Source organism: Loxodonta africana, chromosome X (genome assembly GCF_030014295.1).
Source record: "Loxodonta africana isolate mLoxAfr1 chromosome X, mLoxAfr1.hap2, whole genome shotgun sequence".
In the NCBI taxonomy this organism is placed as follows: domain Eukaryota; kingdom Metazoa; phylum Chordata; class Mammalia; order Proboscidea; family Elephantidae; genus Loxodonta; species Loxodonta africana.
In genome coordinates, this window is record NC_087369.1 from 1,628,757 (window position 1) to 1,917,114 (window position 288,358).

At 48.0% G+C, this 288,358-nt stretch overlaps 3 protein-coding genes and 2 non-coding genes across 7 annotated transcripts; all 5 read right to left on the reverse strand.

Moving 5' to 3' along the window:
* Positions 1 to 42,325: 42,325 nt before the first annotated feature.
* On the reverse strand, positions 42,326 to 195,170 carry DHRSX (dehydrogenase/reductase X-linked). 2 transcript variants are annotated; one of them, XM_064277889.1, is made up of 7 exons: positions 169,691 to 171,296; positions 149,631 to 149,738; positions 140,565 to 140,633; positions 68,667 to 68,768; positions 61,917 to 62,124; positions 52,482 to 52,689; positions 42,326 to 45,219 (listed from the first exon to the last, which is right to left on the reverse strand). In XM_064277889.1, the coding sequence occupies exons 2-7, from the start codon at positions 149,644 to 149,646 to the stop codon at positions 45,016 to 45,018; spliced, it is 807 nt and encodes a 268-aa protein (XP_064133959.1). In that variant the 5' UTR covers positions 149,647 to 149,738; positions 169,691 to 171,296; the 3' UTR covers positions 42,326 to 45,015. The 2 variants fall into 2 exon arrangements, with proteins under 2 accessions (XP_064133959.1, XP_064133958.1); XM_064277888.1 differs by lacking the exon at positions 169,691 to 171,296 and adding an exon at positions 195,058 to 195,170 and having other exon boundaries at positions 42,327 to 45,219.
* TRNAG-CCC (transfer RNA glycine (anticodon CCC)) lies at positions 157,444 to 157,514 on the reverse strand. The gene has a single exon. It is a non-coding gene; the product is annotated as a tRNA-Gly (tRNA).
* ZBED1 (zinc finger BED-type containing 1) lies at positions 177,507 to 195,105 on the reverse strand. 2 transcript variants are annotated; one of them, XM_064277887.1, is made up of 2 exons: positions 195,058 to 195,105; positions 177,507 to 182,658 (listed from the first exon to the last, which is right to left on the reverse strand). In XM_064277887.1, the coding sequence occupies exon 2, from the start codon at positions 182,596 to 182,598 to the stop codon at positions 180,508 to 180,510; it is 2,091 nt and encodes a 696-aa protein (XP_064133957.1). In that variant the 5' UTR covers positions 182,599 to 182,658; positions 195,058 to 195,105; the 3' UTR covers positions 177,507 to 180,507. The 2 variants fall into 2 exon arrangements, with proteins under 2 accessions (XP_064133957.1, XP_064133956.1); XM_064277886.1 differs by lacking the exon at positions 195,058 to 195,105 and adding an exon at positions 184,692 to 192,293.
* Positions 195,171 to 227,459: 32,289 nt separating the features above from the next.
* LOC135228858 (splicing factor 3A subunit 2-like) lies at positions 227,460 to 228,765 on the reverse strand. The gene is made up of 3 exons (XM_064277980.1): positions 228,753 to 228,765; positions 228,077 to 228,433; positions 227,460 to 227,995 (listed from the first exon to the last, which is right to left on the reverse strand). Exons 1-3 carry the CDS (start codon positions 228,763 to 228,765, stop codon positions 227,460 to 227,462), a joined length of 906 nt encoding a protein of 301 aa, XP_064134050.1.
* Positions 228,766 to 244,554: 15,789 nt separating this feature from the next.
* On the reverse strand, positions 244,555 to 244,657 carry LOC111748927 (U6 spliceosomal RNA). Its single transcript, XR_002784383.2, has one exon. It is a non-coding gene; the product is annotated as a U6 spliceosomal RNA (small nuclear RNA).
* Positions 244,658 to 288,358: the final 43,701 nt, after the last annotated feature.

The window sequence follows — 288,358 nt, forward strand, 5'->3', positions numbered from 1 at the left end:
TGGGAAAAGGAGACACATCCATGAAGATGTGTTTGAGGGAAATTCAGACTTTTAAAGGAAAGTGAGCTCCACAAATCGGCTCCACGGACCATGACAAAACCTGCATTTGGGCTACCAAAAGCAGTCCGCCATTTTGTTTTCCTGTCATTTTTTTTTTTTTTTCAGATATAAGCACATATTACTATTTGCCCAAAATGTAATCTTATCTTATATCCTTTTTTTAACAACCTAACAGGGGGCGCAACGGTTAAGCACTTGGCTGCTAATGGAAAGGTTGGTGGTTGAAACTCACCAGGGGCTCTGCAGGAGAAAAGACCTGAAGATCTGATCCTGTGAAGACTTCACCCTTGGAAACTCTATGGGGTGGTTCTACTCTGTCCTATAGGGTCGCTGTGAGTTGAATTGACTCGATGGTACACAATAAACCACCCCTCCTTTTTTTTCTTATTGGATTTTGGACTTTTTTTTTCCATATTAATACCTTATTTGTTGTCATTAGGTGCTGTTGAGTGGACTCCAACTCATGGTGACCTTATGCAGAACAGAAGGAAACACTGCCTAGTCCTGCACCATCCTCACAATCATTGCTATGCTTGAGCCCATTGTTGCAGCCACTGTGTCAGTCCATTTAGTTGAGGGTCTTCCTCTTTTTTGCTGACCCTCTACTTTACCAAGCATGATGTCCTTCTCCAGGGACTGATCCCTCCTGATGACCAAAGTGTGCAAAATAAGCAAGACAGTCTCACCATTCTCACTTCTAAGGAGCATACCTTATTTAGGTCTGCCTTATTTTTTTTAATAATAAAAAAATATGCCGTTTTAAGTGTACGATTCAGTGCGATTAGTTACATTCACCTCTGTGCAACCATCACCACTATTTCTCAGAGTTTTAATCACTCCAAATAGAATCTGAGAACCACGTAAGCAACAGCGCTCCGTTCCCTCCTCCCTACAGCCCCTGATAACCACCGATCTACTTTTCTGTCTCTCTATATTTGCCAATATTGAATATTTCATATAAGTGGAGTCATACAATATTTGTCCTCTTGTGTCTGACTTATTTCGCTCAGTATCATGTGTTCAAGGTTCGCCCACGCTGTGGCACACATCAGGACTTCATTTCTCTTTATGGCTGAATAATGTCCCATTGGACGGAAGGACCACACTTTGTTTGTCCACCATCTATTGATGGGCACTTGGGCTGTTCCTACCTTTTGTCTACTGTGAGCACTGCTGCTGTGAACATCGGTGTGCACGTGTCTACCTGAGTCCCTGCTCTCAGTTCACTTGGGTATGCACCCAGCAGCGGAATTGCCAAGTCATTCCATCATGTTTGAAGCCTAGTTTCAATATACTTCTGGGGCAAAAAAGGGAAGTGACTCTCCAGTACAACGTCTTCAAGTGTGAGGCAGACTCAACCAGCAGAGGAAGCTGTGGGCTACTGTGCAGACTGTGGGGAACATTTATAGAGTTAGCGTGTGATGACTTGTTTCCAAACAGAGTTTCTGACTTGTCTTGAGGGACCAGCCACCTGACATTAGGAAGCTGAGCTGGTAGAAGGCAATCTCCAAAATTTAACACGCCCTGGATTAGCAGAGTAAAAAACGACTCTCAAACTTGAGTTACCCATGGTGGTACCTTAGCTTCCAGGTTAAGACAGACAGGAAGAAAGGCCTGGAGAGCTGTTGTGTTGTTATTAGGTGCCATTGAGTCGGTTCCGACTCATAGCGACCCTATGCACAACAGAACAAAACATTGCCCAGTCCTGAGCCATCCTCACAATCATTGTTATGCTTGACCTCACTGTTGCAGCCACTGTGTCAATCCACCTCGTTGAGGGTCTTCCTCTTTTCCACTGACCCTGTACTCTGCCAAGCATGATGTCCTTCTCCAGGGATTGATCCCTCCTGACAACATGTCCAAAGTGTGTAAGACCCAGTCTCGCCATCCTTGCCTTTAACTAAGGAGCATTTTGGTTGTACTTCTTCTAAGACAGATTTGTTCGTTCTTTTGGCAGTCCATGGTATATTCAATATTCTTGGCCAACACCACAATTCGAAGGTGTCAATTCTTTGGTCTTCCTTATTCACTGTCCAGCTTTCACATGTATATGATGTGATTGAAAATACCATGGCTTGGGTCAGGCGCACCTTAGTCTTCAAGGTGACATCTTTGCTCTTCAACACCCTGAAGAGGTCCTTTGCAGCAGATTTGCCCAATGCAATGTGTCTTTTGATTTCTTGACTGCTGCTTCCATGGCTGTTGATTGTGGATCCCAGTAAAATGAAAGCCTTGACAACTTCAATCTTTTCTCCATTTATCATGGTGTTGATCATTGGTCCAGTTGTGAGGATTTTTGTTTTCTTTATGTTGAGGTGCAATCCATACTGAAGGCTGTGGTCTATGATCTTCATTAGTAAGTGCTTTGTCCTCTTCACTTTCAGCAAGCAAGGTTGTGTCATCTGCATAACGCAGGTTGTTAATGAGTCTTCCTCCAATCCTGATGCCTTGTTCTTCTTCATATAGTCCAGTTGCTCGTATTATTTGTTCGGCATACAGATTGAATAGGTATGGTGAAAGAATACAAGCCTGAAGCACACCTTTCGTGACTTTAAACCAATCAGTATCCCCTCTTTCTGTCCGAACAACTGCCTCTTGATCTATGTAAAGGTTCCTCATGAGCACAATTAAGTGTTCTGGAATTCCCATTCTTCGCAGTGTTGTCCATAATTTGTTATGATCCACACAGTCAAATGCCTTTGCATAGTCAATAAAACTCAGGTAAACATCCTTCTGGTATTCTCTGCTTTCAGCCAGGATCCATCTGACATCAGCTAATACTTCTCAGAAGTAGACTACCGGGTCCTTCTTCCTAGTCTGTCTTAGTCTGGAAGCTCAGCTGAAACCTGTCCTCTATGGGAGACCCTGCTGGTATCTGAGTAACGGTGGCATAGCTTCCAGCATCACAGCAACACGCAAGCCCCCACAGTATGACAAATTGACAGACACATGGGGGCCTGGAGAGCTACTTCCAAAAATTAGTCCTTGCAAACCCTGTGGATTGCACAGAACATTGTCCAATATAGTAACGGAATATGAGCCCCTAGGTTGGAAGGCACTCAGAATACACAGCGGCCTCAACAGTGGACTCAAGCACAACAATGATTGAGAAGATTCATAATTCCAACTGTTGGAGATGGAAGCTAGAGCCATGGTGCTTGGCTTTCTTTGCCCGTAAATGGTTAAGTAAACAAGGAAGGTGAGCTGGTTCTTCCAGAATAGTGGGAATGTGGGAAGATGTTTTTGAGTCTCAGAAGAGATGATAGAAAAATAGCTTCTACCATCTGCTCAAGATTACGGTTCGGATGGAGACATCTGTGCAGCGTTTTCCTGTGAGAACTTGATGGTACAAGAAATAAGCCCGCCCTGGGTGTTAAACGAGGCAATCCCACACTTACATCTTATTGAATGGAAGCAACGAGCCATCTGTTGAACACAAACCAAGAGACTGTCCATAACTGTTTAAGGAAGGATTGGGGAACACCTAACACTCCAGTTAAGGTGACCTGACTCTGATCTCCTGTGGGCAGGTGGGAGTGTGCTCGTGATCTAAAAAGTGGGAATTCAGGTAATTGCATCATTCCGAGTGTGGGGATAGGCTGAGAATCGGTCATCCTAAATCATCTTCCATAATGTTCAATGGAACAAAGAAACATTCACACAGCAGGATATTAATAAGTTGTACTTTATGTTAATTATATTAATTAATTGTATTAATAAGTTGTGTAATAGCTGAACATGCTACAGTGATTATATATGTGTGTGTGTATACATAGTATATATATACCTGATGTCGTCTAGTCAATTCCAACTCATAGACCGAGTAGAACTGCCCCACAGCATTTCCCAGGAGCGGCTGGTGAATTTGAACTGCTGGCCTTTTGATTAGCAGCCGAGCTCTTAACCACTGCGCCTCCAGGGCTTATCATATACTATTGTTGTTGTTACTTGTCATCAAGTTGGCTCCAACTCATGGAGACCCCATGCACGAAAGAACGAAATGCTACCTGGTTTTGGGTCACCTTCATGATTGTTGGTTATGTTTGAGTCCATAGTTGTGGCCACTGTACATCTTCAGTGTCTTCCAACCTAGGGGGCTCACCTTCCAGCACTATATCAGACAATGTTCTGTTGTGATCCATAGGGTTCTCACTGGTTGATTTTCAGAATTAGGTCACCAGTCCTTTCTTCCTAGTCTGTCTTAGTCTGGAAGCTCCACTGAAACCTGTCCACCATGGGTGACCCTGCTGGTGTTTGAAATACTGGTGACATAGCTTTCAGGATCACAGCAACACACAAGTCACCACAGTGCAACAGACTGTGGATAACGGGTATTAGAGAGAGAGAGAGAGAGAGCGCCCTGGCTGTGCAATGGCTAAGCACCCAACTGCTAACCCAACAGTTGACCGTTCGAACCCACTCCTCACCTCCATGGGAGAAAAGACCTGGTGATCTGCTCCCATAAAGATTATAATTATGTATATCATTGTTGAGGAGCCCTGGTGGAACAGTGGTTAAAGCGCTTTGCTGCTAACTGAAAGGTCAGCGGTTCAAACCCACCAGAGGGTCCTCGGGGGAAAGACATGACCGTCTGCTGTAGTAAAGATTACAGCCTTGGAAACCCTGTGGGGCAGTTCATATCATCCTTTTCTTCCAGAGATTAATTCTTCTTAAGTTATGTGCTCTTAATTCTGACTTCTAGACACATATGTGAGTACTGTTATGGAATGAAATGAGTCCTCCAAAAATGTATGTTCAAGTCCTGACCCCTGGTACCTGGGAACATGACCTTGTTCGGAAATTGGGTCTTTGTAGTTGTAATTAATCAAGGTAACATGAAGGTCATACTGGAGTGTCCTTGTTAGGTGCTGTTGAGTCAGTTCCAACTCACAGCAACCCCGTGTACAACAGAACGAAACACTGCCTGGTCTGATGCCATCCTTACAATCGTTATGCTTGAGCCCACGGTTGCAGCCACTGTGTCAATCCATCTCTTTGAGGGTCTTCCTCTTTTTCGTTGACCCTCTACTTTACCAAGCATGATGTCCTTCTCCAGGGACTGGTCCCTCCTGATGACAAGTCCAAAGTGTGTGAGACAAAGTCTCACCATCCTTGCTTCCAAGGAGCACTCTGGATGTACTTCCTCCAAACAGATTTGTTCGTTCTTCTGGCAGTCCATGGTATATTCAGTATTCTTCGCCAACACCACAATTCAAAGGCGTCAGCTCTTCTTCACCCTTCTTTATTCATCGGCCAGCTTTCACATGCGTGTGAGTATTCATCCTGGTGTAGAGTGGTCTTAATCCAACATGAGTGGCGTCCTCATAAGAAGAGACGCAGACACACAGAGGGGAGACGGCCATGTGAAGACGGACCAGAGATTGGAGTGATGCGGCCCCAAGCCCAGGAACACCTGGAGCCACCAGAAGCTAATTCGCGAGGAACCTAAAAAACAACATTGTGAACAAATTTCATCATTCTCAAGCCCCCACCAGAAACAATTAAGGCTACATAAAGCAATTTGTCCCTGGGAACAATTCTCTTTGGTTTCCCTTAAGAAAAAGTAATGATGTTGCATGCTTATATTAAAGAACGGGTTTTTCCAGTCTTCTCTGTCTCACTCCTGTAGTGTGTGTGTATATAAACACACACACACAGAAACAGAGACAGAGGGACAGACAGACAGCGAGAAAGAGAGAGAGGGGAACAGAGAAAGGTACAGAGAGAGACAGGTACAGAGAGAGGGAGACAGAGAGAGGGAGACAGATTGAGAGAGAGACAGATACAGAGATACATAGAGAGACAGAGATATATATAGACAGAGAGAGACACCAGAGAGGGACAGAGACAGGGAGAGAAAGAGAGAGAGAGAAATGGGGGAAAGAGAAAGATGGGGAGAGACACAGCGAGAGACAGGTAATTGGGAAGCTGTGTAGATACCTTCACAAACATCTGCTCGGGAGTCTGGTGGAGCAGTGGTCAAATCCAGGCTCACAAAACATAAATATTTTAAATGTTTACTTGTGGTACTTGCTCTACATGGTGAACGTATTAATGCCACTGAATGGTACACGTACAAAATGGTTCAAATAGGACCCTGCCAAGTGCTACCCCTGGACCACCTTCCAGGCCACCCCTGCCCTGGCCTGTCTCTGGCCACCATCTGTCTCTCTCACTGTCTCCCTCTCCTCTATATCTCTGACTCTCTGTCTTTCTGTCTTTTTCTCCTCTATGTCTCTGACTCTGTCATTCTTTCTCTCTCTCCTCTATATCTCTGACTCTCTGTCTCTCTGGCTCTCTCTCATCTATATATCTGACTCTCTGTCTCTTTGTCTCTCCTCTATATCTCTGACCCTCTGTCTTTCTGTATCTCTCCTCTATATTTCTGACTGTCTCTCTCTCTCCTCTATATCTGTCTCTCCTCTATATCTCTGACTCTGTCTCTTTGTCTTTCCTCTATATCTGACTCTCTGTATCTCTCTCCTCTATATATCTGACTCTGTCTCACTCTCCTCTATGTCTCTGACTCTCTGTCTCTCTCTCCTCTATATCTCTGTCTGTCTGTCTCTCTCATCAAGTCAGTCTGCAATAAGCCTCCCTCACCTGGTGACAACCTGTTTTAATAAAAGACTCTCGTTATGCATGAATGCTACGGATCTGGGCTTAAAATCCTGTTCTACGCTTTGTGGAGAGGATAAGATAAACCTATTTATTTTCAACCAAATAGCCAGAAAGGAATGAGCCTCTCGGGAATTTCAATAAGCAGAAGCTGACTAGGTAGCTGTTTTCCTTTCAGTGAGGGCCATAATGGTTATGGTTATGTTTCCAAAGATAGAAGCAAGTGCTTATCTTAAGAAAACAGTGTTTCCAAGGAGCGGCTGGTGAATTTGAACCGCCAGCCTTCTGATTAGCAGCCAAGCTCTTAACCACTGCGCCTCCAGGGCTTATCATATACTATTGTTGTTGTTAGCTGCCATCAAGTTGGCTCCAACTCATGGAGACCCCATGCACGAAAGAACGAAATGCTACCTGGTTTTGGGTCACCTTCATGATCGTTGGTATGTTTGAGTCCATAGTTGTGGCCACTGTACGTCTTCAGTGTCTTCCAACCTAGGGGGCTCACCTTCCAGCACTATATCAGACAATGTTCTGTGGCTGGTCTTTGGAATTAGATCACCAGTCCTTTCTTCCTAGTCTGTCTTAGTCTGGAAGCTCTGCTGAAACCTGTCGGCCATGCATGACTCTCCTGGTGTTTGAAATACCGGTGGCATAGCTTTCAGGATCACAGCAACACACAAGACACCACAGTGCAACAGACTGTGGATAACGGGTATCGTATATATAGAGAGAGAGAGAGCCCTGGTTGTGCAATGGCTAAGCACTCAACTGCTAACCAAGGGTGACCATTCGAACTCACTCATCACCTCCATGGGAGAAAAGACCTGGTGATCTGCTCCCATAAAGATTACAATTATGTATATCACTGTTGAGGAGCCCTGGTGGAGCAGTGGTTAAAGCGCTTGGCTGCTAACTGAACGGTTGGCAGTTGAAACCCACCAGAGGGTCCTCGGGAGAAAGACATGACCGTCAGCTGTAGTAAAGATTACAGCCTTGGAAACCCTGTGGGGCAATTCTACTCTCTGATCTATACGGTTGCTATGGGTCGATATCAACTTCACAGCAATGGGTTTGGTTTGTTAAGTAATTGTTATATGCATATGTTGAGGTGTCATGCCTATCTCATGATGTGTTTTATACATGTATGTTTGTGTGTATATATGTGGTTCTGCAGCTGAGTCAGTTTAGTCAACACTCAAGGTTCAAGGGTATATGTCATAGTTCTAGCGCCCTCATGGGCACCATGAACCCCCAGGTAAGAACAGATCTAGTAGGAAATGTTTCTCCAACATTTGAACGTGAGTCCTTTTGTATTTGCTGGACATCTGTCTGAGCTAATGTTTTGTGGAGCACGTCCTGGGAATATCTGATCTAGAACACAGTCAGCAGACATTGAAGGAACCATCCTTGGTGGTGCCACCCATTCCTGACCTGGGACAAAGGATGACCAGCCCTTGGCAAAGACAGTCCCATCCTCCCCTCCCCTTATAGATAGTGGGAGCCTAGGTAGACACAGCGCTGTCTAAAATACAGCTCACTGACTATCCACTCTTGAAACGGTGCGACTGGAAGTCAGTTCTGATCCATGCTATTAGGTTGTAGGTGCCGTTGAGTCAGTTTCAACTCATAGTGAGACCCTATGTAAAACAGAACAAAACACTGCCCAGTCCTGCGCCATCCTCACAATCGTTGTTACGCTCGAGCCCATTGCTGCAGCCACTGTGTCAATCCACCTCGTTGAGGGTCTTCCTCTTTTCCGCTGACCCTCTACATTACCAAGCATGATGTCCTTCTCCAGAGACTGATCCCTCCTGATAACATGTCCAAAGTATATGAGACAAAGTCTTCTCATCCTCGTTTCCAAGAAGCATTCTGGCCATACTTCTTCCAAGACAGATTTGTTCATTCTTCTGGCAGTTCACGGTATATTCATTATTCTTCGTCAATACCATGCGTTGGTGCTTTTCTATAAATGCCAACTGGGTTTGATAGTGTCGCCTCAAATTCAACAGGTGCTAGTCTATGTTTACTTATTTGTTTTCTTTTTTGGCTTGTCTTCCAGGTTTCCAGATATGGTCAGGAATACCACTGTTCTTATTCATAAGTTCATCTGACTCAAACCTCATGGACATGAAATAGAAAATCTGTAAGCTCAAAAGCACTCACACAGAACTCATCAAATACGTTCTATAAAATCTCCCGTGCTCTCCAGCCAAGAAGCCTGTACAAAGTAACATTTACCTGGGTAAACTCATCAGAGATCAGGGTCTGGTCCTCAGTTTGGGGCCAGTTTACCACAATAAAAAATTAAAAAAAAATAAGTCTACATTAATGTTCTGACTGAGACTGGAAGAATCCCGGCGGTCATAGTCCCCAAACCTTCTGTTGGCCTAGGACAGGAACCATTCCCGAAGACAACTCATCAGACATGGAAGGGACTGGACAATGGGTTGGAGAGAGATGCTGACAAAGAGTGAGCTACTTGTATCAGGTGGACACTTGAGACTGTGTTGGCATCTCCTGTCTGGAGGGGGGATGGGAGGGTAGAGAGGGTTAGAAACTGGCAAAACAGTCACGAAAGGAGAGACTGGAAGGAGGGAGCCGGCTGACTCATTAGGGGGAGAGTAAATGGGAGTATGTAGTAAGGTGTATATAAGTTTATATGTGACAGACTGACTTGATTTGTAAACTTTCACTTAAAGCACAATAAAAATTATTGAAAAAAAAAAATAAGTCTACATTATTCTCCTGGCCAGGAGGGAGAGAATGACCAAGGTCTGGAGGAATCTTGACCTTCAAATGAAGGAAAGAAAAAGAGTAGGAAAGTAGACATCAATGGATCAGAAGCCCAAGAAGAAGAATCCATGAGCCCGAAAAGAAGAGATCATGAGCCTAAGAAGAAGAGACCATGAGCCTGAGTGGAAGAGACCGTGAGTCCAAGAAGAAGAATCCATGAGCCCGAGAAGAAAAGACCATGAGTTCAAGAAGAAACCATGAGCCTGAGAAGAAGAGATGGTGAATCAAAGAAGAGACTGTGATCCCAACAAGAAGAGACTGTGATCCCAACAAGAAGAGACTGTGATCCCAACAAGAAGAGACTGTGATCCAAACAAGGAGAGACTGTGATCCCAAGAAGAAGAGACTGTGTTCCCAAAAAGAAGAGACTGTGAGCCCAAGAAGAAGTAACCATGAGCCCAAGAAGAGACTGTGACCTCGAGAAGAAGAAACCATGAGCCTGAGAAGAAGAAGAGAACATGAGTCCAAGAAGAAGAAACCTGAGTCCAAGAAGAAACCATAAGCTCGAGAAGAAGAGACTGTAATCCCAACAAGAAGAGACTGTGATCCCAAGAAAAAGAGAGCAGGAGCTAGAGAAGGAGGAGGCGCATTGGGCAAAGTCATGGAAGCCCAGGTGAGGAGCCTGGAGAGGAGGGAAAGCCAATGGATAGGATGCCAAAAGCAGCTGGAGTGATGCCCTGGCGTTGGCAGCAAGCATGTCACACACCACTGGGACATTTGTGTTCACAAGTAGAGTTTGCCAAAGGCAAGTGGCAATGGACTGAGCAAGGGTTGGAAATGGAAATGTAGCCAATGGGCTTTGCACAGTAAAGAGTGCTCTTTGCTTTGGGTGCAAAGCTGCAATTGTAGATTCAATTTCAGTTTAGAGATTAAGAAGGAATTCTGGCTCATTAGAATTATTATCCGGGCATAGTATGTACTCCCGTGATTTGAAGCACTTACTGATGAAGGTCAAAGACGCCAGCTTTCAGTATGGATTACGTCTGAACGTGAAGAAAATGAAAACCTTCACGACTGGTCTGAAAAGCAACATCATGACTAACAAGAAAAGACCGAAGTTGTCATGGATATCATTCTGCTTGGATCGACAATCAGCACCCATGGAAGCAGCAGTCAAGAAGTCAAACAGCACATTGCATTGGTCGTGTTTGCTGCAAAAGGTTTCTTGGATGTGTTCAAAAGCAGAGATGTCACTTTGAGGACTAAGGTGCACGTGGCCCAAGCCATGGTGTTTTCATCACCTCATATGCATGCGAAAGCCGGACAATGAATAAGGAAGACTGAAGAAGAATCGATGGCTTTGAATTACGGTGTTGGTGAAGAATATTGAATATACCATGGACTGCCCAAAGAATAAACAAATCGGTCTTAGAAGAAATACAGCCAGAATGCTCCTTAAAAGTGAGGATGGCGAGACTTTGTCTCACATACTTTGGACATGTCCTCAGGAAAGACCAAGCTATAGAAAAGGACATTATGTTTTATGGTTGGTAAGATAGAGGGTCAGTGAAAACGAAGGAAACCCACAATGAGGTGGACTGACACGGTGGCTGGAACAACGGGCTCAAGCATAACAATGCTTATGAGGATGACGCAGGGCCTGGCAGTGTTTCATCTTGTTGTACAAAGGGTGGCTATGAGTCGGAACCAACTGGACAGCACCTAACAACAACAAGGTATTTTTAACGATAATCGGAACCCACTCGAGGGCAACTAACAACAGCGTGAACTTCCAACAGAGGCCTCGGGTTTCTTCCTCTGGAAGCCTTGTTGTTTTTAAACAGTTAAATATTTTCTTCCAGCTGTATCCGATGCCACACTGAGATGCAGCCGCGGGGGGCCCACGCACAGCAGCTATATTTTAGCTTCTTACAGAAATGAGTGGCAGAAGGTGAAGTTCCTCTGAGCTGCCAAGGATCTGACAAACGGCTCACTGTCAATCGTTCCTTGCGAGTTTCTGGTTGCTTTGCGAAGACTTATTTTAGCTCTCAGGAGAAAATCTACTTATCCTAAAATAAACCAGGGCAGCAGGCTGCCGTAAGGGGAATCGTAGGCTCAGGGACCAACGGAGGGGTGTGTGTGAGTCTGGGGCTCAGCAGGCTGCGTGTGAGCAGGTTTCCCAAATCACTTTACAAAATACCGAAGGGATCACAATAGAGGGTCCCAGACAGAGCGGGAGAAAAATGTAGAACAAAATTCTAACTCACAAAAAATGACCAGACTTACTGCTCTGACAGAGGCTGGAGGAACCTCTGAGACTATGGCCTCCGGACACCCTGCTAACTCAGAACTGAAGCCAATCCCAAAGCCCACTTTTCAGACAAACGTTAGGCTGGTAAAACAAACAGTTACAAATGTGAGGAACGCGGTCCTTAGTTCAATCAAGTATGTGAGACGAAATGGGCAACATTGCCCAAAAGCAAAGATGAGAAGGCAGGAAGGGACAGAAAAACTGGACAGATGGACATAGGGAACCCAGGGTGGAAACGGGGGGGAGTGCTGACATTTTATGGGTATTGCAAACAATGTCACAAAACAATTTGTGCATAAGTTTTCAAACGAGAAACTAATTTGCACTGTAAACTTTCACCTAAAGCACAACAAAATAAAAAAAAAAAGAAACAAAGGTGCTAAACTAGGATGGCCTTTAACATACACACACCACACACACACATATCACACACACACACACGTATGCATGCTGCTGAAGAGAAAAATTAATCACAGACATCTTACTTTGAATTTAAGGTTCTTCTTATCCACAAAACCACATTAACCTACAAAGCCTGACCCAAACTATAAAGGCACTAATTCGACTTCCACTGGAAGCCACTCTACAGCAATGTAAATTTGTCTTTTCTTGCTACAAAAACGAGCCCTGGTGGCACAGTGGTTAAGCGCTCGGCTGCTAGCCTAAATAACATATTGGTGCACAAAATATCGGTTATATCCTTTACATATCCTTGTGTGTCAGTCTGTTATCTCACTAAAAGGTGACTCAGGGGCTACTTTTGGTTCAAGGTTTAAAGAGTATCTCAGGGCGACAGTCTCGGGGAGTCCCCTAGTGTCAACCGGTCTGGTGTCTGGAGTTTTTAAGAATTTGAGTTCTGGTCCACATTTTTCTCCCATTCTATCAAGGTACATCTACTGTGGCCTGATTAGAATGGTCGGCAGTTGTAGCTGGGCACCATCTAGTTTCTTCTGGTCTCAGGGTAGATGGGGTTGTGGCTCACATAGACCATTAGTCCTGTAGACTAGTTTCTTCTCTGAGACTTTGGTTTCCTTCTTTTTCTTTTGCTCCAGATGAGTACAAGCCAGTATTTTTTTTTTCTTCTGCTGTCAGGGTTTAAAATAATCTTGAAAACATAGTTTAAACCCTATTATCTGGTTTCCAAACTAGAGACACTTCGAGATCCACCCACACGTCAGCTTCTCCCTTTGTTTAGCTTCTTCGTTCTTGCCTGTCTACCACCTCACTTCCATCAAGTCTTCTGGTAAGTTGAACCAATGGCGATAGAGCCAAGATTGACGATACCTATATTCTGCAAGGCCTGAAGACTGGCGTGATGTTATCTGAGGGAAGTGAATGGCTCCAGGGGTTCTGAAGTACCTGGGCAAAAATATTTTATGGGAAGACCAGGATTAGAGGTAGAAAGTGGCAGAGGAGAAGTGGAGACACCTGCAAAGGAACCCATTTCAACACCTAAGAAGGACAAATGTCCAGATGGAAGTCCACCTGCATGTGCCCTGCCTTTAAGGGATTCGGCCTGAACATAGACGAGGTCTGGAGGGAGGAGAAGAGAGGAGATGGGAGGAGAAAAATAGTCAGCTGAGCAGAGAAATAAATGCTAACACGCAGAGAACCAGCAAGTGACGACAACCCCGTTCCCTCTCCAAACACGGAGGAAGCCAAAGACAGAAGGGAGACCTGCCCCCGATGCGAAGGACTCAGAGATTTTTATGAAGAAAGGAAGCTAAACAGACATACACGCATGCACACACACACAGGCACACAACACCAAAGAAAAAAAAACAAGTCTTCCCAGTTAAGGAACGAAGGAGTCTTGGTGGCACAGTGGTTAAAGCGCTCGACTGCTAATCGAAAGGCCGGCGGTTCGAAACCACCAGCGACTCTGAGGGAGGAAGACATGGCAGGCTGCTTCCGTAGAGATGTACAGCCTTGGAAACCCTATGGGGCTGCTATGGGTCGGAATCGACTCGATGGCGGTGGCTTAGTTAAAGGATGAGGGAAGATAACTCAAGAAACCACAGCATCAAAGGGCTTGTGATAAGCATTTTATTAAAAAAAAAAAAAAAAACTATGTCCATCAAGTGGATTTCAACTCCCGTCGACTCCGTGTGACAGAGTAGAACCGTATTCCATAGGGTTTTCTTGGCTGTAATCTTTACGGGAGCAGATCGGCAGAGCTCCCTTCTGCAGAGCGGCTGGGTGGACTGGGACTCCCGGCTTCTCCTTTAGCAGCTGGACACGGTAACCATCCGTATCATTCAGGGACTCCATGGACTCCCGGCTTCTCCTTTAGCAGCTGGACACGGTAACCATCCGTATCATTCAGGGACTCCATGGACTCCCGGCTTCTCCTTTAGCAGCTGGACACGGTAACCATCCGTATCATTCAGGGACTCCATGGACTCCCGGCTTCTCATTTAGCAGCTGGACACGGTAACCATCCGTATCATTCAGGGACTCCATGGACTCCCGGCTTCTCCTTTAGCAGCTGGACACGGTAACCATCCGTATCATTCAGGGACTCCATGGACTCCCGGCTTCTCCTTTAGCAGCTGGACACGGTAACCATCCGTATCATTCAGGGACTCCATGGACTCCCGGCTTCTCCTTTAGCAGCTGGACACGGTAACCATCCGTATCATTCAGGGACTCCATGGACTCCCGGCTTCTCCTTTAGCAGCTGGACACGGTAACCATCCGTATCATTCAGGGACTCCATGGACTCCCGGCTTCTCCTTTAGCAGCTGGACACGGTAACCATCCGTATCATTCAGGGACTCCATGGACTCCCGGCTTCTCCTTTAGCAGCTGGACACGGTAACCATCCGTATCATTCAGGGACTCCATGGACTCCCGGCTTCTCCTTTAGCAGCTGGACACGGTAACCATCCGTATCATTCAGGGACTCCGTAGATGCATAGATATATAAGCTGTAGATATTCAGAGAAACAAAAACCACCTGCCATCAGTCAACTTTGACTCACGGCAACGCCACGTGTGTCAGAGTAGAGCTGCGCTCCGTTGAGTCTCTTTGTTTTTCTTTTTTTCTTCCAATAATATTTTATTGTGTTTTCACAGTCAATGGTAACCCAGCAGTTTAGGTTCCCATTCGACAATTTCTACAGAAGTTATTCAGTGACACCGATGACATTCTTCACAGCACATGAACATTCTAGATATTTCCATTCTGGTTGTTTCGTTTCCCAGTGGCTGATTTTTCAGAAGTCGGTCGCCACGCTTTTCTTCCGAGGCACCGCTGGGTGGACTCGAACCTCCAGTCTTTCGGTGAGCAGCCATGCATGCTCACTGTTTGCACCAGCCAGGGGACTTCTGTGATAAACATTACCAAAAACTAAACCATACTCATAGCGACCCCATAGGGTTTCCAAGGCTGTAAATCTCTGTGGCAGCGGACTGCCAGATCTTTCTCCCACAGGGCCGCTGGTGGTTTTAAACCACTGACCTTTGGGTTAGCAGTCAAGCACTTGAACCCCTGCACCACCAGGGCTTCTGGTGATAAACATTTGTTGTTAGTAGGTACCACTGAGTCAGTTCTGACTCATACCCACTCCATGTACAAACACCAGCAGGGTCATCCACGGTGGATAGCTTTTAGCGGAGATTCCAGACTAAGACAGACTAGGAAAAGAAGCCTGGTGATCTAGTTCCTAAAATCAGCAAGTGAAAACCCTGTGTGTGGACCACCACAGAACACGGTCCAACTCACTTGCTTTGGACACGTCATCAGGAGGGACCCATTGCTGCAGGAAGACATCGTGTTAGGTGAAGCAGAGGGCCAGCGAGGGAGGCCCTCAGTGAGACAGATTGGCACGGTGGCCGCAACAATGGACTCAAACATACCAGCAATCATGAAGATGGTGCAGGACTAGGCAACATTTTGTTCTGTTATCCTTAAGGTCGCCATGAGTTGGAGCGGGTTTGACGACACCTAACAATGACAACAACACTAGAGAAGAAATTCCATGTGTACCTCAGACTTCTGGTCAACCCATCTGGTAACCGTCAGAGAGCTGAGGTTTCCTGTTCTTGGGGGAATTTACACAGAGAAAACCATGGTGTGCAAAAACCGCCCCTCAGAGACTCCCTTCCAGAAGCCAGACCGAGCCAACAGCCTGTGTGCACCTTCTTTCTTCTGTTCTTCATGAAAATATTTGCTCCTCTCCCACGTTATGGGACCATCTGCGGGCTCTGGTTTCTGAAGGAACACAGATGGCATCGCTGGGATCCTATTTTCCATCCCCACACGTTCCCTGGGGAGATGAGCTAGCTGCACAAACAGGGGACTTGGAATTTCTCACAGCTCGTCTTGCCAGCTCCCGCCATTAACAGACCAAGGCCCTAGAGCTGCAGTGGTGGTTCAGTGGTAGGATGCTCGCCTTCCACACGGGAGACCCAGGTTCGATTCCCGGCCAGTGCACCTCAAGCGCAGGCACCACCCGTCTGTCAGTGGAGGCTCGTGTGTTACTGTGACGCTGAACAGGTTTCGGCAGAGCTTCCAGAGTAAGAATAGGAAGAAAGGCCTGGCAATCTGCTTCTGAAAATCAGCCAATGATAACCTTATGGGTTACAGGGTCTGATACATAACCGATCACGGGGACGGTGCAGGACCGGGCAGTGTTTTGTTCCGTTGTGCACAGGGTCACCACGAGTCAGGGGCCGACTCAAGGGCAGCTAACAAGGCATGAAAGCTCCCCTCCAACAGTTAGCCCCAGCTCAGCCTGTGAGACTGCAAGGAGAGTGGACAACCAGCAGGAGGAGATGCTCGTTCTTTCTGCCCCGAGCGTGGCAGTCCTTCACCCAGGTCTGAAATGACTTCGGGGCTCTGAGACCAAACAAAACACCAAACCTGTTGCTGTCGAGTCGATTCCAAATGACCCTATAGGACAGAGCAGAACTGCACCATCGGGTTTCCTAGGTTGTAATGCTTATGAGAAGGAACCCCGGTGGGGCAGTGATTGAGAGCTAGGGCTGCTAACCAATAGGCCGGCAGTTGGAATCCACCAACTGCTCCTTGGAAACCCTATGGGGCAGTACTACTGTCATATAGGGTTGCTATGGGTCAGAATCAACTCAATGGCAACAGGTTTGGGTGTTTTTTTTTGGCTTATATATATATAAACCAAACCAAACCACATAGGGTTTCCAAGGAGAGGCTGATAGGCCCTAACTGGTTAGCAGCCAAGCTCTCAACCACTGGGCCACCAGGGCTCCATGTATACGTGTGTGAGTCTTAGCTATCCATGATGTAACTTCTTTTCAAAATCAGTAACTTCTTTTTAAACTCAACTATAACCTTAAAAAAAAATTTTTTTTTTTTTATAATCTTAGCAATTAAACGCAAAAGTGGAATGTGGCATTTTAGTGGAATGAGATGAACTGGATTATAAAATTTTTAGCATATGCCACATTTTCTAAAAAAAGGGTATTTCACTGTGGTGCTCACTTTTCCTCGTGTCCTGTCCACTTGGCATCTATGGGTCTTTGTTCGGACAGCTGGTGCCCTTTGATGATGCCCTAAGCACGTGCTTACCCTGCTTCTTGGGTCATCCGGCCCTGCCTAAATCAACACCACCTGGGATGAAGCCCGAAACTGGTACAGTTTTCAGACGGGGGTTTCTCTCCTTCCATCATCCTTCAAACCGTCATCCCCTACGGATCTGCCGATGAAGACCTAGGGGTATTCCAATGGCAAGCCCTCCAAAGACCTGTCCAAACTCTCTTTCTGCTCCTTATAAGTAAGGAGGCCTGGTGGCACAACAGTTAAGCACTGGAAGGGTTGGTCATTTGAACCCACCCAGTGACTCCACAGGAGAAAGACCTGGCCACCTGCTCCTGTAAAGATGGACAGAGTGGGAGAAAAATGTAGAACAAAATTTAAATTCACACACACACACAAAGATTTACTGGTCTGACAGAGACTAGAGGAACTCCTGAGACTATGGCCTCTGGACACCCTGCTAACTCAGAACCAAATTCACTCCCGAGGTCCAACTCTCAGCCCAAGGTTCCTGGCCTATGAAACAAACAATGACACACGTGAGGAACGTGCTTCTTAGTTCAGTCATGTATAAGAGACCAAATGGGCAACTCCTGCCCAAAAGCAAAGACGAGAAGGCAGGAAAGGACAGGAAAAGTGGGCAAAGGGACACAGGGAACCCGGGGTGGAAAGGGGGAGAGTGTTGACACATTGCAGGGATTGCAACCAATATCACAAAACGATTTGTGTATAAATTGTTGAATGAGCAACCAATTTGCTCTATAAATGTTCACCTAAAGCACACACACAAACACACACACACACAAAATGATTGCAGCTTAGGAAACCCTATGGGGGCAGTTCTACTCTGTCACATGGGGTCGCTGTGAGCCGGGATCAAATCCATAATAATAAGTAATTCTCCGTATTGGAGCAGATACACACGTGGACCTGCCGGACGTCTCTCACATCTGTCTGACTTCTGCTTTCGGGTCTCTCTCCTCTCCATTTGTGTGTCAAGAAGCAAAGTCTCGGAGCTGCTGACCTGAGGCTTCCATGGCAACCACAAACGGCTGGATTCACTCGGCAACCTGGAGGGCAGCGTTTTTACCTCTTCATCATCCTCAGGACTTCGCCTCAGCCCCAAGCCACAAGCCCATTCTTCGCTTGATTTCCCTGTTGCTGGAGGCGATGGTTAAAACCTGGTTGGTGCTGTCACTGCGTCTGGGATCACGATTTCCCCAATCTCTCTTCTTCTTACGGGACCCTGGCTGTCGCTTGTCTGTCTGCCTTCTCCTGGGATTCGTCCTGTACTTTTTTTTTTTTTTAACTTATTTTATTTGTTGCTGAGAATGTACACAGCAGAACGGGCACCAATTCATGTTTCTACGTGTACAACTCAGAGATATCGAGTCCATTCTTCGGGTTGTACAAACATCCTCACCCTCTTTTTCCGAACCGTTCCTCCCCCATTCACGTAAGCTCTCATCACGGGCTTTTATACTTAGCTCATTACAGAGCAGCCTGAGCCCTGATGGGTATTTTAAAAAATATTTATCTCCACCTTTGTCCGCATTTGAGAGTCAGAATGACATAGCTGTCCCTTTTCAGAGTACTCTGCCCTGCAAACATAACAAAACAAAAGCAAGCTGCCGTGGCGAGGACTCCGATTCATGGCACCCCCATGTGTGTCAGAGTAGAGCTGGGCTCCACAGGATTTTCAATGGCTGGTTTTTCAGCAGTAGATCTCCAGGCCTTTCTCCCAAGGCACCTCTGGGTAGATCTGGATCACCAACCTCTCAGTTAGCAGCCGAGTGCTTAACCCTTTGCACAGCCCAGGGACTCCACACAGGGACTCCTCTTGGGAATATACCTAGTTTTTTCTTGAGAATTTAATAACATAATTGCTTTTCCCATCTCAGTATGTCTAGCCTTCTGTGTCAGGTTATCATACACTTTGAATCTCACGGACACATTTTCTCCAGGTATACACTAAAAAAAAAACCCGACTCATAGCGACTCTACAGGACAGAGTAGAATTGCCCTGAAGGGTTTCCAAGGAGTGGCTGGTGGATTTGAACTGCCGACCGTTTGGTTAGCAGCCGTAGCTCTTAACCACTGCACCACCAGGGCTCCAGCTGCATACCACCACTCTTAACTCCATGAGATGGACCGACACAGTGACGGAAACAATGGACTTCAACGTACCAACAGTCACGAAGATGGTGTAGGACCAGGCAAAGTTTCATTCCGTTATATCTGGGGTCACCATGAGTCGGAGCTGACTCCCTCCATAGCAGCTAACAATCACAACACGTTACTGAGGTCCTAAGCCACTGGGGCCAGGATAACCCCATGACATAAGGAAACGGGCATTGAGTGCCAGCCTGGTCTCTCTCTTCATCGATCATGGCGGCCAGACCGGGACGATTCCTGGGAAGTCTGTGAGGCGGGTGAGTATGGCTAAGCCTGCCATGAGGCAAACTCACTCTGGCGGCTTTCACATTCTATCAGCCAGCATCCTGACACCAAGGGAACCACAGAAAGTTTCCGAGGACATAGAGCTCCCTCCTTTTTTCCAAGACCACGGTATTTTTCAAGAAAGGCAGAGAATGTAGAGTGTTATTCCAGCTTTCAAATGAGCATCTCAAACTCAACCATGTGGGGCAGTATTTATAGTTAGTGTTGCTGTTGTTAGGTGTCATTGAGTCGGTTCCAACTCATAGTGACACTGTGTGACAGAGTAGAAATGCCCCATAGGTTTTGTTGTTGAGAATATACACAGCAAAACATATACCAATTCGACTGGTTTCTATATGTACAATTCAGTGACATCCTTCAAGCTATACAGCCATTCTCACCCTCCTTTCCTAAGTTGTTCCTCCCTCATTAACATAAACTCACTGCCCCTAAGGTTCTCATCTAACCTTTCGAGTTGCTATTGTCAATCTGATCCCATATAGATAGTTCTTAAAACAGCACAGGGCTCAAGGCAGACATTCTTTACTAGTTAAGCTAACCTACTGTTTGGCTTTAAGATTTCAGGGGATAAATTTGGTTAAAGATTTAAAGATAATCTCAGGGCAATAGTTTCAAGGGTTCATCTAATCTTCATGGCTCCAGAGAGTCTGGAAAATTTGAAATTCTGTTCTGCATTTCCCCCCTCTTGATCAGGATTCTTCTATACAATCTTTGACCAAAACGTTCAGTCATGGTACTGGGTGGACACCATCTAGTTCTGGTCTCACCGCAAAGGAGGCAGTTGTTCATGGAGGCAATTAGCCACGTTCCATATCCTCCTCCCATTCCTGACTCTCCTTCTTCCTCTGTTGCTCCAGGTGAAGAAAGACCAATTGTTGTGTCTCCCCAGAGGGTTTTCTCGACTGTGATCTTTATGGCAGCAGATTGCCAGGTCTTTCTACTGCAGAACTGCTGGGTGGGTTCGAACTGCTGACCTTTCAGTTAGCAGCAAAGTGCTTAAGAGTTGTGCCACCAATGCTAGCTGTCTGAATATAAGTGGGGAACTTCTGTTACCTTCTCCCTTATTCTTTTTGACTTGCGCATTTATGCATCTCTCTTCCCCCATCCACGTATTGTAGAGGCAAAGTGTCTGAGCTGGTAAAGTGCAGGTCGCCCGTGGCAATCACAAAGTGTTGGGTCACTTAGCATGATCCTATAATCCCAGGCGAGGGTGATCAATATCCATCGGTCGCACAGCTCAGCTGCTGAGGGTGGTTAATGGACTGGAGGTGCCAGGGCCCACGTAGCCACGTCCCAGCAGGAGCCAGAGAGCAGAATCCACAGGCAAATGTCAAAGCCGGCAGCACACAGCCGAGGACGCTAACATTAACCTTGGGCCATTCAGAGAGAGAACTAATTGTTTGTGACTGCTAGGTTCCTGCCAATATAAGAGATTCATTCTGCTCAGAACAAACCATGCTCTGAACATCTGCCAAGTCATTCCCCCAAAAGGGCATTTATTTAGTGGTTTCTACGTATGTGAGGCACCAGGGGCCCTGGTGGTGCAGTGGGTAAGCACTCAGCTGCTAACCAAAAGGTCAGGAGTTTGAACCCACCAGCTGCTCCGCAGGAGAAGGGTGTGGCAGTCTGCTTCTATAAGGTTTGTTGTTGTTGTTGTTAGGTGCCGTTGACTTGGTTGCAACTCACAGTGACCCCTGTGTGCAATAGGACAAAACACTGCCCTGTCCTGAGCCATCCTCACAATCATTGCTATGTTTGAGCCCATTGTTGCAGCCACTGTGTCAACCCATCTCATTGAGGGTCTTCCTCTTTTTCGCTGACCCTGTACTTTACCAAGCATGATGTCCTTCTCCAGGGACTGGTCCCTCCTGATAACATGGCCAAAGTATGTGAGATGAAGTCTCACCATCCTTGCTTCCAAGGAGCATTCTGGCTGTACTTCTTCCAAGACAGATTTGTTTGTTCTTCTGGCAGTCTGTGCTATATTCAATATTCTTCACCAGCACCATAATTCAAAACTGTCAGTTCTTCTTCTTTCTTACTTATTCACTGTCAAGTTTTTGCATGCATATGAGGGGACTGAAAATACCACGGCTTGGGTCAGGCGCACCTTAGTCTTCAATTCTGTAAGTGAGTTGATTGCTACCTTGTAGAAAAGTCCCCATATGTTAACCATGTGTACCATAACCATGGTACACATGGGTAACACGTTCAGCTGCTAACTGGAACGCTGGACGTTGGAGTCCACCCAGAGGCACCTCAGAAAAAAGGCCTAGTGATCTACCTCTGAAAAGTCAGCCACTGAAAACCCTGTGGAGCGCAGTTCTACTCTGACACACATGGGGGCGCCAGGAGTGGAAGTCAGCTCGACGGCAACTGGTTTACTCCAGCCCAGATGGACTCTGCTCCCGACAGGGTTCCTGCCTGTGTTGTTTTCGTTTCCGCGTCTCTGTAACGGGCAGCAGGCACGCAGGTGACTGACTGGAGCCTTTGATGGGACCAAATTGAGACTCATCAGAAGGTCTCAACCCTACACGAGAATTTCCCCAGGAACCCTACTCAGAAAGGAAGCTGAACAAGGGGAACGAATGAGCATCTCACGATGCCGTTGTCGGCCTGCTGATTTCATTTCTGAAATGTAAGCCGAGGAGTGATGATTTGCGTTCCGTTACATATCAAATTCCAGTTTTCATACCAGAATATCAAATGTTATTGATCCAAGAAAACCAAAGGTGAAGATAAAGTATTTCAGTTACTTTACCCAAAAAAACCCAAACCCGTTGCTGTCGAGTCGATTCCAACTCCTAGCGACCCTATAGGACAGAGCAGAACTGCCCCATAGGGTTTCCAAGGAGTAGCTAGTGGATTTGAACCACCGACTTTTGGTTAGCAGCCAAATTTTTGACCACTGGGTGACAAGGGCTCCTCAGTAACTTCAGGACACTATGAATTGACTGAGTGGGGGGCAGAGGTGGCTCGCTGGTAGAATTCTCACCTTCCATGCTGGAGACCTGGGTTCCATTCCCGGCAGGTGGACTTCATGCACAGCCCCCGCCCGTCTGCCAGCGGAGGCTTGTGTGTTGCTGTGATGCTGGACAGGCTTCAGGAGATCTTCCAGATGAAGGCAGAGTAGGAACAAAGGCCTGGTGATCTATTTCCAAAGATCAGTCCATGAAAACCTCACGATCACAGTGGTCTCATCCAAAACCCATCATGGGGAAGGTGCAGGACCGTGCCATTGTGCATGGGGGTGTTGTGAGTCGGGGCTGGCTCGGTGGCACCTAACAACAACAGAACAGTTACAAAGGAATAAAATTACAGTTTTCCCACGAGAATATAAAACGTTATTTGTCTAAGAAAACCAAGGTTGAAGATAAGTTCAGTCATTTTAAGGCCCTAGGAACTGAGTAAAGAGCCCTGGTGGTGCAACTGTTGAGCGCTGGGCTGCGAGCCAGAAGGTCAGCAGTTCAAAGGTCAGTGAAAGGTCGCTGGTTCGAACTCATCAGCCGCTCCGAGGGAGGAAGATGTGGCAGTCCGCTTCCATAAAGCTTATCTTGGAAACCCTGTGGGGCCGTTCGACTCTGTCCCATGGGGTCGCCACGAGTCAGAGTTAACTCAATGTCAACGGGTATGAACTGAGTGAAGAAAAAACACGTCTGTTCAGAGAATTCTGTTTACTTCGTTTCGTCATAGAAACGAAGGCCTCTCCTTGGAAACAGTGACCGGCAGCAGACTCCACTGTAGGGTCCACAGCTGCCAGCGTATTGATTGGATTTCTGTGGCTGCCGAAATAGCAGCACCTCACCCGATGTATTTTCAAAAGCTTCTAAGGCTCTCTTGGCACAACTGGATGCATCTATTTTCTTTCAATAGGATTTTATATGATTTTCTGGGAAATGTGTAATGTAAGGCAACAGTGAAAATGTTTAAAAGTTTTTTTGTTGTTGTTTTGTTTTGCTTTTAATTTGAAAATAAAAACAAGGAAAGGGCAAGCCTTCACTCAGAGTCACAACCGGCTTCAGAGAGTCACTTTTTAAATCTCTTCTCAAGTAACTACAGCGAACAGAGAGGAATTTATTTTTAAAAATCAAACAAAACACCCAAGGTACCAACCCTAACCTCCTGGGATACGAGCTGAGTTTGGTGGCCGCCTGGAGCCTATCCCTCAGTCCTGGGAGCGAAGAGGACAAAATGTTAAAATGTTAAAGAAGCAATGCTCTGTGCTCTGTGTGAAAGTCAACTGCCATTTAGAAAAATAATGGGAGCTGTCTTAGCCTCCTAGCACTGCTGTAACAGAAATACCACACGTGGGTGGCTTTTAAGAACAGAAATTTATTTTGCTCACAGTTCAGGAGGCTAGAAGTCCGAATTCAGGATGCTGGCTCTAGAGGAGGGCTGTCTGTCTTTGTCTCTGTCTGGTCTGGAGGAAGGTCCTTGTCTCACCTCAGCTTCTGTTTCTTGGTTCCTTGGAGATCTTCCTGTCGCATCTATCGTCCCCTATCTGGGTTTGCATGCCTCTGTGCCTAATCTGCTCTTTATATCTCAAAGGTGATTAGGTTTAAGACACACCTTCCACTGATATGGCCTCAGTAACACAACAAGGAAAATCCTATTCCCAAATGGGATCCATTCATAGGTATGCTGTTGTGTGCCCTTGAGTTGATCCCATGGCACAGAGTAGACTGCCCCCTAAGGTTTCCTAGGCTGTAATCTTTATGGAAGCTGACTGCTAGGTCCTTCTCCTTCACAGCCACTGGACAGCACAAGATGGAGGATGGAAGGTGGAGACAAGATGGAGGGTGGAGAGAGTTGGAGGGTGAGTATAGAGTGGAGGGTGTACGCCCATTCCTCACTTATCCACATGGTCAGGTTCCAAAGACCAGCCCACTGTGTGAAAATTGGCATTATGTGAAAACGGAGGATGCCCACATCGGATCATAAGATGGAGGATGACTATATCATTACATAACTGCCAAATTACATTGTCACATAACTGTCAAACCACTGAGCATCGTAGCCCAGCCAAGTTGACACACAACCTTAACCAACACAGCCAGTGTTACTCTTGCCTCCCACCTCTGTGTTCATTACTGCCAGACATACACTGTTAATGTACAAAATAGTCAGATGGTAGATTTTTTACTACTGGTACAAATGTGAAATATCAGATAATGAGATAGTCGGTAAGTGAGGAGTAAGCATATACAAAATGGAGGATGGGGAGGATACAAGATGGAGGATGGAGGGTGGAGACAAGGCAGAGGATAAGGGGTAGAGACAAGATGGAGGGTGGATACAAGATGGAGGATGGATATAAAATGGAGGACGAGGAGACAGAAGATGGAGGACAGGAAGTGGATACAAGATGGAGGACAGAGATGGCAACAAGATGGAGGGTGGATACAAGACGGAGGACTGGGGTGGATACAAGGTGGGGGATGGGGATGGCTACAAAATGGAGGACTGGGGTGGAGACAAGATGGAGGATGGGGTGGAGACAAGATGGAGGATGGGGTGAAGACAAGATGGAGGACAGGGAGTTATCATGAGGAAGAGTCTTACAGACTACTTTACACTATCTCTGTCTTTCCACAATGTCTTTATTAAATAGTTTACTTTAAGATCTTACATTAATTTCATCAATTCCTTAAGGACAAACACACATTACCAGGTTCTTGGCTTTTCCGGATGCCAGAGATCTCAGATCACCAAAGCAGGGAGAAATGAAGGAGACAGGGCAAGCTTATGGCAAGCGAGGACAGCAATTCAATGGTGCAGTTCAATGATGCCATTCGATGGTTGGTGATGATCTTCAGTCTCAGCGGTTAGCGATGGTCTCTAAATCATGCATCATTCCTGGTGGGCTCGTGAGCCTGGTAGCAGGAAGGTCTACGAGTAAACCCAGGACGAGCTGCTGCTGCCCGCTGCTTCGTGACCGTTCCCTTCAACATCTCTTAAACTTAAGAGAAAGCCCAGGCTAGCTGCTGCTGCCCACTGCTTCTTAAGTTCTCAATGTATGACCAAGTGGCTCTGGGAAGGCTCTGAGCCCCATTGTTTCCTTCTCCTGCTTCTTTTATACTCCTTGGAGCTCTTTCAGCTCATCTGGTTGATGTTGATAAAGTCAGATGATGTTATGTTGGTTTCTTCTAGATAAAGTCTGTCAGTCTCTCTGGTTGTCCTGATATAACTATCTTCCTCAGTCCAGCCCACTATGTCTTTTTATCTCTTGGGCCTGCTCCCCACACATTATAAACTGAAGATGATAGCCACATTTGTCTCTACATGTCCCAACATGTCTCTTGACCTGCTCTCCACAGGAGTGGAGACAAGATGGAGTGTGGAGACAAGATAGAAGGTGGAGAGTGGATACAAGATGGAGGATGGGGGGTGGGGACAAGATGGAGGGTGGAGACAAGATGGAGGATGGAGAGTGAAGACAAGATGGAGGATGGGGGTGGAGACAAGATGGAGGCCAGAGAGTGGAGAAAAGATGGAGGATGGGGGTGGATACAAGGAGGATGGGGTAGATACAAGATGAAGGATGGGGCAGAGACAAGATGTAGGATGGGAGGTAGATACAAGATGGAGGATAAAGATTGGAGACAAGATGGAAGATGGAGGGTGGATACGAGATGCAGAATGGAGGGTAGAGACGAGACGGAGGATAAGAAGTGGGTACAGGATAGAGGATGGGGGTGAATACAAGATGGAGGATGGGGGCAGAAACAAGATGGAGGATGGAGGGGGGTACAAGATGGGGGTGGAGACAAGGTAGAGGGTGGAGAGTGTATCAAGATGGAGAATGGTGGCTCTGGGGTGGACTGGAACCTCCAACCTTTCAGTTAGCAGCTAAGTGTGTTGACCGTTTGGACCACCCAATGCCCCCTGTCTGAGAAGAGTCAAAAGCCCTTGTCATTCGTTACAGTGTAGGGCTTCCTGGGGCCGGTGGTCTTAGCTGCAGGGCTCCGTGCACTTAGACCAGGGCAGATGCAAGCTGGACATGGTAGACTTGGCAGGTGGGGCTTTGGGAGGGCCACATCTGAGTTAACAGGTGGGCTTGGGGACTGCGGGAATTGCCCATCTGAGCCATGGGGATGTGACTGACCATCCCAGGGTGGGTAGGGCCACCGTGACGCGCCACCCAGATCCCCCAGTCAGTGGGGGGGGGGGGTGAGGGGTGGGGCCTGCTCTCTGGACAACTGTCAGACCCCTGGGTGGGCAACTTGTCTCCCTGGAAGAACCCCCCTCATCAAAATAAGGCCTCTTCCAACATGCATGGGGTGGGGACAGAGTGACTGGTCCCCTGGCTCCAACTCGGGGCCACTCTGCAGGGTCCTGCCACTCACAACTTGGCCCCTGCTCAGCTTCACTTCCCTCCGTCCACTGCCTTGGGGAGTATAAACCCGGTTAACCTGGAGCCCTCTTCTGTCATCTCGGGATCTGTTTCCACGATCTGCAACAGGGCTACCAGCTCTGAGGGCCGGTGAAGATGAGGGGCAGTGAAGGAGACTCAAAAATAATAATGTGGGAGGTGGTGGATAAATGGGCCCCCTTGGTATTCATGTTTGCTGCGGTTACTTCTTATTTTCAGTAGTGCCATGTCAGCAAATGAAGGTCCCGAAAGCTTGACTCCATCCACGTCATGAAGGTCAACTCTACTTTGAGGAGGCAGCTCTTCCCCAGTCATATTTTGACTGCCTTCCAACCTGGGGGGCTCATCTTCCAGCAGTATCTAGAACAATGTTCTGCTGTGGTCCATAGGGTTTTCATTGGCTGACTTTCAGAAATAGATTGCCAGGCCTTTCTTCCTAGTCTGTCTTAGTCTGGAAGCTCTGATGAAACCTGTCCATCATGGACATGTAAATTTAAATGATTACATCTTAGCAGACCCCTTTTCCAAACAAGGTCATGTCCACATGTGTCAGGATTACAGCTCCAAACATATCTGTTTGGGGGGACACAGTCAATCCATAAAACTCCCTATTTCCTTAGACCATTCTGTGTTGCTCTTTTCCGGAACCTTCCACTCACCACAAGAAGCCGTGGCTAAACAGCCCTTTATTGCCTACTTTCTCTGGTAAGCACACTCCACATGCTCTCACCCTGGGCATGGATGGAACTGTGTTCTACTCTGAGACCACGGGGCACCGAGAGCTCTGGGGTGAGCCGACTCCAGACCCAGGAGGAGAAAAAAAAAAAAAAAAAGCAGCACTCAAATTTATCCATGATTCCAATATCGCCCCGCCTCTGATCGACCCTGTGGGGTGAGACAACCACAAAACTTTGCCTGTGGTTGCAGCCCTGACTGGCATCGCTGTGCACAGCTAATCCATCTGGGGGCGCAGCCTCCGCTCTCAGTGGAGGGGACTTGGACACCCCCAAATCTCAGAGATCGTTTCCTGTAAGCACGGGTACCTGGGTGCCTGATTCCCATGAGGCTGCCCGATGCTGGTGGTTTGTTCCCTCCATAGTGAACTGCAGGCTCAGAATCAAGCCCCTTTGGGCAGTCAGTCCTCTGTGGCAGGGCAGGAAGGGCGCACAGTGCCTGCTGGGACATGACAGGGATGGGCAAGGAACACTGATCTGAACAAGGCACAGAGATGGGGTCAGCTCCGTAAACAGGGGTGTGTGTGTGTGTGTGTGTGTGTGTGTAAAGGTGGAGGGTATGTGTATGGTATGTGTTTGGTGTGGTGTGTGTCTGTCTTATCTATCAATCTTACCTATCTCTCTATCATCTGTCTCTGTTATCTATCTACCTATCTATTTATCGTCTGTCTCCATCTATCCACCCACCCACCCATCCACCCATCCACCCATCCATCATCTCTCTCTCAATCATCTATCTATCTACGGCAGTGGTTCTCAACCAGGGGTGATTTTGCCCCCAGGGGACACTTGGCCATGTCTGGGGACATTTTTCGTTTTCACAACTGGGGAGGGGGGAGCTAGTGGCATCCAGTTGGTGGAGACTAGGGGTGCTGCTCAACACCCTACAGCGCACAGGACGGCCCCCACCACAGAGGGTGGTCCAGATCTAAGTGTCAACAGCACTGAGGCTGAGAAACCTGGTCTAAAAGATTGGATTTTTAACATTAAAAACGGCAGACTTGGCAACATTCCCCTGACGGTTCAGGCTGGAGCCCCACATAGTCCCTGAGTCAGCCTCTGAGTCTCCGAAGCTGAAGGTGGACTCACATGCCCTTGGGCCCCCACCCCCCAGTCTGTTTCAGGGCAATGTGGCCCCACCAGGATTTCCCATGCTGTAGCCCTGGTGACACAGTGGTTAACTGCTCAGCTCAGCAGTGGGAACCCACCAGCGGCTCCACGGGAAGAAAGACCTGGCAATCTGCTTCCGTGAAGGTTACTGCCTAGGAAACCTTATGGGCCGGTTCTACTCTGTCCTATAGGGTCCCTATGGGTCAAAATTGACTTGACGGCACCCAGCCCCCAGTAGTTCTTACAGAGCCTCAACTTTTTACAAAACAGAGCTCCAGAAGGCATCAGAACACACAAGGCCTCCGCTCTGCCAGCTTTAGGAAAGGAAGGGCAGCCGGGGATACCTGAGACCCCACCCCACCCAGGTCCCCTTGTAAATGAGACCCCGTGCGTAGAATCCAGCTCATGAGGGCACGGGGGCTGGTTCAGGGGCTGTTACCCTCACAGGCGCGCCCTGCTCCACTTGGATTTTATTTTTCAGGCTTGTTGGTGTCAGCCAGTTTGGATGATTTTATTTCGGGTCAGCCCGCTCACCTGCCTCCACCCCCCTTCTTCCCCGTCCCCCCATCTCCTTCCACCTCACTGGCACGCACAAACATCTCTGCTTTCACGCATATTTTAATCTGCCTGACTTACTGTTACGGACTGACCTGTGTCCTGCAAAAAGGTGTTGGAATCCTAACCACTATACCTGAGGATGTGACCCCATTTGGGATTGGGGCTTTGTTACGTTAATGAGGTCATATCGGTGTAGAACCAAAAACCCGTTGCCTTAAAGTGGATTCCAACTCAGCAACCCTATAGGACAGAGTAGAACTGCTCCATAGGGTTTCCAAGGAGCAGCTGATAGATTCGAACTCCTGACCTTTGGGTTGGCAGCCAAGCTGTTAACCACTGCTCCAAAAACAATCATTTTTAAGATACAAAAAGAGCAGATTCGGCACAGAAGAAGCAAGCAAGCAGAGAGATGGGGGAAGACAGATGCCACGTGGAGATCTCCAAGGAGCAGAAGCTGAAAAGAGACAAGGACCTTCCCCCAGAGCCGACAGAGAGAGAGCCTTCCCCCAGAGCCAGCGCCCGGAGTTTAGACTTCTAGCCTCCTGGACTGTGAGGAAATAAATTTCTGTTCGTTAAAGCCACCCCCTTGTGGTATTTGTTACAGCGGCGCTAGGAGACGCAGACACTTATTTAGATTTTCAACTTAAATAAGTTTAAATTTTTACATCTCCTGTTCATTTTGCTCCCCACATAATCAAAATAGATTTTTTAAAATGCCTTGTTTTACCTTTCTGTCTGCCTTTGATTTTCTCTGTAAACTCTGGGTTTGGGGAAGCATTTCCTAGTTTTACTAAAACCGTGATGCCTGGTTCTCCAATCTTTCCAAAAGCCAAATAAACCCTGTGGATTTAATTTTCACTCATTCAGCACTGTCTTTTAACAACTCCTTCACGGAGACCCGTCTCGAACGAAATCACACCGTTTTATTGGGCCTTCAAGGAAGGTGGTTTATTCGGTTCTTTTTTTCTGCTCTACTTTATCATTCGTCCTGACAGACACCAGGCCGACAGTGACTTGCAGAATTTCCAAAGGACGGAGGCGAAGGAGGCGTCTGAGGCATCAATTACTAACGTGTCTTCAACCTCTGGGGCCCTGGCTGTGGCTGGCTCAGCTGCAGTGTCCTTGGCTGGAGGCGAAAGCCCAGCACCGGCTCTTTGAAGTCAGGAATACTATCTCCGTGTGGAAGCAGCTAAATTAATTTCCAAGGGATGGCCAGGAATCTCGGGGCAGCCGATATTAAACTGGTGGGACTTTGGCAGAGAAGGAAGAGGAGAAGCGAAGGCCGAGAGGAGAAGCGGTGAGCCAATCACCCAGAACAGAAGGAGGGGAAGGGGTGGCCAGGGGCTGGTACCAACATCCCCTGTAGGGCGCTTTGCTGGTTCTGATCACAGGAGAACGCGCTTACGTTTTGTGTCCTGATCGACTCCAGTACTGTAATATGTTAAGAAGAAGCACTGATGATACTGTGATTAAGAGCTTGGCTGCTAACAAAAGTTTGGCAGTTTGAACCCACCCAGTGGCTCCGCAGACGAAAGACTTGGCCATCAGCTCCTGTAAAGATTACAGCCAAGAACACCCTATGGGCAGTTCTATACTGTCATATGGGGTTGCTATGAGTCCGAATTGACTCAACACCTAATAACAACATGTATCTATGGAGCCCTGGTGGCACAGTAGTTAAGAGATTGGCTGCTAACCAAAAGGTGGGCAATTTGAATCCACCCGCAGCTCCTTGGAAACCCTATGGGGCAGTTCTACTCTGTCCTATAGTGTTGCTATGAGTCAGAATTGACTCCATGGCAACGGGTTTGGCTTCTTTTCCTTTGTATCACTTTGGTTAAAGTGATTGACTGTTAACCAAAAGGTTGGCAGTTCAAAACCACCAGCGGCCCTGAGTGAGAAAGATGGGGCAGTCAGCTTCTGTAGAGATTTACAGCCTTGGAAACCCTGTGGGGTAGCTGTGAGTCAGAACTGACTCAACAGCAGTGGGTTTTCTTTAAATAGTCTACATACCTATGGAGCCCCTGGGTGGTGCAAGCAGGTAATGCGCTCAGCTGCTAATCAAAAGGTTGGAGGTTTGAGTCCACCCAGAGGCACCTGGGAAGAAAGGCCGGGCAATCGACTTTGCAATATCAGCCAATGAAAACCCCATGGAGCACAGTTCTATTCTGACACCTATGAGTCAGAATCAACTTGATGGCAAAATTTTTTTTCCTTTTTTAAATCTTCTATACTCTATATGGGAAACCCTGGTGGCGTAGTGATTAAGTGCTCCAGCTGTTAACCAAAGGGTTGGCGGTTTGAATCCGCAGGCGCTCCTTGGAAACTCTATGGGGCAGTTCTACTCCGTCCTATAGGGTCGCTATGAGTCGGAATCGACGCGATGGCACTGGGTTTGGTTTTTTGGTTTATACTCTATATATCTACATTATCTGTGGGGTCCCTGGCTGAAAGGTTGGAGATTGGAGTCCACCCAGAAGTACCTTGGAAGAAAGGCCTGGCAAGCTACTTCTGACCAGTCAGCCACTGAAAACCCCGTGGGGCACAGGGCTTCTCTAACACGCTTGAGGTCATTGTGAGTCGTTGTCCACTCGACAGAAGCTAGGTAGCTGGGCTCGCAGGGGTGTGTACAAAACTGACAGCCAGCAGGTGCAGAAAAACAGGCCAGTGTCTCTCCCTCCCTCCCTCCTCCCACTGAGCCGAGACTGGGACCGAGAAATCAGGACCGGAGCAAGGCTGAGCGTGTAATTGTCCCCAGGTTGTGACAAAGGCCTCACACGGACCCCTTAAATCCCTCAATCAGCTTCCTAAGGTAGGGGTGGTATCAGCTCCACACAGACAAGAGACCGCGCTTTCTGGTGGGGAAGTGCAGGGTCCCAGTTAGCCTGAGCTCAGGTGCAGGGGCACGCCAGCAGCCCAGGCTCAGCGGGGATGAGCTGGATCCGGGGCCTCAGACCCTGAGGAGGGTTTGCAAACAGAGGACGCAGGCAGGGAAGCTCTCTGCAGGAAATGACACTGCAGTGGACGTCAGGGGCTTTGTTTTTGATTCGGAGCTGATGATAACCCACACGGAATTTTAACGTTCTCTCCAGCACTGCAATTACAAAAGCTAGCGCGTATAGTTATAGCGATTTCGAACAATGCAGTACTGGGAGCAGCCCAGTGGTTGATGGATGATGGATGATGCTTGTCCCCTCCCCAGGGGACACTTGGCACTGTCTGTGGTCATTTTTGATTGTCACAACTAGAGAGGATGTTACTGGGATCTGGCGGCTGGAGACCAGGGATGCTGCTCAGCACCATACAGTGCACAGGACGGCCCCACCACAGAGAATGACTAGGAGGTGGAGACCAGGGATGCTGCTCAACACCCTACAGTGCATAGGACGGCCCCACCACAGAGAATGACTAGGGGGTGGAGACCATGGATGCTGCCCAACACACTACAGTGCACAGGACAGCCCCCACCACAGAGGATGACTAGGGGGTGGAGACCAGGGATGCTGCTCAACACCCTACAGTGCACAGGACGGCCCCACCACAGAGGATGACTAGGGGGTGGAGACCAGGGATGCTGCTAACACCCTACAGTGCACAGAACGGCCCCACCACAGGGAATGACTAGGGGATGGAGACCAGGGGTGCTGCTCAACACCCTACAGTGTACAGGATGGCCTCCACCACAGAGGATGACTAGGGGGTGGAGAACAGGGATGCTGCTCAACACCCTACAGGTCATAGGATGGCCCCACCACAGAGGATGACTAGGGGGTGGAGAACAGGGATGCTGCTCAACACCCTACAGGTCATAGGATGGCCCCACCACAGAGGATGACTAGGGGGTGGAGACCAGGGATGCTGCTCAACACCCTACAGGGCACAGGACGGCCCCAAGCACAGAGAATGACTAGGGGGTGGAGACCAGGGATGCTGCTCAACACCCTACAGTGCACAGGACGGCCCCACCACAGAGAATGACTAGTGGGTGGAGACCAGGGATGCTGCTCAACACCCTACAGTGCACAGGACGGCCCCACCACAGACAATGACTAGGGGGTGGAGACCAGGGATCCTGCTCAACACCCTACAGGGCACAGGACGGCCCCACCACAGAGGATGACTAGGGGGTGGAGACCAGGGATGCTGCTCAACAGCCTACAGGGCACAGGATGGCCCCACCAGAGAGAATGACTAGGGGGTGGAGACCAGGGATGCTGCTCAACACCCTACAGTGCACAGGACGGCCCCACCACAGACAATGATGGAGCCCCAAATGTCCACAATGCTGAGGCTGAGAAACTCAAGAGTATTCAGTAACATTATCCCAGAAAAGTCCCACACTTTTACACACTCATGAGAAGTGGGATCCAGGTATGGGCCTCTGGTGCCTTGCTCCTATGTTGTCTTCTGTTGTGACCATGTGTTGGTTATTATGGACAGCTGGGCTCGGCCACTCCATCCTTTGGCTCATCGGTGCTTCACAGGCTGTTTTTTAAGCGTATTACAACCGCCCGGCAGTACGTTCGGTCCTTTTTCCAGGGAAGTGATTGCACATATATAATTGAACCACGAGCCACATTTCCTAACACCCAGGCACATCCTGAAAGCATCTGGGTGCCCCTGGCAGCCACACGAGCCCCTAAGTCACAGGGACAGGTTTATAACTGACTCCAGTCACAGACCTGGTACACCACAGTCTATGCCGCCACCCTGAAGCTCTTATCACGGACAGAATTGTGTCCCCCAAAAACCCTGGTGGCGTGGTGGTTTAGCACTCGGCTGCTAACTGAAAGGTCGGTGGTTAGAACCCACTAGCCGCTCTGAGGGAGAGAGATGTGGCAGTCTGCTTCCGTAAAGATCACGGCCTTGGAAACCCTACGGGGCAGTTCTACTCTCTCCTGTAGGGTTGCTATGAATCGGAATCGACTTGATGGCAACGGGTTTGATTTTTGGTTAATTATCATGGAAGCAGAAACCCTGGTGGTGTAGTGGTTAAGTGCTACGGCTGATAACCAAAGGGTTGGCACTTTGAATCCGCCAGGTGCTCCTTGGAAACTCTGTGGGGCAGTTCTGCTGTGTCCTATAGGGTCGCTATCAGTCAGAATCGACTCAACGTCCCTGGGTTTGGTTTGGGTTTGGTATTACGGAAGCAGGCTGCCATATTTTTTTCCTGCAGGATGGCTGGTAGATTCGAACCACAGACCTTTGGGTTAGCAGCCAAGCATGTAACAATTACACCACCAGGGCTCCTTTGAATATGTTAGTGTAAGAAGAAATACGATTTAAAAACAAGAGGTTTTAATTCTCTTTGTTGAAAATAAGGGCATGATAACAACGAAACTGTCTATGGTCTTAAAAGCCTGTGAGTGGCCATCTAGGATACACCACTGGTCTCACCTCTTTGGGAGCAAGGAAGAAAGAAGAAAACTAAAGACACAAGGGAATGATTAGTCCAGTGGACCACAACTACCATGGCCTCCACCAGACCGAGTCCAGCACAACTAGATGGTGCCCGGCTACCACCACTGACGGCTCTGACAGGGATCACAATAGAGGGTCCCGGACAGAGCTGGAGAAAATGTAAAACAAAATTCTAACTCACAAAAAAAGACCAGACTTGCTGGCCTGACAGAGACTGGAGAAACCCTGAGAGTATGGCCCCTGGACACTCAGCTCAGTAATGAGGTCACTGCTGGGGTTCACCCTTCAGCCAAAGGTTGAACAGGCGGGGCTCACCCGCCCTGGGGCAGGCACTGGAAGGCAGGAGGGGACAGGAAAGCTGGTAATAGGGAACCCAGGGTTGAGAAGGGAGAGTGTTGACATGTCGTGGGGTTGGCAACCAATGGCATACAACAATGTGTGTACGATGTTTGACGAGAAACTAGTTTTTTCTGTAAACCTTCATCTAAAGTACAATAAAAGAGAAAAAAAGAAAAAGGGCATGACAACAATGAGGAAATTGATAAAATTATTTAAATAATCAGACGTCACTTTAGATAACTTGTCATTCCAAGTTCCTTCCCTGTTCCTTTGAAAAGTATACACATCTAGGTGGCCTCCCCCCAAAGATGTGGCGGCTCCACCTTTGAAATGTGACTTCAGGTGAGCCTCCCCACCTTCCTGTGTCCTGGAAGATTGACAGTGACCTCAAATACCCTGCCATAAAGATACCGGGAAATTAGCAATTTTCTCTTCAACATGACTGTAATGAGGCGTGCCCACTCAGTTATATAAAGGATAAGACTCCTTTCTGTCCCGGCCAATCTCTTTAGTGGATCGCCCGCGTTGAACAGGAAAACGAATAGCAGTCATCTTTCTTTGATTTGAAGGTTTTCCTTTTTTTTAATCCACAAAACCAAATATTAACCATAAAAAGCCCGACCCAAATTGCAAAAGCCAGCTAGAAGCTGCTCTATAGCAATGTCAGTTTGTCTTGTCTGGCTACAAAAGGGAAGTTGTCAAACCATTACCTTCTAATTTAAATTTCAAAAAGCCTCCTGGCTGCAGAGGGGTGAAGGGCCAAATTATTGGCAGCCAGAAGTAACCTGATAGCGATGGATCTCAGTGAAGGGGGAGGCTGAGCTCAATCAGCCATGTTAACATTACCCAGCGGTTGTTTGTCTATATTTCTCATGCTTGGAAGACAGGCAGAGAAAAAGAGGAAGACCCTCGATGAGATGGATTGACACAGTGGCTGCAACCATGGGGTCAAGCGTAACAGTGATCATGAGGATGGTGTAGGACCGGGCAGTGTTTTGTTCTGTTGTACATGGGGTCGCTATGTACAACTGGACAGCACCTAACAACTTCGCTTTATACGCCAAGCACTTAACCACGGCATCACCAGGGCTCCTTGAGAGTCCCTATAGGGTGGCTATGAGTCAGAATCGAGTTGATGGCAATGGGTTTTGGGATCACCTATAGACAAATTTGATAATATCCACATAACATCTATCAATGTAATTTATCATCGTAAAATAATATGCATTTCCACACACCAGTGCTAGAACCCCTGACCCCAGGAGATGATGACACAGTCAGACGGCTGCCTATGTACCCTGAGTCCTGAGAAGGTGTCGGCTACAAATGGAGGCTGTTACAAGTGTGTGGTCACAGGTCTGTGTGCCGACTGCAGTGGGATTTCCCCAAAGAGTGAACAACCAAGTCCAACCTGCTCTCTACTGAGGCGGTGTTGTTGTCTGGAAAACCCAAACCTTTGAGCTTATATGTAAACAGAGTTAAGGTCTAGGCTCTGTGGAATTGTAAACAGGTTCCTCACCTGCTTGGAGACCTGGCCAGACATGCAAACACAGCCATGTGGGAGGTGAGAACATTGGAGACTGGGTAGACTTGTCTTGTGTTTTGCAACATGTCTAACACCCAGGGTTCCCCCTACTAAATTAAATGCCAGCGGGGGCCTTCATCGATGTGACAACCAACACCCCATCCTGGGCTCCCCATGCAGTCCACAGAGAGCACCCCAGTATCACCACTGAAACCTATGGGGCTGTTGGGAAGTGTTACGGTTTGAATCATGTCCCCCCAAAATATATGCTGTAAATCCTAACCCCTATAAAAAAAAACAAAAAACAAAAACAAAACCCTATACCTGTGGTTATAATCTCATTTGGGAATGGGTGGTCTTTGTTAGGTGAATGAGGCAGAATTGGTGTAGGGTGTTATCTTGAGTCAATCTCTTCTGAGATACAAAAGAGATGAAACAAGCAAGCCAGAGAAGCAGAGATGGGGGAAGAGAGATACCAAGCCACAGGAAGGTCGCCCAGGAGCAGAAGCTCAGAAGAGACAAGGACCTTCCCCCAGAGCCTACATAGACAGAAAGCCTTCTCCTAGAGCTGGCACCCTGAATTCGGACTTCTAGCCTCCTCAGCTGTGAGAATAAATTTCTGTTGGTTAAAGCCACCCACTTGTGGTATTTCTGTTATAGCAACGCCAGGTATCTAAGACAGGGAGAAAGCCACAAGATCAGGCTTCCTCATTTGAACCAAACACCAACCACAGCAGACTCACAAAGAAAGGTTCTTGGAAGCTTTTAAAAACCTTCAGCCCCACCCACTCATTTGAGCACAGTCACCATGGAAAGCCCCATAGGACAGGTAAGCAGGCCTGGGCTCCTGGAGGTTAACCCCTTACCCACCCCTTGTCCTCCTCTTTGTACTTTTTAAATTTGTTTTAATTGTCATTAAACTGAGTATCTCCCCTTCCTTGTGGAGCTCAGAAACACCTTGTCAAATTGATCGTATTAGGATTTTGGTAGGCAGTGCATCACATCAAGTTTTCAGATTAATTGGCAACAGATTAAATTTTTTTTTTTTTTTTTTTAGACCAGATTTACTAGTCTGACAGAGACTGGAGAAACCCCAAAAGTATGGCCCCCAGACACCCTTTTAGCTGAGTAATGAAGTCACTCCTGAGGTTCACCCTTCAGCTAGAGATTAGACAGGCCCATAAAACGAGACTAAAGGGGCACACCAGGCCTGGGGTAAGGACTAGAAGACAGGAGGGGACAGAAAGCTGGTAATGAGGAACCCAAGGTCGAGAAGGGAGAGTGTTGACATGTCGTGGGGTTGGCAACCAGTGTCATAAAACAATATGTGTACTAACTGTTTAGTGAGAAGCTAGTTTGCTCTGTAAACCTTCGTCTAAAGTACAATAAAAATTTTTTAATCTTTTTATTTTATTTTTAAATCTTTATAATCTCCAGTTGTCTTAGTTATCTAGCACTGCTGTATCAGAAATACCACAAGTGTGTAGCTTTAACAAACAGAAAACTATTTTCTTATATTTTAGGAGGCTGGAAATTTGAATTCAGGGCGCCAGCTCTAGCAGAAGGCTTTCTCTCTCTGCCTGCTCTGGGGGAAGGTCCTTCTCTCTTCTGACCTTCTGCTCCTGGGTGATCTTCAAGTGGCTTGGTATCTCTCTTCCCCCATCTCTGCTTCTGTGGCTTCCTTGTTTAATCTCTTTTATATCTCAAAAGAGATTGATTCGAAACACACCCTATACTAATCCTGCCTCATTCACATAACAAAGACAACCCGTTCCCAAATGGGACTATAACCACAGGTATAAACCCAGCCCCGTTGCCATCAAGTCATTCCAACTCTGCAACGCTATGGGACAGAGTAGAACTGCCCCGTAGAGTTTCCAAGGAGCACCTGGTGAATTCAAACTGCTGACCTTTTGGTTAGCAGCTATAGCACTTAACCACTACGCCACCAGAGTTTACCACAGGTATAGAGGTAAGGATTTACAACACATTTTTGGGGCACATAATTCAAAACACTTTCCAACAGCCCAGTGGGTTTCTGTGGTGTTGCTGGGACGCTCTGTGTGGACTGCATGAGGAGCCCAGGATAGGGTGCTGGTTGTCAAATCGAACGAGGCCCCCACTGGTATTTAATTTAGTAGGGGGGAACCCCGGGTGTTAGACATGTTGCAAAACACAAGACAAGTCTACCCAGTCTCCAACGTTCTCACCTCCCACATGGCTGTTTTTGCATGTCTGGCCAGGCCTCCAAGCAGGTGAGGAACCTGTTTACAATTCCACAGAGCCTAGACCTTAACTCTGTTTACATATAAGCTCAAAGATTTGGGTTTTCCAGGCAACAATGCCGCCTCAATAGAGAGCAGGTTGGACTTGGCTTGGTTGTTCATCTTTGGGGAAATCCCACTGCAGTCGGCACACAGACCTGTGACCACACACTTGTAACAGCCTCCATTTGTAGCTGCCACCTTCTCGGGACTCAGCGTATAGAGACAGCCATCTGATCGCGTCATCATCTCCTGGGGTCAGGGGTTCGAGCACTGGAGTATTAGAAATGCATATTATTTTACGATGATAAATTACATTGTGTGGATGTTTTTAACTTTGTAGGTGATAGTATCTGATTTCATTTTAGGACGGTAAAACCCATTGCTCTTTGGTTCTTATCCATGAATAAACTATGTCTCCATTTATGTGCTATGTTTTATATCTTAATGAAACAGGTTTCCCATGGTTTTTATTGAGCCTGTTCATAGCCATTTTTTTTTAGCTCTTGTGGATTTTGCACAAAGTTTCTTCTTTTCCTACTATATTCGTGATTGATTAGACCTCCTTGTGTACATGCACGCAAAAGCTGGACAACAAATAAGAAAGATAAAAGAAGAACTGATGCCTCTGAATGGTGGTGTTGGCGAAGAATACTGAATAGACCATAGACTGACAGAAGAACGAACAAATCTGTCTTGGAAGAAGTACAGCCAGAATGCTCCTTAGGAGCAAGGATGGCAAGACTTTGTCTCAAGTACTTTGGACATGTTATCAGGAGGGATCAGTCCCTGGAGAAGGACATCATGCTTGGTAAAGTAGAAGGTCAGCGAGAAAGAGGAAGACCCTCAATGAGATGGATTGACACAGCAGCTCCAACAATGGACTCATGCATAACAACGATTGTGAGGATGGCGCAGGACCAGGCAACGTTTTGTTCTGTCGTACATGGGGTCGCCACGAGTCTGAACCAACTCAATGGCAACTAAGACAATTCACTAAAAGAAGGATACTAAATATACCACAGACTGCCAAAAGAACAAACAAATCAGTCTTAGAAGAAACACAACCAGAAAACTCCTTAGAAGTGACGATGGAGAGACTTCAGCTTGCTTGCTTTGGGTACACCGCAAGAGAGCGGGTGATGTTTCATTCTGTGGTACATGTGGCCACCATGAGTCAGAGTCAACAGCAACTGACAACAACATAATTCGAGTCAGCTTTGGTGTGCATGGCCCTGGTTGTTCATAATTATTTAGTTTGGGATGTGTCTCAACCTTGGTCCCATGTAGGAAGAGAACTTCAGATTCACGTTCATCTGGGCTCCAGGGCTCAGCAGGAACGTCTGAGCCGTGGTAACGTTTGGAGCAACTGTGGATAGATAGAGGTGTTGGGATGAGGGCTGGAGGCTTCAGCTGGTCCATCTCCCTTCTCACTGCCCCAGTGGGTGACTTGGGGAGCTTAAAGTCAACACCGATGAACAGATGGAGGAACCTGGGAACCCTGGAGGGAAGCCCAGCCTCGGTCATCTTCAGAGGCTCCCCCACCAAGCAGACAAGAACCATGAGCCCTACTGGACCCTTGGGGAAATCCTGATGCCAGTGACAGCCCAGCCACAGTGATGGTTTCCCAGGTTGGTGAGTGGGGTGCCCCCAAGGTGGCTGACTTGCTCCCTGTTATGGACTGAATTGTGTCTCTCCAAAATACGTGTCGGAATCCTAACCACTCTACCTGTGGATGTGATCCCATTTGGAAATAGGGTTCTCTTTATTATGCTAACAAGGTTGTATCAGTGTAGGGTATGTCTTAAGCCAATCACTTAAAAAAAATTTTTTTAATTGTATTTTACAATGGAGAAAGCCTTTTCCTGGAGCCGATACCCCGAATTTGGACTTTTAGCCTCCTAGACTGAGAGAGAATAAATTTGTTTGTTAAAGCCCCAAAAAAAAAAAATTTTTTTTTTTTTTTTACTGTGCTTTACGTGAACGATCACAGCAAAAATTAGTTTCTCATTCAAAAATTTATACAGAAATTGTTTTGTGACGTTGGTTGCAATCCTGCAATGTGTCAGCACTCTCCCCCTTTCCCTTTCCACTCTGGGTTCCCCGTGTCTACTTATCCAGTTTTCCTGTCCCTTCCTGCCTTCTTGTCTAGCTTTTGGTCAGGGGTTGCCCATTTGGTCTCAGATACTAGACTGAACTAAGAAGCACGTTCCTCACACGTGTGTTATTGTTTTATAGGCCTGTCTGATGTTTGAAAGGTGGACTTCGGTTCTGAGTTAGCAGGGTGTCTGGGGCCATAGTCTCAGGTGTTCCTTCAGTCTCTGTCAGACCAGTATGTCTATCAAGCCCATCAATACTGACATATAAAAGGGGCAGATGAGAAAAAGAAGCAAGGGAAGACAGATGTCATGTAGAGATGGCCAAGGAACTGAGGAACAGAAGCCGAAAAGAGACAAGGACCTCCCCCCAGAGCTGACAGAGAGAGAAAGCTTCCCCTAGAGCCAGTGCCCTGAATTCGGGCTTCTAGCCTCCTGAACTGTGAGAAAATAAATGTCTGTTCATGTAAGCCCCCCCTTTATGGTATTTATGTTACAGCAGCACTAGATAACTGAGACAGCCAGTGCGCAGACAAGAACCACGAGACCAACTGACCTCTTGCGGAAATTCTGACCGCCAACAACAGGCACAACCCCAGCGATGGTTTCACAGGAGGTGTGCTGGTGACTACGGCTCCTCCAAGGCACTGACTTCCTCCCCTTTTTGTGGAGGGAGGGGCGTGACCAAGACTGGCTACAGATTTTGTGGGGTCCACTGCAAAATGAAAAAGTGGGCGCTGATGAAGCTTCGTGAAGAATTCTAAGATGGCGGCTGCACAGTCAAGTGGAGAACCTTCTGTGGCTCGTCAGGTCACCAAAAGTGGCTTGGATGTTTCCTTTGGCCCCGTGAAATCGGGCTCATTTGGCATGGATAGCATTCCTCCCACCCCCAAGAGATCTGTCCACATCCTAATCCCCAGTACCTGTGAAATAGGGTCTTTGCAGATGGAATTAAGTGAAGAATCTTGAGATGGGGTTATCCTGAGTATAAAAACAAAAACCCGTTGCCGTCGAGTCAATTCTGACTCATAGTGACCCTACAGGAGAGAGCAGAACTGCCCCATAGAGTTTCCAAGGAGCGGCTGATGGACCCCAACTGCTGACCTTTTGGTTAGCAGCCATATCGCTTAACCACTATGCCACCGGGGCTCCATTTTGGATATGAGGGGGGGGCAAATTCAATTGACAGGGGCCCTTGTAAGAGAGAGGCAGAGGGAATTTTGAAGGATGCAGAGAGAAGACGGAGCAGAGCTTGGAATGATGTGGCCACAAGCCAAGGAACGCCTGGGGCCGCCATAAGCTGGAAGAGACGAGGAAGGGTCTTCCCCTACGGCCTCCAGAGGGAGCACCGCCCTGCCCAGACCTTGATCTCAGACTTGTGGTCTCTAGAACTGAGAGAGAGTCACTTCTTGTTTGAAGCTGCCCAGTGTGTGGTACTTTGTTATGGTGGCCCTAGGGAACTGATACAGCCTTACTAAATCACTAAAGGCGGCTCCATTCCAGGCAATGGCTGATTACACAATTGTTCAACAGAGCCACTTCACCCCTTGTTCTGGATTGAATCGTGTCCCCCCAAAATGTGTGTCTACTTGGCTAGGCTATGATGCTCAGTATTGTGTGGTTGTCCACCATTTGGTCATCTGATATGATTTTCTTACGTGTTGTAAATCCTAACCTCTGTGATGTTAATGAGGCAGGACTCAATTTACAAGATTGAGTTGTATCTTGACTCAATCTCTTTTGAGATATAAAAGAGAGACGTGAGGAGAGAGGAGGGGGACCTCATGCCACCAAGCAAGAAGCGCCAGGAGTGGAGCCCATCCTTTGGACCTGGGGTTCCTGCATTGAGAAGCTCCTAGACCAGGAGAAGATTGATGACAAGGACCTTCCTCCAGAGCTGACAGAGAGAGAATGCCTTCCCCTGCAGCTGATGCCCTGAATTTGGCCTTTTCGCCTACTTTACTGTGAGGAAATAAACTTTTCTTAATTAAGGCCATCCACTTGTGGTATTTCTGTTATAGCAGCAGCACTAGATGACTAAGACACCATCTTAGAACCACCAAGCAGTAGATAAAATTGCTCACACCTCATGTTCTGATTTGAACCCCACCTGGACGCATTGCTGACTGTGATTACAAGGCAGGTATGTGCCAGCAGGGATCCACACCCTCGGAGTGTTCTGTCCACCAAGAAGATGGACCGTGAGCTGACCCAGGGTCACCAGTCTCCCAGCTCAGTGTGCGCGCAGCAGATCCCGTAAGGCCCTTCTGAGAGCATCTCAGGTGGTTCGTCTCTCTCTCTGTGGGACTTTGGAAACCCAGGGAAGCTTCTGAGACAGGATGGAGCCATCCTTGCCTGAATGGTGGGTGAGGGAGGTTGGGTCCCAATGCCAAGCAACTAGGCCAGCTGCCCTTGAGTCTGAGCAGACTCACGGCGCCCCCATGTGCATCAGAGTAGAACTGTGCTCCACTGGGTTTTCACTGGCTGATTTTCTCAAGGTAGATCACCAGGCCTTTCTTCCGAGGCACACCTGGGTGGACTCGAACGTCCGACCTTTCTGTTAGCAGCCGAGCGTGTTGACTCTTTGCACCACCCAGGAACTCCTTTACATGCCGTCGCCGTTATTGTTAGTTGCTCTGAAGTCAGCCCTGGCTATGGTGCCCCTACGTGTGTCAGAGTAAAACTGTACTCCATAGGGTTTTCAATGGTTCCTTTTTCAGAAGTACATATAGCCAGGCCTGTCTTCTGAGGTGCCTCTGGAGGACTCAAACCTCCAGCCTTTCCGTCAGTGGGTAGGTATGGTAACCATTTATACCTTTGTGCCACCGAGGACTCCTTTTGGCCCCCGTTGTTAGGTGCTGTTGAGGCGACTTTAACTCATGGCGACCCCATTTGACAGAGGAAAACTGCCCCATAGGGTTTCCTAGGCTGTAACCTTTACAGAAGGAGCCCCGGTGGTGCAGTGGTTAAGTGCTCAGCTGCTAACCGACAGGTTGATGGTTTGCATTCACCCAACGGCACAGCAGAAAAAACACCTGGCCATCTGAGTGGGCCAGAACCTCCAATCTTTTGGTTTGTGGTTGAGCGTTTAACTCTTTGCACCACCAGGGATCCCTTTTTTTTTTAATAAAAGTTTGTTAATCAAATTAAAATATATGTATAGTCTCATTATCACTGCCAATTCTGTGGTTCCCGTTTTATTCACAAGCAACTAACTCCAGGGGACCTGGCTTAGCGCTTCCACCTGTGACCTCATTGATATCTAAGATCAACCATGCTCGTTGGGCCTCGCCCCCTTTGTCGCAAAGCACAAAGGTCCTTTGTACCCCAACCCTCCACTCACTCACTGTGGCGTAAAGATTACAGCCTTGGAAACCCTGTGGGGCAGTTCTCCTCTGTCCTTTAGGGCCACTATGGGTCGGAATGGATTCGGTGACAAGGGTAATCTTTAAGGAAGCAGACTGCCAAATCTTTTTCTGGAGGCTTTAACTACAGCGCCACCAGGACTCCTTGAGCAGAATGAGGTCCCCCAAGAAGCACGCTCATCTTAGCTTGCACGTTTTGACCCACATCTCCTGGTCCCCCTGTGCCGTGCAAAGAAGACTCCACGCTCGGGTGCAACGGTTTAATGGTGTGTGGCACCTGAGACCACACAGGAGGAATTTGGCACGCTGCGGTCCCAAGGTTTATCCCTCGGTCCACATTCTCCTGGTTCTGCCCAACATTCCTTTTGCTGGTTTTTTAAAAAATTGTCTAAGATGTCCTGAGCAGCACGGGGCCACCAACGCTGGATATTCAGACACAGCTCCGGAGGCCACCGGGCATGAGACATGGAAGTCCCAGGGGCTTTGAGAGCAGCCTGCTGGATACAAAGGCTTCCCCTGCTGCAGCAGCTAACCCGCGAGGCCGTCCTGGGTGACATCCAGGACCCCGGTCATCTCACAGCTCCGGGCCCACAGCTGCCGCTGCAGCTTTTTGTCGTACGTGATCTGGAGGGACTGGGTTGCTTCCTCGTTGTAAAGGTAGCGCCCGCCAACTCCTTCCAGCTCCGGGGCCACGGCCGCATAGATGGAGGTCCGAGCCCCTTCGTCGGGAGTCTGAGGGGATGAGAAGAGAAGGCCAGGGTGGGTCAGCGTTCAGTGGGGGCACTGTCAGGGAATGAACTGTGTGCCCCTAAATATGTGTTGGAATCCTAACCCCATAAAATCAAAACCAACCAGCTGACGTAGAGCTGACTCCGACTCACGGCAACCCTGTGTGTGTCAGAGTGGAACTGCGCACCATGGGGTTTTCAGTGGCTGTTTCTTCAGAAGGAGATTGCCAGGCCTTTCTTCTTAGGCACCTCTGGGTGGACTCAAACCCCTCGACCTTTTGGTTAGCAGCTGAGTGCCTAACTGTTTGCACCACCCAGGGATTCTGCCTAGCCCTATACCTGTGGATGTCATCTGGTTTGGAAAAAAGGTTTCTTTGTCATGTTACTGCGATCATATCAGTGTAGGGTGGGTCCCAAAACTAATCACTTCTGAGTTATAAAAAAGAGCAAAATAGATACACACAGACGGACACACATACATACACAGACACAGGCACACACCAGAGCAGACAGATGCCAAATAAGGATGGCTTAAAAGCAAAGGAACCAAGTCACGCCCAGGATTGCTGACCAGGAAGAAATCAACAGAACCGACACCCTGCCTCCCAAATTGTGGGAAAACAAATCTCTGTTCTTAGAGTCACCCACTTGTGGTATTTGTGTTACGGTGGCGACAGGGAACTTGGACAAGCACGTGTAATTCTCGGCGCTCCCACAGATGCCGTTGGGTAAGAGGTAACACGTGCATCTCCAGGGTTTACAAACACATGCAGAAGGCAGCCGCAGACGAAGCCTTCCAGCCAGAACCCCACTGCTGTGCGTTTTCTTCAACAGGCACCGAGAGGAACACACGTCCAAGTGGTTTGGTTCTTAACGGTCGGCTAATGCATTTCAAGAAATGAATGGGTTTTCAAATCCAAGATGTAACATATATATTTGCCACAATTAAAAAAAAAAAAAAAAGCATGGTGCTGTTATAGATTGAATTGTGTCACCCAAAAAAGGGTGTCAACTTGGCAAGGCCATGATTCCCAGTACTGTGTGGTTGTCCTCTAGTTTGTGATCTGATGTGATTATCTTTGGTGCTGTAAATCCTAAACTCTGTGAAGCAGGATTAGAGGCACTTATGTTCATGAGGCAGGACTCAATCTACAGGATTAGGTTGTACCTTGAGTCAATCTCTTCTGAGATATAAAAGAGAGAAGTGAGCAGAGAGGAGAGGGACCTCATACCACCAAGAAACAAGAGCCAGGAGAATAGCATGCCCTTTGGACCCAGGGCCTCTGTGCTGAGAAGCTCCTAGATTAGGGGAATATTGCTGACAAGGACCTTCCCCAAGAGCTGACAGAGAAAGAAAGCCTTCCCCTGGAGCTGGTACCCTAAATTCGGACTTCTAACCTCCTAGACTGTGAGAGAATAAACTTCTATTTATTGAAGACGTCCACTTGTGGTATTTCTGTTATAGCAGCACTAGATGACTAAGACACTTGCCAAACCCAAGAATTGAGTGTGTCAGTTTTCCATCTACGAAGGCCCCGCTGCCTGCTGGGGGACCAGAGCAGAGAGCGTGGTGTTTTCACAGCTAACATTTTCCCCTGCATGAAGCCTCTCTGCCTGTAGAGATTTTCAGAGCTGAAAGCGAAGGAGGCCGGCCATTCCAGTTTAATTCAGCACAACGATTTAGTAAACAAAGCAATTTACTAAACTGCTCACTTGTGTGTGTGTCATTGGCTCTTGGGGTAAAGGGGGACCATTTTTAAGTACCCTATTCCCTCCTGGGGCTGATAGAAGACAGCGGCGGTGGGTGGGTGGTTCATCACAAGTGCACAAAGGAAAAAAAAATGAAATGAAAAAACGAAGTGAATAGAAAAGAGGCTAGCATCACAGCGAGCTGATGGGGCCGCATACAGCATACAGCTGGAAGCAGGCATGAATGCTGCATAATTACAAAATTATAGGGGGTTTTACAGTTTGGGAAATGCTTCGACAGATATTATGTCAGTAATTTGGACAACAAGCCCATGAGACTGTTATTATTATGCAGAATTAACGAAATAGAAAAGTGAAGGGGATTGAGGGGAGGAGACAGAGGCAGAGCGCCTGGGATGGGTGGACTTCGGCTTGTAGGGGCCCCAACCCCACCATCTTCCTCCTCCCTCCGTCCCGTACTATGGGGCCACAGCACACGTGCCCACGGCTCATGTGGCCACCTTCCGTGCCTTCACCTTTGAAACGAGAATCTTCTGCCCTGGTCTCCTCTAAGCTACAGACACGCGTGGCAAGTGGGCCCCTTGTACCTCCAGGGAAGGTCTCTACACAGGTACACACGCCAAGTTTGTTGTTAGTTACCATTCAGGTAGCTCCGACTCGTGGCGGCGATCCCATGCGCAAAAGAACGAAACAGTGCCCAGTCCTGTGCCACCTTCAGCCTCACCGGTATGTTCATCGTTGTGGCTGTGGGGCCAATCCGTCTCACCAAGGGTCTCCTTCACGCTCTGCTGGCCCTCTGCTTCACCAAACACAACGTCTTCCTCCAGTGGCGGGTCCCTCCTGATGACATGTCCAAAGCAAGCGAGTCAGACAGTGTTCTGTTGGGGTCCATAGGGTTTTCACTGGACGATTTTCAGAAGTAGGTTGCCAGGTCTTTCTTCCTAGTCTGTCTTAGTCTGGAAGCTCTGCTGAAACCTGTCCACCATGGGTGACCCTGCTGGTATCTGAAATGCTGGTGGCATAGCTTCCAGCATCCCAGCAACACACAAGCCACCACAGTACGACAGACAGACAGGAGGTGGATACACAAGTATGTAGCAGAGAACACTGCCTGGCCCTGTACCATCTTCACAACCGTTGGTCTGCTCGAGTCTGTTGTTGCAGCCCCTGTGTACGCTGAGTGCCTTCCAACCTAGGGGGCTTATCTGCCAGGACTACATTGGACAATATTCTGTTGTGATCCATAGGGTTTTCACTGGCTGATTTCTGGAAGTGGATTGCCAGGCCTTTCTTCCTAGTCTGTCTTAGTCTGGAAGCTCCCCTGAAACCTGTCTACCATGGGTCACCCTGCTGGTATTTGAAACACCAGTGGTGTAGCTTCCAGTATCATGTAAGCCATCGCAGTAAGACAGATGGACAGACAGGGGTGGACGTCAAGGTTCAGTTCCCCAGTTCCCCAGCTGGGCGTTTTCTCATGTCCTTTTCATCACCTGCACAGGTGCCACCATGCCCCCAGGTGCCTGAATCTGAAACTCCGGCACTATTCTTGAGTTCTTCTTCTTTCACTTGCCCTAGCTAACCCGCCAACCAGTAAATGCTGGCACAGAGAGTTCGCCAAGGAGAAACCGCTGTTGGTAGGTGGTATTTGGGCGCAGACCTGAATGAAGGAAGAGGGGAAAATGGAGGTTTCTGAGGGAAGTGAAGCCAGCCAGTGCACGGGGGAACACACAGAGAACCTCTGCCACTGGATGTGAGGACGTGGATGGCATCGGTGGGCCTGCCAAGGGCATTTTCAGGGGAGAGCTGGGGACAGACGGGGCAGCAGTGGTTCAGCAGTAGAATCCTCGCCTTTCAAGCGGGAGACCCAGGTTCGGTTCCCGGTCAACGCACTTTGTGAGCAGCCCCCACCCGTCTGTCAGTGGAGGCTTGCGTGTTGCTGTGATGCTGAACGGGTTTCCGTGGAGCTCCCAAGCCAAGACGGACTAGGAAGAAAGGCCTGGAGATCCACTTCTGAAAATCAGCCAGTGAAAGCCGTATGGAGCACGACGGTCTGATCTCATTGTGCACGGGGCTGCCACGAATCGAGGGCTGGCTTGACGGCAGCAGCTAAGAGCAACATATGATTTAGGGTTCCCATAATTTTCTCCCTTACATATAAAACTGTCACAGCTCAGACAATGTCCTGGGTTATTTTTAATCCAAACGTGGAGACGTTGGTCAAAGGATTAAAAAATAATTTCTGCTGTTGAACTTCTACCTTAACCCTTGAATACCGTTGTTGTCAGGTGCTGCCGAGTGAGTTCCGACTCGTAGCGACCCTATATGCACAACAGGACGAAACGGTGCCTGGTCCCGTGCCATCCTCACAGTCGCTGTTATATTTGAGCCCATTGTTGCAGCCACGGTGTCAATCCACCTTATTGAAGGTCTTCCTCTTTTTCGCTGACACTCTGCCTTACCAAGCATGATGTCCTTCTCCAGGGACTGGTCTCTCCCGATCATATGTCCAAAGTATGTGAGACGAGGTCCCGCCATCCTTGCTTCTAAGGAGCACTCTGGTTGTACTTCTTCCAAGACAGGTTTGTTCATTCTTCTGGCCGTCCATGGTCTATTCAATGTTCTCCGCCAACACCACAATTCAAAGGCGTCAATTCTTCTTTGGTCTTCCTTATTCATCTGAATACTGAAGGGAAAAAATCCCTGTAAATGCTGTTTTGGTATGATGAAGCCGTGGATAGGCACTCGTGAGAGATACTGATGGAACAGATACACGTGTTGGTATTTCTCTGGTCAAAGAACTTAAAATTTGAAAGGAAAAAAAAGATTTTGAAATTCCTCCGCTTAAGGAATTGGAGAATACAAGATGACCAGACTTAAAAGTAAGGGTCTAATTACATTCTGAAAAGGGTCCCGGGGGGAAGAGCGGATTTCTGTGCAGACTTTCAGATGTGAGTGTAAAGCGAGCGGTAACCATCCTAATTAATTCCAAAAACCTGATGAAGCAGACAATTACCTAAGGGGGAAACTGTCAAAACTGACTCAAGAAGAGGGAGAAAGCTCAAAAACGCAACAAACCTGAAAGGGAATCTGAAGGCTCACTCAGAATTCTTCTTCCGAAAATTACCAAACCCAGAGGGTTTTCAAAGGCAAGTCGTTCCAATTTAAAAAACAAACAAACAAACAAAAAACAGATAGTTTTCACGATACTGGCACTATTGTGGAACATGAAGCAGGAAAACAGAGAAAGAAAAGCTTCCCAATTCTTTTTTTTTTTTAAGCAAATGATGAAAATGTTAGCACTTAAACTTGACAAAGATGGCACAGAAAGGAAAGCCACAGCTCCCTGGTAAATATTAACACAAAGTCCTCGATAAAATGGCTGGTAAATACCCTCCTGTGAATTAAAGAGTAAAGCACCACGACGGCCTTCTGAGCCTCCGTTGACGTAATAAATCGATCCGTCTTTATGGTCCAGAAAAGGTCCCTGGGTGGCGAAAATGACGACTGACCTAAAGGCTGGGGATCTGAACCAGTGGTGCCTCGAGAGAAAAGCCTGGCAATCTGGTTCCTTAAAGACCGTTGTTGTTATTGTTGTTAGGTGCCGTAGAGTCGGTTCCAACTCATAGCAACCCTGTGCACAACAGAAGGAAACACTGCCCAGCCCTGCATCAGCCTCATCTCATTGTTATATTTGAGCCCACTGTTGCAGCCACTGTGTCAATCCACCTCGTTGAGGGTCTTCCTCTATTTTGCTGACCCTCTACTTTACCAAGCATGATGTCCTTCTCCAGGGACTGATCCCTCCTGATAACATGTCCAAAGTACATGAAATGGAGTCTCGCCATCCTTGCTGCTAAGGAGCATTCTGGCTGCACTTCTTCCAAGACAGATGTGTTGGTTCTTCTGACAGTCCATGGTATATTCAATATTCTTCGCCAGCACCACAATTCAAGGGCGTCAACTCTTCTTCGGTCTTCCTTATTCATTGTCCAGCTTTCAAATGCATATGATGTGATTGAAAATACCATGGCTTGGGTCAGGCGCACCTTAGTCTTCAGGGTAACATCTTTGCTCTTCAACACTTTAAAGAGGTCCTTTGCAGCAGATTTACCCAATGCAATGTGTCGTCTGATTTCTTGACTGCTGCTTCCATGGGTGTTGATTTTGGATCCAAGTAAAATGAAATCCTTGACAACTTCCATCTTTTCTCTGTTTACCATGATGCAATCACGATTACAGCCAAGATAAAAACCCTATGGAGCAGTTGTACTCTGTCACATGGGGTTGTCATGAGTTGGAACTAACTCAGTGGCAACAGGTTTGTTCAGGTTTGCTTTATGGTCCTGAAATGGTACCCCGTTTGGTTTCTAAATGGCTAGTAGAAGTCCATCAGAGGGGTCAGCTGTCCTCCCACAGGGCAGGAGCCAAGGCAGCTGCAGACCACAGCGTCACCCAGGCTTCTGTAGCTCTCAGGAGGTTTCATCTTTGGCTCGCTCATAAATCCACGCAGACTCACCCATCAGGTCAGGACATTTGTTGCGTAAGGGCGAGGACGCTGAGTCACACATCTAAGTTGTTACAACAAGCACTGTGGAGGTGGCCCGGATGTAGCTGCAGGTGTGGGCAGTGGATCCGAGAAGCGGAAATCCTAAACGATCAAGCCATCTGGCACCCACCTGGAACAACAGGCGTCCCTGGGTGGTACAAACAATTAAAGTGCTCGGCTGCTAACCAAAAGGCTGGAGTTTCAAATCCAACCAGAGGCACCTTGGAAGAAAGGGCTAGTGATCTACTTCTGAAAAATTAGCTAAGAAAACCCTACAGAGCACAGTTTTACTCTGACACACATGGGGTCGCCATGAGTTGGGGTCAACTCAATGGCAACTGGTTTGCTTTTGGAGTCCCTGGGTGGTGCAAACAGTGAACACGCCCAGCTGCCAACCAAGAGGTTGGAGTTTTGAGTCTCTCCAAAGACTCCTCAGAAGGAAGGCCTGGCAATCTGCTTATGAAAAATCAGCTAAGAAAACCCCCTGGAGCCCAGTTCTACCGTGACACACGTGGGTGCCCCAGAGTTAGAGTCTTTCCCACAGCAACTGGCCTTTTTGTTTTGGTTTGTTTTGCTTTTTAGCAGCCTCAGTGTGCAGTTAACGTGCCCAGTTGCTAGCCGAAAGGTTGGGGGCTTGAGTCCACCCAGAGGTGCCTCAGAAGACAGGCTTGGTCATCTAATTTCGAAAAATCACCCATTAAAAACCCAACAGAGCACAGCTCTACTCTGACACATGCTGGGTCACCGTGATTGGGGTTAAGTCAACGACAACTGGTTGGATTTTGGAATCCCTCGGTGGAACAAATGGTTAAGCACTGGGCTGTTCACTGAAAGGCTGGAGGTTGGAGTCCACCCAGAGGTAGCTCGGAAGAAAGGCTTGGTGATCTGCTTCTGAAAAAGGAGCCACGGAAAGCCTTTTAGAGCACAGTTCTGCTGTGACACACACGGGGTCGCCACGAGTCGGGGTCAAATGGACGGCAAGTTGGTTTTTAATGTTTTTTCTTTTTTACCTTGAACAGCAGCCAGCCGAGGAGCCTCTTGACAAGCCGCGTGCCCCAGAAGACGTGCCGATAGAGGTCCGTGTTGACCACCCCAGGGTCCACCGCGTTGGCAGTCACGTGGCTCCCCGAAGAGGCCAGGAGGCTCTGGAGGTGGTAGGTGAACAGGACCAGGGCAAGCTTGCTCTGGGCGTAGGCTCCAGGCGGCGAGTAGCCACAGCTGCCGAGGGAAAGATGGGGACGGTGAGAGAGGGCAGAATCCAGACCCCGATTCCTCCTCGCCCCGCCCCCGTCGGTGACCCTCGCCACACTCCTTTGTAGGATCCGCCCGTCCAAACGCTGCCCCAGCCGAGTGGTGGATGCTGGCTAACGTGAAACTCGACCGGTGCTAGGGTGAAGGGGTTTGTTTTGAGTCTTGAGCCTGGGTCAGTCTGGGCCAGCCTCAGTCAGTTAGCTACCCCCAGTGTTCTGGGTTGAACTGTGTCCCTCAAAAGGTTATGCTGATGGTGTTGGGGACAGCCGGGTCAACTGGCATGGCATAGTTTGTAAAGAAAATGTTCTACACCCTACTTTGGGTAGTAGCGTCTGGGGTCTGAAAAGCTTTCCAGTGGCCATCTAAGATACATCTACTGGTCCCATCCCATCTGGAGCAAAGGAGAATGAAGAAAGCAAAAGACACGAGGCAAATATGAGTGCAGAGGACTAAAGGACCACATGTACCACAGCCTCTGCCAGCCTGGGCCCAGGACAACCTCCAACCTTTCGGCTAGCAACTGGGCACGTTAACTGCACACTGAGGGTGCTAAAAAGCAAAACAAACCAAAACAAAAAAGCCAGCTGCTGTGGAAAAGACTCTCACTCTGGGGAACCCACGTGTGTCACGGTAGAACTGGGCTCCGGGGGGTTTTCTTAGCTGATTTTTCATAAGTAGATTGCCAGGCCTTCCTTCTGAGGAGTCTTTGGAGAGACTCAAAACTCCAACCTTTTGGTTAGCAGCTGGGCGTGTTCACTGTTTGCACCACCCAGGGACTCCAAAAGCAAACCAGTTGCCATTGAGTTGACCCCAACTCATGGCGACCCCATGTGTGTCAGAGTAAAACTGTGCTCTGTAGGGTTTTCTTGGCTAATTTTTCAGAAGTAGATCACTAGGCCTTTCTTCCAAGGTGCCTCTTTCTCCCTCTTTTGGCTCTGGGGGAAGGTCCTTGTCATCAATCTTCTCCTGGTCTAGGAGCTTTTCCACGCAGGAACCCCGGGTCCAAAGAACATGCTCTGCCCCGGTGTTTCTTTTTTGGTGGTATGAGGTCCCCACTCTCTGCTTGCTTCCAGTTTCCTTTCAACTCTTGTAAGATAAAAGGTGGTGCAGGCGACACCCCAGGGAAACTCCCTTTACATTGGATCAGGAATGTGACTTAGTAAGGGTGTGACAATCCCACCCTGATCCTCCTTAACATAAAATTACAACCACAAAATGGAGGACAACCACACAATACTGGGAATCATGGCCTAACGAAGCTGACACATATTTTTTGGGGGCATAGTTCAGTGATAGGGCCACAGAAGGAATCAACGTGGCCGATACCCTGATTTGGACTTTTAGCCCCCAGAACTTTGAGAGAATAAATTCCTGTTCTTTAAAGCCATCCACTTGTGGTATTTTTTTTTGTCCCAGTGGCCACAGGGAACTAAGACATTTGCCAAGACCTAAGGGTCACCCGGCTCAGCTCAGCACGGCCCCAGATGTGTGGGCTGAAGTACACACTTATGCTAGACGCCACTGTTGTTGTTGTTGTCTGCCCTTAAGAAGACCCCTGACTCACGGCGACCCCGCATACAACAGACCAAAACACTGCCCAGTCCTGTGCCGCCCCCATGACGGGTTGCAGATCGGACCCTTGTGATCCATACGGTTTTCATGGCTGGTTTTTGGATGGAGACAGCCAGGCCTTTCTTCCTAGTCTGTCTTAGTCTGGAACCTGTTCGGCATCACAGTAACTCCCAAGTCTTTACCGAGAGACGGGTGGTGGCTGCACATGACGTGCACTGGCCGGGAATCGAACCCAGGTCTCCCGCGTAGAAGACAAAGATTCTACCAGAGCTACTCCTGCCTCCAGGCATAATATAGAAAATGGAGGAATTAAAGAAAATAGATACCACAGTTAGGAGCTCCAATTCCCTCCCCTGATCCAAGACATGACTGAACTCCTCAATCACCGCCGAGATACCTTCTTATGGCAAATTGATCCTGTCTTCACCCTCAGGAGGTTCCTGGGTTGTATGAGTGGTTTGTGATAGGCTGCTAACCTAAAGGTTGGTGGTTCGAATCCACCCAGAGGCTCCACAGAAGGAATTCCTGGCAATCTGCTTCCGTGAAGATTCCACCCAAGAAAACCCTATGGGGCAGATCTTCTCTGTCACACGTGGGGTCGCCTTGAGTTGGAATCGGCTCGAGGCGACGTGTGTTCTTCTCCCTCAGGGTGAGCAAGAAGCTCCTGGAAAAAGGGAGCTACTAAGCGGAGGCAGGTAGCAGGGGAGAAAGGACTGAACTTTCATCTTGGCATTGGGGTCGTTTAAAAATGACGTACGGCCCTTGGTTCTGAGTTATCAGGGCTGACTGGGGAAGCTGTGATCTATTACTTTAAAAAGAAGATTGTGTCTGTTAGCTGCCTTCGAGTCGGGCCCAGACTCATGGCGTTCCAATGTGTGTCAGAACAGAACTGTGCTCTGTTGGGTTTTCTTGGCTGGGTTTTCAGAAATAGGTTGCCAAGCCTTACTTCTGAGGTACCTCTGGGTGGACTCCAACCTCCGACCTTTCAGTTAGCAGCTGATGGCAAACTGCTTACACCACCCAGGGTCCTTTAAAAAGAACAGGGCAAATGGACCACATCTACCACGGCCTCCACTGGACTGAGTCTAGCACCCGGCTACCACTGACTGCTCTGACAGGGATCACAATAAAGGGTCCCGGACAGAGCTGGCGAAAAATGTACAACAAAATTCTAACTCAAAAAGACAGACCAGACTGGCTGGCCTGACAGAGACTGGGGAAACCCTGAGAGCATGGCCCCCGGACGTACTTTCAGCTCAGTAATGAGGCCACTCCTGAGGTTCACCCTGCAGCCAAAGAGTAGACAGGCCCATAAAACAAAACGAGACTAAAGGGGCACACCAGCCCAGGGGCAAGGACTGGAAGGCAGGAGGGGACAGGAAAGCTGGTGATAGGGAACCCAACATTGAGAAGGGAGAGTGTTGACGTGTTGTGGGGTTGTTAACCAATGTCATAAAATAATACGTGTACTAACTGTTTAATGAGAAACTAGTTTGTTCTGTAAACTTTCATCTAAAGTTCAATAAAAAAACAAACAAAATGAATAGAACAAACCATAAACATGCAGATTTCTCAAGAGTAAATGGATCAATGTTATATTATGATTTTATATGGTACCATGAAGGAGCCCTTGTGGCATGGTGGTTCAAGCACTTGGCTACTAATCGAAAGGTCCGTGGTTCGAACCCACCAGCTGCTCCACGGGAGAGAGACGTGGTGGTCTGCTCCTGTAGAGATTACAGGCTTGGAAACGCTATGGGGCAGTTCTACCCTGTCCTATAGGGTTGCTAGGAGTCAGAATTGGCTCAGTGGTAACAGGTTTGGGTTTTTCTGTGGGTTCTGGTACCATGGAGAAAAGAGAACAAAAATTCTTTAAAACTGCTAGGTAGGGAAAAAGTCAATCTATTTCTCTATGGGAGGAAAAAATAAGTCCAAGAGTACAAGTAATTTCAGGCAGGGATCTCCCATGGATTTACAGACAAAGAAATATCCTCTGTGGAAACGGGAAAGAATGAAGGCAAATAAATAGGACAGGGTCCCTGTCAAGCTTTGAAAATAAAGCTGAGGACAGTCAAAGGCACTTGGCATTGAAAACAACCCAGGGATTGCTCCAAGGTTAACAGAGAGGCGGAGACCCAAAGAAAGGCTCAGTCTACAAACCGAGACAGACGCCAAAGAAACTCCTGAAGGGTGTACACAGCCCGTTTCTCAAAACAAGAGTTTTCAATACATTGTTTTTGTAATAAATGGTGGCAAGCGGTGAGACTAAAACCATAAAAATGTATTTTTGTTTTCACTGAGTAATAACTTATGGACATAACTACTTGAACACGAATTTGAAGCTACTCTAAAACAAGGGGTCCCGGGTGGTGCAAATGGGTAATGCGCTCAGCTGCTAAAAGGTTGGAGGTTCGAGTCCACCCAGAGGCACCTCGAAAGAAAGGCCTGGCAATCTGCTCCCAAAAAATAAGCCACTGAAAACCCAATGGAGCAAAGTTCTACTCTGGCACCAATGAGTTATCATGACTCGGAGTTGACTTGACAACAAGTAATTTTCGGAGTCCCCGGGTACTACAAACAGTTAATAAACTCAGCTGCTAAAACGTTGGAGGTTCGAGTACACCCAGAGGCACCTCAGAAGAAAGGCCTGGTGACTGACTTGTGAAAATTCAGCCACTGAAAGCCCCGTGGAGCACAGTCCTACCCTGACACACATGGGGTCACCATAAGTCGAGGTCAACTGGACGGCAACTGGTTCGGTTTAAAGGGAAACAAAAGTAGAGAGGCCTATTGTCATTGATGTTAGGTCCTGTCCAGTTGGTTCTGACTCATAGCGACCATGTGTACCACAGAACGAAACACTGCCCAGTCCAGTGCCATCCTCACAGTCGTTGTTATGCTTGAGCTCATTGTTGCAGCCACTGCGTCAATCCACCTCATTGAGGGTCTTCCTCTTTTCCGCTGACCCTGTACTCTACCAAGCATGATGTCCTTCTCCAGGGACTGATCCCTCCTGACAACATGTCCAAAGTATGTAAGACGCAGTCTCGCCATCCTTCCCTCTAAGGAGCGTTCTGGTTGTACTTCTTCCAAGACAGATTTCTTCGTTCTTTTCGGAGTCCGTGGTATATTCAATACTCTTCGCCAACACCGCAATTCAAAGGCGTCAACTCTTGTTTGGTCTTCCTTACTCATTGTCCAGCTTTCACATGCATATGATGCGATTGGAAATACCATGGCCTGGGTCAGGTCCACCTTAGTCTTCAGGGTGACATCTTTGCTCTTTAACACTTTGAAGAGGTCCTTTGCAGCAGATGTGCCCAATGCAATGCGTCTTTTGATTTCTTAACTGCTGCTTCCATGGCTGTTGATTGTGGGTCCAAGTAAAATGAAATCCTTGACAACTTCAGTTTTTTCTCCATTTATCATCATGTTGCTTATTGGTCCAGTTGTGAGGATTTTTGTTTTCTTTATGTTGAGGTGTAATCCATGCTGAAAGCTGTGGTCTTTGATCTTCATCAGTAGGTACTTCAAGTTCTTTTCACGTTCAGCAAACAACGTTGTGTCCTCTGCATAATGTAGATTGTTAATGAGTCTTCCTCCAATTCGGATACCCCATTTTTCTTCACATAGTCCAGCTTCTCAGATTATTTGCTCAGCATACAGATTGAATAAGTATGGTGAAAGGATACAACCCTGACGCACACCTTTCCTGACTTTCTCTATTCACCTGGAGGACAAGTCAGGAAAGGTATGTTCCAGGTGAACAGAGAACAATTGCTGTGTGTGGGATGACTGCTTGTAAGCTTTTAAGACCTCAGACCCTACACGTTGAAATAGGACGCAGAACAGAAGCACTAAACATGTTAGTCAGCCAGCTGACTGGGATGTCCCATGAAACCATGACCCTAAACCGCCAAACCAAGGAACCAAATCTCATGCGGTGTTTGGTTGTACATAAGCAGCCTTAGTAGCTCCTCTTTCTGTTGTTATTATAAGCAGCCTGAAGATTTGATCTGGGGCTGCTTTTGAGGACAGTCACTATTTAGTCTCCTGGAAGGAGAACAAAGATAGTTATAAAAAAGATGATAAATTTTTGTTTTTGTCAGTTACTGTCAAGTCGGCTCCAGCTCATGGTGGCTCCACGTACGACAGAATGAAAACGGTGCCCGGTCCTGCGCCATCTTCACGATCGTTGGTATGTTTGTGTCCATTGTTGAGACCATTGCATCAATCCATCTCATGTAGGGTTTCCCTCATTTTTGCTGACTCTCTACTTTACCAAGCATGATGTCCTTTTCTAGAGATTGGTCTTTCCTGACGGCATGTCCAAAGTAAGTGAGCTGAAGTCTCACCATCTTTACTTCTAAGAAGCATTCTGGTTGCATCTCTTCTAAGGCTGATTTGCTTGTTCTCCTGGCAGCCCATGGTGTATTCAATATTCTTCGGCAACACCACAGTTCCAAGGCATCAGTTTTCATTGACTTCCCATCCACCTCTGGGAGAAAGATATGGCAGACTGCTTCCACAAAGATTACAGCCTTGGAAGCCCTATGGGGCAGTTCTACTCTGTCCTATAGGGTCGCTATGAATCAGAATCGACTTGACACCAAGGGGTTTCCCACCCGTCGCAGCACACCAGGCTCAGGACCTTTGCTGTCGACAGGGCACGTGGGACACTGGGTTTTCCTCTGATACTATACAACCTTCCAAACATCAAGGCCAACCATTCAGACGTGGACTCTTCTTTCATTAAAGGACATCACACAGGTTGTAGCTTTTCTCATCTTACCTGCAATGACCAACAGGAAAATGCATTATATTAAAAAAAAAAAAAAAACTGTTGTCGCGGAGTTGATTCCAATTCATAGTGACTCTATAGGACAGAGCAGAACTGCCCCATAGGGTTTCCAAGGAACGGCTGGTGGATTCGAACTGCCCACTTTTTGGTTAGCAGCTAAGCCCTTAAGCACTGTGTCACCAGGGCTGTGTTGTATAGTGTAAAAAGAAAAAAAACAAAACCCGCTGCCATTGAATCTATTCCAAGTTATAGCGACTCTGTAGGACAGAGTAGAACTGCCCCGTAGGGTTTCCAAGGAGTGGCTGGTTGATTCCACGTGCCGACCTTTTGGTTAGCAGCCGTAGCTCTTCAGCACTACGCCACCAGGGTTTCTGTTGTAAAGCTCAGCAAAATATAAATAATTAAACTTACATAAATAATGAATAGCTTCCCTCCCCTGCCAAATAAAGATAACATTTTATAACTAAGCCGGCTGTTTCTTGCCAAGGCAGTTCCATTCATTACATAGGATTGTCAACAGATTCTGGCCACCCTTCCTTGGAAGCATTTTACCAGGCGAACGCTGGGGTGTAGCCTCGCCAGAGGAGACAAGCCCTGTTGTCGCCAGCGACCCGCTTGTATTTTGTGACACTTGACGATGTTGTGATTTATGCCTTTATGAGAACGGCGATTTTCAAAGCAAGTAAATCCATCCCGGTATTTAACATTCGTTGCTGGTGGGGCTTACATCAGGGAAAGCTCAGAAACATCTCTCTTATGGACAAAAGCAGTCTCTTCCCAGCCCAAGTGTTCTCAAACGTTACCCTGCGTCAGAGTCGCTTGGGTGACTTGTTCAAACACAGATGCTGGCCTGCACCTCCAGCGTTTTGATTCTCCGGGTCTGGGGTTGTTGTTGTGGTCAGCTGCTGTCCGGCTGCCCCGGTCAAGGCAGCCCCAGGCACAAGGCAACAAAACACTCCCTGGTCCTGTGCCATCTGTATGATCGGCTGCAGATTGGACCGCTGTGATCCATCGGGTTTTCACTGGCTCATTTGCAGCGGTAGACGGCCAGGCCTTTCTTCCTGGTCTGTCTTAGTCTAGAAGCTTTGCTGAAACCTGTCCACTAGCCTAGCAACCCACAAGCCCCCAATGACAGACGGGTGGTAGCTGTGCATGAGGCCCTCTGGCGGGGAATTGAACCCAGGTCCCTGTAGGGAAGGTGAGAATTCTACCACTGAACTGCCACTGGCCGTAGGGCTAAGTCAACAAGGAGACCAGTAACCCATATCTGCTCATATATATGGGCGACTCTTTAAACCTGGTGTTTAAATGAAATACATGGACTTCTCTTTAAACCTAATATTTTGAACCAAATATGTGGACTTCTCTTTACACCTAATGATAAAGCCACTTTATAAAAAAAAAAAAGAAAATTTACTTTGGCCAGGTGGTTTTGTAGAAATTTAAGGTTACCAAGATAATGACATAGTAACTTGCAATTTCTGCCTTTTTCGCAGTTGGACTCACGTGGCCAATCGCACGCACAATCCATTTGGGTAATTCCGCTCCCTTGGAGTTTTCAAGATCACACCACGTAGGCTTGTTTCTCTCACGTGCACAAGTGTCCGGGTAAATGCAAAAAGGCCTTGCTTCCTCCTACTGTGATCTCAGTCAACACGGATTTGCAGAGCGTCTGCCGTATGTAAGACACCAGGCGCCACGAGGAAGAGAACACCGAGAAAGACGTAGATGCTGGGCTCCTGGAAGCTGCTGTCATCGGTTGGCCAGTGTCTGCAGCGTGGGGAAGCAGGAGAATGTGTCACGTAATTTCACGTGTGCGGGACTGTCCGGTCTTCCATGACTGGCTGGTGAATTCTATGTGTTCGCCTGGCTGGGCTGCAGTGCCCACGTGTATGGACAGACACATGGAGCAGTCATGTGGAATTAAATCATTGACCTCAAATAAAGTACGTCATTGCATTGGGAAAATCAGCTACAGAAGACCTCTTTAAAGCGTTGAAGAGCAAAGATGTCACTCTGAGGACTAAAGTGAGCCTGACCCAAGCCACGGTGTTTTCAATCGCCTCATATGCATGCAAAAGCTAGACAATGAGTAACGAACTGAACTGTGAATTGTGGTGTTGGCAGAGAATACTATTCACACCATGGACTGCCAAGAGAATGAACAAATCTGTCTTGGAAGAAGTACAGCCAGAATGCTCCCTAGAAGCAAGGATGGCAGGACTTTGTCTCACATACTTTAGACATGTTGTCAGGAGGGATCAGTCCCTGGAGAAGGACATGATGCTTGGTAAAGTGGGGGGTCAGCGGAAAAGAGGAAGACCCTCAATGAGATGGACTGACACAGTGGCTGCAACAATGAGCTCAAGCATACAACTGTGAGGATGGCGCAGGACCAGGCAGTGTTTCGTTCTGTCGTGCACAGGGTCGCTATCCGTCTGAACACACTCGACAGCACCTAACAACAACGACAACATACAAACTCACAAACACCACCACAGACACACACTCACACACACACAAACTCAAACACCATCACAGACACTCACGCACACATACAAACTCAAACACTGTCACACACACATACAACTCAAACGGCATTGCACACACTCCAACATGCGAATAAACACCGTCACATGCACACTCACACACCCACACGACTCAGTCCACAACCCTGAGGTCCTCAGCCTTCATCCGACACCCAGCACCGTGCCCAGCCGCTCGGGGTGCCCAGCGAACATGGCAGGCAAGGTGAGTGAGCTCCCGTGGGCCATCTATCTTGCTGGCCGCTGCAACCACTGGGTCACGAGGGCCCCCTTACCTGCTCTGCAGGTCCTCCATGTTGAGCTCGCCGACGTAGTGTGTGGCCGAGGACACCGTGACCACCCTCGCGCAGCAGCCGGGGGACCCCGACTCTTTCAGCGTGTCCAGGAGCAGGTTGGTCAGCAGGAAGTGCCCCAGGTAATTCACGCCAAAGTGCTCCTCGAAGCCATCCCTGGTGGTCCGCTGCGGGACCATCATGACCCCAGCTGGGGGGGAGTTTCAGGAGAGTGAGGTTAGATGGGACAGTGGGCTCCAGGGCGCGGATCCGTCCCAGGGGCCAGGAGGGTGGGGTCTAGTCCTGGCCGGCATCTTGCCTCTCTGGGGCTCAGTTTCCCCCTGTGGACCTGGGGGTGCAGCTAAGAGATGGCCACGTCCCCTTCTTGCTCTGAGGCTCTGCCATCCTGTGCTTTGATTGCGTAAAATAACAGCAGCCGTGCCAAAGTGGCAGAACTCGCAGGCAGAGAGAAAATTCTAGATCACCAAAACGCGTCCCTCACAAAGTTCTTTCCACTGAGCCCCGACCTCACAGGTGACTTGTCCCAGAAACCTGCCTGCACATCTTGTCCTGTCTTTAGAGCAGGCCAGCTGGCTTCTCGCTGCTGCTGTTGACCCTGACTCATGGTGGCCCCGTGTGTGCAGAGCACAACTCCCCCCGAGGGTTTTCAACACTCTAACCGTTCGGAAACTGATCATCACGGCTTTATCCCGAGGCACCTATGGGTGGGTTCAAACTGGCAACCTTGTGGCTAACGATCAAGTGCTTAACCATTTGCCCTACTGCCAGCTTGACTGGATATATGCACACACATACATACACATGTATACATTAAAAAACACAAATGCACTGCCGTCGAAGTCAATTCCGACTCACAGGGACCCCACTGGGTTCCAGGGCTATAAATTTCTATGGAAGCAGGCTGCCACACCTTTCTCCCAAGGAGCCACTAGTGGTTTCGAATTGCCAACCTTTGGGTTAGCAGTCAGTCGCTTTAACCACTGGGCTACCAGGGCTCCAATGTGTATACGTATATATACGACCAAAAGGTCAGCAGTTTGAATCCACCAGGTGCTCCTTGGAAACCCTATGGGACAGTTCTACTCTGTCCTATAGGGTTGCTATGAGTTGAAATCGACTCTCGGGCAATGGGTGGTTTTATTGTTGTTGGTTAGCAGCCGAGCCCTTAACCACTAGGCCACCAGGGCTCCATATATATACAGATGTTTGTATCTGTGCAGTTGTCTACATTTGTGCGTGCGTGTGCGTGTGTACGTAAATGGATTTGTATACATATGTGTGCGAAAGTATGCATTTGTGTGGCGTGTGTACATATTTCTACACGTGTGTACGTACGTATGCATTTGTGTGGTGTGTATATATAAACGTATGTGTATATATACACATTCGTGTGCACACATGTACACGCGGGGGTCCCTAGGTGACGTGAATGATCTGCGCTCAACTGCTAGCCTAAAGGTTGGCGGTTCAAACCCACCCAGAGTCACTGCAGAAGGAAAGTCCTGACAGTCTGCTTCCATGAAGACCACAGCCAAGAATACCCTATGGGTCAGTTCTACTCTGTAACAGACGAGGTCGACATGAGTTGGAATCAATTCAATGGCCACCACCACGACCAACAATGTATATGTGTATATTTGTTTATGCGTGTGTAATGTGCGTGTCTGCATGTGTTTATGTGGACATGTATACATGTGTGTATCTGCACATGGTTCATCTCTGGGTTTGCATGTATGCAGGTATATGCATAATTTATGTTTTGTATGTATATGGGTATGGTATTTGTATTTGTGTATGGCATATGTATTTGGGTACATATACGGGTATGTGTACGGTGCATGTATTTGGATATGTATACAGGTATGTGTGAGAGCCCTGGTGGTGCAGTGGTTAAGAACTATAGCGACTTATAGCTGCTAACCAAAAGGTCAGCAGTTTGAATCCAGCAGCCACTCCTTGGAAAACCTATAGGCAGTTCTACTCTGTCCTACAGGGTTTCTATGAGTCAGAACCGACTCGACAGCACACCTAACAACAACAGTGGGTATGTGTACGGTACACGTATCTGGGAACTTATATGTAGATGTGTACGGTACACATATTTGAGTATCTATGCAGGTATTTGTACGGTATATGTATTTGTGTATTACTTGCATGCATACTTATAAAAACCAAACCCACTGCCGTCAAGTCAATTCCGACTTACAGCAACCCTATAGGACAGAGTAGAACTGCCCCATAGAGTTTCCAAGGAGCACCTGGTGGATTTGAACTGCCGACCTCTTGGTTAACAGCTGTAGTACTTAACCACTACGCCACCAGGGTTTCCATACTTACATACACATTTGCATTTTTATATCTGTGTCTAAACATCTACCTGCAAGAGATGAAGGCAAGGTCCCTGACTACAGAGTTCCCGGGATGGGCGTGTTGGTCTGTATTGTTAGTGTCCAAGAGGACAGTTAGGTGCCTGCAGAGTTTCCAAAATTATTTGCCCAGGGCTCCCAACCCCCACCCCCAAATCCAACTAACAAATTACAGAAAACCACCTGGGCACCAATCAATATCTGCATAGTTATTTGTACAAGAGCAGGTATTTACATATGCACGTGAACGTGTCTATGCATTCACGTGTGTTGATATTCATTAATTCACTTGCATACGTATTTACGTATGCTGGCACCTGTATATGTGTTTCCATATGCTTGCATTTGTGTATGGGAAACCCTGGTGGTATAGTGGTTAAGAGCTATGCTGGTTCGAATCCACCAGGCGCTCCTTGGAAACTCTATGGGGCAGTTCTGCTCTGTCCTGTAGGGTCACTATGAGTCAGAATCGACTTGACCGCAACAGGTTTTGCATCTGTGTATAACCTGTGTTTGTACATGTATTTGACGTGTGTGTGGTTGCGTTTGTACATTGTATGATTAACCTATGCTTGGGACTATGCGTGTGTCTAGATTTGCATATCTGTGCATGTATGTACGTGCATGTGTACACGTGTTTACATGTGTATTCATTTTATATGCATATATTCTGTGTCTGTATTGCATTTCTATGTGCAATTGTATTTATCATGTGAACCTATACGTGCTTCTGTATACAACTGTGTTTATATACATGTATGTATACATGTTTGTATATGTTTCTACATGCAGTTATATTTATATGTGTGTATGTATATGTATTTGTATATGTTGTCGTTTGTGTGGTTAGCTGGCATCGAGTCGGCTCCGGCTCATAGCGCCCTTATGTATAACAGAAGGGAACGATACTCTTTTTCACACGTAGGGGTCTCCCGAGTCCTCCATGCCAACTGGTGAATGAATAAATGGATGAAGAAGTAGACTAGAAACTAGGTCAGGATGTTCCTGGCCAGGCAGCTCAGGGTTAGCTGTGATTTTTTTTTTTTGTAGGTTGCTGTCATTGGTGGGTGCCATCAAGCTGACTGCGACCCATGGCGACCCCACGTGGCAGAGTAGAACTGCCCCAGAGGGTGTCCTAGGCTGTAATCTTTACAGGAGCAGATTGCCAGGACTTGTCTCCCATGGAGCCACTGGGTGAGTTCAAACCGCCAACTTTTAGGTTAGCAGCTGAGTACTTAACCGTTGTGCCACAAGGGCTCCTTATCCCCAAGCATATTGTGTTGTTGTTGTGTGCTGTCGAGTCCATTTTAACTCATATGACAGAGGAGAACTGCCCCATAGGGTGCCCCAGGCTGTAGTCTTTATGGGAGCAAATCGCCAGGTCTCTCTCCTGCGGAGCTGCTGGGTGGGTTCGAACTGCCAACCTTTTAGTTAGCAGCTGAGTGCTTAACCACTGTTCCACCAGGGTTCTTTAAAATGTGGGTAACATGAGACAATACCAGGAGACTTTCTGTTATTTGATTCAAAGCGGCATTCTCATACATGGTTTCATTTTCTTTAGCAAAATGCACGGGAACAATGAAGAGAAGACGTTCAGGAATTGGGGTAACGCAGCTTGAAAAGCGTGAAAGCGAGGTGAATAGTTTAGTAATGGATTTCATAGCAGGATTATTACGGGTTTCATAGCCATGTTGTTGTTGGGTACTGTCATTCTGACTCACAGCGACCTCATGGGGCAGAGCAGAACTGCCCCATGGGGGTTTCTAGGCTGTCATCTTTTTGGGAACAGACTGCCACATCTTTCTCCCCCAGAGCCGCTGGTGGATTTGAACCGCCGAGCTTTCAGTGAGCAGTCGAGCACTTAACCGCTGCGCTGCAAGGGTTCCAATTTTAGTAACTCTTTATCTTCTGAGGAAATCCGCCCACTAGAATTAGGAGACGTCCCGCCAGGATAAGCCATAAATCCTGTGTGGTTATTAACGACCCATCAATTCTCAGGAGCGGAGAAGGGAAACAAGGGAAATGGAATTTTGACAGGAATCCGCTATAAATACTGAGCCAGCTCTCCAGGAGGTCGACTGTCGATTTCCCTTGTGTTCCATGAATCACTGGCTTTGCTCCTGATCTTTTCACAATGGCCAGGAAAAGGCAGACTGTTTCTATTTTTTTAAATCACGCTAGCAAATGCAAAAACATTTCAGGTCTGAAATAACGCTTCCAAAGCCTTGAGAGCTCTGTAATTATACAAAGAAAAGCAGAAAGTCTAAGAGCTTCTGATGGTCCTTGGAGGTTGCCCATGAGGACTGAAGCCTGGGCTGTTTTCGTAGGATCTGGGGGTGGAAGAAGGGAGTCCTGGGCAGATACCTTTGGAAACTCTACAGGCATGTACTGTCCTCTTGGACACTGATACACGCTGACACATCCATCCTGAGGAATCCTGGAGTCAGGAAGCTTGTTTGCACCTCTAGACTTTGTTGTTGTTGCTGTTGGCTGGCACCGAGTCAGCTTCGCCTCATGGCTACCCCGTGCACAACAAACACAACGAAACAACCGCCCTGTCCTGTGCTGTCTTCATGATCGGTTGTGGATGGGACCATGGTGGTCCATAGACTTTTCACTGGTTTCAACAGAGCTTCCAGACTAAGAAGGACCAGAAGAAAGGCCTGATAACCTACTTCCAAACATCAGCCAGCAAAAACCCCATGGATCACAATGGTCCGATCCCGTTGTGCATGGGGTCGCCATGGGTCGGGGGTCGACTCCTTGGCAGCTAATGACGACATCAATACAACGAATGACCAACCACTCAACAGCAGTCAAAGCGAAACACTCAAGCCAACTATGTGAAGGAGGAAAGAGAAATTCATCAATGGATCGAAGCAGGGTATTCCTGAAGGTCCGTGGGAATCTTGCTTTCCTGAAACACTTCTGTCATAAATTGTGTCCCCCAAAAATATGTGTATCCATTTGGCTAGATCATGATTCCCAGTATTGTGTGATTGTCCACCATTCTGTCACCTGATGGGATTTTCTATCTGTTGTAAAATCCTATCCATACGATGTTAATGAGATGGGATTAGCGGCAGTTATATTAATGAAGCAGGACTCAATCTACAAGATTGGATTGTGTCTTGAGCCAATCTCTTCTGAGATATGAAAGGGAGAAGCAAGCAGAGAGACATGGGGACCTCATATCACCAAGAAACAAGAGCCAGGAGAAGAGCCAGTCCTTTGGACCTGGGGTCCCTGCGCTAAGAAGCTCCTCAACCAGGGAAGACTGATGACAAGGACCTTCCCCCAGAGCCAACAGAGAGAGAAAGCCTTCCCCTGGAGCTGGTGCCCTGAATTTGGACTTGTAGCCTTCTAGACTCTGAGAGAACAAACTTCTCTTTGTTAAAGCCATCCACTTGTGGTATTTCTGTTGTAGCAGCACTAGGTGACTGAGACACCATCCACTGTGGTATTTCTGTTACAGCAGCACTAGGTGACTGAGACACCATCCCCTGTGGTATTTCTGTCATAGCAGCACTAGGTGACTGAGACGCCATCCACTGTGGTATTTCTGTTACAGCAGCACTAGGTGACTGAGACACCATCCACTGTGGTATTTCTGTTACAGCAGCACTAGGTGACTGAGACATCATCCACTGTGGTATTTCTGTCATAGCAGCACTAGGTGACTGAGACACCATCCACTTGTGGTATTTCTGTTGTAGCAGCACTAGGTGACTGAGACACCATCCACTGTGGTATTTCTGTTATAGCAGCACTAGGTGACTAAGACACCATCCACTGTGGTATTTCTGTCATAGCAGCACTAGGTGACTGAGACACCATCCACTGTGGCATTTCTGTTACAGCAGCACTAGGTGACTGAGACACCATCCACTGTGGTATTTCTGTTACAGCAGCACTAGGTGACTGAGACACCATCCACTGTGGTATTTCTGTTATAGCAGCACTAGGTGACTAAGACACCATCCACTGTGGTATTTCTGTCATAGCAGCACTAGGTGACTAAGACACCATCCAGTGTGGTATTTCTGTTATAGCAGCACGAGACGACCAAGGCAACTTCTTTCACTTGAACTTGAGAGTTTAAGTTTGTGTCAGAGTAGGGCCGGGTTACCCAATGAGCCACGAGCCCAACAGTACACACAGGCCCAGTTGTGCCTTCCCACCAATCTGCAGCGCACAATTTCACCTGTCCCTCACCACGTCAAAGGTGTGGTGAAACCTGTGTGAAACTGCTCACCACAGATGAGCAAGTACCTGACTCAACACAAGCCGGTGTGTACCGTGCCTACTGGTTAGTCTGCCCCTGGTCAGAGTTGACCCCAGCTTGAGGGATTTTTCCAGAACTCACCGTTGTTGACCAGGACGTGGAGAGGAATGTTCTTTGCCTTGAACTGCCGTACAAAGTGCCGGATGGAGCTCATGGAAGCCAGGTCACAGTACAAGAATTCCACTGGAAAGGGACAAACAGGCCTGGTTATCGTCCAAGCAAAGCCTGTACTTCAGATGCTAAGACCACTTCTTAACAGGTCACCTTCTAGTCTAGCTAGAAAGCAGCACTGGATTAGAAAAGTGAGAAAGCAGCAATGTGGGAGACACACCCCACGCTGACCCCCAGTGAGTCACATCTTGCAGGGTCCCCTCCACTTGACTTGCTTGAAGTGACTTCCTTCTCACTGTATTGTGGTTGTTGTTGTTGGGTGCCGTTGAGTCAATTCCAACTCATGGCGGCCCCATGTGACAGAGGAGAACTGCCCCATAAGGTTTCCTAAGCTGTGATCTTTACGGGAACAGATCGCCAGGTCTTCCTCCCCAAGAGCTGTATTACCCACTGCCACCAAGTCTGTTGTGACTCATAGAGGCCCTATAGGACAGAGTAGAACTGCCCCGTATGGTTTCCAAGGAGCAGCTAGGGGATCTGAACTGCCAACCTTTTGGTTAGCAGCCTATCTCTTAATCTCTGTGGCGCCAGAGCTCCTCACCTAGGGGCTGTAAAATGAGCAGCAAAATGTCCCCAGCCCCCAGCATGGTGCCTACGCCATACCTGCTGAGGTGAGAGCCCCTGAAGCCCCTTCTACCTCCACGATTCGTCACCAAAAACCCCCTTTAGTGACAGTCACCAAAAACCCAAGGCTCTGAGTCCTTTCTTATCAAGAACTTGATATTTTTATAATGGTGGGACCGTCACTGACTCGTAATGGACTCACACAACAGCCTAATCTATGGGCTCAAACACACCAACGATCGTGACGATGGCGCAGGACCGGGCAACATTTCGTTCTGTTACATACATATAAGGTCGCCATGAGCAGGAGCCAACTCAACAGCAACTAACAATGATCACAACTCGCTTCCCCAAGGCAAGTCGGACATAGAAATTTCCGGAACAAACACTGACTAGGAGGTGGAGATAATGCTGTGTCTAAGATCCTTGAGTTTTGGCTGTAAGGCAGAATATGTCGGCTTTGATGCTCTGGGCAATTTCCTGGCTTGGAGGTGTTTAATCACCGGCTGCTCCCTTCTTTACGACATACACACAACCTATGAGATGGTAAACCAGAGTGGTGGAGAGACTTTTGATGGAGAACTCTAGGTCACTGTTGTTTCCACAGGCGTTCAGAGGGCAAAGGTCTCTGGGAGGCAGCACGGTGGCCAGAAGAATCCCGTCTGACAAGCTTGTGATCTTAGGCTACCTAGGCTCCCCAACTTTCAGTGCCCGCTTCATGGGTTTGATGACCCAGTTGTCATCGAGTCAACCCCGACTCATGGGCACTCCATGTTCAACTCAACCAAATACTGCCCGGTCCTGCACCATCCCCATGATCCCTTATGGACTGGACCATCGTGATTCATAGGGTTTTCATCAGCTCATTTTCAGAAGTCGATCACCAGGTCTCTGTTCCTAGTCTGTCTTAGTCTGGAAATTCCTCAGAAACCTGTTCAGCATCACAGCAACACGCAAGCCTCCATGGACAGAAGGGTGGTGGCTGCATACGAGCTGCATTGGCCGGGAATCGAACCCAGGTCCCCCACATAGAAGGCGAGAATTCTACCACTGAACCACCACGGTCCCCACTTGGGAGGAGGAGGTGTGGAATTTGGAACGTTTTAACACTTACTTGGATAATTTACTCTGCTCAGCTTCTTCAGGGAGGAGAATGGAGCCCGTGTGTTCCAGGCCACATGGCCACAGAGAAGAAGAAATTGTGCGTTTTGGATATTTGTCATGAAAATTATGATGGGGAGGGCTCTTATATCAATGCCCTCTAAGCGTGGGCTACAGACGGGAGCCATTCCATTAATTTTTTGTAACTCGTCTGCAATGAGATATATTCAGCAATTCAGACGAAGTACTTACGCTTAAAAAAATTTTTTTTGACGGAGTTCTTATGTCTGTTGAATCCAATGGTTTAAAAAAAAAGAGAGAGGCTTTCCATCTGAGATACAACTATTGGTCTCCACTCATCCAGAGCAAAACAGAAAGAAGGAAACCAAAGACTCAAAGAAGAAACTAGTCTACATGACTAACAGTCTACACGAGCCATGGCTCATCTACTCTGAGACCGGAAGAACTAGATGGTGCCCAGCCAGCACTACTGACCCTGCTGATTAGGAACACAGTAGATGAGCCTTGATAGGGAGAAAAAATGTGAAACAGAATTTAAATTTCCAAAAAAAAAAAAAAATCTGCCCTGCTGGAGTGATAGAGACTGGAGGACTCCCCGAGACTACTGCCCTGAGATACTTTTGAAACCTTGAGCCAAAAGTAATCCCTGAGGTCACCTTGTGGCTAAACAACAAATTGGCTCAAAAAGTAATGACTATCACGCATAAGTACTGTGCTCCTTTAAAAAAATTGTCTATATGAGACCAAACGACCAACAATGACTTTAAAACAAAGATGAGAAGGTAAGGGGGCAGGGAAACGAGAAGAATGGAAACAGAACCACCAGAACGGAAACAATGAGAACGTTCACACGTTGTGAAGAACATAACCAAGGTCACTGAACAACTTGTACAGAAATTGTTGAACGGGAACCTAAACTGCTGTGTAACTTTGCACTGAAAACACAATAAAATATTATTTTAAAAAAATAGGGGATTTTATTTTGCATGCTTTTTAAATTAATTTTTCTGGGAATTCATTTTTTATTTCATTTACAAAAGCGTCTGTCTGCGAGAGGTTGAGGGAAAAGGAATTGTGATCAGGGGGAATGTGGAGCAGTGTTCTAGAACATGGAAACCCTGGTGGCGTAATGGTTAAGAGCTACGGCTGCTAACCAAAAGGTCGGCAGCTCGAATCCACTAGGCACTTGCTGGAAACTCTATGGGACAGTTCTACTCTGTCCTATGGGGTCGCTATGAGTCGGAATCGACTCGATGGTAATGGATTTTTCGGCTCTAGGACTCCTGACACGCCGTCTTAATTTTCCCTCAAAGACCCACGAGGATGTGGAAAATAAGAGGAAATCCCACGTGACTGCTGGTAACTAGAACCAACAGCAGTGCTGGAACCGGTGGGTGTGAATGTTCAGCCTTCAGAAACGGGACAACGTTACTGGTTTAGGAAACAATGACGGAAGATGCCTCCTTCCCGCTCCTTGTGGGAAACGAGGGTTCAGAGGAACCAGAACGGTGGCCGCCGTGGCTCCAAGGGAGGCCTCTGCTTTGAGAGGCAAACCACGGGTTTTTCTGGTCTTCTTTCTGCCCACTCCCCACCACCAGCCTCTGCTTCCACATCCATACAGGGGATGCCCTCTCTTCATTCCAGAGCTGCTGGAACTTGTCCAGGGGCACAGAGTTAGCGCTCTCTCTCTCTCTCTGTCACGTTTTCATACATTTCTTGATTTAGACAAAATAAAGGCAAAACATTGCCATCTCTTAGCTACTAGGAACGTACTGGGTGGCTCCATCGAGACTTGCCATCCTCTTCACTTCCTCTGACACAGACATGAGCCCGGCCCTAAAACCAGCTAAGGAAGGGGACGGAATAAACAAAACAAACAAAACAAAAGAAAACAAAACAAAAAACAACCCATTGCTGTCAAGTGGATTCTGACTCATAGTGACCCTACAGGACAGAGCAGAGCTTCCCCATGGGGTTTCCAAGGAGTGGCTGGTGAATTCAAAGTGCTGACCTATACAGACATCACACGTACTACACACAGCACACACACATACTCACACACACCCATTACATACACACCCCATACACACACCACACACATAACACACTCACACACCATATACACACTCAAAAACACGCTCAACACACACACCACACACACACCTCCCACATATACTATACACACACACACCAGGAACACACACACACAACACCACACACGGCAACAACAACATCAAGAGGTAAGCAAGGAGTTATTAGGCTTTGGGAATCACTTCTCTCTCCATTCGTGAAACTTTCAAATTACGGATTACCCGAAGTATTACCATCCCCAAGGATACTAAGCAAACACAATCAAAACAGAGCGCACTTGATCTACCACGAGACAACTCACAGCACTTGAACAGTTAACAACAACGCCTTCCACCTCCCTTAGGAGCCAGCCACTTGGAAAGTCACCACTGTGCAGCTGTGGAAACAGGTACTTCTCCGAGGCTACAAGACAATTCCTTCTCCGAGGAGGTAAGTGGTCCCGCGGGATCTCATTCACATTATCCATCCACACAGCTGTGCAGAAAGTCCACGCCAGCCCAGTCCCAAGGATCACTCGCTCCTAATTAGAGTACTTTCAGTGTCAATGCTCAGTGTTGTTTGTGTATTAACCCAGTACCATCGAGTCGATTCCGACTCATAGCTACCCTATACGACAGAGTAGAACTACCCCATAGAGTTTCCAAGGAGCAGCTGGTGGATTTGAACAGCTGACCCTTTGGTTAGCAGCCGCAGCACTTAACCACTACGCCACCAGGGTTTCCGTTTGTGTATCAGGAGATCAAAAAGAGGTTCTCGAGGGTCGACCTGCCTGGGAGTCTATGCTGCTTGCCATAACTGTAGCGTTGAGTCTACTTCAACTCCTAGAGACCCGTTTGACAGAGAACTGCCCCACAGGGTTTCTAGGCTGTAATCTTTACGGATGCATGTGAAAGCCAGGCTGTGAATAAGGAAAACCGAAGCACTGAACCCTCTGAATTATGGTGGGGGTGAAGAATATTGGATATACCATGGAGCGCCAGAAAAATGAACAAGTCTGTCTTGGAAGAAGGACAGCCAGAATGCTCCTTAGAAGCAAGAATGGTGAGGCTTCGTCTCACGCAGTTTGGACATGTCATCAGGAGAAACCAGTCCCTGGAGAAGGACATCACGCTTGGTAAAGTAGAGAGACAGAAAAAAGAGGAAGATCCTCAACGAGACGGATTGACACGATGGCTTCAACAATGGACTCAGACATTGTGAGGATGGTGTAGGACCTGGCAGTGTTTCTTCCTGTGGTACGTGGGGTCACTATGAGTCAGAACCGACTCCATGGCACCTAACAACAACAACAACCTGCCGTCCAGTCCTTGTCCCTAGGCTGTTGTGCCCCGTAGTCTCGTTTGGTTTTATGGACCTTCGACAGGTGTGTTTATTGATGACCTCACAGTTTCACCTGTCAGGAGTCTGATGCCGCATGCTGCATGACTAGGTCCCCTGCTCAGGCCTCACAGGCTGCAATCAACGTGTCATCTGGGCCTGGGGTCTCATCTGGACCTCGTGGTCATCTCCCAGGCTCATTCAGGTTGTTGGCAGAATCTGCTTCCCGGCAGCTGCAGGACTACAGTTTCTGTTTTCTTTCTGCCTGTCACCAGGGGGCACTCTCAGCTCCTGGAGGCGCCCGCAGCTCCTGGAGGCGCCCGCAGCTCCTGGAGGCGCCCGCTGCTCCTGGAGGCGCCCGCAGCTCCTTGCCACGTGGCCCCCTTACAACACAGAAGTTTGCTTCTTCAAAGCCTGCTTTCATTAACCCAGATGACCTGCAGCCTCCCCCAATGGGGACAGTTTCTATTTTTTCTACAACCTAATTATTATGCATTGAATTGTGTCCCTTAAAAATATGTGTGGCAAATCCTAACACCTATACCTACAGATGAAGCCCTGGTGGTGCACTGCTTAAAGCATGTGACGAAAGGTCAGTGGCTGGAAACCACCAGTGGCTCCTTGGGGGAAAGATGTGGCATCTGCTTCCGTAGAGATTTACAGCCTGGAAGCCCTATGGGGTCACTATGAGTCAGAATCGACTTGACAGCAGTGGGTTTGGTATCTTCTTCATACCTGTGGATGGAGCCCTCAGCTGCTAACCAAAAGGTCAGCAGTTTGAATCCACCAGCCGCTCTTTGGGAACCCTATGGAGCAGTTCTACTCCATCCTATAAGGTCGTTATGAGTCAGAATGGGTTCTGGCAATGGGTTTGGTTTTTTTTTTTTTTTGGTTATACCTATGAATGCCACCCCATTTGGGCATAGGGTTTTCTTTGTTATGTTAATTGAGGTGATATTGGTGTAGGGTATATCTTAAGCCAATCGTTTTTGAGATGTAAAAACAGCAGATGAGGCACAGAGTGAAGAAACCACAGAAGGCGGAAGATTGATGCCACGTGGAGATCACCAAGGAACCAGCGAACAGAAGCTGAAAAGAGACAAGGACCTTCCCCCAGAGCCGAAAGAGAGAGAAAGCCTTCCCCTAGAGCCGACAGCCTGAATTTGGACGTCTAGCCTCCTAAACAAACAGAATAAATTTCTGTTTGTTTAAGCCATCCACTTGCGCTATTTCTGTTCCAGCAGTGCTGGAAAACTAAGACGGTATTCTTACCTACCCGGTGGAAACCCCAGGTTCTTGCTCAGCATGACTCATATTGGCCAATACAGGAGAGACCGAGGTGAGAAGGCAGGAAAGGCACCTTTATTTCGTTGCGCAAGGGAAGGAGTCAGTTGGAGCTGCTGCTGCCGAGACTGGTCCCCGAGGGCGAGCGCGAGGGGAAAAGTTCCTTTTCAGGGGTTTGCAAGTAGGGAAATCATACAAGTTACGTCAGCAACATTCTTAATCGCACTACGCAGGTGCAGTGGGGTTTACATATAACTTCCAAACAGAGAAAGCTGATACTGATACAAAGCTGTGGGGGAGGAAGCCAAGGAAACAGGATTTTTTGTTTTTTACTGCAAAAGCTGCCGGGCGAGCGAAGCAATGAAAGAAGGATTCTGATGCAAAACTTCTTGAGATGATGGAATTTTCCACAGCCTGGGGAATCTGTCTTAGCATTCTACAGTTTTCTCCTCGATAACATTTTCCTTCCATTTGCCCGCTATCTCCAGGCACCCTACCAGCCCTGCTTTCTTTCCCTCAGAAAGGCAGGGCAGCTGTCCCACCCTTTCTGAAAGTTCGCCTTATGCTACTTCGCTTTTTCAAAAGACCTTCACTAGTACCTGTTCTTGCTAGCCTAAAGATGCCTGAAGAAGAGTTTGGCTTTTATGAAAAAAGGAGAAAAGCGGAAACAGCGTTCAGCGTTTGATTTGCAGGGAGCCGTTAAAGAGGCTGCGTGCACCCTGAGCCTCGAGAGTGTTTTATTATGTCATTTCTACTTTTACTATATGTTAAGTGTTATTTTAGGTCTTATCTGTCATTTTGCATGACTTGGTAGGTTATTTTGGGGGTCTAGGAACGCTGAAAATTTTTTCACATACAAATTAATGATAATTGCTTCTTCACTTCACTGTATTTCAGCTTACGAAAGGTTTCACAGGGACGGTCTACTTTCAGATAGCAGGGAAAACCCGTATCCACATTCTAAATGAAGTTCACCCTTTCAACCAAATATTTGACGGGTCTATAAAACAATAACACACATGAGAAACATGCTTCTTAGTTCAGCCATGTATACGAGACCAAATGGGCAGCTCCCACCCAAAAGCAATGACAAGAAGGCAGGAAGGGACAGGAAAAATGGATGGAGACAGGGAACCCGGGGTGCAGAAGGGGAGAGTACTAACACATTGCGGGGATTGCAACCAATGTCACAAAACAATTTGTGTATGAATCATTGACTCAGAGACTAATTTGTTCTGAAAACTTTCGCCTAAAGCACACACACACAAAAAGCTTCAAATGGCTCAGCTCTCCAAGAAGAATGAGAGCAGAATACAGATAAAAACATTAGAGAAATGTTGCAACAATATACTGAACACAGTTGCTTGAGTTCGCACTGTATAAATCAAACAGTCCTTCCCTTAGGCTTCCTTTTAACTGGGTAAACAGACAAGGAGCTCTTTAAGTCCAATCTTGTAAAATCTATTCCTTATGTCCCTGGAGAAACTACAGTTAAGACTTTCAGCAAATGGAAAACTACCCAATAGAACAGCTTCCAAAGAGGGGCCTGAGTGCTGACTTCCTTGGATAAATACTGCTTTCCAAGGATGGAGTCCTTAGCACTCCCCCTCTCACCCCCACCTCCCCTGCAGCCTGTGTAAATGGTTAATTTTATGTGTCAGCTTGGCCAGTTTGTAGTTCCCAGAGGTTTTGTCTCATGATGTAATCGAATGCAATGTGATGTAATTACATTCCATAATGTTATCTGTCAGTTGAAAGGGGAGTTCCTAGGGGTGTGGTCTGCCTCCAGACTGTAAACAGACATTCTGGCAGAGTTCACTCTTTCTTTTCCCATGGCCCGACTTACAGAGCCCGCCAAAGTTTCCTGCCTACTGCTTGACCTATGGGTTTTAGACTTGGAGCCCCTACAACTGTGTGGGCAAACGCCTCGAAGTAAATCTCTCCCTCTCCAGATGGTAAAATGGTTGAATGGATAGGCGGATGGGCAGATGGACAGATAGATGATAGAGAGACGAGACAGATTAGCTAAATTAGGTGATAGATTAGCTGATTAGATAGACAGATAGACAGACATCTCACTGGTTTTGTTTCTCCAGAGAGCCCTGAATAAGACCCCTGTACATTGCAGGCTGGACCTGCAGACCCCTCCCTCTCTGTCCACAGCTGAGACCCCTCCCTCTCTGTGCACAGATAACACCCCCTGCCTCTCTGTCCACAGTTGAGACCCTTCCCTCTCTGTCCACAGCTGAGACCCCTCCCTCTCTGTCCACAGCTGAGACCCTTCCCTCTCTGTCCACAGCTGAGACCCTTCCCTCTCTGTCCACAGCTGAGACCCTTCCCTCTCTGTCCACAGCTGAGACCCTTCCCTCTCTGTCCACAGCTGAGACCCTTCACTCTCTGTCCACAGCTGAGACCCTTCCCTCTCTGTCCACAGCTGAGACGACTGTCTCCCTGTCTACACCTGAGACCCCTGTCTCTGTCCACAGCTGACACCCCCTGCCTCTCTGTCCACAGCTGAGACCTGTCTCTCTGTCCACCGCTGACACCCCTGTCTCTCTGTCCACCACTGATACCTCTGTCTCTCTGTCCACCGCTGACACCCCGTCTCTCTGTCCACCGCTGACACCCGTCTCTCTGTCCACCACTGAGACCCCTGTCTCTCTGTCCACGGCTGAGACCCCTGCCTCTCTGTCCACGGCTGAGACCCCTGTCTCTCTGTCCACGGCTGAGACCCCTGCCTCTCTGTCCACGGCTGAGACCCCTGCCTCTCTGTCCACGGCTGAGACCCCTGTCTCTCTGTCCACGGCTGAGACCCTCCCTCTCTGTCCACGGCTGAGACCCCTCCCTCTCTGTCCACGGCTGAGACCCCTCCCTCTCTGTCCATGGCTGGACACGCAGCTGTTATTGGAACATGGCTCTTGGCTGCATCATCAAAGTTCAGGATATTAGCGGATTTCCAGATATTTCCATGTCCATTTGCCCCAGACAGGTAGGACTGAGAACGCACACGAAGTTTTCTGTGGTACAGATTCTTCCTCCTGCTGCTTTCCCTAAAAGTCCCCAGTGGGTTGACCAGTTCTTTCCTTGCCCTGCTGCTCACACTGTTCTGTCTAAATAGGATGAGGGTATCCTAACCATTCCACCTTCACTTCCCCTGCTAATGACTCTGTGACAGGACCCATCCTAGCTGGGACTGCCCGGTGCCTATGGGAGCACTATCCCAATCCATTCAATGACCCGTACTGCCCAGTGCATATGGGAGCACTGTCCCAATCCATTCAATGCCCTGTACTGCCCAGTGCATATGGAGGCACTATCCCAATCCATTCAATGCCCTGTACTGCCCAGTGCATATGGAGGCACTATCCCAATCCATTCAATGACCTGTACTGCCCAGTGCATATGGGGACACTATCCCAATCCATTCAATGACCCGTACTGCCCAGTGCATATGGGGACACTATCCCAATCCATGCAATGACCTGTACTGCCCAGTGCGTATGGGGGCACTACCCCAAATCCATGCAACGACGACACACACACACACTCACACACACACACAGTAGGCCACACACACAGAGACATATACACCACATAGACACTCACCACACACAGAGACATACACACACAACACACCATACACACACCCACTCACCACACATACACACACACACAGTATACCACACACACAGAGACATAGACACCACATACACACTCACCGCACACAGAGACATACACACACATAACACACCATACACACACGGCACACACCCACTCACCACACATACCACATATAAACACCACACATGTATTCACACATCCTGCACACCATATACACAGACGTACACACACCACACACATACCACGTACACCACACGTACACACGCATTCACATACCACACACACCATGTACAAACAGATGGACATACCACATATACCAGACAGGAACACCACACCACATACACACCAGATACACAGACATAAGACACACCACATAGAACACACCAGACACACACATCAGACACACTACACATTCACGTATCACACACATACCACACACGCCACACAATGGCACTGGGGTTGTGGGTTTAATATTTCTGGAGTCCCAAGCTAGGGGTTTTTCTATGCAGATCATGGGGACATGACAATTTCCTGAAATATTTTGATGTTTTAAGTATTCATAAAAGTAGAGAAATAATATAGTGTTTTTCAAATGCATTGTTCTGCTGTGCACAGGGTCGCCATGAATCTAAGCCAAAAATAAGAACACACACACACACACACGCTGTTAGCACCCCAAGTCAAAAGCATACCCTCACTGCCCCTACCTAGGCATTCTCATACAAGTAGGAGAGTTGAAGGTCCTGGGTGGTGCAAGGCTTAAGTACTCGGCTGCTAACTGCCTAACAGTTGGTGGTCTGAACCCACCGAGTAGCACCTCAGAAGAAAGGCCTGGAGATCTGCTCCCGTAAAGATCACCACCTAAAAAACCCTATGGGGCTGTACTATTCCGTAACACATGGGGTCACCTAAGTCACAAAGTGACAATAAAAACAAAATCATCAACAACAACAAAAAGAGAACTGTTGTTAGGTGTCGCCGAGTGAGTTCCGACTCATAGCGACCCTGTGCACAACAGAACAAAACACTGCCCGGTCCTGCGCCTTTCTCACAATCGTTGCTATGCTTGAGCCCACTGTTGCAGCCACTGTGTCAACCCACCTCGTTGAGGGTCTTCCTCTTTTTCGCTCACCCTCTACTTTACCAAGCATGATGTCCTTCTCCAAGGACTGACCCTCCTGACAACGTGTGCAAAGTACATGAGACGAAGTCTCGCCATCCTTGCTTCTAAGGAGCGTTCTGGCTGTACTTCTTCCAGGACAGATTTGTTCATTCTTCTGGCTGTCCATGGTATAGTCAATATTCTTCGACAACACCAGAATTCAAAGGCATCAATTCTTCTTCATTTTCTAGAAGGACTTGCCTGTGGTCTTGACTCCCCAAAAGAAGGAAAAGCGATAGGGCCGCCTGTTAGGAGACTGCCCTGTGACTATCAAACAACAGGTTCAACTAGGAATGAAAAAGAATTCAAACTTCGAGCACTGGATATAACACAGCAGTCCGCGACCTGGGTTAGCCTAAGTGTCACTTGGGTTCCGGAAGCCAAACCAAACCCGTTGCCGTCAAGTCGATTCTGACTCCTAGCGACCCTCTAGGACAGAGCAGAACTGCCCCATAGGGCTCCCAGGGCTGTCATCTTTATAGAAGCAGACTGTCCCATCTTTCTCCCGAGGAGCGGCTGGTGGGTTCCAGCTGCCGACTTTGGGTTGGCAGCCAAGCGTGTAAACAACGCGGCACCTTGGAAGGACAATTTTTCCACCAGCTTTGGTCTGAGCTGACATACAGCCTGGTTATGTACAGACTGACTTTCCGGGAAGGGCAGGGGAGAAATGAAATGCAGAGAGAAGGTGAGGGCTGGGTCCTCCCTGCCTCTTCGCTGCTAACAGAGGTTTGCATCCCTACCCCCGGCTCTCTCTGCTGTTTATTTACAAGTAAGCAAAGGTGGAACCCGGCTGTCTCTTCCTTGATGCCAGCTCTAAACAGCCAACAACCATGCAATATATTTGAGGAAACACGATCACTTTTAAGGAGAAAAAAATATATATATATATATTTTTTTGGGGGGGAACAGATTTCAAACAAGTCCTTATTTTCTAAGGATCTGCCAATTTTTGGTGTGCAATTATCATGTTTTCATTTGTCATAATATTTGGGTCAGCCCACTCAGCTTTCTCATGAGTCTGTTCTTCCTGCCTCCTGCGCACCTGAATTGCCTTACTCTTCCCAACTTTAAGGCATTCAAGGAGCGGTAACAACCATCACGGCTGTCAGAGTGACAATGTTCCCTCGGGAAAAGAAAGACGCTGCTGTGCATCGCCTGTGGGCTGTGAGACGCAGGTTACCTGTGCTGAAAGCCAATCACCTGTGGGCTGTGAGATGCAGGTTACCTGTGCTGAAGGTGAATCACCTGTGGACTGTGAGATGCAGGCTACCTGTGCTGAAAGCCGATCACCTGTGGACTGTGAGATGCAGGTTACCTGTGCTGAAAGCCAATCACCTGTGGGCTGTGAGATGCAGGCTACCTGTGCTGAAAGCCGATCACCTGTGGGCTATGAGATGCGGGTTACCTGTGCTGAAAGCTAATCACCTGTGGACTGTGAGATGTGGGTTACCTGTGCTGAAAGCCAATCACCTGTGCACTGTGAAATGCCAGTTGCCTGTGCTGAAGGTTAATCACCTGTGGACTGTGAGATGAGGGTTACCTGCGCTGAAGGTGAATCACCTGTGGATTCACCTGTACAGCATCTGTGGACTGTGAGATGCAAGCTACCTGTGCTGAAGGCCAATCACCTGTGGACTGTACTTAAGGTTACCTGTGCTTAAGATGGATCACCTGTGGGTTCACCTGTGCATCACCTGTGGCCTGTGAGATGCGGGTGACCTATGCTGAAGGTGAATCACCTGTGGGTTCACCTGTGCATCACCTGTGGCCTGTGAGATGCAGGTGACCTGTGCTGAAGGTCAATCACCTGTGGACTGTGAGATGCAGGCTACCTGTGCTGAAAGCCAATCACCTGTGGACTGTGAGATGCAGGTTACCTGTGCTGAAAGCCAATCACCTGTGGGCTGTGAGATGCAGGCTACCTGTGCTGAAAGCCAATCACCTGTGGGCTGTGAGATGCAGGTTACCTGTGCTGAAGGTCAATCACCTGTGGACTGTGAGATGCAGGCTACCTGTGCTGAAAGCCGATCACCTGTGGACTGTGAGATGCAGGTTACCTGTGCTGAAAGCCAATCACCTGTGGGCTGTGAGATGCAGGCTACCTGTGCTGAAAGCCGATCACCTGTGGGCTATGAGATGCGGGTTACCTGTGCTGAAAGCTAATCACCTGTGGACTGTGAGATGTGGGTTACCTGTGCTGAAAGCCAATCACCTGTGCACTGTGAAATGCCAGTTGCCTGTGCTGAAGGTTAATCACCTGTGGACTGTGAGATGAGGGTTACCTGCGCTGAAGGTGAATCACCTGTGGATTCACCTGTACAGCATCTGTGGACTGTGAGATGCAAGCTACCTGTGCTGAAGGCCAATCACCTGTGGACTGTACTTAAGGTTACCTGTGCTTAAGATGGATCACCTGTGGGTTCACCTGTGCATCACCTGTGGCCTGTGAGATGCGGGTGACCTATGCTGAAGGTGAATCACCTGTGGGTTCACCTGTGCATCACCTGTGGCCTGTGAGATGCAGGTGACCTGTGCTGAAGGTCAATCACCTGTGGACTGTGAGATGCAGGCTACCTGTGCTGAAAGCCAATCACCTGTGGACTGTGAGATGCAGGTTACCTGTGCTGAAAGCCAATCACCTGTGGGCTGTGAGATGCAGGCTACCTGTGCTGAAAGCCAATCACCTGTGGGCTGTGAGATGCAGGTTACCTGTGCTGAAGGTCAATCACCTGTGGACTGTGAGATGCAGGCTACCTGTGCTGAAAGCCAATCACCTGTGGGCTGTGAGATGTGGGTTACCTGTGCTGAAGGTGAATCACCTGTGGGCTGTGAGATGCAGGCTACCTGTGCTGAAAGCCGATCACCTGTGGGCTATGAGATGCGGGTTACCTGTGCTGAAAGCTAATCACCTGTGGACTGTGAGATGTGGGTTACCTGTGCTGAAAGCCAATCACCTGTGCACTGTGAAATGCCAGTTGCCTGTGCTGAAGGTTAATCACCTGTGGACTGTGAGATGAGGGTTACCTGTGCTGAAGGTGAATCACCTGTGGATTCACCTGTACAGCATCTGTGGACTGTGAGATGCAAGCTACCTGTGCTGAAGGCCAATCACCTGTGGACTGTACTTAAGGTTACCTGTGCTTAAGGTGGATCACCTGTGGGTTCACCTGTGCATCACCTGTGGCCTGTGAGATGCGGGTGACCTATGCTGAAGGTGAATCACCTGTGGGTTCACCTGTGCATCACCTGTGGCCTGTGAGATGCAGGTGACCTGTGCTGAAGGCCAATCACCTGTGGACTATGAGATGTGGGTTACCTGTGCTTAAGGTGGATCAGTTGTGGGTTCACCTGTGGCCTGTGAGATGCAGGTTACCTATGCTGAAGGTGAATTGCCTATGGATTCACCTGTACAGCACCTGTGAACTGTGAGATGTGGGTCACCTACGCTGAAGGTAGTCTGCCTGGCCTGTTCTAAGCAGATGTTTTGGCTTGATCCACCCTGTGGCCAGTGGCAGGCACTAAGAGGACTTCTGGGCAGAGTGCGTGGCCTTAGAACAGGGTAACACTACCTGGACCTCACGGGCCACCATTGTGGCTTTGCCAGCACCTGGCTGGAACCATGCTAGACACCCACCACCGGCCTCCCTCAACCACACAGGTTTTTATTTTACCGTGGTCCATATACAGGTCTAACAGGAGCCTAGGTGTGGCAACGGTTAGGTGCTCAGCTGCTGACAGAAAGGTTGGCAGTTCGAACCCACCCAGCAGCTCTGTGGCAGAAAGATGTGGCAGTCTGCTTCGGGAAAGATTACAGCCTAGAAAACCCTACGGGGCCGTTGTGCTCTGTCACATTGGGTCACTAGGAGTCACAGCTGGCTTGATGACACCTAACAACAACAACAAACAACACTGAGACAAGGCAGCATTTGCTGTGTCTACAGTCTTCACGGGGGGAGTTCAGCGACATTAATTACACTCACCGTGTAGTTCACCCATCACCATTAACGACTCCCAGGCTTCTACACCACCCTTAACAGGAGCACACAAGCTGTTTTCTAAATTCCTAAACGACCGTTACCAAGAAGTGAGCGCTCTATCCTTCCCCTTAAAAAACAAAACAACCGTTGCCGTTGAGTTGACTCCGACTCTCGGCACCCGCATGTGTGTCAGAGCAGAACCGTCCTCCACAGGGTTTTAAATGGCTGACTTTTCAGAAGTAGATTGCCAGGACCTTCTTCCGAGGCACCTCCGAGCAGACTTGACCCCCAACCTTTTGCTTAGCAGCCGAGCGTGTTAATCATTTGCACCACCAGGAACTCCATTCTTTCTCTTCTTGTTGTTAGGTGCTGTTGAGTCGGCTCCAACTCATAGCGACCCCATGTACAACAGAAAGAAAAGCTGTCTGGTCCTGCGCCATCCTGACAATCCTTGTTAGGCGTGATCCCATTGTTGCAGCCACTGTGTCAATCCACCTCGTTGAGTGTCTTCCTCTTTTTCTCTGACCCTCTACCTTACCAAGCATGACGTCCTTCTCCAGGGGCTGGTCCCTCCTGATAACATGTCCAAAGTATGTGAGATGTACTCACACCATCCTTGCTTCTAAGGAGCATTCTGGCTGTACTTCCTCCAAGACAGATTTGTTCGGCTACCACCACAGACTGCTCTGACAGGGATCACAACAGAGAATCCCCGGACAGAGCTGGAGAAAAATATAGAACAAAATTCTAACTCACAAAAAAAGACCAGACTTGCTGGCCTGACAGAGACTAGAGAAACCCCAAGAGTATCACCCCCAGACACCCTTTAAGCTCAGTAATGAGGTCACTCCTGAGGTTCACCCTTCAGCCAAAGATGGAACACGCCCATGGAACAAAACAAGACTAAAGGGGCACACCAGGCCAGGGGCAAGGACTACAAGGCAGGAGGGGACAGGAAAGCTGGTAATGGGGAACCCAAGGTTGAGAAGGGAGAGTGTTGACATGTTGTTGGGTTGTTAACCAATGTCATAAAACGATACGTGTACTGTTTAATGAGAAGTTAGTTTGTTCTGTAAACCTTCATCTAAAGTGCAATAAAAAACAAACTATCCGCTGAAGTCTTCTTTGAACCAAACCAATCCTGCTGATTTCAACTCACAGTGACCCTAGAGGACAGAGTAGAACTGCCCCATAGGGTTTCCAAGGCTATAATCTTTACGGAACCAGACTGCCACCTCTTTCTCCTGCTGAGTAGCTGGTGGGTGAACCACAGACCTTTCAGTTAGCAGCCAAGTGCTTAACCATTGCACCACCAGGGTGCCTTTGAACTAAAAAATGGCTTATCTTAATCAGTAAAGTATGTCTGCCTTGAGCAGTGTGCTCTTTTAAAGAATTATCTGGAAACCCTGGTGGTGTAGTGGTTAAGAGCTCGGCTGCTAACCAAAAAGTGGGCACTTCGAATCCACCAGGCACTCCTTGGAAACCCTGTGGGGCAGTTCTACTCTGTCCTAATCTGGGTGAGATCAAATGGGCCGCGGCAACTCGAAAGGCTGGATGGGAAGCTTGCGGGCAGTGAGTTTAAGGTAACAGTGGGATAATTTGGAGAAGGTTAGCAAGAACAGTTGCACAACTCGAAGAATGTAATCAATGTCCTGAATTGTACACGTAAGAACGGTTGAAATGGCTGATCTTTGTCTGTGTATACTTTTACCAAAATTTAAAAAAAAATTTTTTTTTTTTGGAGTATAGCTCTACCCTGACACACATGGGGTCACAACCAGTTTATGTTCCAAATACTATAAAGTGCTGACGGTCGGTTGCTTGGCTTCTTGGATCAGGGATCTCCCAGACAGGGAGGCTGGGTGCTGACACGCCGTGGTGTGCCCCTTGGATTCACCCCGTTTACCGTCAGGACCTACGTCTGCGTCTGCACCTGCTCCTGGTTTGATGTCAATGATGAAGCACCAAGGGCTCTGTGGTGACAGGCTCTGATTACGAAGATCAGTGCCACCACCTACAAGCATGTCCTTGACGTCCACACGTACACTGGAAAACTCACAAGTCAGAAAAACACTGCCTCTTTTCTCCCAGTGATGGAGTCCCTGGGTGGTGTGAACGGCGAATGCACCTGGCTGCTAACCCAGAGGTTGGAGGTTCGAGTCCACCCAGAGATGCCTTGGAAGAAAGGCCTGGCAACCTAATTCTGACACACTGGCCACTGAAAACTCTGTGGAGCTCAGTTCTACCCTGACGTACACGGGGTTGCTACAAGTCAGAGTCAACTCAATACAGCAACAGGTTGGCTTTTTCGGTTTGGCCTACAAATAGTCAACTCCACCCAACGTACCAATTTGGAGCATGGTTGGGGTTGGCAAAAGGGAAGTGAGTGTGTGTGTTTGTGTATGTGTGTGTATGTGTGTGTGTGTGTGTCTCCCAACATAACAACTCCAGGAAATATAGAGGGGATGAGAAGTTCTGGAGAACAGTGGGCTGGAGTCCAGGCTCCTACACATGGAAGCTGTGTCCCTTCACCTGGAAAAACCTCGCTTTTCTCATCTGTGAAATGGGCCTAGGGATAGTCTCTACCACTGGGATGTCGTGTGGATAAGCCAAGAAAAGTTTTTAGCATAATACCTGACGTGCACTGTGTTCAACAATGATTTCATTAATATTGTGATTACTTTTTGGGGAGAAATAATATATTATTGTGTTTTCAGTGAAGGTTTACATAGTAGTTTAGGTTCCCATTCAACAACTTCTATACAAGTTGTTCAGCGACATTGGTTACATTCTTCACAATGCGTGAACAGTCTCGTTATTTCTGTCCTGGTTGTTCTGTTTCCATTCATCTAGTTTCCCTGTCCCCTTACATTCTCATCTTTGTTTTAAAGTCACTGTCAACCATTTGGTCTCTTACAGATTTTAAGTGTACTCACGAGTGATATTTATTTTGTGAGCCCATTTGTTATTTAGCTACGAGGTGACCTCAGGGGCTACTTTCAATTCAAGGTTTAAAGACTATCTCAGGGCGACAGTCTCAAGGAGTCCTCCCGGTCTCAACTGGTCCTGTAAGTTAGGTGTTTTTTTGTTTTGTTTGTTTTCCCTCAGGAATTTCAGGTTCTGTTCCACATTTTTCTCCCATTCTATCAGGCTCCAGCTCTTGTGGCCCTGGTCAGAACAGTCGGTAGTGGTAGCCGGGCACCATCTAGTTCTTCTTGGTCTCAGGGTAGACGAGGCTGTAGTTTGTGTAGACTATTAGTCCTGTGAACTAGTTTCTTCTTTGAGTCTTTGGTTTCCTTCTTTCTCTTTTGCTCCGGACGAGTAGAGACCAGTAGTTGTATCTCACATAGCCGCTCCCAAACTTCTAAGATCCTAGATGCTACTTACCAAACTAGGAAGTAGAACACAACTTTATGAACGATGTATGTTATGCCAACTGACCTAGTTGTCCCACTAAACTATGTTCCTGTGTTTTTATGACTTTGGAGGACGGTGGCCTGTCAGAAGAGCAGGAAAGAAGCTTCCTAGGAAGGATAGAAAGAAAAATGTTGCTGAGAGGCAGAGAAGAGAACAAAGATGGCGGGAGGGGACTGAACAGCCAGGATGGGTTGAGAAGTTCAAGAAGACATATGAATTGGGCAAAATTACCCCCGAGAAATAAATCATGAAGGGGAGGAACAAAGAAAAGCAGATCATTCATGCAGGTCCAAACTGGTGAGCCCATTTTGCGATAGGAACACAGTGCACGTCATCGATGTTCTCACGATGCTTTTAAAATTAGGCCGTTGATTGGCCAGGTTAGCCAGTGGGCTGGGAGGCACCCTGTGGTCATTAGCTGGCTTGTGTCGGCCGACCTTCTGCGTAAACAAATCACGCCACACACCTGGAGCGTCACGTGTGGGCAGAGAAGAAACACCTGCACCATTCATTTGAGGCATGGCTGATATCTTCTCTGACGCAGTGATGGTTCAGTGGTAGAATCCTGGCCTTCCATATGGGAGACCCAGGTTCGATTCCCAGCCAACGCACCTCATAACTAGCCACCACCTGCCTGTCAGTGGAGGCGTGAGTGCTGATGTGTCGCTGAACAGGTTTCAGTAGAGCTTCCAGAGTAAGACGGGTGAGGAGGAAAACCAGCCGAAGAAAACCCTACGGATCACAACAGCCCAATCCACAACCCCTTATGGGGATGGCGGAGGGCCGGGCAGCGGTTTGTTCTGTTGTGCATGGTGGTGCCAAGAGTTGGGGGTTCACTCACCAGCAGCTAACAACAACACAATGTCTCTACCCAGCCACCTCTTTCTCGGATGTGACCTCTTCCTCCACACTGGGCAATGGTCCATCTTTTTTTTTTTAATTTGTGCTTTAGATGAAAGTTTACACAGCATATTAGTTTGTCATTCGATAGTTTGTACATAAAGTGTTCCATGATATTGGTTCATTCCTCGTAACATATCAGCGCTCTCCCCGTTTCCGCCCAGGATTCCTGTAAAAATGACGTGGAGGAGGTGGTATCCGACCTCCTCTAACTTGACGAGGGGGAAGGAGAATCAAGATCAACAGCCCAAGGCTGATTCCTACAAGGCCAAGGTCAAACATGCCTTGTGACCCTCCAAAGTTTTTACCAATTCTGACACCAGCCGTCCCTCCCACGGCACTCTCTACTTCTCTGCTGGGTTTGATAACTCATTGCAATGGCCACACAGAACTCACAGACCATACTCATGATTATGGGGTTTGTTAGGGAAGAAACGGGTTACAATTCGGGTTCAGGAACGCTCAGGAGACAGTTCTTCCATCAAGACAGCCTCTTTTCAGGTGTGCTTGCAGGGACGCCTCTCCCTGGCCCTTGGCCTCCACCCAAAGGCACTCAGCTTTCTCTCTCCGTGGGCTGGGGAGCCCAACGCGCTGTCTCCTGCTGCTGAGTCTCTGCTGCCGGGTCTCCTCGGCCTCGAGGTTACAGCTTGCTCTCTGTCTCCTGGGTCCAGGAACTTCTCAGCACAGGCATACCGGGTCAAAGGACTCACTGGTTCCTGGCTGTTCTTCCTTGGTGGTGGTGGGAACTTCTTTTTTCCGCCCCTGGGGTGGCTCATTTCACACACCCCAGGATGGCAAAACTGACCAGTCCCCTTGGTGGGCCACAATTACCCTATCACACAGTCCTGCCCAAGCCCTTGGGTGGGAGTTACGAGACCATGGCTAGAAAGGTCACACAAAAGTGATCCATCTCACTAAAGTTCCCCATTTTCTTTTGCCCTGATTCTCTACCCCTTCCTGTCTTCTCATTTTATAATTGACTGTTCTAAGGAGCCCATTCTTCTGGGCTGTTACTGTTTATCATATGTGCCTGTCTGCTGTTTGGCTAGGAGGTGGTTTCTGGGAATGGCTTCAGTTCCAAGTCAGAAGGGTGTCTTAGGGCCATAGTCCTGGGTGTTCCTCCAGTCTCTGTCAGACCAGCAAGCCCGGTCTTTTTTTGTGAGTTTGATTTTTTGTTCTACCATTTTCTCCCACTCCGTCCAGTACCCTCTGTTGTGATGCCATTCAGAGCGGTTGGTAGTGGTAGCTGGGCACCATCTAGTTGTTCTGGTCTTGGGGTTGTGTGGGCCGTGGTTCATGTGGTCCATTAATCCTTTGGACTAATTGCTCCCTTGAGTCTTTGGACTCCTTCACTCTTCCACCAGATGTCAGAGACCAAGAGCTGTATCTTCGATGGCCGCTTGCAAGCTTTTAAGGCCACACACGCTACTCACCAAAGTAGGATGCAGAACGCTGACTTTACGTACAATGTCGTACCAATTGACGTAGATGTCCACAGTCCAACGTGACCCAGCCCCCGGTCACCTCAGCTGGGTCTTCAGAGCGTCTCAATTCTCCATATCCACGGACACAGGAAAATCATTTCTTGCGTCAGCAAAGACGCTCTGGTTTTCTTTCTTTGTGTTCTAGTAACAACATACAGTGCTGACATTTCTACCAGAAAACCAAACAGCTGTTTCAAGGATAGACATAGCTCGCAAAACGCATTCTCATCTGATCTGGCCAGGGTGATCACAGAAAGACATTTTCCTTTGACAATATCCTTTCGAGAGGGTGTTTAAGTTTATTGAGTGCGTACGCCGTAGCGTGCCACAAAATACAGCTCCCTTAGTGGCAAAAACTGGCATGAGGGAACTAGACCCAGGGTCTTTGTTCCGTTTTACATTGTAGGAAAATAGATAAACAGTGATTACCACACAGGACCAGGCACCAGAGCGTCTTCTATCAATTCATTCCGTCTTTTTGATGTTTATTTTCTACCTAAGGTATTGGTAGATAAAACAAACAAACAAAATCTTTAGGTTTCCTCTCAGCTTCAGCGTTTAAATTCACATTGGTCAAAAGGAGTAACAGTATTTGAAAAATACTATGCTGAAGTTTAAGATAATACCTATCTATGAGTAAAAATATAAAACAGTTGTCATTTGATTCTGACTCATGGCGACCCCACGAGTGTCAGAGTAGAACTGTGCTCCACAGGGTTTTCAATGGCTCATTTTTCAGAAGCAGATGGCCAGGTCTTTCTTCCGAGGTGCCCCTAGGTGGACTCGAACCTCCAACCTTTCGGTTAACAGCTGAGCATGTTAACCATTTGCACTACACAGAGAGAAATAAATTCTATGTTGTTAAACCACTCTTATTTTAGGCCTTGGTTATAACAGTCCTGCCTGTATTATAATTAGTAATAAAAAACCAAGGAAACCCTGGTGACATAGTGGTTCAGTGCTATGGCTGCTAACCAAGAGGTCAGCAGTTCAAATCCACCAGGCGCTCCTTGGAAACTCTATGGGGCAGTTCTACTCTCTTCTATAGGGTTGCTATGAGTCGGAATCGACTCGACGGCAGCGGGTTTTAATATAAAACCAAAACCCAAACCCACTGAAATGGAGTCGATTTCAACTCATAGTGACCCTGCAGGACAGAGCAGAACTGCCCCCGTAGGGTTTCCAAGGCTGTGATCTTTACAGAAGCAGGCTGCTACATCTCTCTCCCATGGAGTGGCTGGTGGATTTGAATTGCCAACCTCTTGGTGAGCAGCCGAGCACTTAACCACTGCACCACCAGAGCTCCTATTTATCAATATAACAGATAATAAAGGACAAACAGAACTGACAGACCAAGGGAGTGAGAACCAGTTCTGTCGCACTGCGTCCCTTGATCCAATCGTGCCTGAAGGTGGCTTACAAATGGACTTTTCAATTTGATTAACCACGAAACGCGAAAAATTTTTTCTTGCCAGTTTGCAAGCACCCCCAAACCTCCATCGATGTATCTTCATTATTATTATAGTTTCATTTTCATGTACTGAAGTGATGTTGGTAGAAGTCTCATTTACAGGTCTCTGCTACTAGCTCCTTGCACTTCTGAGCTATAGAGCACGAGGTTTTTAGAAATATTCTGCATTTTTTTTTTCACACAAAATTTTCCCTCACCATTCTGCTGCCACTGCTCTTGGCTTAGGCTTTTCTGTTGCTCAAACCAGTTCCCGTGCAGTTGACCCTGACTTCTGACGCCCCACGTATGTCAGAGTAGAACTGTGCTCCATAGGGTTTTCAGGGGTGGATTTTTCAGAAGCAGATCACCAGGCCTTTCTCCCAAGGCACCTCTGGGTGGACTCGAACCTCTAACCTTTCAGTTAGCAGCCAAGCACTTAACGGTTTGCACCACCCAGGGCCTTCCTATGCTAGTTAACAACCCACCATAAAAGTCATTAAAAAAATTCTTTAAAAACCAGTTATAGTAGAGCCAACCCCAACTCACAGTAACCCCACATGTGTCAGAGTAGAAGTGCGATCCGTAGGGTTTTCGGTGGCTAATTTTTCAGAAACAGATTGCCAGGCCTTTCTTCCAAGGCACTCTTGGTGGACTTGAACCTCCAACGTTTTGGTTAGCAGCCGAGAGCATTACCCGTTTACGCCACCTCCAATATACTATAAACATAATATCAACTAAAATAATAGATAATATAATGTAAGGCAGTGTAGTGTAATATAATATCATATCATGTATCATATACAAAAGCTAGCTGCCATCGACTCCAAGTCACGGCAACTCCATGTGTGTCAGAGTAGAACTGCCCTCCACAGGGTTTTCAGTGGCTGATTTTTCAGAAGCAGGTTGCCAGGCCTTTCTTCTGAGGTGCGTCTGGGTAGACTCGAACCTCCGACCTTTTGGTTAGCAGCTGAGCATGTCCACCACTTGCAATGCCCATGAAAGAAATTCTGTGGTGCAGTCTGAGGGTTTTTTCTGCAGGAAGACCAGGGACTTAACCTCCTCTCCTGTCCCTGAAGTCCCCTGTGGATTTTCTTTCTAGAAAGTGTTTCGTTATGGGTACCCCATCCTTGCAGACGTCCGTGAGGCCGTTCATCTACCAACGAGGCTAATTGCCTAGGAGAAAACAGACACGGGCTGCTCTGCCGGGGAAGGAGAATGCAGCTCCTGGGTGGTGCAAACAGTTAATGTGCTCAGCTGCCAGCGGGAAGGTTGGAGGTTTGAGTCCACCCCAAGGTGCCTCAAAAGAAAGGCCTGGCAACCTGCCTCTGAAGAATCAGCTATTGTTTTTTGGGCGGTTCACATGGCGAACTCACTTGGCTGCCAACGAAAGGTTGGCAGTTCAGACCAACCCAGCAGAAGCACAAAACAAAGGCCGGGAGACCTGTTTCTGTAAAGATTGCCTCCAAGAAAACCCTACAGAGCACAGTTCTCTGTCACGCAGTGGGTCGCCGTGAGTCAGAGCTGAGTCAGTGGCAACCAACAACAGCAACTTAGGGGTCACATTCTGCTCTTCTCATTGCTCTGACTTCTCCCTTCTTTATCACAAACCCTGCCACCACCCTCAAGTCACCTTTACCAGGGGCCGTCCCCGCCCTGGGCTGCCCTGGGTGTCCTGGGGTTAGTTCTATTTCTAACTCTTGGGTGGCAGGGTGATCGCGTGTCCAGCAAACCCATCTGGCAGGCCCTCTTTGCCTTTAGGCACAGCCTGGCCTTTCTCCCAAGTCCCCAAGCACAAAAATAGCCACGCAATTGAGACATCAGCTGACATGCCCATGAGCCGTCTCTCTGCTCCTCCTAGGAGCTGGAGAAGGCCGGCCCGATGGGGATACGGAGCTGTGGGCCCTGGTGGAGATCCCCTCTTGTTCACGCATAGCTTGCATAACTCCCTTACACGAGCAGACAGAGACCGACAAGCCCCCCACACCCACCCTATTCCTCACAGCTGCGAAAAGCCGTCCTTCTGACTTGAAGCTTGGAAAACAGCTCTGGCTTCTCCCCCAGCCACCTCCCCGTCTCTCTCTCTCTCCTCCTCCTCCTCCCTTCCCTTTCTTTCTTTTTCGAGATGTAGAAATATATATAACCCAACATTCACCAACTCAACACTTTTCACACGCACAACTCAGTGACACCAACTACACTCGTCATGTTGTATAACCGCTGCCAGCATCCACGGCCAAATTTCCACCACCATTAACAGATAGGAACCTTGCTGGCTCAGTGGTTAGGCACCCAGCTGCTAGCCCGAAGGCTGGGGATTTGAGCCCACCCAGTGGCTCCAAGGGAGGATGACCTGGCATCTGCTCCAGTAAAGATTACCCATTGCAGGCCAATAGATTCCAACTCATAGCAGCCCTACAGGACAAAGTAGAATTGCCCCATAGGGTTTCCAAGGCTGTGAACTTAAAGCTTTTTAATTATGGCATTGGGGAAGAATATTGAATACACCATGGACTACCAAAAAACGAACAAATTTGTCTTGGAAGAAAGACAGCCAGAATGCTCCTGAAGCAAGGATGGCGAGACTACGTCTTACATACTTTGGACATGTTATCAGGAGGGACCAGTCCCTGGAGAAGGACGTCATGCTTAGTAAAGTAGAGGATAAGCAAAAAAGAGGAAGACTCTCAGAGAGATAGACTGAACCAGCGGCTGCAACAATGAGCTCAAGCGTAACAACGATTGAGAGGATGGAGCAGGACCCAGCAATGTTTCATTCTGTGGTACGTAGGGTTCTATGAGTCAGAACCGAATCGATGGCACCTAACAAAAACAACAACACTGTAAGGGAGCAGACTGCCAAGTCTTTCTCCCTCAGAGCTGCTGGGTGGGTTCCAACCACCTACCTTTCAGTTAACAGCCAGGTGCTTAATCATTACACCACCAGGGTGCCTTATTTTGTATATAAATAAGAGCTGGTGCCCTGTATTGGGACTTCGAGCCTCCTGAACTGTGAAAGAATAAATTTCTGTTCTTTAAAGCCACCCACGTGTGGTATTTCTGTTACACAGCGCCAGGAGCTGGAGACACCCTCCAACCCCAAGCTGTGATTTGCAAATACTCCAGTAAGCGCAGAGCCAGTAGGTGGCTGATGGAGTACAGTCAGAGAGGAGAGGCACCCGGGCTGGGAACCAAGTGGTCTCGCTGGAGTCCCTGATCACCTGGGGACATTACAAAGACAGTGACCCATCTCTGTGCTGCATATCCAAGCTCTCCAACCAAGCCCTTTAGATCCACAGGCTCACTCAAGATTTTTGTGTGATTTTTGGGAGTATTTTATTATTTTTAAAGAATTAGATAGTGTCTTAGTTATCCAGGGCTGCTGTAACAGAAATACCACAAGGGAGTGGCTTTAACGAGCAGAAATTTAGTCTCTCACAGTTCAGAAGGCTAGAAGTCCGAAGTCACGGTGCTGGTTGGAGGTGAAGGCTCACTCTCTGTTGGCTCTGAGGGAAGGTCCTTGTCTCTTTTCAGCTTCTGCTCCTCGGTAACTTGGTGGTCTCCACGCGGCATCTCTCTTCCCCTGTCTGTGTTTGCTTCTCTCTCTGTCTACTCTGCTCCTTTTATATCTCAAAAGTAATTAGCTTAAAACACAACCTACAACGATGTGACTTTAACATAACAAAGAAAACCCTACTCCCAAACGGGATTACATCCACAAGTATACGGGATTAGGATTATTGGGGGACACGATTCAACCCTAACAGATAAAAAACAGATAGTCAACCCAAAATTCAAAGAGCTGAAATGATTTTAAATAATCAAAATTGCTGAAAGGGAACCTATACTGCTGTGTAAACCTTCACTGAAAACACAATAAAATATTATTTAAAAAAAAGTCACAGAGCACAAGGGAAGAAAGACGGTCAGAAGCTAGCGTGATTGTTGCCCAAGTGCATGTCCTTCCAGGAAGCGTCTGTTCGCAGCACATGTTGAAGGGTTCATGGCTCTACAGCTGGTCCAGTATCTGCGATGGAGACCTGGGCTACACTGTCCATCAGCATTCTCAAACAAGGGTCACGCATCCCGGGGGGTCCACGAGGTCAAAACTGTTTTCGTAACTGTGGTTAATGTTGTGTGTCAACTTGGCTAGGCTGTGGTTTTCAGTAGTTTGGCAGACACTATACTGGGTGCTCTTCCATAATGCAATGTAATATAATGCAATTACCTCCCATAATGTAATGTAATCACCTTCCATAATGTAATAGAATATAATCACCTATCATAAATAATGTAAGGTAACATAATGTAATCATCTTCCATAATGTAATGTAATATAATAATCTCCCATAAAGTAATGTAAGGTAAGGTAATGTAATCAACTTCCATGATGTGATCTGATTTGAGCTGCCAATCAGTTGAAAGGGGAGTTTCCCTGGGGGTGTGGTTTTGCCTCCAGTAAATAAACAGCTGTTCTGGCAAAGCCAACACTCTCTCTCAACCCTGCACTCTTCTAGTTGCCCAAGAGCATGTCCTTCTAGGAAGTGTCTGTTCGCAGCACATGTTGAGGGGTTCATGGGTCTACACCTGGTCCAACATCTGTGATGTGCACCCAAACCTCACTGTTTATCAGATCAGCATTCCCAAAAAGGGGTCATGCATCTCAGGGGGGTCCATGAGGTCAAAACTATTTTCATAATTGTGATGGTTAGTATTATGTATCAGCTTGACTCATGTGTCTGTCACTTTGTCATACTGTGGGGGCTTGTGTGTTGCTGTGATGCTGGAAGCTATGCCACCGGGATTCAGATACCAGCAGGGTCACCCATGCAGGACAGACTGAGCTTCCAGACTAAGACAGACTAGGAAGAAGGACCTGGCAGTCTACTTCTGAAAAGCATTAGCCAGTGAAAACCTTATGAATAGCAGCAGAACATTGTCTGATACAGTGCTGAAGATGAGCCCCCCAGGTGGGAAGGCACTCAAAAGATGACAGGGGAAGAGCTGCCTCCTGAAAGTAGAGTCGACCTTAATGACACGGATGGAGTAAAGCTTTCGGGACCTTCATTTGCTGATGTTGCACGACTCAAAATGAGAAGAGACAGCTGCAAACATCCATTAATAATCAGAACGTGGAATGTACAAGGTATTAACCTAGGAAAATTGGAAATTGTCTAAAATGAAATAGAACGTGTAAACATCGATATCCTAGGCATTAGCGAGCTGAAATGGACTGGTATTGGCCATTTTGAATCGGACAGTCATAGAGTCTACTATGCCGGGAACGACAACTAGCAGAGGAATGGTGTTGCATTCATTGTCAAAAAGAACATTTCAAGATCTATCCTGAAGTACAATGCTGTCAGTGATAGGATAACATCCATACGCCTACAAGGAAGACCAGTTAATATGACTATCATTCAAATTTATGCACCAACCACTAGGGCCAAAGATGAAGAAATAGAAGATTTTTATCAGCTGCTGCAGTCTGAAATTGATCAAACATGCAATCAAGATGCATTGATTAATTACTGGCAATTTTAACGCAACAGCTGGAAACAAAGAAGAAGGATCAGTAGTTGGAAAATATGGCCTTGGTGATAGAAACAATGCTGGAGATCGAATGACAGAATTTTGCAAGACCAACGACTTCTTCATTGCAAATACCTTCTTTCACCAACATAAACGGCGACTATTTTTATATACATAGACCTCACCAGATGGAATACACAGAAATCAAACTGACTACATCTGTGGAAAGAGACAATGGAAAAGCTCAATATTATCGGTCAGAACAAGGCCGGGGCCGACTGTGGAACAGACCATCAGTTGCTCATATGCAAGTTCAAGCTGAAACTGAAGAAAATCAGAGCAAGTCCACGAGAGCCAAAATATGACCTTGAGTATATCCCACCTGAATTTAGAGACCATCTCAAGAATAGATTTGATGCACCGAACACTAGTGACCGAAGACCAGACGGGTTGTGGAATGACATCAAGTACATCATCCATGAATAAAAGCAAGAGGTCACCGAAAAGACAGGAAAGAGAAAAGACCAAGTTGGATGTCAGAGGAGACTCTGAAACTTGCTCTCGAATGTTGAGCAGCTGAAGCAAAAGGAAGAATTGATGAAGTAAAAGAACGGAACAGAAGATTTCAAAGGGTGTCTCGAGCAGACAAAGTAAAGTATTATAATGACATGTGCAAAGAGCTGGAGATGGAAAACCAAAAGGGAAGAACACACTCGGCGTTTCTCAAGCTGGAGGAACTGAAGAAAAAATTCAAGCCTCAAGTTGCAATAGTGAAGGATTCCATGGGGAAAATATTAAATGACACAGAAAGCATCAAAAGAAGATGGAAGGAATACACAGAGTCATTATACCAAAAAGAATTAGTCGATATTCAACCATTTCAAGAGGTGGCATATGATCAGGAACCGATGGCACTGAAGGAAGAAGTTCAAGCTGCTCTGAAGGCTTTGGCGAAAAATAAGGCTCCAGGAATTGATGGAATATCCACTGAGATGTTTCAACAAACAGATGCAATGCTGGAGGTGCTCCCTCGTCTATGCCAAGAAACATGGAAGACAGCTTCCTGGCCAACTGACTGGAAGAGATCCATATTTATGCCTATTCCCCAGAAAGGTGATCCAACCAAATGTGGAAATTATAGAACAATATCGTTAATATCACACGCAAGCAAAATTCTGCTGAAGATCATTCAAAAACAGCCACAGCAGTATATCGACAGGGAACTGCCAGAAATTCAGGCTGGTTTCAGAAGAGGACGTGGAACTAGGGATATCATTGCTGATGTCAGATGGATCCTGGCTGAAAGCAGAGAATACCAGAAGGATGTTTACCTGTGTTTTATTGACTATACAAAGGCATTCGACTGTGTGGATCATAACAAACTATGGATAACATTGCAAAGAATGGGAATTCCCGAACACTTAATTGTGCTCATGAGGAACCTTTACATAGATCAAGAGGCAGTTGTTCGGACAGAACAAGGGGATACTGATTGGTTTAAGGTCAGGAAAGGTGTGCGTCAGGGTTGTATTCTTTCACCATACCTATTTAATCTATATGCTGAACAAATAATACCAGAAGCTGGACTATATGAAGAAGAACAGGGCATTAGGATTGGAGGAAGACTCATTAACAACCTGCGTTATGCAGATGACACAACCTTGCTTCCTGAAAGTGAAGAGGACTTGAAGCACTTACTAATGAAGATCAGAGACCACAGCCTCTAGTATGGATTACACCTCAACATAAAGAAAACAAAAATCTTCACAACTGGACCAATGAGCAACATCATGATAAACGGAGAAAAGACTGAAGTTGTCAAGGATTTCATTTTACTTGGATCCACGATCAACATCCATGGAAGCAGCAGTCCAGAAATCAAAAGACGCATTGCACTGGGCAAATCTGCTGCAAAGGACCTCTTCGAAATGTTGAAGAGCAAAGATGTCACCCTGAAGACTAAGATGCGCCCGACCCAAGCCATGGTATTTTCAATCATATCATATGCATGTGAAAGCTGGACAATGAATAAGGAAGACCGAAGAAGAGTTGACGCCTTTGAATTGTGGTGTTGGCGAAGAAAGTGAATATACCATGGACTGACAGAAGAACGAACAAATGTGTCTTAGAAAAAGTACAACCAGAATGCTCCTTGGAAGCAAGGACGGTGAGACTGCGTCTTACATACTTTGGACATGTTGTCAGGAGGGATCAGTCTCTGGAGAAGGACATCATGCTTGGCAAAGTACAGAGTCAGCGGAAAAGAGGAAGACCCTCAATGAGATGGATTGACACAGTGGCTGCAACAATGGGCTCAAGTATAACAACAATTTTAAGGATGGTGCAGGACCGGGCAGTGTTTCGTTCTGTTGTGCACAGGGTTGCTATGAGTCGGAACCGACTCGACAGCACCTGCCATCAACAACATCAGCTTGACTAGGCTGTGGTTCTCAGTGGTTTGTAAGACACTGGACTGGGTGCTCTTCCATAATGCAATGTAATAAAGTATAATCACCTTCCATAATGTAATGTAAAGATCTTCCATAATGCAATGTAATATAATATAATGTAATCATCTTCTATAATGTAATGCAGTGTAATCTTCTTCCATAACGTAATGTAATCACCTTTCATAAAGTAATGTAATGTAACGTAAGGTAATATAATCACCTTCCATGATGTGATCAGATTGATGTGAGCAGCCAATCAGTTGAAAGGGCAGTGTCCTTGGGGGTGTGGTCTGCCTCCAGCATATAAATGGCTCTTCTGGCAAAGCTCACTCTCTCGATCCTGCCCTCTTCTCATTGCCTGACTTCCTGTTCTTGAGACACGAGCCTGCAGAAGTCTCCAGCCTGCCACCTGACCTGCAGATTTTGGATTCAGCAGCTCCTACCATTGTGTGAGCCATTTCCTTGAGGTAAATCTCTCTATGTATATTCATATATATGTTTTACAGGTTTTGCTCCTCCAGAGTACCCAGACTAAGACAATAAAAATACTAGCATATTTTTTTGCCTTTTACTGCATTGACGCTTGCACCGATGGTACAAAGGCAACACTGGGTAAAACCGCTGATGGCTTAGTTGTGAATCCAGCAGCGGCCCAACGGTGTTAGTCCTCACTACATTCAACACCGCCGAGCACTCATGGCAAAAACAATCCCGGTTTCACTTAAGAATGCCTTTGATGAAGCAATAAAAATGATTAATTCTGTTATTCTTTGACCCTTGGATGTATCTTGTTGTTGTTTTTTAATATCCTGAGTGATAAAATGAGAAGTATATATAAAGTACTTTTGGCACATACTGAAGTACAAGGGTCATCTGTCCATTGAAGTCGCAAGCTAAACTAGCCCCTTTTTTCAGGGAACGCCACTTTTACTTGAAAGAACAGCTGATAGACAAAGTACAGTTCTTCAGGCTTGGGTGTCTGCTGGACGTTTTCTCAAAAACGAAGAAAGTGAGCTTGTCATTTTGAGGACCAGAACTGAATGCATCTGTGGCCAATGGTAAACTCGAAGCTTTCAAGAGAAAATTAGAATTTTGGAAAACTTGTATCTACCACCATGAGGTTGATCGATTCCCAATACTTAACGACTTTATTGAGAAGATCAGTGGTTGTATCAACGTATCTGACTTTTCTTTTCATTTTGATGTATCACGAAATGTGTCCACATTTAGAAAACCAGACTCACTGCCGCTGAGTTGATTCTGACTCACAGCGACACTATAGGACAGAGTAGAACTGCCCCATAGGGTTTCCAAGGCTGTCATTGTCACAGACCGCCAGACCTACCTCCTGTGCAGCGGCTGGTGGGTTTGAACTGCTGACCTTTTGTTTAGCAGCTCTCCAGCTGAGCTCTTTAACCACTGAGCCACCAGGGCTAGTTGAGCATCCAGAAGACGTCTATTATTCAGCGAACCAACATTTTCCAGATGACCACTGGGTCAAATATACATTCCCAATGCTAAATAGGAAACCCTGGTGGCGTAGTAGTTAAGTGTTATGGCTGCTAACCAAAACGTCAGCAGTTGGAATCCACCAACCGCTCCTTGGAAACTCTATGGGGCAGTTGTCTCTGTCCTACAGCATTGCTATGAGTTGGAATCAACTCGACAGCAATGGGTTTGGTTTTTTTTTTTTTTTTAATGCTAAATAGACCAATGGATTTTAATAGGACAACACAAGAAAATTTAATTGACTGTGACTCCAGATCCCACGCTGCGACTGGCCTTTAGGGAAGTACCACTTGTTCGGTCTCGGGGCTGCTGTTGTTGTGTGCCGTTGAATCATTTCTGACTCTTAAGGACCCTATATGACTGAGCAGAACTGCCCCCATGAGGTTTCCTAGGTTGATTTGGACTATGAATGAGGAAGACTGAAGAAAAATTGATGCCTTTGAATGATGCTGTTGGCGAAGAATATTGAATCCACCATGGACAGCCAGAAGAATGAACAAATCTGTCTTGGAAGAAGTACAACCAGAATGCTCCTTAGAAGCAAGGACGGTGAGACTGCATCTTATATATCTTGGACATGTTGTCAGGAGGGACCAGTCCCTGGAGAAGGACATCATGGTTGGCAGAGTACAGGGTCAGCGGAAAAGAGGAAGACCTGCAACGAGATGGACTGACACAGTGGTTCCAACAATGGGCTCAAGCACAACAACGATTGTGAGGATGGTGCGGGACCAGGCAGTGGTTTGTTTGGTTGTGAATGGGGTCACTATGAGTCGTTACTGGCTCGACAGCATCTAACTACAACAATAACAACAACAAGATCTTCACAGGGGCAGCTCACCAGGTCTTTTCTCCTGCAGAGCCACTGGGTGGGTTTGGACCGCTGACCTTTCGGTTAGCAGCCAAGCGCTTAGCCATTGCATGACCAGGGCTATATTCATCTACAGCTATCTGGAAAATGTATTAAAACAGTATTCCTTTTTCTGACTGCACATCGTATGAGGCTGAAGCTTTTGCTGAACAGAAACAACACCCGGCAACAGAGGGAACGCAGATGCGGATAAGGGAACCCAGCTGTCTTCTCTGAAAACACACATCAGAGACATTTGTAAAAATGAAATACAATGCAACGTCTCTCGCTCTGTCTTCTTTTTTGCTTTGATTTTTGTTTTCCTAAGAAATGCGGCATTTAGGCTCCTGTGATTTTTCGTGTACACGTTTGCTCTGTGGTGTGACACCAGACCAAATGTCACAGCCTCCATCACCTACGCAGAGGTTACGGTGCTGGAGGGCATCACCTGGAATCACCTTAAGTCGTAATTCCCTTCAAGATAAGCAGACGGAGATGTGGAGTCTGCTGGAGGACAAAACCTATAGCTGATTTATCTCCAGGCCAAATGGCACACAAAGTCATTGAATGCAGAAGCCGTGGCTGGTATAGCCCCAGGGAGCCTAGTTATCACAGGCGAGTGAGCTAGTGAAGGAAAGAGGAGAAGATGTCTGCTTCCTGCTGGATTTATCTCCGCCAGCGGCCGGCTCCCCGCCGGCTCCCTGTGAAAGTTACGAACGGCATCGCCACCTTCGCGGCTGCACATCAGGGAGCCGCCGACAAAACAGGCGCCAGACACCCGTCAACTGGGGTGTGTACCTGGAGCCCTTGGGTGGGACAAATGGTTAATGCAGTCACTGCTAACCAGAGGTTGGAGGGGCTTTTAGGAGGCCCTGGGTAGTGCAAGGAGCCCTGGTGGTACCGTGGTTAAGAGCTCGGCTGCTAACCAAAAGATCAGCAGTTTGAATCCACCAGTCGCTCCCTGGAAACCCTATGGGGCAGGTCTACTACGTCTTAGAAGAAGTACAGCCAGAATGCTCCTTAGAAGCAAGGATGGCGAGACTGCGTGTCACATTCTTTGGACGTGTGGTCAGAAGGGACCAGTCCCTGGAGAAGGTCATCATGCTTGGTAAAGTAGAGGGTCAGCGGAAAAGAGCAAGACCCTCAATGAGATGGACTGACTGACCCAGTGGCCGCAACAATGGGCTCAAACATGCCAACGATTGTGAAGTCGGTGAAGGGCCCGGCAGAGTTTTCGTTTTGTTGCACATAAGGTCGCCATGAGTCAGAGCTGACTTGGTGACAATTAACATCAGCTACAAAGCAGAGAAGGTGAAAAATGACACCTGAGACAACACACATCTAACTCCTTAGTCACTCAGTGTGCCAGACTGCCCAGCTAACCAGGATGAAGCCACAGGAGACTCTGCAACCAAGGTGTGAATAAAACTGTCTGCACAAGGGGGCTCACGGAGCCGGCATCATTGCGTAACTTCCGCACCTTCCCAGGATGCTGATCACAAGAATTCCTGGGACACCTACGTGCTCCAGACTGGGGGCTCTTCCATGCCAAGTGTCTTGAATGTGGCTGTTGCTACGTGCTGTCTGGTCGGCCCCTGACTCACGGCGACCCCAGGCACGATGGAACGAAATACTGCGCAATCCTGCGCCATTCCCATGATCGGTTGCGGATGTGACCCTGTGAACCACACGGTCTTCATGGGCTGATTTGTGGAAGCAGATCCAGGCCTTTCTTCCTAGCCCATCTTGGTCTAGGAGCTCCACTCAAAACCTGTTCAGCATCACAGCAACACCCAAGCCTCCACTCACAGATGGGTGGTGGCTGCACATGAGTGCACTGGGCGGGAATCGAACCCAGGTCTCTCCCACCAAAGATGAGGATTCTACCCTTGAAGCCCCCCTGCCCCCTACCGTGCTAGCGGCATTTATGAAATTACCATCTATTGGATTTTGGAGCCGCGTCTGAGATTATCCACAACTATTTGAAAACAGCTATTAAAATACTCCCCACTTTTCCAACTGCATGGAGCCCTGGTGATGCTGTGGTTAAGAGCTACGGTTACTAACCAAAAGTTCTGCAGTTCGAATCCACCAACCGCTCCTTGGAAACCCTATGGGGCAGCTCTACTCTGTCCTACAGGGTCACCGTGAGTCAGAACCGACTCGACAGCAATGGGTTTGGTTTTATTTGGAATTCCAACTGCATGTTGGAGCGAAGCTGGAGTTTCTTCAACAGAAATAACACATTGCAGCAGACTGAACGTAGATTTAGATATGAGAACCCAGCTGTCTTCTGTTAACGTTGAAGACATGGCTGACGTACGTAGTGAGTGCAGGTGGGAGTTTCAAGGATATGGAGAAACGAAACAGAAACAGGACCCCAGGGGAAAGACCACAGACGTGTCACGAGGCGATGCGGTGTAAAAAACGAAAACTAAACCTGTTGCCGTCGAGTCGATTCTGACTCACAGTTACCCTATAGGACAGAGTAGAACTGCCCTATAGGGTTTCCAAGGAGTGGCTGCTGGATTCCAACTGCCGACCTTTTGGTTAGCAGCCGAGCACTTAACCACTGCACCACCAGGGCTCTGATATAAACTTGAAGAAAATAGTCTCTGGGTGGTACGAACGTCCTTTGAACCCGGGATCCCTGCACCGAGAAGCTCCTGGACCCAGGAAACAGAAAGAGAGCTATAACCTTGAAGACACGAGGAGGAGCAGAGACCCGGCAGCAGGAGATGGAGTGGCGGGTGGGCTTCCCATCCCACGGAGAGAGAAAGCTGAGTGCCTTTGGGGAGAGACTGAAGGTCAGGGAGAGGCGTGCACAGCTGGAAAGAGGCTGTCCTGATGGAAGACCTGTATCCTGAGTGTTCTTGAGCCCAAATCCCCACAATCCTGAGCACGGTCTGTGAGTCCTGTGTGGCCACTGCAATGAATTATCGAACCCTGCAGAGAAGCAGAGAGTGCCGTGGGAGGGACGGCTGGTGTCAGAATTGGTAAAGATGCCCGAGAGAGGAGGCATGTCTGACCTCCGCCTCACAGGAATCAGCCTTGCCCTGCTGGTCTTGGTTCTCCTTCCCCCTTGTGGAGTTGCAGGAGGTCAGAGAACGCCCCCACACTGTTTTTACACACCCAGAGGTGCCGTGGAAGAAAAGCCTGGTGATTTCCAAAAACTCAGCCATTGAAAACCCTGTGGAGCACAGTTCTACTCTGACACACACGGGGGTGCCGTGAGTCGGGGTCAACTCACCTGCAACTGGTTTGGGTTTGGTTTTCCTTTCATCCTTCCCTGCTTCCTCTGTACGTCCAAACGTTCATGCTAAGAGCCTGTTCAACATCACGGAGCCCCCGATATGCAACCTTCCAGCCACCCTGCTTCAGAGAATCCCTGAATCCTCCAGGCTCTGGACTTGCTGGGTGGAACAAACGGTTAAATGCTCGACTACTCGCCGAAAGGGTGGCTTTTCGAACCCATCCAGAGGCACCTCAGGAGAAAGGCTTGGCAATCCGCTTCCAAAAAGTCACAGCCTTTTCAAGGTTTTCAACCTATTGAGCACAGTTCTACTTTGCACACACGGGGTCGCCATGAGTCGGAGCTGGCAGCAACTGGTTTGGGTTTTTTTGTTTTTTGCTTTTCCACGCTTTGGCGATGGAGCTGGGATTTTCCCAAAATTAGTTGAGAAGGGCCAATCTCAAAGCACACTGGCTCTGCAACCCGAAGCGGCTGCAGGAAGCCTGGGGTCCCAGGACTACGGACCAGTGCAGGTGGTCACCAGCTGGGGTGCAAAGAGGCAGCCAGGCTCTTGGTGACATCATTCTCCGGGGCCTGGTGGTCCCCCACCCCTGTGCCTGCAGCGAATGCTGTCGTCACACAGACCCCCACCCGCGTCTGCCTTGCCTGCATGGGGAGTCCTTCATCCCCACCTCATTATCATAAATCCTCTTGTCGACCCTTGGGACATGGAGGAGGCAACCAGCACCCCACTACTGCCGACTTCTTGTGAGCTGCCGTGTAGCCGACTGTGACTCCTGGCGTCCCTGTGTTACTGCCGACTTCTTGTCAGCTGCCGTGTAGCCGACTGTGACTCCTGGCGCCCCTGTGTGTGTCAGAGCACAGCTGTGCTCCATAGGGTTGTCAACGGCTGGTCTTCTGGAGGGAGGCTGACAGGCCTTTCTTCCAAGGTGCCTCCGGGTGGACTCGAACCTCCAAACTTTCAGTTAGTAGGCGAGCACTTAACCGTTCATGCCACCCAGCGCTCCTTCTCTAGGCTTGTTGTTGTTGTTCATTGTCCTCAAGTTGATTCCGACTCATGGCGACCCTACATGTGCAAAGCGGAGCAGCTCCATAGGGTGACCTTTTGGAAGCAGATTGCCAGGTCGTTCTGCGATGCACCTCTGGGTGGGTTCAGGAACCTCTGTATCCAACTACAGAGCAGAAAACATTAATTCTTAAACATGGTCAAGATAATCCTACCAAATTTTATCTGTATCACCCAAGAGGAGATTCAAGTTACTGGCAATCTATGGCTGAGTTAGGGAATTAAATAAAAGGATTGTGGGGTCCTTTTCCCAAGTCCTGGGTCATTTTTTTTTGCCATATTCTAAACCCTCTGCAGCAGAGTCTAACCCCATTCTCAGAGTCGGCTGTGAGGTCCAGTTAAAAAGCACATCACCGATTTCAGGTCCCAGTGTGGTCATTCCATGAGCCCCAGCCACTGTCCAGGCTTCCAGGAAAGGCACCCGGTCAAGAAATTGATAGAGCTCGCCTCAAAGGCGGGTCCGAAACTGCCAAAACCGCCATCCACGTTTTCCCAGCAGAAATGTATTCAGCAGATGAGAGAGAGGGAGATACTGTTTCCTTAGATAACTGGCTTTAAACTGAAGCACGATTTGGGAACGGAAAAGAACAAGAAAAATGCATCTTTCTATTCTGGCCAATGAATAAACAGAGGACAAACAACACTTACCCACGCAAAGCCGGGTTTCAAATCTCTCTTATTGACCTAGTTATATAGTCACTTTTAATGTAATAACGAAGCAATTAGAAAGGGTTACACAGGAGAGCAGTGCCGTCTGGCATGAATTATTTCATAATTACACTCACACACATCGCCAACCACTCATGCTCACGCCACAGACACACACACAACACACACATCACCCACAACACATACACAAATACACACAACACACTCACGCACAAAACCAAAACCCACTGTCGTCGAGTCGATTCCAACTCATAGAGGCCCTATAAGACAGAGCAGAACTGCCCTGTACAGTTTCCGAGGAGCGCGTGGCGGGTTTGAACTGCACGTCCACAAATACACACACAACACACACCCCTCACGACACACACAACACACACCACACCCACATACACACACGGACCACCTACACAAAACACACATACCTGCTCACACACCTACATACAGACCACAAACACACATACAACACACCCACAGACATACAGACCACACACACCAAACACACACACAACACACACACACACACACAACACACACACAACACACACACTAAATACATTCACACCTAGAGCTCATTTAGCAAAATGTTGAGATTTGATAAAACTGGGTGTTAGGTACACAAGCGTTCTTTATATTCTATTTCTCAAGGTGCATAAAATATTTTAGAATAAAAAATTTAAAAGTACATTAAAAATGGAAAAGATCATTTATTTTGATCAAGTGCTTATATGCATTTGCTCTCCAAGAGTATTTTTAGAATACACGTTGCCGTGATGTGAAGTAGAGACCCGTGACGTCTGCCCAGCTCCCCGGGGCCTGCCTCTGAGTCACGCAGACGTAATACATCCGGGGCCCCTGGGTGCCTCGCCCAGCTGGGTGGGATGCACCATACAGCCCACAGGCCCTAGGAGGACGCAGATGGTGCAGGGACAGGGACACTGAGGATGGGCCCGACTCCGGCCAGGAGCCCAGGAGGGGTCAGAGAGGCTGGAAATAAAGGGGCGGGGGGAGGCCGAGGCTGAGAAAACCCAGACACAACAGCGCTGGAGTCGTTGTTGGGTGCCCTCAAATCAATTCCGATTCAGCGATCCCACATGACAGAGTAGAGCTGCTCCGTAGGGTTTCCTGGCTGTAATATTTTTGGTGGAGCCCTGGTGGTGCAGTGGTTAAGAGCTCTGACTGTTAACCAAAAAGTCAGCAGTTGAAATCCACCAGGTGCTCCCTGGAAATCCTATGGGGCAGTTCTACTCTGTCCTATAGGGTCGCTATGAGTCCGAACCGACTCTATGGCAACAGGTTTGGTTTTTAATCTTTTTGGGAGCAGATCGCCAGGTCTCTCTCCCTCCAAGCCGCAGGCTGGGTTCAAACCACCAACCTTTCGATTAGCAACCAAGTGCTTAACCAGTCCACCACAATAACCCCATTGATTTGGGGACGGGGAGGGGGTGTCTTAGTCTCCTAGTGTTTCTATAACAGAAACACCACAAGTGGGTGGCTTTGATGAATAGAAATTTACTCTGACAGTTCAGGAGGCTAGAAGTCAAATTCAGGGCTCCGGCTCTAGGCGAAAGCTCTCTCTGTCTGTCAGCTCTGTGGGAAGGTCCTTGTCTCTTTCAGCTGCTGTTCCTGGGTTCCTTGGAGATCTCCCTATGGGATCCCCCGTCTCTGCCTGCTTGTGTGTCTAATCTGCCCTTTTTGTATCTCAAAAGTGATTGGCTTTAAGACACACCCTACAGTAACAGAGTCTTATTAATGTGACAAAAAAACCCCTATGCTAAAGGAGATTGCATCCACAGGTATGTTGTTGTTTGCTGCCTTCCCTGGACTCAATTGTGACTCATAGCCGCCCCACAGGAAGAGTAAAACTGACCCATAGGGTTTCCTAGGCTGTAAGGACTCAGCTGATGACCAAAAAAAAGGTTGGTGGTTCGAACCCAACAGCCGCTCCAAAGGAGAAAGATGTGGCAGTCTGCTTCTGTAAGATACAGCCTTGGAAACCCTATGGGGCAGTTCTACTCTGCCCTATAGGGTCACTATGAGTCGGAATCGACTCGACGGCTATGGATTTTTTTTTACGGGTAATCTTTACAGGAGCAGATTGCCAGGTCTTTCTCCCGAGAAGCCTCTGGATGGGTTCAAACCACCAACCTTTCAGTTTGCTGCCGAGCACTTCACCATTCGACCCCCAGAGCTCCTTAGCATCCACAGATATAAGGGAGCGATGGTTAAGGTTGTGTGTCAACTTTGCTGGGCCATGATTCTCGGTGGTTTGTCGATTGTATGATGATGTGATCATGTCCATGATGAGATCTGATATTATGTCATCACCTCCATGATGGGATCTGCTGTGAGTAGCCAATCAGTTGAAAGGGATTTTCCTTGGGGGCGTGGCCTGCATCTAATATAGGTAGACTTTCTGGCAAGGCTCATGGGCTTTTGCTCACTCTGGATCCTGCAGCTGGCTCCTGCTCGTCTGACCTCCAGTTCTTGGGACCTGAACTAGCAGCTTACCTGCCCTCTTACTTGCCAATCTTCAGATCTGTTGGCCTCTGCAGCCTGTAAGCCAGAGGTCTGCTTGGGTTCCCCAACCCCTGTGACTACATGAATCAGGAAAAGCCTCCAACCTGACCCACGGACTTGGGACATTCCAACCTCTACAACCACGTGAGCCGTTTCCCTGTTATAAATCTCTCCTTATATACATTTATATGCTTTACTGAATTTGCTTCTCTAGAGAACCCAGCCTAAGACAAAGGGTTAGGATTCCAATACATATTTTGGGGGGACATAATTCAATTCATAACACAAGGGCACACAGGTAGAAAGTGTGAAGAATGCTGGGAGAAGAAGTATTGGGGTAAAGGGCCACTGAGGAAGGGGGGCAGTCCACATCCTTGTCCCAAGAGGTTTCTGTCTGGTATATGAAGCCGAGCAAGTCTGAGAGACGGCCAGAGAGCGAGAGGAGGAAGAGGACCGTCCTTGTGACCGCGTGGTCCCCTGCCTCCTCCTCTCATCTTTCCAGTCAGGTGAGGGCCCCAGATACCCCCAGGTGAGTTGCCTTCTTGATGTAGCCTCTGGCTCTGAAACACCAACAGCGGGCTTCATTTAAAAATAAACAGAGTCTCCTAAAAACAGACCACGACATCTGCATTCTTTGAAAGATGCTGACCAAGCGCAGCCGTTGACCTCGAGGCCATGGGGAACCTTCAGCTGGGCAGAAAGGGGGTCCTTCCCATGTAGAAAGGTCAGATCCAGGCTGGAACACAGTGTCCCGGCTGCTGGCTGTGGTCTCAACATGCCCTGTCTTTGCGAGTGGGTGGTTTTAAATAACAGAAACTTACGGTCTCAAAGTTCAGAAGGCTAGAAGTCCAAATTCAGGGTGCCGGCTCTAGGGGGAGAGTTCCTCCTTGTTGGTGGCCCCAAGAGTTCCCTGGTGTTCCTTGGCGTTCCTTAGCACTCTGTGAGGGCATTCTAAAACTGAGGTGCTTGGCATGACTGAAAATGACTGCCCTAGGTCTAAAGCAAAGCTCCATTTTGTTTTTAAATTAAACTCTGGCTTGTCCTAAGTCCTCCTTACTGACTTCCTAAAAATATAACCTGTGGTTTAGAGTCTGGTGACACATAACTTCTTGCAATACTTTAACCCCCCTCAGCAAGCAACAAAGGGAGCAAGGATGTGGTTTTGTGAAGGAATGTTAATCAGGAAATGTTTATCCAGATGGTCTCAGGAGAAGGCTCAGAAAGCACGCCCAGGGAAGAATATATAGAAAGGCATTTCAGAAAATCGCTTGCTAGGTTGGCTCCAGGAAGTCTATGTTAGAAAACAGATCAGGTAACCTTGTAAAATTTTAGCTTGCTATTGTCTTGTAACTATATGTAATCCCAAACCCCTATGATTGTGGTCACATACCCCCTTCCCCACTTTTCTGTAAAAAAGCTCACCTCTTTCAGAATGTTGGAACACTTGGTACTTTTTGTTGTGTACCCTGTGTTTCCAGGTTCGAACTGTATTTTCACCCTCAAAAAAACTCATTGTTTTTACAGATTGAGTAGCTCACTCTCTGACAACTCCTTGGCCTTCCTTGACATTCCTTGATGTTCTCTAGCATTCTTGTTCTCTGGCATTTCTTGACATTTCTTGGCATTCCTTGATGTTCTTTGGAATTCCCTGGTGTTCCTTGATGTTCCTTGGCATTCCCTGGTGTTCTTTGATGTTCTTTGGAGTTCCTTGATATTCTTTGGCATTCCTTGACATTCCTTAATGTTCTTTGGCATTCCTTGATGTTCTTTGGTGTTATCTGGAGTTCTCTGATGTTCTTTGACATTCCTTGGTGTTCCCTGATATTCCTCGGCATTCTTGTTCTTTGGCATTTCTTGACATTCCTTGGCGTTCCTTCATGTTCTTTGGAGTTCCTTGATGTTCCTTGGCATTCCTTGATGTTCTTTAGAGTTCCTTGATGTTCTTTGGAGTTCCTTGATGTTCTTCGACATTCCTTGCTGTTCCCTGATGTTCCTCGGCATTCTTGTTCTTTCGCATTTCTTGACATTCCTTGGCGTTCCTTGATGTTCTTTGGCATCCCTTGATGTACCTTGGTATTCCTTGGAGTTCTTTGGCATTCTTTTGTTACTTGGCATTCCTTGGAGTTCCTTGGTGTTCTCTGGCATTCCTTGACACTTATGGCTATTCCCTACCACATCTTGGCATTCGTAGGCATGTCTTGGCATTTCTTGGTATTCCTTGGCATTTGCCTTACCCCTGTGTGTATCTCTGTGTGTATTCTCTTTTTAAAAGACACCACTTAGAAGTGATTAGATTTAAGACTCACCTTATTCAGGATGACCTCATTAACACAACAAAAGAAAACCCCAAACTCCAAACATGGTCATATTTACAGGTACCAAAAACCCACTGATACTGAGTTGATTCTGACTCATAGCGACCCTACACGACAGAGTAGAACTGCCCCACTGGGTTTCCAAAGCTGTAAATCTTTACAGAAGCAGACTGCCAAATATAGGTACAGGGGTTAGGACTTCAACATATCTTTTTTTGAAGGGACACAATTCAATCCACAACAATATAGAAATATAATTTTTTAAAAAAGGAATAAATTAAAAACTATCCTCAATCCCATGACTCAAAGATAAATATTTGCACATGCTAACATTTTTTGGTGACTGCGTGTGGAAACATATAAAACCCATTGCCATCGAGTCAATTCCAACTCATAGCGACCCTATAGGACAGAGTAGAACTGCCCCATAGAGTTTCCAAGGAGCACCTGGTAGATCTGAACTGCCAACCTCTTGGTTATCAGCCGTAGCACTTAACCACTATGCCACCGGGACATATACACGTAGCAAATTTGTTGTTAGGTACTGTGGAGTTCCTTCCAACTCATAGCAACCCCATGTACGACAGAACAAAACACTGCCCGGTCCTGTGCCAGCCACATGATTGTTGGTATGCTTGAGACCATTGCTGAAGCCACTGTGCCAATCCATCTCACTGAGGATTTTCTTATTTTTTTGCTGACCCTCTACTTTACCAAGCATGATATCCTTCTCCAGTGACTGGACTCTCTTGATCACATGCCTGAAGTATGTGAGACAAAGTCCTACCACCGTCACTTCTAAAGAGCATTCTAGTTGTACTTCTTCTAAGACAGGTTTTAGTTTATAAAGAAAACCTCTATTTCCAAACGGGGTCACCTGCAGAGGTACAGGGGTTAGAATTTCTGCATTTCTTTTTTGGGGGGCACCATTCAATCCATAACCCTCCCTCAGATACTTATTACTGCACTCAACACAAACTGAGCTTCCAGAGAACAAGCCGAAATGTTGGTCGTGTCCGCACTATGACTCTGAAGTGCTTTTTGTCCTTCTTGTATCAGGGGCTGCTTTCAGAAAGTAATTGAACCTATTTCTATGACAGAAAGGGCTTCCCCCCTCCATCATCCCCTCTTTTCTCCCTCAGTATTTACGCTTGGCTGGGAAGCCCTGCGGGTGGCACCAGCTTCCTCCTGTGCAGGGACTCTCTTCATCGATCACACCGTTCTTGTTTGTCTGTTGGCTTGCTTTTGCACTCGTTCTATGGGGCAGTTCTGCTCTGTCCTACAGGGTCTTTATGAGTCGGAATCAACTCGATAGCAACATGTTTGGTTTTTTGTTTGTTTGTTTGTTTTGTTTTAATGACTTCTTGATTCGCAAAGAGCTTAGCTCAGTCGGTTTTAAAATAATCCACCGTATTCCCAGGACATAAAATTCGCCTCTCTGTGAATTTTATGAACCTGCCTGTAGCTACCACCGTTGTCAAAGTGTTTTTACCCAGACACAAATAAAAGCGGCAATTTTCCTGGGGTCTCTTTTTCTTGTAGAAGAATGAGGTCCCCCTCCTTCTTTTTGGGCGCCTGGACCCCCCAGCCAAAGACAGAATTAGGAGAACACGTGAGCCCTTGCACAACAAAGCCCAGATTCTATATGGCCGTGGGTGGTCACTGCGGTGCCTGCCTGAGGCTTTGTAAGGGTGTGTGTGTGTGTGTGTGTGTCTACACTTGTCATAAATGAAAACACAAAAGAGAATTTTCAGTCAAGGAGAACAACGCAAGCCAGCATCACTGCGTGGTGTTTATTATCAGGATAATACCTCATGTTCTGTGGCCATCACAAAATCTTCTCAGCCTATGTTTCCAGATACCAAAAAAAAAAAGAGCTCACTGCTGTCCAGTCAGTTCCTATTCATAGCAACCCTACAGGACAGGGTAGAACTGCCCCATAGGGTTTCCAAGGTTGTAATCTTTACCGAAGCCGCCTGCCACGTCTTTCTCCTGTGGAACAGCTGGTGAGTTTGAACCATTGACCTTTCATTTAGCAGTCGAGCGCTTAAGCTTTGAGCCACCAGGGTTCCTTATAAAAGCAAAATGGTTTATTAAATGAGGATTAGCCATTTTTGTTCTCATGGGATTCTGATTTCTGGAGCCATGAAGGTTTAAAAGGACCTGCTCCAACTATTCAAACTATTGCCCTGAGATAATTTTGAAATTCAAACCTTGGGAAAACTGGTTTCCTGAGCCAAAAAAAAAAAAAAATGCCCACTGTCATCAAGTCGATTGCAATTCCTAGAGACCCTACAGGACAGAGCAGAACCGCCTCATAGGACTTCCAAGGCTGTAATCTTTACAGAAGCAGACCGCCACATCTTTCTCCCACGGGGCGGCTGGTGGGTTCAAACCGCCGACCTTTTGGTTAGCGGCCGAGCGCTTTTAACTACTGCGCCACTAGCGCTCCTCAGTTTCCTGAAAGTCACCTTTAAATCAAACAATAAGAAAAAAAAAAACTCATTGCTGCTGAGTCATTTCTGACTCACAGTGACCCTATAGGACAGAGAAGAGCTGCCCCACAGAGTTTCCAAGGCTGTGATCGTTCCGGAAGCTGACGGGCACATCTTTCTCCAGAAGACTGGCTGATGACTCTGAAGGAATGACCTTTCAGTTAGCAGCCAAGCACTTTACCACTGCGCCACCAGGTCTCCCACACGATCATAATAAACAAAAAAAAAAAAACCAAACCCATTGCCATCGAGTCAATTCCGACTCATAGCGACCCTACAGGACAGACCCTACAGCCCCATAGGGTTTCCAAGGAGCACCTGGTGGATTCTAACTGCTGACCTTTTGGTTAGCAGCCGTAGCTCTTAACCACTACGCCACCAGGGTTTATAATAGTGACATTAAAATCATAAAATTCCTAGTAACGAACCTAAAGAGAACTTTTGCGGACTGACGCGGAGGAAATTATAAAGTTTTCATTATAGGTACAGAAACGTGCCAAGTTAACAGACAGGTATGCCATTTTCACTGACAGGAAAATTACTGTTACAAAGAAGGCAATTCTCCTTCAACTGCGACCTCAGAATAGTCGATTAGATTTGTTGTTGAACGCAAAATTAGAACTCTTTAGATCTCCAGAGTAAATTTAAACGGCAAATGAATATCAAAAAATAGGTTATCATTAAAAGAATACAGACTAAACTGTAATATTTTCATCGATGAAATTATATTTTAAAGATAGTATGAAGCGATGGAGTCCCTGAGCGGTGCCGTTAAGTGCTCGACTACAAGCTGAAAGGTTGTCAGTTTGAGTCCACCCGAAGGCACCTTGGAAGGAAGGCCTCGTAATCCATTTCTGAGAGGTCAGAGCCTTGAAAACCCTATGGAGCAGTTCTACTCTGCACACACGGGGTCGTCGTGAGTTGGAATGGAGTCCACGGTGCCTGATAACAACACGTGCTTATAAACGGATTACCAAGTGCCTTATATGCCTGGGAAAATGCAATCATGAAAACGGAAGCATTGATGCGTCTGAAGTGTGGTGCTGGCAAAGAATACCGAACATACCGTGGATTGCCAGAAGAACAAAGAAATCGGTCTCAGAAAAAACACAAACGATCTGGTGTTGAAGAGGAAAATGAATTTAAATCTCAGAAACCCTCATGGCAGCCGGTGGGTGTAGGGCCAAATTACCAACAGCCAGGCCAGAAGGAACCTGATATCAGTGGATCTCAGTGAAGGGGGAGGCCGGGCTCAATCCATCACGTTAGGGTTAGCCAAGGGATTATCCTTGATATTACTTCCTCCTCTTCGTTTTAGGGAACCCTGGTGGCGTAGTGGTTAAGTGTTATGGCTGCTACCCAAAGGGTCGGCAGTTCAAATCCGACAGGCACTCCTTGGAAACTCTATGGGGCAGTTCTACTCTGTCCTATAGGGTCGCTATGAGTTGGAATCGACTCGACGGCACTGGGTTTGGTTTTTTCTTGTTTTCTTCGCTGTATGGGCTCTGGTGGTGCAGTGGTTAAGAGCTACGGCTGCTAACAAAAGGTCAGCAGTTCGAATCCAGCAGCTGCTCCTTGGTAACCCTATGGGGCAGTTCTGCTCTGTCCTATAGGGTCCCTGTGAGTCAGAACAGACTCCATGGCAATGGGTTTGGTTTTTTTGTTTGTTTCTCCTACAGAAACGGCTGGCACTTTTCCATCCCCCCCTCCTTTCTTCCTCCAGCTATTTACATTTGGCTAGGAAATCCTGTGTGTGTGTGTGTGTGTGGTGTGTATGTGATTTGTACGTGTGTCGGCATGTGTTTGTGTGTTTGCGCGTCTGCATGTGTTTTCCAGTGTCGCAGCGAAACGCCACACTTGCACTCTGCTAAAGATAAAAATAAAGAGTTTCCGGGAAAGATAAAAGTTTCCTGGAACTGGGAGCCACAGGAGTATCCAGGCAGGATGCTGCAACGTTGCAAACTAAAGGAAGGAAGGAAGGACGGTGAGCCCCTTATCAACTGGACCAAACAAGGTCTCTGTACTCACTGGCTCTGGGGGTTCAGAAAGGAGGGAAAGAAACAAAAGTTAAAAAATCCTGTCGCCTGTTGAGTTGATTCCAACTCACAGCGACCCTATAGGACAGAGTAGAACTGCTCCATAGGGTTTCCAAGGAGCGCCTGGTGGATTTAAATTGTAAAAAAACCAAAACCAAACCCACTGCCATCGAGTCAATTCCGACTCATAGCGACCCTATAGGACAGAGTAGAACTGCCCCGTAGAGTTTCCAAGGAGCGGCTGGCGGATGTGAACTGCTGACCTTTTGGCTAGTGGCCGTAGCACTTAACCACTACGCCACCAGGGTTTCCATTTAAACTGCGCTTCCACCTTAATTACAGATTTTACGAAAAGTCAGCAGAAAGTGGGCAGAGATCTCAGTGGGTAAAGAAAGTCTGGTTCGAAAGAGTTAGTACATTAGACTTAAAAAAAAAAAATTGCCATTGAGTTCAGTCCGACTCACTGCGACCCTGTAGGACAGAGTAGAACTGCCCCACAGGGTTTCCAAGGAGCAGCCAATGGATTTGAACTGCCGACCTTTTGGTGAGCAGCCGAGCTCTTAACCACTGTGCTACCAGGGCTCCAAGTTCGATTAAGACTTGGTTAACCAGCTTTCACTTCATCTCGGTCACAGTTACAGGACAGTTGCCGGGCTTCATGTTTACTGAACGTTACCAGTTCTATTTCCTAACCACAGGTCATCAGGAGGGACCAGGTGCTTGGTGCAGCTGGGTCAGTTCCGACTCATAGCGACCCTGTGCACAACAGAATGAAACACTGCCCGGTCCTGTGCTACCCTCACAATTGTTCTTATGCTTGAGCCCATTGTTGCAGCCACTGTGTCAATCCATCTCGTTGAAGGTCTCCCTCTTTTCCGCTGACCCTCTACTTTACCAACCATGACGTCCTTCTCCAGGGACTGGTCCCCCCTGATAACATGTCCAAACTACCTGTGACCAAGTCTCGCCATCCTCACTTCTAAGGAGCACTCTGGCTCTACTTCTTAGGCGTTTCACAACCGTCCCATGTGTGTCCTTATTTTCCGAGCTCCTTGCTTTTCTGTGGACTCCCTGGTTCTGCAAATGATTAGCAGTCACTCAGCTGCTAACTTAAAGGTTGGAGGTTCGTGTTTACCCAGAGGTACCTTAGAAGAAAGGCCTGGCAATCTACCTCCAGAAAACCAGTCAATGACAACATCATAGATCACAATCCCATCCCCAATCGATCATGGGGGCGCCGCAGAGCTGGGCAGTGCTTCGTTCCCTTGTATGTGGGGTCACCATGGCTGGAAGCTGACTCAATGGCCACTGGCCTCAGTAGGATCACGTGCTGCAGTTAGGCTCTTCAGAACCTTACTTTTCACTGCACAGCAAGGAAGAACAAAGAAAACTAAAGACACAAGGTCAAGATTAGCCCAAAGGACTGATGGACCACATCTACCACGGCCTCCACCAGACTGAGTCCAGCACAACCAGATGGTGCCCGGCTACCATCCCTGACTGCTCTGACAGGGATCACAACAGAGGGTCCCAGACAGAGCTGGAGAAAAATGTATAACAAAACTCTAACTCAAAAAGAAAGACCAGAGTTGCTGGCCTGACAGAGACTGAAGAAACCCTGAGAGTATGGCCCCGGACACCCTTTTAGCTCAGTAATGAGGCCACTCCTGAGGTTCACCCTTCACCCACAGATTAGACAGGCCCATAAAACAAAATGAGACTAAAGGGGGACACCAGCCCAGGGGAAGGACGAGAAGGCAGGAGGAGACAGGAAAGCTGGTAATAGGGACCCCAAGGTCGAGAAGGGGAGAGTGTTGACATGTCGTGGGGTTGTTAACCAATGTCATAAAATAATATGTATACTAACTGTTTAATGAGAAGCTAGTTTGTTCTGTAAACCTTCATCTAGAGTACAATTTAGGAAAAATAAAGTTCAGTTCCAAAAAAAAAAAAAAAAAAGGTTGGAGGTTTGAGTTCACCCAGAGGTGCCTAGGAAGAAAGGCCTGGAGATCTTTCAAAAAGTCAGCCACTAAAAACCCTATGGAGCACAGTTCTACTCTGACACACACAGGAACCATGAGTCACAATCAAGTCAACACACCGTTAAAAATTGGATGAGTAGAATGAAACCAATTACCAGAAAACTGTAATACGGCAAGTCAATTTCTATTAATCTAGAGAAGAAATTTGAGTGACTGTCTTTTATTTCTTTTCTTTTTCTTTTATTGTGCTCTAGGTGAAACTTTACAGAGCAAAAATGAGTTTCTCATTCGATAGTTTGTACGTAAAGCTCTCCGGGACATTGGCTGCATTCCCCACAACCCATAACACGTCAGCACTCTCCCCATTTCCGCCCCGGGTTCTCCAGTTTCCTTTCTCTGCATTTTCTGTCCCTTCCTCCCTTCTCATCTTTGTTTGAAGAGTGACCATCTTTAATTAGAAAACAGCTGGTAGTAAATTGAGGTGGCCCTGGGTGTTACAAACAGTGAACACACTCAGCTGCTGAATGAAAGGTTGCAGGTTCCAGTTCACCCAGAGATGCCTACGAAGAAAGGCCTGGAGATCTATTTGTGAGAAATCAGCCATTGAAAACACGGTGAAGCCCAGTTCTACCCCGACACACACGGGGGCGCCATGAGTCAGAGTCGACTCAGTATCAAGGGGTTTAGGGGTTCCTGGATGGTGCACATGATTAACACTCTGCTACTAACTGAAAGGTCGGCAGTTAGAGCCCACCTAGAGACACCCTGGAAGAAAGGCCTGGCAATCTACTGTTGAAAAATCAATTACTGACAACCCTGTGCAGCCCAGTTCTACTCTGACACACATGCGGGCGCCATGAGACTGAATCAGCTTGACGGCAACTAGAAAAAACTCCTTTAATGGAATCGCCCCTGAAAAATGTCTCCCTCATTTGGGGGGCAAACAATCCCATCAGCCCAGCCCCACCTCCTTTCTCACCTGGTCCACCCTTCAGGACCAAGTGACATCTCGATGGGCCCCCACCTTCTCTCCTTGTGCCCCATGAGTCAGCAAACCGGGGTGACTCTTCTTCACAACGTCTCTTGGGATCCACTTCCATCTCCCAACTCGGTGGCATCATTCTAGAACCTTCTATCCTAAACATCTAGGTGTCTGGGGACATGGCAGCCCCTTGACCAACCCCTTTTGTATGATTATCACTCTAAAGAGACCAGGCTCTCTTGCAGACCTCTTTTACCCCATAACTTCGCTCCAGGACAGACCCCCCCACCAAAAAAAAAACCAAATCTGTTGCCGTCGAGTCTATTCCCACTCATAGCGACCCCAGACAGAGTAGAACTGCCCCGTAGCGTTTCCAAGGAGCGGCTGGTGGATTCGGTCTGTCGGCCTTTTGGTTAGCAGCCGAGCTCTTAACCACTGCGCCACCGGAGAGGGAGATAATCGAGTCGGATGCAGGATCAACTTCCGATAAATGGACCATGTCTTGCAGACAACTTCCCCTCGCAAGAAATAGTGGCTACTTTCCATTCACCAGGAGTCCCTGGGTGGTGCACGTGTGCAGCAGATAACCCAGAGGTTGGAGGTTCAAGTCTACCTAGAGGCACCTCAAAAGAAGGGCCTGGTGGGTCTACTTTTGAAAAATCAGCCATTGAAAACCCTGTGGAGCACGGTTCTACTCTGATCCACGTGGAGGCGCCTTGAGCTGGGGTCCACTAACTGATTTTACTGGTCTGGTTCAGAGCTCAGCTGCTACCCAGAAGGTCAGGAGTTTGAATTCACCAGCCACTCCTTGGAAACCCCACGGGGCAGTTCTGCTCTGTCCTGTAGGGTCGCTATGAGTAGGAATCAACGCGACGGCAACGGGCTTGGTTTTGCTTTGGGGATGCAGATTAGGGGATTCTACCCCAGGCCTGAGCGCCTCGTAGTCTGAGGCCTGTCACTGACAGACGATGGCGTCAGATTATTTCCATACAGAGAAAATCCTATTCTTTCCCTTCACCCACCTTGTCTGAGTAGCTACTAGATTCCAGGTGCCACGAATCCAACAGAATGGACAGAAAGACACCCTGCCCACCCGCCCTGTACATGTTAGTAATGAACCAAGAAAAGCCACGGGCGAGGACAGTGAAATGCACACAACGCCAGAGAGTGTCGGCGCCAAGGGGGAAGTAAAAAGTAACTAGGCCTGAGCAACAGAAAGACAAACAACCCATTCAAGAAACGGGCAAAGGACTCCAACAGACATTTCACCAAAGACGATACTGACACGGTCAAAAAGCACACGAAAAATGCAAATCAAAACCACAATGAGATATCGCCAGTCTCTCTCTCTTGAACACCCACACACACACCCACACACAGACGGCTATGACTAAAACCACAGAAAACAACAGGTATTGGGGAACCACTGGAGAAACCGAAACCATCACACATTAACGTCTGCCAAGTCCTCAGATAGTTAAACATGCAATTACCATATGACCCGTCAACTCCACTCCTAGGTACGGTGAAACCTGTGAGAGCCGGAATTCAATAGGACTGCCTCATTTCTCCAAGTCTCCAAAGTCTCCTGCCTTCGACAGCGTGCCGTCTTACCACTTTTCTATCCCTTGTTTTAGCGGGAAATATTTGAGCTTTCCTTTTCTGACAGGCTTCTGCCTTACACAGGTTCTGGCGTTCACGGGTTTTACTTTAGGTACCCAAGAGAAATGAAAACGCGTGTTAAAATGAAAATGTGTACACAAATGTTCATACCAGCATTGTGCACGATAACTCAAAGATGGAAACAACCCAAGTGTCCATCAGCAGATGAATGGAAAAGTAAGATAAGTAATGTAACTGAACAGTGCGGGTGAAGATTACTGAAATGGCCAACGCCATGGAGCCCTGGTGGTGCAGTGGTTAAGAGCTCGGCCGTTAATCAAAAGGTTGGCAGTTCGAATCCACCGTCTACTCCTTGTAAACCCTACGTGGCAGTTCTACTCTGTTCTATAGGGTCGCTATGAGTTGGAATCGACTCGATGGCAGTGGGTTTGGTTTTGGTTTTGGCCATCCTCAGAAAGCCCTGCTTTGTCCTTTCTCTCCTCTGACTGGTGTGGCCCCTTTTCAGGCATCAAGGTCACTCAGTCTGGCAGCTTTGATCTACATCACTCTCTGAGCCTTCACGGCAAGGCTGGGGTGGTTCAGTGTTAGGGTCCTTGCCTGCATGCAGGAGGCCAGGGTTCGATTCCTGGCCAGTGTACCTCGTGTGTGGCCCCCACCTGTCTGTCGGTGGAGGCTGGCGTGTTGCTGTGATGCTGAACAGGTTTCAAGGGATCTTCAGACTAAGGCAGACTAGGAAGAAAGGCCTGGCTATCTACTTCCAAAAACCAGCCAACAAAAACCCTATGGATCACAACAGTCTGACCTACAACCGATCATGGGGATGGCACAGGACCGGGCGGCATTTCATTCCGTTGTGCATGGGGTCACCATGTGTCGGAGGCCAACTCAACGATACCCAGAAACCCAGTGCCATCGAGTCAATTCTGACTCATAGCAACCCTAAAGGACAGAGTAGAACTGCCCCATAGAGTTTCCAAGGAGCACCTGGCGGATTTGAACTGCTGACCCTTTGCTTAGCAGCTGTAGCACTTAACCACTACACCACCAGGGTTTCGAACTCAATGATACCTAACAACAATAACAACAACAACAACCGGCTCTTCACAACCCAAGGGGCTCTGAGCACTGACTTTGCTCCAGTCCAGCTCCGGGACCCCGTGGCTGGATTCCAGGAAACCAGACAGAAGGTCTGAGGGTCGCTTCCCGATGTCTGCTGCCTGAGCTCAGCCACAGGGAGGAGAAAAGAGAAAAGGAAGCGGGATATTTTCCAAGCACTCAATTAGGAGATACACTGTGAGGACCATTAACCCTCCATTTGCACGCTGTCCGTCTCCGGCAGTCCTGTCCTTGATAATCGAGCACCAGTGACACCCAGTTCCCACAGATGGATGACAACCAATTAGTCCTACACGACAAACAAACCCAGAATTAATTAATCGGCGGCCTGCCTGGGTGATGTACAGGATGGAAGCTTTCACAGCTGAGCGCCCCAGATCACTTCAAATAGGTCAGGAGGGTGATCGATGGGTTTGAAATTCCATCGTTGAGAGCAGCCCCATTCAGCCGGAATTTAATGCCAGGAATAAAACGAGCAATGCCCTGGCTGGCGTTGAACATTTTCAGGGTGCCAGCTCTGGTCTTTCCTTTTACTCCATCAAGGAGAATTCCAGAAATTACCCTGTGGAATAGCAGGCGTCCAAAACAAACGAAGACCAAGAGATAAAACCTTTCCAATCGAAGGAAAGGAGGACCCTCGTCGGCAGTTCGAATCCATCAGCTGCTCCTTGGAAACCCTATGGGGCAGTTCTACTCTGTCCTATAGGGTCGCTGTGAGTCTGCATGGACTCAGTGGCAATGTTTTTTTTTTTTTCTTGGTATTGAAGGAAAGGGTGTCTGGTGCCATCAAGCAGGCTTTCTTAAATCAACTTGAGCTGAGCTGTAATTGAGCCGCTAATGAGTGCAGAGGAATACCCAGAGAATTAAAGCAATCAGGCCAATTATGAATTTAATTAGCTGACAGAGAGCCCTGTCACACAGGGCTTCCAACAGGTTCCTCCCGGTTCGGACCCCTGATGAGAATTTGCATTTCCACCCCAGATATACTGAATCCGAATCTTCGGTTTCACAAGATCTCCAGGTGATTCTTACCTGTAATAAATTGTGAGAACCTCTGCTCTGCTAGTGGTCCTCGGAGTTGGTCCCTAACCAGCAGCGTTAGCATTGCCCGGGAACTTGTGAGAACCGTAAATTCTCAGCAGGGGTCTCTTGGTTTTTTAATCTTGGGTGGGTTTCCTTTTTAAAGGACGGCATGGCAGCAGAGCTGTGAACCCTCAGGAAAAGTGACCATTTTGGCTCCAGAAGTCATGGCATCCCAGGGAGATGCCAGGATTCCACGGACACGCACACAGGGAACACTTTTGCACTCCCTGCTGAAAACGTGAAAGAGACAGTTCAGAGAGATGGCTGTTGTTGTCTGTCACCACTGTTCCGGTCCCGACTCGAGGTGACCCCCGGCCTTTCTTCCGCAGCGCCTCTGGGTGGGTTTCGAACCGCCAACCTTTCCGCTGGTATTTGCATGCTTACCCACTGCACCATCAGGGACGCCTGTGTAAACTACGAGCTCCAACTACTGCAACATTGGAAGGAATGAAGAAACTCCAAGCGCGAGCACACACGTATTCACCAGTAGGTGGTTTCTGAGGGTGGAGCCCACCCCGCACGGGTTCCTGTTGTGGACTGAATTGTGTCCCTTAAAGTATGTGCTGGAATCCTGACCCTTATTTCTGTGGCAAGGATCCTGTTTGGAAATAGGGTTTTCTTGGTTAGGTTAATGAGGCTGTATCAGTGAAGGGTGTGCCTTAAACCTGATCACGTCTGAGTTATAAAAAGAGCAGATGAGACTCAGAGACACACACTCGGGGGAAGATGGAAGCCCGGTGAGTGGTCACCAGGAACGAAGGAACGCCCAGGGCTAGGGACAAGGAAGGAATCCACACGCCCAAGGGCTCCTTCCTGGCCTGGACTTTTAGCTTCCAGAACTGTGGGAAAATAAATTTCTACTCCTTATCTATGAGTTGGAATCGACTCGACAGCAGTGGGTTTGGTTTGATATTTTTTTATGTAGAACAAAATTCTCACACACACACACACAAAAAAAAAAACAGATTTACTGGTCTGACAGAGACTGGAGAAACCCCAAGAGTACAGCCCCCAGACACTCTTGTAGTTTGGTACTGAGGTCACTCCTGAGGTTCACCCTTCAGCCAAAGATTAGACAGGTCCATAAAACAAAATGAGACTAAAGGGGCACACCAGCCCAGCGGCAAGGACGAGAAGGCAGGAGGGGACAGGAAAGCTGGTAATGTGGACCCCAAGGTCGAGAAGGGACAGTGTTGACATGTCTTGGACCCATGTCACAAAACAATATGTGTATTAATTGTTTAATGAGAAACCAGTTTGTCCTGTAAACCTTCATCTAAAGCACAATAAAGAAAATTAAAAAAAAAAAATTTCTATTTCTCTAAGCCAGCCCCTTGTGGTATGTGTGTCAGCAGCGCTGGGTAACTAGGAAGGCCCCCTGTGCATGGCTGGGGCCCCAGCTGAGGGAGCCCAGGCCAGTCTTGCCCAAACAGCTCCGGCGATCTACAGGGCCCTGAGCAAAGACGTAGCTTATACGCTTGAACTGGGGCCGCAGGACTAAACAGCCCAGGAGCCTGGACTTCAGGAACGGCACATGCTGTCAACAGGGAAAATCCGCTCCTCCCGGACCTGCCTCCCGAGGCTTGGCGCTGAGGCAGCTGTGACCTTCAGGCGTCGGCCAACACTCCATCAGAAAATTCAGCGCCCTGCTCACCATCTCAGTTTTGGAGACCCCTCCAGAGAAAGAGAAAGTGCCCAGGTGGCACGGGTCGGAAGCGGGCAGATGACAGCATCATGAGGGACGACTGAAGGGGGCTTAGCTTTCAAAACCACCTGTCACTGGAGAACCCAAACGGGCCGCGGGTAAGGGCAATCACACCAGTCGCAGACGCGGTAACATCAAGCGTTTTGGAATCCCAAAGATCTAATCGGAGGTGCTGTCAGTAAGAGAATGGGGTATAGGTCACCCGATAAGCAAGGTACGCACGGGCTGAACTGTGCTTACTCAGGAAACTGCAGTGACCCATTTCGCTCGGTTTCCACCCCATCTTTGAAGAACGGCTTTCAGCTCAACCCCTGTGAAATGGTTCTCTACAGTTTCGTAAGTAAACAACACAGTTCAGCCCGTGCGGACGTGGCTCACGATAAACCCACGCACACAACGCTTACCGGTTAATCTGCCCCTGGGGAAAAAAAATCTGTCGTTTCCCTAAGGGGTAAATTCAATTCATGCCAGCATTCTAAATATGGATTGTGCGTTTTCAAGCCACTAGACACAGAAGAAATTTCGCAGAAGAACAAACGCGTCTCGGAAAAAGTACAGCCAGAACGCTCCTTTAAACACGAGGATGCTGAGACTTTAGCTCACTGAACTTTGGACACGTCACCGGGAAAGACCAACAGCTGGAAAAGGACATCGTGTTTGGTAAAGTGGAGGGTCAGTGAAAAGGAGGGCAACCCTCCATGAGACGGACTGACACAGCGGCCACAGCAAGGGACGCGAACACACCAATGATCGCGAAGACGGCCCGGGTCAGGTCGTGTTTCGTTCCGTTGTACACGGGTCTCGAGTCGGAGCTGAGTCGACAGCAACTAACAACACGTATAAATGTATAGTGACCAGCCGCTGGGAAAGGACATCGGGTTGGTCAGGTAGAGGGTCAGTGAAAACTAGGGCAACCCTCCATGAGAGGGACTGACACAGTGGCCACAGCAAGGGACGCAAACACACCAGCCCTCGGAGGGACGGCGCAGGACCAGGCAGCATTTCGTTCTGCTGTACGAGGGGCCACCGCGAGTCGGAGCGGACTCAACAGCAACTAACGATAGATTTCAGGGCAGGTAGGTACTTAGACGCAAGCTCTCTCTGTGTTTCCTGAATATTTTAAATAATAAAAGTCACGTAACCAAATGTGGAAAGAAACAGTAAATGAAAGAATTACAGGGAAGCACATGTTTGCATAATGACGTGAGGCTCTAAGATATTTCCCAGTGAACTAGAAACTGATGTTAATTACTAGCACCCGGTGGACAAACAAACCGTCAATGAGGCCGGCTGTTAATGGAATAGTTGGAGGGTCCAGTCCACCCAGAGGTGCCTCAGAAGAAAGCCTTGGCAACCTACTTCTGAAAACTCAGCCACTGAAAACCGTATGGAGCACAGTTCTACTCTGACACACAGAGGGAGGCCATGAGCTGGGATCCAGTTGATGGCAATACGTTGTTGTTGTTGTTGTTTTAAAAACTCAGACTTATAGCTTCCAGACTATGAAAAAATAAATTTCTGCTCTTTAAAGCTACCCGCCTGTAGTATTTATTTATGGCAGCCCTAGAAAACTAAGCCTATTTCCACGAATTTTTGCTAAGGTGCTTAATTAATATTTGAGTTGAGTCCACCGAGAGGTACCTAGGAAGAAAGGCCTGGCAAGCTACTTCCCAAAAATCAGCCACTGAGAACCCTATGGCGTGCAGTTCTACTCTGACACATGGGGACATCATAAGTTGGAATCTACTCAATGGCAATAGGTTTTTTTTCATGCTCTGATTTGGACTTCTAGCTTCAAGACTGTGAGACAATAAATTTCTGTTCTTTAAAGCAACCCACCTGTAGTATTTTGTTCTGGCAGCCCTGGAAAACCAAACTTATTTCCACCAATTTTTGTTCAGGTAGTTAATTAGTATTTGGTTTGAGTCCACTCAGAGGTGTTTAGGAGGAAAGGCCAGGCAATCTACTTCTGAAAAACCTGCCCTTGAAAATCCCATGGAGCGCACGGGGGCGCCGTGAGTCGGAGTCGATGTGACCACAGTCGGTCAGCCCATGTTCACCAGGTTTCCTTCTCAGAGAGCACTTCCTCCAGGGAGCTCTGGCAGAAGGATTTGCTTTCTGGAATTCTCACGATTGGGATCTGGGTAAAACAAGGCTCCAGGGAGGACACCGTTCCCTGGGCCCCTTTACAACCTTCAGGCTGTTCTTGGAGGAGGACCTATGTGGCCACATGCGGACGTCACCTGCGAGGCAGTCACTTTCCTTGACAAGGAGCGCTCTAGCACGTGCAACTCGCAGCCACGAGAAAAATGGAGCGGAGATTACAAGTGCAGTTCTAATGTAAGAGAGCTCCCAGGTGACCGAGGAGTTGGTTATTTTTTGTTGCCCTGACAACCGGCACAAAGCATCCAGGTTCCAGGGTGACTATGTGTGATGAACGTTCTATGCAAAAGTGAGGTTCAAGCCCACCCAGAGGCACTTCGGAAGAAAGGCCTGGCTATCTACTTCCAAAGAATAACAACAGTGTTTTTAGATAATTTTTCTGTACCGGAAACCTCCTTATCAAGAGACAATGGTATCCACGGAAACTCAGGTTTGGACATGAATTAATTCCTTTCTGGTTGGATCTGAGGAAAACACTATACTCTCGGTTAGAACAACAGTTGGAGAACTTCAGCCCAAGGGAGAAGGCTTGAACACTAAGAGAAATACACATTCAAGGTCAAACGGACAGCTGTGATTTATTTCTCAGGGTGTCCATCCTGACAACTGTCTTAAATTAAATATGATTACAACCCAAGGCGCAGCAAACCGCACGGTTAATGGGCATCTCCTGTGGCCCAGTGGGAAGCAAGATGAGGGGGATGGACACGAGGCCGTCAGTGCTGCCAGGTAGCCGGACACCCCCAGGGAGGTCATCGCCTTCTCTAAGCGTCACCTCCACAATTCTGTGGTCGTATGTGATGGCGACGGTGGGTAAGAAAGCAGCAATCATCATCATCCTCACCATCACCAGCACCATCTTCATCATCATCGCCATAATCAACGCCATTATCACCAACACCATCATCTTCAACATCACCATCCTCACCTCATCATCACCATCACCACCATCACCATCATCATCGCAGTAGCTGTCACCCGTTGAGACCCTACAACGTACAAGGTGTTTTCCAGAGGTGTATCCTTTGGCTGTGATAAATCTACAATCACAGTAAGCACTGTACTTCCTGTGGTTTCCGTGAGTTATTGCCGCGAATCATCAAACCCAGTGGAGAACGGGGAGTCGGCAGATGAACACGAGGGTGTCGTGTGCGTTCCCCAGCTCGCACCTGGCGTCTGCCTATTTGGTGGTCTGAAGGATGGCGTCCTTTCAACCCGTGAGAGCCACCCCGCTCCAGGTGGCTAGGTGCACAGATAGAGAGAGAGCTGGGCGGGTGGCTGGTGTCAGAGATGATGAAGTGAGAAGGCGGGGACAGGGTCCCTCCCCACATTGGCTATATGCTGATTCTGATCCACAAAGTTATTCTCCAAGCCTGGAAGCTTGGAGGCCAGCTAGGTGCCTGTACTGTGGCCCAGGTAACAGACAGCTGTCCCATGGAGAGGGGCTGGCCATGACAGAAACGGGAACGAGCGTTGTTCATAGATATTTAAGAAGCAGAAGCAGAGGGCTCAAGTACTGGTTAGGGATAGCAAGAGGGACAGTGTCTGGAAGAACCATGAGAGAAAACCCCAGGGTCTAGCCTGGACCGCTGGGCGGATGGGGGCACCACTGACCAAAACAGGGAGGTGCCGATGCTGCCTTCAGACCTGAACGTGCTGGGCAGGCAGAGAGGTCCAGCTGGTAGGAGATCTGGACAAAGGTGTGGAGTCGGGACGCTAAGACAAAACGTGGAGAGGGGCTGCACGTGGGGCAGCTAGGAGGCGCGGGGGGCCGGCCAGGAGGGAGACCAGGCAGTGCGCCTAAGTCTTTCAGGAACGTTGGCTGGCACTGACAGCCTTCGGAAGGTTGATTACAATTCCGCCGACTCAGATAAGTGTGCTGTTAACTGGATTAATACAGCTCTCCTGGTAGAACGTAAAGGAGCTCTGGTGGCGCAGAGGTTGAAGCACTGGGCTGCTAACCGAAAGGCTGCAGTTGGAACCCACCAGCTGCTTCTCGGGAGAAGGGTGTGGCAGTCTGCTTCCGGAGAGATGACAGCCTGGGAAATCCCATGGGGCAGTCCTACTCTGTCCTCTAGGGTCACCAGGAGTCGGAATCGACTCGATGGCAACGGGTTTGGTTTTTGGTAAAACACAAATTCCTTACGGACAGAAACCAAGCATATCCGGTTTTATTAAAAGAATACCTGCTGACAAATTAAAATCGCAATGAGATACCCCTTCGCACCCACTCTTGCTGTCAGCTGCCGTGCAGTAGGCCCCCGACTCACAGCGACCCCATGCACAACAGAACGAAGTGCTGCCCCGTCCTGCACCAACCCCATGATCGATGTGAGACCAGACTGTTGTGATCCATAGGGTTTCCGTTGCCTGATTTAAGAAAATACATCAACAGGCCTTTCTTCCTAGTCTTAGTCTGGAAGCTCCACTGAAACCTATTCAGCATCATAGCAACACGCAAGCCCCCCACTGACAGACGGTGGTGGCTGCACGTGAGGAGCACTGGACAGGAATCAAACCCGGGTCCCCCGCATGGAAGGAGAGGATTCTACCACTGAGCCACCATGTATCGATATCCTGCTGGTTCTAGTTCTCTCAGGACCCCTGACTGATACAAAAGGGGCCCATTTCTCAAGATGCAATTGGGAAAGAGCTGACAAAGACAGGCTTTCCCACAGAGGTGTGTTATGGATTGAACTGTGTCCCCCCAAAATGTGTGTCAACTTGGCTTGGCCAAGATTCCCAGGATTGTGTGACTGTTCACCATTTCATCACGTGATGTGATTTTCCTTTGTATTGTAAATCCTGCCTCTATGATATTAATGAGATGGGATTAGAGGCAGTTATGTTAATGAGGCTGGACTCCATCTACAAGATCAGGTTGTATCTTGAGTCATTCTCTTTTGAGATATAAAAGGGAGAAGTGAGCAAAGAGACAGGGGGACCTCCTACCACCAAGAAACAAGAGTCAGGAGAATAGCACGTCCTTTGGACCTGGGGTCCCTGTGCTGGGAAGCTCCTAGGCCAGGGGAAGATTGATGACAAGGACCTTCCTCCAGAGCCGACAGAGAGAGAAAGCCTTCCCCTGGAGCTGGCACCCTGAATTTGGACACCTAGCCTCTTAGACTGTGGGAGAACAAACTTTTGCTTGTGAAAGCCACCCACTTGTGGTATTTCTGTTATAGCAGCACTAGATGACTAAAACAAGGTGTTTGCTGCTTGCGGGCGTCATTCCTTGGAGCAGTAGGGTGTAGGGTGTGTGTGGGGCGCTCTTCAGGGCACCTGGTTTAGATGGGCTCTGGGTTTCCAGTACTTGAGTCCACTTTCACAGCGAGAAAGCAGAAAAGGGGCTGGGATATGAGTATCTCTGCGCTGACACTGCCATTATTTCTCCTTTAAGGACTCTCATTCCTTCTTATCTGTTAAATTGTGCATATAATATGTGCCAGTAAAACCACTCGATAATCTTCTGGGTAATTAACTTGTAAAACAACCAAAGTCCTCATTACATGTGGAATTGAAAAATGTCCCCAACGGGCCGCCTTCGCTAAGCGGATCACGCAGAAATCAGTAATTCCTCTCCCCGCACTTATTAGGCATCCCCTGGGTGACCTGGCCGGCTGAGCTAAACAGGAGAAGCCCTCAGTCTTATACTCCAAGGGAAGAAGAGTAAAAAATTAAAAAAACCAAACCCACTGTCATCAAGTCGATTCCAACTCATAGCTACTCTATAGGACAGAGAAGAACTGCCCTGTAGAGTTTCCAAGGTGCGCCTGGTGGATTCAAACTGCCAACCTTTTAGTCAGAAGCCACAGCACTTAACCACGACGTCACCAGGGTTTCCCCGGAAGAAAATAAAAACTCCCAAATCCAAGCCAGTTTCCATCGAGGGAACGCCAACTTGAGGGGGCCCCCCATGTGTGTCAGAGCAGAAGTTCACCGTCCTCTAGGGTCACTGTGAGTCGGAATCGACTCCACTGCATAAGGTTTTTTATATGGCCCCAGTGGAGGGCCACTGGGTAAGGTGAGGCTGTCTGAGACGGTCTGTTCCCAGGAAACAGAGAGTAAAAGGCAGCTATAAGGCAGGAAATTTAGGAAGTCCCAGCCGACCTGATCTTTCCCACCAACCTCCTTGTTGTTTCTCTCATTTAAAAAAAAACCATTGCTGTTGAGCCCATTCTGACTCATGGCAGCCCCATGTGTTACAGAGGCAAAGTGTGCTCCACAGGGTTTTCTTGGCTATAATCTTTATGGAAGCAGGTTGCCAGCTCTTTCTTCCTTGGCTCCTTTGGGTGGGTTCGAACCGCCAACCTTATGTTTCCCATAGAGATGCTGAACACGCAAACATCAACCGGGCACTGGAAATGGGAACACCAAAAAATGAGTCAGGGCAAACATCCTTTGGCCAAGCCCTCACCCGGGGTAGTTAGCAGGCAAATGATCAAGGGTGGGGGCCGGAGGGGGGCCTTGCCAGGCACTTAAAACTGGCAGTGAACCGTCCTGCACACACCCAGGCATGTCCCTGACATTAGGCCACTGGATTGATTGTGCTGGAGCAAAGGAAAGAGCTGAGCCTATCCCGAGGTGTGACCTGCCAAGAATTTCTAGGTGACTTTCAAGGTAGAAAGTGTACGTCAGGACACGCCGAGATGGAACGCCGATAAGGCAGGCGGGGAGCCATCCCGACCTGGGGCTCCAGAGAGGAGGTGTTGCCTTCTGGGTATCTGACGTTCTTGGGTGCACCTTGTACTTGCCATTCCTCCGGAGGCCCAGGGGGCTTTTAGGGGAACGACAAGCGGCAAAATTGTTGCCAAATTAATTGTTCGACATGGAGAACATCCAGATAAGAAATGGATCCACCCAGGGATGACTGGGGGCAGCAGACCCTGGTGCTGGGTTCCTGGAGCCTTTGCCCACATGTGTTGACTGCCGGGGAAAGCACACACCTTTAGACATGTATTGTCCACTTTTCAGAAGCTATTTTAGTAGGGGAAGTGGACACGTGTTCAAAGGGCAAAAATTTGAGTGCAGAAAGTATTCCCAGGTATGGAAAAGATCCATCGAATACCTGAGGCACACCCAAACCATGGAAGAGAATGGAGCCACAAAAATAACTCCTCCTGTCTGTTAACACAGAAAGGTGTCAAAAGAGACAGAGCAGAAAAGCAGAGTTACACAGAAGGACCATCGCCTGTCTGTCAGTCTGTCATGCTGTGGTGGCTCGCATGTTGCTGCGATGCCGGAAACTGTACCACTGAAATTTCAAATACCAGCAGGGTCACCCGTGGCAGACAGGTCTCAGCGGAGCTTCCAGACTAAGACGAGGAAGAAAGACCTGGAGATCTACTGCTGAAAATCAGCCAATGAAAACCCTACGGATCACAACAGAACAGTGTCAGATATAGAGCTGGAAGACGAGCCCCCTAGGTTGGAAGGGACTCAAATACACAGTGGCTGCAACTACGGTTCTCGAGCAGGCCAACGACTGCGAAGACGGCACAGGACCAGGCGACGTTTCATCCTGGCGTGCATGGGGTCGCCGTGAGTCGGAACTGACTTGACAGCAACTAACAACAGCCCTGAGGCTGTGATACGGGAGTCATCTCTAATTATGTAGTTTAAAAGCACGGAGCATCCCGAGATTTGTTCCAAGGAACTGATGGAAATGAATTCGCCCCGGGATAACCCTACCTCCACAAATGAAAGAAAAGTGATGAGATAACCCACAAGAACAAAACCACCACCAATATGGTGGAGAGTCAAATGAGTACAGACGTTACCAGTGGGAGAAAGAATTTTGCAGGCAATACGAGAATGAAAATTCCTCCTGTAGAATTTTTTAATTCATGCGAGTATTTGTAGAGGGCCTAAGACAACCAGGCACCCCCCATCTATCAGTTTGTCGTACTGTGGTGGCTTGCGTGTTGCTGGGATGCTGGAAGTATGCCACCAGAGTTTTAAATACCGGCAGGGTCACGCATGGTGGGCAAGTTTCAGTGGAGTTTCCAGGCTAAGACAGACTAGGAAGAAAGGCCTGGAGATCTATTTCCAAAAATCGGCCCATGAAAACCTTACGGACCACAACAGAACACGGTCCGTCTCGCTTGCTTTGGACGTGTCATCAGGAGGGATCAACCGCTGGGGAAGGACGTCACGTTTGGTGAAGCAGACGGCCAGTGACCCTCGGAGAGATGGATTGACAAGGCAGCTCTAACAACCAACCCAGACATGCTGACAACTGTGAGGATGGCGCAGGACCGGGCAGCGTTTCCTTCTGTTGTAAACGGGGTCGCCATGAGTCAGAGGCGACTGAGCAGCAGCGGCCTGTCTCTGCCTATTGCTTGGTGGTTAGAGCAGGTAAACCAAACAGAGTATATTTAAACCAGATCCAGGAATGCCTGAGAAAGGACTGGTCAGTAACAACTTTTCACTGTGCGTCTGCCCTAGAGAGAGCCTCCTTGGTGGGTCGGCGATGTGGGCTGGCAGCCACCCCTCCCAGGCCTGGCACCTCCAGCCGGTACCCCTGTCTCAAAACCAGCTAATGAAAGCCCTGTAGATCACAAGAAGGCCTGGTGGCACAGTGGTTAAGAGCTCGGCTGCTAACCAAAAGGTCAGCAGTTCAAATCCACCAGGCACTCCTTGGAAACCCTATGGGGCAGTTCTACTGTGTCCTATAGGGTCGCAATAAGTCAGAATTGACTCGACAGCAACAGGCTTGGTTTGGTTTTAGGTATGGATCACAAGAGAACACTGTCTGACATGACACCCAGAGGGATCGATCGCTGGAGAGGGACATCACGTTTGTGGAAGTAGAGGGCCGGCCAGGGCGAGGGAGACCCTCGGTGAGGTGGATTGGCACGACAGCCACAACCACGGATTTGAAAATGCCGGTGATCGTGAGGACGACGCAGAACTGGGCAACGTTTCGTTCTGTCGTACATAAGGTCACCATGAGTCGGAGTTAACACGATGGCATCTGTCCACCTCTGTCTGTAAGGAAACTGGACAGACGACAGCTCTCTCAGGGAGCTCGCCTTGGGGGGAAATCACTGAGAGCTTCAGAAGGTGAAATCGGTCATCACAGCCCTGGGAAATGCAGGCCCTTCAACATAAGGAGCCTGCCAAGAGCTGCGACAGCAAATTAAACTTTCATAAAGTGGCCTGTGCGCATCCTTACTGTCCTCCGGGAAAGTCTGGAGGACCCTCTCAGTCAGCCAGTACCCACAGGAAATCACCTGTCTGTGGCTGTTCACCATTTCTCATTTGGGGTGATTATTCTAGCTGTTGTAAATCCTAACCTCTGTGACATTAACGAGGCAGGACGTGATCTACAAGATCAGGTCGTGTCTGTGATCAGTCTCTTTTGAGATATAAAAGACAGAAGCCAGCAGAGAGGAGGGGGACCTCACACTAAGAAGAAAGAAGAGGCGGGAGCAAAGCGTGTCCTTTGGACCCCAGGTCCCTGCACTGAGAAGCTCCTAGACCAGGGGAAGATTGATGACAAGGACCTTCCCCCAGAGCCAACAGAGAGAGGCCTTCCCCTGGAGCTGGAGCCCTGAATTTGGCCTTACAGCCTCCTAGACCTTGAGAGAATAAACTTGTTTGCTAAAGCCACCCACTTGTGGTATTTCTGTTATAGCAGCACTAGGTGACTGAGACAGCATGTCTGCTTACTGGTTAACCCTTTGGTGATCCAATTATTTTCTGCTTCGAGGTTTTTTTTTTGCTGATACCATGTGTTTTCGTTACTGCAAGCTGGCTGAATCGCTGAATGTGTCTGAATCTTTGGTAGGTAGTATGGATTTTTTTTTTCCTTGCCCCCTCCCACAAGCCTCCCCTAAGTATTTAGTGGTACATAGGAAGTACTGCTAATTAGACCCGAGTCCTCACCAGGGTCTATCGGTACATACGTGTCACATAAAAATTTTCAAAATTTCCATTTTCGCAACAAAAATTCAGACCCTCATACAATACCCTGTACAAACAGTAATTTGTGACACTCGCCTGTTCAGTTTCAAACAGTCATAAAGGTCCCTGCCTTTCGCAGCTTCCCAATAAACCCCAGAGGCTGGAAATGTTCATGGTTGCTATATGTACCACTGGGCGCGAAAGGGTTAAATCCGGACGCTAAACCTAAAAGTGGAAGAAAACAAGAACCGGAATATGCAAAATGAAAGAGTCAATAAGGGTTACCTTAGGTTAAAGGAGGAAGACAAAGGCGCTCTGGTGTGTGCAGACCTTACAGATGCACCAAGAATACTGCTAAAAGATCACTTGGGAGTGAATGTTATTACCTACTGGCCAGTAAGGAGCCCCGGTGGCGCAGCGGTTCAGAGCTCAGCTGCTTGCCAAAAGGTCCGCAGTTCGAATCCTCCAGGCGCTCCTCGGAAACCCTGTGGGGCAGTTCTGCTCTGTACTCTAGGGTCGCTGTCAGTCAGAATCAACTTGACAACGACGGGTATCGACAACAAATACCCATCGAGTTCTGTGATACCAACTCTGCTATAGAAATCAAGTCTCGAGGACTCTGTGCAATCAACATTCCCTCAAATTATAACCAGATAACCAGTCGGCTTCGAGTTGATCCTGACCCATGCCGCCCCCATGTGTGTGAGTAGAACTGCACTCCACAGGGTTTTCAATGGCTGGTTTTTATGAAGGAGACTGCCAGGCCTTTCTTCCGAGGTACATCTGGAGGGACTCGAATTGCCAACCTTTCTGTTAGCAGCCTAGAGCTTAACCGTCTACACCACCCAGGGGCTCAACTCAAATGATGGTTTTTCCAAATTCACCAAGCTCCCTAAAAATGATTCCACAAAATCAGAGTTTGTGGGTAGAAGAAAGATTCTGGGAGTCTACTTGCCTCAAGATGGGTCTCCATTCAAGAAATGAGTTCTCTCCTGTTTAATGACAGAGACCAGGAAATAGAGATTCTTAATGTGTCAGGAAGGGCACGTATAAGGAGCCCTGGTGGTGCAGTGGTTAAGTGCTCGGCTGCCAACCAAAAGGTCAGTGGTTCAAACCCAGGAGCCACTCTTCAGGAGAAAGATGTGGCAGTTTGCTTCCATAAAGGAACCTAAAAAAACATGGGGCAGTTCTACTCTATCCTATAGGGTCACTGTGAGTCGGAGCTGACTTAATGGCGTTGGGTATTCTGGTTTTGTGGTAGCTTCCATGTTGCTGTGTTGCTGGTACTATGCCACCGGCATTTCAGATGCAGGTAGTCCCCGACTCACGACGGATTCGAGTTACTACGAACCAGGCTTACGACCCTTCTTTTTTTTTTTTTTATATTATATCATTAGTTAAGTGCTCAGCTGCTAGCCAAAAGGTTGGCAGTTCAAATTCACCAGCTGCTTCCTGGAAACCCTATGGGGCAGTTCTGCTCTGTCCTATAGGGTCGCTAAGAGTCGGAACTGACTTGACGGTGATGCGTTTTGGTATCGTTAGTAGTACGTACTACATGCAATGTTGCAGCGTGTAATTTGCTGATGTTATCATTTTCAGACGTAATATTTCTAATGCCCAAACACAAGTTAAGAGCAATCCTATAAGACAGAGTTTTTTTTTTTTTATAAGACAGAGTAGACCTGCCCCATAGGGTTTCCAAGGAGCAGCTGGTGGATTTGAACTGCCAACCTTCTGGCTAGCTGCCAAGCTCTTAACTAACAGTATGATGTATTAAAAAAAAAGGGGGGGTCATAAGTGCTATTCCTAGTAACCACTACACTACCAGGGCTCCAAAAGGATTTATAAAGAGGCTGATAATCTAAAAAAACAAAATGAGGTATTCGACTTACTTCAGAATTGACTCACTACTGACTTAGTCGTTGGAACGAAACCCCATCATAAGTTGGGGATTACCTGTGTCAGCAGGGCCACCCGTGGTGGACGGATTTCAGCAGTGTTTCCAGACTAAAGGAGACTAGGAAGAAAGGCCTGGCAATCTACTTGTGAAAATCAGCCAATGAAAACCCTATGGATCACAACAAAACACTGTGTGATATAGAGCCGGAAGATAAGCCCCCTAGGTTGGAAGGCACTCAAAATACACAGTGGCCACAACGGTGGACTCAGGCATTGCCAACGACTGCGAAGATGGCACAGGACCACGCCGCGTTGAGTTCTGTTGTGCATGGGGTCACCATGACTCGGAGCTGACTCGATGGCCACTAACAAAAACAACTGACTCTCGGGTTGGGTACATTTTTCTAGCTCTATAATTAGCTTTATTGTCAATTGTACAGACTCATGGCCGGCCTGGCAGTGTCTTCTGTTGTCACAAATGTTAAGTGTTTCACATACGTGTAACCACCAATTAGGATTCGCAACGATGTTTTTTCCACAGTGAACCTGTCTCACAAATAAGGGCACACCATTTACTTCCTTGACCAGCAACAAGCCTACGACGGGTGGAGCACTGTTTTACTTCAACAAAAGCAAAAACGAATTAAGAATGAGATAAAGGCACCTCGATCAAACAGGTAGACCCAAACGGAGATGGCGCAAGCTAGGTCCGGCAATACGGCCTTACGAAAGAGCTGCGTTAGGGATGGTCACCCTTAATGGTGAAAAACAGAGGTGCACTGAGAAGGACCCCTTTCACCTTTGAAAGACCAGGACAGACAACACGTCTGTCTGTTTTTAGCCTGAGCATGCTGAGAATTTAGGGTCTGGGTCACACGTTTCGATGATCCCTCCATGATGTCCAGGAGTCTCTGGTGAACTTGGGAGTCCAAGACAGGCCCAAATGGTGATCACGCTCAGCTGCTAACGCAAAGGTTGGAGGTTCAAGTCCACCCAGAGAGGCACCTTGGAAGAAAGGCCTGGCTATCTATTTCCAAAAGATCAGCCACTAAAAACCCTATGGAACCCTGCTCGCTCAGAACCGAAGCCCACCTTTCAGCACAAGATTAGACAGGCCTATAAAACAAACAATAACACACGTAAGGAATGTGCTCCTTAGTTCAATCAAGTCTACAAGACCAAATGGGCAACTCCTGCCCAAAAGCAAAGACCAGAAGGTAGGAAGGGACCGGAGAACTAGACGAATGAACATGGGGAATCCGGGGTAGAAAGAGAAAGGGGGAGAGTGCTGACACATTGCGGGGACCGCAACCAATGTCACAAAACAATTTGTGCATACATTTTTGAATGAGAAAAAAAAAGAAAGAAAACCCTATGGAGCACAGTTCTACCCTAACACACACGGGTCGTCATGAGTTGAAACGGACTCGAGGGCAATTGGTTTTTGTACTTTTAAAAGTATTTCAGTCATTATCTATTCCCATTTCATTTGTGTTAACTTGGGCATTATTCTCCTGTGAGCCTTTTTTTTTAATTTTATTGTCCTTTAGGTGAAAGTTTATAGCACAAATTAGTTTCTCCTTCAAGGATGTATACACAAATTATTTTGTAACACTGGTTGCGATCCCCACAATGGGACAGCACTCTCCTCCTTTCCACCCCGGGCTCCCCACGTTCATTCGTCCACTCTTCCTGTCCCTTCCTGCCTTCTCCTGTTTTCTTCTGGGCAGCAGTTGCTCACTTGGTCTCCTATATATGATTGAACTAAAATGCATCTATTGGTCCCATCCTGTGATCCCGTTCTGTCTTTGTTTTTGTTGTCTTTGGCGGGGGAGTTGTCAGTAAATTAACAAGATGGTTTGTTCCTAAGTAAGATCTCTTTTATCAGCAGATAATGACTCAGGGGTAATAAAAGTGTTGGCATCATGGATAAACAATGACAAAGTGTGGAAACTCTTCCCTTGGAAACCCTTTCGGGCTAGCTCCCACCAGCAGCCATAAAATTATAATCCCGAGAGCTCAGTCAGCGGTACTTCGGTCTGTGTGTAGCCCCCCGCTCACCCCAGAATGATCTCAACTGACCAGGCCTTTCAAGGCAGAAGGTGCTAGAAAGTAAAGAGGCTACAGCATTGAGCCAAGAGCTAATAAAAAAAGGGTTAAGCACAGAAAAGGGAAGGGAAGAAAAAGGGTAGGCCAGAGGCGTAACGGGTACTTAGACATAACTGTGTCCCGTATGGTAATTACGGAAACCCTGGTGGCACAGTGGTTAAGTGCTACGGCTGCTAACCAAAAGGTCAGTAGTTCGAATCCACCAGGCGCTCCTTGGAAACTCTATGGGGCAGTTCTACTCTGTCCTATAGGGTCGCTATGAGTCGGAATCCACTCGATTGCAACAGGTTTGGTTTTGGGTATGGTAATCAGCTTGTCATGTGAATGGTAATAGTATATTATTATGCACGTAACAATACGTAACCCAGTTGCTGCGGTGTCAACACGGACTCGTGGTGACCCCATATGTGTCCGAGTAGGACTGTGCTCCGCAGGGTTTTCAGCGGCTGATTTTTCCAAAGTAGATTGCCAGGCCTCTCTTCCGAGGCACCTCTGGGTGTGCCCTAACCTCCAACCTTTGGGTTAGCAGTTGAGAGCAGTAACCCTTTGCACTACCTAGGAACTCCAAGCCACCACCCCACCTGTCTGTCAGCGGAGGCTTACACGCTGCTGTGATGCTGAACAGGTTTCGGTGAAGCTTCCAGACTAAGACAGGCTAGGAAGGTAGGCCTGGTGATCTACTTATGAAAATCAGCCGATGAAAACCCCATGGTTCACAAGGATCTGATCCGCAGCGGTTCACGGGGATGGCGCAAGACCGGGCAGCGTTTCATGCCACTGCGCACGGGGTCACCATAAATCGGGGGCTGACTCAAAGGCAAGTAACGATGATAGCTATTAGAACTGGAAAAACAATTAGCACCTGATATGTCCCCAGTTATGAAGAGCTGAGGATCCCTGGTGGCGCAAACAGTTAAGCGCTCGGCTGCTAAACAAAAGGTTGGCAGTTGGGACCCACCCAGCAGTGCCACGGAAGAAAGGCCTGGCAACCTCCTCCCATAAACATACGGCCAAGAAAAATCTATGGGGCAACTCTGTCACACAGGGTTGCTATGAGTCAAAATCAACTTTATGGCACCCAACAACAACAACAACATGAAGAGCAGGGCTGTGCCCGCTTTTTCAAGTAACAGTAATCACCCCGGGAGGTTAGAAGTCAACACATCGGGCAACAGCTGTGCCCTGGGCGGCCTCTCCAAGTTCTTCTCAAATCCAAGGGCTCGCCGCACCAACATCTCCGTCTCAACGTAGGCAACTGAAGCCATCAGGAAAGTTAAAACAATTCAGACTCACAAAAAAAGACCAGACTTACTGGTCTGACAGAGACTGGAGAAACCCCAAGAGTATGGCCCTGGGACACCCTTGTAGCTCGGTACTGAAGTCCCTCCTTAGGTTCACTCTTCAGCCAAAAATTAGACAGGCCCGTAAAACAAAATGAGACTAAATGGACACACCAAGTTAGGGGTAGGGGCAAGAAGGCAGCAGGGGACAGGAAAGCTGGTAATACTGCACCCAAGGTTGAGAAGGGCGAGTGCTGACATGTCACGGGGTTGTTAACCAATGTCACAAAACAATACGTGTACTGTTTAATGAGAAACTAATTTGCTGTGTAAACCTTCATCTAAAGTACAATTAAGAAAATTGTTTTAAAAAAAAAGTTAAAATGTTTTTCTATACCCTCCTTTCTTCCAGTAAATCAGAGATACTTAGTACAGCTTGTTGAAATTTAAACATTACAAACAGGCACGCTTTGCAGCCAAAAACAATCATTTACCATCTTCTTATCTGACATAGGACTCTGGTGGCACAGTGGTGAAGAGCTCGCCTGCTCACCAAACATCACCTGGCAGCTGGTATCCACCAGGCGCTCCTTGGAAACCCTACAGGGCAGTTCTATGGTATCCTACGGGGGGGGCCACAACTCGGACTCAACTCAAAGGCGACTAAAACCAATAACAGACGCTTAAGCTGTGCAGCTAGATCTTGGTGTCCCCGTTCACCTTCCAACGGCAAACAGCAATCCCCAGGAGAAAAGCACTGATATCATGCTCTCCATCAGCGATCCCTGACCCATGACCACAAGTCTGAACCCCAGCCCTGAACGCAGTCTCAAAGTGTCCCTCCCAAGAAAAAAAGAGCCATGTGAGGACCGAGCAATACCTTTGTTGTTCAGAGTTTCCTCCTTGATTGTCCTTACAGCTTCTTGGGATTTTCTCTCATTATTTCCAGCTAAAGGGAAGAGAACAGATAAAATTATTGGTAAGGTTATCCAGAAACCATTAAACATCAGAAAATGTTTTCATGAGCAGGAAAATACAGTTCTGATAAGTGGTCTTTATGGTGTTACCAGTGGAATCCTGCCCCCCCAGAAGCACGTGTTGGAATGGAAATGTGAGGAACAGGGGCCTTGGTGGTGCAAACCATTTGCCCTAGACTACTAACCTAAAGGTTGGCAGTTTGATTTCCACCCAGCTGTGCTGTGAAAGAAAGGCCTGGCAAACTGCTTTGCTAAAAATTATAGCCAAGATAACCCTGTGGGGCAGCTCTACTCCGTCACAAGTGGGATCGCCATGAGTCGGAATTGAAGGCCACCAATGACAACAATATGGAGCCCCGGTGGCGTAGTGGTTAAGAGCTATGGCTACTAACCAAAAGGTCGGCAGTTCGAATCTATCACCCACTCCCTGGAAACCCTATGGGGCCGTTCTACTCTGTCCTATAGGGTCTGCTATGAGTTGGAAACGACTTGATGGCAACGGGTTTAGGTTTTAATAACAACAACATCATACCTGTGGATGTGATCCTGAAATGGAAATTGGGTTTTATTTGTTGCGTTAATCAGATTATAACCCAGTAGGAAAAGTGCTAAATCTACTCATTTCTGAGTTGTAAAAAAAAAAAAAAAGCAGATCACACACACACACACACACACACACACACACCCGGGGCAAGACAGATGTCATCTGACAACTGCCTACAAGCCAAAGAACAAAGGAATGCCCGGACTACCAACAAGGAGTCGTCGATCATGGCTGACTCTTTGATGAGGACTTCTCCTGAATGCTGAGATAATAAATTCCTGTTTTTTACAGCCACCCACTTGTGGTATTTCTGGTACAGAAGCCCTAGGAGACTAAGATATATACTTTGCCCCTTTCTTCTAGAGTTTAATTTGACTGTCAGAGCAATTTTTGTCTATTTAACTGATCGATTTAAGATACGTTTTCTTTAGCCTGAATTTGCAAAAAGCATAAAGTTATTTCCACCATGTGTCTGTCAGTTTGTCATACTCTGGGGCCTTGCCTGTTGCCAGGGTGCTATAAGCTATGCCACCGGTATTTCAAATACCAGCAGGGTCACCCATGGTGGACAGGTTTCAGCTGAGCTTCCAGACTAAGACAGACTAGGAAGAAGGACCCGGCAGTCTACTTCTGAAAAGCATTAGCCAGTGAAAACCTTATGAATAGCAGCGGAACATTTTCTGATATAGTGCTGGCAGATGAGCCCCCCAGGTTGGAAGGCACTCAGAAGATGACTGGGGAAGAGCTGCCTCCTCAAAGTAGAGTCAACCTTAATGACATGGATGGAGTAAAGCTTTCTGGACCTTCATCTGCTGATGTGGCACGATTCAAAATGAAAAGAAACAGCTGCAAACATCCATTAATAATCAGAGCCTGGAATGTATGAAGTATGAATCTAGGAAAATTGGAAATCATCCAAAATGAAATGGAACACATAAACATCGATATCTTTGGCATTAGTGACCTGAAATGCACTGGTATTGGCCATTTTGAATCGAGCAATCATACAGTCTACTATGCTGGGAATGACAACTCGAATGGTGTTGCATTCATTGTCAAAAAGAACATCTCAAGATCTATCCTGAAGTACAACGCTGTCAGTGATAGGATAATATCCATACGCCTGCAAGGAAGACCAGTTAATACAACTATTATTCAAATGTACGCACCAATCACTAGAGCCAAAGATGAATAAGAAGATTTTTATCAGCTGCTGCAGTCTGAAATTGATCAAACATGCAATCAGGATGCCTTGATAATTACTAGTGATTGGAATGCAAAAGTTGAAAACAAAGAAGATCAGTAGTTGGAAAATATGGCCTCGGTGATAGAAACAATGCCAGAGATCAAATGATAGAATTCTGCAAGACCAACTACTTCTTCATTGCAAATACCTTCTTTCACCAACATAAACGGCGACTATACATATGGACCTCGCCAGATGGAACATACAGAAATCAAACTGACTACATCTGTGGAAAGAGACGATGGAAAAGCTCAATATCATCAGTCAGAATAAGGCCAGGGGCCGACTGTGGAACAGACCATCAATTGCTCATATGCAAAGTTCAAGCTGAAACTGAAGAAAATCAAAGCAAGTCCACGAGAGCCAAAATATGACCTTGAGTATATCCCACTTGAATTTAGAGGCCATCTGACGAATAGATTTGACGCATTGAACACTAGTGACCACAGACCAGACGAGTTGTGGAATGACATCAAGGTCATCATCCATGAAGAAAGCAAGAGGTCACTGAAAAGACAGGAAAGAAAGAAAAGACCAAGATGAATGTCAGAGGAGACTCTGAAACTTGCTCTTGAGCGTCGAGCAGCTAAAGCAAAAGAAAGAATTGATGAAGTAAGAGAACTGAACAGAAGATTTCAAAGGGCCTCTCGAGAAGACAAAATAAAGTATTATAATGACATGTGCAAAGAGCTGGAGATGGAAAACCAAAAGGGAAGAACACGCTCGGCGTTTCTCAAGCTGAAAGAACTGAAGAAAAAACTCAAGCCTCGAGTTGCAGTGGTGAAGGATTCCATGGGGAAAATATTGTATGATCTAGGAAGCATCAAGAGAAGATGGAAGGAATACACAGTCATCATACCAAAAATAATCAGTTGACATTCACCAATTTCAGGAGGTGGCACATGATCAGGAACCGATGGTACTGAAGGAAGAAGTCCAAGCTGCTCTTAAGGCATCGGTGAAAAACAAGGCTTCAGGAATTGATGGAATATCACCTGAGATGTTTCAACAAACAAACTCGGTGCTGGAGGTGCTCACTCGTCTATGCCAAGAAATTTGGAAGACAGCCACCTGGCCAACTGACTGGGAGAGATCCATATCTGTGCCCATTCCCAAGAAAGGTGATCCAACTGAATGTGGAAATTATAGAACAATATCATTAATATCACACGCAAGCAAAATTCTGCTGAAGATCATTCAAAGATGGCTGCAGCACTATATCGACAGGGAACTGCCAGAAATTCAGGCTGGTTTCAGAAGAGGGCGTGGAACCAAGGATGTCATTGCTGATGTCAGATGGATCCTGGCTGAAGGCAGAGAATATCTGAAGGATGTTTACCTGTGTTTTATTGACTATGCAAAGGCATTAGACTGTGTGGATCATAACAAACTATGGATAGCATCGCAAAAAATGGGAATTCCAGAACACTTAATTGTGCTCATGAGGAACCTTTACATAGATCAAGAGGCGGTTGTTTGGACAGAACAAGGGGATACTGATAGGCTTAAAAATCACGAAAGGTGTGCGTCAGGGTTGTATCCTTTTACTTATTCTTGGATTATGTGCTCAACAGACATAATCCAAAAAGCTGGACTATATGAGGAACACAGCGTCAGGTTTGGAGGAGGACTTATTAGCAATCTTGCTTCATGCAATATGCAGACAATACAAGCTTGCCCACTGAAAACGAAGAGGACTCAAAGCACTTACCGATGAAGATCAGACTATATAGAGCCTTTAATACGGCACCATCATGACAAAAACAGAAAATACTGAAGCTGTCAAGGATTTCATTTCACTTGGATCCACCATCAACACCCACGGAAGCAGCAGTCAAAAAATCAAACGATATATTGCATTGGGCAAATCTGCTGCAAAAGACCTCTTAAAAGTGTTAAAAAGCAAACTGTCACCTTGAGGACTAAGGTGTGCCTGACCCCAACCAGGGTATTTTTAATCGCCTCATATGCACGAGAAAGCTGGACAATGAATAAGGAAGACTGAAGAAGAATTAATGCCTTCGAATCGTGGTGTTGGCAAAGAATACTGAATATACCATGGACTGCCAAAAAAAGAACAAATCTGTCTTGGAAGAAGTACAACCAGAATGCTCCTTAGAGGCAAGGATGGCGAGACTGTGTCTTCCATACTTTGGACATGTTGTCAGGAGGGATCAGTCCCTGGAGAAGGACATCATGCTTGGTAAAGTACAGGGTCAGCAGAAAAGAGGAAGACCCTCAACGTGATGGATTGACACAGTGGCTGCAACGACGGGCTCAAGTGTATCAACGATTGAGAGGATGGCGCAGGACCACCGGGCAGTGTTTTGTTCTGTTGTGAATGCGGTCGCTATGAGTCGGAACCGGCTTGTTGGCACTTAACAACAACAACGACATGAAGTTATTTGACATTTTACATTCAAATCATCAAACAGGCATGAGGCACATGTCGGCATAATGAACACATGGAAGTCAAGAACAGCACAGGCCTAAAAATGGTCACAAAAATGTCAGAGTGGAAACAGAATTTTCTAGAAAACTTGAGAGGGCATCAGTGTTAGACTTCTCTCCTTCCACGTGGGAGAGCCGAGTTCAATTCCCGGCCAACGCGCCTCATGAGCTGCCCCCACCTGTCCGTCAGTGGAGGCTTGCGGGTTGCCGCGAGGCCGAACAGGTTTCAGGGGAGCTTCTAGACTAAAGATGGACTAGGAAGAAAGGCCTGGAGATCTACTTCTGAAAATCAGCCGACGAAAACCCTACGGGTCACAACCTTCTGAAAATCAGCCAACAGTCCAATCTTGTTGGGCGTGGGGTCGCCAAAAACCAGGGGCCAAGTCAACGGCAACTAACAGTAACTAGAAACTCGGAGTCTAGGTATTTCTTTCCTTTAATCGATAGACTTATTGCATAAAAAAATTCTCACGGAGCGTTCCACTATTGTGCTCTGAATTTCTCGGTCCATCACCAGCAACGCTGCCAACATCTCCAGCTATGGCGACAGCAAGGAGTCCTGAAGTCCGTCTACAGGTATTTTTTGCAAAGGAGACGTTATGTTAAGAATAAAGAGTACGGATTCTGGGGTGAAGTCATTAGATTTCTCTTCTGTCTTCCTAAGTGACCGTGCATGGACCATGAGGGAAGAATTCGAAGGTGGCTGCTCTTGTGTTGTGTTCCAAATGTGGTGGGCCAAAAAGCCCGAATTCTCAGGCGTGCCTACCAAGGCTGCCGTTCAGGGGAACAGTGCCAAGGCAGCATAGCTCATTGACACCGAGCTGGAAGCAGTTTATCAGGCTCTTTCCTGCGTCAGCCGAGCCCGAAACTGCCTGGCGGCGTGAGTCGTGGTGCGTAAGCTTTGATAGAACGGAGATTAGAGCTGCTGAGAAGGCCAGGTGTGCATGTGAGCCCAGTGGATGCCTCGAGAGCTGACAGGTGAGGCAAGGACACCAGCTGGAGATGCCAGGTCTGGGAGGGGTGGCTACCCGGCCCACATCACCAACCCACCAGGCCTGCCCAGCCGGGGAGGCGCTCTCTAGGGTAGACGTTCCAGATATACCAAACAGTCCTCTCTCAGGCATTTCTGAAAGTGGTTTAAATATATTCTGCTTGGTTTGTGTGTCCTAACCACCAAGCAATAGGCAGAGACAGGTCGCTGCTGCTGAGTCGACTCTGACTCATGGCGACCCCGTTTACAACAGAAGGAAATGCTGCCCTGTCCTGCGTCATTCACACAATCGCCAGCACGTTCGGGTTCGTCACCGGAGCTATTTTGCCAGTCCATCTCACCGAGGGTCTCCCTTGCCCTCACTGCCCCTCCGCTTCACCAAACATGACGTCCTCCTTCAGTGACTGGTCCCTCCTGATGACATGTCCGAAGCAAGCGAGATGGACCATGTTCTGTTGTGATCCCTAAGGTTTTCATGGGCTGATTTTCTGCCGTCGATTGCCAGGCCTTTCTGCCTAGTCTTAATCTGGAAGCCCCACTGAAACCTATCCACCATGGGTGACCCTGCTGGTATTGGAAATGCCCTGTTGCCATCAAGTCAATTCCAACTCGTAGCGACCCTATAGGATAGAGTCGAACCATAGGGTTTCCCAGGCAACAACGGGATTGGTTTCGTTTTGTTTTGTTTATCTTTACTAAAGCAGATCACCAGGTCTTTCTCCCACCCAGGTCTGCTGGGTTCAAACCGCCGACCTTTTGGTCAGCAGCCGAGCGCTTCGCTACCGCACCACCAGGGCTTCTTGGTATTTAAAATACCTGTGGCATAGCTCCCAGCATCGCAGCTGTACGCAAGCAGCAGGACCTGTTATTTTATTTCGTGTCACTTCATTCTCTATTATTTATCTGGTATCACTGCCACAGGCCCCAAATTAATTTTTAGAATGCCCTTTCCAGATTAAAAAAAATCTCAGTATTTTCAGCAATGAGTTAAAAAAAATTATAATAAAGCGAGTTGAAACGCAGGGATCCTTATGGGTTTGGAAATGTCTTTGGCCACAGCAGGAGACGTCTCAGATAAATACTGCAAAGCACATGCTTTGGATCCGGCTAAAAGGAATATATAAATTGTCACTTCCTTGAAGTAGCTCAGAGATGCCCACATCAGGAAGATGAGGCTGCAAATGTAATTTACACCTCTGTCTTCCTTAAAGAAAGAGAACAGTGCACAGTGATTAGATTTTTGCTTTGAAAGCCTTCCCATGTTAGGGGGTGAGATGTGGGCTAGGGGAGGAATGACCTAAAAGCTCACTGCCGTCTTTAAATGCTGTGATTCCAGGCATCGAGGAAAGACAGAAATTCACACTGAAAAATAGGCTCAGGTGCTGCTTCCTGGATGTGTCGGGTTTGTAAACCTTTGCCTTTTTCCCCTTTATTTCTGTAGGATGAGGCTTGCGAGCATAATTATGGCTTCCCCATGTGAAAGATAGTTAGGGAGCCCTGATGGGTTCGTTTTGGTTTTTCTGCGTCATATTTGGAAAACCAGAGGTTCCCCATGTGACCTAATGGAAAGACGCCCTTGATAAACTAGTTTTTACAGGTATATTGTCACACCACAGATCAGTGGTGCCACAGTGCTACGTGCCTTATTGGTGGCTTGTATTACCAGGTCACATTTCTCAAAATTTATAAATCATATAGAAAATTCCAAATGGGTTTTGAATCAGCAAAATCCACACGACCAACCAAAAATGTAAACTCACTCAGAATGCGTGCATTCCAATACTGAAAACACACACCATTAAAAAAAAAAAAAATGTTTTTAAATAAAAATTTGGTAACAAAAGAGTTCAAAAGAAAACCCCCAGCCAATTTTGGTAGAAAAGTGAGTGCTCTGCAAACAGAATATAAATGATAACTGTGATAGATTGAATTGTGTCTCCCAAAAACAGGTGTTGTAAATCTGAAGAACTGACGCCTTTGAATTATGGTGTTGGTGAGGCATATTGAGTATACCATAGACTGCCAGAAGAACAAACAAATCTGTCTTGGAATAAGCACAACCAGAACGCTCCTTAGAAGCAAAGATGGCGAGACTTCGTCGCATATACGTTGGACGTGTTGTCAGGAGAGATCAGTCCTCGGAGAAGGACATCATGCTTGGTAAAGTAGAAGGTCAGCGAAAAAGAGAAAGGACCCTCACCTAACAACATGCCTGCAGGAGGTCCATCTCACTCAGTGAGACCCCACCATGACTTACCCAATTGTACACCATCATGACCCACCCAACTAGACCCTATCAGGATCCACCAACTAGGCCCCTCATGACCCACCCAAATAGACCTCACCATTACCTTCTCAACTAGACCTCACCATACCCAGTACCCAGTGCCATCGACCTCACCATAGTTTACCCAAAAGAGAAATCAAATGCAGACTGTCTAGAGCCCAAGAGACAGAAAGGGCCACATAAGCCATAGACTCCATCAACCTGAGACTGGAAGAACTAGATGGTGCCCAGCTACAACTGGTGTTCCTGACAGGGAACACCATAGAGAATCCCTGATGGAGCGGAGAAAAGTGGGGTGCTGACCTCAAATTCTAGTAAAAAGACCACACTAATCCAAAAGCTAAGAAGTTTCCTGAATACAACCAAACACTTCGAGGGACAGGGTAGCAGGGGCAGGGGTCTGGGGACCATGGTTTCAGGGGACATCTAGGTCAATTGGCATAACAACATTTATTAAGAAAACATTCTGCACCCCACTTTGCTGAGTGGCGTCTGGGGTCTTAAAAGCTAGCAAGCAGCCATCTAAGATGCATCAATTGGACTCAATCCACCTGGAGCAAAGGAGAATGAAGAACACCAAGGACACAAGGTGATTATGAGCTCCTGAGACAGAAAGGGCCACATGAACCAGAGACTACATTAGCCTGAGACCAGAAGAATTAGATGGTGCCCGGCTACAAGTGATGACTGCCCTGACAGGGAACACAACAGAGGACCCCTAAGGGAGCAGGAGAGCAGTAGGATGCAGACCCCAAATTCTCATAAGACCAGACTTAATGGTCTGACTGAGACTAGAAGGACCCCGGAGGTCATGGTCCCCAGACCTTCTGTTAGCTCAGGACTGGAACCATTCCCAAAGCCAACTGGACAGAACTATAAGATAGAAAACGATACTGGTGAGGAGTGAGCTTCTTGGATCAAGTAGACACATGAGACTCTGTGAGCAGCTCCTGTCTGGAGGGAGGATGAGAGAGCAGAGGGGGACAGAGAAGGTTGAATAGACACGAGAAACACAGGGTGGAGAGAAGGCGAGTGCTGTCACAGTATAGGGAGAGCAGCTAGGGTCACATAACAAGGCGTGTGTAAGTTTTTGTACGAGAAGCTGGCTTGAATTGTAAACCTTGCACTTCAAGCACAATTAAAAAAAAAAAAAAAACAGACTGTGTGGTATAGTGGCAACGGAAGCAAACTATTCTAAAAACATGTTCCTATTTATTGTCCTGTGTTCTCTTTAACCTCCAGTGACCCTCGTAGAAAAATACACGCTCACTGTTAAAGCAGAAAGTGTATTCCAAAAGCATTCTGTCTCTCAGTTTTTGAATATTTATCTTTACAGGCTTTCAGTAGTTAACTGTTTTGCCTACATGCCCATCAATGTTTACACACACGCATAAATGCGCACTGAAACGTGAAATACCTCTGAAATGTAATGAACGGCAGAACGCATTACCTATGACCACATGCATGCCAAGTCTTGCCAGGTGCTTCGCAGTAGCATAGCCAATTCCATCTGTCCCTCCAGTCACTATAGCAACACGGTCCGGTTGTGGGGGAAAAACTAGCGAAGAGAAAAAAAAAAAAGGAGCAAAGTAAGCTTAAAACCACAGTACACTTTTATAGAGGCAGCGGTGGACCAGAGGTAGAATTCTCACCTCCCATGCGGGAAACCTGGGTTCGATGCCCGGCCAGTGCACCCCACGTGCAGCCACCACCCGTCTGTCGGGGGAGGCTTGCGTGCTGCTGTGACGCTGAACAGGTTTTAGCCGAGCTTTTTTTCCAGACTAAGATGGACCAGGAAGAAAAGCCTGGCAACTGACATCTGAAACTCGGTCAATGAAAATCCCATGGATCGCAAGGGTCTAACCGGCAGACAACCATGGAGAATGATGCAGGACCGGGCGGTGTTTCGTTCCCTGGTACACGGGGTCTCGATGATTCGGGGCCAACTTGCCGGCAGATAACAGCAACGACACACTTTTGTAAGAATTAAACCTCAAATAGCACACTCGGCCAATGGGGGCTATGGTTTCACCTTCCTGTTTTCATTCGCTTGAATTCTTACAGATTTGGGATGATTGAGTGTAGGAAGGTGGATTACCCAAAGCCATTGCCCTCGAGTCAATTCCAACTCCTAGTGACCCCATATGGCTGAGAAGAACTGCCCCATACAGCTTGCAAACCACCAACCTTTTGGGTACCAGTCGAACACTTAACCACGGCGCCACATGGGCTCCTATAAGGGGGGTATTCCCTGAGCAATTATGGACTTGCTCAAGGTCACCTGCTGGTGGCCACCGTGTCCCCTGGGGGTGCCTTTGTAGACTCCACCCTGGTGATTTCCAGACAGGTGAGAAATCTGTACACCTGGTATAGACTGGATTGTGTCCCTCAGAAAGAGAACATCCAAGTCCTAACACCTGTCCCTGTGAACGTGACCTGGTTTGGAAACAGCTGTCAGTTAACATGAGCTCTCACGGAGAAGGCTGGGCCCTAATCCTGTATGAGTGGTGTCCAATTAAAAAAAGCGACACAGAGACACGCAGAGGGGGAGACGGCACATGAAGACAGAGCAGAGATTGGGGTGATGTGGCCACAAGCCCAGGAACGCCTGGAGCCACCAGAAGCTGGAGAGACGAGGAAGGAGCCTCGCCTAGAGCCTCCCGGGGGAGCGCGGCCCTGCCTGCACCATGATTTCGGATTTGCGTCTTTGCAGATGCAATCAATTCACGTGTAAGTCATACAGGAATAGGGTAGGTCCTAATCCCATTAGCGCTGTCCTATAAACAAGAATAAGAGTCACAGACACAGGGAAGAAAGCCACGTGAAGGCAGAGGCAGAGATTGGACTGATGTGGCCACAAGCCAAGGAACGCCTGGGGCCACCAGAAGCTGAGAGACAGGCTTGTGACGGATCCTCCCCTAGAAAATCTTACCGACTACGAATACGAGACCTCTGTGCTCAGCTTTTGCTGAGACCGTGACTTTGGAAGAGACGCCACCATGTGCGTCTTGGGGGCCCCGGCCGGCGCAAATGGTTAAGCACTCGGCTGCTAACCGAAAGGCTGGCGGTTCAAACGCCCAACCAAAGGTACCTCAGAAGAAAGGCCTGGCAACCTACTTCTGGAAAATCAACCATTGAGGACTCTGTGGAGCATAGTTTTTCTCTCACATACACGGGGGCACCACGAGTCGGAGTCCACTCCGTGGTGCCTTTAATCCGAAAACCAAAAAACAAAACCCGCTGTCATCGAGTCAATTCTGACTCACGGCGACCTTATGCGTAATGATACTGGGACTATAATTAAACAGAAGGTACCAGTGCTTGGAAGAGCCCTGGTAGCACAGCAGTTGAAGACTGGACTGCTAACTGAAAGGTTGGCAGCTGGAACCCACCAGCCGCTCCATGTGAGAAAGACGCTGCGGTCCGCTTCCATAAAGGTCTACAGCCTTGGAAATCCTGTGGGGCAGTTCTGCTCCGTCCTATAGGGTCACTGTGAGTTGCAATCCAGTTGACAGCAATGGCTGTACCTCTGGCTATAATCCCGCTTGGGAGTGGGTTTTCTCCGTCATGCTGATGAGGCAGTATTAGTGTAGGGTGTGTGTTATCTTTTGAGATATAAAAGGGCAGATTAAGCACGCAAGCACAGACAGAGGGGAAGACAGATCTCACGTGCTCACCAAGAAACCAAGGAACAGAAGCTAAGAAGAGACAAGGACCTTCCCCCCCAGAGCGCACAGACAGAGAGCCCTCCCCTAGAGCCGGCACCCTGCATTCCAACTTCTGGCCTCCTGAATTGTGAGAAAAGAAATTTCTGTTCTTTAAAGCCACTCACTTGTGGTATTTCTGTTATAGCAACACTAGATAGCTAAAACCAAAAAAAAAAAAAAAAAAAAAAACCAAACCCAGTGCCGTCAAGTCAATTCCAACTCATAGCGACCCTACAGGACAGAGTAGAACTGCCCCATAGAGTTTCCAAGGAGCACCTGGCGGACTCGAACTGCCGACCCTTGGGTTAGCAGCCGTAGCACTTAGCCACTACGCCACCAGGGTTTCCCTAGATAGCTAAGATAAGTATATTGCCACCAAAAATAAATAAAACATTTCTTTAAAAGATTTGAATCCACTTGCCACTCCGTGGAAGAAAGATGTGGCACTCTGCTTCCGTAAAGATTACAGCCTTGGAAATCCTGTGGGGCAGTTCTACTCTGTCCTATAGGGTCGCTATGAGTCGGAATGGACTTGATGGCAATGGGTTTGGTTTGGTACTAATGCTGGAATGGACACAGACCAAGAGAGGAGAACAGAAATTGCAGAAAGAGACCACCACTCACAGAGAAGTAATATATGATAAAAATGGCAAAGACGGGATTTTTAATAAATGACGTTAGGCCACCCAAATAAGCACTTAGAAAAAGATAAAATTGGCTCCAAACCTCAGAATACAAATGAGAACAAACTCTAAGGGAAAAAAGTACCGAAAGATATTAGAAGAAACCATAAATAAGTTTAGTTTTAACCTCAGGATAAGAAAAGACTTCCCTAATTTTAAGTCATGGACGTCATGAGTCAGAATAGACTTCATAGCAACGAGTTTCGTTGTGTGTGTGTGTGTGTGTGTGTGTGTGTGTGATTTAATTACAAGTCAAAATCCAGGAAGAATCTGCAGATAAATTTTGCAACTAAGAGAATTTTTTTACATGATTTAAAAAAAAAAAAAATTCACAAAGTCAAAAATAAGTCATGAACTGGACGAAAATTTTCAACTTGCATCAGAGACAAAGGGCTATTTTCCTTAATTTATAAAGAGTTCTCAGTAATCAAGAAAAAAAGAAATCCAAACGCCCTATAGAAAAAAAAAAAAAAAAAAGAGCAAAAATAACAGCTTAGGGAAGTCGACACCCAAATGGGCCTTAAAAGCTTGAGTTCAACTTTACACCTGATAGAAAAAAAAAAAAGAATGCTAATTCCTGTTCCTACCGAGATACCATTTCTCCCCTATCAGATTGGCACAACCGCAATGAGTCAACATTGACGCTTCTCTGGTGAGACCGTGGCGACGAGGCACTCTCATGGATGGGATTACAAAATGGTAAAAGCCCTACAGAAGGGTATGGGGCAATATCTACCACGATTACCTACGTACTTCTGCTTGGAGCCAGCAGAATCACTTCTAGAAATCTACCCTGAAGATACACCTTTGCCAGCAAGAGCCAAGCTCACCCATTGCAGCATCCGTCCTTCCGTAGGTAGGGAAGTGCCTAGGTGGTGCAAACAGTGAAGGAGCTCGGCTGCTAACCCAAAGGTTGGTGGTTCGTGGCCACCAAGAAGCACCTTGGAAGAAAGGCCTGGCAGTCTACTTCTGAAAACTCAGCCATTGAGAACCCTGTGGAGCTCGGTGCCACTCTGATGCACCTCGAGTCATAGGCGACGCCGTGGCAGCTGGTCCTGGTGCTTTGCAAAGAGTGCAACGAGTCACGGTTAACGCATTAGTCTGTGTGACGGTGTGTTTACGCATATCAGATGGTGGGGTGTGTGCGTGTCTGTGGTGTGTGTGTTTGTGTTAGTTGAAGGCACAATTTCCAGTATTAACAATTTAAGAAAAAATACATTTTTTTTCTTTTTTTAAGTAAATATTGGAGTCCCTGCATGGTGGAAACGGTTAGCATGGTAGGCTGCTCCACAGAAAGGTTGGTGGTTCGGGTCTACCCGGAGGGACCTCAGAAGAGAGACCTGGCATCTGTCCTTCTGTAGGTAGGGGAGTCCCCAGGTGGTGCAAACAGCGAATGAGCTCAGCTGCTAACTCAAAGGTTGGTGGTTTGTGGCCATCCAGATGCACCTCGGAAGAAAGGCCTGCCAATCTATTTCTGAACAGTCAGCCACTGAAAACCCTATGGAGCTCAGTTCTGCTTTGACACACATGGGGGTCACCATGAGTCAGATTCAACTCCGTGGCATCGTTTTTTTTTTTTTAAGTAGAGGAAGAGTTGAATAATCTGTGATACTTTGACGGAATGGGGAATCACAGCCCATTCTCGGCCCCTCTATAGGATCCTCCTGGCTGCTCCCGGGAGCGGTCAGCATCTCTGTGTGGACCAAGCAATTCACCTCCTATCCAGAGGCCAGGGTTAAAGTCCACTGCAGGAGCCCTGTTGACGCAGTGGTGAAGAGCTTGGCGGCTAACCAAAAGGCTGCCAGTTTGAATCTACCAGCCGTTCCTTGGAAACCCTGTGGGGCAGTTCTTCTCCATCCTATAGGGTCGCTAAGAGTCAGAATCAACTCAATGGCTACGGGTTTTATGGGTTTATCCACATGCTGAAAAATTCTTTAAATGAGTACACACCACATAGAATTTTCTTGAGTTGCACTGACTCCCACACAAACAGGCATTCTTACCAACAAAAGGAATAAATAACTGCACAGAAAAGACCCAACACTAATGGCGCGGCACTCAGAGCTCCTCAGAGGCTGTGAGAAGCCCCACACCCCACTGTGCCTACCATGAGTCTCCCCAACGGCGTCCTTTGTAAACAGCACGTTCGCGGCTGGGCGAGCAGACAGGTAGGATCTAGAAGCAATGATTCATTTGACCTACTGTCTTAGTCAGGTAGTGCTGCTATAACAAAAATACCACAATTGGACGGCTTTAAAAAACAGAAGTCTGTTCTCTCACAGTCTAGGAGGCTAGAAGTCTAAATTCAGGGCGTTGGCTCTCTCTGTCAGTTCTATGGGAAGGTCCTTGTCATCAGTCTTGCCCTGGGTCTAGCAGTTTCTCAGAGTGGGGACCCTGGGTCCAAAGGACACGCTCTGCTCTTGGCACTGCTTTCTTGGTGGTATGAGCTTCCCTTATCTCTGCTTGCTTTCCTGTCCTGTTTATCTCTTGAGTCACACCCCAGGGAAACTCCCTTTACCTTGGATCAGGGATATGACCTGAGCAAGGGTGTTACATCCCACCCCAATCCTCTTTAACATAATCTAATCTTGCGTCATTAACCATGGGCAGCGATTAGGATTTACAACACATAGGAAAATTACAAAATGGAAGACAACCACACAACACTGGGAATGATGGCCTAACCAAGTTGACACATATTTTGGGGGGACACAATTGAAACCATGACACCCTGTACAGATCACAGCCTAGGAAACCCTACAGGGCAATTCTACTCTGTCACGTGGGATTGCCATGACTTGGAATTGAATCGACAGCAACCAACAACGGGGCAGTGGTGGTTCCGGGGTAGCATTCCCACCATCCAAGCAAGAGATCAGAGCCTTGGTGGTGCAATGGTTAAGCACTCTGCTGCTAACTGAAAAGTTGCTGGCTCGAACCCACCCAATTGCTCCAACGGAGAAAGGCCTGGTGATCTGCTCCAGTAAAGATTACAGCCTAGGAAACCCTACAGGGTACTTCTACCCTGCCACATGGGGTCACTGTGAGTCAGAATCCACTCAACAGCACCTAACAATTCTGTTGTGACCTCATTAACATAATAAAAGATCCAAATAGGGTCACAGCTACAGGTCTAGGGGCCAGGGCTTCAGCACATATTTTGGAAGGACACAATGCAATCCATTACAGGTATTGAGGCTGGTACAAAAACATTCCAAAATGGCACTGCAGGAAGGAGTGTTTGAAAGAATCTAATTCAACTTTCTTTTTCCAGATAAGAGATCTTAAGCCCTAATATCACAGAGAGAAGAAAGGAAGCAAGGACTCCCGGGGACACCAGGCGAAGTCTGGAGGCATTTTTTGGTTGTCACTAAAATTGGGGAGGGGGTGCTGCTGGCATGTAGAGTGTAGGGTCCAGGGGTACTGCTGAACATGCTACAATGCGTGAGATGGTCCCCATGGCAGACAATTGTCCTGCTTCAAATGTCAGTAGTGCTGAAGCCGAGAAACCTTGACCGGTGGAAAGGGCTGACCACAAGCATATACATATCTTCATCAGCAGATGGATGAAAATTATCAGGAAGAGTGTTATGCAAATGCTAAAGTTAAAAAAAACACCACCACATTATCAGAGAAGAAAAGGGCTCTCAGCTGCCCATTAGCAGACTCAACACAGCTGTGGGGGAAAAGTAAAGCTGAAGGTACTCCAAACCCACTGCCGTCAAGTTGATTCCGAATCATAGTGACCCTACAGGACAGAGTAGAACTGCCCCACAGGGTTTCCAAGGCTGTCCTCTTTACAGAAGCAGAATGCCACATCTTTCTCCTTCAGAGTGGCTGGTGGGTTCGAACCGCTGACCTTTCAGTTCACAGCCATGCACTTTAACCACTGCACCACCAGGGCTCCTTAAAGTTGAAGGTAGAGCAAAAGAAATTATTTAATCTCAAATACAGAAAGAAAATAAGAAGGGTAAACAAAATAAAGGTTGCAAGAGCTGTGGGCTGTGTAAAGGCTCTAATATACACATAACCGGGATTCCAGAAGGAGAAGAGAGAGAGAGAGAGAGAGAGAGAGAGAGAGAGAGAGAGAGAAGAAAGTATTTTAAGACACAGTACCTGCAAATTTTGCAGGAAGAGAGATACTGTAATGATACCGTGGTTGACTTTCATTTTCTTCTTTGAGGCTTTCTGCTTTTTCTAAATCTAAGTGAACATAAATTACTTTCCTTTTATAATTAGCCGCTTGCTCAGTCGGTAAAGCCTTACAAACACATATTTTAATTTGCATACACACAAGACATTTTATATTAATTTGACAAGAAAGTTCTGCAACAATTGACAATTAACAAAAAAAGCCACTTTTAAAGGGTAGCCATTTGTGTTATTTAACATCACACTGATGTTTTACACCAGTACTTACACGACACTTAAAAGAAACTGTCTTTATCACAGCATAGGTGGATAATATTTTGAAAGAGTTCATGGATTTGTGGGTTTTAACCCATGTTTAACTTGGAGCCAGTACACATTTAACACGTGGGCAGGGGGTCTCTATGATGTTGAGAAGAATTTGCGGATATGGAGTCACCTACATTAAAAAAAATCACATTAAATCCTCACGCAATAAGAAAGCAACTTCCATTCAAGAGCTTGTGTCAAACATGTTGCTGTTGTTAGCTGGCATCAAGTCAGCCCATGCACAACAGGATCGGGCTGTTGGAATCTGTAGGGTTTTCACTGGCTAATTTTCAGAAGTAGATTGCCAGGACTTTCTTCCTAGTCTGTCTTAGTCTGGAAGTTCCACTGAAACCTGTTCAGCATCCTAGCAACATGCAAGTCTTCACTGACAGACAGGTGGTGGCTGGACATGACGTGCACTGGCCGGGAATCGAACCCAGGTCTCCTGCATGGGAGGCGAGAACTCTACCACTGAATCACCAATGCCTTATGCAAAAAAAAAAAAAAAAAGAAAACTTGTTTCAATAAAAGATATCAGGCTCAGAACGCTTATGCTGCTATAGAACAGTCTGACGCTTGTAAGGTAACGCACTAAGTGTGCCAAGCACAATATTTTTAAGGGAATTGGTCGATTTCCACGTGCCTTGCCATCCTTTTCATATTCGGTAGGTCTTTTCCCAGCATTGTCTAAACCTTCCATTTTGGCCCATCAAGGCATTTCTTCCCAATGCCACAATGCACAATCCAAGAAACAGATCAGTTTCCCGCCAAGCACAAGTCAGCTGGCTCATCTTTCCTTGAAGTTGTCTCCACGGACGACCGGATGATTATAACAAACAAACTTACATAACTGAGTTGACGATGGAAATCTCAGCAGTTTTAAACACGTTGGTGGTGAGATTTATTCTACCAGTACTGTCGCCAAGATTTACAGGCTTTAGCAGAATCACCCACTTAGGTCTTGGGCACAAGGCTGCACATGATTTTCTAACACGACTGCATTGGACAAGTGTTTTTCAACCTCCTCCAAGGGGTGACTCGGGACTACAGTGGGACGGGGCAGTGGTCCAAGGTGGCCAGCCCTCCAACCTCCATCCCCTTCCCTCCAATCAGAACAGCCCTATTTACTTCTCCTTATCCTTAATGCATTAGGGTTCCTTAAATGCTCTCGCTTTAAAAAAAAAAAAGACTTCTGCTTCTAAGAAAAACACATTTTGGAAGCCTCTATTCTAGACCAAGGCACTGCTCAGATCTTCTCTCCCCCATCCATAAATACTGTTATGGATTGAATTTTGTCCCCTCCCCCCGAAAAAAAGCTATGTTGGAATCCAAATCCCTATACCTGTGGATATAATGTAACCTTAATGACCTTATATATGATGTAATGTAATCACTCTCCATAATATAACACAATGTAATCATCTTCCATAATGTAGTGCAATGTAATTTCCTTCCTTAGTGTAAATGTGATATAGTATACTGTAATATAATATAATCATCTCCCATAATGTAATGTAGTATATTTTAATGTAATGTGCTCATCACCTCCCATAACGTAACGTACCGTAATGTAATCACCTTCCATAATGCAATCTAACATGATGCAATCAACCAGTTAGTTTAGGTCATACCAGTGTAGGGCGGATCTTAAACCTAATCACTTCTGGGTTATCCCAAACTACTAACGAGGAAGGAGCTGACACAGCTGAGGCCCGTATCTGGACTTCCAGCCTCCGAAACTGTGAGAACATAAATTCCCGTTCTTTAAAGCCAACCACCAGTGGTATTTCTTTACGGCAGTGAGTTTATGCTTACGGTGGTGGACTGATTTGGAAAAGGATAGCAAGAACGGCTGCACAACTTGAAGCATGTAATCAGCGTCGCTGAATTGTACGTGTGGACATTGCTGAAAGGGTGTTTTGTTAAGTATATTTGCACCACAATAAAAAAAAAAATTTTTTTTAAATAATTAAAGAAAAAAACTACAACCATCCTACAGATGAAAATAAGGCCAAGAGAGGACACCCCCAGAATGTATGTTCCCCACCCGGCAATTCTATAATCTCCGCCAGAAATAAACGCCCTGGTTAGGAAAGACAGAAAGAGACTGCTTTATGGGGAAAAGCGGCAGCCCTAATAAGAACTAAACTGCTGCATCTGTCTAGAATAAACGCTGAATCTACATTTAAAAACAATTGGGGTGGGGGGAGGCTGTGAGGGCTGTGGGGTCATGGGCCGGGTGCCCCGAGGACACTCATGGGACCCGGAGCTGTGGGAAGGCAGAAAGACTTCTCTTCCCTTGGGTTAGAACAGCTGAAGGAAACGAAAATAATACAAGACAAGAACAAGAAAGATCTACAAACTCATCACCCAGCAGAAGGGCTTTGGGGGCAGTGGAATGAGCTAGTTGTGAATCCCAAAGCGTTTCCTCTCATCGGGCTCGGAGACATGCTGGAGACCGCTCTCCCCGACGTTCGCACGTCAAGTGGCTTAAGATTTACAGAAAGAAACTGTCGGTGTGGACCAGACGGGGTGTGACTCACGTGTTCTGGCTGAGACCTGATCAAGAGGTCTAGGTGAACGCTGAGGAGCCCCAGTGCTGCAGTGGTTAAAGCGCTCGGCTGCTAACCAAAAGGTTGTCAGTTCAAACCCACCAGCCGCTCTGCTGGAAAAAGACATGGCAGTCTCCTCCCATAGAACTCCCTAGAGGACAGAGTAGAACTGCCCCATAGGGTTTCCAAGGAGCGGCCAGTAGATTCGTACTGCCGACCTTTTGATTAGCAGAGCCGAGCTCTTAACCCCTGTGCCACCAGGGGTCCTTATATGAGTTTGCTGGTATCAGGGTACAGGCTGGTGAGCTGTGGGTCAAGAACAAGAATGTGAAATGATACCGGTGAGGACTGAGCTTCTTGGCTCAAGGAGACTATGTGGGCAGCTCCTATCTGGAGGGGAGATGAGAAGGCCGAGGGGGACAGGAGCTGGTTGAACGGACACGGTGAATACAGGGTGGAGAGGAGGAATGTGCTATCTCATTAGGGGCAGAGCAGCTAAGAGTACATGGCAAGGTGTGTATAAATGTTTGTATGAGAGACTGACTTGATTTGTACATTTTCACTTGAAGCACAATAAAATTTTAACAAAATTAAAAAAAAAAAAAGGATAAGAACGTGGTTATATCAGCGAAGATACTAGGGTGGTGTTTCGTTCTACATCAGCTATGGCTTGCATATTTATCCAGATTAGCTGTGAAATGTGGGATTTTGATATTTACGGAGATTTGTATTTTGACAAACCTGACAATGGCTTCCTTGCTGATCTCTCCACGAAGTGGAAGGAGAACATAGCCAAGAAGTGACAGTGGTCCTAGTTTCTAGAACTTTCTAGGATGCAAAATCTACTGATGAGTTTCCTGAAGTAAACCAAGAGTCTCAGTTCAGTTCGACAGGATCAAAGGGGTCGATTCTATGAAGACTTTTACAAGTGAATAGAGACCTGTGTCTGAGCCCAGGACGCCTCTGTCAAGATCTGAAGACCCCAGACACTGTGCAAAGAGCTGGGAGGTGGAACAGTAGGACCCTACACAGTGATGGGACAGCTGACTGGGACGCCCCGTGGAACCAGGACCCTAAACCTCCAGGCCAGGGAGCCGAATCCCACGAGGTGTTTGGTTGTACGTGGGCAGCCCCGGAAGCCGCTCTTTTTTTTTTTTTTTGTCATTGATGGGACTGTATCTGTCATACTTTTGCCAGCTGGGTTTCTGGCAGTTGCATTAATCAGCTATGCAGCCTGATACTTAATCACCGTTGGCCCCGTTCTCCCCCTCCCTTCCACCCCTGGTGACCACTGATAAACTCTGTTCTCTAAAAAATCCTGACTTAGAAGAATTGCCAAAAGTATGTTAAATGGCTCTAGCAGGTTTGGGTCACTGAGTGCTACTTAGGGACATGATGTTAAAGTATAAAGCTTATTCTGCAAGGCGTCTATCTGTAAACAACGACAAAAAACCCCCAAACCCTTTGCTACTGAGTCAATTCCGACTCACAGCGACCCTATAGGAGAGAGTAGAACTGCCCCGTAGGGTTTCCAAGGAGCAGCTGGTGGCTTCAAACTGCCAACCCTTTGGTTACCAACCGAGCGCTCTACCACTGCACTACCAGGGCTCCGTCTATCTGTAAAACCCGTAAAGGGGTCCTTATTGCAACATCATCTCACATGCCCTTTGCAGAAATTACCACTTAATCAGTTGCCTCTGAGTTGCCCCCAAGCCATGGAGACCCCATATGTGTCAGATTAGAACTGTGCTCTATAAGGTTTTCAATAGATGATTTTTCGGAGGTCAATCATCAGGCCTTTCTTCTGAGGCACCTCTATGTGGATTTGAACTTCCAGCCTTTCAGTGAGCAGCCGAGCGCGTTCACCAAACATCTGCACCGCCCGGGGGCTCCTTCTGCAGGTCCAAGGACTGGTTAAAAGTTGCTAAGAAGAAGTCGTCTTTCCTTCTACGCCAAGCGACTCACACACGAGGTCACCCCGTCCATGGTTTCCTGGGCTCAGCACCTTGGAGCACAGGGAACTGCGGAGTCAGGGTCAGTGTGAGCTGCAAAGAAGGTGACGTGGTTCTTTCTTCAAAGCGTCCAAGGAGAATGTAAGGCGGGGGACGGGGGACAGGTGAAACTCACACGGTACAGAGTGCGTGCCTTCCTCAGCAGCTAGAAATAACACGTATCTGTACACATCACAGAAACCCTGGCGACGCAATGGTTAAGAGCTACGGGTGCTAACCCAAAGGTCGGCAGTTCGAATCCACCAGGCGCTCCTTGGAAACTCTATGGGGTAGTTCTACTCTGTCCAATAGGGTCGCTGTGAATCGGGATTGACACCGAACAACTACAGCACACCTGTTGTTCCAGTCCCACCTGGGAATGGGTTTTCTTTGTTCTGTTAATGACGCAGTGTCAGTCCAGGGTGTGTCCTGAGTCAATGCTTTTGAGATTTAAAAGGGGCAGATAAAGCAACTGAGGGGAGGGGGGGATAGATGCCACCAGAATATCACCAAAGAGCCAAGGAATAGAAGCTGAAAAGAGACAAAGACCTTCCCCCAGAGCCCACAGAGAGGAAACACCTTCCTCTAGACCTGGCACCCTAATTTTGGACTTCTAGCCTCTGCCAGGACCAGACTGCCCAACAGGCAAGAGCCTCTGCCAGGGCCAGACTGCCCAACAGGCAAGATAAGCATGGTGATTACCTTGCTTACCAGCTCATCTGTAGTAAACAATTTCACATTTTTTCAGCACATCAAAGGTTCTGCTTCTAGGTACGGCTGGCATCTCTCTCTTTCTGAACCCCGCAGCACCTTCCTACAGAATCAAAGCTTCCTTTCAAATGACAATCCCTAACAGAGACAGAGGACCCAGTAAGCAAGCATGGGCTTTCTTATGCTTACTTACTAATTTATAGCAAACAATTTCACATGAGTTTCACCACATTCAAAGACGTGGTGAAATCCCAATAGAGGGTCCCAAACAGAGTTGGAGAAAAATGTAGAGCAAAATTCTAACTCCCAAAAAAAAGACCAGACTTATTGGCCTGACAGAGACTGGAGAAACCCCAAGAGTATGGTCCCTGGACACCCTTTTAGCTCAGTAATGAAGTCACTCCTGAGGTTCACCCTTCAGCCAAAGGCTGAACAGGCCTATAAAACAAAACGAGACTAAAGGGACACAACGGCCCAGGGGCGAGGACGAGAAGGCAGGAGAGGGCAGGAAAGCTGGTAACGGGGAACCCAAGGTCGATAAGGGAGAGTGTTGACATGTCACACGGCTGCTTACAATGTCATAAAACAATATGTATACTTTTAATGAGAAACTAGTTTGTTCTGTAAACATTCATCTAACGTACAATTAAAAAAAAAAAAGATGTGATGAAATCCCTGTGAAATTGTTCACTGCAGATTGGTAAGTAAGCACAAGTAAGCCCGTGCTTACCTTGCTTACTGGGTCATCTGCTCCTGTGGCCTGAACCACGAGAAAGTAAATTTCTGTTTGTTAAAGCCACCCACTTGTGGTATTTCTGCTACAGCAGCACTAGAGAACTAAGACCATGGGTGACCCTGCTGGTATGTGAAATACTGCTGGCATAGCTTCCAACATCCCAGGACACACAAGCCGCCGCAATAGGACAGACTGACAGATGGAGGGTAGCCAGCTGTTACACGCTGGGCAAAAGCATGCTGTCTGTTGTAGGATGTGAGAGGACAAAGTTCTCATGCAGAGTCTTAAATGTTTGGAAGGCTGTCAGGTCATTGTTCTGTTTCAAGAATGTAACCGGAGAGCTGACCCCATGCCCCAGTGACAGCCAGCATTTGGGGTATTTATAAACACAACAGCTGTCTGCCTATCTAGCCGGTCTCCACACCAAAAGGCTTTCCAGACAGCACAAGGATTCAGGCGTGTACAACTGAGTCGGAAAAATACCAGAAGACATGGTGGTGGAGGTCTTTCTAGTACATGATCTCGTTTCAGAAGACAACTTTTTTTAAATTGTACTTTAGATGAAGGTTTACAGAGCAAACTAGTTTCTCACCAAACAATTAATATATCGTTTTGTGATATTGGGAAACCCTGGTGGCGTTGTGGTTAAGCGCTACAGCTGCTAACCAAAGGGTCAGCAGTTCAAATCTGCCAGCCGCTCCTTGGAAACCCTATGGGGCAGTTCTACCCTGTCCTATAGGGTCACTATGAGTCAGAATCGACTCGACAGGACTGGGTTTTTTTTTTTTTTTTGGTTTTGCAATATTGGTTGCCAGCCTAACAACATGTCAACACTCTCCCCTTCTCAACCTTGGGTTCCCCGTTACCAGCTTTCCTGTCCCCTCCTGCCTTCTAGTCTTTGCCCCTGGGCTGGTGTGCCCCTTTAGTCTTGTTTTGTTTTATGGGCCTTTCTAATCTTTGGCTGAAGGGTGAATCTCAGGAGTGACTTCAGTACTGAGCTAAAAGGGTGTCTGGGGGCCATATTCTCGGGATTTATCCAGTCTCTGTCAGGCCAGTAAGTCTGGTCTTTTTTGTGTGTGAGAGGTAGAATTTTGTTCTACATTTTTCTCCAGCTCTGTCCAGGGCCCTCTATTGTGACCCCTGAGAAAATGACTTTTCTAAGCTGGATGTGGAAATTATTAAGGAAAAAAAATCTATAAATATGACCACATAAAAAATTTTAAATTTTACTTGCTCAAAAACAAACAAAAAAAAAAAACCATTGCCATCAAGTCAATTCCAACTCATAGTGACCCTACAGCTATCACAAATAACATCAAATGGCAAATAGCAACACATTGGATGAAAGACTAATTCTATGTGTATAAAAAGTGCTTGATAAATAATGAAAAGACATCTAGCAATCCCTTTACCACACACACAAACACACACACACCCCACACCACACAAACGGGCGAAAAGAAATGAAAAAGCAGTTCACAATATTAAATAACCAAACCAGCTGCTGCCAAGTTGACTTCAACCTAATGGAAACCCCACATATGTCAAAGTAGAACTGTGTTCCACAGGGTTTTCAATGGACTGATTGTCGATTGCCAGGCCTTTCTTCCGAGGTGCCAATGGGTTGACTTGAACCTCCAACCTTCCGGTTAACAGCAGAGCATGTTCACTGTTTGTACCACCAAAGTAAAACCAAACCTGTTGCCGTCAAGTTGATTTTGGACTCACAGGGACCCTACAGGACAGAGTAGAACTGCCCCCCAGCGTTTCCAAGGCTGTAATCTTTAGGGAAGCAGACTGCCATTTTTCTCCTGAGGAGCTGCTGGTGGTTTCGAAGTGCCCAGTTTTTGGTTAGCAGCCAAGCATTTAACACTGCGCCACCAGGGCTCCTAAATATAATAACGAATGTCTCAGTCATTTAGTGCTGCTGTGACAGAAATACCACAAGTGGAGGGCTTTAAAAAACAGAAATTTATCCTCACAATCTAGGAGGCTAGAAGTCTGAATTCAGGGCATCAGCTCCAGGGGAAGGCTTTCTCTCTGTCGGCTCTGGGCAAAGGTCCTTGTCATCAATCTTCCCCTGGTCTAGGAGCTTCTCAGCACAGGGACCCCAGGTCCAAAGGATATGTTCTGCTCCCAGCACTGCTGTCTTGGTGGTACGAGGTCCCTCCGTCTCTCGGCTCACTTCTCTCTTTCATATCTCAAAAGAGATTGATTTAAGACACAACCCAACCTTGTAGATTGAGTCCCGCCTCATTAACATAACTGCCTCTAATTCTGCCTGGTTAACATCATAGAGGTAGGATTTACTGCCTGCCCGTAGGAAAATCACATCAGATGACAAAATGGTGAGCAGTCACACAATACCGGCAATCATGGCCTAGCCAAATTGATATACATTTTTGGGGAGACAGTTCAATCCATAAGAATGCATATGCAGAAAAAATATATTCAAGCTCACTCATAATCAAAAAAAATGAAGAGTAAAATAAGTGACTAGTTTTCATCGATCAGAGAGAACAGGTGAACACACTGGGGCCCGCCCAGGCCTGGTGTGCCCCAGAGAACTCAGACATTTAAATACTTATTTACAATTCCAACAGGTGCATCTTCTCGAGAAGGCAAGTTGGAAATGGTTCGTTAAGCCTCAATACATACTCTCGTTGACCCAGTAATTCCACTTCTAAGAATTAATTCCACAGATACGCTCCCACGGGTAGGCAAAGATACACCCACAGAAATATTCACGGCAGCCTTGTTTACAATGGGAAAAGCTTTGGTTTGATTGCTGTTTTACACGAGATGTTTGTACAGGTAGGAGCAGAAAAGTCTCACGGTTCCAGGCGCAACCTGGATGAATCTCAAGGGCGTTATGCCGAGTGAAATGACCCATCTCCAGAGGTTCCCTACAGTATGATTCCATTTTGTCAATCTTAAAATGACAAAATTAGAGAAACGAAGAACAGATTACTGGTGGTCACCTGGAGATAGGTTGGAGCCTTGGTGGTGCAGTGGTTAAGAGCTTGGCCGCTCACCAAAAGGTGGGCAGTTCGAATCCACCCACTGCTCCTTGGAAACTCTATGGGGCAGTTCTACTCTGTCCAATAGGGTCACTATGAGTTGGAATCGACGGCAACGGGTTTGGGGTTAGGGATGGGGGCGTGGGGTGCGGGGTGGAGGAGGTAGGTTGGTTATAAAAGGGGAGAACCAAGGAGCCTTGTGGTGCTGGAATGCTCTCTACCTTGGCCGTGGTAGTGGGTACAGTAAGCTACATCCAAACCCAAACCCCGTGGTCTGTCCTGACGTGGACGGACACACAGACAAAGAGGGAAAGGCTCGTCCTGCCACGTGAACAACGTAAGCGTCCTCGTGTCCACAACCCTCATAACATAATGCAGGGCTTAGCCTAATATCCTTTGTGGGAACATTCCAGAGACCGGTGCCCTAATCAGATCAGTCTATTTCTGTCTACGACGTTGATCTGAGGCCAAACTCGAAGGCACGAGCTCATGGTTTTCAGAAACGGGCGGGTTTACTGCTGTCCCTTTAGGGCAAAAGACAGCACAGCTACAGTCCCAGGGGTCCCTAAGGTACAAGCAAGGGAACAGCAGACTGTGTTCAAATGCCCATTTCTGTTTCTTACTGTTGTGAGCTGGAGTTGAGTCGACCCCAACTCCCGGCGACCCCAAGTGTGTCAGAGCAGAACTGTGCCCCACAGGGCTTTCAGTGGCTGATTTTTCAGAAGCAGACCGCCAGGCCTTTCTTCCACAGTGCCTCTGGGTGGGTGTGAACCCTCAACTCTTAGGTGAGCAGCCAAGTACATGTGCCGTTTGTGCCCACAGCCCCTCGTTCACCAGAGACCTTGTCCCTCTCCGGCAGTCAGGGAGACCAGCGGGGGCCCATCACTGACAAAAACAGTCCATGCACACGGAAACACGTACACGTGATGACACGCATACACACACCACACACAAACACATACACACGCTGACACACACTCCACACACAGTCACACACACATACAAACACCATACAACACACACTTTCACAAACACATATACACGGACTGACACAGACACATATGCACACTACAGACACCATACAACATATATACTTTCATATACACACACCATATAAGACACACATACTATAAAACACACACTCACTTATATATACCCACCACACACACACCATACAACATACACACCACACAACATACACATACCACAGACTCACACACGTCACATATACACATGCCACTGAACACACACACGCCCACACAAACCACACACTCACACATTCTCACACACACACACATACAGACTCACACACACCACACTCACACACACGTGCTCACACACACACACACACACATCCACATACACAGCAGGAACTGCCCCACAGCGACTTAAACCCCACCCTCTGAATGGTCACCTTTACAGGACCTTTTTAGCAAGAAAACCTCATTTCTGCACCAGCCATCCGCGGTTACCTGGTACACACCTGGGTATTTGGAATAAATCATGAATTCTCAAGGCTTCAGGTGGGCAAGCCAGCATCCCCCGCCCCCCACCGCCTTGCGCCTGGTGTTCTATTTTTACAGCAAGTGCGCACACACGATTACCGTACTTTCTATTTCTGAGGGCCTGACATTACCCGTGTGCTCAACCGCCTCGTCCTGCCCTCCCTAAAAGGACGTTGCACCTCCTTAGCCAAGAGCACGTGGAGGGGCAAGCCACAGCAGCCCGACCCAGGAGATGGCAGCTGAGTTACGGGGATCCGCCAACAAGACTTTGTGGTATTTCAAATACCAGCAGGGTCAACCGTGGCCGGCAGGCTTCAGCAGAGCTTCCAGACTGAGACAGACTAGGAAGAAAGGCCTGGAGATCCACTTCTGAAAATCAGCCAGTGAAAACCTTATGGATCCCAACCGAAGACTGTCTGATACAGAGCTGGAACATGAGCCCCCAGGATGGAAGGCCCTCAAACCACACAGAGGCTGCCTCAATGGACTCGGGCACACCGGTGATCACGAAGGTGGTGCAGGACCAGACAGCGTTTTGTTGTGTTGTGCATGGGGGCACCCTGAGTTGGAGCCGGCACCGTGGCACCCAGCAACAACAACGGCATACGGTGGGCACCTAGGGCTTACAGAGTACTTCTCTACACGGTCATCAACTCCCGAAAAATCAGCCAGCGAAACCCTGTGGATGACAACAGAACACAGCCCAATACGGCGCTGGACGACGAGCCCCCTGGAGACCGGAAAGCACAAAATGCACCAACCCAAACCCACTGCAGTGAAGTCGACTATGACTCACGGTGACCCTGCGGAACAGGGTAGAACTGCTCCAGTAGGGTCTCTAAGCCTCTAATTCTTTACGGAAGCCGACTGCCTTATCTTTCTCCAGCGGAGCAGCTGGGAAGTTGGAACCGCTGACCTTCTGGTTAGCAGCAGAGTGCTTTAATCACTGCGCCATCAGGGCCCCTACTTGCACCACCCAAAAACCCAAACCCATGACTGTCGAGTCGATTCGGACTCATAGCGACCCTGTAGGACAGAGCAGAACTGCCCCATAGGATTTCCAAGGAGCGGCTGGTGGATTTGGACTGCCAGCCTTTTGCTTAGCAGCCGAGCTCTTAACCACTGCGCCCCCAGGGCTCCTTGCCAGACCCAGAAACATAAAAACTAGTCACTAACGAGTTGACGGCAACTCGTGGCAATCCCACATGTATCAGAGCAGAACTGCTCCACAGCGTTTTCAATGGTTGATGTTTAGCAAGTAGATTGCCAGGCCTTTCTTCCGAGACACCTCTAGGTAGGCTCCAACCTCCAGCCTTTCAGTTAGCAGCCGAGACTGTTCACTGTTGGCACCACCCAGGGACTCCTCGCCAAACACAAACGACTTAAAATATGAGTCCCAGATCAAAGGCTTGCTCCCCCAGGTTCCGCGATTTCAATAAGAGTGTCTCTGTTTGTCTTAAGTTTAATGCTGGAGGCAGCCAGGACGGCTCTCAGAGGCAGTATCTAAGGGTGCTCATTAAATTTTATGTAAAACCGAGTGCAAACCATTTAAACACCTGGGTTCTGAATAGGACTGTGTCTGAAGACATTTACTCAGTTCTCCCAGGTGTTCAATAATTACACTGCATTGATTTTACTGACTCTCCCCAATAAAGACATTGAGGCACTGCCATGACTCCACAGGCCGTGGGCTCTTAGGGGCCACATTTTCCTGGGTTTCTTTTTTTCTTAAATTTTTTTTTTCATTTTAGGGTAGGGCATTAAGAAATCAAGGACCTTGAGAGGCAAGGTTTAATGATGACAAGGAGTCTTTTATGAGTCTTAGAAGTTGGTTAGGAAGTCCCTGGTGGTAGTCCGGGACCACCGGACTGCTCTGACAGGGATCACAATAGAGGGTTTCCCACAGAAAAATAAAAAACCCGTTGCCGCCGAGTCGATTCCAACTCATAGCAATCCTATAGGACAGAGTAGAAATGCCCCATAGAGCTTCCAAGGAGCACCTGGTAGATTCGAACTGCCGACCTTTAGGTTAGCAGCCATAGCACTTAACCACTACGGCACCAGGGTTTCCATTCCTGACAGAGCAGGAGGAAAATGTAGAACAAAACTCAAATTCACACACACACACACACAAAGACAGGACTTACTGGTCTGACAGAAACTGGAGGAATCCCCACGACTACGGCCCACGGACACCCTGCTAACTCAGAACTGAAGCCACTCCTGAGGTTCACCTTTCCGACAAAGATCACACAGTCCTATAAAACGAGTAGTAACATATGAGGAACACGCTTCTTCAGTCAGTCAAGCCTACGAGACCAGATGGGCAGCACCTGCCCCAAATCAAAGACGAGAAGGCAGGAAGAGACAGGAGAACTGGACGAATAGACACGGGGAACACGGGGTAGGAAGGGAGAGAGTGCTGACACATTGTCGGGATTGCAACCAACGTCACTAAACAATGTGTGTATAAATGTTTACCTGAGAAACTAATGTGTGCTGTAAACTTTCACGCAAAGCACGATAAAATTAGGAAAAAGGAAAACGAAGTCCCTGAGTGGTGCAAATGGGTTAACCCGCTTGGCTGGTAACAGGTGGACGTCTGAGTCCACCCAGAGGCACTTTGGAAGAAAGTCCTGGGAACTTCTGAAAATCAGCCTCTGATAACCCTACGGAGCACAGTTCCATTCTGACACACTCGGGGTCGCCATGAGTCGAAGTCAACTTGACACTAACTGGTTTCATATGGCCAAAACGGCGTGGAGGGGGCATGTAGCCTCCTCTGACTTCACGAGGGGAAGGAGATGGAAGATAACAGCCCAAGGCTGTTTCCTATGAGGTAGAGTTCAGACACCCCTGCTCTTGGCAGCCCTTTTTACCAATTCGGACACCAGCCATCCCTCCCACGGTGCTGTCTACTTCTCTAACGGGTTCTCTACTTGGTTGCAATGGCCACACACAACTCACAGACCAGACTCACTATTTGGGGTTTATCAGGGAAAGAACAGATTACAAATCAGGTTACAATAGGGCCGTTCTACTCTGTCCTATAGGGTGGTTATAAGCCGGAATCGACGTAACAGCAAAGGGATTTTTTGGGTTTTTTGTTTGTGTTATTTATATTTTTACAACAACAACAACAACAAAAAATAAGCAGGAGTAAAGGAAGCTCTTTGTACAACCAGTGTTGGAAATGTCTTAAATTAAATCCTAGAAACCCCGCAATCCCCAACGATTGGATGCCTCTCCTGGTCTTTTTCAGGGTTCAACACTAAAGATCCCAAGGGAAGAACTCACAAGATATATACACACCCAGCGGTCAGCACAAACAAGTCACGCCCCGCGTCTGAAAAAGTCAGGCAATCTCCCCACATTAAAACGTCTGCACCCCCGAGTCCGTTAGCTAACGGCCTGTCGGCACTGCTACAAGGAAAAAAAAAGGAACGCTCTGCTCTCCCCCCAAACCTTGCCAGATAACCACTAGTGAGCTCCGATGAAGCAGGGAAAACGGAACCCAACTGAACTTTGACGACAGATTTACTGTCACTTATTCACCGCCCGTGTGTGTGCGTGTGTGTGTTTGCGTGTGAGCGGGCGCCTGTATGTGCTGAAAATATACACAACAAAACACTGGCCAACTCGACAATTTCTGCACGTACCATTCAGCGTTACCATTACTTTCTTCACGCGATGCAACCATTATGTTTTTTTCCTAATTATTCCGCCACCGTAATGGAAACACAGCGCCCTCTAAGCAAAACCTTCCCCTTCCCCCCACACACCCCTAAACCCAAAACCAAACCTGTTGCCATCGAGTCAATTCTGACTCACAGCGACCCTATAGAACAGGGTAGAACTGCCCCATAGGGTTTCTAAGTTCGTAGTCTTTATGGAAGCAGACTGCCACATCTTTCTTCCGCGGAGCGGCTGGTGGGTTTGAACCGCCCACCTTTCAGTTAGCAGCTGAGCGCTTAACCACTGAGCCACCAGGGCGCCTTCTCTCAAACCCCTGGTAACCACAATCTTTGGTTTCTATATATTTGTCTGTTTCCTAGAAGTGCAGTCATACAGTGTTGGTCCTTGTAGGACTGACTTGTCTCGCTCAGCAGGATGTTTTCAAGGTCCATCCACGTCGTTGAATTACAGTCCCTTTTTTAGAAGCAGTTCTGACAAGATAAGAACACCCGCCACCCACCCTGCGAAAATGTCAACATACATAACCAAACTACGCTGACAAAAATATTGCAGGCCTCAGACAGAAAACCATGAAGGCCTGGATAGATGGGAACCGCTTCTCAAACCACGAAGGCCGTGTTCATCCAGAGAAGACCCTGGAAAGGACAAAACGAAGGGCAGAAAAACCTCCCCAACCTTCAGGGGTTTGCAAACTACGGCCTCAAGACGGGTCCAGTCTGCCGCCTGTTTCTGTAACGCCCAGAAGTTAAGAATGGTGTTTATATTTTTAAACGTTTTTATTTCTTAACTTTTTGTTTTAATTTTTTTACATAAAAAAAAAAAACGGACTTGCTGGCTTCACAGAGACTGGAGAAACCCTGAGCGTATGGCCCCTGGACACCCTTTCAGCTCAGTAATAAGGCCACTCCTGAGGTTCACCCTGCAGCCAAAGAGCAGACAGGCCCATAAAAGAAAACAAGACGGAAGGGGCACCCCGGGCCAGGGGCAGGGACTAGAAGGCGGGAGGGGACAGGAAAGCTGGTAACGGGAACCCAAGGTCAAGAAGGGAGAGTGTTGACATGTCCTGGGGTTGGCAACCAATGTCACAAAACAATATGTGCATTAATTGTTTAAGGAGAAACTAGTTTCCTCTCTAAGCCCTCGTCTAAAGCACGATAAAAAAATTTTTTTTTACTAAAATAGTAAAAAAAAACTTTTTTTTTACATGTTAAAACATTAAAAAAAAAAAACACCTATGTTCACTGCAGCGCTTTTCACAATAACCAAAAGACACAGCAACTGACAATCCCATCAACGGATGAGTGGGTAAACTCAACGTGGTCTCTCCATACAATGGAATATTAGCCACAAAAGACACGAAGCCCTGGTACGTGCTCCAACGTGGATGAACCTTGAAAACGCCAGGCTGAGCCAAATAAGGCAGCTGCAAAAGGACAACTCCTATATGATGCCACTTTATTTGACATAAAAACCCCTTTGCCGCAGTCGATTTCGCCTCATAGCCACCCTACAGGACGGAGTAGAACTGCCTCGTGGGGTTTCCAAGGAGTGGCTGGGGGATTCAAACAGCAGACATTTGGTTACCGGCCAGGCTCTTAACCACTGTACCACCAGGCCTCCTATTTGAAAATAATCATATATAGAGACACCAAAGACTCCTAGTGGTTACCAGGGTGGGAGGGAGGGTGAAGAGGAGAATTCTGCTTAGGAGGGCTTATGGATTGAATTGTGTACCACCAAAACGTGTGTCAACTTGGCTAGGCCATGATTCCCAGCGTTGTGTGGTCGTCCACCATTCTGTTGTCTGGTGTGATTTCCCTGTTGTTGTTGTTGTTAGGTGTCGTTGAGTCCGTTCTGACTCATAACGACCCAACGTACTACAGAACTACAGAACGAAACACTGCCAGGTCCGGCACCATCCTCACAATCGTGGCTATGTGTGAGCCCATTGTTGCAGCCACTGTGTCAATCCATCTCATTGAGGGTCTCCCTCTTTTTCGCAGACCCTCTACTTTACCAAGCATGATGTCCTTCTCCAGGGACTGGTCCGTCCTGACAGCATGTCCCAAGTATGTGAGACAAAGTCTCGCCATCCTTGCTTCTAAGGAGCATTCTGGTTGTGCTCCTTCCAAGACAGGTGTTTGTTCTTTTGGCAACCCATGGCACGTCAATATCCTTCAGCAGTGACTTCCCTATGCCTTGGAAATCCTACCTCTGTGATGTTAATGAGGCAGGATTAGAGGCAGTTATGTTAATAAGGCAGGACTCGATCTGCAGGATTAAGTTGTATTTTGAGTCAATCTCTCTTGAGATATAAAAGAGAGAAGCAAGCAGAGAGACGGGGACCTCATACCACCAGGAAACAAGAGGCAGGAGCAGAGTGCATCCTTTGGACTCAGGGTCCCTCTGCTGAGAAGCTCCGCGACCAGGGAAGATTGATGACAAGGACCTTCCCCCAGAGCCGAGAGAGAGAAGGCTTTCCCCTGGAGCTGGTGCCCTGAGTTCGGACTTGTAGCCTCCTAGACTGGGAGAGAATAAATTTCTCCTTGCTAATGCCATCCGCTCGTGGTATTTTCGTTATAGCAGCACTGGATGACTAAGACACGGGGTATGGGGTTTACGTTCACGGTGGTGGAATAATTCAGAAAAGGGGGTGAGAATGGTCACACAACTTAAAGGATGTCATCGACGTCACTGAATGGTACACGTGGAGACGACTGAATCAGCGTATGCTTTACCGTATATATTTTCACCACGCACACGCCCAAGAAAAAGTATAAAAAAATCAAAATAAGCGTGTTATTTCATCACACACACAGGCTATGAAATTCAAACCTCAGTGCCCATAACCCTTCCGGGAACACGGCCCCGTCTGTCCTTCGGCACAGGGTCTCCAGCTGCTGCAGCTACGACAGGACCGAGTCACCGTGGCCCACACAGCCAGAGACACCTCCTACCTGGCTCTTCCTAAGAAAAGCCGGCCCACTCCTCTGGCTTCTGGAATCCCTCTCTCCTTCTCTTGTCCCTTGGCAGAGCGACCTTTCCAAACAGCAACCAGGACTGAGCGCTGCCGGAAGCCCTGAAACCTGACGCTAGCCGAAAGCAAGCAAGTGGGGGGAAGGAGAGCAGCTCCGAAGGGAGCAAACACCACTCGGGCGGGCGGTATTGCTGATTCCTGGCGACTGAGGGTCACGTTAGAACCCAAATGCTGGGGCACCAAGGCAGGGTTACGGTAAATTTTTACAGAATCCGCTTCTTCCCTGAACCCTACACTGAAACAGATCCCAGAGCCTGCAGAAAGGGGCCGCGCTCTGAGACAAGCCGGGAACGTGGCACCGGGGGTTTATATGCACGTCTGAAATCCTACACTTAGCAACGAGATTGAGCACCGAAAGGAGACCCTGGAGGGAGGGGAGGGGGAAGACGTCCAAGCCACGGCCGCAGGGACGGCCTCAAGCAAAGTCAGCTGCCCTTCCGGGCTGCCTCTCCCCGCCTGCTTCCTCCTATGTGGCTCTCCACAGCCAATCACGCTTCCCGAGTGGGAATTCAGGGCCGCTGAGGCAGCACACTGTTCTGTTCTTTGCTATTTGCCCCTCTATTAAAAACATTTCAACGCTCTCTCATTCTCCAACAGTCCCGGGGTGATGCTAACGGTGAACGCGTTTAACCGAATCAGGTTCGGGTCCACCCAGAGGTGCCTCGGAAGAAAGGCCTGGAGATCTACTTCTAAAAAATCCGCCACTGAAGACCCCGTGGAGCACAGTTCTACTCTGACACACGAGGGTCCCCTGACTTGGAATCTACTCCACATTAAAAAAAAAAAATTTTTTTTTCTATCGTATTATATTATTGTCATGGAGCCCTGGTGGCGTAGTGGTTAAGAGCTTGGATGCTAACCAAAAGGAAGGAAGTTCAAGTCCACCCTGAGGTACCTTGGAAGAAAGGCCTGGCAATCTACGACTAAGAAATCCGCCATGGAAAACCCTACAGAGCGCAGTTCTACCCCGACACACACAGGGTCACCATTATCTGAGGTCAACTCAACTGCTACTGTTCTGCTTTTTTTTTTGATCAAAGATTGTTTCTTTTTGTTTGTAAACTTTTTCAGGAGTATTCACAGTAGTGGTCTCATTCAATATTTATTCTTTTGTGATTGACTTATTTCACTCAACAGAATGCCCTCCAGATTCACCCGTGTTGTGAGATGCTTCGAAGGTGCATCGTTGTTGTGTATGGTTGTGTAATATTCCATCGTGTGTACGTACCAGTTTGTTTATCCGTCCATCTGTCGATGGGCCCTTAGGTGGTTTCCACCTTTTTGCTCTTGTGAACTCAACGGCAACTGTTTGTGAACACAGCGGTACGGGACTCTTTATTGCCGCCTTAATACCATATTTGTGAGCCATAAATATAATCACAGTTAAAACTGAATGACCTGGACATTCTGCTAACTCAGAACTGAATCTACTCCCAAAGTCCACTTTGCAGGCAAAGGTCAGACAGGCCTTTAACACAAACAACAACACTCGTGAGGAACGTGCTTCTTAGTTCAGTCAAGCATACGAAACCAAGTGGGTGCCTCCTGTCCAAACGCAAGACAAGGCAGGAAGGGACAGAAACCGGATGGACACGGGGGAACCTGGGGTGGAAAGGGGGAGAGTGTCATCACATTGCGGGGACAGCTACCGATGCCACAAAACAATATGGGTATCAATTTGTTAATGAGAAACGAACGTCAGCTGTAAGCTCTCGCCTAAAGCACAATAAAAGCCAATAAAAGAGAAAAACTGAATAAATTAACAGTGATCTTTGTCTAATATATCATCTCTTAATGTTTTTATACTAAGTAATGGCACAGTGTTTAAGCATTTGGCCGCTAACCAAAAGGTCAGCTGTTCGAATCCATCAGCCTCTCTGTCCTGTAGGGTTACTATAAGTCGGAATCGACTTGATAGCAACTGGCTTTTGTTTTTGGTTGAACGGGGATTAGGCACCTCCGGCCAGTACAAACGGTTAATGGTGCTTGGCTGCTAACCAAAAAGGTCAGCGGTTCAAATCCACCAGCTGCTCTTTGGAAACCTTATGGGGCAGTTCTACTCTGTCCTATAGGGTCGCTCTGAGTCAGAACCGGCTCATCAAGTGACTCTGCTTGTCCTTTCCCACCCTGCTAATAGTAAAAATGAGGCACTTCTGTGCAGGGGAAAGAAAAGCCTTAGAATTCTGACTTCACGTCAAGATGTAAGAGTAGAACAATGACAACAACAACAACAAAAACCAATTTTGAGAAAGAAAAGGCCTGTGCAGACCCAGATAAGAGAACTACGTGCTGGAGACGCCTTTTTGTATGAGAAATTCTCAGCGGGTATAACAGTATGTAATCTGAAAAACGTTATTACTGTTTTCCCCTTCATTGGAAATGCTTGGCTGTGGTGAGTGAAAACTGGCCTCTTTAAACTCAAAAATGTATGTACAAAAAATAAATGTTTTAACTAGGCCCCAGGGACAGGGAGTGGAGCAGAAACACGCACAGCCAAAGGTAGGTCAGAGGTTGACTGACTTCCCGTGGTCTTTATTTTCTTAAGGAAGGAGCGAGGGAGGGAGGGAGGGAGGGAGGGAGAAATGAGAAGGGAAGGGAAGGATAGAAAGGAAGGGAAAAAAAGGAGGATGGAAGTAAAGAGGGAAGGAAGGGAGAAATAACTGACACTCCTAAGAAAGTTTTTGTTAGTTGGTATGTAGTCGATTCAGACTCATGGAGACCTTCAACAACAACAAAAAAACTCCACTACCGCTGAGGGGATTCCAACTCATAGCGACCCTATAGGACAGAGTAGAACTGCCCCATAGGGTTTCCAAGGCTGTCATCCTTTTTTTTTTAATTTATTTACTGTGCTTTAAGAGAGACTTTAAAAATCAAGTCAGTCTCTCATACAAAAACCTATACACACCTTGCTATGTACTCCTCGCTGCTCTCCCCCCAAATGAGACAGCACACTCCTCCTCTCCACCCTGTATGTCCCGTGTCCATTCAGCCTGCTCCTGTCACCCTCGGCCTTCTCAGCTCGCCTACAGACAGGAGCTGCCCACATAGTCTCACGTGTCTACCTGAGCCAAGAAGCTAACTCCTCACCAGTATCATTTTCTGTCTTATAGCCCAGTCCAATCCCTGTCTGAAGAGTTGGCTTTGGGAATGGTTCCAATCCAAGGCTGTAATCTTTCCAGAAACAAGAAATCCTGGTGCCAAAATTGTTAAGATCTTGCCTAAAAAAAAAAAAAAAATCCTGGCTGCTAACCAAAAAAATTCAGCAGTTCAAATCCACCAGCCACTCCTTGGAAACCCTATGGGGCAGTTCTACTATTTCCTATAGGAAGTTCTATGCAAGCAGGCTGCCACGTCTTTCTACTGCACAGCAGCTGGTGGGTTCGAACCACCACCCTCTCGGCTCTACAGCTGGGTGCTCAGCCACTGCACCACCAGGGCACCTGGGTTCAATTCTCAGAAAAAGACCCAGTTTTATAAAATCACCTACCAGACCACCATTTCCAAGACAAAGAAAAGCCGGTGAAGGAAAATGCAAACACGCCTACCACTGGAGTGTGTCACTAGCCGACGGCTTTATGATCCAAAAAAGACAGACCCAAAGTGCATTAAACCTTCACAACGTCCAGGAACTCAAGACAAAAACCAGGCTGGACTTGTCTACGGCCCAGAAAAGTTTGTCTCAATGGGCAACCTCTCGTGGCTAAAGGCTTTAAACAAATAAAGCTCTACCTTTCTTAACACGTATCAGATGAATAAATTACTAGCCGATTAATTACTCCAGTATGTTAAGCAAGAGTCCTATTCTAAAATGTTAAAGAAGAAAACCACAACCAGATGCCCAGGACTTTAAAAAACAGTTAAAAATAATAATTAAAAAAAAACGCCCAAACACAGGTAGCTGAGACATTTTCATGTCATTGTTAGTAGCTGTCGAGTCGGCCCTGACTCCTGGCTCCCCTATTGATGCCAGAGGAGAACTGTGACCCATAGGGTTTTCAAAGGCTGATTTTTCAGGAGAAAGTCGCCAGGCCTTTCTTCCAAGGCGCCTCCGGATGGAAGCAAACTTCCAACCTTTGGGTGCACAAGAGAGCACATGAACTGTTTGTACCACCCAGGGACTCCTTCTAAACCACACGCTAGAAACCAACCTTCCCAGTGCGGGCTGTTTAATTTATATACTGAAGAGTCCTACATAGGAACCTAAGAGATGGTGCTGTCTTTTGGAAAAAGGCAGTTACTTAAGTAGGGTACTTTTGTCGAGGTTAAGAAAGTTGGCCTACATTTTGGGAATTTCTTTATGTTTCCCTAAAGAGTAGAGAGTAACCCACAGTGAACCCCAAAGGTCAAACTATCTCATGGTAATTTTTTTTTAATTAATTGTCCTGTAGTATTGAGTTTAAATGGAGCCCTGGTGGCGCAGTGGTGAAGCACTTGGCTGCTCACCGAAAGGTCGGCAGCTCAAATCCACCAGCCGCTCCTTGGAAACCCTGTGGGGCAGTTCTACTCTGTCCTATAGGCTAGCTATGAGTAGGAACCAACTCCACGGCAACAGGTTTGGTTTGGTTTTATTGAGTTTAAATGAGGGAATACAGGAGTTTTTTTCCTATATTAAAATCTAAAAACCAGTTACCACCGAGTCAACCCTGACTGACTCATGGCGCCCCGTGGGTGTCAGAGGAGAACTGGGCCCCACGGGGTTTTCAATGGCTGATTTTTCAGAAGTAGGTCGCCAGGCCTTTCTTCCAAGGCATCTTGGGGGTGGATCCGAACCTGCAATCTTTGGTTTCAACATCTGCACGACCAAGGGATTCCCAATCAAATCTAAAACACCCCTTTATATGACCTGAAGCTGCCGTGGGTGCGTTAAAGCTGGCTGTATTTGCCAGCAGGTTTCAAAGGAGACTGTCAACACCAAGACAAAAAGAAGCAACCCCGGACACCCAAAAAACACCATTCTGGGCCAAACCCAGCGCTGGCTTAGAATTACTGCTTCCACGAGTTAGATTTTGGCAAGCGGAAGAAGACAAACCAAGAAAGAAAAAACACACTCGATGCCTTTTTTTTTTTTTTTTTTGCTTTTTTATAAGTGTTTCCATTTCAGGCTGATTTTTAACATTTTTTTTCCGCCAAACGTACAACGCGTCTCTTTCCCAGACGCACCGCTGCTAAAGAACGTTTTTCTGAGTTTCCGAGGCACAGCTCTCGCTTTAAATTAAAATGTAAACATATTATCCCTTTACCGACACCACTAGAGTGAAGTCCACGCTGAGTGGAGAAAGCCCTTTCTCTTCTGCCTGTACGACTTTTTTTGTTTCATAATTTATTTCTGTTGTAGTTGCTGAGTGCACTTTGTGTTTTTGTGATTCGAAACCCTCCCCCCACCCCGCCATGGAAAACACGAACCGTGTGTGTTTGTTATGTGTGTCTATGAAGAAGGAAATTCACCCGCAAACTCTGCTTCAACCGAGGACTTTGGCGTTGGCTATTCTTTCTTGTTCGTCGCCCTCTGGTTAATTCCCGCTCATGGCAAACCCCATGTGCGTCAGAGTAGAACTGTGCTCTGTGGGGTTTTCAAGGCTGTGATAATTCAGAGCAGATTGCCAGGCCTTTCTTCCGAGGCACCTCTGGGTGGTTTGAACTGCCAACCTTCTGGCTAGTAGTCGAGCACTTAACCATTTCCGCCACCCGGGGTCCCCTAATTCTACTCAATTCTGACTCCCGAAGCAGCTTCCCCTCACTCTAATCCTACAAAGTATGTTGGGGCTGGCTGCTGCCTGGTCGAGTCCAACTCATGGCGACCCCGGGCACACCAGAGTAGAACTGTGCTCTGCAATTTTTCAAGGCTGTGACCTTTTGGGAGCAGAATGCCAGGGCTTTCTTTCGCAGCACCTCCGGGTGGGTTCGAACCGCTAACCTTCCAGACAGTAGAGGAGCACATAACTGTTTATGCCGTCCAGGCGATTAGTAGGCACAGTCTGTACGCAGAAGCGTAGAGTTCACACATTTCATTTCCCTTTTTCTCCAACTCCCAGGCAAAACATTCAATTTTCAAGACGCCCAGAGCCGTCTCTCTCCCTGTCCTTCCTGCTTGCTCCAAAGCCTATGCATTGGAGTTAAAAAATCCAGCCAGGACGACCCTATGTTGCAGCCATATTTACAGCGAAGCATCCAACAGGTCAGTTGAAGCCCCCCTCTTCCCCTTCACCTCCGCCGGCCCCCACAGTCCCGCTAAATGAACCCGCTGTCGCGGATCCCGAAGAAGCCACTGTTGACGCTGACGGCCTCCCCCAAGGGGAACATCTGCTCCTGGTCCAGGCCCCACTCCCCCTCGTCCTCATCCTCCAGCTCGGCCTCTGCCCCGCTCCGGGCATTCTCGTACAGGAAGACCTGCTCGTCCACATGGGCTGGGGCCAGGCGGTTCCGCTTGGCACTCACCACGTTGGCCGAGGAGCCGAAGAGACGCTCGGGGAAGACACGGGTGGCCGCCACACACCAGTACTTCTGGAGGACTTTGGGCAACACAGGGAACAGGGCCAGGCGGTCGGACCACCACTTGAGTGGGTCCTCGCTGAGACCCAGCACCTTCTGGGATTTGAAGTTACTCAGCTCCTCCACCACCTGGGCATGCCATTCCTCCTGGTCCTCCACACCACCCGACTGGCAGAAGATCTCGGCCAGCATGTTGTTGATGACGCTGCTGGGAGGCGGCGTGGACACCAGCGTGAGCTTCTTCACCGGCGGCTCCTCGGGCAGCGTGTACATCTTGTCCTCGGCCAGCTGGTAGCTGCCGTCCTTGACCTTGTCCAACAGCCCCTTGGCCTCCTCCACCACCCTATTCTCCACCTGCTGACGTTCGAACGCCGAGAGGAAGGGCAGCCTCTTATAACGTGGGTCCAGGAAGGTGGCGACGTTGAGAAACATGTCGATCTCGGGCGTCTCCTGGTAGGTCTTGGAGAGCTCCTTGGCTATGACCTCTTTGGCCATGCTGATCTCTTTAGAGTCGGTCTCTTTGATGTTGAGTGTCGTGTTTAGGAGCATGTGCAAAAGCGGTTTGACCATGCTGATTGTGGGGTGCTTGGAGGCGGAGAGCATCTCGGCCACCTGCTTGAAGGGCTGCAGGAGGTCCACCAAGCCTTCGATGGTGGCCCACTCGGTGGCTTCCAGCATCAGATGATGGTTGTTGCTGTCCTCCACCAGCACGGCCGCGATGACAAACTGCTGCTCCTTCAGGCGCTGCAGCATGGCCAGTGTGCTGCCCCACCAGGACACCCGGTTGCTCACCAACATGCAGTGCGCGACGTTCTGCTGTTTCTGCTTCTGGTATAGCATGTACATGGCCACCGCCGACTGCTGGAAGTACTCCACCAGCTTGCGGCAGCGCGACAGCAGGCTGCCCAGCTTGGGCAGCTGGAACGCCCGCTGGATACCGATGTTGAAGGTCTGCCCGAGGCACGGCATCTGGACCGGGATGTCCAGCAGCGAGCAGGCCTTGGCGATGTCCTTGCCGGAGTCAGTGGTGGCCCCGAAGACCTTGGTGCTGATGCCCCACTCGATGAAGGCCTCGTAGAGCACGCGCGTGATGGTCTCCGCCGCGTTCTCCTCCGGCACCTCGAATGTCTTGAGGCACCGGGACACCACCGAGAGCGAGTTGGGGGACGCGCTGGTGAGGAAGTGGGCGGCCAGCGTCACGTAGGCACGGTTCTGGTTGCCACTGCGCCACATGTCTGTGGAGACACCGCACCACAGGGCGTCACGCAGCTCCCGGAGGACGACCTCGCGGACGGCGCCGTACTTCTCGGGGATGGCCTTGGTGCAGAAGAACTTCCTGCTGGGCAGCTCGTAGCGGGGCTCAGCCGTCTTCAGCAGGAGCCGGAAGGTGGGCTCGTCCACGATGGACGCGGGGTACAGGCCCTCGCAGATGAAGCTCATGACGGCGGCCGTCAGCTCCTGCTGCCGCTTGCTCTCGTAGCCGTGGGCCGACTTGGCGGCCAGTGTGTCCGGGGTCACCTGCTGCGAGGACTCAGGCTTCAGCTTGGAGAAGGCGGTGGCGAAGGCTTCGCGCATCTGCTCGGTGTTGCTCTTGACGAACTCACAGAATTCCTCGGGGTGGTTCTTCTCCAGGTGGTAGGAGAGGTTGGAGGTGTTGCCGGAGTAGGCGATCTGGGCCATGCAGATACGGCAGTAGATTTTCTTCCACTGCAGAATGCATCCCTCGGCGTCCGTGTCGAAGCCAAAGTACTTCCACACCTTGCTTTTGGCGCGTGGGTGCGCCACCAGCTTCAGGTCAGCCTGTGAGCTGTCCAGGCCCTTGGTGTCCATCACGGCCGGCTCTGCCAGGGCCTGCCCGCCGGGCCTCCGCTCATCCGCGGCGGGCACCTGCTAAGAAGCAGCGAGACAAAGAGCGTGAGAAGGGGGGCTGAGACGGCGGGGACCCGCAGGTCGGGGTGCGAGCCAGCACCGGCCCGGTTCTGGCTCTGCATGGGGATGGAGCTGCGGGGACCCGGCGGGCTGGCTTTCCTGGGGAGAGTCTTAGTAATCAGTGCGTTCTTTCTTCGAGCGAATCCTACTCAGGGTTTCCAGAGGCATGGAAATACTTTTTTTTTTTTTTTTAAAGTTTCGCAAATTTGAGGAGGCCTGGTGGGGTGACGCTTAAACCTCTCAGCTGCTAAGCAACAGGTCGGCGGCTCGAACCCACTACCCGTTCCAAGGGAGAAAGATGTGGCAGTCTGCTTTTGTAAACGTTACAGCCTTGGAAACCCTACGGGGCAGTTCTACTCTGTCCTATAGGGTCGCTATGAGTCAGAACCAACTCAACGGTGACAGGTTTCGGGCAAACTCGAGAAGGTACCCCTGAATGTCCTAGAATGTTCTGTTCTGAGGTCCACAGTTAGGGATTGAATGGTGTCCCCTAAAAAGATGTGTTGAAGTCCTAAGCCCTGGTACCTGTGACCATGACCTATTTGGAAATAGGGCCTTTGCAGATGTTATCAGTTAAGTAAGGAGCCCTGGTGGGGTAGCAGTTGGCAGTTTGAACCCACCCAGCTGCTCCATAGGACAAAGACCTGGTGACCTGCTCCTATAAAGGTTACAGCCTAGAAAACGCTATGGGGCAATTCTACTCTTTCACGTGGGGTCACAAAGGTCAGCAGTCAGCCACTTAACCATTGCGCCACCAGGGCTCCTGTACATAAACATATATAAATACACACACACACGTGTATATACATGGAGCCCTAGTGCCATAGTGCTTAAGAGCCAAAAGGTTGGCAGTTCAAATCCACCAGCTTCTCCTTGGAGACCTTATGGGGCAGTTCTACTCGTGCTTTAGGGTTGCTGTAAGTTGGAATCAACCCAACGGCAATGGAGTTTTTACATATGTGTGTGTTTCTGTGTGTGTAGATATATGTATGCATCTATTGTGTATATATGTGCGTACGTATATGTATGTGTATACACACATGTATGTGCGTTTGTGTGTATATGTGTGCATGTATGTATATGCGTATGCGTGTGTGTTGTGCATAATTATATATGTATGTGTACGTGTATATATATATGTGCATGTATGTGTGCACGTGTGTATATTTATGTACGTGTACATTTGTGTACATGTACGTGTACGTGTGTGCGTAAGTATACATGTGTTTGCATGTATGTGTGCACGCATGTATATGTATGTACATGTACGTGTGCACTTGTGTGTATGTGTACATGCGTGTACGTGTGTATATGTATGCACATGTACATGTGTGTATGCATATGTGTATGTATACATACGTATACACATATATGCAAGTGTGTATATACATGTACATATGTATACACAGAGACGTATATACATCACTGGTCTGTTTTCTAGGAAGCCCTCACCGAGACAAGACCGCCCTGAGGTTTTTAAGGAACACGTCATTGTGTGTCTGATAGCTGGAATCTCAGCAGCTCGGCGGAGCCCCCTGACAAAGCTGGGCTGAGGCTGTTGCAGGGGCACGTTGGGGGCCCTCGTCTGTACTGACTTTGAGAGCTTAGCACTGGGCCTTCTGCACACAGTTGAGGACAGAGCTCATAAAAAAGGGCCCTGTCCTCCCGGTGTCACGCCCTGGGTTTGGAATGTGAGCCCTCCTCCCACCTTCACACCAGTAAAATCTACTTGCTGTGGAGACAACTCCAGCCATGGCGGCCCCATGTGCATCAGGGTAGAACTGTGCTCCACAGGCTTCTCATTGACTGAATTTTCTGAAGCAGATCGCCAGGCCTTCTACTGAGGTGCCTCTAGGTAGACTTGAACCTCCACCTTTCCCTTAGCAACCTAGCATGTTCACCACTGGCACCACCCAGGGACTCCCCATAAACTACTGTTGTTGTTGTTGTTAGCTGCCATCAAGTCAGCCCTGACTTGTGGAGACCGCACGTACCACAGACCAAAACGTGCCTGGTCCTGCGCCATCCCCACGATAGCGTGGAAATCAGACAGTTGTGCTCCATAGGGTCCTCTCCGGCTGATTTCTGGAAGCAGATCACAGGGACCCAGCTGTGGTCAGAGCCTCCCAGGAGTCTGCCCCCAAGATCCTTCCTGGGGTTCGCTGAGGTCCTGCTTTTTCCAATCACACAAGTGTGAGAGGTCAGATTTTCTTCATTTGCTTTCAAAACAACAAATCCAAAGAGACAGACTGCAGAAGGAGATGGGAGGCCTGTCTCCCCCTCAGCCAGTCATATGAAGGTCTTCGAAGACATAAAACAAGGCAACTCTTCTTCTTAATTTTGTTTTGAATAGTATACTTTTTTATTATTTAAAAAAAAAAGTGTTATTTGCAAGGAAAATATGAGCCCAAGAGACAGAAAGGGCCATACAAATCAGACTCCATCAGCCTGAGACCAGGAGAACTAGATGGTACCCGGCTACCACCAATGACTGTCCTGACAGGGAACACAACAGAGATTCCCCGATGGAGTGGGAGGAAAGTGGGATGCAGACCTCAAATTCTCACTAAAAGACCAGACTTAATGGTCTGACTGAAACTGGAGGGTCCCCAGATGTCATGGTCCCTGGACCCTCTGTTAGCCCAAGACTGGAACCATTCCCAAAGCCAACTCTTCAGACAGGGATTGGACTGGACTATAAGATAGAAAATGATACTGGTGAGGAGTGAGCTTCTTGGCTCAAGTAGACACATGAGACTATGTGGGCAGCTCCTGTCTGGAGGGGGATGAGAGGGCAGAGGGGGGCAGGAGCTGGTTGAACAGACACAGGGATACAGGGTGGAGAGAAGGCGTGTGCTGTCTCATTACAGGGATGGCAACTAGCACCACATAACAATGAGCGTGTAAGTTTTTGTATGAGAAACTGACTTGAATTGTAAGTTTTCACACTTAAAACACAACTAAAAAATTTTTTTTTAAAAAAACTGTTATTTGAAGTAACATGTAAGTGGTGTGCTATTGATATTTTTGGACTCCCTGAGTGGTGCAAATGTTAATGTGCTCGACCACCAACCAAAAGGCTGGTGGTTCAAGACCACCTAGAGGTGCCTCAGAAGAAAAGGCCTGGCGACCTACTCCTGAAAAATCAGCTGCTGAAAACCCCCTGGAGCCCAGTTCTACTCTGTCGACAGGGGTCAACTCCACATCAACTGGTCCTGCTTTAGTGCTATTTCTAAATGGTTAAACGTGCTTTCACTTTCTCTGTTTTCATCTCTAACACAGTAAACCTTGATAAATACAACCCACGTACTCAAATGCTCCTAGGGGTGTTCCTTTAAGAGCCCAAAGGGGATCTTATGAGGAAGAAGTCTGAAAAGGGCTGTTTTCCCTCCATGGGACATCTGGCGCCACCCTTCACGCGGGCACAAAACCAATGAGACTGAATGTGGGTTAGACACTTCCTCTCTCTAAAAACCTCAGAGCAAGGCCAGGACTCCTGCCACCTGGGAGCGTCCCCCGAGCCTTTAATGAAATACACAACGTCCCTCTCAGGGTCCATCAAGAAAATAATTAAAGTTGTATGAAAATATCACATTGCAGCGAGAAAAAAGGAAAAAGAAAAGAGAATCATTTTAACAACCGAAGTTTTTAAAAATCCACCACCCTGTATAGTCTGAAAAGCAGAAGTCCAGCTTGAATAGCTTTCTCAGTGAGTGCACTGACACAGTTTTGAGTCTAAGTGGTTACGAGTTCAGCTGCTAACCAAAGGGTCAGCAGTTCGAATCCACCAGTCGACTTCCTATGGGGAAGTTCTATGCTGTCCCATTGGGTCGCTATGAGTCGGAATAGACTCGACAGCAATGAGTTTTGGTTTTTTTATTACTGCCTCTGAGGACAACATTGGTGGCCCAGTGGTGGAATTCTCGCCTTTCACGCAGGAGACCCAGGTTCGATTCCCGGCCAGTGTACCTCAAGCGCAGCCCCCACCCGTCTGTCAGTGGAGGCTTGCGAGTTGCTTTGATGCTGAACAGGCTTCAGTGGAGCTTCCAGGCTGAGAGAGACTAGGAAGAAAGGCCTGGCAGTTGACTTCCAAAAATCAGCCTATGGAAACTGTATGGATCACAGTGTTCTCCTCTGCAACCCATCATGGGGACGGCGCAGGACCAGGCAGCAATTCGTTCTGTTGTGCACAGGGGCACCACGAGTCGGCGGCCACCTCGATGACAGACAAAGAATTCTGTTCTAGGTTGCCATATTGTGGTGGCTTGCACGTTGCTGTGATCCTGGAGGCTATGCCACTGGGATTTCAAACACCAGCAGGGTCACCGTGGTGGACAGGTTTCAGTGGGGCTTCCGGACTAAGACGGGCTAGGAAGAAAGGCCTAGTGACCTACTTTTGAACATCAGCCAGTGAAAACCTAATGGCTCACAGAGCTCTGATCCACAACCAATCACGGGGATGCCTCAGGACCGGACAGGGTTTCCTCCCATGAGGCATGGGGTCGCCGTGAGTTGGGGGCCAACTCAAGGGCAGCTATGAATGACAGCAGTGACCCCTCCGGTAGAACGTGTACAAATCCGTCTTCCGTACCCGAAAGCCTGCCTCCTTACAACAGAACATTCAACGAAAGGGCTGAACTGTGCTCTAACACACATCTTCCTGATTTTCTCTACTCTTTTCAACGCCTGGGCGTGTGTGAGAAATCTAATTTCTAAAAATCTCCTTATTGGTGACAGGTAGGACTTTCTTTGCACGATACGATCATTTTAAGCAGGCTTTGAGCCAATCAATGTTTCAATTGTTTATGACACACGAGGACATGAAAAGCAGCCCCTGGGCAGCGCTGGCTGCTAACCGAAAGGTTGGCGGTTTGATCCCACCCAGAAGTGCCTCGGAAGAAAGGCCTGGAGAACTGCTCCCAAAAGGTCACTACTCTGCACACACGGGGTCGCTGTGAGTCAGAATCAACTTGACAGCGACCAGCAACAACAGTCAAGCCGACTGGGAGTCTCTGGGTTGTGTAAAAGCTTAACACACTCAGTTGGAAGTTTGAGTCCACCCAGAGGCACCTGGGAAGAAAGGCCTGGCAAACTGCTTCAGAAAGACCACAGTCTTGCAAACCCTGTGGACCACAGATATTAAATGCAGTATTTTTAATCACGTACTATATCTTAAAACTCTGACAACAGACCACATCTGACTGCACGGGCCACGTGGATGCAAGCGTTAAATTAATAACACGAAGAACATGGGGGCAGACTGTCTCGCTTATCGGAATTTCTAGTTGACTTATAAATTGTCTCTGAACAGGCACTGCAAACATCTCTCATTAATTTATAATTATCTCGTTTTTAGATAACTAATTCTAAGAAAACAAGAGCATTTAAGGGCATCTCCCTTTAGCACTTTGCTCCTCCTTTTTCGAAGTCAAATTAAACAGATGCTGGGTGGCTCGAACAGTTAAGGGTCTGGCTGCTACCCAGAGGTGTCTCAGGAGAAAGGCCTGGCTATCTGCTTCCAAAAACTCAGCCACTGAAAACCCTGTGGAGCACGGTTCTACTCTGACACACACAGGGGCGTCCTGACTCGGGTCAATTTTTTTTTTTTTTTGTCTGATACTGATCTCCTCGCCAAAACAATGTGGATGTTCACAGGAAAAGAGCCACGAAATGATATGTGAAATAGAAAAGGTAATGAACGCATCTGATGTTAGTGTTTAAATGGACACAGTACGCTCCATGGTATCAATAATATATTAGTATAATTATGGAATCCCTGGGTGGTGCAAATGGATAATATGCTTGGCTGCTAACTGAAGTGCTGGAGGTTCGAGTCCACGCAGAGGTGCTTTGGAAGAAAATCCTGGCAATCTCCTTCCAAAAAATCAGCCACTGAAAACCCTGTGATGCTCAGTTCTACTCTGACACGTATGGGGTCGCCAGGGGTCGGAGTGGACTCGATGGCGACTGGTTTGGTTAGGTTTAAGGACGTCAGCAGAAGGGAAAGAGATGAACAGAATATTCAGCTCAGTGGCACCTCAGAAGAAAGGCCTGGCAATCTACTTCTGAAAAATCAGGCCACTGAGAACCCCAGGGCGCGCGGTCCTACTCTGACACACGTGGGCCCCGGGGCGCACGGTCCTACTCTGACACACGTGGGCCCCGGGGCGCGCGGTCCTACTCTGACACACGTGGGCCCCGGGGCGCTCGGTCCTACTCTGACACACGTGGGCCCTGGGGCGCGCAGTCCTATTCTGACACACGTGGGCTCGCCAGAGGTCAGAGTCAACTCGGGCCAAATTATGCAGAATTCATATCGTATCCATTCCCCGTTTTTTGTTTAAATTTCTAAGGTCAGGCTCAGCTTTGACATTCTCAGGAAAAATTCTGGCTGCTTCCAATCTGAAGTGGACCCTGGCCTGCTTTGTTACAGTTTAGCTAGGCGCCCTTCCCACAGAGTTTGCAGGGCAAAGCTGAATGCCTTTCCGTCAATCCTGAATTCCAGCTGTTAAAAAAAAACCAAAATGAGAACACGAGTCACCGGTGCTGACTGCCAACAGACCGATGGAACCCGTGACGTTCCTCGTAAGGAAAACACAGTTTTGGAATGTCGTTGTTGTTGTCTGACATCAAGGGGATTCCGACTCACAGCAACCCTGTGGGACACAGGAGAACTGCCCTGTAGGGTGTCCAAGGCTGTCATCTTTCCAGGTTCAGGTCTTTTCTCCCATGGAGGCATCAGTGGGTTGGAACCACAGACCTTTGGGTGAGCAGCCGAGCGCTTAACCAATTGAAATTAAGACAGTTTCCCTTATCCGTACTGAAAAGAAAGGACGACGGCCCACCCTGCTCCCCTTTTCTTTTCAGAAAACACTTTAGATACCTTGACATTGTAAATTCTTTGTCTCTCTGGAAAGTATGGAAATCTGAACAGACTAAATGCCAGTGAATTGTACAGGCAGAAACTGTGGAAGCGGTGTACATCTCACTGCGTATATTCTCAACAACAACAAAAACGATAAAATTAATTTTTTTTTAATTATGCAAACCTAAGAGGTTTCCCCCCAAAGATGTGGCAGCTCCACCTTTGAAATGTGACTTCAGGTGAGCTTCCCCACCTTCCTGTGTCCTGGAAGGAGACTGGCAATGACCTCAGGTAAGCTGCCATAAAGACACCGGGAAATTAGCAATTTTCTCCTCAACATGACTGCAATGAGGCGTCCCCACTCAGTTATATAAAGGATAAAATTGCTTTCTGTCCCTGCAAGCTCTCACTAGATTAAACCCGTTGCCATCAAGTCGACCTGACTCACAGCGACCCTACAGGACAGAGTAGAACTGCTCCATAGGGTTTCCAAGGAGTGGCTAGTGGATTCGAAGTGCCGACCTTTTGGTTAGCAGCCGAGCTCTTAACCACTGCACCACCAGGGCTCCTCTTGGTGAACTTAGTGAACTGTTGAATACTGATTCAATCATAAAATGTTTTCCTCTTCTATTTTTGTGGAGGAGTGTTCTGAGTTGGGAGTCCATTTTGCTCTTAGTAACTTATCCCCCACCATCCTCCGGCATGAGTTAAACTGATTTCGAATTCAACAGGAAAAGGGCAAACTCCACATGTCCATCTTGATACACAAAGTGACCCTGTCCTACAGCCAGATGAGGTGCTCTTGGTTGACACAGGACTGCAGCCTCAGCTGACCTGTAACAACTTTTCTTTGCTAACCAACAGGCAGCCAGTGCCGAGAATGACAAGCAAGGTTTCAAGACTTGCTTGGTCAGCTACGGCTGTGAACATTCTGCCAAGTTTAAATGCAACCCTCCACGCTGTCTCGTAAGCCAGCAGCGCGGAATTCATCAGCAGGCTTTGATGCAGGTGAGCAAGCCCGGTCTGAAAGCAAAATCGCAGAGGTAAACAGCGGTCCCAGCGGCCTCAGCCATCTTCGGCAGCTTTAAACAACAGCTCTTTGTTTCACAAGCAATTCTTGGTTTAAACCGGCGTTATCATTGGCATGAAGCGGATGCCAGTCACTTTTCAAGCCTCTGGACCTCCGAGGTAAGGTGTTAGTTATTCAGGTTCTAATGCATTTAGCGTCAAGGTGCGTCCCTTTTGAAAAGCCTGAAGCTCAGCAGATGCGAGCTGAAGCCTCATTGTTGTGTAGACGGAGCATTCTATTATGTGATGCTTCCTGGATGTCTCAGTTTTGTGAACTTTTGCCTTTTTTCCCTTTATTTCTGTGAGATAAGGCTTATGAGCATAACTATGGCTTTCCTGGGTGACAGTCAGGGAGCCCTGATGGGTTTGTTTTACTTTTTCTGTGTCTTATTTGAAAAACCAAGGGTTCCCCATGTGACCTAATAGAAAGACGCCCTCGATAAATTGTATCTCTAGTTCCCATTGGGGCTCCATCATGCCACAGACCAGGGGCGCCTCAATGACACTAGCCATACTGGTGGATTGTATTGCCACACCATATTTCTCAAAACTCTTATGTCATGGATTGAACTGTGTCCCCCAAAAAATGTGTGTTGACTTGGCTAGGCCATGATTCCCAGTATTGTGTGACCTTCCGCCATTCTGTCCTCCAGTGTGATTTTCCTGTGTGTTGTAAATCCTAACCTCTGTGATGTTAATGAGGCAGAATTAGAGGCAGTTATGTTAACGAGGCAGGACTCAATCTACAAGATTAGGTTGTATCTTGAGTCAATCTCTTTTGAGATATAAAAGACAGAAGTGAGCCGAGAGACAGGGGGACCTCATGCCACCAAGAAACAAGGGCCAGGAGCACACATCCTTTGGACCCCGGGTCCGTGCACTGAGAAGCTCCTAGACCAGAGGAAGACTGATGACAAGGACCTTCCTCCAGAGCCTACAGAGAAAGCCTACCCCTGGAGCTGGCCCCCTGAATTCAGACATCTAGGCTCCTCAACCGTCAGAGAATAAACTTGTGTCTGATAAAGCCATCCATTTGTGGTATGTATTATAACAGCACTAGATAACTAAGATACCATATTAAACCAAAATAAATATGTAAATAAAACAAACCCATTACCACCGAGACGATTCCAACTCATAGTGACCCACAGGACAGAGCAGAACCACCCCATAAGGTTTCCAAAGAGCAGCTGGCGGATTCAAACTGCCGACCTTTTGGTTAGCAGCCTGAGCTCTTAACCACTGTGCCACCAAAAAACAAACCCATTCCCATCGAGACTATTCTAACTCATAGCGACCCTATAGGGCAGAATAGAACTGCCTCATAGGGTTTCCAAGGAGCACCTGGTGGATTCGAACTGCCAACCTTCTGGTTAGCAGCCGTAGCTCTTAACCACTACACCACCAGGGTCTCCACTGCACCACCAGGGTCTCCACTGCACCACCAGGGCTCCAAAATCCATATTACCAACCAAATTTAAAAACACTCCAATAGTAAGCATGCATTCCAATACTGAAAACACATGCCATCAAAAAAAGAAAAAATGGAGTAACGTAAGGGTTACACGGCACCTTCCCCCTGCCCTCCGAATCTCCTGCTAACCGGTTTTTGATTCTCTTTAGAAGGAGCCAGGTACTTTCCGTTCTAATTGCTTTAAAAAGAAAAAAAAAAAAAAAACTTGCTGAATGTTCGTTTTCAGGCCAGCCTGATGAAAAAGTAAAGCTTAGCTCACATAAAAAAAAAAAAAGAAAGAAAGAAAAACTCAGCTTCCTGGGTAGAGATTTTGGGGGGTGAAGTACATTTTAAAATACTGGTAGTCCTGACTTACAACCTATTCCAGTTATGAGAAAACACACTTATGACTATCTGGATTTTGTCTGGTTGGTTTTTGGCACATCTTATTGTTAGTAACGTGTACAACATACAATGTTGTAACTTGCTGATGTTATCATTCTCAGATGTTCACACAGACATCCCGTTTGATGATCAAAACACTGCCATAGAGCAAGCTGGAACGCTTCAGGAGAAAATTATGAGAAAATGCATGCAGGGAATTTGGGGGAAAAAATTGCTGAGCTATGTGAACAGGCTCCGAGCATGTTATCGGGATAATACTATGGAAGAGATGGGTGGAGAAACCATCCATATGGCAAGAACGCTCAATGCAGAACTTGAGACGGCCCATGTGGGCCGCCTCAGAAACCACGAAGCAGGGAAACTGACCCATCAGGGTTTAACGGATTCTGAAGAGGAAAGACATGCTGAAGAAGAAAGGAATAATGAGGAAGGGGAAGGAGAGTAGTTGTCAAAAAATTTTACAGTGCAAGCAAGGACTAGATGGAATATATTTCTGAACTAAACCAGGGGCTTCAGTTCCTTGAAAACATGGACCCAATAGCTGATGACTTTGCTAAAAGCAACAGGCAGATTCGGGAAAACAGTGAGACGTTACTGAGAAATATACTAAGAAAAAAAAGAAAAGGACCATACAGATAACCGTCACTAATTTTCTGACTAGAAACACCAACCCCATTTCCAGGGGTTGATCCTGAACCTTCCACAGGTGGAGTTATTACCACAGCTAACAAAATGCCGACATTGTCCGGCTCTTCTTGATCGCAATAAATTTTTTTGACTTGTGTATTTTTCTATGTATGTATGAAAACATATCTGTAAGTTTAAATGTATTTCCAAGGCTCAAAGACAAATAAAGATCGGATTTATAAAGATACTGATGACAAAAGGGAATAATAATGAAAACTAAAAAAAAATTAGGTATTCGACTTCTGTCAAAACCAACTTACAGAATCCCATCTTATGTTGGAGACTACAAATAGCTACTTCAGATACTGGTTCTCAAAGTGTGGCCTGGGGGTGGGGGGCCTGAGACCTTTTAAGCAGGTCCACCACCATATTTGGCTTGGTAACTCCTGTTCTTAGGAGTGGACAGGGGGTCTTCCAGGGGCTGGGTGGTGCAAACAGGTGCTCAACTACTGGCTGAAGGGTTGACTGAACCCACTCAGACGAGCCTCGGAAGAAGGACCTGGTTACCTGCTTTTCACAGATCAGACAGGGAAGATCTCATGGAGCGATTCTACCCTGCACAAAGCCATGCTACTCCAAGTGGAGGCAGAAGAGAGTTCAGCTGTCGTCTCTACAGCCAGACATTACAGAGATTTACAACCATTTTTTAAAGGAAGTCCTGGTGGCGCAGTGGTTAAGAGCTACACCTGCTACCAAAAGACCAGCAGTTCGAATCCATCAGGCGCTCCTTGGAAACTCTATGGGGCAGTTCTCTGTCCTATAGGGTGGCTATGAGTCGGAATCGACTCGACGGCAGTGGGTTTGGCTTTTTGGAGTTAAAACCATGCCACATTCTTCACTAATTTTTTGGCTGTAGTCCTGATAAATAATTATTTTAATTTAAAAAACATGGTATTTATCTTAGCCTGTAATGGGTTTATTCTTTCTTTTGCAGAGTTTTTTGCACAGTTCCTAGCTAAATGCTTTCAGAAGTGTCGCGGTTCTCATTTCCACGTACATAGGCATAGACACAACGCCCGTCAACACAAGCACGCCGAGGTCGGGTTGTTTTCCAGGAGCGCGCGGTCCAGACCCCATGAGGTCTGCGCTCCGGTGACGCGGAGGATGTTGTTAAAAGGCCAGAGAAACAAAGTTGCTACTGAACGGAAGTGCCCTTCCTCTAGGACCGCCCCGGCTCCCCGGCGCCCTAAAGGCAGGGCCCTGGGGCGCTCTGTCTGTCCACTCGGGGAACGGCCGGTCCTTACCTACCCGGGGCTGGGGGCGACGGCGAGACGCCCCCTCCTCTCCTCGCGGGGAACCGGGGCGCGATGCTAGCGGCGCTCACGGCCGCACCCCCAGCGGCGGAGGGAACCGCCCCAGGTCTGTGGCTGGGGGCGCGCGGACCCCGGGGGGCCCGGCCATGATCCGGGGAGGGGGCTTCTCCCGAGGGGACCCCGACCCGGGGGGCGGAAGGGCCCGGGCTGCGCGCACCGGGGGACACAGAGCGGGATGGGGGGAGGGGGAGGGGGAGGGGCGGGGAATGGGAGGGAAGGGGAGGGGCCCCGGCGCGCCCCGCCCCGGCCCCTCCCCCGACCCCGGGGCCAAGGTCACCCCAGGGGCCCGGCCCCGCCCCTCCCCCACCCCCGGGTGGGTCCGGCCGACCGAGCCGCGCGCTCCGGCCCGGTTCCGCCTGCGCCGCCCGCCAGGAGCGCCCGTGCCCGTGCCTGTCGGTTACCCGGCTCGGCTGCCCGCGCCCAGCTCAGCCGGCTCGGCCGCTCACCCGCCCCGGAGCGCCCGCGCCCACCTCGCCCGGCCCGGCCGCTCACCCGCCCCGGAGCGCCCGCGCCCCGCTCACCCGGCCCGGCCACCCATGCCCGCCCCGGAGCGCCCGCGCCCCGCTCACCTGGCTCCGGGAGGGCCCCGCGCAGGCGGCGCAGCAGCTGCGCCAGGATCACCGCCGCGCCCGCCGCGTACACCCGCACGGCCGCCCGCGCCGCACACAAAGGCGACATGGCTGCCCGGCCGCCACTGCTTCCGTGCCGCGCGCCCGTCCGCCCGCAGGACACGGCGCCGCGGGACAGACGGACGGAAACGCCCGCCCCCGTGCGCCCGCCCCCGCCCCGCCCGGACCCCGCCCCGTCGGCACCCCACCCAGGGACTCCACCGGACCCGCGACCCCAGCACGAATCCCCACGGGGACCCCCCCAAACACTCCTGGACTCTCACCCCACGACCCAAGACATCCCCCAGATTGTGCGAGGACCCCCACGGGCCGCCACCTACACCCCGTGGGCCCCCCACCCGGACGTGCACCCCGACCCTGCCGGGAGCCCCACCCAGATCCCTGCCAGGGTCCCCATGAACCCCCACCCAGACCTCCGCTGGAACGCCTCCGGAACTACCATGGGCCCTCTCCTGAACCTCACTCAGACACACACGGACCCCAACCCGGATCCCAACTGCCCCGCCGGACCGCCCCTGGATGGGCCAGAACCCTCACCTACACCCCCCGCTAAAACCCTGCATGACCCCAGCCCAGACTTCCATCTGGACCCTGAGTCAGCCTTCCATTGTCTGGCTAGAGCTTCATACGGGCCCCCACTCAGATCTCCTCTGGACTTTGCACCCCTTATGTCTCCACTGAGATCACAGACCTCCGTGTGAACCCTATACTGTCACCCAAACTCCCACTGGGACTTAGCCCAGATCCTCCTGGGTAACGCAACCCTGCACCCCCCACATACCCACCAGGACCCCAGACCCTGCCAAGACGGCAGACTCCCCTAGTAGACCCCCTAGGACCCGGAGCCCCATACGGACCCCTCCCCAGACCCACCCCAGGACCTCAGACCTCACACCCCCACCTGGGTACAGACCTGTGTCTCCCCACCTTTCACCCTACCTCCTCCCCCGTTCCCCAACAGGACCCGGGATCCACACCCAGACCTCCTCCTTGGGCCCCCAACACCCCTGAGACCCGTGACCCACTCCCAGACACCTGTCAAAACCCCAGCACCTACTGAGACCTCAGACGCACGCACCTCCCCACCACACATACATAACACAGGGATGCTGATCTCGTTAAAATTCGGGGCCGCACCCACCCCCAGTCAGGACTTCCACCTCTGCCGAGACCCAGGACCCCACACCTGGTTGGAACCCCAACCCACACCCAGAAACCACACTGAGTCCAAACCCGTCAGATCCCTGCCCACCCACTCTCATCAAGAAGAAGCTGGTCTTACCCCCACAGGGGACTCTTGCCCAGCACTTGGGGCACCTACCAATTGGGGCCTGGCCCTCCACTCAGGCCGTCCAAGTGGACACTGCTGGGTGGATGGCAGACCTGGAGGCTGGGGTAGGAAGGGCCCTCCTGGGCTTCAGGGTTTGACCCTGTGTCCTACAGATGAGAAAACTGAGGCCAGGAAGTCTGCCTGGGATTCTAGGCAAGACCAGGGTGTGGAGCTGCCCCACTTGGCCAGGTATGCCCAGGTACACCCAGGCGTGCCCAGGTCGGTTCAGGTAAGCCCGGCAAGGAGCATCAGAGAAAGTCATAGTGGTTGCCACCCCGTTCCTAGCCCTGAAGGGGTTCCCATGGCCCACTCGTGTGTCCAGCTATAAAGATATCACTGATGGTGTCATATTCAGAAGGACCAAGAGAGTCAGGGACTCCTGGGGGTCAGTCAGGGAGGGGACATGTCTTGGTCTTCCCTCACGGGAGAGGCAGAATTCCTGGTTATTTGTCAAAAAGGAAAGCGGACATGGCAGATAGGGGCTGGGTTCCGTGGACACACAACAAAGCACAGAGGTGAGATTCCCGGAGCCCTCCTCTCCTCTAGCCACCTACCCAGGGGTGGTTCAACCAGAAAGCAAGGTATTCGTGACTTACCTGTGTTTAGTTCCTTGTGTGTTTACTTTTGTTTACATCTTTGATGTGGTGAAAAACAGTTGTAATTGTGCGTTACAGGTTAGTGAATAAACACAAGTAAACCTGTGCATACCTTGTTTATTGGGTAATCTGTCCGTCCCGTGTCAGTTTGCCGTACTGTGAGGCTCGCGTGTTGCTGTGATGCTGGAAGCTATGCTGCCGGGATTTCAAATACCAGCAGGGTCACCCACGGTGGACAGGTTTCAACAGAGCTTCCAGACTAAGACAGACTAGGAAGAAAGGCCTGGAGATCTACTTATGAAAATGAGCAAATGAAAACCCTATGGATCGCAACAGAACGTTGTCTGATGGAGTGCTGGAAGATGAGCTCTCCGGGTTGGAAGGCACTCAGGATACACAGTGGTGGAAACATGGGATTGGAGCATGCCAACCATTGTGAAGATGGCTCAGGACAGGGCAGTGTTTCGTTCTGTTGTGCATGGGGTCACCGTGAGTCAGAGCTCACTTAATGGCAACTAATAACAACAAGGGAGTCGCCTAACTTCTCTGGGTCTGGTTTCCCCATCTATAAACTGTTGCCACTGGGTTCCCTGTGTATTCATACCTATAATTCCTGTAACCAGTTGTCACAAATTGGGCCACTTAAAACAACACATGTATTATCTCAAAATTCTGGAGTTCAGGGATCCAGGGTCATTTTATCTCAAGGCTCTGGGGAAAATCCACTTGGATCAAAGGAGCCCTGGTGGCGCGACGGTTAAGCATTGGGCTGCTAACCAAAAGGTCAGCAGTTTGAACCCACTCGGCGGTTCCGAGGGAGAGAGACCTGGCAATCTGCTCCTGTGAGGATTAAAAAAACCCAAAAACCAAACCCAGTGCCATCGAGTCGAGTCGATTCCAACTTATAGCGACCCTATAGGACAGAGTAGAACTGCCCCATAGAGTTTCCAAGGAGCGCCTGGAGATTCGAACTGCCAACCGTTTGCTTAGCAGCTGTAACACTTAACCACTACGCCTCCAGGGTTTCCCTGTGAAGATTACAGCCTTGGAAACTCTCCAGGGCAGTTCTACCCTGTCACGTGGTGGGGTCACTATGAGTAGAAATTGATTCAACGCCACCCAGCAACAAACAAGCTCGTTCAGGTCGTTAGCAGAATCCAGTTCCTGAGGTTGAAGGACTGAGGCCCCTGTTTCCTCGCTCGCTGTCAGATGGAGGCTGCCCTCGGCTCCTAGAGGCCCATTCCGGTCCACCAGATGACCCCACGTCTCAGAACCAGTAACGGTGGGCTGCGTGCCTTAGGCCTGGAATCTCTCCAACTCCCCCTCTGCCTCCAGCCAGAAAAAGTTGTCTGCTTTTAAGGGTTCATTTGACTCATGAATCCCACCCAGTTAATCCAGCAAAAAAAAAAAAAAAAAAAGCCCAAGCCAGTTGCCATGAAGTGGACCCCAATTCGTGGCACCCCCATGGGCGTCAGAGTAAAACTGTGCTCCATCAAGTTTTCAGTGCCTGATTTTTGGGACGTGGATTGCCAGGCCTTTTCTTCTGAGGCACCTCTGGGTGGACTCGAACCTCCAACCTTACAGTTAGTAGCCAAGCGCTTAACCATTTGCCCCACCCAGGGACTCCAATCCCGGATAATCTCCCTATTTTAAGATTTAACATAAATAATCATTTATGTAAAAAATTATTTTAAACAAAAGTTCAGAGTTAATTGCATCCGGGAAGTCCCTTGTGCCATGTAACGGACCATATTCACCAGTTTTGGGGGGCCAGGGCATGGACAACTTTGGGGCTGTATTACTTGGCTTGTCGTTATTGGGTGCTGTAGAGTTGATTCCAACTCCCAGCAACGCCGCCTGATGGAGTAGAACTGCCCCATAGGCTTTCCGAGGCTGTAACCTTTATAGAAGTAGGTGTCCAGGTCTTTCTCTGCAGCTTCACTGTGTGGGTTAGAACTGCCAGCCTTTAGGTTAGTAGCCGAAGGCAAACCGCACCACCCAAACTCACTGCCGTCAAGTCGATTCCAACTCATAGTGTCCCTATAGCACAGGGTGGAACTGTCCCTTAGGGTTTCCATCACCTTTACGGAAGCAGACGTCCACATCTTTCTCCTGCAGAGTGGCTGGTGGGGGTCAATCCACCAACGTTTCGGTTAGCAGCCGAGTGCTTAACCACTGTGCCACCAGAGCCCTCTTTGCACCACCCAGGGACCCCTATTATTCAATACATCTGAGAAATTCTTAATTTGTTTAAAACATGGCAGAAAGAAATATACACCTTTATATACTTGGTCCCCAGTGGCATTTCAATAGCAGCATATCTTTACTGTTGTTGTGTGCCGTTGAGTGGATTTCTACTCACAGCGACCCCATGTGACAGAGTAGAAGTGCCCCATAGGGTTTTTAGACTGTAGTCTTTATGGAAGCAGGTTGCCAGGCCTTTATTTTGTGGAGCTGCTTGGTGGCTTCAAACTGCAGACCTTTTGGTTAGCAGCTGAGTGTTTAACCATTGCACCGCCCATTTGGCTTAACCCTTGGCTGTCGAGTCAATTCCGACTGACAGCAACCCTGTAGGACAGAGTAGAACTGCTCCGTAGGGTTTCCAAGGAGCGGCTAGTGGGTTCGAACTGCTGACCTTCTGGTTAGCAGCCTGAGCTCTTAGTCAGCCACCAGGGCTCCCTCATCTGGCTTACTGACCACAAATTCCTTTCCACTCAATGCTTTTATGACTCTACCCCGGAAGGTGGATTTGCCTAGACTTGAAAAGGCAAGGACCTGGGCCAGGGAATTCCCCGGGGAGAAGGTTAGGCGCAGTGGCGTCCCCTGGTGGACACCCACCAGGACGACAGGGGCCTCAGGGAGGAGGCTGTCTCAGAGCATTCTGGTTGACCCATCGGGTATGGACTGAATCGCGTCCCCCCAAATATTGAGACAAAACCCCCACAGTACTGTATTCTTTACCTGGCTTCCTCCCCTACAGTGTTGTGTTGCAAAATTGTTTCCTTTGCTGCCCGCCACCCCTCCTGCTTTTGCCTGAAAGTTGTATGTAAACCCCATTGCGCCTGCCTGGTATGATTAACAGGGTTGCTGACTTAACTTGTATGATGTCCCTCGTTGTAAACGCCTTTAAAAGTAACTTGCCTGCCCAGCCTTGGCGAGCAGTCTTGGCAGCAGTAGCCCCGACCGATTCCTCTTCCTTGTACAACGTAATAAAGGTGGCTTCTGCTTCTCCTACCTCGGTCTCTCATTTATTGGCCAACACCAGTCATGCCAAGTACAAACCTGGGGTTCCCACCTGCTAACAATACGTGTTGTTAATCCTAACCCCTGTACCTGTGGCTGTAACCCCATTTGGGAATAGAGTTTTCTTTGTTAACGAGGTTACGTCAGTTTTCTTTGTTAACGAGGTTCTTAATCACTTTTGAGATCTACAAGGAGCAGACTAGGCAAAGAAGCAAGCGTAGGTATGGGAAGACAGATGCCACGTGGAGACCACCAGGAACCAGGGAAGAGCTGAAAAGAGACGAGGACCTTCCCCCAGATCCGACAGACAGAGAGCCTTCCCCTAGAGCTGGCGCCCTGAATTCAGACTTCTAGCCTCGTGAACTGAGAGAGAGTAAATTTCTGTTTGTTGTAGTCACCCGCTTCTGGTATTTCTGTTATAGCAGCGCTCGGTAACTAAGACAGCCATCAGACACCTTAGGCCCAATTTGGGAGGATCTGTGGTAGATATCTCTGAGGAATTCATGGTTAACAGTAGAATCCTTGCCTTTCATGCGGGAGACCTGGGTTCGATTCCTGGCCAGTGCACCTCAAGTGCAGCCACCCCCCGTCTGTCACTGGAGGCTTGCGTGCTGCTGTGACGCTGAACAGGCTTTAATGGAGCTTCCAGACTAAGACAGACTAGGAAGAAAGGCCTGGAGATCTACTTCTGAAAATCAGCCAATGAAAACCTAATGGATCACAACGGTCCAATTTGCAACCAGGATTGGGCCATGTTTGGTTCTGTTGTGCATAGGGTCGCCGTGAGTCAGGGGCCAACTCGCCAGACGGCAGCTAACAACTTCATGGTATCTTTAGAAACTAATGACAGTGCTTTAAGTTGGACTCTTAAAATTAGGGGAAAAAATAGAATATAATAAATATAAATCCTAAATGCAGCTGGGATATACGTGTCTTTACACGAGTCATAAAATATAATGTTTTGTATTTATTTTTTACAAGAGGAAAAATGGCCCAAAGTCCTAATGTGACCCAGAGGTGGCCAGGCCCCCAAGCATCTCTGTATGGTGGTCAGTTCCTACAGGGCAGCCCCTGGTCATAAAGGAGGGCTGTGAGTCTCTTCTGCCAGTATGCTGGCCACATCCTAAAGGCCAGGAGGGTCAGATCCCTCAGGGGACTTACACTGACAAGGAGCACCATCTGGTTCAAGACCGAACTCTCCCCAACGTCCCCTGATAATTCAGTACCTCCCTCCACCAGCTTCTTCTTACAACTGCAAGGCCCCCATGGTGTCTGGGTGTCGCAACTGATTTGTATTCAACTACTGACCAAAAGGTTGGCTGTTCAAACCCACAAAGCCGTGCCACAGAAGAAAGGCTTGGCGATCTGCTCCCGTAAAGATCACAGCCGAGAGGACCCTATGGAACACAGCTCTACCCTGTAACACATGGGGGCGCCATGAGTTGAAATCGACTCAACAGCAATGGGCTTGTTTTGGTTTTGGTTTCATGGCGCCCTCCTGGTTGGGTTGCAGGGAGCTGCTCCGTGCTCCACAGGGTTTTCAGCAGCCGATTTTTCTGAAGTAGATTGCCAGGCCTTTCTTCCACGCACCTCTGGGTAGACTCGAGCCTCCAACCTTTGAGTTAGCAGCCCAGCGTGTGTTAACCATTTGCACCCCCCAGGGACCCCTCGTGAAGTAAAAGCAAGTCTAAGCAACCTCCTCAGAGAGCCAGTGCCTGGAAAAAGTTCCTGCCCTGGACTTCAGAGACGGGCTGGTCACTTTCTGGTGTTGAGTTTACCGCAGACATTGCATAGTGTTAGTTAGAAAACTCCGCTGGGTAATTCACATCGTAGGGTTTTTGTCGTTATTGTTGTTGGTTTGAGGGTTTCTTTTTTTCCCCCCTTGTCCCTTTGTGGTTCTTAATGTTGGAAGCAGCTGTGTTCTCTGATTACGTGGGCGCTGATAGAATAGTGTTTGTATCTGAAGCCTCTGGGGAGAAGAAAGAGATGGTGTCTTTGAGATGCGTTTCTAAATCTGTGATCCAGTTTTTTTGCTCTGCCATTGCAATGAGCAGAAGGACAAAGGAGGCAGGTGCGGCAGGGCGGGTCTGGGTGCTGTCAGCCCGGCGTTCGTCCTTCGCTGGGGGCCGCTTACTGAAACTCAGGGGCTGCCAGCTGCGGAGCCCCAGATAAAGCTCTTCTATGTACTTCTCTTTAGAGTAGATTTTAAATAGCTAACACATGGCTCGGAGCCCTGGTGGCGAAGTGGCTAAGAACTTGGCTGCCAACCAAAAGGTTGGTAGTTGGAATCTACCAGGTGCTCCTCGGAATCCCTATGGGGCAGTTCTACTCTGTCCTCTAGGGTCGCTAGGAGTTGCACTCGACTGGACAGCAATGGGTTTTTGGAATAAATGGCTTTACGTTTTAGGTTCAGTTTATTCTAATTGGGATCAGGTCTGTCTGAGCCTCTTAGCGCTGTTGTTGTTGTTGTTAGGTGCTGTCGAGTCGGTTCCGACGCATAGCGACCCTGTGCACAACAGAACGAAACACTGCCTGGTCCTGCGCCATCCTTACAATCGTTGTTATGCTTGAGCTCATTGTTGCAGCCACTGTGTCAATCCCCCTTGTTGAGGGTCTTCCTCTTTTCTGCTGACCCTGTACTCTGCCAAGCATGATGTCCTTCTCCAGGGACTGATCCCTCCTGACAACATGTCCAAAGTATGTAAGATGCAGTCTCGCCATCCTTGCCTCTAAGGAGCATTCTGGCCGCACTTCTTCCATGACAGACTTGTTCGTTCTTTTGGCAGTCCATGGTGTATTCAATATTCTTCGCCAACACCACAATTCAAAGGCGTCAACTCTTCTTCGGTCTTCCTTATTCATTGTCCAGCTTTCACATGCATATGATGCGATTGAAAATACCATGGCTTGGGTCAGGCTCACCTTAGTCTTCAGGGTGACATCTTTGCTTTTCAACACTTTGAAGAGGTCCTTTGCAGCACATTTGCCCAACACAATACGTCTTTTGATTTCTTGACTGCTGCTTCCATGGCTGTTGATAGTGGATCCAAGTAAAATGAAATCCTTGACAACTTCAGTCTTTTCTCCATTTATCTTGATGTTGCTCATTGGTCCAGTTGTGAGGATTTTTGTTTTCTTTATGTTGAGGTGTAATCCATACTGAAGGCTGTGGTCTTTGATCTTCATTAGTAAGTCCTTCAAGTCCTCTTCACTTTGAGCAAACAAGGTTGTGTCATCTGCATATCACAGGTTGTTAATGAGTCTTCCTCCAATCCTGATGCCCCGTTCTTCTTCATATAGTCCAGCTTCTCGGATTATTTGTTCATTATACAGATTAAATAGGTATGGTGAAAGAATACAACCCTGTCGCACAGCTTTCCTGACTTTAAACCGATCAGTATCCCCTTGTTCTGTCCGAACAACTGCCTCTTGATCTATGTAAGGGTTCCTCATGAGTACAAGTAAGTGTTCTGGAATTCCCGTTCTTTGCAGTGTTATCCATAGTTTGTCATGATCCACACAGTCAAATGCCTTTGCATAACCAATAAAACACAGGTAAATATCCTTCTGGTATTCTCTGCTTTCAGCCAGGATCCATCTGACATCAGCAATGATATCCCTGGTTCCATGTCCTCTTCTGAAACCGGCCTGAATTTCTGGCAGTTCCCTGTCGACATACTGCTGCAGCCGTTTTGGTTGTCATAGTGCTGCTATGATAGAAATACCACAATTGGATGGCTTTAAAGAACAGAAATTGACTTTCTCCCAGTTCAGGAAGGCTAGAAGTCTGAATTCAGGGTGCTGGCTCTAGGGGAAGGCTTAATCTCTGTCGGCTCTGGGGGAAGGTCCTGGTCTCAGCTTCTCTACCTCAGTGTTCCTTGGCTCCTTGGTGATCTTCACGTGGCATGTATCTCCCCCTGTTTGTGCTTGGTGGTCTTGGTATTTATGCCGCTGCTTATAACTCAGAAGTGGCTAGGTTGACGACTCACCCTTCTCCAGTATGACCTCACTGACATAAAGAAAAGTCTGTTCCCAAACGGGATTCCATCCACAGGTATTGTCGTTAGCTGACATCAGGTCCATTCCAACTCATAGTAACCCCGTGTACAACAGAGCAAAACACCGCCTGGTCCTGTGCCGTCTTCACAGTTGTTGTTACGCTTGAGCCCATCGTTGCAGCCACTGGCTCAATCAGGTTCATTGAGGGTCTTTCCATTTTTTGCTGACCCTCTACTTTACCAAGCCTTATGTCCTTCTCCAGGGACTGGTCCCTCCTGATAACATGTCCAAAGTGTGTGAGACGCAGTCCCGCCATCCTTGTCTCTAAGGAGCACTCTGGTTGTACTTCTTCCAAGACAGATTTGTTCATTCTTTTGACAGTCCAGGATGTATTCAATATTATTCGCCAACACCACAGTTCAAAGGTGTCAATTCTTCTTTGGTCTTCCTTATTCATTGTCCACGGGTATAACCGAAAAAAACCCAGTGCCGTCAAGTGAATTCCAACTCATAGCGACCCTATAGGACGGAGTAGAACTGCCCCGTAGAGTTATACCTTATCCATGTGTATAGGGGTTAGGATTCCGACATTTATTTGTGGGGACACAGTTCCACCCATAATGAGGCTTTTATTTTAATCGTATCAGTTCATATTGTTGTTCATCACAGTGGCTGTCTAAGAACATGTTCAGAAATGGAAAATGTTTATTTTGTTTTACATTCTCGTGTGTTTGATGCATAGAACCCCGAACAGCCTGAACTTCTCAGACATCTTCCTATCCCGTTGGAATTCTAAAAACGGAGCAAAATCAGTCCCTAAATTCTTTTGCTTTTCTCTGAACTGTGGCCCCCACCTCTGTGTTTCTCAGGGGGCATTTCTGTCCCAGTTTTTAAAATCTTGTCTGTGCCACCCTTGCTTTCTCGTTCTGTGATTTGGAAACAAAGTCATTTCCTGGCGAGAAAATGTGTGACTCAGCTTCCCTGGAAATCTATGTAATCGACCCCCAACTCACGGCGACCCCGTGTACACTGGAACCAAACGCTGCCTGGTCCTGAGCCATCCCCATGATCTGTTGTGGACCAGGCCGTTGTGATCCATAGGGTTTCCACTGGCTGACTGTTGGACATAGATTGCCAGGCCTTTCTTCCGCTATTACTCACTTGTGGTGGTTGTTAGTTGCCACTGAGTAGATTGTGACTCATGGCAACCCCAGGCGTGCAGAGTAAACTTCTCGGTAGAGTTTCCAAGGCTGTGACCTTTTAGAAGCAGATCACCAGGCCTTTCTTCCGAGGCACATCTGGGTAGGTTCGAATCGCCAACCTTTCGGTTAGTAGTCCAGCGTTTAACCGTTTGCCCCACCCAGGGACTCCTACTGTTACTCATGTTACTGTTATTATTATTACCCATTTTGGGTCCCTAGTTATCTGTCTTTTCCTGGGAAATTTATTTTGTATAAGGAGCCCCGATGGCACAGTGGTTAAGTGCTCACCTGCTAACTGAAAGGTCGGCAGTTCAAACCCACCAGCCGCTCTGTGGGAGAAAGACCAGGTGGCCTGCTCTCATAAAGATTACAGCCTTGGAAACCCTTTAGGGGCAGTTCTACTCTGTCCTATAGGGTCGTTATGAGTCTGAACCGACTCAAAAGCCATGGGTATTTATTTCGTGCAGACTCTTGACCTCTGTTTTTTTCCTGTGTGCCACTCTAGTCCTCAAAACTGTGTGATCCCTAGACGTTCTTCCTAAGAAAGGAACAGGCGCCTGGTGGAGGTATTCTCCCTGCATTTGCTGGGGTGGTGACAATGTTTGAACGTGGATGTTCACACGGGGCTTTTCTACAAGGGCAGCACTACACAGAGGCCAAGTGGTCTAAGAAGGTAAGAAAGCTGGGGGAACTGGGGGTTAGGGAAAAATGGGAGTTAGGGAGGGAGGAAGGGAGGGGAGGAGAGAGGAAAGAAGGGAGGGAGGCAGCCAAAAAACAAAAAACCAAACCATGTGCCATCAAGTCAATTCTGACTAATAGCGACCCTATAGGACAGAGTAGAACTGCCCCATAGGACTTCCAAGGAGCACCTGGTAGATTCAAACTGCTGATCTTTTGGTTAGCACCCTGAGCTCTTCATCACTAGGGTTTCCAAGAAAGGCAAGGAGGGAGGAAAAGTGGGAGAAAGGAAGGGAGGGAGGGAGGGAGGGAGAGAGGATGGAAGGAAGGGGAGAGAGGAAGGAAGGGAGGGAGGAAGGCCAGGAGGGAGGGAGGGAGGATGGAAGGAAGGAAGGGGAGAGAGGAAGGAAGGAAGGGAGGAAGGCCAGGAGGGAGGGAGGGAGGATAGAAGGAAGGGGAGAGAGGAAGGAAGGGAGGGAGGAAGGCCAGGAGGGAGGGAGGGAGGATGGAAGGAAGGGGAGAGAGGAAGGAAGGAAGGGAGGAAGGCCAGGAGGGAGGGAGGGAGGATGGAAGGAAGGGGAGAGAGGAAAGAAGGGAGCGAGGAAGGCCAGCAGGGAAGGAGGGAGGATGGAAGAAAGGGGAGAGAGGCAGGAAAGAAGGGAGGAAGGCCAGGAGGGAGGGAGGGAGGATGGAAGGAAGGGGAGAGAGGAAGGGAGGGACAGAGGATGGAAGGAAGGCAGCAAGGAGGGAGGAAGAGGCCAGGAGGGAGGGAGGAATGAGTGGCTCAGGGGTTTACTAAAGCCACTGGAAAGGTGGTGAGCCCCACACCCACAAGCAGCTTTCTAATTAGATGTAAAGGAGACTTCACGGACTCCATCTCGGTGTATAACCAAGAGCAGACTGAGAGGCCATCACAGGCCTGTCTGCTCTCCTTACCCACGTACCCCAACTTTGATTCTTCTGTTGTTCATATCTGAGTCAAGACTCTGACTAGAGCCCTTCATTGGTGGGGTGTCGTGGTGGTGGGTGACCCCCGCCCCGACCCCCGCATTTCTGCGTGGAGTCCTAGAACGCCCCGGGGCTGGTCCTCCAGACTGGGGCAGACACCACCTGAGTGTCGGGCTGGATCACACGGCTCCAGGCTTGTTCTTTACGTATTTCACAGAAAAGTGGAAGGGGTTCACAAGTACCTTGATCGGTGAACGCTGCTTTACTTTATAATCTGAAAAAAAAGTGCTCTTTCCTAAAAATACATATGATGGTTGTTAAGAAACCAGGAAAACGTGTTGGCAGCGGGCGTGTTTTCCCTGCCCCGGATCACGCTGAGATACCCAGGAGCAGGAAGGAGTGTATCTGTGCGGCTTCACAGGCTCCTGAAGGGCGTTAACGGGTTAACCTTTTTTCTTCGTTGCCTCGAACAGAGATCTAAACTCAGCTAGAGCTCTTTAAAATAAGGGTAGAATATCCTATGCAGATCATAAAAGGCAGTGTGAGGAGCTTGATGCCCGAGATCTCAGGGTACAACGGGCATGATGCTGGTGGTTATGCTTGTGCTAAGGTTTCCACTCATCTATCCATCTGTCCATCCATCCACCTATCCATCCATCCGTCCGTCCATCCATCCATCCCTGTCCATCAACCCATCTACCCATCCATCCATCCATCCATCCATCCATCCATCCATCCCTGTCCATCAACCCATCTACCCATCCATCCATCCATCCATCCATCCATCCATCCATCCCTGTCCATCAACCCATCTACCCATCCATCCATCCATCCATCCATCCATCCATCCCTGTCCATCAACCCATCTACCCATCCATCCATCCATCCATCCATCCATCCATCCATCCATCCATCCATCCCTGTCCATCAACCCATCTACCCATCCATCCATCCATCCATCCATCCCTGTCCATCAGCCCATCTACCCATCCATCCATCCATCCATCCATCCATCCATCCATCCATCCATCCATCCATCCCTGTCCATTAACCCATCTACCCACCCAACCATTTATCTATCTGTTCATCCACCCAAACATCACCCATCAATCTGTCCATTCATCCATTCACCCACCCACCCATCCATCCACCCACTCAGCCATCCATCCATTCACGTACCCATTCATCCGTCCACCCACCCATCCATTCATGCATCTATCCATCCTCCCAACCATCTATCCATCCACCCATCCACCCGCCCACCCACCCATCCCTCCATCCCTCCACCCACCCACCCATCCCTCCATCCCTCCACCCACCCACCCACCCATCCCTCCATCACTCCGTCCACCCACCCACCCACCCATCCCTCCATCCCTCCATCCACCCACCCACCCACCCATCCATACATACATACATCCGTCTGTCTGTCCGTCCATCCACCCACCCACTCACCCACCCACCCAACCACCCACCCATCCATCCGTCCGTCCGTCCGTCCGCCCGCCCGTCCGTCCATCCGTCTATGCATTCATCCATCTATCCATCCATTCAGCAAAGAGTTCTGAGTGTCAGGGTATCCAGGGCTCATGCTAAAACCCAGGACTCCAGGGGAGTAAGGTGCACACCCATCGGCCCCTAAAGCGATGAAATTTAGCCGGTTCAAACAATTTCAATGCTTCTAAAAGGATTGTTTGACATTGGTCCTAAAAAGCACCCGTCCAAAATCATTTTTAGAAAACAAGCATTTTTTTTATTCTTGGATTACTCTGTTGAAAATATATGGGTAAAACAACACATACCCAGTCCAGGGTTAAGTAACTGTGTGGTTTTTGGGTGTATATTTCCTTTTCCTCAGAGTCGGGCATTAATTCTTTTTTTATTGCTCTTAAAGATTTACTGGTGAATTATATCAGTCATGTAAGGCTGAAAAAATGTTGAGGAATTGAAAAGGTTTAAAAAAATAAATCACTGAGAATAACACCTTACTGATAAAGTAATTATCATTATAAAATAATTATAGTTTGGTATATTTCCCTCCAGCCAAAATTTTTATCAATTTTTTTTCATATTTTTTAAAAATTTATTCAAAGACACATCTTTTTCACATCTTTAAAATTCCCCATTACCCATTCTGCCTAGCCCCCTGGTAATCACGAATCTTATTTATCTTGATGGATTTTCTTATGCTAGATATTACATGTAAGTAGGCTCATACAGTATTTGTCCTTTTGTGAATGACTTATTTCACTCAGCATGGTGTTTTCAAGGCTCGTCCGTGTCGTAGGGTGCGTCAGGACTTCATTTCTTTTTATGGCTGAGTAATACTTTGTTGTATGGACATACCAACGTCCCCGAGTGGTGCAAATGGCTTGTGTTCAACTACTAATCTAAAGGTTGGCAGAGGCACCTCGGAAGAAGGCCTGGTGACCTACTTCTGAAAAATGAGCAACTGAAAACCCTGTGGAACGCAGCTCTACTCTGCCCCACGTGGGATCACCATGGGTTGGAGTTAACTCAAGGACAGCGGTTTTGGTTGGGTTTTAATGTATGTACTATGTTGTGTTTCTCCACTCATCTGTCAACAGATACTTGGGTTGTTTCCACCTTTTGTCCGTTGTGAATTAGAGTATTGATTTTTATACATATTAAATTTTCTCTCACCTTTTCTGGAGGAATCGCACAACTAAAGAGAGTTGAATTTCCAGTGTGGGGAGGAAAAAAAAAAAAACTTCCATACCACAATTCCCAACTGGATAGCAGACATCAAGCTGGAAACCAAGATGTTTTTTCCTGAGGTGGGTAAGTCATAAAAGGATTTTCATTTGTTGATGTGTTTATATATAGCATCTGTCCTACTTTCTTCTAGAATGGTCACAGTGCTGATAGCTGAAAATAACATCTGAACCACTTTTTAAAAAAATTTCCCTTTCCAAGCTTTAAATACATACAGACCAAGGATATAGAGGTTCTGTGGGCTGGCTTGGTGAATAGCCCCCAGCAAAAGTAGCTTAGTCTTTTTTTATACCTTACAATTGGACCACCTTGAATAGACTTGTTTTCAAGATAACGGCTTTCCTTTTTCTTTTTTTTTTTTTAAGAGTATGCATTGTGTTTGAGGTGAAAGTTTACACAGCAAATTAGGTTCCCATTTAATAATTTTTACACAAATTACTTAGCAATAATTGGTTACATGCTTCACAATGTGAGAACATTCTCATTAATTCCATTCTAGGTGTTCCGTTTCCAGTACTCTAGTTTCCCTGCCCCCTTACCTTTTAAGTTCTGATCTTGTGGAGCACTGTACTCATGGGTAATATTCTCTATTTTGAGTGCCAATCTGTTATTTCACTAAAAGGTGATCTCAGGGGATAGTTTTGGTTCAAAGTTTAAAGAGTATCTCAGGGCAATAGTCTTGGGAGTCCACCATTCTTCACTAGTCCAGTGTGCCTGGACTTTTTAGGAATTTGACTTCCATACTGTGTTTTTCTCCTGTTCTATCAGGGTCCATCTATTGTGGCCCTGATTAAAATCATTTGTCATGGTAGCAGGGCACCATCTAGTTCTTCTGATCTCAGGGGAGAGACAGTGGCTCATGTAGACTTTTTCTTCTATAGTTTCTTCTTTGAGTCTTTGGTTTCCTTCTTTCTCTTTTGCTCCAGATGAGTAGAGACCAGTCGTTGTATCTTAAATGTTAAAATTTGTTAACATGCACAGTTCACCAAAGTTAAGCCATTCCAAGCCGAGTTAGGTGAGTCTTTGCATCAGAGCCGGTATCAACGTATCTGATTTGTGAACAATAGACACAGGTGGGCTGGAGAAGGGACATTTTCCTGGTCGTACCAGTGCCCCTACCTGTTCGCGTCCAGTCCACCCTGACTCGTGGCGCCCCCATGTGTGTCAAAGTAGAACTGTCTCCATAGGGTTTTCAGTGGCTGTTTTTAAGAAGCAGATCAATAGGGCTCTCTTCTGAGGTACCTCAGGGTAGACTTGAACTTCCAACCTTTCTGTTAGCAGCCAAGGGCATTCACCCAGAGTCTCCTCTGCTGATCCCACAAGAACTCATTTCATGGGGTCAGTTTGAGACTTGCACCTTCAGTAGGTCCTTCTGGCCAGAGTTTCTCTCAATTTCAAAAACAGTGTATCTTCCGTATTTCAAACACAAGCAGAATTTGAAAGAATCCTGCCTGCTACTTAAAAGGGAAAATCTTAGGAGAGGCTCAAAATTGACTCAACGTCAATGGGTTTTTTGTTTTATTATTATTATTTTATCTTCATTCAAAGGCCCCTGGGTGGCATGGACATTTTGCCACTCTGCTACTAACTGAAAGGTTGGCAGTTTGAACCCACCCAGTGGCACTGGGGAAGAAAGGCCTGGCAATCTGCTTCTGTAAATATGACAGCCAAGAAAATCCTATGGAGCAGTTGTACTCTGCCGACACGGGGTCGTCGCGACTCAGAATCTACTCAGTGGCAATGGGTTTGGGTTTTTATTGTCATTCAAAGTGTACGTTTAGACAAAACATCATCCTTTAAGGAACCAGGAAGCAGACATCAGGCTTCTCGAGACTAAAATAAATTCTGTAGCTGGATGGTGGAGTATGAAATGAACCTGCCAGTTCTGTGTTATATTTGACTTGTCATAATTGTGTTAATTATGTGAGCTCAGTCTCTACGGCATTTTTGTGAAGGGCCCGGTTTTTCTAATTGAACAAATAAATTATTCATCTTTGCTTATTTCCTGTTTGGAGTATTTTGATGGAGACAGATGAAAGCTAATTTATATTACAGATTTGATTGCCAGATTGGTAGTCTTCACCTGTCCCTGCTTCTGCTTAAAACAGCAAGTCCAAACTCGATTTTTGCCTTGGTGCTTGTACATTTAAATCTATATTCTGACACAGTGGTTAAGAGCTTGGCTACTAACCCAAAGGTCTGCAGTTTGAATCTACCAGCTGCTCCTTGGAAACCCTGTGGGGCAGTTCTACTCTGTTCTTTAGGGTCACTATGAGTCAGAATTGACTTGATGGCAATGGGTTATTGAAATATATACATACAATTTTTTTTTTTAAGAAAGAAAAATAAATACACATGTAAACCAAACCATTGCCACTGAGTCAATTCCGACTCATAGCGACCCTATAGGACAGAGTAGAACTGCCCCACAGGGTTTCCCAGGGTGTATAATCTTTTACAGAAACCCTGATAGTGTAGTGGTTAAGAGCTACGGCTGCTAACCAAAAGGTTGGCAGTTCAAATCCAGCAGGTGCTCGTTGGAAACCATATGGGGCAGTTCTACTCTGTCCTACAGGGTCGCTATGAGTCAGAATCAACTTGATGGCAGTGGGTTTGGTTTGGGTTGGTTTATTCTATGCTTTATAGATTTTTTTTTTTTTATATATATAAAAGTAGACTGCCACATCTTTGTCCCATGGAGTGGCTGGTGGGTTCAAATCACTGACCTTTCGGTTAGCAGCCGAGTACTTTAATCACTGTGCCACCAGATCTCCTCTACGGAGGTAGGGGAAAATACCCTGTTACCATCGAGTCAATTCCGACTCATAGGGATCCTATAAAGGAATGCTAGCTCCCTCCCTGACCAGTGTCAGCCCGGCCCATCAAATTCCTGAAGTGTCTTTAGGTGGTGGGAGTCCTGGGTGGTGAATAGGCTCAGCTGCTAACCAAAAGGTTGCAGGTTTGAGTCCACGCAGAGGTGCCTCGGAAGAACGGCCGGGTGATCTACTTCTGAAGAACCAGCCACTGGAGAACCCAAAGGAGCACAGTTCTACGCCGACGCAGGTGGAGGTGCCGTGAGCCGGGGTCGACTCCGCAGAAATGGGTTTTTGGTTTTCTGTATGCGTTGCGCCTTCCCCGCCTGGGCTGTCACCACACCATCGTGCCGCTGGCTTTGGGAATAAGCCACGGACTTTCTCGTCCATCCAGTGTGGAATCACACCAAATAAATTTTTTTTTAAGTTCTGATCTTGTGGAATCCAGACTCTCTGGAGCCATGAAGGCTGGAGGAACCCCTAAAAATATTGCCCTGAAATAATTTTTAAACCTTAAACCAAAACTATCCCCTGAAGTCTTCTTAACCCCAAACAATAATTTAGCTTCGCTAGTAAAGCATGTCTGCCTTGAGCATTGTGCTGTTTTAAGATCTACCTAAAATTGACAACATCAACTTGAAAGGTTAGATAGGAAGCTTGGGGGGCAGGGAGTTCGTGTTCGTGGCGGAGGAACAACTCAGAAAAGGAGGGAGAGAATGGCCGCACAACTCAGAAGAAGGTAAGCAGTGTCACTGAGGTGTACACGTAGGGACGTGGTATGTTCTGCCGTGTGTATTCTAACAACAACAAGAAGAAAAAGAAAAATTATGAAAACAGAAAAAAAAAAAAAAGGTTCTGCTGCTCATAGTGACGCTGCGAAAATATTTCAACAATCCCAGAGTAGCTTCCTGCTGGCGAACCTCCTTCTGTCAAAAACAAAAGAAAAATAGAAAGGAAAAAAAAAAAAAGGCCATTCTAAGACCCACATCCTGGATTTAGAAATAGGACGTGCTCGGGAGTGTTATTCACCGTCCGACTCTCAGTAGCTGATTCATCACCTTGGAATGGTTTTCTTATCTTTAGTAGCGGGTGGCATTAGGGCTCTGTCTTTGCCTGGCCGCTCCCGCCTTGTTCTGTGAGTTTGCTGGGGGGTGGGGGGCGTAAAGATGCTGAAGGCTCCTCCGGCCGAGATGGGTAGGAGGAAGGGGTTCGGGGGGACCTCGGATACTAGGACTCAGCTGGACACAGAGCAGAGCCCCGGTGGCTCAGTGGTTAAGAGTTTGGTTGCTAACCTAAAGGTTGGCAGTTCAAATCCACCAGCTGCTCCTTGGAAACCCTATGGGGCAGTTCTACTCCTCTGTCCTATAGGGCCACTATGAATTGGAATCGACTCCACAGGAACAAGATGGGTTTGGGTTTGGACACAGAGCAGAAACAAGGGACAAGAACACCAGCACCTGGATCTATGGTGGCTGGGAAGAGGAAGAAAGAAGCAGGGACGCCACCCTGAAGGAGATTCTCAGGCTCCCCTGGGCAATCAGACACTGAGCAAAGGGGGTGGGGGACAGGACAGGGCAGCCCACCGCCCACCACCGCCAGACCTGGGGCCACAGATGTCTGCCTGAGTCACCTAGTGTTGCTGTAACAGAAATACCACAAGTGGCTGGTTTTGACTAACAGAAGTTTGGCTCCGGTTCTAGGGGAAGGCTTTCTGTCTGTTGGCTCTGAGGGAAGGTCCTTGTCTCTCTTCAGCTTCTGGTTCTCGGTCCCTTCGTGAGCTCCACATGGCATCCATCTTCCCTGTGTGTGCTTTTTGTCTGTATGTCTATCTGCTCTTTTATATCTCAAAAATGATTAGGTTTAGGGCACACCCTACACAGACATGAGGTCACTAATATAACAAAGAAAACCCTGTTCCCAAATGGGGTTACAGCCACAGGGGTAGGGGTTAGGATTTCTAAGGAATATTTTTGTTGTTGTTGTTAGGTGCCATCGACTCGGTTCCGACTCATGGTGACCCTGTGTACAACACAATGAAACGCTGCCAGGTCCTGCGCCATCCTCATGATAGTTGTTATCCTTGAGCCCACTGTTGCAGCCACTGTGTCAATCCATCTCATTGAGGGCCTTCCTCTCTTTCACTGACCCTCTGCCTTACCAAACATCATGTCCTTCTCCAGGCACTGGCCCCTCCTGACAACATGTCCAAAGTATGTGAGATGAAGTCTCGCCATCCTTGCTTTGAAGGAGCTTTCTGACCGTACTTCTTCCAAGACAGATTTTTTTGTTCTTCTGGCAGTCCATGGTATATTCACTATTCTTCACCAGCACCATAATTCAAAGGTGTCAATTCTCTTCTGTCTTCCTTGTTCATGTTTTCAGGGGACAATCTGTGGCAGCATTCTCTTCTGGAAGCCTTTGGTGGCCCCCCAACCCTCCCCCTTGGGCCCCCCATCTTTTGGATGGTGTCATGGATTAAATTGTGTCCCGCCAAAATATCTGTCAACTTGGCTAGGCCATGATTCCCTTGTATGATTGTCTACCATGTGGTCATCTGATGTGATTTCCATATGTGCTGCAAATTCTATCATTATGATGTGATAAGGTGGATTAGCGGCAGTTATATTGATGAGGTCTACAAGATTAAGTAATGTCTTAAGCCGATCTCTTTTGAGATATAGAAGAGAGAAGTGAGCAGAGAGACAGGGGGACCTCGTACCACCAAGAACGCAGTGCCGGGAGCAGAGCTCGTCCTTTGGACCTCAGGTTGCTGCACTGAGATGGTCCCCGACAAAGGGAAGATTGAGTCAACAGGGAGAGAAAGCCTTTCCCTGGAGCTGACACCCTGAATTCAGACTTGTAGTCTATTAGACTGTGAGACAATGAACTCTTTGTCAAAGCCATCCACCTCCGGTTTTTCTGTTATAGCAGCACTAGACGACTAAGATGGCCTCAAACAAAACAGTGGAAGGCAAGGGTTCCACCCCAGGGCCACCACTGCTTTCATAGTCCCTTAAATTATAGATAATGTTATTCTTAAGAAAAGTAAAAAACTCAGCCTTCCTCTGAAAAACAGTTTACAAAGCCCCTTTCCAATTATAGTGCGACGGATGGCTTTATTTTTCATTATTATTTTGGAAAGTGTACCAGGAATGTTCAGAACTTCCCAGAACCATCAGTAAGAACCTCTTGGTGTAACACAATGGAGCATCCTGGGATTAATGACAAGCAGGGGAGAGATTTTTAAAAATGTCATGTTCTAGTAAATTCTTTAAAAAGTCAAAAACACTTCTCAGGAGGCAGGGCCAAGATGGCCATACCATACAGTCCAGCAATCCCACGTCTTGGAATGTATCCTAGAGAGATAAGAGCCTTCACATGAATAGATATATGCACACCCATGTTCACTGCAGCACTATTTACAATAGCAAAAACGTGGAAACAACCAAGGTGCCCATCAACGGATGAATGGATAAATATTCACACAATGGAATACTATGCATCAATAAAGAACAGTGAGGAATCTGTGAAACATTTCACAACATGGAGGAACGTGGAAGGCATTATGCTGAGTGAAATTAGTTGCAAAAGGACAAATATCATATGAGACCACTATTGTAAGAACTCAAGGAATAGTTTAAACACAGAAGAAAATATTCTTTGATGGTTACGAGAGTGGGGAGGGAGGGAGGGAGAGGGGCATTCACTAATTAGATGGTAGACAAGAACTATTTTAGGTGAAGGGAAAGACAACACACAATACAGGAGAGGTCAGCACAGCTGGATAAACCAAAATCTAAAAAGTTTCCTAAATACAACCAAACACTTCAAGGAGCAGAGTAGCAGGGGCGGGTGTCTGGGGACCTTGGTTTTGGGGAACATCTACATCAACAGGCATAACAAAGTTTATTAAGAAAACATTCTGCATCTCACTTTGGTGAGTGGTGTCTGGGGTCTTAAAAGCTAGCAAGGGGCCATCTAAGATGCATCAGTGAGTCTCAACCCACCTGGAGCAAAAAAGAATGAAGAACACCAAAGACACAAGGTGATTATGAGCCCAAGAGACCGAAAGGACCACAAAAACCAGAGACTACATCAGCCTGAGACCAGAAGAGCTAGATGGTGCCCGGCTACAACTGATGACTGCCCTGATAGGGGACACAACAGAGAGCCCCTGAGGGACCAGGAGAGCAGTGGGATGCAGACCCCAAATTCTTGTAAAAAATCCAGACTTAATGGTCTGAGTGAGACTAGAAGGGCCCCGAAACCTTCTAATCTAATGTTCTAATCAGGGCCACAATAGATGGACTCCGACAGAATGGGAGCAAAATGTGGAACAGAGCCTCAAAGTCTTAATAAGTCCAGATTTACTGAACAGGTATAGACTAGAGGAACTGAAATCACTCCCAGACGTCACGTTTCAGCTAAATAACAGATTGGCACGTAATATAAACAACATCACCTGTGAGTACTGTGCTCCTTAAAAGAAGAAAATCTCTATGAGACAAACGGTCAACATAACCAACGACACTGGACAACCGCTTTAGAAATTGTTAAATGGAGCCCTAGTCTGCTGTGTAAACCTTCACCGAAAACACAATAAAATATTATGAAAAAAGGAAAAAAGTCAAAGATACTCCAGTAGAATGGGACGGTATTTGGAATGCTAATTATAAAAGATTTTACCCTTCTACCTAGATTTTTTTTTTTTTTACCTAGATCAGAACTTCCTCCTTCTATATATATATATATTTTATATGTATATATATATATATATATAAAATTGTGACAGAGGACCTGGCTTCCTGAAGCTGTCTCAGATTCCTGTGACGACAGTGTCTCTCTGTCTCACCTCCAGGATTCTCTCCTCTTTGCTTTTCACAGTTCTTGCCCGTTTTCTCTCCTTTGGCTGTGTTTTCCCTCATATTTTTGTTTCACTGGGGTTTAGGGCTTTGAAGCTCTACTCTTTCTGTGGCAGGTGACTTCTTTGCACCACACCTTTGAACGCCCAGCCGTACCCGCTGCCCCCGGCATGGGCTGTCTGGAGGAGGGCTTGGGCCGTGTTCCCCTTTGTCCCAACGAGCCAGCCGCGGATCTAAGCGCATTTTAGACCTGCGTTCCTCTTCCAGCTACAGTTTTCCACAATGTTCTTTTGTTTTTCCACAGGCTCTGACACCCCCGTTCAAGTCAGTCTCTGTGTGTTTTACCGGCAGGGACTGTGCTGAGCAGAGTGGGGACCTCAGCTGGCTTCTGCAGACATATGTCACCCGAACCTACCCAAGAGGCAGGTGTGGGGCTTTGCTGGTTTATTTTGACATTTGGGGAACTGATTGTTTGTTTCTCCTGGCGTATGTATGCCCTTGTAGGTGGGAGAGCCAGGAGCAACACCAAATGAGACTCACCCAGGTGCGCCATCTTGGTGTGTCCTTCTCGACTGCTCCCCGCCATGGTTTGGCAAAGCTGGCTTGGGGGCTCATGTCAACCCCGAGGAAAACTCAACAGTAAACATTACTGGCTGGGCCTTCAGACACAACTATTAAAAACTGGCTGTTGTAATTGAACTGTGTCTCCCCCAAAATAGGTGTTGTATGTAAATCTTAACCCCTGTACCTGTGGATGAAGGAGCCCTGGTGGTGCAGTGGTTAAAACCCAGCTGCTAACTGAATTGTTGGCAGTCTGAACCCACCAGCTGCTCCTCGGGAGAAAGACCTGGCAAATGGCTCCGATAAAGATTACAGCCAAGAAAACCCTATGGGTCAATTCTACTCTGTCACATGGGGTCGCTATGAGTCAGACTCGACTCGATGGGAACTAATAACAAAAAAAAAAACCACTGCACATGAGCCGATTCCAACTTACAGCAAACATATAGGACAGAGTAGAACTGCCCCATAGGGTTGCCAAGGCTGTAATCTTCATGGAAGTAGACTGCCGCATCTCTGTCCCGGAGAATGGCTGGTGGGTTTGAACCGCCAACCTTCTGGTAAACACCTGAGTTCTTAACCATTGTGCCACCATGGCTTGGGTCAAGCTCACCTTAGCCCTCAAAGCGACATCTTTGTTTCTGAACACTTTAAAGAGCTCTCTTGCAGCAGATTTGCCCAATGCAATGCGTCTTTTGATTTCTTGACTGCTGCTTCCATGGCTGTTGATTGTGGATCCAAGTAAAATGAAATCCTTGACAGCTTCAATCTTTTGTCCGTTTATCATGACGTTGCTCATTGGTCCAGTTGTGAGGATTTTTGTTTTCTTTATGTTGAGGCGTAATCCATACTGAAGGCTGTGGTCTTCGATCTTCATCATTAAGTACTTCAAGTAAATATTGATAATGGCTTCTAATAACTGAATTTGGATTGTAGGTATTTGATACAACACGTATTAAAATAAAATAAAATAAAATTTTTTTTTAGTATTTTAATACGTGTTCGTTCCCAAAGGGAGGCATGTTTTTATTCTTTGAAGTTTTTGATTATTTACTACCCCCCTAAAATTGGAGTTGAGAAATAACACTTTCAATTGATTCAGACATCGTTGCCTTAAAATAAAATAAAACAGGAGCTGGAAGAGATCTATGTATCTTCCTGATATTATACCAAGCTGTGACACCTTCTCCAGTACCCTCGAACGACTTGCAAGCGATTTTCAAATTCAGGCTTCTGGGTGTCTTTGGTGAATGGTTTATCCATTTAAATTATTTTGCTAATAATAAATTACTGGAGAATAAAGATCTCCATTTTCCTCGGGCTTTCTTTTCTTAATTGTCGAGCTGTCTTTTCTCAAGCCCGACCCCAACGAGGATGGATTTCTACCACCCTTTAAACGGGAAGGGTAGAAACCTGCCCAGATCTTGAAATATCCTTCCAAGGGTGGAAGCTACTATCATATTGGCTGCCTGTTGGCTTCGTTTTTCTCTTGTCATATCGAATCTCCAAGATACCTCAGCCGTTTCCTCCAGGTCTCGTCGAAACCAGCTGCCGTCCAGTTGACTCCGACGCATGGCGCCCTCCATGTGTGTGTCCGAGTAGAACTGGGCTCCACAGAGCTTTCACTGACTGGTTTTTCAGAAGGAGACAGCCAGGCCTTTCTTCCGAGGTGCCTCTGAGTGAATTTGGACCTCCAACCTTTCAGTTAGAAAGAACACACTCTAATTTGAACTTCCAGGGACATACCAGATGGGGCTTCTCTTGAAAATTAGGCATGTGTCTTTTCTCTCAGTAACAAGGAAGACAGGAACCTAGTCTTAGAGGAAGCATGACCAGGAACCTTACAGTTAGTTCCCACCATCATTACCAGATGCCATGGAGTCCACACCAACTCATGGCAACCCCATGCACCATGGGATTGGACTATTGTGATCCATACGGTTTTCACTGACTGAATTTTAAAAGTCGATTGCCAGACCTTTCTTCCTAGTCCCTCTTAGTCTGGAAGGTCCACTGAAACTCGTTCAGCATCACAGCAACGTGAGAGCTTCCAGTGACAGAGGGGTGGTGACTGCCAGTGAAGCACACTGGCCAGGAACCGAACCCGGGTCTCCCGTGTGAAAGATAAGAACTCTACCACCGAGCCACCAATGTCATATATATAAATTATCATTAAAAATAAAATAGCATCAATTGGTCTCAACCCACCTGGAGCAAAGGAGAATGAAGAACACCAAGGTCACACGACAACTATGAGCCCAAGAGACAGAAAGGGCCACGTGAACCAGAGACCTACATCATCCTGAGACCAGAAGAACTAGATGGTGCCCGGCCACAACCGATGACTGCCCTGACAGAGAGAACAGCAGAGGACCCCTGAGGGAGCAGGAGATCAGTGGGATGCAGACCCCAAATTCTCATAAAAAGACCAGACTTAATGGTCTGACTGAGACTAGAGGAATCCCGGCGGTCATGGTCCCCAAACCTTCTGTTGGCCCAGGACAGGAACCATCCCCAAAGACAACTCATCAGACATGGAAGGGACTGGACAATGGATTGCAGAGAAATGTTGATGAAGAGTGAGCTACTTGTATCAGGTGGACACTTGAGAGTGTGTTGGCATCTCCTGTCTGGAGGGGAGATAGGAGGGTAGAGAGGGTTAGAAACTGGCCAAGTTGTTACGAAAGGAGAGACCAGAATGGCTGACTCATTAGGGGGAGAGTAAGTGGGAGTATGGAGTAAGGTGTATATAAGCTTATATGTGACAGACTGACTTGATTTGTAAACGTTCACTTAAAGCTCAATAAAAATTATTAAAATAAATCAGTAAAATTAACACAAGATAGGTACACCGAAATAATAAATGTAATATATGAAGTGTCTGGCTCTCCTCCACCAAAAAAAAAAATAATAATAGTAAAAAATAAAAATTGGAATCCATTGTCTTTGTTTTACTCCACATGTATACCCAAATGCATTCATTTTCAGCTGAAAGATTTTGGGCGGCCAAGTTTTTTTTTGGAAATAAACCAATTCTTCTACACACCGCAAAACTCTATTTCAGCTTGGTAAGGCCGCCAGGAGTTTGCAAACCATTTCCATCTACTCCTTCCAGCGAGGGGAAAACGGGCAATCTTGCTGGCACAATATTTTTTTTCCACACAGACATTTTCTGAGCTAAACACTGCCTGAGACAATGCCTCCAGTTTGAGAACCTCATGGGTCTCTGAAGAGTGCTGGCCTGGGCTTGCAGACACCGTGGGCAAGGCACCCAGCCAAGATGTCTGGGATTTCAGGAAAGGCCACCTAGTTGATTTCCCATGGTTACAGAACCTGCTTATATTTTAGGTTTGGGTATGCATACTGTCTTAGTCACCTAGGGCTGCTATAACAGAAATACCACAGGTGGATGGCTTTAACCAAGAGAAATTTATTCTCTCACAGTCTAGGAGGCTACGAATCCGAATTTAGGGTATCAGCTCCAGGGGAAGGCTTTCTTTCTCTGTTGGCTGTGGAAGAAGGTCCTTGCCCTCAATTTTGTTCTCAGCACAGGGACCTCAGGTCCAAAGGATGCATTCTGCTCCTGGCTCTTTATTCTCCGTAGTAAGAAGTCCCTTTCCTCTCTGCTGGGTTTTCTCTTTTATGTCTCAAAAGAGATTGACTCAACATACAACTAATCTTGTAGATTATGTCTCATTAATATAACTGCCTCTAATCCTGCCTCATTAACACCACAGAGATTAGGATTTATAACACATGGGATAATTACATCGGATCACCAAATGGAGGACAACTACACAATACTGAGAATCATGGCCTTGCCAAATTGACACACATTTCTGGAGGGTACGATTTAATCCCTAACACGTACTCTTCTTTGAATAATTGTCCATCACTTTAACTTGCTTCATTTTTTCTAAGGAGCGTGGGTGGTGCAAACAGTTTGTGATCGACTATTAACCCGAAGGTTGTCAGTTCCAGTCCACCCAGCAGTGCCACGGAAGAAAGGTCTGGAGATCTGCTCCTGTAAAGATTACAACCAAGAAAGCCATATGGACCACGGGTCTACTCTGTAACATGTGGGGTCACCATGAGTCGGAATTGACTCGACAGCAACGGCTTTGTTTCTTTGGTTTTTTTCTTAATGTCTATTTAAAAAAAGAAAGAAAGGAAACCAGTTGCCATGGAGTCAATTCCGACTCATGGTGACCCCACATGTTACAGAGTAGACCCGTGGTCCATATGGCTTTCTTGGTTGTAATCTTTACAGGAGCAGATCTCCAGGCCTTTCTTCCTAGGTGCACGTGAGTGGAAAAAAGACACAAATTAAAATGATGAACCACTATTCAGAGAGTTGTTGTTAGGCACCATGCAGTCGGTTCCAACCACGCACGCCCAAACCTAAAAGATAAGCAGCTTACGTAACTTCAAAGAATAAACTAGATTGCCTTCCTTGGGATCCCCAATGTCTTGGCTGGTTTGCAACACCCAGGGACGGCAGTCCTTGCAGTTTCAATAGACTGAGAACCCTCTGCAGAGAGAATTAATGAGCTTCTTCCAACCTTGGGCAGGAGGACAACGCCTACTCAGAAGACGTCTCAAGCGGAGTATGAGGAAAACCGTGCACCTTCCCTAAGCTGAAATACCACATCTAGGTTATACACATATGCACGTCAACTTTGGACCAGCGGTTAAGAGCTCAGCCGCTAACCAAAAGGTCAGCAGTTCGAATCCACCAGCCACTCCTTGGAAACCCTATGGGACAGTTCTACTCTGTCCTACAGGGTCGCTACGAGTCGGAATTGACTAGACGGCAACGGGTTTCGTTTTGGTTTCGGATTGTCAGATGCCAAAGGCTTACGTTATACGAGATTGACACTTTTCTTTAACCACTGGCTTTTTTTTATCCCCCCAAGAAAATAGTGTCTTGATTCTAGAACACAGACATTCTGCAGGTGCCTACCTATATTGGATGCAGGCCGCACCCCCAAAGGAAACTCCCTTTCAACTGATTGGCTGCTCACAGCAGATCCCATTATGGAGGTGGTCACATTAAACCAGATCTCATCATGAAGGTGATTACATCGTTATACAACTGCTAAACTACATCATAACCGCCAAACCACGGAGAATCACAGCTCAGTCAAGTTGACACACAACCTGAACCATCAGAAACAACCATAACGACCTTTGGCTGGGTGTTCCATCACGTATCTGTCAGTTGTGGCGCTGTGGTGGCTTGTGTGTTGTTGTCATGCTGGAAGCTATGCCACTGGGATTTCAAATACCAGCAGAGTTACTCATGATGGGCAAGTTTCCAGACTAAGGCCTGACAAGCTATGTCCAAAAATCAGCCAGTGAAAACCCTATGGATCACAGCAGAGTATTGTCTGATATAGCCCTGAAAGATAAGCCCCCTAGGTTGAACAACAACAGCAAAACCAAGCCCATTGCCATCGAGTCAGCTCCAACTCATAGAGACCCTATCGGACAGAGTAGAACTGCCCCGTAGGGTTTCCAAGGAGCAGCTGGTGGATCCGAACTGCTGACCTTTTGGTTAGCAGCTGAGCTCTTAACCACTGTGCTGTTAGGACTCTCCCTAGGTTGGAAGGCCCTCAAAATACACAGTGGCCACAACAGTGGAAGCACAGTAGACCCACTATGGTGAAGATGGTGCAGGAAGGGACAACATTTCCTTCTGTTGTGTATGGGGTCGCCGTGAGTCAGAGTTGGTTCGAGGGTAACTGGTAGCCTGCATCAGACACAGGGGGGTAAGGTCTTCGCACAGAGTTTCAACTTAATCCTTGTGAGGTGGTCATTGTCATGTCCATTTCCTAAGCAGGGATCTGATCTCAGGATAAGTGGCCCACAGAAGTTTCCTGCAGTGAAGAAGTACACGAAGGATCGTGAAGATGGCACAGGACCAGGCACTGTTTCATTCTGTTGTACGGGGGTCACCACGAGTCAGAGTCGACACCAAAGCACTTCACAGCAACGACAGCAAGTGGGCATTAGGGTGACCAACCGCCCCTTTGTGCCCAGACTGTGGAGCTTCACAGGATTTGAGACTTTCGGGAGGAGTGGGGGCAGCTGGTTGCCCTGGAGCCTGTGGTTGAAATGTTTCTCAACTGAACCTCCTTCAAAAACGAGCCCGGCCCAATTCTGGTGTTCTTGATCTTTGAGTTGACAGGAGAATGAATACAGGAGACCCAAGGCTTCCCCTAAACCTATCTGCAAACCAAACCAAACCCATTGCTGTCATCAGAGAGACCCTATAGGACTGGGTGCGCCTGACCCAAACCACGGTCTTTTCAATCCCATCACATGCATGTGAAAGCTGGACAATGAATAAGGAAGACCAAAGAAGAATTGACGCCTTTGAACTGTAGTGTTGGAGAAGAATATTGAATGTACCATGGGCTGCCAAAAGAACGAACACATCTGTCTTGGAAGAAGTACAACCAGAATGCTCCTTAGAAGCAAGGATGGCGAGACTGCGTCTTACATACTCTGGACATGTTATCAGGAGGGATCAGTCCCTGGAGAAGGACATCATGTTTGGTAGAGGGTGAAGGGAAAAGAGGAAGACCCTCAACAAGATTGACTGACACAGTGGCTGCTACAATGGGTTCAAGCATAGCGATAATTTTGAGGACAGCACAGGACTGGGCAGTGTTTCGTTCTATTGTACATAGGGTCGCTGTGAGTTGGGACCAACTCAACAGCACCTAACAACAACAGAACTGCCCCCGTAGAGTTTCAAAGGAGTGGTTGGTGGATTCAAACGAGCGACCTTTTGGTTAGCAGCCGAGCTCTTAACCTCTGCGCCACCAGGGTTTCAACCTCTCTCCAGGTCCTACAAATTATCCGATCAACAAACACCTTCCTTTAATTCCCCCTGAACTACCATATCTGAGAAGGATGCGGGTGACTCAGAAACCCCTGAGCCCCTGAGGCTTTGTGAGAAACTGGAATTGAGGAATTTATGACACGCTCTGAGGATTTCAGACTTGAGCCAGGCCAGGGCTCCGATAATTAATTTTCTAATCGCGTTACCTGTCAGGCCGTATCTACAATCCCAGTTAACGGAGCATAGTATCGCACCCACTTATGTAGAAACTGTCTGAGTAATTGAGAAAAATAATCAGCACGGCGAGGGAGCCTCCCTGTAGACTTTTGTGGAGCACAGACAGAGCTCCCAGCTACACTTAGCAGAACCCATTTGCCCCAAGGGCTCCGGAGTCAGCCTAAATAGCGAGACCTGAAGGCTGGGGCTTGCCACGGGGAGTAGGTGCGTCTGGGAGTCTCCGGACTCTGGATTCTCAAATCCCACCTTCTGCAGCATCTGTCTGTTATTATGGAGTCCCTGGACAGTGCAAACGGTGAACGCGTTCGGCTGTCTACAGAAAGGTCGGACATGGAGGTTCGAGTCCACCCAGAGGCACCTCGGAAGAAAGGCCTCGTGATCTACTTTGAAAAATCAGCCACTGAAAGTCCCGGTGAGCCCAGTCCTACTCGGACACACATGGGGGCACCAGGAGTCGGGGTCGGTATGACGACAACTGTTTTTTTTTATTATTATTATTATTTAGTGTTTTGCTGATATAAAAGAGAAATACCAGACCCCAGGTGCCCCTAGGTGGTGCAAACATTTAACGCGCTCAGCTGCTAACGGAAAGGTTGAAGTTTTGAGTCCACCCAGAAGCACCTTGGAAGAAAGGACTGCTTCTGAAAAACCAGCCATCGAAAACCCCACGGAGCACAGTTCTACTCTGACGTGCAGGGGCCTCCATGAGTCAAAATGGACTTGACAGCAACTGTACTGATTTTCTCTGTTATTATAAACCCTACCTCGGATAACTGGCTATGTAAAGCTATACAACTAGCCCTGGGGTAAGAGGCAGCCCTAGTGGCACAGTGGTTAAGAGCTTGGCTGCTAACCAGAAGGTCAGCAGTTTGAATCTACCACTTGTTCCTTGGAAACACTTTGGGGGCAATTCTACTCTGTCCTACAGGGTTGCTATGAGTTGCAACTGACTCGATGGCAACGGGTTTGGTTTTTTGGTGTAAGAGGTATTAATCTGGTCATTATATTTATATACCAAAAACCAAAGCAAACCCAGTGCTGTCAAGTCGATTCCAACTCATAGCGACCCTATAGGACAGAGTAGAACTGCCCCATAGAGTTTCCAAGGAGCACCTGGCGGATTCCAACTGCCAGCCCTTTAGCTTAGCAGCCGTAGCTCTTAACCACTACGCCACCAGGGTTTCCTTATATATATACATGTATATATATATAAAACCTGTTGCTGTTGTGTCAATTCCAACTGATATCAACCCTATAAGACAGAGCACAACTGCCCCACAGGATTTCCAAGGCTGTCATTTTTACAGAGCAGACTGCCTCATCTTTCCCCCTCGCAGCTGCTGGTAGGTTCGAACCACCAACCTTCCAGTTAGCAGCCAAACACTTAATCACTGTGCCACCAGGGTCTTTATAATGTAAAGACCTCTTTTATACAAAAAAATAAATAATAATAAAGACAAAAGTTCTCCCAGATGCTACGAAGTGAGTGAAGTTTAGAGTATAAAGTCCTTCAGCCTCATTGAAACCTTTGTCAACATCAGAGTTTGAACACAAAACCCGTTGCTGTCGAGTCGATTCCGACTCACAGCAACCCTATATGGCAGTGTAGAACCACCCTGTAGAGTTTCCAAGGAGCTCCTGGTGGATTCGAACTGCTGACCTTTTGGTTAGCAGCTGTAGCACTTAGCCACTACGCCAACAGAGTTTCCAGTATGAACACAATGCCTCTTTTTTCCACATTTCTGGAGCAGAATGTGTTGTGGTTGTTGGAAGCTGAGCTGAGTTTAAACAGTGAGTAACGTTCAGTCCAGCACCCCGTCGATTCCAATCTCCCGAGCCGTCAGGGGAACACAGTCTGTCTCTTTAGTGTTATTTATGATCCCTAACTCCTGCGTCAATATTACGATTACGAGCAGCCAGCGTTTAATCTCTTCTATATAAAGTCACAGAAACTCTTTGGAACCTAATTGTTTTTCTCTGGAATGAATGGCTAAGCAGAGAGGACCGTAAAGAGAACCACATCCATTTCAGGATACACCACAGCAGCCCTTTCCACCACGAGCTTGGCTCTCTCTCTCTCTCTTTCTTTCTCCCAGGAGGATATGATTCCCCACCCACAAAAAAACTGGAAACACAAGCCTCGTCCACCCAACTTGTTTTATATTCTCTTCCCCTGAGTTTATTCCTCAGAAAAAGTAAGAATTGTCCTGCAGATTCTTCAGAATGACATAGAATAAGTCCATTCATTCATTCATGTAACAAAGGATCATTGAGTGTCTACGCTGTGTCAGGTATGAAAGCCTGGATACGCGTGAGGGCGATCATCCAATCTCAGAAAGTAATGGATGGATCGGTGGGTGGATGCATGGATGATGGATGATGGGTGGATAGATGGATGAATGGATGGATGGATGGAAGGATGGACGAATGGGTGGGTGGATGAGTGGATATGTAGATGGATGGGTGGGTGGATGGATGGGTGGGTGGATGGGTGGATGGATGGGTGGGTAGGTGGATGGACAGATGGACGGATGGACGGATGGACAGATGGAGGGATCGAGGGATGGATGAATGGGTGGGTGGATGAGTGGATATGTAGATGGATGGATGGGTGGGTGGGTGGAGGGGTGGAGGGGTGGATGGAGGGATGGAAGGATGGATGAATGGGTGGGTGGATGAGTGGATATGTAGATGGATGGATGGGTGGGTGGATGGATGGGTGGGTGGATGGGTGGATGGGTGGGTGGGTGGGTAGGTGGATGGACAGATGGACAGATGGAGGGATGGAGGGATGGATGAATGGGTGGGTGGATGAGTGGATATGTAGATGGATGGATGGGTGGGTGGGTGGAGGGGTAGGGGGTGGATGGAGGGATGGAAGGATGGATGAATGGGTGGGTGGATGAGTGGATATGTAGATGGATGGATGGGTGGATGGGTGGGTGAGTGGATGGTTGGGTGGGTAGGTGGGTGGTGGAGGGGTGGGTGGGTGGAGGGGTGGGTGGATGGAGGGGTGGAGGGGTGGATGTGTGGATGGATGGATGGTTGGAAGAATGGATGGATGGAAGGATGGATGAATGGGTGGGTGGATGAGTGGATATGTAGATGGATGGATGGGTGGGTGGGTGGATGGATGGGTGGGTGGGAGGGTGGATGGGTGGATGGGTGGATGGATGGATAAGTGGATAGGTAGGTGAACAGATAGATATGTGAATGGAAAGATGGATATATGGATTGGTGGATAGGTAGATGGATGGATGACTGGACGGAAGGAAGTGTGGATAGGTAGCTGCACGTATATGTGGATGGACGGATGGATGGGTGGGTAGGTGTATGGATAGGTGGGTGGGCGAATGGCAGGAAGACTCTCAACTCCCTGACTTACTGCCAGCCCCTTTCCATCCCTCAGGCTGGTTGCTGGTTCTAGTCAGGGCAGAATGTATGGTCCTGTGCAGCAATTACGAGCTTGTGTCTATTGTCAGCAGTTCCAAGTACTAGCTGTGTTACCTTGGGCACGTGGCTCAGCCTCTCTGGTCCTCAGTAGCCACATCTGGAAGCTGATGATTGTAGTAGCACCTACCTTGCAGCATCATCCAGACGGCACAGCGAGAACTGAACAGACGGCGTTATGACGCAAACAGCAAACACAGATCGCACCTCCAGAAGCATGCTTGAGGACATCACCCCTGTGACTCATGAGTGAAGTCATCCAAGTCCCAACGGCAAACTCGTTTATCGTTTTGAATTGAATGACCCCACTTTTAAATTGGTGTCTCTTCCAATAAGAGAAACTGGAACTTACAGTTATGTGGGATGACAAGATGTGGTTTAAAAATGCAGGGCTGTCAGCAAAGAAAACGTGGGAGGTGAATGACCCCGTCCAGCTCGCCACAGGAAAGACGAGATGTTCCTGCTCAGGCTGATAAAGAAAACAAACCAAAACGTGAGTGACAATGAGTGTAGGGTTCACGCACGGGCCCTGCAGACAGAAGCAAGAAAGAGAGTTTGGATCCATCCACTCCTCGTCCATGCTGTTGTTTTTAGCTCTCCACTCATCAGCCCAGACTCATGGCAACCCCACGCACAACGGAACAAAACCCTTCGCAGTTCTGCACCCGTGATCCATTGTGGGATCAGACCCTTGTGCCCCGTAGGGTTTTTGTTGGTTGATTTTTGGAAGTAGATCACCGGGCTTTTCTTCCTAGTCTGTCTTAGTCTGGAAGCTCCACTGACGCCTGTCCAGCATCACAGCAACACGCAAGCCTCCACGGACAGACGGGTGGTGGCTGCGCGTGACGTGCACTGGCCGGGAATCGAACCCAGCTCTCCTGCATGGAAGGCGAGAATTCCACCACTGTGGCCACCAATGCCGCTTTAGCCCATGCTAACTTGGGCCAAAAGACTCGCGTTCATCAGCTCCGCAATCTACAGTTGATCTACAGCATGTATCCCCAGCTCGCAGGTTTGCTAAGGAGAAATTGAGACTCCTTCAATCCTGGCAGTACTTTTGCAGCAAGTCGATAATATATTTTTCTTTAGCTTTGCACTTCAGTGGAGCGCTGCTAAGTAAAAATGTTTATGCCTCTCTTTATTCTCTTAGAATCCTTTCCAGAAAAGGGGTCCTCCTACCTCTTTGTTTCCAAAGTAACTGGGGAGCGTTTTAGTGGTTTTCCCTTCTCATTTCTGGTTTCCCATGCTCTAAGTTTTTCAAGCAAGGATGGCGAGACTTCATTTCACGTACTATGGACGTGTTACCAGAAGGGACCAGTCCCTGGAGAAGGACATCATGGTAGGTAAAGTAGAGGGTCAGCGGAAAAGAGGAAGACCCTCAATGAGATGGATTGACACAGCGGCTGCGACAATGGGCTCAAGCATAACGACAATTGTGAGGATGACACAGGACCACACAGTGTTTCATTCTGTTGTATGTGGGGTCGCTATGACTTGGAACCAATTTGAAGGCATCTAACAGCAACACAGCAACAGGTTTTTTTGGTTTTTTTTTTACAGCAACAACAAGCTTTTTCAAAATGTGCTCACACTTTTGATCGTCAACGTTTTTCTCCAAACCACCAATAAGAACACCAAATTCATGTCAACAATAATCACCCTAATAATTTCTTCCTTTGGTTATTTCTGAAACATTCAGCAAGAATACTAAGGAGCCCTGGTGCGCAGTGGTTAAAGTGCTCGGCTGCTAACCAAAAGGTCAGTGGTTCAAACCCACCAGCCGCTCTGTGGGAGGAAGATGTGGCGGTCTGCTTCTGTAAAGATTTACAGCCTTGGAAACCCTACGGGGCAGTTCTACTCTGTCCTATAGGGACACCATGATTCAGAATCGACTCGACAGCAATGCGTCTTATGGGACCAAGGATACTGGAGCTTCCGGGTGGTGTAAACAGTGACTGTTTGGCAGCTAACCAAAAAAGTTAGAGGCTGGAGTCCATGCAGAGATGCCCCAGAAGAAAGGCCTGATGATGTACTTCTGAGACGTCAGCTATGAAAGCCCTCAGGGGCACAGCTCTGGTCTACCGCACACAGGAGCACCATGAGTCAGAGTCAAAGACAATAGCAACAGGTTTAGCTGGCTTACCCGCTGCAGCCAAGTGGGCACCGAGTCCCCAGATCACCAGGTGGAGGACACACTGGTTTTCAGCAGAGCCCCTCGCCCCACCCCATAGAGGACTTAGTGTGGGTATGAATTTGTACAGTTTTCATCCCTGCTCAGAGCTCTCGTCTGGATCTCAAAGAGAGCCGTCTTCCCGTCTGTCTTATCACAGCTGCCTCAGTGCACACAGCTTCAACCTGTAACCAAGTCTTTTCCATTTAAAAAGGGAGGCACACCTTTGCCTTTCAGATAGTCAGACAAGGTCTTTCTTCATACAGGAGCTCTCGGAGAAGGGTGTAATTTCTTATCTTGTCAGCTGGCATCCTAGGACAAACTTGTGGCCTGAGACTTAATGAACCAACCCTGTCCCCTAAATTCAACAAGGTTCACACTTCAGGTTGCATGCTTCTATTTATTGTAACTTTGTTCTTTGGGGAACTTAAAATATTCTGAAAAGCAGTCACTAGCACATGTGGAATGCTTATAGTGTGTCATAAGTGTTAAAAGCGGTCTGTAAATATTAGCATACTGAATTATCACAATGCCCCCATTGGGTAGATATCATGTTATTATTTTCTCTATTTTTCAAGTTGGGCACCTGAGGAGACAGAGGGGAAGTAACATGGTCACCGCGTCCCAGCAAAGCGATGCCCGAGCCTGGGTTAAGCTGAGGCAGCCCGACTCTGCACCATGCTTTTAGCCAGGACTCCTTATGAGAGGGACCCCAGCCCCCTTCACTGAGAGGGGCCTCCCATCTTCTCCCAGCCCCATGGACAGTATATGGATTGGTCTCAGAAAGTAATAGATGGATGGATGGATGGATGGGTGGATGGGTGGGTGGTTGGGTGGGTGAGTGAATGGGTGGATGGGTGGGTGGATGGATGGGTGGGTGGATGGATGGGTGGGTGGATGGATGGGTAGTGGACAGATGGATAGATAGATGGATGGAAGGATGGATGGATGGATGGGCGGGTGGGTGGGTGGACGGGTGGGCGGGTGGACGGGTGGGTGGATGGTGGGTGGATGATGGGTGGATGGATCAACTGCGGATGAATGGGTGACTGGATGGTAGATGGATCAGTGGGTGGGTGGATGGTGGATGGTGACGGTGAAATGGTGACTGTCCTTGTCCAGGCTTCCCCTGTGGCCTAATGAAGTGCACCCCAACCACATGGGGTGGGGAGTGGCAGCCATAGACCCGTTCCCCACCAATCCTTGGACTCTCAGACACGCCCCCTATACTGCCACCAAGTCAGCCGCTTCTTGACCATCTCCTGTCCCCACTCAGGTAGATGAACCCAAACACTCTTCTACCACCCCACCCCAACACTCAAAACCCCTTCTCGGGAAAACATGCTCCCATGAAGCCCGTCACACATCGAAAACTTGTTTGGAGACACCTCAAATATCCTTCGGCCAAAATTTGAGCTCATGTTCCTTCCTTGGGTTCATCATAAAACATCATAAGCGTGTCGTGGCTTCTGTTAGATGCCAACAAGACAACTCTGACTCATGCTGGCCCCGTGTGTGCAGAGTAGAACTGCTCCACAGGGTTTTCAAGGTTGTGGCCTTTTGGCAGGAAGTTGCCAAGCCTTTCTTCCGAGGTACCTGCGGGTGGGTTCAAACTGCCAACCTTTCAGCTGGTATTCAAGTATTTAAACTTTTGTGCCACCCAGGCAGCACATATCATAAGAATTGTTTTTTCTTTTATGCTATTAAAATTGTACCAAGTCTGTGGCTGAGCCATTCACCCTGTTCTGAGCCGGCAGCCTGTTCTGTGTCTGACGGACGGCGTGTCTGCCTGGTGGGCCGGCTCTCAGATTGAGAATGAAAGCTGAGACCAGTGGGCATGGATAGGGGCTTTCTCCCCTGCAGGGGTGGGGTGTGCTTCTGAGAACCCGGAAACCAGAACTTGTTCAAGAAAAAAAATTAAGAGAAGGCGTTAAAACCACCATCAAGATTTACCAGTGCTTCCCTCTTTTTTTTTTTTTTGTCATTTTAATAGAAATTATGCCCCTTAACGAGGGCAGTGGTGGTTTAGTGGTAGAATTCTCACCTTTTGTGTGGGACACCTGGGTTCAATTCCCCGCCAGTGCACCTCAGGCGAAGCCACCACCCGTCTGTCAGCAGAGGCTTTCGTGCTGCTGTGATGCCGAGCAGGTTTCCGTGGCGCCTCTAGACTAAGATGAACTAGGAAGAAAGGCCTGGAGATCTACTTCTGAAAACCAGCCAATGAAAACCCTGTGGGTCAGAATAGAGCATTGTCTGCTAGAGTGCTGGAAAATGAACCCCCTAGGTTGAAATAATAGCATAAACCTACACAGGCTATGTGATAAGGAGTCCTGGTGGCACAGTGGGTAAACACTCAGCTGCTAACTGGAAGGTCAGCGGTTCAAACCCACCAGCTGCTCTGCAGGAGAAAGATGTGACAACCTGCTTCTGTAAAGATTACAGCCTTGGAAACCGTACAGGGTAGTTCTACTGTGTTCTACGGGTCACTATGAGTCAGAATCGACTCGACAGCAGTGGGTTTGGGTTTTCAGTTTGGCCATCTAAGGGACCGTGGTGGTCCAGTGGTAGAATTCTCACCTTCCATGTGGGAGACCCACGCTCGACCCCCAGCCAGTGCACCTTGTCTGCAGTCACCACCCGCCTGTCTGTGGAGACTTGCGTGTTGCTCTGATTCTGAACTGGTTTCATTGGAGCTTCCAGACTAAGACAGACTAGGAAGAAGGGCCTGGAGATCTACTGCTGAAAATCAGCCAGTGAAAACCCTGTGGATCACAACAGTCTGATCCACAACCAATCACGGGGATGACTCAGGGTCAGGCAGCACTTAGTTCCGTTGTGCATGGTGTCGTCATGAGTTGGGACGGACACGACAGCGGCTAACAACAACGTGAACGCCCTTTAACGTGCACCGAAAGCATTTGCAAAGCATGTCACCTTCGGAATGGAGCGAGCAGATCACACTGACACATTTCCACCTTGTTCCTATCTGTAGAAGGAGCCCTGGTGGCACAGTGGTTAAGCGCTCGGTTGCTAACCGAAAGGTTGGTGGTTTGAACCCACAAGCAGCTCCACGGGAGAAAGACTGTGATTTGCTTCCGTAAAGGTTTCAGCCTAATCATGGAAGCTGGTAGACACATTCAGAGTCCCTGAGGGACCGAAGTGCTGGCTGAAGGCTGCGGGGACCACGGTTTTGGGGGACATGTAGCTCAATTGGTCCAACATAGTTTATAAAGAAATTGTTCTATATTCAACTTTGGTGAGTGGTGTCTGGGGTCTTAAAAGCCTGTGAGTGGCCATCTAAGATACTCCACTGGTCTCACACGTTCAGGAGCAAGGGAGAATGAAGAAAACTAAAGACACAAGGGCAAGATTGGTCCAAAGGACTAAGGGACCGCATCTACCCCCATTGACTGCTCCAACAGGGATCACAACAGAGGGTCCCAGACAGAGCTAGAGAAAAATGTAGAACAAAATTCTAACTCAAAAAGAAAGACCAGGCTTGCTGGTCTGACAGAGACTGGAGAAACCCTGAGAGTATGGCCCCCAGACACCCTTTTAGCTCATTACTGAAATCACTCCTGAGGTTCACCCCTTCATCCAAAGATTAGACAGGCCCATAAAACAAAACGAGACCAAAGGGACACAGCAGCCCAGGGGCAAGGACTGGAAGGAGGGAGGGGACAGGAAAGCTGGTAATAGGGAACCCAAGGCTGAGAAGGGAGAGTGTTGACATGTCGTGGGGTTGGTAACCAATGTCACGAAACAATATGTGTACTAACTGTTTAATGAAGGGCTAGTTTGTTCTGTAAACCTTCATCTAAAGTACAATTAAAAAAAAAAAAAAAGATAAAATTATAGCAAAAAAAGAAAAAGATTTCAGCCTAAGAAACCCTACGGGGCAGTTCTACCTCTGTCCTATAGGGTCACTATGAGTCAGGATCGACTCCACAGTAATGGCTCCCCCCTCCTACAAGGACGTCTGTGCTAGGCGCCTAGGTGCTGAGTTGTTGCTTCTACAATAAGACAGCTGCACCCGTGCGGTGTGGTTTCAAAAATATTTTATTTTCTCGAATAGCCATAGTAGCTTTGTGTCTATTGCCCCTCTCCACACGGAAAGGCAGAAGCTATGACGAGACAGACGGCGGACACCACACCGGCAGACAGGGAAGGGTGGTAGGTACAGGAGAGCCTACAAAATGCCCACCAGGGCACCTACGGATGGACAGAGGGACGGACAGACAGGGCGGGCTGGGGGGTGGACGCTGCTGGGCTGCACACCGCGGAGCACAGTACATCCATCCATCCAGATTCACCTCCCCACGCCGGGGCTGCCTTAACTTCTGCCCCCTCCTCCCCCCTCAAATGTTAAACAACCTTCGTGGCTACTCAAGTCCACAAAGCCAACCCTCATTCGGGATGCAACCCAGAAAGCGCCTCCAGCGCTCTTTAACGAATGCTAGATGTTTCTAGAACTTTCCAGAACTTTCTTACTCCACGGGTAGAGTCTCTAGTCCTTTTTATATTTTTTAGTGTCTTATAAAGTTACTCCTTTGTCCAGGACAGGATGTCTTCCTTCTTGAGGCAGACGGACAGAAATCTTTGGGGTATGTTGGAGACAGAGGTGGCAGGGGGTCCCTTGGGTGTCTTCCATTAAGCGTTGGCTCTGCACACGGGGTCAAGCCGTAAGCACGGAACTTGCTTGGAGTGAGCGTGGCGCCAAGGCTGCATCCGATGTCTTAGGAGGCCAGGTCCCAGTTTGCACCTACTTTGAGGATGGTATAATTGGAAGCTGTTTGTCCTTGGAGCTCTCCAGCCAGGTATGAAAGAGTCCATTCCTCCGCCGGGCTGCCCTGTGGGTGTTTGGACCCCTGTGAGTCAGGGCTGTGCATGAGGTGGGGGAGATGGACATGTCAAGACAACGTGGACCAGGCAGGTAGGCAGGGGTGGCTGGAGGGAACCGTGAAGGAGTATGGCGGTAACAGATGCCAACCAGCATGGCCCTGGAGTGCCCAAGAGTCTGATCGCCTGGTGATGGCTTGGCAGGTGAGTGACTGGGGGGAAGACTTGAATCCTCATTAACGGTCACCCCACCTTCGCCCCTAAGATGCAGCTGGGTGGACATGCTGGCCGGATGTCTCCCGAGAAGGCAGAGCAGTGACCCCTGGGAGAGCCAATCCTCCACACCCAAGTCCTGGCCCACCGGTGGTCTGCGAGGGCAGGGCTCTCATAACTGGTGTGTACCTGGCGCACAGGTGACCAGAAGGCTCGACAGCCGCCAGACCGCTCAGTCCCTTCCGGAGCCCTGGATGTACAGAGAAGAAGAGAAAACATCAACGGGGACCTGGTGATGGTCAGTCTCTCCCATGCTGCCAAGAAGTCACATCACCCAGAGCCCAGATCTTGCTTTTCTTTAAAAAAAATTTTTTTTTTTTTTTTTTTTTTTTTGTGAAAATACACAGAACAAAACATAGGCCGGTTCAACAATTTTTACCTGTACAATTCAGTGACGTTCATTACATTCCTCAAGTTGGGCCAACTTCCTCGACAACCTTTTCCAAACTGTCTCACCATCATTGACACAAACTCAGCAGTCCTGGTGGCACAGTGGTTAAAGCGCTCGGCTGCCAACCCAAAGGTTGGTGGTTCAAATCCACCAGCCGCTCTACCAGAGAAAGATGTGGCAGTCTGTTTCGGTAAAGATTACAGCCTTGGAAGCCCTAAGAGAGCAGTTCTACTCTGTCTTATAAGGGTTGCTGTGAGCTGGAATTGACTTGACAGCAATGGGTCTTGGCTTAACGTAAACTCTCCGTCCCCTAAGCTTCTCGTCTATACTTCGGAGTTGCTGTTTTCAATCTCATCACCAGATGTTGGTTTCTTTCTTTTTTAAAATTTGGTGAAAATATGCACAACAAAAATACACCACTTCCCACTAGCCTGAGCTCAGAAGAACTAGATGGTGCCCAGCTACCATCACGGACCGCTGTGACAGGGATCACAATACGGGGTCCCGGACAGAGCAGGAAAAAACTGTAGTACAAAGTTCAAATTCACAAAAAAAGACCAGATTTACTAGTCTGACAGAGACTGGAGGAACCCCCAAGACTGTGACCCCTGGACGGCCTTTTAACTCAGAACTGAGGCTACTCCCGGAGTTCGCCTTTCAGCCAAAGATTAGGCAGACCTAGAAAACAAACAATACACGTGAGTAATGTGCCTCGTAGATCAATTAAGTATAGGAGACCAAATACACCATCAGGATTGGAGGAAGACTCATTAACAACCTGTGTTATGCACATGACACAACCTTGCTTGCTGAAAGTGAAGAGGACTTGAGGCACTTACTAATGAAGATCAAAGACCACAGCCTTCAGTATGGATTACACCTCAACATAAAGAAAACAGAAATCCTCACAACTGGACCAATGAGCAACATCATGATAAACGGAGAAAAGATTGAAGTTGTCAAGGATTTCATTTTACTTGGATCCACAATCAACAGCCATGGAAGCAGCAGTCAAGAAATCAAAAGACGCATTGCTTTGGGCAAATCTGCTGCAAAGGACCTCTTTAAAGTGTTGAAGAGCAAAGATGTCACCCTGAAGACTAAGGTGCGCCGGAGCCAAGCCATGGTATTTTCAATCACTCACATGTATGCGAAAGCTGAACGATGAATAAGGAAGACCAAGAAAGAATTGACGCCTTTGAATTGTGGTGTTGGCGAAGAATACTGAATATACATACCATGGACTGCCAAAAGAACGAACAAATCTGTCTTGGAAGAAGTACAGCCACAGTGCTCCTCAGAAGTGAGAATGGTGAGACGACAACTCACATACTTTGGACAAGTTGTCAGGAGGGAGCAGTCCCCGGAGAAGGATTTCATGCTTGGTAAAGTAGAGGGTCAGTGAAATAGAGGAAGACCCTCAAGAAGACAGATTGACATAGTGGCTGCAACCATGGGCTCAAATATACCAACAATTATGAAGATGGCGCAGAACCGGGCAGTGTCTCTTTCTGTGCTGCACGGGGTCCCTATGACTCGGAACCGACTTGACAGCACCTAACAACGATACTGACACACTGACGCATTGGTGGCTCAGATTGCCAGGTCTTTCTTCCGAGGAGCTGCTGGGAGGTTCGAACCACCAACCTTTTGGTTAGCAGTGGAGCGCTTAGGGGAGAACAGAACAAATCATGTGTAGAGAAGAACTGCAAATAACTTATGTAGATATTCCGCCCTCAGGAGGTAGAGTTTAACTCACCACTCCTTGAGCATAGTTTGTACGTAGTGATTTTTTTCCCCAAACGAGCCATTTTACAGTGGAGAGACTTGACCATCATCCCTCAGCCAGGTGACCAGGGTCAACACTGACAGCAATGGGTCATGCGCCTTTGATAGGAGGAGCCCTGGTGGCTCAGTGGTTAAGAGTTAGGCTCTTAACCAAAAGGTCGGCAGTTCAAATCCACCAGCTGCTCCTTGGAAACTCTACGGGGCAGTTCTACTCTGCCCTATAGGGTCACTATGGGTTGGAATCGGGTTGGTGTCACAGTGGTCAAACTCTTGGCTGCTAACCAAAAAGTTGGCGGTTTGAATCTACCCAGTGGCTCCACGGTAGAAAAGACCAGGCCATCTGCTCCCATAAGGATTTCAGCCTAGAAAACCCCGTGGAGAAGTTCTACTCTGTCACACGGGGTCACTATGAGTCGGAATGGACTCAACGACACCCAACAACTCCAACAACATGTCTTATTTTTCCTGAATTCCTGGGTGGCCCAAACGGATAAGAGCTCGATACTAGCTGAAGGATTGGCTGTTCAAAGCCACCTGGCAGTGCCATGGAAGAAAGATCTGGCAATCTGCTTCTGTAAAGATTACAGCTAAGAAACCTCTATGGGGCAGTTGTACTCTGTCCCATGGGTTGCTATGGGTCAGAATCGACTCGCAGCACCCAACCACCACCACCAACAGAACAACCTTTGATATAACGGGACGAGAGGGGCATTTCACCTCTGTGGCTTTCCTCCCCAAAACACATAGGCTAACTCAGCACTGAAGCCCCTCCCGAAGCTCACTTTTCAGACAAAGATTGTACAGGCCTACAAAACAAAATGGTGGCGCAGGGGTTAAGAGCTCGGCTGCTAACCAAAAGGTGGGCAGTTTGAATCTACCAGCCACTCCCTGGAAACCCTATGGGGCAGTTCTACCTTGTCCTGTGGGGTCACTGTGAGTCAGAATCGGCTCGATGGCAACGGGTATAAAACAAACAATAACACACGTAAGGAACGTGCTTCTTAGTTCAATCAAGTAAGTATACAAGACCAAATGGGCAATGCCTGTCCAAAAGCAAGACAAGAAGGCAGGAAGGGACAGGAAACCTGGACAAACGGACACGGGGAACCAGGGGTGGAAAGGGGGAGAGTGCTAACACATTGTGGGGACTGCAACCAATGTCACAAAACAATTTGTGTATAAATTTTTGAATGAGAAACTCATTTACGCTGTAAACTTCCACCTAAAGCACAATAAAATTATCATTATTTTTTTTAATTGTTTAAAACACCCTAAAAACAAAAGAGAACACAGACAGGTCTGGTCTAACCGTGACAAATACATCAGACAAACCCTGCTAGAGGATCATCCCACAAAACACCTGACCAGCGTTTCTGAAAACTGACAAGATCGTCCCCAACAAGGGAAGACTGAGAAACTGTGACCGCCCAGAGGAGCCTAGGGAGACGCAGAGACAATGCGATGTGTTGTTCTGGAGAGGATCCTGGAACAGAAGAAGGACATCTGGGGAAAACTAGTGAAATCTGAATAATTAGTGTGGAGTTTATTTCTGTATTTATCTAGTTTTTATAAGGGGGAGAGGGAAGACCTTGACGAACGCGTCAGCGGGAGGAAAGATTTCTTTCCATCATGGGGGATTCCTTCCATCTTGGGTGTGACTGAACCTAGCGTAACTTTGGTGGCTCAATCATTAAGCGCTCAGCTCCTAACCGAAAGGTTGGCGGTTTGAACCCACCAGCTGCTCCCTGGCTGTAGTTTCTGTAAACATTTACAGCCTTGGAAACCCTATGGGGCAGTTGTACGCTGTCCTATAGGGTCGCTACGAGTTGGAATTGACTGACGGCCGGGGGGTTTATGGGTTCTGTATTTAAAGATAAAACCAAAACCAGAACCCACTGCTGTCAACTCTGACTCACAGCGCCCCCATGTGCGCCAGAACAGAACTGTGCTCCAAAAGGTTTTCAGCGGCTGAGTTTTAGGAAGCGGATTGCGAGGGCTTTCTTTGAGGTGCCTCTGGGTAGACTTGAAACCACCAATCTTTCACGTAGCATCCTAGGGTGTTAACTGCTTGCATCCCGCCAGGGATTCCTTCTTTCTAATTAAGACAAACAAACAAACAAAAGCCAGCTGTCCTTGAGTCGACTTCAACTCATGCGGACCCCGCATGTGTCAGAGAACTGTGCTCCACAGGGCCTTCGGTGGCTGAGTTTTAGGAAGCAAATTGCCAGGCCTCTTTTCGGAGCCACCTCTGGGTGGACTCAAACCTACAACCTTTCAGTTATTATTAGACTTTAAATTACTTATGTGTCTCGTTATGTGTTTCTATTGGCCAGCACCCCTTTAGACCCTGGAGAAATGGGCTCTTCCAGGGAAGATGCAGACAGTGGGCCCAGGCACCCTGGCTGGATGATGGGTAGTGCTGGACTCACGTGGCCGTGCCCTCTAAGGACCTGCTTTCTCTGTGGACACTGGGCCAGGCTGACCGGGACCCACCTCCCACTTCCCCAGTGAGCATCAGCTCCATTGCCTTCACAACACAAAGACCCTTTCCAAGTGGGGTGTTCTGTAACTCTGGGAGCAACGCAGACCCAGTGTCGGGGGCCCCAGCGTGTGACAGGGACATGGCTGGCTGGCCATTCCAAGCCCCTGGAGTGGAGCTGGGGGGCGGAGAGGATCCCAAAATCCCTTCCCGATACACACCTACTGCCTCCCCTCAGTTGAGTTACATTTACGAGGGGAAATGCCATTCACCATCCCTTCAATGATGGCTGCTGATAAGAGAGAGCCCTCAGGCACGATTCCACAGAGATACAAAGATGGTCCCTCTCTGTGGTCCTGTTACTGGTGCCATGTCTGTAACTTAGCCAGTCGTGGTCCTGTTGACTCAGACTCAGGGCCACCCCACGTGTTACAGTGTAGAACCGTGCTCCCTGTGGATTTCTTGGCTGTAATCTTTACGGAAGCAGGTGGCCAGGCCTTTCTTCCGTGGTGCCCCTGGGTGTGTTTGAACTGGCAACCTTTAGTTAGTGTTGTTGTTGTTGTTAGCTGCCATCGAGCCAATTACGACTCATGGCGGCCACGTGTGACAGAGTGGAACTGCCCCACAGGGTTTTCTTAGCTATAATCTTCACAGGAGATTGCCAGGGCTATCTTCTGTGTTGCTGCTGGGTGGGTTTGACCCGCCAACCTTTTGGTTAGTGTTGCTGTTAGGTGTTGTCGAGTCAATTCCTACTCATGGCAACCCTGTGTGTTACAAGGTAGAACTGTGCTCCATAGGGTTTTATTTGATGTCATCTTTACGGAAGCAGATTGCCAGGCCCTTTCTTCCACAGCCCCACTGGGTGGGTTCGAACCACCAACCTTTCAGTTAGCAGCTGAGCACTTAGCCGCTACGCCGCCTGGCAACCAACATCAACAATAACGTATCTCCACTTGGTTTATATATGATGAATCCCGTAACACAGGCATGGTAAGCAATCTAAATTTGGAGCCCATATATGGATCTGAGGGAGATAAAGGTCACTCCCAGCTTAAGTGTCCAGTAGCTCCCATTGCTAAGAAAGTCACAGAAAAGCTCCCACAGGCTCCTACACTTTCTTACGTGCGCCAGCTACCTGGAACCACCGAATGGAAGCAAATGGTTAACAAGCATAGCTGCTCAGTGAGTTTGGAGGTTCAGGTCTACCCTGAGGTGCCTCGAAAGAAAGGCCTGGAGATCTACTACTAAGAAATCAGCCACTGAAAACCCTGTGGAGCACAGCTCTACTCTGACTCACATGAGGTCACCATGAGTCTGACTCAAAGGCAACTGGAAAAATAAAACAAACCAACCTCATGAAGTGGGTCTTGTTATCTCCATTTCATGGGTAGGGAAACAAGACTTGGGAAGTTCCAGGGACCTGCCTAGGCTCTCACAGCCTGGGATTTTAACTTGGGTTCTGACCCCAAAGCACGTGAATTTAACCGTTCTCAAGTGCACTGCCTTCCTCCCGGTACCCAGACGTACATTTCCATCTACGCTTGGAATGCCCAGGGTCTCAGTCACCTAGTGCTGCTATAACAGAAATACCACAAGGGGGTGACTTTAACAAACAGATCTTTATTCTCTCACAGTCTAGGAGGCTGCAAGTCCAAATTCAGGGCATCAGCTCCAGGGGAAGGCTTTCTTTCTGTGTTGGCGCTTCAGGAAGGTCCTTCTCATCAGTCTTCCCTGAGACTAGGAGCTTCTCAGCACAGGAACCCCGAGTCCAAAGGATGCCCTCTGCTCCTGACTCTTCATTCCTGGTGGTAGGAGGTCCCTCTCCTCTCTGCTGGCTTCTCTCTTTTATGTCTTAAGAGAGATTGACTCAGGATACAACTTAATTTTATAGATGTGCCCCGTCTCATTAACATAGCGACCTCTAATCCTGCCTCATTACCATGATACAAGTAGGATTTACGACACTTGGGAAAATCACATCAGATGACAACATGGTGGACGATCACACAATACTGGGAATCACGGCCTAGCCAAGTCGACACACGTTTTTGGGGGAACAGGATTCAATCCATAACACCCACCGAGTGGACTGATCCTAAAGGATATGAGGAGACAGGATTTACGGTCGCTATGACTTTTATTCACCAGCTTCAGCGATCACCACGACGACATCCTCATCGTCTCTTTATAACCGTAACTGTGAGCATAACCAAGTTTACGATCTTTCGAACGTCACCAATGGCTAAAATGCTCAGATGCCAACCAAAAGGTTTGAAGCTTGAGTCCAGAGGTGCCTTGCAAGAAAATCCTAGCAACCTCCTTCTGAAAAATCAGGCACTGAAAACCCTATAGAGCACAGCTCTGCCCTGACACACATGGGGCTGCCGCGAGTCGGGGTCAACTGAATGGAAACTGGTTTATATAACAGATAGATAGAATAGATATGTAAATTGATAGATGATAGACAAGCTAGGTGATAGTCAGATGGATAGAGAGATAGGTAAACAAGTTGGTATGCATCTAAAGGAGTCCCTGGGTGGTACAGCTAATGCACTTGGCTGCTAACCGCAAAGGTGGAGGTTCGAGTCCACTCAGGTGCCTCAGCCTACTTCCAAAAGCTCAGCCACTGAAATCCCCGTGGAGCAGAGAGAGCTCTACTGCAGCCTTGCTCTGGCACACAGGGGGTCACCATCAATTGGAATCGGCTCCACGGCAATAGGTTTGTTTTCCCCGTGTTCCAAAACAGAGCCGTGGTGTGACAGAGAATAGCGAAGCGACGTTCCCTCCACTGGGAAAGCCTGAGAGTAGGAGGAAATGCAGGCCCCGAAACAGGTCACCTGGCTCTGACAGGAAGCGGCCTCTCTTTACAGCACGCTGGACTAAATAAAACGCTCAGTGCTGAGGAATGAGCCTAAGGGACGATGCTATCGCAGGAGAAGAATACTTGATTCCTAAATATAATTCCTCTGGTAAGAGACAGCCCTGCCTCCTTGTTCTGCACCCTGGAAATCCCTGAAATGAGAGAAGAAAGCAATGAAGAAGAAGAAAAAAAAAAAAAAAAACCCAGGCGGGGTAAACCCCCAAGCTCCCAAGTTCTTTCCTCAACCGTGAGATTGTAGTTGACAGGCGGCAGTATTATCTCAGGCCCTCGCCAACCTGCGTGTTCCCGCAGACAACGAAGCGGACACTGCGGTCAGTCTGCTCGAGGCGGCCTGTGGATTTCTGAAAATCACCGCGCCGTGCAAAATCATGCAACGATAAACCACAGAGCCTAGGGGGAAAACAGAGGCAAGAAACTCAAGACGCAAAAAACATTGCCACCCAGAGACCGGAGAAACCCTGACAGTATGGTCCCAAGACACTCTTACAGCTCAGTAATGAGATCACTCCTGAGATTCACCCTTCAGCCAAAGATTAGGCAGGACTATAAGACAAAAAGAGACTCAAGGGGCTCACCAGCCCAGGGGCAAGGACGAGAAGGCACGAGGGGACAGGAAAGCTGCTAATGGGGACCCCAAGGTCGAGAAGGGAGAGTGTTGACATGTCGTGGGGTTGTTAAGCATTGTCACAAAACAATATGTGTACTGTTTAATGAGAAGCTAGTTTGTTCTGTAAACCTTCATCTAAAGTACAGTAAATAAAGTAAAATAAAAAAGACGAGAAGAAAAAAATCATCATAATAAATTCCGTACATCAACTGCATTGGAACAAATCTGCATTATTGAAACAAGTGACCTGTCAGACCCGGCTGTATTGATCCCCACCTTCAACGTATTGATTGTTAAAATTCTCTCACGCCTTGTTCTCAGTAAATGCCCGAGCTTTTACTTTTCCTCAGAGAAAACGTTTCACTCCGGACTCCCCTCTCTCCTTTCCTTAAGGATCTTTTTTGCAAGCATCCCTGGCCGGCTGCTTTCTGGTCAGCTGTGCTGCGCTGTTCCCTTGGCCAGTCTTTTGCCTTTTGTTCTCTTGGGCTTTCAGTATCATTATTTTTAAATATGGAATGCTTCACAAATTTGCACGTCCCCCTTGGACAGGGGCCCTGCTAATCATCTCTGTACGTTCCAGTTTTAGGATACCTGCTGCCGATAGCTGGGCTTTTAGCCGACAGCAGGTAATGTCCCTTTCGTTCTGATCCCCTTTTTCCAAGCTACTGTAGAGTCGACTGTGACTCGTGGGGACCCCGAGTCTGCAGAGTGGAACCCTGCTCCATAGCATTTTCAATGGCTGACTTTTCAGAAGCAGACAGCCAGGCCTTACTTCCGAGGTGCCTCTGGGTGGATTCCAACCTCCTACCTTTGGTTTAGCAGCCGAGAGAGTCAACTGCATACACCGCCCAGGGACTCCAAAATCAAACCAGTTTTTGTGGCGTCCACGACAACCCCAAGTCCATTTTAAAATATGGAGACAATAACCACCCACCCCTCAAAAAAAACAAACCCAAACGGTGGCTTTGCGGTCAAGTCGACTGACTCACAGAGGCCCGTGTGAGTCAGAACAGAACTGTGCGCCACAGGGTTCTCAACGGCTGGCTTTTTGGAAGTAGAAAGCCCGGCCTTTCTTCTGAGGCACCTCTGGGAGGATCTGAACATCCAGCCTTTCAGTTAGCAGCTGAGCGCGTAACCCTTTGCACCACCCAGGATTCACACTGTGCCCATAGCATTAGTCACTGGCAGATGGTTTCAAGGGCTCCCGGCTGTCCCCCCTGTCACTGACCGAGTCAGTCCGTTCCCACAGAAGAGCCAGCGCGGCAGGTCTATATAACCGTCTTCATGGAAACACCACCCTGCAGGTGGCTAGGCTTAGGGGTCTCATGAAACTCAGAGGGGCGAAGATAGCATGGAAAGGAAGATTCTTTGGGTTAAATGATCAGAGAGAGCAAAACCAAACCAAACCGGTTGCCATCAAATCGGTTCCGACTCATAGCAACCCTGTACGACAGAGTAGAACTGCCCCGTAGAGTTTCCAAGGAGCAGCTGGTGGATTCGAACTGCCAACCTTTTGATTAGCGGCTTAGGTCTTAACCACTGCACCACCAGGGTTCTCAATGACAGCAAGACGCTGTGAAAACAACCCCTGGCGGCCTGGCCTTCAGACCCCTGGGGCGCCCTTGTCAGTTCTGTAATTAGGCTCAGTTCCCAACTAGGCAGAGGAAACCGTATCAGCTCCCCCCGCCAGGGGTTTGTGAGAATCGTGGGAAATAATTTTAAACTGGGGGAGCGCTGGTGGTGCAACGGTGAAGCACTCAGCTGCTAACCAAAAGGTTGTCAGTTCAAATCCTCCCAGCTGCCTCACGGGAGAAAGACCTGGCAATCTGCTTCCATAAAGCTTACAGCCTAGGAAACCGTATGGGGCAATTCCACTCTGTCACATGGGGTCCCCAGGAGTCGGAGTCAACTCTACCGCACCCCACGACAACAATCGTAAACTCCCAGTGCTGGTCCAGTGGTAGAATTCTCGCCTTCCATGCAGGAGACCTGGGTTCGATTCCCAACCAACACACCCCACGTGCAGCCAGTACCCGTCTGTCAGTGGGGGCCTGCGTGTTGCCGTGATGCTGGACAGGTTTCAGTGGAGCCTCCAGACTAAGAACAGGAGGAAAGGCCTGCAGATCTACTTCCAAAAAACCGCCACCGGAAACCCCCTGGATCACAATGGACTGACCCACAACCCATCATGGGGATGGCGCAGGACCAGGCAACGTTTTTCTTGCGTTGTGCGTGCTCACAGCATGAGCACCACCCAGGTGCTCCACCAAAGCTCACCCCTAAAAGCCCCCCTTGCCAGCTGTGTGGTGGGCATTTACCAAACAAGCTGCACCGGCACTTGTCCACAGGCCACCGACTGCCTTCCCGTTGCTCTGGGAGCCTGCCCACCAATTCAAAGGCTCCTGCTTGCTCCCCCACTAGTTCCGGAACTCTTGGAATTGCCTCAAAGCGGCCGCCCGGCCCCCAGCTTACACTCACCCTCCTTTGAGCTACCAGCTGCATTTATTAAATTGACTTCTCAGGCCTTTCCCTTACTTGGCTCCGAGGGAGGCTTCGGGGTTTCCAAACAACCCAACAAATCCTGGCTTCCTCCGGGAAGGCTCCACACGCAGTCACGTGCCAGCACGGAAATTACTTGAAAGATTGTGCTGGAAGGTTCCGGTACCGTCGCAGAAACAAAGTACAGGATGGTGGGTGTGCTCCGGGCCATTGTTTACACTGTGCTTTACACTATCCAATATCCAAAGCAGAATCCACCAGGGCTGGCTTTCTCTCTTTTTTTGTAACTTATTTTATTTTTGTTGTTGTCATTGAGACTATACACAGCAGAGCATATACCAGTTCAACAGTTTCTACTTGTACAGCTCAGTGACGTGGATGACATTCTCGGAGTTGTGCAGCCATTCTCACCCTCCTTTTCTGAGTTGTTCCCCCCTCATTCACATACACTCCCTGCCCCCCAAGGCTCCGATCTAATCTTTCCAGTTGCTTTTGTCAGTTGGATCCCACAGAGATAGTTCTGAATAAGGAAGACCGAAGAAGAACTGACGCCTTTGAATTGTGGTATTGGGGAAGAATACTGAATATACCATGGGCTGCCAAAAGAAAGAACAAATCTGCTTGGAAGAAGTACAACCAGAATGCTCCTTACAAGCAAGAATGGCGAGACTGCGTCTTACATACTTTGGACACGTTGTCAGGAGGGATCAGTCCCTGGAGAAGGACATCATGCTTGGTAAAGTAGAGGGTCAGCAAAACGAGGAAGATCCTTAACGAGGTGGATTGACACAGTGGCTGCAACAATGAGCTCAAACATAACAATGACTGTGAGGATGGCGCAGGACCAGGGAGCGTTTCGTTCTGTTGTACACAGGGTCGCTATGGGTCGGAATCAACTCATTGGCACCTAACAACAACAACAGTAGATAGTTTTTTAAAGGGGCCCTGGTATCAGAGTGGTTAAAACACTCCGCTGCCAACCAAAAGGTCAGTGGTCAGAACCCACCAGCCTCTCCGAGGGAGGAAGATGTGGTGGTCTGCTTCCAGAGAGATCACAGCCTTGGAAACTCTTTGGGGCAGTTCTACTCTGTACTGTAGGGTTGCTGTGAGTTGGAATCGAGTTGATGGCAGTGAGTTTTTTGTTTGTTTGTTTTTCAGATAGTTCTTAAAAGAGCATAATGCTCAAGCCAGACATTTTTACTAGTTAAACTATTCTTTGGATTTAAGATGACTTCAGGACATCATGTTTGGTAAAGTACAGGGTCAGCGGAAAAGAGGAAGACCCTCAGCAAGATGGATTGACGCAGTGGCTGCAACAATGGGCTCAAGTGTAACAACAATTGTGAGGATGGCGCAGGACCGGGCAGTGTTTCGTTCTGTAGTACACAGGGTCGCTATGAGTCGGAACTGACGGGACGGCATCTAACAACGACAACATCAGGGCATATTTTTGGTTTAAAGTTTAAAGATTATTTTGGGGCAATAGGTCCAGGAGTTCATCCAGTCTCCACAGCTCCAGAAAGTCTGGAGTCCGTGACAATTTGACATTCTGTTCTGCATTTTTCCCCCTTTTGATCAGCCATTAGGGGTAACTTTGTAATGAGCTACTCATTACAGCGCAGGGCTGACCGCCTTGGGAAGAAGGGACACCCTCCTGCACACATCCCCTCTGGGATAAACGTGGAGCCTCGTGTTGAAGGTGCATGAATATACGGTCACATTTCACAACCCACTTAGGCTTTCTTCTTAGTCGCCTTTCATACGCTGCTAGGGCACACCTGGGGAAAAAGCCTATAGGAAGGAAAAGCATCTTTTTTTTTTTTTTGAATATTTTCTTTGTTGTCTAGTGCTGCTGTAACAGAATTACCACAATTGGGTGGCTTTAAAGAACAGAAATTTATTTTCTCACAGCTCAGAGAATATACTCAGGAGGCTAGAAGTCTGAATTCAGGCCACCAACTCTAGGGGAAGGCTGTCTGTCTCTCTCTGTCGGCTCTGGGGGAAGGTCCTTGTTTCTTTAAAGTTCTGTTTCTTGGTTCCTTGGTGGTCTTTGCGTGCCATCCATCTTCCTCCATCTGTTTTCTTGCTGCTTGCTCAATCTGCCCTTTGATACCTCAAAAGAGATTGGCTTAGGTTCACCCTGCACTAACACTGTCTCATTAACATAACGGGTTCCAACTCAAAGCAACCCTATAGGACAGAGTAGAACTGCCCCATAGGGTTTCCAAGGAGTGGCTGGCGGATTCCAACTGCCAACCTTTCGCTCTTAATTGCTATGTCACCAGGGTTTCCTAACATAACAAAGAAAACCCTATTTCCAAATAGGATTATAACCACAGGTATAGCAGGACTTACAACAGATAAGTTTGGGGGACACAATTTCACCCATAACAAAGATTTTATTATATTTTTGGTGAAAATGTGCAGAGCAAAATCCCAGTGTGGTTCAGCCGTTTGTCCACTTAGCCTTCAATGACACTGGTTACAATCTTCACATTGTGTCAGGGTTCTCATTGTTTCTACTCTCGTTTTTTGTGCTTTAGCTGACGAGGCTGCTAACCAAAAGGTCAGCAGTTCGAAGCCACCAGCCGCTCCTTGGAAGCCCTATGGGGACAGTTCTACTCCGTCCTATAGGGTCGCCATGAGTCGGAATCAACTTGACAACAATGGGTTTGGTTTTTGGCTTTTAGGTGAAGGTTTACAGCTCAAGTTCATTTCTCATTCAAAAAATTGTTACACATATTGTTTTGTGACATTGACTGCAATCCCCATAATGTGACAGCACGCTCCCCCTTTCCATCCCGGGTTCCCTGTGTCCATTTGTCCAGTTCCTGTCCCTTCCCGCCTTCTGGGCAGGAGTTGCCCATTTGGTCTTGTATTCGTCTGTGCCTTAGAATAGAAACGGCATCTTTTCAGCAAGGGGAACACTGGGGAGGCACAGACTGTGTTTAGCTCGTTTTCATGACATCGTTTTCCTCTTTTTATGCACTGTTTTGTTCTCCAACTTCGAGCCCAGATTCCTGGGATTCTGGGTGTAAACACTCCCAGGATGTGAACATTCCCAGCCTTGTCTTCCTGTTATTGGTGTTTTGGGTGCCGTTGAGTCGGTTCCAACTCCCAGTGACCCCAGGGACAGAGTAGAACTGCCCCATAGGGTTTCCTAGGCTGTGATTTTTACAGGAGCAGACTGCCAGGTCGCTCTCCCTTGGAGTCACTGGCTGGGTTTGAACCGCCGATCTTTTGCTTAACAGCCGAGCGCCTAACCATCAACCCACCGGGGCTCCTTGTCCTCGCCCCTCACCGGCCTCAGGTACGGAGCAGTCGGGCTCCGAGTCAGACAGCACAGCCCTCTCTGGGTACAGGTGCACGGCTAGCCCCTGTTGCATTTTAGAAACGTGATTTATCCCCACACAGAGGCGCACGGGGTGTCCCAGAGCAAATGCGTGCAGCCCGGCTCTGCCTCTTCTCGTCTGTCAGCACCTCGGATTGCTCTATCGTTCCTCTGCCTGGCCACCTTTTTTTTTTTTTAAGAAGCATCTGCAATGCAGGAGAGTTTAAACACGAACGTCTGTGGACTGGGGCGTGAGGAAACCAGAAAGCGAAGGATCTTCATTCCAGACTAAGGAGCAAGGAGAATGGTGGGCAGCAGGTTCCTGAGGGCTCCAGAAACAAGCCCTGACGACATTTTCCTTGACTGCAAACAGCTCTGGAAGCAAGAATGAGATGCCTCGCCCTATTCTCAAAGAGCCCTGGTGGTGCACTGGTTAAAGCCATCGGGCACAAACCGAAAGGTCGGCAGTTCAAACCACCCAGTGGCTGTGTGGGAGAAAGATGTGGCAGTCTGCTTCCCTAAAGATTACAGCCCTGGAAATCCTACGGGGCAGATCTACTGTGTCCTACAGGTTCCTTAGGACTCAGAATCGACTTGACAACACCCAACGACAACCCTATTCTCACCCCCTGGCATTGTTTATCTGGAATTTTAAAACGTGTACTCCTACCAAAAAAAGAACCCTTGTTTTTCAGTGACTGGTTGGTGTTAGTTGGTGTTGAGTGAGCTGCGGCTCACGGCAACCCCACGTGTGAAGAGTAGAACTGTGCTCCATGGGGTTTTTAAGGCTGTGACCTTTTGGAAGCAGATCGCCAGGCCTTTCTTCCAAGACCCCTCTGGGTGGAATCGAACCTGCAACCTTTCGATTAGCAGCTGACTGTGTTAACCCTATGCACAGCCCAGGGGCTCCTCCATGGTCCACATGGATTAAGAATTTCAAGATGGCAACCAAACCAAAACCTTTGCTGTCAAGTGGATTCCAACTCCTAGCGCCCCCATGTGTGTCAGGGTAGCACTGTGCTCCGTGGGGTTTTCAATGGTTGATTTTTTGGAAGTACATCGTCAGGCCTTTCTCCCGAAGCACCTCTGGGTGGACTCGAACTTCCGACCTTTCCATTTGCAGCTGAGCAGGTTTGCCTTTCACACCGCCCAGGGACACCCACTGAAGACACTGTTGTTGTTGTTGTTCTTAGCTGCTGTGGAGTTGATCTCAACTCATATCGACCCCATGGGTGTCAGAGGAAACTTTACAGAAGGAGATCACCAGGCCTTTCTCCCATAGCACCTCTGAGTGAGTTCAAACCCCTCGGCCTTTCAATTAGTAGTTGATGGCTTAACTGTTGGAGCCACCCAGTTGGAGGGGTACGTAGACTAGCTTCTCGCGTATAAAACCCCGTGCTCCCTGCTTTCTTTAGCCTCCTTCAGCTTATACTTCTCCCCCAAGGAAAAACAAACTGCCAAATGAGCAAACACCCCGAGCACTTCTGAGGCAGCTTGTTCTATTCCAGCTTCCTTAGAACTTTGTGCAAGTTCTCTCTCATCTGATCGGCAACCTGCCTCCATGCGGCTGTCCTCTACTGTCTTGCGTTCCGGTTTCTCGAGAAGCAAGGATGGGCGCCCTGCCTCCGTTTATCTGCAGCTTCTGTCCACACCAAAGCTGCTCATTTTTAGCAACTCTTCTTCAAAAGAAGCTGGCTTCCAGGAGCCCCTCTGTCTTAGTCATCTAGTGCTGCTATAACAGAAATACCACAAGTGGGTGGCTTTAACAAAGGGAAATTTATTCTCTCACAGTCCAGTAGGCTACAAGTCCAAATTCAAGGCATCAGCTCCAGGGGAAGGCATTCTCTCTCCGTCGGCTCTGGGGAAAGGTCCTTGTCATCAATCTTCCCCAGGTCTAGGAGCTTCTCAGCGCAGGGACCCCAGGTCCAAAGGATGTGCTCTGCTTCTCTCTTGGTGGTATGAGGCTCCTCTCCTCTCTGCTCACTTCTCTCTTTTATATCTCAAAATAGACTGACTCAAGATACAACCTAATGCTATAGATTGAGTCCTGTCTCATTATCAGAAATGTGTATTAACATCAAAGCAAACAAAAACCAAACCCACTGCATTGATTCTGACTCATAGCCACCCTAGAAGACAGAGTACGACTGCCCCATAGGGTTTCCAAAGAGCAGTTGGTGGATTCAAACTGCCAACTTTTTCGTTAGTCGCCAAGCTCTTACCCGCTGTGCTGCCAGGGTTCCATCAGAGAGATCAGAATTTACAAGTCATAGGGGTGGTTTAGGCTAATCCCATCAGATCACAAAATGGCGGACAACCATAAAATGCTGGGACTCATAGCCTAGTCAAGTGGACACGCATTTTGGGGGGACACAATTCAATCCTCTGGGATCTTTGTTTGATGTGTGCCCAGTATCAGAAGGATGCAAGAATCACACAAGGGGCTTCAGGAGGGTCTGTATACTTTGTTGTTGTTGTTGTTAGGTGCCATCAGGTCGATCTCAGGTACTAGAGAACAAAACACCGCCCTGTCCTGTGCCATCTTCACGACCATGGGTGTGCTCAAGTCCATTGTTGCGGCCATTCTTTACACTACGTGGTGTCCCAAGCACAAACCACTGTTCTTGCCGTGTGCTGTCGAGTTGATTCTGTCTGCTAGAGACCCCATGTGACAGGGCAGAACTGCCCCATGGGGTTTCCTAGGCTGTAATCTTTATGGGAGCAGATCGGCAGGTCTTTCTCCCACAGAGCAGCTGGCGGATTTGAATCACCAACCTTTTTTTTTTGTTAACCACCTACCTTTTGGTTAGGAGCCCAGCACTTAACCGTTGAGCCATCAGGGCTCCTTAAATATATATTAGAACACACATTAAATCGGTGCTTTCCTTACACTACAAGCAAAATCAGTAACTTCTAAAATATAGAAAAACTCTTGAATTTTCTTTTTTTTTCAATTTGTAGAATATTTTTCAATATTAATAAAGAAGTATTTTTTTTTTAATGATTACTGAAACCTATGTGGGCAGAACCTACAAATATATGTTAAGCTGTTAAAAGCACATGAGGACGAGTAGCTGAAAGGTTGGCAGTTGGAACGCACCCTGAGGCGCCTTGGAAGAAATGCCTGGCAATCCACTTTTGAGAGGTCACAGCCTTGCAAACCCCACTGAGCAGAGTTCCCACTCTGAGACACACGGAGTCACCATGAATCAGAATCAACTTGAGGGCAACTAACAACTGCAACGAGCCATGGAACACTCAAGAGAAAAAGATTATTCCCAAATGCTAAAGGAGAATACAAATAAAAAATAGGAATATACTCTTAAAACTTGTGTTGAACGGCAATGCGATAGATGTGAGATTACACAGACCTACACACACACAAACATACACACACACAAGGGTCCCTGGGAGTTTGGATTCAACTTCTAATTTCCTCGCTGCCTTTCTGACCTTGGCAAAGTTACATAACCTTTCCCTTCCAGCCTGAATTTTCAACTGTGTAGTTGGGGTAATGATTATATCATCGATAACATACAATGTAACTAAAATTATTTCAATTCAGTAGCTGATACTTAACAAAACACCCTCCCTCAAATACCAGGTGTATCACTGCTGGCATAGAAAACCATGGGTCTGTTGGCAGGAATCCAGCCTACTCTTGTATCTATTAAAACTATTGCTTACCCACAATTAAGAAGGTGAGAACAGACTTCTCTCTTGTCACCATGTTGCAAGACTTTTGAGACTAGTCTTTTCATTTAATTTTGGGCTCATCATACAAGGCTCCAAAGAATGTTTCTTACTGGGTGGCACAGTTTTGATACCAACAAACTTTGCTTTTCTTTAGATGTCGTTATGGATTGCACTGTGTGCCCCCAAAGTATTTGTTGTAAATCCTAACCCTTATACCTGTATTGCATTGGGCAAAGCTGCTGCAAAAGACCTCTTTAAAGTGTTAAAAAGCAAAGATGTCACCTTGAGAACTAAGGTGTGCCTGACCCAAGCCATGATGTTTTCAATCACCTCGTATGAATGCAAAAGCTGGACAATGAATAAGGAAGACTGAAGAAAAATTGATGCACTTGATTTATGGTGTTGGCAAAGAATATTGGATATACCATGGGCTGCCAGAAAAATGAACAAATCTATCTTGGAAGAAGTACAGCCAGAATGTTCCTTAGAAGCAAGACTTTGTCTCACATGCTTTGGACGTTTTATCAGGAGGGACCAGTCCCAGGAGAAGGACATCATGCTTGATCAAGTACAGCATCAGTGAAAGAGAGGAAGGCCCTCAACAAGGTGGATTGACACAGTGGCTGCAACAGTGGGGTCAAGCACAGCAATGACTGTGAGGATGGCACAGAACTGGGCAACGTTTCATCCTGTTGTACGTGGGGTTGCTATGATTTGGCATCCACTCTTTTTTCTATGGCAACAAACAGCAACATACCTGTGGCTATAAGGAGCCCTGATGGCACAATGGTTAAGTGTTCATCTGCTAACTGAAAGTCAGCAGTTCAAACCCACCAGCCGCTCTGTGGGAGAAAGACGTGGCAGGCTGCTTTCATAAAGATGACAGCCGTGGAAACCCTAGGGGACAGTTCTACTCTGTTTTATAGGATCGCTGTGAGTCAGAAATGTCTCGACAGCAATGAGTAACTCATCACGGCAGAGTCCCTGGGTGAAATGAACAATTAAGTGTTCAGCTAGTAACAGGAATGTTGACATTTCAAAACCACCCAGCAGTTCCCCAGAAGAAAGGCCTGGAGTTCCACCTCCAAAAGGTCACAACCATGAAAAACCATATGGGGCAGATTCACTCTGTCCTATCGGGGAGCTGTCAGTCGGAATCGACTGAACGGCAACGGCTTTGGTTTTGGGGTCTATATCTGTGAACGAAGGAGCCCTGGTGGTGCAATGGTTAACCACTGGGGTTTGAACCCAGCAGTGCACCTCAGAAGAAAGACCTGGCAAACATAAAGATTACAGGCTAGGAAACCCTATGGGGCAGCTCTACTCTGTCACACAGGGTTGCTAGGAGTCGGAATTGACTCGAAGGCACCCAACAACAACACACCCCATGGATGTAATCCCGTTTGGGAATAGGGGTTCCTTCGGTGTGTTCATGAGTGTAGGGTTTGTCTTAAACTTAATCACTTTCGGGATCTACAAGCAGCCGATTAGGCACAGAAGCACACAGGGGAGGACAGGTGCCACCTGGACATCGCTAAGGAACCGAGGTCCAGAAGCTGAAATAGACAAGGACCTTCCCCCAGAGCTGACAGAGAGAGCCTTCCCCAAGAGCTGGAGCCCTGATTTCAGGCTTCTAGCCTTCTGAACTGTGAGAGAATAAATGTGTCTTCGTTAAAGAATACACTCGGCGTATTTCTGTTACCGCAGCGCTGGGGAGCTAAGACAGGCATGAAACAGCCAAAGGGACAGCGAGATCTAACGGCAGGGACCCCAGAGAGCTGCTGGGTCTGACCGTGAGCTGGCAGGCCTGAAGGGAAACCAGGCATTGATTTGCAGAAGCAGAGAAAGGTCTTGCACTCCAGCCAGAAGCTCCAAGTGTGATGTTGTGCTTGGTGCTCACCAGCTCTGTGACCTTGGGCAAGAAACCACCTGCCCTTCTGGATTTCGGAACCTGGAAATGGGGAAGTTAGGGGTCACTGGCCCCTTCCCGGGAAAGAAGACAGACCCCAGGGAGCTCCAACTGCGAAGGGCTCTGCACACCGGAGTTCCTGCAGCCTCGTCTTGTTTGAAGGGCGTAGGCTGCACCCTTGTCTGTGAGTGGGGGGCACCCCATGTTGGCAAGCGCACTCGTTAGCTGTCGGCACACCTGGCGGCCTCGGGTGTGTTGTGCAGTTTGGGTTCTGGGACCTACGTTTGCTCCAATTTAGTGATCAACCTTTAAGCAGGTGTGGCATGATTATGAAATTCAGTTCAGTTCTTCGTAGAACCCACAAAGGTGCGGCTGCTGTCTAATTTAAGGAGCCCTGGTGGCGCGGTGGTTAAGTGGTGGGGTGCTAATCGAAAGGTTGTCAGTTCAAACCCACTCGGCAGCTCTAAGGGAGAAAAGACCTTGGGACCTGCTCCCAAAAAATGAGTCAAGAAAACCCTATAGGTCAGTTCTACTCTGTCACATGGGTTCACTATGAGTCAGAGTCCGCTCGACAGCACCCAGCAACAACAGTGTCTAATTTGGGAGCATCTCTGGATGGTGCAGAGGGTTAAGCACTGGACTACTAACCCAGAGGTTGGCAGTTCAATCCCACCCGGAGGTGCGCCAGAAGAAAGGCCTGGCAATCTGCTACCATAAGGATCACAGCCTTAAAAACCCCTATGGGGATTCTACCCTGTACACACGAGGTCACCACGAGTCGGAATCGGCTCAAGGGCAACTGGCTTGGTTTTTAGCATCTTCTCCGAGAAATTTAATAAGCGTTGCTCTCTTTGAATCAAAATCGCCTGTGAGGAAACCATTAAAGGGGGGCTGAGAAGGGGCAGACTCAGAAATCAGCAGATTGGAGGGGGATCTAAACTAGATCCCCAGGCAAGGTTGGCACAGCAGCTGCGGTGGGCCAGGCCTAAAAGCATCCCCAGTGGAGCCTGTTATGTAATTTTTGGAGATTTTGAACGTGACTGTGTTTTTCTATCCCTCCCAGAACTGCCCTCCCCCTCCCCAGTGATCCCCCATATCACACTTTCCTCCCAAACTTTCACCCCAGAAGCCAGCATCTCCTGGTGTCCCCCATTTTGCTACGTGACTAACTGGCAGGGTGGGTGTCTGCGATGACAATTCTGGATGGAAAATTCAGCTGCCGCTTGTGGGACGTGGCCCTGGAAGGCTCCGGTGCCCTTTTCTCCTGCAACGGGAGCAGTTTTCAGGGTGCTGAGGTTGGATTTGCATCACAGCTTCGAGCCTGTCTCTGCTGCATGGATTTCATTGGAAACCCGGAGCATCTGCAGTACTTTGGAAATATGTCGTTGTCCAGGAGCCTCGGGCTTTAGAGGTTTGGGGTGGAAGAGGGGGGCTGAGGCAGAGCCTTCTAGAGACCCCACATCACAGCTCTCAGATGTCCAGCCAGCCAGCACCAAAGAACCCCTTAAGAATGGATTTTCTTTCCCGAATACGGGAGTAGGGGGGCAACACGAATGGTCCCCTATTCTCTCAGTGTTTGTTATCTTGAAAATGGGTCTCTCCTCCTCCCACTCCCCACATATCAGCGGTGACAGCGTGTTAGATGTTGTAGGGCCACATACTGTATCAATACCGAATTTTTTCTTTGTGTCATAAATATATATATATACACCTATAACAAAATATTTGCCAATTCAATTTTTACATGTATATTTCAGTCAACAGGAGTCCCTGGGTGTCTGCAAATGGTTAAGGGCTGGGTTACTAGCAGAAAGTTGGGGGTTCAAACCCACCCAGAGGCACCGCGGAGGAAAGGCCTGGTGCTTCTGAAAGGTCACACCCTTGAAAACCCTATGGAGTAGTTCTACTTCACACACATGGGGTCGCCGTGAGTCAGGGTCAGACTCCAACAACAACAACAACAATCCTTCAAGTCAATACCGATTTTAACTACAGAAGAAAACACACACACACATGCCCCTAAATCAGACATTCTCAGCGCCTCCAGGTTTCTGAAGATTCCTGGGACAAGGAGTCTTTGGGTTTTTAGTTCATCCTAACCCTCAAGTGGCTAGACACAGGTCATCCGAGCGGAAGACGCGGACGTGGAATTTCCCAGATCTCTGCGGGACCAGAGCCTGCTCCCCCAGGATCCCAGGACCCTGCTTGCCTCCTTCGCTGCCCTGATTACCAAGCGAGACACCGCGCTCCGCAGATGCATAAATTGGCAGCCTATTTCAGCTGGGTGTTTTTCCTCACACGTTCCTTTTTTCCAGAGGAATGTTCAAAGGGAGGCGTTTTTCCTCGCTAACGAGACACACCTTTATTTAACACACAGGCGCTTCACCTCCCCAAACTTGCTGGCACGGTTGGTGCAGGCATAGCCCGCTCCTTGTCGCGTCTCCTTTCCTCTCTTGGGGCGCAGAGGAGGGGGGTTGGGAGCAAGCCTCCCCCCTTCCTTTCCCCGGGCTTTTGCTCCCCTGGGGGCGTCTGGTTTGCTAGAAGGGCGCAGCAGCCTTCTGACCTGTTCTCAAAGGTGTCCCTTTGGCGCGGATGGCGCGCGGGCCCTGGGCACCGCGCCCCCCTTTCCCGCCGCGAACGTGCCCGTAGGAGCTGCCGGGGGCGGCTGAGCGGGGTCCGGGTAACCGCGGGCAGACAGATGCGGACCGGGCGGCGCGCGCAGGCGGCGGCGCCAAGAACCCGGAGCGCGCGCCCCCCTCGCTGCGCGGGTGTCGGCAGCGCGTTCCGTGCTGGACCCCCGGGGCCCGGGGAGACTTGCGAGCTGTGCCGAGCGCCCCCTCCACGCCCTCGCCGCCGCCGCGTCCCCTCCGTCCCCGCGGGGAACCGGAGCCCAGGCCGGCGGGGAGACAGTCCCGCCCAGGCTGCGCGCCCTCCCTGAAGTTGTGCGCCCCCCGCCCAGGGTGCACTCACCCACGCTCCCAGGGCGGTCCCTGAAGGTCACGGCCGGGCGGCGGGAGCGCGGCGCGCGCGGGGGGCCCCCATGGCGGCGCGGCGCCCCCGAGCTCAGATGCCGTGGTCGCAGTCCACGTCGCGGCAGATGTACCACAGGATCACGTAGAGGATAAGCAGGATGGCGAAGATGAAGAGGGCCACCAGGATCGCCTTGGTCACCGGCGAGATGAGCGACTGCATGGCCCCGGCGGGGCGGCGGCGGGCGCGGGCGCGGGGCGGGCGCGACGCCCCAGACCCCGCGCGCCCGGACCCCGCGCCGGCCCCGCCGCAGCCGCAGTGCTCCGGGCCGGCCGGGCTGCGCCGCGCTCTGCGCTCGGTCAGCGGGCCCGGCGGGGCTGGGCACGCGGCGCGGGGCGGGCGGCCATGGGCGCGGGGGCGGCGCCGCGACTCCCCAACTTGGGCGGCGGCGGCGGCGTGGTGACAGGTGGAGCGGCCGGCGCAGCGCGAGCGTCCACGGGCGGCGGGGGGCGCGAGGCGGGGGCGCGCGAGGAGCGCGGGGGCGAGCGCGGGGGGGCTGCGGCGCACCGGGAAGGGAGCGGCGTCCCCTGCACCCCTCCCCGCCCTTCCCTCCAAAGCCCCTCACTGCTCGACGCCTCATTCCACCCCACTGTCTCCTATCCCCAAAAACCCCCACCGCCCGCCCACCCCCAAACACCCCTCACTGCCCGCCTCCCCAAACCTCCTCTCACCAGCCGCTCACTCCAAAGCCCCATCATTGTCCGCCCCCCAAAACCCATTCACTGCCAGCTCACCCCCAAATCCATCCTCATTGCCCGCCCACCCCCAAAACCCTCCCGGTGCCCGCCATCCCTAAAACCCCCCACCGGTCGCCTACCCCCAAATCCCACTCATTGCCCGCCCGCCAAATCCTCCTCACTCTCTCCCAACCCCCTCCACCGCCCCCTCTGCACCGCTCCTTGGATGCGTCCCTTACCCTGGCCCCGGTCCATCCCATCCTGCTCTTCTTCTTTCGAGGTCCCCTTCTTTCTGCCTTCACCTCCCTTCTCCCTTGCTCCCTCTCCTATCGCCGCCTTCATTGTCTCCTTCACCCTGCCACCTATTTTGGGGTCCCCTTCTCCCCTCTGGCATCCCCACTCCGCGCCCTGCTGGCGAGCTGCGTTGTAATTACGGGGTGGCGGGGGGCTGATGGAGAAGACTGCCCCTTCCCCATCCCCCTCTCTGGGTAGCATTGAAGAGGGGAGGGGCTGCGGGGGCCCCTGGCTGCTGGTACCAGGCGGGAGGAGGGGAAGGGGAGGCCTTGAGATGGCTGGACCTGCGCCCAGAGTCAGCGCTTCCATGAGGTCTGCCAGGAGGAGGTTCAGGGTCCAGTGCGGCAGACCTCCCCAGGTTCTGGGGACCAAAATGATCCAGCTTGTCTCCCACCCTGCAGGGCTGGGCAGTGGTCGAGGTGGAGGGGTGGGAGAGGGGGGAGGGGGGAGTTGGAGGGGGACCCCCCACACACACACCTTAGGCGGGTAGGCTATGGGGTATTTGGGGTGATGTCTGATGGGAATACATACAAGTCCGTGAGCACTTGGGAACAGTATGAGACCACCCAGGCCGGGCCCTGAAGACCCACCTTAATTAAAGTTTGCAGTGTGGGCCGGACATAACCAGTTAATGGGTTGCCTTCCTGTCACAGTAGAGCTGTGCCGCATACGGTATTCAGTGGTTGATTTCTCAGAAGTAGGATGCCAGGCTTTTCTTCTGAGGATCGTCTGAGTAGACGCAAACCTGCAACCTTTTGGTTAGCTGCAGAGCGCATACCTATGTCTATGTCTCTCTCTCTCTCTATAACAAAGCAAACAAAAAAGTATATATACGTTTATACTTCCCCCCCCAAAAAAAAAATCAAACCCGTTGTTGTCGAGCTGATTCCAACTCATGGCGACCCCATGTGTCACAGAGGAAAACTGTGCTCCGCGGGGTTTTCTACGCTGTGATATTTACGGAGGTCGATCTCTAGGCCTTTCTTCGAGCCCCTCTGAGTGAACGCGAATCTCCAACCATTCAGTTATCAGCTGAGCACGCTTGCTGTGTGCACCACCCAGGGTCTCCCGGAGTAGAGATATGCTCAGTGACATGTTGGTGTCACCCATGGAAAACTATTGGATTGTCTGCAATCGTGTGCGTTTTTACTTGACTACTAAAGGTTGGCGTTTGAACCCACGTGGCAGTGCTGCGGAAGAAGGGCCTGGCAATCTGCTTACATAAACATTACCAAAACAAACCAAACCCCTTGTCTTCGAGTTGATTCCAATTCCTAGTGACCCTACAAGACAGATTAGAACTGCCCCACAGGGTTTCCAAGGCTGTCATCTTTATGGGAGCGATCTCCAGGTCATTCTCCCCTGGAGCTGCTGCTGGTTTCAAGCTCTCAATCTTTTGGTTAGCAGCCGAGCTCTTAATCTTTGTGCCACCAGGGCCCCTTCCCTGGAAAACTCTATGGAACACAGTTCTACTTTGGCACGTTTGGGGTTGTCGTGAGTGGGAACTGAGTAGACGGCAATGGGTTTGGTTGTTTTTTGCTTTTTATTATTTTACCCTCACAATGGTGCTCAGAGCAAGAAAGGAAACCCAGGTGTGAAGGTACAGAAGGCGTGAGAGGAAACGTATTGGGGTTCTTTTGCATCGAACGGAATGTATTTTTGCAATTGTTGAGAATACACACAGCAGAACATACACCAATTCAACGGTTTCTACATGTACAATTCAGTGACCTTGATGAGAGCCTTCGAGTTGTGCAGCCACTCTCAGCCTCCTTTTCTGAGATGTTCCTCCCCCATTGACATCAACTCACTGTCCCCTAAGCTTCCTTTCTAACCTTTCAAGTTGCTGTTGTCAGTTTGGTCCTGTAGAGACAGTTCTTGAAAACATCACAAGGCTCAAGGCAGCCATTCCTCACTAATTAACCTAAACTATTGTTTGGTTTAAAGACTTCAGGGGACAGTTTTGGTTTCAGGTTTAAAGAATATTTCAGGGCAACAGCTTGGGGAAATGTGTTTTTAATGTAAGAAGCTGAGCTCAATTGGCTGTGCGTTTTTGAAATCGCTGCCTTGGCTTTTCTGTGTGTTTTTGTTTGGTCACTGAAGCTGTAGGTATGTTTAATTTGATCTTTTCTCCAGAGTCATTTTAGGATCAAAGGTATTGTTGTCCATTGAATGTGTCCCTCAGAAGTTATACTGAAGTCTTCACCCCTGTTCATGTGAATGTGACCTTATTTGGAAATAGGGTCTTTGAAGGTGTTATTAGTTAGGTGAACATGAGGTCGCACTGGAGCAGGGTGCGTCCCAATCCCATCCAAGTGCTGTCCTATAAAAGAGAAGACACAGACACAGAGGGGCGGCGGCCCTGTGAAGACAGAGCAGAGAGGGTGGGATGAGGCCACAAGCCCAGGAACACCTGGAGGCACCAGAAGCTGGGAGAGACAAGGAAGGGTCCTCCCCTAGAGCCTCCAGAGGGAGCCAACCCTCTTGATTTAACCCTCCTACAACTTGTAACCTGGCCCTGGCCACCCTCAGACCCAGCCGACTCCGCTCACCATACCCTTTGGGGTTGCATAACTCTGTCCAGAAGGAACCCTGGTGGTTCATCAGTTAATTGCTCAGCTGCTGACTGAAAGGTTGGTGGTGTGAACCCTCCAGTGCTCTGAGAAAGAAAACACCTGGCAATCTACTCCCGTAAGGATTATATCCTAGGAAACCCTATGGGGCAGTTCTACTCTGTGACACTGGTCTCTATGAGCCGGAATTGACTCGACGGCACCTAACAACGCTATTCATTCCCATCTGTAGATCTCCGTCTCTTGGGCAGCTCCCACCTGCAAACATTATCTCACTTTTACAGGGTTGTTTTATAATCCCAGGACCGGGTACGCGTACTTCTTTTCCCTAGCTCTATATGACTTCTCCAACCAAGTACAGCAGAAAGCTAACATTTCATGGTATCAACCATCCCTTGGAGTGAATTATTTTAGGATCCATTGAAGGGCTGATTCCTGAGTTGAAACTTGTCATCTCTCACTCATGATGACCTCAGGTACAAGCCGCCCGGTCCTGCGCCGTCTTCACGATCACTGGTCTGCACGAGTCCATGGTTGCGGCCACTGTGTATTTTGAGTGCCTTCCAACCTCGGGGGCTTATCTTCCAGGACCATATCACTGTTCTGCTGTGATCCGTAGGCTGAACTGTAGGCTGATTTTTGGGAGGAGATGGCCAGTCCTTTCCAGCTCGTCTTACTCTGGAAGTTCCCCTGAAAACTGTTCAGCATTATAGCGCCCTGTGAGCCTCCACTGACAGACGGGTGATGGTTTCTTATGAGATGCACTGGGCAACTGATTTAATCACACGTTAATGAGCCCTGGTGTCGCAACGGTTAAGGGCTCGGCTGCTAACCCACCCGGAGGTGCCGAGGAAGAAAGACCGGGTGATCTTACTTCTGTAAAGATCCAAGAAAACCCTATGGGGCAAGTGTACTCTGTCACATGGGGTCGCTACGAGTTGGAATTGACTCAACAGCACCCAACAAGAACACCACCACCCGCCTCTGTCTCTGTTCTAATCTCCCACTACTGTTGATTATCTTGATGCCCCTGAAAGGTGAAGTTACGCAGCCTTGTAACCAGGTGATACATTGTTTCAGAGGATCTTTGTGGTGACACATTGTTTTTAGGCATTCAGGAAGGATCTCCACAGATTATTATCCTGGTCTTAGATCCATGATCAGGTCCCTGGGTGGGGCAGACGGTTTGCCATCAACTACTAACCTAAACAATGACTCAGTGTATTGGGCAAATCTGCTGCAAAAAACCTCTTAAAAGTGTTAAAAAGCAAAGATGTCACCTTGAAGACTAAGGTGCGCCTGACCCAAGCTATGATATTTTCAATTGCCTCATACGCACGAGAAAGCTGGACGATGAATAAGGAAAACTGGAGAAGAATTGATGCCTTTGAATTATGGTGCTGGCAAAGGATATTGAACATACCACGGACTGCCAAAAGAACGAACAAATCTGTCTTGGAAGAAGTACAACCAGAATACTCCTGAGAAGCAAGGATGGCAAGACTACATCTCACACACTTTGGATATGTTATTGGGAGGGACCAGTCCCTGGAGAAGGACAACATGCTTGGTAAAGTAGAGGGTCAGCGGAAAACAGGAAGACCCTCAAGAAGAAGGATTGACACAGGGGCTGCAATAATGGGCTCAAGCATAACAACCATTGTGGGGATGGCACAGGACTGGGCAGTGCTTTGTTCTGTTGTACGTGGGGTCGCTATGCGTCTGAACCGACTCGATGGCACCTAACAACAATACTAACATAAAAGGCTAGTGGTTCGAACCCACCCAGCAGCTCTGAGGAAGAATGGCCTGGGGACATGCCCCATAAAGAGTGTAAACCAAAACCCATTGCCATTGAGTTTATTCTGACTCGTAGCGACCCTATAGGGCTTCCTAGGCTGTAATCTTTACGGAAGCAGACGGCTACATCCTTCTCCAGCGGAGTGTCTGGTGAGTTACAACTGTGGACCTTTTCGTTTGCAGCCAAGCAATTAACCATTGTGCCATCAGGGCTCCTTAGAGTGAATTCGGCAACAAAATATTCCTATAAACCCCTCACGCATTCGTGCCCAGCCTGAGTGAGCCAGCCATCCCTTGCAGGAGGTGTTTCTTCTCAAGGCAACTCCCACGACCCCCAGCGGGTCTAGGGCTGTGCCAGCTCCTGGGGTTGCAGTCTTTGGGCACCTCACACTTCTCACCTCTGTGCACAGCTGGGCAGGGTGGTGGGACGGCTCCTCCAGGCAATGACTGTGCGCAGCGTCTGAGCACCCAATAAGCAAGGTAAGCACAGGCTTACTTGTACTTACTAACTAACCTGTAGTGAACAATTTCACATATTTTCACCACGTCAAAGATTCTGCTTCTAGGTTCGGCTGGCATCTGTCTCCCTCTCAACCCCACAGCACCTTCCTACAGAATCAAAGCCCTTTTTCAAATTTACAATCCCTGACAGGGACAGAGTACCCAGTAAGCAAGGTAAGCACGGGCTCACTTGTGCTTACGCACTAATCTGTAGTGAACAGCTTCACGTGTTTTTCATACCCGTGCTTACCTTGCTTGTTGGGAATCCTCTCGCCTATAGGAGAGCCCCACTCTGCCATACAGGATCTCCATGAGCCGGAAATTGGCTCAACGGCACCTAACAACAGACACCAGCCGAGTCCAACGCACTGGTTTTCATTTTAGCTCAAAGTAGCATTGAGAACCTCGCAGTAAAGGACCAAGGACCCTGGGGCACGGAGAAGGTGGGCAGGCAAAGTCACACCAGCGTCAGAATCTCCCAGGCTGTTAAGCGTGGGAGAGAATTGCCTCATTTCTGAGGGTCTGAGCAGGAGCTGGTCAAAGGCCAACAGAGCTGGGAGCGGACCCCAGGCGAACAGCTGCTGGCTCACGGTCAGTTGATTCAGAAAACGGGCGTGTTTCCCTAACCCTGCTCCACATCAGCAGGGTATCCCTGGAGAAATTTGGGATTGGTCCAGCGTTCCATATAGAAGATTGAACCTCTTCTCCGAGAGCTTTTGGACAGCGTCTTTCTCTTGCTCGACTCTTTCAATGCCCAAAGTAATTAAATAATAATTGCTTCTGCCTCTGCTTCACTCTGAACGTCAGAACAGATATTTTTATGATAGGAAGACTGCCTTCCTTCCAGGCTCTGAGTGTCCAAAGTCTGAGCCATGGCAGCTTCCTTTGTAGGATGGGAACTCTTGGGGTGTCATCTCCCGGACCTGAAGGTTGGGTCACCCAACGTTCACCGTTGTTCAGACTTGGTTATGCTCCAGTTGTGTTGTTGTTGGGTGCCATCAAGGTGGCCTGGGTTTATGGTGACCCCGTACACCATGAAACAAAACACTGCTGGGTCCTGTGCCATCCCCACGATTGGTTATGGATTGGTCTCTTGTGACCCCCAGGGTTTTCATTGGCTCATTTTCAGAAGTAGATTGCCAGGCCTTTCTTCCTAGTTTTTTTTTTTAATCTGGAAGCTCCCCTGAAACCTGTTCAGCATCATGACAACAGGCAAGCCTCTGCTGACAGATGGCTGGTGGCTGTGCGTGAGGTGCATTGGCCAGGAATCGAACCCGGGTCTCCTGCATGGAAGGTGGGAATTCTACCACCAAGTCACCCCTGCAATCTGTAGTGGCTGCCTTCCAAAATTCATTTTCATAAAACTTTAATTTCTAAACCATCAATTTGCTAACCAAATCTGAGGCCACCCAATGTGTGTTTAAGTGTGCTGGGATGGGGGTGGGGGGTTGAAATTATGGCTATTTTCCTTCTTGATTTCTTTTCTGTTTTTGGTTTTTTTCTTTTACTGGTTTAGTCAAGTTTACCAGCTAACTTTGGCAATAAAAAAATAAAAAACTTCACGAATTTAGGCAGAAAAACAAAGCAAACGATAAAAGTAACAAAAGCCAATAAATAAATCCAGTGTTTGCAGAGGAAGAGAATAAAGCCTTAGTGGTCAGGTATCGTTTCAGCGTCTTAGCTCACGGCTGTTGCTTTTCTTTAGCGTCTCAGCTTCATTAATCTTTAGAACGCGGCTTTTTATCGTTTGTTAAAATAATTTCAAAGGTGATATGGGAAATCACAGTGGAAAACAGCTAAGCTTATATGTAGGTGCCATTTATAAATTTAAGCACTGTTTTCGTTTATCACATTTTCATCTGAGAACAGAAGAACTCACGCTAGAAGGACCTCTGTTTAAATGGAAGCAGACGGAGCCCAGGAGTCCTGGGTGGTGCAGGCTTGCTTGGCTGCTCACCCAAAGGTTGGAGGGTGCAGTCCACTCGTTAGTGCCTCAGAAGAAAGGCCTGGCAATCTTTGGAAGGCTCAGCCATTGAAAGCCCAATGGAGCTCAGTTCTACTCTGACACACGTGGGGTTGCCATGAGTCAAAGTAGACTGCACGGCGATTGGCTTTTAGGAGTCCTTGGGTGGAGCAGACAGTTAAGAAACTTGGCCGCTAGTGAAAAAGTTGGAGGTTCTAGTCCCCCTAGAGGCACCTCAGAAGAAAGGCCTGGCAGTCTGCTGAAAAATCAGCCACTGAAAACCCTACGGAGCACAGTTCTGCGCTGACGTACATGGGGGCGCCGGGAGTCATAGTCAACTCGATGGCAACTGGTTTTCAATGTGGTCCATCTGCCTTTTCACGGGAGGTAGTTTCAGAAAGAAAACAAACAAAACCAAGCCCATTGCCGCCGAGTGGATTCCAACTCCTAGTGACCCTATAGGACACCAGAGAGCTTCCCCACAGGGTTTCCAAGGAGCACCTGGTAGGTTTGAACTGCTGACCTTTTGGTTAGCAGCAGAGCTCTTAACCACTGTGCCACCAGGGCTCCTTCACAAAGAGATGCCCCTGAAATTCTTTGACAAGTGCTTTGTCCCAAATATGGATTCATTCAGCTATTATATACAGAATGGGGTATTTGTTAAAATTTTTGTGCAGATAAACCTTCTTGATTAATTTTTTTGTTTCTTTTTTGCACTTTACGTCTGAAACGCTCTTCAGTTAGAGATGTCTTGGAGCCCTGGTGTCACAATGGTTAGGTACTCGACTGCTAACCAAAAAGTCGGCTATTTGAACCTGCCCAGCAGCGCTGAGGAAGAAAGGCCTGGCAACCTGCTCCTGTAAAGACTACCACCTAGGAAAAAACTCTGTGGTGCAGGTCTACTGTAACACATGGGGTCACTATGAGTCGGAATTGACTGGACGGCACCCAACAAGAGTAACAACAGGTCTGTGTTCATATTTTGTGACTTTGTCCCTTATGTTGTTGGAAGGGGGGTGGGTAAATTTCTGGGTAACCTTTGCTTCCTACGGAGTGGGTGCCTGATAAAAATTGACCCACATTTCTGAGCTGTGGGAAGAAGAGAGGAAGGTTCTAAAGTCCAGGGGGAATCCCTTGACCTTCAATAGCTGTTACTAAGGATGCTTTGCCAGACAGAAACCCAGCGAAAATCCTGCTAAAACAGAGCGTCCTACCATGTCTGTCCTGGGGCAGTGTCTACAGAAATGCTGAACCAGGAAAGTGAGATAAAAGACGCCCGCTTTGAAACCTGGGGTGGAAAGGGGGAGTGTGCTGTCACGTTACAGGGGTGGCAACTAGGGCCACATCACAATATGTGTATAAATTTGTGTACCAGAAGTTAACTTGAGCTGTAATCTTTCACCTAAAAGCACAATAAAAAGAAAAGTGCCCAACTGCCCACCTCCCCCTTTCCAAGGAGAGGGGAAAGACAGGCAAAGAGGACCACTTGATTTCTCAGTCGGACATGCAGCAGGCATTTTCTAGTCTTTGTAGAAATCAAACCCCTAGAAGCAGGGATTGTCAAGGGATCAACGTCTCTGACCACCACCAGCTGCCGGGGATTCGACTCCGACTCACGGGGACCCCATGTGTGTCAGGGTAGAACTGTGTTCCATGGCGTTTTCCAGGGCTGTGATCTTACAGAAGTAGGTTGCCAGGCCTTTGTTCTGAGGCACCTCTGGGTGGACTCGAACCTCCAACCTTTCAGTGAGCAGCTGAATGCATTAACTGCACCAGCCACGAAAAAAACAGTTGCCATGGAGTTGACTCCAACTCGTGGCGACCTCATGTGTGTCAGAGTAGAACTGTGCTTCATAGGGTTTTCAGTGGCTCATTTTTTGGAAGTAGGTTGCCAGGCCTTTCTTCCAAGGCACCTCTGGGTGGACTCGAACCTCGAAACTTTCAGTTAACTGCCAACTGTGTTCACTGTTTGCAGCATCTGGGGACACCCGTTGACCATTAGACTGAATGTAAATTAGGGTAGGCGTGCTCTCAGGTGAAGCCCCCCAGGTGAGGACTCTTGGGGTGATGAGACTGTCCTTTTGAAAGGAGCACAGTCACTCTGCCTGGACGGAGTGTCCGCCTAGCCGAGGGCGCCACCTGCTGGCCCCAGGTGGCATCTGCTGCTGTCCACTCGGTTTTCGTTCACAGCTGACAGGGTGGTGTCCGGGGCCGCCCTACCGGATGTGTGCGCACACCTGTGCACCTGCAGGTGAGGTGCAGTGCCCTGTGGCCACCTGTGTCCTCCCTGGGGCCTGAGGAGCGTGCAAGGAGGACGTGCTCGCCACGTTGAGGTGGGTTTGGGGCCTGAGAGGTCTTTGATGATGCTGTGCTGGGTGGATAACGAAAGGGACGGAGAGAGAGAGGGGGAAACAGGGAGAGAGGGGGAGAAGAAAGAGAGGGAAGAGAAGGAGGAGGAAGAGGAGGGGAAGATACAGAGGGAAAGACAGACAGACAAAAAGAGAGACGCCCACACACAGAATATGAGAGTGTGTGTGTGAGAAAGAGAGAATGAGAGACAGAGGGAGGGAAGGAGAGAGACAGACTGGGAAGATTTCAAAGAACCAACAGGAGCTTCCTTGCTCAGGGCTCAGGGTCCTTTCGAGCATGAGCTGTGTTGGTAATGGTACCCCCATCACACACCAGCCCCCCTGACCCCCTCTGACAGTTTAAATGCTTATTTTGGGTGCAGGGGCTCCCGGACACTGGGGGCAGCTTTGTTCCTCTGTGACTGGGGACCACAGGAACCTGGGGACCCTGACAAGTTGTCAGCATGCCCCCCTCACCGCATTGGCCCTGCTCGGCAACAAGGACAGTTGGGGGTAGGGGTGCTGCTGTATCTGCATGGCCAGGGGGCTGGCTCCAGGTCCCGGGTGTCCAGCATTGGCCCAGATTCCTGATCCCAGGAAATGGAGGGATGCTGCGGGGGCGGGGGGGTGCAGAGAGTGGAGCTCTGGGGAGAGACTTGATGGGCCAGTTGCCTGGAAATGAGGCAAGACCCAGATTCCCATGGACCTCTAGGGAGGGAAGGAAACCACAAGTAGGCCGAGATCTGCTTCCTGGGGGTGGTGTCTAGGAGGCAGATTTGGGTCAGTTCAAACAGAAATAAAAACAACACAGACATGCCATGGTTTAGCGGATCCTCCAAAGTTTAAACAGAGAGTAGACACAGGACCTATCATTGCACTCCTAAATGTACACCCAAGAGAGATGAAAACACACAATCACAGAAAAACTTGTCCACAAATGTTCACTGCAGCGCTATTTACAACAGCGAAAAAGTAGAAACAACCCAAGTGTCCACCAACAGTTGAAGGATAAACACCGTGGGGTCCATCCATGCGATGGAATATTACTTAGCCATAAAAAGAAACAACCCAAGCGTCCACCAACAGATGGAATTAATACTCAGCCATCAAGAGAAATGAAGTCCTGATGTATGCCACAGTGTGGGTGGACCTTGGACACACAATGCTGAGCCAAAGAAATCAGGCACAAAGGGTCACATGCTGTCCGATTGCGTCCATGTGAAATGTCAAGAAAAGGAAAATCTGTAGAGACAGAGACATCTTTGCTTTAGGAGATCTGCCCAGTGCAATACGTCGTTTGATTTCTTGACTGCTGCTTCCGTGTTCTTTGATTGTGGATCCTAGGAATATGAAATCACGGACAACTTCAGTATATTCTTGCAGAACGGTTAAGTTCACGTGCTTTGGGGTCAGAATCCAAGTTGGGATCCCAGGCTCTGTGAGCCGGGACAGGTCCCTGGAATTTCCCAGGCTTCGTTTCCCTAACCATAAAATGGAGATAACAGGACCCACGTCATAGGGTTGGTTTGTTCTATTGTCCCAGTTGCCATCATGTCAGCTCGACTCATGGTGACCCCACGTGGGTCAGAGTAGAACTGTGCTCCATGGGGTTTTCAGTGGCTGATTTTTTGGAAGTAGGTCGGCAGGCCTTTCTTCTGAGGCACCTCTGTGTGGACTGGAAGCTCTAACCTTTTGGTTAGTACGTTGCTCCACCCACCGACTCCTCTTGATGCCTAGTAACTTCGTATGAATACAAACATACACTTATGTTTTTGTTGTTGTTAGGTGCCATCAAGTCGGTTCCAACTCATAGCAACCCTGTAGGACGGAGTAGAACTGCCCCATAGGGCTTCCAAGGAGTGGCTGGTGGATTCGAACTGCTGACCTTTTGGTTAGCAGTCATAGCTCTTAACCACTGTGCCACCAGGGCTCCACAAATATATGTATATATAAAATATAAACTACTTGCTTTAGGGTCCGCTGCAATTCATGGTGACCCCACACGTGTCAGAGTAGAGCTATGCTCCACAGCGTTTCCGTGGCTGGTTTTTAAGAAATAGATTGCCAGGCCTCTCTTCCGAGGCACCTCTGCGTGTACTTGAACCTCTAACCTTTCAGTTAGCAGTCGAGCATTTAACCCTTTGCACCACCCAGTGACTCCAGTCTGCTCAGTATTCCTGCTAAAACTTTCAGAAATGACCAAGGAGAAATTGTTAGGGTGGTTATTGTTGACATACACTTGGTGCTCGTATTGGTAGTTTGGAGAAAAACATTGAAGATCAAGGGTTAGCACATTTTGAAAAAAATGTTTGCACTGCCCTGGGACTCCTTCATAGGCTTGTAAAACCAACCAAACCAAACCTGTTGCCGTCGAGTCGATTCCAACTCATAGCAACCTTATAGGACAGAGTAGAACTGCCCTATAGGGTTTCCAAGGAGCGGCTGGTGGATCCAAACTGCCAACCTTTTGGTTAGCAGCCGAGATCTTAGCCACTGTGGTATCAGGGCTCCAAAAACTATGGACCACTTCACGAATTTGCGTGTCACCTTTGTGCAGGGACGTGCTAACCCTCTCTGTACGGACGTTGACTTGTGGTGAACGTGAGCCCAGTAACTTCACAACTACTTCATAAATGTTAGCTGTCATCACTGTTAAGATGGAAATGTTGCTGTTATGAAAAATGAAATAATAGAATAATAGGTTTGATGTCTTCTTCGTGTCTAAAGAGGTTATGTGGTGCTCAGTGGTTCCCCCACCCACCCAAAGATATGCCCACATCCTAATCCTTGGGACCTATGAATATTATCTTAGGCGGCAAAAGAGTGAACATTACGTTACAGGGAAAAAGACGTGATTAAGTTAAGGATTTTGAGATGGAGAGATTATTAGCTCGGCTGCTAACATAAAGGTCGGAGTCTCGAGCCCACCCAGAGGTACCTCAGAAGAAAGGTCAGGTGATCTCCTTTCAAAAAGTCATCTATTGAAAACCCTGTGGAACGCAGTTCTATTCTGACACACATCGAATCAATTCCAGCAGCACCTGGTTTTTGGTTTAGCAGGTCCCTGAGGAAAACCCTAAACCCTGTCCGTACAATGCCCAGAGTCCTGAGACGTTTGATTTTATTGTGAATATCTGCAGCTCAACTTGCCCGTGTCTTCATTACAGGAAATAAAAGTAGCGAGAGTTGGTCTCTGATTGGCAAATCGTTTGGAGCATCTACGCAAAAGGTGTAATTTGACAACATCTTCAAAAGAATGCGTGTGGGTATTATTCCCCGTTGGGGAGATGTAAATATTTATGTGCTAAGTTTAAGTGGTGGGGTAATTTCAGCACTGGTGTGGTCCAAGCAGGCTTTAGTGGTGTGGACTGTTAAGGAAATAGCAAACACATTTTTCTATAATTTATGTACATCAAGTCTGTTATCTGGGCTGCCATTCTGAGCCTCAAAAAATGAAAATATGAAATTAAGCCTCAGTCTCGCTCTCTTTTATTTCCCCTTGGCTGCAACATGGAGTCCCCGGGTGGTACAAAGAGTTAAACACTCGGCTGTTAGCTGGAAGCTTGAAGTTCGAGTACACCTCTGAAGTTCGAGGTGCCTCGGGAGAAAGGCCTGGCAATCTACTTCTGAAAAACCAGCCATTAAAAATCCTGTGGAGCACAGTTCTACGCTGACACACATGGGGCCGCCATGAGTCACAATCAACTCAATGGCAGGTGGTTTGGTTTTGGAGTCCCTGGGAGGTAAAAACAGTTAACTCCCTTGGCTGCTAACCAAAAGGTTGGAGGTTCAAGTCCACCCAGAGGTGCTTTGGAAGAAAGGCCTGGCAATCTACTTCTGAAAAACCAGCCACTGGAAATCCTATGGAGCACAGTTCTACTCTGACACACATGAAGTCACCTTGAGTCAGAATCAACTCAATGACAATCAGTTTGATTTTTGGGTCTGTCACACACACAGGCACCCCTCGTGCTCTCTGCTTTTCTTCTTCCACCCAGCCTTCTCCTTTTCTCTGGCCTCTGCTGAGAGATTAAAGGGAAAGAGGAAAAGGAAGTATCTTAGCCACCTGGTGCTGGGGTAACAGAAATACCGCAAGTGGATGGCTTTAACAAAGAGAAGTTTATTCTCTCATGGTCTAGTAGGTTACAAGTCCAAATTCATGGTGTCGGCTCCAGGGGGAGGCTATCTCTCTCTGTTAGCTCTCGGGGAAGGTCCTTGTCATCAATCTTCCCCTGGTCAGGGAGCTCCTCAGGTGCAGGGACCCTGGGCCTGAAGATGCGCTCTGCTCTTGGCTCTTCTTTCTTGCTGGGATGGATTGAGACAATAGCGACAACAACGGGCTCCAACAATCATGAAGACGGCACAGGACTGGGCAACATTTTGTTGTGTTGTACATAAGGTTGGCACGAGTCAGAACCAACTTTATGGCAACTGACGACAACCATCCGTGGGATGTGGTATCTCATGGTTTTGATTTGCACTAACCTGATGGCTAGATGGAGCCCTGGTGGCACAGTGGTTAAGTGCTCACTGCCAACCAAGAGGGTGGCAGTTCAAATCTACCAGCCGCTCCTTGGAAACCCTATGGGGCCTTTCTGCTTTGTCCTATAGGGTCACTATGAGTCAGAATTGACTCGATGGCAATGGGTTTGGCTTTTGTGGGGTTTTTTTTTTGATGGCTGGACGTATTGCTTTTAAAATTGTCCTTTTTGCTGATTTTCTCTGCCAAGTAGACTGAAAAATTAGTGCTTCTTAGGAAAATGTTTCAATATACTTTAGTCATAGCCTCATCCATACTTGACACTCTATTGCACATCTATTTGTGAACTAGAGTCCCTGGTGGTGCAGACTGATAAAGAAAAGGTGAGAGGTTCGAGTCCACCCAAAAGTGCCTTGGAAGAAAGGCCTGGAGATCTTCTTCCGAAAATCCAGCCATTGAGAACTGTGGAGCACAGTTCTACCCTGAGACACATGGAGGCGCCAGGAGTCAGGGCTGACTCCAGGGGAACTGGTATTTGTTAATTGCTGGTCTCTGGACCTAAGTTGTAACAGGTATTCTCTCTGCTTTGTTCACCACGAAGTCCTCAGCTGCAGGACAGCCCCAGGTCCCGAGAAGGCCCTCAACAAATATGTATGGAATGGGATAATGAATGGATGCCCTGATTTAAACCGTCAACGGTTATTCCATTTGTAAAGAAAACACAACTCTTAATATAAAAAAACAAGGCACTGCTTACCCTGGTAGCGTGGTGGTTAAGAGCTACAGCTGCTCACCAGAAGGCCGGCAGTCTGAATCCACCAGCTGCTCTTTGGAAACTGTATGGGGAAGTTCCACTCTGTCCTAAAGGGTCGCTATGAGTCAGAATCAACTCGACAGCAACGGGTTTGGTTTTACAGTTTATTTATTTTGTGTGTGTGTGTGCGCGTGTGTGCATAGACACGTATCGTCAGCGTGTCGTAGCCGTGTGCCCTCTAGCCGATTCTGACTCTGAGTGGTCCTGCGTGACAGAGTAGAACTGCCCCGTAGGGTTTTCAAGGCCGTAATCTTTACAGGAACAGATAACCATGTCTCTCTCTCCAAGAGCCACTGTGTGGGTTTCAACCTCCAAGCTTTCGGTCGGCGGGCGAGCGCTTAACTGTTTGTGCCACCAGGGCTCCTTATCTTTACTAAGCTGTTTTTCTCAGGATCAGGTCCAAAGCAGATCACTGGAGATGTTTGATTTCTAATTTGTGATGAAAAGCTAAGAATGTTGCATTGTTTCCCTCATGGTTTCTTTTGTTGGCTTGTGGGAGATGCATTTTAAACCAGATTTCATACTTACTAGTAATAGACTGCTTAAAAAAAAAAAAAAACTGTGGTGAAATATGTCTAACAAAACATTTACCATTTGTCGATGTACAGTTCAGCCACAATAATTATATCCCCCGTTTTGTGTAAGTATAACCTCTATGCTGTATTGTCATCCCCACTTCATTTCTAAAGCTTTTCAACACGCCAAACAGAAGCCTAGTACCCTACATTCTACTTCTTTGTTGTTGTTGTTGTCGAAAAAATACACAGGAAAACATACCAACCCAACCAGCTATCATTACGGAATGTTTTGATCAAAGATTCTAAAGAAGAACCCTGATCAAAAGGGGAAAACGTGGAATAGAATTTTAATTTTCATTGAATCCATAGCCTGCTTTTTACTGTTGTTGTTGTGTGCTGTTCCGTTGATTCGGACTCATGGTGACCCTACAGGACAGAGTTACCATGGCTGTAATCTTTACGGAAGTAGACTGCCACGTCTTTTTTTCACGGAACAGCTGGTGGGCTCCAACTGCAGACCTTTCAGCTAGCAACCCAACATTTAACCACTGCACCACAAAAGCTCCTTTGCTTTTTTTCTACCTGCCTTTTAAAATGTTCGATACAGCAGCAGGTGGCTAACTTGGTCATCTGCAAAAAAAAAACACACCCTGCTAAGGCCAGTTCTCCAACGGGCCAGCAGCCAATGGAAACCAGCGGAGAGGTTGAGTTGAAAAACATAAATCTTCAGAGTTATATACTTTCTCACTAATATAACCAACCCAAGTGTAGCCAGTCCCATCAAAAGTGCCTTGTAAAGCAGCCATTCAAAGTACAATAATTGGTCTCTGTTTGCCTGGAGCAGCAGAGAAAGAAGAGTTAGGAATTGGAGGAGGAAATGCAATGTGTGGCCAATTGCCTCCATGAACAACTTCTCCTTTGCCATGAGATCAGAGGAACTGAGTAGTACCTGGCTACCATTACTGACCGTTTTGATCAAGGATTCTGTAGAAGAATCAAAAGACCAAAAGGGGGGGAAATGCAAAACAGAATGTCAAAATGCTCATGGACTCCGGACCTTCTGGAGCCAGGGAGGCTGGATGAATCCCTGAAACTATTACCCTGAGATAATCTTGAAACTTTAAACCAAAAATATTCCCTGAAGCCTTCTTAAAAACAAACAATAATTTAGCTTAATTAGTACAGAACGCCTTGAGCATTGTGGTCTTTCAAGATCTATCTATACGGTATTCAATTGACAACAGCAACTCAAAAGAGTGGACAGGAAACTTAGGGGGCAGGGAGATTACGTTAATGTGGGAGGGATAATTTGTGAAAGGAGTGTGAGAACGGTTCCACCACTAGAAGAATGTAATCAATGTTACTGAATTGTACATGTGGAAACTTGAAACTGTGTGTCTTCGTCTGTGTAGACTTTCAACCACAACCAACAAAAAGTGCCTTTTGATACCAGCAGACACCTTCTTGGTGTGGAAGGTAGCAACCTCTCTCCCACTCTTTTCCAGTTTATCAAAACATTTTAGGAAGCTAAATCTCTAGTCGGCTGTGGCTTTAAATATTTAATTAGTCAGTGCTCCGGGCCAACAGGAGAATCTGAGACACAGGAGGAAATTCAAAAGAAAACGTGATCTCTGCTCTGTTTTCTCATAAATATTTTCTCAGGGGCAGGAGATGTTCTTTTTTATATCAAAAATATAAAGAAGCTCTTGACCTCACATTAGCCGAGTAAAACATTATGGATATTTCCATTATATTAAAAATGCAAACTTTCAAGGGACCCCAGATTGGGGAGGGAAGGGGGGTGGTGGTTTAGCTTGCCTCTGGCCAGGCTGGTTGATCATGGATTAGATTTTGTTTTAAATTTTTACAATAATATATGAACTAAGTGGTAGAAGCCCATCTTCAGCACCTGCTTCAAGGCACTGGTGGAGGGTAGCGTTAGCTGGCTCACTTGTATCCAGCAGTAAAGAAAACCATTAATTAGGGTACCTCACCAAGCAGCGCAGCTCATAAACAGGAGATGTCACATAGCTTCCCCGTTGAATTTTGGGTGTTGCCTTTCAAGGATGAAAAGGTGGGGAGACCCTTGGGCAGAGACCAGACATATATTTAAATGACTGAAAAATCTCCCTAAGGAGATTTTTGGCACGATGGTTAAGCTGCTAATCGAAAGGTCAGAATTTTGAACCCGCCAGCTGCGCAGACGGAGAAAGACCTGATGATCTGCTCTCATAAAAGATGACAGTCTAGAAAACCCTGTGGGGCAGTTCTGTTCTGTCCTACAGAGTCGCTAGGAGCCTGAACCGACGCAAAGGTACACAGCAAGAGCAAGAAGCAAGTCCTACGGTGTTTTCAGTGGCCTCGTATGAACGCAAACGCTGGACAACGAAGAAGGAAGACCGAAGAAGGCTTGATGCCTTTGAATCATGGTGTTGGTGAAGGATATTGAATACACCATGGACTGCCAGGAGAATGAACAAATCTGTCTTGGAAGAACTACTGCCAGAATGCTCCTTGGAAGCAAGGATGGCGAGACTGCGTCTTACACACTTTGGACATGGTGTCAGGAGGGACCAGTCCCTGCAGAAAGACATCATACTTGGTAAATTAGAAGGTCAGAGAAAAAGAAGGAGACCCTCAATGAGATGGATTGACACAGTGGCTGCAACAATGGGCTCAAACATAACAACGATTGTAAGGATGGTGCAGGACCGGGCAGTGTTTCCTTCTGTGGTACATGGGGTCGCTATGAGTCGGAACCGGCTTGATGGCACCTGACCGTAACAAGAAGCCCTGTGTCTGCTCCCTTCCTGGACCACGGGACTATTCTTTCCCTGAGTCACTTCACCTTCCAGGCAGGGCAAACCGCTTTCCACCAGGACCGTGCACTGTCCATCAAAGGAGCAACGTCCTTCCTCTTTTGGGCCACGGTTCCCTTTTCCTGCTGCGGATAGGGTGAGATCTGCTTCCAGAAAACCTGTGAGTTATTCTCGTCCATTATGTTTGTGGTCAAAACCCAAAAAAGCCAAACCTGCTGCCGTTGAGCCAATTCCAACTCATAGTGACCCTATAGGACAGAGTAGAGCTGCCCCATAGAGTTTCCAAGGAGCGCCATAGCACTTAACCACCATGCCGCCAGGGTTTTCATTTGTGGTCAAGAAATTAACAAATATAGGTAGAAAGACAGGACGATAAAAAGACAGAATAAAAGGATAGAAAGAGAAAGAAAGGAAGGAAGGGAGGAAAGAAGATAGGAGGGAGGGAGGAGGGAAGGGAGGAAAGAAAGAAATACAGAAAAGGAAGGAAGGAGGAAGGAAAGAGAAAGAAAGGAGGGAAGAAGGAAGGAAGGAAGAGGTTAAAATTAATATGAATTATAGGCCACAAGTCTCAGAGGAATTAAATGTGACTTATTGGAAGGACCCTTGATCCGGGTACATGTGTAAAAATTCAAAGAACTGGGCTAATACTCTCCATGGTAAGAGAGGGGAGCACGTGTTGGGAATATGTACATTCCAAGACAAAGGAACCAGGGTGTCGGAGCAAAAATCTCCTTTCTGGGTTGTTCTGAGATTCCATCTCTTCTTGGGGGTAACAGGCTCCCTGAGATGCCCCCATGTTACTGACAAGCTCGTCCTGGGCGATTGAGTTCAAACCAGTTGCTGTCCGGCTTATGAGGACCCCGTGTGTGTCAGAGCAGAGCTGGGCTCCACAAGGTTTTCAATGGCTGATTTTTTTCAGAAGTAGATTGCCAGGCATTTCTTCTGAGGTACCTCTGGGTGGGTTCAAACCACCAGCCTTTTGGCCTGGAGCACATTAGTCACTTCATGAAAGGAACTATAAGGCAGCCATCTGTTTAGAAAGATCTGGCCATCCGGCCATCCGTTTGGCACTCTGAAGCACCCTGGAATAAGCCCTTCACGTGGCTGTGATGAGCACTGCTGAGTTATGCTGGAGTCTGAGGGTTTGCGTGTCCCTTTCTGATGAAACTCTAACCCGAAAGCTATTATGAGGCTGGATGCGTCTTGAATGTTATCATCGTCCAGGGACAGCTCCTTCACGGTCATGTCTGTGGTAATTCACGGCTGCCTGTGTCCAGTCCCAAGGGAACTGAGACGTCCTTCTCTCTCTGGGTGGGCCTCACCCACTTCGCAGCACAGTCGCTTTGTGGTAGGGCATTTTTCGCTGCTTAAGAATAAAGTGTCCGTCGCTAAAATGATAGTCCTCCAGTTTTACTCATTTAAAAACACTTCACGATAATAATTACTTTTTTTGTTTGTTTGTTTTTGGGCCAATCACCCCAATTTCTGGAAAGATGAGATGGCACCATTGAATAATAACGACAGACAGCCCTGGGGGACAGCACAGTAGGGATGATTGTAGCATAACCAAAAAAAGAAAATCAAAACTTCTTGTCACGTTGACTCTGGCTCCTGGCGCCGCTGTGCTGTCAGAACAGACCTGTGCTCCGTGGGGTTTTCAGTGGCTGAATTTCTGGAAGTGGGTCAGCAGACCCTTCTTCCGAGGCACGTGTGAGCGGACTTGAACCACCAGTCTTTCCGTTAGCAGCTGAAAGTGTTAACGGTTTGCACCACCTGGAGACTCCAAACCAGCTGCTGTGGCGACAACTCTGACTTATGGGGCCCCCATGTGTGTCAGGGCAAAACTGTCCTCCGTAGGGTTTTCAATGGCTGATTTTTCAGAGGTAGGTTGCCAGGCCTTTCTTTCGTAGTGCCTCTGGGTGAATTTGAACTCCTGCCTCTTGGGGTCACTCCGAGACCCCAGAGTGGGCTCAGGACTCCTCTGTGGGGCATATCTAAGCTGCCCAGGTCATTTATGGAAGCCCCCCCACTCACCAAACATCTTCGCACTCCCACCCCACCCTCTTCTCTCTGCTTAGCCAGCAGCTCCACCATCTACAGCTGCTTCCTGACACAGGGGCCCTTGTTCTGGGTTTACAAAGTAAGGAGTAGGAGTCTTTTTCCATGTGGGGATCCCGCCAGCCAAGTGCCTAGCCAACTTCAGGACACCATTGTAAATAGTCATTCTGAAGTCTCTTTTAAACCAAACAACAGTCTAGCTTAACTAGCAAAGCAAGTCTGCCTTGAGCGTTGTGCTCTTTCAAGAACTATCTCTACGGGATCAAATTGACAACAGCTACTACAAAGATCAAATAGGAAACTTAGGGGGCAGTGAGTCTATGTTCCTGGGGGAGGAACAATTCAGTAAAGGAGGGTGAGAAGAGCTGTACACTCAAAGAATGCAATTAATGTCACTGCATTGTACATGCAGAAATTGTTGAATTGGTGTATGTTTTGCTGTGTATACTCTCGACAACACATGGACGGACGGACGGACGGACGGATGGATAGATTAGATAGATGGATGTTGTTAGATACTGTTGAGTTGGTTCTGACTCATAACGACCCTATACACAACGAAATGAAACATTGCCTGGTCCTTCACCATCCTCACAATCGTTGCTATACTTGAGCCCATCATTGTAACCGCTCTGTCTACTCATCTCATTGAAGGTCTTCGTCTCTTTTGCTGACCCTCTACTTTACCAGGCATGATCTCCTCCTCCAGGGACTGGTCCCTCCCAACAACATGTCCAAAGTGTGTAAGACAAAGCCTTGCCACCCTCGCTTCTAAGGAGCACTCTGGCTATACTTCTTCCGAGACAGATTTGTTCATTTTTCTGGCAGTTGAAAGTACATTCAATATTCTTCACCAACACCACAATTCGAAGGTGTCAATTCTTCTTCTATCTTCCTTACTCATTGTCCAGCTTTCACATGCATATGATGCGATTGAAAATACCATGGCTTGGGTCAGGCGCACCTTAGTCTTCAAGGTGACGTCTTTGCTCTCAACACTTTAAAGAGGTCCTTTGCAGCAGATTTACCCAATGCAATGCGTCTTTTCATTTCTTGACTGCTGCTTCCATGGCTGTTGATTGTGAATCCAAGTAAAAAGAAATTCTTGATAACCTCAATCTTTTCTCCATTTATCGTGATGCTCCTTATTGGCCCACTTGTGAGATAGATAATTTAAAAACAAAACAAAGTCATTAGAATCCTTGGTCATTTACATCCTGTCCTCAAATGCACAAGTCATTCCTTCCTCTTCCCTGAACCCTCGCTTTCCCTGCCCTTTGCTCTGACCTCAGTGGCGAGGGGCTGTGTGTGTTGCATATGGGGCTGGCCTGAGATGTCCCTCTATAAGCAGGGGCCAGAAGGCTTTGTGTGTGTCCTTGGAGCCAGGCATTAAGGGGCTGAGGCTGGAGCTGGCAGCTGATGAGAGGATGATGGAGGTGTGTTGGGCATCCCATGTCTGCCCCAGGATCTGTGTGTTCCTGCCCTGGCTCTCCTGGAGCTGTCCTTTGCCCTCCCCACCCCGGGTGAGCAATGGGGTGCATTTGGCTCTTTCTGGTTCCTTGCGTATCCCCCCACCAAGCGCTGAGACAGAACATCACTTGTATGAGAAGACTCCACGCTCCCAGGTGGTGAGTTCTTTTCCCTACTGATGTCTGTGGAGGAGACAAAAATACCAAGAGTTGTCAGATCAGGAGATGATAAGGATTTCCCTCTGAGTCAGAATCGAATCGATGGCAATGGGGGTTTATGGGCTAGCATGCCATCAACCTGGGCACGCAGACCTCTCTGGTACATCTGAGCGTAAAGCCTTGCTTAGCGTTTTTTTTTTTTTTTTTGGTTTAGTCCTTTAGTCACTTTGAGGACTAAGGTGTACCTGACCCAAGTCATGGTGTTTTCAATTGCTTCTTATGCATGCGAAAGCTGGACAATGAATAAGGAAGACTGACGAAGAACTGACGCTTTTGAATTGTGATGTTGGCAAAGAATGTTGAATACACCATGGACTGCCAGAAGAATGAACAAATCTGTCTCGGAAGTAGTACAGCCAGAGTGCTCCTTGAAACCGAGGATGGCAAGACTACGTTTCACATACTGTGGACATGTTATCAGGAGGAGGACGTAACGCTCGGTAGAGGGTCAGCAAAAAAGAGGAAGACCGTCAATGAGATGGACTGACACAGTGGCTGCGACAATGCGCTCAAGCATAACAACGATTGTGAGGATGGCGCAGGACCAGGCAGTGTTTCGTTCTGTTGTGCGTGGGGGTCGCTAGCAACAACAGTCCTCTCTGATAGTTAACAACTGATTCAGTAGGTCATATTGGAGCCCTTATTCCTTGTTCTAGAATTTGACCTAACTGGAGCAGGACTCACAAGGACACATCAACTGGGCCCTGAGGTATAAAGACGCTAGCTAGGATAATCTTGGAAAATATCTTTTAGGGTACCTTTTACATAAGCCAATCAAACAGAACACAAAAGGCATTCCAGGCTTCTCTTTTTCTATTAGCATGTAGTGAATAGAAATTTGCTGGACCGGTGAAGACCCTCCTGACTGTCATTACTGAGTCCCGCACCAATGATGGTTAAGAACGACAATTCAAAATGTAGGATGACAGTTTCCAGCCAATCTGTGAAAAGGTGAAGCTTTCAGTGGTTTTGCCCATTTGTAATGTTAATAGATACAGATGACTCTAACCTTCTCTGGACTGGGGCAGACGTGGCTGTGGCAGCGTGCTTGTCCGGTTTCCCGCTTTTGCCCTTTGGAATATATGCCGGATAAAACTTTGTTTGCTTTAGTAAATTGTGTGATGTTTTTTCTCCTACAACACAACTAGTCTTTTGTTTGTTTTCTTGTGGAAAGTGCGTTTGTAAGGAATCTCATTTGTCATTTCAACAGTCTTCACATGCACAGTGCAGTGTCATTAACTATGTTCATCACCCACTACCGTTTTTAAATTTTCCCGTCACCCTTAACAGCAGCTTAGTGGCTCCGCCTCTCCTCCTCCTTCCCACCCACCCCGTTGCCATCCAGTCAACTCCCACTCAGGCTGACCCCATGTGTTAAAGGTTAACCGTCCCGTAGGAATTTCTTGGCCGTAATCTTCACGAAAGCAGATCACCAGGTGTTTCTTCTGCCACGCGGCTGGCTGGGTTCAAACCGCCGACCTTTAGATCTGTCGTTGCTGTTGGTCAGTTGCCGTGGAGTTGATTCCAACTCAAGGTGAGCCCACGTGTGACAAATAGAGCTGTGCTCCAGAGGGCTTTCTTGGCAATAACCTTTATAGAAGCAGATCACGAGAACTCTCTTCTGTGGTGCCACTGGGTGGGTTCGAACAGTCAGCCTTTAGGTCAGTAGTCAGCTGCAAAGCGTTTTAGCCACCCAGTGACCTTCACACCCCAGTAGAACTTCGATCTCTATCTACTTGCCTATTCTAGGTGTTTCATATAAGTGAGATGAGACGATACTTCTGTCCTTTTGTGACTGAACATTCCACGTTTTTTGAGTGAGCCTGACTCGGGAACTCAGCCTTCTTTCCCTCTCATCTAAGCCTCTCCTGCCTGCCCTCGTCCTGGGTGGCCTGGTCCTACAGGGCCTCTTCCGAGCTGTTCTTAGGAAGTCCCAAAACAGCTAAGTGCTCGACCACGGGTGACAGATGTTCCCGGCGAGCCTCCCACAGGGCCCGGCTCCACACACGGACATCAGACCTCCGTTCCCAGGTGCCTCCAGGGGAAGTCCCCTGCCGGGCTACACCTGAGGTGCTGTCTTGGGATATTATGTTTTTGTTGTTGTCATCAGTAGCTATCGAGTCTCCTCCGACTCATGGCGACCACGGGCGAAACAGAACAAAATATTGCCAGGCCCCGCGCCATTTCGTAATCTTTGGTACGCTGAGTCCAATGTTGAGGCCATTGTGTCAATCCATCTCCTGGACGGTTTCCCTCGTTTTTGCTGACCCTCTACTTCATCAAACATGACATCCTCTTCTAAGGATTGGCCTTCCCCAGTGACTTAAATCAGGCTCCACCCCATCTGCAGAGTAGGAAAACGACAAAAACAAACCCATTGCCACTGAGCCGATTCTGACTCACAGTGACCCTAGAGGACAGAATAGAACTGCCCCACAGGGTTTCCAAGGAGCGCCTGATGCATTCAAACAGCCGACCTTTTGGTTAGCAGCTGAGCTCTTAACCACTGCGCCACCAGGGCTTCCTCTGCAGGGTAGAAGACCTAGAATTTCCCTGCGGGGACTCTTGTTCCTTTTAAACTCACACTAGAGGCGGTGTTTCTGATCAGCGTTAAGCCCACAGAGCAGGTTCCTGCTGCCCCCGAGCAGGGCTGAATCGGGAGGAGGCAGGCCTGTCAGAGTGGAGCTGGGCTCCACAGGTTTCCAACGGCTGAATTTTCGGAAGCAGATCACCAGGTCCTTCTTCTGAGTCCCCCCTGGTGGACTTGAACTTTTCAGTTAGCAACCACGCGTGTTAACTGTTTGCACCACACAGGAATGTGTTTGCCACTGCAAAGCCATTCGACTGTGTGGATCATAACAAATTATGGGTAACGTTGTGAAGAATGGGAATTCCAGAACACTTAATGGTGCACATGAGGAACCTGTACATAGATCAGGAGGCAGTTGTTCGGACAGAACAAGGGGATACTGAGTGGTTTAAAGTCAGGAAAGGTGTGTGTCAGGGTTGTATTCTTTCACCATACCTATTTCAATCTGTACGCTGAGCAAACAGTATGAGTAGCTGGACTGTATGAAGAAGAACAGGGCATCAGGATGGGAGGAAGACTCATTAATAACCTGCTTTATGCAGATGACACAACCTTGCTTGCTGAAAGTGAAGAGGACTTGAAGCACTTACTGATGAAGATGAAAGACCACAGCCTTCAGTATGGATTACACCTCAACATAAAGAAAACAAAAATCCTCACAACTGGACCAATGAGCAACATCATGATAAACGGAGAAAAGATTCAAGTTGTCAAAAATTTCATTTTACTTGGATCCACAATCTACAGCCATGGAAGCAGCAGTCAAGGAATCAAAACACAGATTGCATTGGGCAAATCTGCTGCAAAGGACCTCTTTAAAGTGTCGAAGAGCAAAGATGTCACCCTGAAGACTAAGGTGCACCTGACCCAAGTCATGGTATTTTCAATCGCATCATATGCATGTGAAAGCTGGACAATGAATAAGGAAGACGGAAGAAGAGTTGACGCCTTTGAATTGTGGTGTTGGCGAAGAATATTGAATATACCATGGACTGCCAAAAGAACGAACAAATCCGTCTTGGAAGAAGCACAACCAGAATGCTCTTTAGAGGCAAGGATGGCAAGACTTCATCTCACATACTTTGGACATGTGATCAGGAGGGACCAGTCCCTGGAGAAGGACTTCATGCTTGGAAAAGTAGAGGATAAGAGAAAAAGAGGAAGACCCTCAACGAGATGGACTAACACAGTGACTGCAACAATGGGCTCAGACATAGCAAGGATTGTGATGATGGCACAGGACCGGGCAGTGTTTTGTTCTGCTGTATGTGGGGTCACTCTGCATTGGAATCAACAAGGTGGCACCTAACAACAACATATATACATGTATTCTTGTGTTAAGTAGAGAGAGAGAATGAGCCCTGGTGGTGTAATAGTTAAGTGGTGCTAGGGTGCTAACTGAAAGGTTGGTCCTTCCAACCTAACAGCCACTGTGTGGGAGAAAGTCTTGGTTATCTGCTTCCAAAAAGATTACAGCCTTGAACTCTAACTCACACACACACACACACAAAAAAAAAAAAAAAAAAAACAGAAATACTGGCCTGACAGAATCTGGAGAAACCCGGAGCGTATGGCCCCCATACACCTTTTTAGCTCAGTAATGAATTCACTCCTGAGGTTCACCCTTCAGCCAAACATTAGACAGGCCCATAAAACAAAATGAGACTAAAGGGGCACAGCAGCCCAGGGGCAAAGACAAGAAGCCAGGATGGGACGGGAAAGCTGGTAATAGGGAGCCCAAGGTCAAGAAAGGAGAGTGTTGACTTGTCGTGGGGTTGTTAACCAATGTCACAAAACAATATGTATTCTAACAGTTTACTGAGAATCTATTTTGCTCTGTAAACCTTCATCTAGTGTACAATAAAAAGAAAAGATTTACAGCCTTGGAAACCCTATGGGGCATCTGCTCTGTCATATAGGATCACTATGAGTCAGTGTCAACTAGATGGCACAAGACAACAACACATATCTATACCTCAAGAAGCCTAATGGGTATGTGTGCCTTATTGGGTTATATTGGTTGCCAAACAGACGCGTTATATGGAGGGTCTTAGTCATCTACTGCTGCTGTAACAGAAATACCACAAGTGGATGGCTTTAACAAACAGAAGTTTATTCTCTCACAGTCTAGTAGTTTACAAGTCCAAATTCAGGGCATCAGCTCCAGGGGAAGACTTTCTGTCTCTGTCAGGTTTGGAGGAAGGTCCTTGTCATCAGTCTTCCCTTGGTCTAGGAGCTTCTCAGCACAGGGACCCCAGGTCCAAAGGACGCGCTATTCTCCTGACGCTTGTTTCTTGGTGGTAGGAGGTCCCCCTGTCTCTTTGCTCACTTCTCCCTTTTATATCTCAAAAGAGAATGACTCAAGACACAACCTAATCTTGTAGATTGAGTCCTGCCTCATTAACACAACTGCCACTAGTCCTGCCTCCTTAACATCATAGAGGTAGGATTTACAATACACAGGAAAATCACATCAGATGACGAAATGGCAGACGACCACACAATCCTGGGAATCATGGCCTAGCCAAGTTGACACACACTTTGGGGGGACACAATTCAATCCATAACATAGAACATGAAGAATGCACAATTTTTTGTAACAAGAGAGTCCAAATGTCTTCCAGATGCTGGATGATTCATCCTGGTGTGACTCTCTGTTTTGGGTTTTTTAATGAAAAATATTAATTTCCCTTTAGAAAATCACACTGAAAGCTTGGGTGGGTTGTTTTCATCAGCAGTGAGTAAACACCGACTTTGCTTAAATTCATCTTTAAAGGCATTCATTGGTTCAGACTTTTTGAACCTTCTAAGACGGGAGGGAAGCCATTGAAATGGTTCAAGAAGAGATAGCTTTGGGCAGGGAAAAGGATTTTTCAGGGGAATACGAACTCTGGCTTGAGTGGCAGTGTTCTTCATGAGTAATGATTAACATGTGTTCTTGAATGCCTTTCTGCCCGCTGGAAACATTCAAAGAGTTGATGCTTTTGTCCCAGGAGATGGTGAAACCCTGTTTTAATACAAATGTTGAAGAACAGACTACAAGGCCCTGTAAGGGATTTCATGGGGAGGTTGGCTACATGATCCTTTAAAAAATCATAAAGACTTTAGGGCCATTGTAGAGAAGCATTTCTCTACCCAATTTCAGAAGAAATTCAGCTGCAATGCTCCTTAGAAGCGAGGACGCTGAGACCTCGGCTCATCTACTTTGGACCCGTCATCAAGAAAGACCAATTGCTAGAAAAAGACATCATGGTTGATAAAGTAGAGGGTCAGTGGAAATGAGGGAAACCCTCCATGAGATGGACTGACACAGCGGCCTCAACGATGGACTCCAGTTTACCAATGATCAAGATGGCGCAGGACCGGGCATCATTTCATTCTGCTACAGGTAAGGTCACTGTGATTCGGAGCCAAGTCAATGGCAACTAACATCAACAACAGAATGCTCTCAAAGAAGAATACTGAATATACCAGGGCCTGTCAGAAAAATGAACTAATCAGTCTTAGAAAAAATTATACGACCAGAATGCTCCTTAGAAGTGAGGATGGCAAGACTTTGTCTCGCTTACTTTGGACTTATCAGGAAAGACCAAGTGCTAGAAAAGGATATCGTGGTTGGTAAAACAGAGGGTCAGCAAAGACGAGGGAAGACCTCCATGAGATGGATTGACTCAGTAGCCCCAACGATGGACTCCAACATACCAACGATCATGAAGATGGCACAGAACTGGGCAACGTTTTGACTCTGTTGTACATAAAGAGCCGTGAGTCTGAGCAGACTTGATGGCTACTAACAACAAGAACAAATTCCACAAAATTTCCACTCACTTTGGACATGTCATCAGGAAAGGCCAATCACTAGAAAAGCACATCACGTTTGGTAAAGTAGAAAGAGGGAAAGCCTCCGTGAGATGGATTGACACGGTAGCCACAATGGGCTCAAACATGCCAATGACCATGAAGATGGTGCAGGACGGGGCGATGCTTTGTTCTGTTGCCCCTGGGGTCACCATGAGTCGGAGCTGAGTCCACAGCAACCAACAACAGAGAGTGGAATATAAGGTCCACTGGTCGTTTGGGGGCTGCCTGGTGTCTCACACCCTTCCTAGACCTGAAACATTCCGCCACCTGTAAACGTGACCCTGCCCGTTCCCCAGCCTCCCTTGGAGCCAGGGTGAGGTCCTGATACCTGGGATCCTGGGCCAGATGCACCTGCCCCAGGCTTCCCACGGAGTTCTCAGAGCTAGGTGATGTGAGAAGGAACTCTGGTGACGTGGCTTGGGCAGTGAGACAGAGGGCCCGCGGAGAGAGTGGACCTGGTGGCGTGGATAGGGATGGGTTTTGTGGTTTGATGTTGGGGGATGTTCTCGGCAGCACAGCCCCAAGCTGAACCTTTGATCATATTGGTTTTCTGTTGATACGTAGGAAATTACTACCAATTTAGCAGCAGAGGCAGGTTCCCATTAAGCAAGGTATGTGCTGGCTTACAGTAAGCAAGGTGTGAACGGGCTTAACTGTGTTTAGTTACTAATCTGTAGTGAAAACCAGGTGAAACTGTGCACTATGGATTAGTAGGTAAACACGGTTAAGCCCGTGCGTACTTGCTTATTGGGTAATCCATCCCTGTTTAACAGCTTAAAAGAGCACACCTTTATTTTTTTTAATAAAATATTTTATTTTTAATATAGTCTCTTGCAATGAAATTTTAAAATGTTTTGCT

Coding starts and splice junctions, on each gene's coding strand:
- DHRSX (XM_064277888.1), bottom strand. CDS start 195,166: ATGTCGCCTTTGTGTGCGGCGCGGGCGGCCGTGCGGGTGTACGCGGCG. Junction 149,739..195,057: donor CGGGGCCCTCCCGGAGCCAG/GTGAGCGGGGCG, acceptor TCTCTTCGCTAG/TTTTTCCCCCACAACCGGAC. Junction 62,125..68,666: donor CCACGTCCTGGTCAACAACG/GTGAGTTCTGGA, acceptor ACTCCCCCCCAG/CTGGGGTCATGATGGTCCCG.
- LOC135228858 (XM_064277980.1), bottom strand. Junction 227,996..228,076: donor ATCCATCTACATATCCACTC/ATCCACCCACCC, acceptor CCATCCATCTAC/ATATCCACTCATCCACCCAC.
- ZBED1 (XM_064277887.1), bottom strand. CDS start 182,598: ATGGACACCAAGGGCCTGGACAGCTCACAGGCTGACCTGAAGCTGGTG.